General features: G+C 41.6%; 8 protein-coding genes and 2 long non-coding RNA genes across 17 annotated transcripts in view; 5 read left to right on the top strand and 5 right to left on the bottom strand.

The window, feature by feature from the left end:
- LOC117525538 (E3 ubiquitin-protein ligase RBBP6-like) overlaps positions 1 to 6,416 on the bottom strand; it is a 39,017-nt gene extending 32,601 nt beyond the window's left edge. Inside the window, exons 1-3 of one of the 2 annotated variants that reach the window (XM_034187403.1) lie at positions 5,397 to 6,416; positions 1,852 to 1,951; positions 1,687 to 1,726 (exon numbers count right to left, since the gene is read on the bottom strand). In XM_034187403.1, the coding sequence (XP_034043294.1) occupies positions 1,687 to 1,726; positions 1,852 to 1,951; positions 5,397 to 5,562 (306 nt within the window). In that variant the 5' untranslated portion in view covers positions 5,563 to 6,416. Of the gene's footprint in view, positions 1 to 1,477; positions 1,727 to 1,851; positions 1,952 to 5,396 lie in introns of those variants that run through there. The other variant, XM_034187405.1, reaches the window with a different exon arrangement.
- On the top strand, positions 3,216 to 28,179 carry LOC117525541. The gene is made up of 4 exons (XR_004565086.1): positions 3,216 to 3,226; positions 9,812 to 9,818; positions 14,147 to 14,168; positions 28,046 to 28,179. It is a non-coding gene; the product is annotated as an uncharacterized LOC117525541 (long non-coding RNA).
- On the bottom strand, positions 10,144 to 18,149 carry LOC117525540 (voltage-dependent calcium channel gamma-3 subunit). The gene is made up of 4 exons (XM_034187408.1): positions 17,595 to 18,149; positions 12,819 to 12,902; positions 11,233 to 11,373; positions 10,144 to 11,144 (listed from the first exon to the last, which is right to left on the bottom strand). Exons 1-4 carry the CDS (start codon positions 17,803 to 17,805, stop codon positions 10,585 to 10,587), a joined length of 996 nt encoding a protein of 331 aa, XP_034043299.1. The 5' UTR covers positions 17,806 to 18,149; the 3' UTR covers positions 10,144 to 10,584.
- On the bottom strand, positions 22,141 to 100,047 carry LOC117525539 (protein kinase C beta type). 3 transcript variants are annotated; one of them, XR_004565085.1, is made up of 18 exons: positions 99,884 to 100,047; positions 88,915 to 88,946; positions 48,816 to 48,898; positions 44,195 to 44,306; positions 35,647 to 35,775; positions 35,112 to 35,268; positions 34,499 to 34,633; positions 34,246 to 34,342; positions 34,016 to 34,168; positions 33,760 to 33,933; positions 33,553 to 33,644; positions 32,623 to 32,685; positions 32,404 to 32,542; positions 32,235 to 32,315; positions 32,041 to 32,148; positions 29,730 to 29,870; positions 28,022 to 28,250; positions 24,805 to 27,983 (listed from the first exon to the last, which is right to left on the bottom strand). XR_004565085.1 is itself a non-coding variant. In XM_034187407.1 (17 exons), the coding sequence occupies exons 1-17, from the start codon at positions 100,045 to 100,047 to the stop codon at positions 22,975 to 22,977; spliced, it is 2,013 nt and encodes a 670-aa protein (XP_034043298.1). In that variant the 3' UTR covers positions 22,141 to 22,974. The 3 variants fall into 3 exon arrangements, 2 of the variants coding, with proteins under 2 accessions (XP_034043298.1, XP_034043297.1); XM_034187407.1 differs by lacking the exons at positions 24,805 to 27,983; positions 28,022 to 28,250 and adding an exon at positions 22,141 to 23,127; XM_034187406.1 differs by having other exon boundaries at positions 24,805 to 28,250.
- Positions 100,048 to 130,323: 30,276 nt separating this feature from the next.
- Positions 130,324 to 147,673, top strand: LOC117526772 (suppressor of cytokine signaling 1-like). Of its 2 annotated transcripts, none has more exons than XM_034188848.1 (4): positions 130,324 to 130,411; positions 136,040 to 136,491; positions 144,147 to 144,328; positions 145,271 to 147,673. In XM_034188848.1, the coding sequence occupies exons 2-4, from the start codon at positions 136,261 to 136,263 to the stop codon at positions 145,593 to 145,595; spliced, it is 738 nt and encodes a 245-aa protein (XP_034044739.1). In that variant the 5' UTR covers positions 130,324 to 130,411; positions 136,040 to 136,260; the 3' UTR covers positions 145,596 to 147,673. The 2 variants fall into 2 exon arrangements, with proteins under 2 accessions (XP_034044739.1, XP_034044740.1); XM_034188849.1 differs by lacking the exon at positions 130,324 to 130,411 and adding an exon at positions 130,429 to 130,447.
- Positions 147,674 to 159,022: 11,349 nt separating this feature from the next.
- Positions 159,023 to 251,453, top strand: si:dkeyp-9d4.3 (caskin-1). Of its 3 annotated transcripts, XM_034188936.1 has the most exons (22): positions 159,024 to 159,205; positions 180,023 to 180,074; positions 181,043 to 181,140; positions 196,943 to 197,088; positions 197,193 to 197,288; positions 197,371 to 197,492; positions 199,161 to 199,269; positions 201,862 to 201,970; positions 202,138 to 202,232; positions 208,378 to 208,492; positions 209,047 to 209,319; positions 217,895 to 217,993; positions 218,663 to 218,847; positions 219,467 to 219,548; positions 222,587 to 222,654; positions 235,304 to 235,411; positions 235,904 to 236,005; positions 236,129 to 236,267; positions 238,458 to 239,269; positions 239,371 to 240,022; positions 243,387 to 244,026; positions 250,904 to 251,453. In XM_034188936.1, exons 1-22 carry the CDS (start codon positions 159,112 to 159,114, stop codon positions 250,998 to 251,000), a joined length of 4,293 nt encoding a protein of 1,430 aa, XP_034044827.1. In that variant the 5' UTR covers positions 159,024 to 159,111; the 3' UTR covers positions 251,001 to 251,453. The 3 variants fall into 3 exon arrangements, with proteins under 3 accessions (XP_034044828.1, XP_034044827.1, XP_034044829.1); XM_034188937.1 differs by lacking the exon at positions 235,304 to 235,411 and having other exon boundaries at positions 159,023 to 159,205; positions 250,904 to 251,029; XM_034188938.1 differs by lacking the exon at positions 209,047 to 209,319 and having other exon boundaries at positions 159,026 to 159,205; positions 250,904 to 251,029.
- On the bottom strand, positions 251,077 to 251,741 carry LOC117526864. Its single transcript, XR_004565371.1, has 2 exons — positions 251,551 to 251,741; positions 251,077 to 251,108 (listed from the first exon to the last, which is right to left on the bottom strand). It is a non-coding gene; the product is annotated as an uncharacterized LOC117526864 (long non-coding RNA).
- Positions 251,742 to 262,044: 10,303 nt separating this feature from the next.
- On the top strand, positions 262,045 to 265,516 carry gng13a (guanine nucleotide binding protein (G protein), gamma 13a). 2 transcript variants are annotated; one of them, XM_034188941.1, is made up of 3 exons: positions 262,045 to 262,429; positions 264,814 to 264,921; positions 264,998 to 265,516. In XM_034188941.1, the coding sequence occupies exons 2-3, from the start codon at positions 264,824 to 264,826 to the stop codon at positions 265,101 to 265,103; spliced, it is 204 nt and encodes a 67-aa protein (XP_034044832.1). In that variant the 5' UTR covers positions 262,045 to 262,429; positions 264,814 to 264,823; the 3' UTR covers positions 265,104 to 265,516. The 2 variants fall into 2 exon arrangements, with proteins under 2 accessions (XP_034044832.1, XP_034044831.1); XM_034188940.1 differs by having other exon boundaries at positions 262,048 to 262,429; positions 264,817 to 264,921.
- Positions 265,517 to 269,376: 3,860 nt separating this feature from the next.
- Positions 269,377 to 285,833, bottom strand: chtf18 (CTF18, chromosome transmission fidelity factor 18 homolog (S. cerevisiae)). Its single transcript, XM_034188939.1, has 22 exons — positions 285,690 to 285,833; positions 284,024 to 284,137; positions 283,782 to 283,938; positions 283,397 to 283,583; positions 283,213 to 283,305; positions 283,014 to 283,066; positions 282,769 to 282,910; positions 282,450 to 282,674; positions 282,142 to 282,239; positions 281,920 to 282,043; positions 281,676 to 281,812; positions 281,435 to 281,528; positions 276,495 to 276,593; positions 276,159 to 276,289; positions 275,665 to 275,779; positions 275,361 to 275,585; positions 275,026 to 275,175; positions 274,726 to 274,856; positions 272,384 to 272,528; positions 271,453 to 271,542; positions 271,147 to 271,216; positions 269,377 to 269,671 (listed from the first exon to the last, which is right to left on the bottom strand). The coding sequence occupies exons 1-22, from the start codon at positions 285,769 to 285,771 to the stop codon at positions 269,550 to 269,552; spliced, it is 2,784 nt and encodes a 927-aa protein (XP_034044830.1). The 5' UTR covers positions 285,772 to 285,833; the 3' UTR covers positions 269,377 to 269,549.
- Positions 285,834 to 288,224: 2,391 nt separating this feature from the next.
- The window catches only part of slc5a10 (solute carrier family 5 member 10), a 69,009-nt gene continuing 68,875 nt past the window's right edge, over positions 288,225 to 288,358 (top strand). The window contains exon 1 of the mRNA XM_034187477.1: positions 288,225 to 288,358. This exon is cut by the window's right edge and continues 48 nt beyond it. Coding sequence (XP_034043368.1) covers positions 288,299 to 288,358 — 60 coding nt within the window. The 5' untranslated portion in view covers positions 288,225 to 288,298.

Genomic DNA, 288,358 nt, shown 5'->3' with positions numbered 1-288,358 from the left:
ACAATCAGCAGATTACATAAATTGTAGGTTTTATATGCGCTAGTACCCATACCCATCAACTGAAACACCATTTCTGTATTCTAAACTGCTATTTTAAAATTCACTAGTTGACATTTAATTGTGATATGCATTTTCCCATTGTGAAGCCAGAGTGCTAGTTATACACCAACAAGCTATGTTAAAGGGTGGTTCACGTATGCGTTAGGTAAAAATGAAGCCTAAATTTTCTGGAGTTGGAAGGAGAAAAATAATCTCAAGTTAAAACACACCGGATGAAGAGGAAAGGGGGGTGGGGAATCAGCTGCTGAATATTTGTAGTTGCTCCTTAAAATAAGACAGGATGAAAGCAAGTAACAGGAACGCGTGCAATGCACAGTCTGTGAACAGTCTCATGCACAAAAAAAAAAAAAAAAAAAAAAAAAAAAAAAAAAAACCTTGTATATTTTACATAAACAAGAAAGCGCAAAAAAAAAAACTGTTCCTCCAACTCTTGTACTTTTTAAAATGGAAAACTTAAAAGGCAGCATCGATTCTCTCTTGTGCAGGTTAGGCTCAGAAAAAGACTGGGTTTTACAGAATAGTGTGGAGGGAACACACAGGGATCTGGTATAAGTGGTTCTAACATGGAACCACTGAACAACTTTATTGACAGGTTCTGCAGCTTACAGGACACACTACACCAATATATGTCTCACTGCAGCAACTCTGGAAGGCCTTCAAAGACTGACATGATATTTAATTTCTTGATGTGCCCAAACCATGTGATCAGGTCAAAGCATTGTGTTACTGGCCGTGACACATCCTTCTCACTCCATAAATCTACTTTGTACTGATGCCATAACACAGATCTTTAACTGTACTTTTACTGAGCACTCGTGTCACTTTTTATAACAAAATAAGCATCTGTATTAAACCAAAGCATTTAACTCAGCTGAATGGAATTTACGAATCTTTAGCAGTAACGATTACGTGCAATCAATAATCATGGCAGTGTAGAACAAAACTTCATGATGAAATTGCACAGGACAAAACAACTAAAATCAGTCAATGTTACTCAACAACAGATTGCATCATAATAACGGTTTAGCAGGTAAGTAAACAAAATAAATGGGTCTATTCCACTCACACATTTAGTGTGGTAATTGCAATCAAAATTAATTACAATAAACCCCATTCATGCTTTACTCTAACAATTACATTTTCAAAGAAATTAATATAACAGTCAAAAACAATGTAAAACATCTTTACAAGCCCCATAAACACACATTTGTGTGGCCTGAAATAGGCTACAATACCATTTCATTATGAAATACAGTAATGACACTGATAAACAATAGTCATTGAAAAACAATGATTGTTTTGCTTGTTTGTAGCAGAGCCACTTGAACTCACACAGCGACAATTAAGATGTTAAAATCCAAAACTCTGATTTCCAAACTATAACAAAAACCAAAAAAAAAAAAAAAAAAATGGGGGGAGGGGCCTTGTGCCTTTAGAAACTGCTAAAATATAGTACCTTCAGAAATATCTCTTAAAGAGACATCACATAACAGAAGTTGATTTCAACATAAATGTAAAGACACAGTGAACTCAAGGTGGAAAGAAAGAAAGCGCCAAAGAGATGAGAGAGAGACGGAGAGAAAAAAAATGTGTTTGAGTTTGGTTTTTTAAAAGGATTTTACATACGAGTCTAGAAGATCCTTTCATGGCTGTGTCAGAACGATCTCTGCAGAAGAGAGACGGAACAGAAAGGGACAAAATATCAACTTGGGGCCAGCTGGAACAGCAAGTCATCATAACCTCTGACGACTACTCTGTATTTACTAGTTATCATTTTCTAAATATACATACACAATGAACGTCCTGCCAGCAGGTTTTACTCCACCAATTGGAGTGCGGCGGACAATCACGGATGAGTGTTTAGGGATGTGGACTTCATCGTCTGTGTATTCTACAACACATAAGACAGAAGACTTCAGTTATGAGACCTCGTTAATGCACAGTACACAAATGACAAAGCCACAGATTGGTTTCCACAAGTGCATGATTTATAAATGATTCATTAAATATACAAACTTCAAACAAAAGAATGTATATTCAGGGTGAGGGGGACAAAATAATTTTTTAGATTGCAAGGCTGATGTTAGATGATTCGAACTGATTCACTAATGTCAAAAATCGATTTCATAAACTGTAATTCCAAGGGTGGAATGGGAGCACTGGCAACCATTAATGAGCACTTTTCACATCCTTTATGGAAACCTCTATTTCTACTTTTATTGCTTACAGACCCTTTGGTCAAACATTTGGGGAAGATGAGCAGCATGTGGAGCAGTTGCAGATTCTGAGCTGCGATGTATGATGAAAACCCAACATGAAAGGACAAAAAAACACTTTTCGCGACTGCTTCAGTGATAGCAGCCGGAAAAAAAAAAAAAAAAAAAAAACCTGTACACATTTATCCATGAAGTTATGCTGTGTATATACTGCACAATGGCAGCGGAGGTCCCGTGGACAAATTCTGCAATACGACACAGGGTTCAAACGAAACTGCGGTGGCCTATTACTTGCTGAGTATCAACGACATCATTTACGGCTGATTTCTGCATTTGCTTAATGACTGCAACACTCAAGTCAGTCCATAGATGACCAAGATCGATAAATTACTCGAGCTTTGGCTCGATTTACTCACCCCTTTTAAAACCTAAACTTAAAACATTTTAACCATAACATGCTCAAAATGCAAAGATCGAGTGTCAGGACCATACTATGCTGAATGGGACTGCAGTTAATACTCATTTTCATAATCAAATAATGTGACAATTTTTTTCTTAATCAACTGATTCGTTGTCTGCACCATAAAGTTTCACAAAATGGTGAAAAGTGTCATTCAGTGTTTCAGGTTTGTAAAAACAAACTACCTCTCCCATCTACCAAGTCAATTGACATAATGACCAAGTCACCCCATTGAAGAACCGCCCACTGAAACACATGCAACTAGGCAGCAGGGACTCGCTAGCTAGCTAGCGTTAAGGCAAGTAACAGGGTATACAGCTAGCTAGTTGTATGTTTATGTCGGACTCCACCGACTAATCGTGATAATGCCCACGGAGTTTTTCAATCCAGGAAAACTTCTCTGTGAAGCATCTGTGTGGCAACCACTTTGCTGCAGAGTGCAGAGGGGGACAAGTTCTGAGCTGAGGCATGTCTCTCACTGAGACAAGGAGTGAGATGCTACTCCACACTGAGCAGTTCTGTCGCTGAACACAGCAAAACCGAGACAGCGACGTGAAAAATTTGCAAAGCCATTTATTTATTTATTTCAGCAGATGCTCCAGGCATCGCGAAGTGAATCAAACATTTGACAAAGCCCCACATTAAATAATGCAAGGATTTTTAACCGAAGCAGAAACACAAAATAAGCCAGGGAACAACGATTTACCCAGACTGACTTCAAACATGAGTAAATTAAGTATTTGTATTCATTTTTCTGCTTTTCTTTTCGTGTTGAGTTTTGTAAATGATAAATGCTTCATGTTTTCAGAGCAGTTGTGCCATCTAGTGTTCAAAAAAATGAAACACCAGCCACTGACCAAACAAATAAAATTATTTCTTCCACCAAAACATCAAATGTAGGCTTGCACCTTAGATGTACCTTCTGGCAAGGGACCCATTCAGAAAATTTTTACACTTAAGTTTATATCACGATATACCGTTACCGTGAAGTGATTTTATTTATACCGCAATATGAATTTTAGGTCATATCACCCACCCAAACTGCATCCCACCAGCGAAGTTTTTGCCCCCATGTGCATCTGCTAAATGTAAAAATGTAGCCGACAAAAATATCCCCCATAGCGGGGAGGGGAGGAAGACATCCTCTCCAAAAGCACACCACTGGAAAGAGCTCTCTCACTATGTCTCTGCAGAGAAGCTGCGAAAACAGACTAGGCCAAATACCCACAGCACATATTCCCAGAATGTACCAGCTGTCAACCTGCACAATATGGGCATTATTTTATTTTTTTTTTAAATCGCATGTCTATTCGGCTATCTCACAGACTCTTGTTTATATCTTGAAACAGCAGTGCTGTTACCGTGCGGGTTATGTCAGAGATATCAGTGTAGACAGCTCTATAGGGTGACATGGCAGGCAAAACTGAGTGAGACTGTTCGTGTGGCGTCTTGACCAGAACCCTATTGTTCATCCCTTCTATCTGGTTAGTAGTCGCAACTGACGTGGATGTTGAGGAAATCTCAAAAGATTGTTACCCCATTCCAAAATCACAGTAAACCAGTATGCAGTTTTGAGTGCTCGTGAGCAGAATTCAAGGTGAAGGCACATAAATAAAGTTATGTGACATGGAGGTATGTGAAAATGGGATCAAGTAATGTTTGATTAATTTAACCTGAATTTACATATACTACAATATAGACTGTTCAAGGAAAATTAATGGTTCAAACCCCATGCATGTATATTGTTTATGTGCTTTGAGTTAACCCCAGTATGAATGCACACTCAAAACAGAGCTGGCTTAAGACCTTCAAATGGGGTCATGCTAACTGCCGACCAGCGCCAACCAGCAGTTTTATTGATATGGGAGACATGTTTACATTGTCAAAGCAAGTCTGTTGCTGTCCCTGTCTCATTTGCTCTCTCTCTCTCTCTCCCTCTTTCTCTCACCATTTTTCCTCCCTCTCAGCAGACATCTCTGTTGGTATTGGAATCCAATACCGATCCGGGACGGGATCAGTCCCAACCATAATCGGAGTGGCTGGTTGGTCCTGGTCGGTGCTGTTTGGCAATTAGCATAACCATGTGTTTGTTTCTCTTAAACCAGAAAACTAACATTAAGGCAGTTGATTCACTACACCACAAAACTGAGAAACAAATATGACAATTCAACAGCTATACTAAAATATGAAATGGACAATATGTAAAGAAATGGGGTCTGATAATCACAAAAATGGGAACAAACGTTCTTTTCATGAAATGCGTACCTTAATAACCCACCTAAACCCACGTAAGGCCAGAAAATGCTATAATAACCCTTTAAGAACACAAGAAAGAGCTGCCACTTGACGTAACCTGTCTCTGATTTAAGCAGGGTAATCCATTATATAAAGGTTCTTTAGTCATAATCGAGTGCATGTAACAAATGTATTAAGGCCCATTTCACTCCATTTCGTATTTCAGTATGTCCCCAATTCAACTGGAGTGTGATATTTTTGGCTCCTGCATGTCCTGCGCCTTTCACTCCAGCCGATGACTTACACATTTCCGCTGTGTTTCCATTACGTGTTTCAATAATACAATTTTTGCGGGGGTGGGGGAAGTAAGGACCGATCATGAATCAATACCATAGCAATAATAACTGTTTGAGCCGCTAACTTACCTTCTCGAGTCTGGGCATTGGTGATCTGTAGGTCGCAGTCTGTGGCCTTGAGCCGCTCCCTGGCCATGATCTGCCTTTTAAGCTCACTGAGAGTGATATGCAGCCCATCGAAAGTGACTGTGTTGTAGTCCAGTTTGGAAGAAAACTTATAGTGAACACACGACATTTTGTTTAAACAGTACTACCGTTATATCACAAGAAAACCAACCACAGGCCTTGTATGATAAAACAGCGTCAACAAAACACAGAACGCTAATTCTCGTAACTTTAAGACGTAAACCTTTACTATATTCGGTTAAACACTGCAGACAATTTTTTAAGTATAAAGTTTCAGATCGGAGATGACGACAGTGTCCTTGATGAACACAAAAGAAAAAGGCCAAAGCGCCACTGAATGGCGTCCTCTGCTTCGTCAGTTCCTCATGGTCCAAAAGAGCACAACGGGATCCAACAAAATCCACGAAGTCCAGCAGCAGTGTGATATTATGTCCGTTATGAAAAGTCCTGGGCGGAAAAAAAAACCGGTGTCACGGCCGAGCCGGCCCGCTGGAAGAGCTAACAGTTAGCTAGCAGCAGGCCTGCAACTCGACAGTCCTGGTGACAACGATCCACCTCTTCAGTCCAAACACCACCGAGACCAACAACCAGTCCACCGCATCGTTCGAATACTACAATGTTAGCGAGTTAACTCATGCCGAGGCAGCATGCTACACCTCGACATTAGCTAATGTTTTATTGGGGGAAGGGGGGGGAGGCCTGAAACAAAGTGCACCTAAAAATTAGCTTCACGGTGCTACGCTAACCGCGTCGCTCAGGTTAGCAGTCCAAAAAAAAAAAATCAAAATAAGCTATGTAGTCAGAAGACAAAAGACTCTCGGTTCACGTTTCGTTTCCTCCTCGCGAAGTCCAGCTGCGTAGCTTTCTCACAACACATATATATTTAATTCCACCAAAAGCAACGTCGACATTCCCAGCTTCTTCTTTCCTCGTTGGTTCACTAAAATGGCGCAGGACAGAACTAGTACAATGACGTAACACCTCGAGACAAGCTTCAGGTTCATTGAACTACCATTGGCCAAGGAGAGGCAAGCTGCAAAGCGCCATCTTAGCCCTCCCTCATGGGAGGGCTAAGATGGCGTGCAAAAACAAAAATGAAGGTGAGAAAACACCTTTCATTTGTGCAAAATTTAGGTAAAAATTTATTTAGCATGATCTAATCATGATATATTAATGCTACTAAGATTCCAACTGTGGCTACTTGGAGTCAATGCAAATCATTAAGACTTCATTTTGCACATTTCATAAGGATTTGTAGCCGTGAATTTGAAACACGTGTCCACAACATGTTGAATTTAAGCTCTGTCATACATGCACGGTGGATGCTTGATCTCAACTTTGAAATTTCCGAAACACTTTATCGGCATTAAAAAAAAAAGCCAGAGAAATTATTTTGTGTTTCCAGTGGATGTCGCCGCGAGCGCTATAAATTAACCTTTGCAGTGTGAAACAAGGTTCGATACAAAGATTTGTAAGGTTCAAAACTGAGAAATGACATGTCAATCAAAAACACCTGCCTTATTATTATAAGTCATAAAACATAAAAAAATACAAGCTAATTAATAAAATTAAAACCAGCATAAGAAAGTAAAGAACAATTAAACAAACAAATCATTTCAATGTTCCATTTTATAGTGTCATTTAGAGACAGGTTTGGTAGTGTGGATGAGTAGTCTAAGGTGCTGGATTAAGGTTCCATTCTCTTTTGGGGGCGTGGGTTCAAATCACACCACTGCCAGTTTCTTTTTATTTGCTGTTTGTTCTAAACATTTTATACCGTGAAAATGCTATCATTGAGCCAGTAACAACATAATGCAAGTGTTAACAGTTGTGAAACAAATTAATCACAGTAATAATGTCTGGCAGAGGTGGAAATTAATCTAAAGACACTTCAGTGACATCGGAACATGTATATGTTACACATTAAACACAAAAGACAGATGCAAAGAAAACAATAAGGGTTTAAAACATTTATCTGCATTTGTAAATATAACACTATAATTCCCATATTCATGTCTGGAGGAATCTTCTAATAGGATTTAACCAAGCAGTAAAATTTGATAGCCTCACATGAAGCCCTCCTCAGAAGAAAAACTAGTTGCAGTTCCTGGACTGGCCACTTGAGGCTGCCTCCAAAACAGAGCACATTCCCATAGGACTCCATGTTAAAATGTCCAACTTTAGAGCAGAAATAACAGTCTGATCCAAAACAAAAAGGGTTTTGGTCTATAGATGTTTTCATGGTCCTTGACAATTTGTGCGGGGGTGAATTTTTTTTCGATCTTCTTAGTTTACCATGTTTTACACAATATAGGTCTGTAAAATTAAGGGTGTTTTTGCTTTGAGTGACAGCAGCTCAGCTGAGTGTCTGTGCCTCTCGTAGCATCTTTAGCTCAAAGGCTGCTCATTGTTGTGGAGACTGTGTCTGGTATTTGGAGTATTTTATTACAAACGCCTGGAGTAATATGGCTTGTTGTGTGGTGAAACGTCCTAATGGATCGTTTAAAACGTCCCTGCTGCAGTATTTGCTTATTTAATGTTGTACCCCAACAGCGTTAACACTTTTGGCAGCTGTCACTAGGCTGATCCATTCAGCTCCATTAATGCATGATGACTGAGAAAAACAGTGGCTCATAACTTTTAATGTCCACACCAAAGTAAATAGTAGAACCTTCACATCATCCCCCCCAAAATACTTTAATGAACACCTGAATCCAGGCTAGCCTGTTAGCTTAGGTGGTTTGGACTTACCATGTTAAGGCTTCTTTTATCACACATGGAGCCACCAATGCTCAACCCTTCATGAATTAATGAGGTCATCACGTCGCTGCTGTTAAAATGGCAACGCCCAGATGTGGGCTTCATATCGGCTGTTCTGGGTCGCCCTAGAAATCCTATGGGTGAGGTCACACAGGCTTTGTCCAGTACATATGCTGTCTATGGACTGCGCAGACCTAAAGTGAACATTAACTTGAACTGTTGCAATGGTAGGAGTGAGTTATTTAACGTTAATAAAGAAAGCTTATTTCCAGAAGGGGTGCAAGACACACGTCTTTCCACCTCCCCAATGCCTCCTCCCTGCCCACAGTGCCATTTGGTAGGTTGGCTGCAATCAGGAAAAAAACCCACATCGCCGGCATCACAGGCCAACATGTAAACCACTACACCACCAAATCCCTCAATGGCTCTTTTAAAGCTACAGTTTGTAGGATTTGGAGATGTTTATAAAGAAAAATTGGATATAACATTCAGAACCATCTGTTCATTCGTGTATATCAGTGTATATAGCAGTCAAGAACAGCTGTGTCCCAGTTCGCCCTACCACTCCCATTGTTTACAGTGTTTGGCTTCCGCGTTTTATATTTACATGCGTCTACAAGAAAGCCATGTAAGTTTATTCAATTTTTTAAGCGTGGGACCATGAAGGTTCGGACAGGAAGAGACGTCAGGTTAGCAATCGCAACAGGACAGCTGTGGTGTGTGCGCAGGAGTTTGAAGCAGTTAGCACTGCTAGCTGTTAGCAATGTCTATGATTGTCGTCTACTTATTGACTGTATTTTGACAAATGAAAGATTCAAAACACACAAAGGTGACAATGGAAATCAGATGTTTAATGATTTTCAGGTAGAACTTGTGGAACTTTGAAATATCGAGGCAAACAAAGACCTGTGAAGCAAGAAGCAGCGTTGGACAGCAGGATGATATTCTCCGTAACCGCTATGTGCCGCAAAATGACAAGTAAAATCAGTGGGATGTGGTTGTGTTGCAAGAATTGTATTTATTTTTGTTACTTAGTTTGTCTGGTGTGGTTTGCACATCTTGGATGTGTTTTTTATGCTGGCTGCGCCACTTGGAGCACAACCAGCCTAAAAGCAAAGTTCTCAAATTTTTTTTAGCATTCTGACTCTCGCCTATGACTCTGAAGTTTGGGGAGTGACAAAATAAAAAGGGATCACGGATACAAGTGGTCAAAATGAGTTTCCATCACAGGACAGGCTGAGTAGGTCAGACACCTGGAATTAGCTCAGATTACTCTTTTGCATGAAGGACCCAGGTTAATTGGTTTTGGTATCTGATCACAGCATGTGCCTTTGAAGTTTTACAGTTATGTCAGAATGGGACTAGACCACAATGTCAATCCAAAAAATCCTATTCTGGGTCTGTTAGTGACGTTTAGGGCTAGCAGTCAGTGATCATCTTAGTAATTTCTCTGTTTTCCTGTTGACTTACTACTTATGAATTATACCTTAGGTGTAGTTTTTCCAGCCGACTGATTCTGCTCTTTTTCTCTCTGTCCGAGGTACGAACAACGTTGCATGGATTTGCAGGATTGACAGATCCAAACCGCAAGGGGCCAGATTGATTGTGAGATACAAGGCCTGACGCAGGTGCTGCATGCTGCAGTCTGTGTTCAGGAGTGACCCTTTCATGGGGACAGGCCCACTGACGGCATGAGGAATGCTGGATGATTCGTGCCTGTGGTGCTGACGCCTGCATGGACTTCTCATCTTCTTTATATTATTATGTTGCTTGATTTCCTGATTTCTTTTTCTTCAGCTTTGTAAAACTTTGCAAAACCTTGTAATTGTTAGAATGGCCTAAGCAGTGGGTCACCCCTCTGAGTCTGGCCTCCTTGAGGTTTCTGCCTCAATATCATCAGGGGGAGTTTTTCCTTACCACTGTTGCCTGTATGCTTCCTCTAGGGGTTGGTAATGTTAGACCTTACTTGCATGAAGCGCCTTGAGGCAGCTTTTCTTGTGATTTGCTGCTGTATATAAATTCAATTAAAATAAATAAATCCTAGACAGATTACATATCCCATCTGGCCTTAAAGACTGGTCCGTGGTTCATGAGCAAGCCCCATATTGGTAAAATATCACATTTTAAATGAATATCATATTCTCTAACTTAAAAGTTTCTCAGACTGTTTTAAAATCAACTCCAAAGTCTATTAGATGGTAGCATATAAGCAAATGAGAAAACAAAGCTATTTGTAAAGCTGTCATATTTGGTTGTAATTTGTAATGTACTAAAGTAAAAGGGGGTCTAGGTGGTCCATGAGATTTTTTTTTTCAGGGATTGGATTTAAAAAGTGTTTGTGGAGTAGCACTGTCCTCCCGTTCCTGTCCACCTACACAGGTGTGGTCCGTCTGTTGGTCATGCATTTTCCAGGCAGGAAGTCTGTGTTGTTTCGATTCACTGCTGCCGTCGTCATATCATTTATACCATCCTTGAGAGGCGATGCCATTGTGTACAGCATGAAGTCCGACCCCAGTCTCAGTGCTGGTGGCAAACCTGACATGGGAGCGGCCTTGGAGTCAGCAGAGAAGGACAGCTCTCTGTCTCGTACCAGGGATGCTCGAAAAGAATGTGAGATCGAGTCCCCGGCGCTGTGATTGCTCCTGTAACTGTATCTGCGGCAGCGGTTCTGGTAATAACGGTTGCGATAGTAGGATGAGCTACGAGAGATGGGTGGCTTCATGAGTGAAGGCCGGCCTTTGGTGCGCAGCTGCCTGTGTTTCTCTATGAAGACGTGAACCGCCAGGACGCCAACCATCTCAGCCAGCACAAAGGACAAAGCTCCGAAGTAGAAGGACCAGCCGTAGCTGTAGCTCTTCTTGTTGTCGCTCTGACCGGGATCACCAGAGTTGGCTGATATGTACACAATGATGCCAATGATGTTACTGAGACCTGGAAAGGGTCAGAAGGGTGGAGAAGGTCAGGTGTGTGGGTCCTACTGTCATTTATGAGCATGCACCTGATTTGAATATCATCTGACCTGCAGATACAAAGAGGATCCCTGCGCCGAGAATGACATTGTAGCGCGTCTTGTAGAATTCACTGGCAGCTACACATACGCCTCCCAGAAACAATAACCCTACACTGAGGATGGGAAAGAGACTGGAGGCTCGAACTGCTCCTGGGAGGAGAGGACAAGAGAGGGCAGTACAGGACAGGACAGGAGAACAGAATTTTAGATGTGGGTGTAGTGAGGGAATATATATATATATATATATATATATATATATATATATATATATATATATATATATATATATATATATATATATATATATATATATATAAACAGCTGGCAAAATAAGTATTGAAAATATTTCTAACGGCGCTATTGGCATGAAATTTTCACCAGATGTCAGTAACATCCCAAGTAATACACACATATAAAGAAACAAAAACAAATAAGTACAGACATTAAGTTATGTGTAATAATATGAAAAGACAGGAAAAAGTATTAAACATCTGGAGAAAGGGAGGAGCAAAAAGACATGGAAAGCCAAGACATCAGCTGAAATCTATCAGTAATTAGAAAGCAATCCTGCCCCTTGTCAGTGCAAATTAATATCAGGTGGTTGATCTAACTTGTTAACTTAAGTTCAAACAACTTAATTCAACTTAATTCAATGAGCATTTCAACTTTCAAATCATGAAATAGTCTTTCCATTGCACGAATGGATAAACACTCATTATTTGTTTTATATGACACCTAAAATAGATCCTTGTCATTTGATATTTTATTAATTTATAAACAAGAGGAAAGGGACTTTTTTGGTGTGCGTTCTTTACTGATTGCTTTTTTGTGCTTAACATATCCATTTCCTGCCTGTTTCAATTTACACACCATTGCTTTGTATGCCTCATGACTACGATGAAACTCATCAGCTTTGGTAATATCAACATTTCTCATCCGTAGCCGACGCTGTGCATTGACTTGTCTGCTTTCCTCAGTCCAGCAAAAAATTGCGACAGAAATCTCTCCGACAGCGCTTCTTCGTCGTCTAGGCAAATACTGCAAATGCTTCCAGACAGCTTACAACATACTGGATTTGTTTTTGTTGTTGTGTTAGAAGAATGAGCAGCATCAATAAGCTCATTCAAATCGTCGTCAGTCACCAAAATAAACCCTGCCATGTTTGTTTTTAAACTAAGCAGCGTCGCTGTGTCAAAGGTTGCCAGAGTGCTAGTGTGAGCGCATGTTCTTTCAACGCTTGATTACTCCATGCACGCAAAAGCAATACGTCATGTTTTTAGGTTAAGGTGGTCGCGGTGCAAAACATATGGTACCAAAATTGCACAGTAAATGGTACAAAATTGCAAATGGGACAAACGATCAATATCACATGACATACAAACCACCAATCAAATGACAAGGATCTATTTACATGTTATATAAAGTCAAACATTTTGTGAAGCACTTGTTTTTCAAAAAGCCTTGCCTCTGGCATTTCACTTCGTGAAATGTTTCATGAGAGGTTTTGACCTGGAATCCACTACACCCTTATCTGTGCAGATGAATTTCCATACAATTTGAATCTGTTACTGCACATGTGCACATTTGTTACCCACGTAATAAATACTCTGCAGCATCCTGCTCATAGTCTGCATCGTCAGGAAAGTGATCGATGTCTTTGCAGACACCCCGGAAAGTTCCTGCAGAAAGGAAAAAAAAAACAACCCATAAAACATTATTTGTGTAGCATATCAAAAGAACAGTAATAACTCATGTTACTCTGCAGCATCTATGATGCTGTGAGTCATTTTGTCACAACTCTGTTAGGTGACGGTTTTACCTTCTGTAAGGACAACTAACTCAGTGTGCATGAAGGGACCACAGGCCGAAACCCACAGGTACCCACGGTCATGGAGGCAACATGCAAACTCCGCACAGAAAGGAATTCACCATTTGTGGACATGACCTTCTTCCTGACACAAGAGTATTAGTTCATGTCACACTTCCTGTTATTTCTCAACAAAAAACATATCCTTTTGGTGGTGTGTGTGTGTCTCCCTCAAGGTCAGGTCCCAATAGTTTGTGGATCCTCATATTTGGTGCTTGTTTGTATTTAATGACCAATTCTACCTTCATATGTTTGACGCACCAGACAAACTACTTAATCGACGTTTACACTCACCTCATCCTCTGACCACAAACTGGAAATTCGTTATTAACGCATCATTTAACTGGTCAAACAAATATGAGTTTAACAGCAGACAGACTGTCACGCTCCTACTGCATGTGTTCACAGGATGACACCATCAAATGCTAAAATGGAATGCAAAACACCATACAAACAGTTTCAACAATACTGAAAAACCTTGATTATTTTAATGTGTATTTTTTTCCCCAATGCAAACAGCTGCAGTTGTTTCTGTTGTCACTTGTCAGTAACCTTTGGCTCTGCAGCACCTTTTCACATTCCACACAAAAAAATATTGATTATTGTGTCGCTGTGTGCTGCACTCATTCACCAGTATTGATAATGTGGTTGCCATGGAAACTGAAAGAAAACCACTTCAGTAGCACTGATTCTACTATAATGAATGCAACAGAAGAAAACAGTCACATTTATAACCTCCGCCAACGAAGTTCAACAGAGGTTATGTTTTCACTCCTGTCTGTTTGTTTGTCTGTCTGTTTATGAACACAATGGAACCTACAATTTTTCATATATCGTTATGAAAGTTTTACAGAGGATTCATATCCTGATAGGCAAGAATTGATTCAATTTTCAAAGTCACAGATCAAAGGTCAAAGTCAGGATAAATATAGAAAAAAATCCCTTTCCTTTAACATTGAACAAATTTTCAAAAAATTATAACTATGTCAAAAAAGATCAAATTTCTTTCATATTTGAGAGTGTTGTGTAGCATGGTAGGATTAATAAATGGAGTAGTTTTGACTGTGTTGAGTGTTTGGTCTCCAAAGTAAAGGTCAAACAATGTCAACGTCCATTGTTACCTACCTCGTGATGTGACAACTAAGCGTGACACATGGTGCAAACTATTCCCTTTTAAAACCCTAATAACTCAGCCATAATTTGCGTCATTTTTTATACCCAAATTATAGCAACTTTAACTTTTCACCACTGTACAAACTGAAACTGACCTTTGTTACCATTCTTGCTATTTTTCCCCATAACTCCATAATATTCAGTCACAGATAGTCCAAACTATACCTTTTTGGAATATTTGTGATCAGACAAATAATGTGGCGTAGCTTTCAATATGATTGGAGCATTCTGACCCCTGTGTAATTCTTCAGTTGACCCCTACCTGGATGTCTATTGGAAATTCAAGCGGCCAATCAATCGTTTTTTTGTTTGTTTATTTCAGATGAGTAATGTCTAAGGAGTATCTACGCCAATGTTGATGCTTGTTTCTAGAAATTAACATTTGTTACAGTTATCTGCTCCACTATTTTGATCTATGTTTTGTATTATATTTTATCTTATGAAAAGCCACTTCTAACAGGACTTTGACCTTGAAAATATTTTCCAAGGTAAAAATTTGTGAAATTGGAGTCTAGTATTGGCTGAGGTTTGTGCTCCAAAAGCACAGTGCTCTTCTTCAAATTGTGGTGAGAAGGAAAATTAAGAGATAGAGAAATGTGAAACTAGTTTTCACACCCACTTGCACCTTTTCTTGTTACTTTCAACAGGAAACATCACCCAGCATATGCCACCGGCTCTACATTTATTACTGATATTAACAACTGAAGATAACGGGCTTTTCTGCTTGTTTGTTAGCAGGGTTTATCAAAATAATGAAACTATAAACTTGGTGGAAATATTATAATTATTTATTTTTAGGTGATAACCCAGATGCTTTTTAACATAACCACAACATTATTTATTTAACAACACTAGAGTGCACATACTTCTACCAAGACTCAGTAGTCCTGTTTATCTATTGTTAATCAAGTTCAAGTCCAGGTGGGGACGTTGTTTCACCAAAGGACAGATAAGGTGGAAATCAATAACAAACATGACATGACACTGTCCCCTATGTGCTTGCTGTAGGGGTTGGTAAGGTAGTGATCCAGGTCTGGCAGATCAGACAGAGGTTATTGTATATTTATTAACATGAACACTTGACTTCTTCAGAGCATCGCTTGGGCCCTGTGGCAGAGGCCTGTGCACATGATGAGTGCAGCTATAGTTCAGATTGTAACACTGGATATCACCTTCAGCACAGAAACAAGACTGTGAAAGGGCACCGCAAAGCATCAATCTGACCAACAAAGCGTGTGATCCTGCAGAAAACCTTTTAACGTTCCGTATTGTACGGACAATAAATGTTCTTAGTGCAGCTTCCTGCCTGTGAGCCTGATGCACGCACACACACACACACACACACACACACACACACACACACACACACACACACACACACACACACACACACACACACACACACACACACACACACACACACACACACACACGGGTTTGTAGAGTCACTGAAGTTCACTGCATGCTTTGTTACCTCTCCATTAACCATTTTAGAGGTTGGCTATAAAAGGGCAGCAGAGGGAGGGAGTAGGAGGAAGAAGGGATGAAATGAGGGAGATAAAAGGCTGAACATTTTGATTGTATTCAGTCAAAACATCTAAAGAAGCACCAAAACACAATGAAATGGTCGTTTCACATATCTAAGACCTTTAAACTCTATCTCCTGTTACCACAATTTTAAATCTTATTTCCTGCCAATCAACCCTCCAAAATAAAAGATAATCGATCATTGTTTAAGGCTTTCAGTTTTAGCTGAAAAAAGTGGTTGAATTTGTTCCTCCTTTTTTTTATTATTATTTTTTACACTGTGTTTATATGGTCCACATAGAATGAATTAAAATTGTTGGCAGTTCTGCTCTATTGTGAGATATAATGAATGACAGAAAACTAGGATTCTATGCCATCATCTACCACATTGCATATGTAAACTTAGAAGGCTACATTTTGATTTGTGAAAATTTGGACATTGAAAAGGCTTTTTTTAATCTGTCAGTCATAGTGACAACAAATAAATATCTTTGAAAAGTACAGCATGAAAGGAAAGTACACATAGATTGTGTGAACGGCGCAAAACTGCAGCTGTTTTGTGAATCATCACCTGTTATTAGGAGACCAAAGGTTACTGGACAATTGTCTGCTCAGCTGTGTTAAAGCCAGGGGTGTTTTATTACCCCATTATTCTTTTGATATATCAGCACACTGGACTCAAATAAATAAATAACTTATTGGATGAACTCATATTCCAGTTGGGGCAGCATTACCATCCAATAAATGTATGTGGGCCCAAGTCAGACATTAAAAATATGGGCAATATCATTTAAATGCATTGGAGCTCCAAATATTTATTTAGTGCAAACTGTTTACCAGATTGAAATGAATTCATCCAGGTTTTTTTTTTTTTGAGTGCTAAATTAATTTACTCACAAAAGAGAAGGAACTACTTACCTCAGAATAATTAAGTTGCCAAACTCTGTTTTACGTGCAAAGCTATAGAAGGATTTTGTCCAGTTGACTAAAGCTGTGTAGTTATATGCAATAAAAAAAAATCACTTAAAATGTTATACTTTATTTCAGCTAAACAGAACTGAGTAACCTGTATTCATCCAATTCACGCACACATATTTACTATTAGTTATAGCTTATCAGTGTTAGTTATTTAAATTGCTTTGTTATTTAAATAATTCTTTATAATTTTTTTGAGCCTTTATTTAATCAGGTTAGTCCCATTAAGATTGAGATCTCTTTTGCAAGGGAGACCTGGGCAATTGTAAAATTTCCATTTCACCTAACCTTCATGTCTTTTAAATGTGCAGTAACAATAATAAAACTTAACCATAATTATTTGGATGAAATCATCTATAATTCGTACCAAACCATGAGGGAAGTCTACCCTTACACCCCAATGTCTTGGTGGCTTCCCACAGTGTCCTTTGTGGGTGGTGAGAACGTCCTGTGTTACTCTGATTTTCTACAGTCCCTGCACACTTTCCAGTTCTTAATGATTTATTAAACTGAACAGCAAGAGCCATGTGGTACCTCAAACCAACTTGACTTTTTCTCTTTTTTTCCCCCTGCTAGATTGTGAAAAACCAGCAACTGAATGTCCAAATAGTTTTGGTCCCTCAATCATTTTAGTGCCCCTGCCTTCAAACACTGGACTCATTGTTTTGCATTCAACTAAAAAAGAAAAACAATAGCAGTGCACCCATAACATGCTGATAATATTATATATATATATATATATATATATAGCAGACTGGTTTAATTTCATGGTTTAAAAAAATAAATATATGCACACAGTTGTACCAGGAACCCCAACCCCTCCAACTACCTTCCGTGCAGCAGGTTCTCCACAGGCCGGAGTGCGTCAGAACCTCCTCGTTCTTGTGCACGGTCTCGTTGTCACTGAGGCTCTTGGATCTGCACATCCCACGGGAGTAGAGCCAATAGTCTGTTCCCACGGCGATGGTCATGAGGCTGAAAGCGCAGAAAGCTCCCGCCGTGGTCAGGAGCATCATCACGCCGCGGTTACACAGCCGCATCCTCTTCCTCCTCCTCCACCTCCTCCTGGGCTCGCACCGAACCGCACGGCTCACAAACTCCGCTCAACTTTCTCCCGCTGTCTGAACTTGATGATGCGCATTTTCCGCAACCGCTGCGCTGATCTCCCGCCGTGAAGCTGAAACCGTCAACTGCAGGGAAAAAGTGTGCAAACTTTCTGAAAAGGTTCGGGGTCGGCACCGCCTGCAGGATAACCACGCCCTCCCTCCTCCTGTGTGACCTGTCACTCACAGCATGAGTGACAGGTCACACAGCAATTTCTTTTCGGCAATTTCTCAAGAAACTACAAGGGGCAGTGGTGCACTCAGCCGAGCACGCGCACAAGCACACTAATACATCTATATGTCAACTTACTGTCCATTTTCTTTCATGACATTCAAGCAGATGTTGGTTTCATTTCTAATTGTGGCCCACAGGGGGCCAAGTTTGTGAAATTTTGTGCAAGAAATATCTTGACTTTGTGTATCAGAGAAGTTTTGGCCGGGTTTTAATTGCATAAACCACAGAAGCACAGTTCTGAATCTGTACCCTACACAAGCTTTAGGCTGGGCTCAGTGATGGGGGATCAGGTCTGTTTTCTCCTTTTTAATGTCAGTTTGAGATTAATGTCTTTCTCCATGGTCAACAGCCTTTCCGGTCTTGTGATGGAGTTCTGTCGTAATACCATCACATTCATCAGTTCCTCAGTTATGATCTTCAGTTTCTGTTGGATGTTTAGAAATTGGTTAAAATTGTTAATTCGGGCCTCCTTAATGGTCCCAAGCTTGTTTTGTTAGATATGGCTCTAAAGGAGGAACTCCAGTTGTGGAGAGCCAAGTTTTTGGTCCAGATGCAGGACTCAATCCACTCTACCAGCAGTTCAATGAAACATGGTGCAGGTTCTCTAATTAATCCTTAATTATGTCCATATGAAGGTGTATGATGTCATTTTAAGCTTCAACTGTATGTGGTAATGATTAACGTCACATATGTACAGCTTCCTTCTTTAGAACATGTTCATGATAACTTTTTAAAAATTTGTCATGTAGCCAACTTTGAGAAACTCTGGTCTGAAACATCTGTGTGATCAAGACAGAAGTTCAGTATTGAATATACAGATTGAACATAAGTTATGTCCAAGACCTTAGATTAAAAACACAATTGCAAGAGGCTTTGAAATGAAATGATTGATCATTTTAATGCTAAAGACGACACATTCAGCAAATGGTCAATGTCCTGTTACACATTTCCTCTCCTCGCATTATAAAAGTTACCTGCTCTTCCTCTTACTTTTGCCACTTCTGCATTTTGCATAGTACAAACTTTAGCCCCCCCCAACACTGTTCTTGTCCTCAAATCCTAGCATCTTCAAGATTTTCAGTTAAAAAAGTTGAATTTTTTTTTTTTTTGGGGGGGGGGGGGGGGGTAAACAGACATAAAATCAGAGTGCATCAATCAAATTTAACTATATGGTGAAAAAAAGGGCAAGAAGAATGAAATGTTTTACACCAGCTGCGTTGTGTGTGCAGGGCAGCTCTGCCTCATGCACTTGAATGCATTTACACTGCCAGACTGCAATTCAATTGCTTCACCGCTGCAGCCAACTCAGTCTTTTCACATGAATTGTCTTTGAGTATAGTTTCTCCTATCATGCTACATCTCCTGTGAGGCAGTTTATCTTACAGGGCTCTACTCAGCTTCTTGTGTGCATTTCAAAAATGGCACATGTAGCTGTTATCAACCATCAGCTGACAGCATGTACATGAAACAGGAGGTCGTGTTGAATGTGCCATAATATATAAACTTAAAAATGGAAATGCATACATATATTTACCGTCTGAACCAACAGCTTTTTCTTTTGTAGACCAACTCTGTCAGATATTGTGACTCGTATCTTTGTGAGTTTAGTTGAGGAGCATTTGGAAAAGTGCAGACCAGGAAATTGAATTCTTATTAAATAAGCCAATTTTTTTTTAAATTGCAGAATGTTTGAGAGAGAGAGAGAGAGCGGTAGGTAGTTTTTTAGATTATAATCCTAACTTTTGTTTAAAAGCAAACATACTTATTACTACAGCTGCCAGCTAAATTTCTTTTCATTCACTGCCGTTCAAAATAAGTTTTATCTTGGTATCTGTCACCAGATCTCATTCCCAAATACTGAGGGTCAACTTCACTCTGCTACTGCAACAGGTCCAACAGGATCTTACCCAGTGGTCCACTTTGCTTCTCTCAATACTGCAAGGATAAACAGGATTAAGATGAAAATCCTAACAAATTCTATTTATTTAAGTGCGTTCTGTATTATCTCACATTCTTTAAAAAGATGGACAGCCTCATTTCATCTTTTGGCTGGAGCCGTAAAAGACCCAGGATCCCGAAGCTGCTATTACACAGGCTTAAGATAAATGGCAGAATGGCCTTGCCTAGTTTTCAAATGTATTATTGGGCTGTAAACATTATGAGTCTACTGTACAGATCTGCCTTGGATATTCCTCCGTGGTTGCTTATTGAATCTGGTTCCTCTTGTATATCTTCACCATCTCTTTTATTTCAAGTCGTCTGGACTACTGTAACGCACTTTATTTTGGCATTAGCCAACGGGCTCTTTCCCGTTTGCAGTTAGTCCAGAACGCTGCAGCGCGACTTTTAACAGGAGCCTGGAAGCGTGAGCACATAACCCCAATTCTTGCATCTTTGCACTGGCTTCCTATTAATTTTAGAATTGATTTTAAGATTTTATTGTCTTTAAAGCTTTGAATGGAATGGCCCCTCAATACATCACTGACCTCCTACAAATTTACTCTCCGGCAAGTGCTCTGAGGTCTGAGGGCCATTTCCAGCTTGCGCTACCCAAGACAAGACTTAAAACCAGGGGGGACAGGGCTTTCTCTGTGGCTGGCCCCAGACTTTGGAACGCTCTGCCCCTCTATGTCCAAACAGCCCCCACAGTGGAGTGTTTTGTCTCGTCTGAAGACCCACTTTTATTCTCTGGTTTTTAACACTGCGTGAGTTGTGTGGTCCTCTGTTTTATTGGTTTTGTTTTTATTTTGGTAGATTTTACTGGTTTTATCTTTTGTATGCTGTATTTATTTATCTTGCACATTTTAATTTTCTTATTTCTAATTTATTTCTTGACTATTGGGCTTTTATCTATCGTGATTCTACTGTATGTGCAGCACTTTGTAACGTCTTTGTTCTTAAATGTGCTATATAAATAAAGTGGATTGGATTGGATTGAATCTACTCTCAATGTATCTAATTTATTTTCCTTCGAGATATATTCAGTTTACCGGTATTTGAATTTCTCCATGGATTTTTTTCTTTTAACACTGTAGGATTGCTTGTCTATGTATGCATGTAAATATAAATGTTCTAAAATTCAATTTAAAAAAAAAAATCTATTGATGGGTGATTCTTAGACTACGGGCACTTATGTCCTTTGATCATATTGTATGAAAAACAGAAAAAAGGGGAAATTTCACACTTTTATAGTTATCGTTACAATGAAAGTGTGTTAAGAAATTTGTTCTAGTAGTCTATGATGACTTTTTCACCTTTTTTCAGCATCATTATATGCAAATATTGCTGTTTTGTGCTTGTCCCACACCCAGACTTTTGATCTTCAATGATAAAAATGAATGGTAAAGAAACGTTTTTCTAATGTTTTAAAATATCTCTAATAAAATATCAGTAAAATAATCAAAACATAATTGGGGTATTCAATGTCATACAACTGTTGTGATTTTTTTTTTTAAACAAAATGTAGTTGTCCCACACTATTGCCATAATTTTCACCACAACACTAATGTCCCTTTAAACAGTTTGAATGAAAGATTGTTTGGGTAGTTTCTATGGAGATAAACAGTGACATCAGAGCACATGTATATAGCGCCAAATCACAACAAACAGTTGCCCCAAGGCGCTCTATATTGTAAGGCAATGGTGTGGTAGAAATTACATTTACAAGGCCAATAGTGCCCATAGTTAAAGAATCACCCTGATATTTTTGATGTCTGACCTCTTCCACATACAGAAAAAGTCCAGTAAAATATGTTGTCTAATGGTGCTCGTGTGATGTCAGATCATTTCTTTTTGCTGCATGCTGTGTCCCCTGTGAAAACGAGGCGCTGGCTCGAATCTCGAGGGGTGCGGCCCCCGTGATGACACACTCTCATGCGGGCGGTATGCACGCTGTGACCTTTTAACATGAAAATCTACATGCAACGCAGCCACCGCTGCACACGCACAACGCACCCAGTGGTTCAGGCCTGCAGGTAAAAAAAAAAAAAAAAAAAGAAAGAAAGAAAATGTGCGTGTTGGGGGTAAGTGAACAAAAGCAGAGAAAGAGAAAAGCAGAATACCAGTTTGTACAAGCACGAACCACAACAATGAGTTCTAGCTGTAAAATCTCACTCATATTTACACATACACTGAAACAGAAGCCATACAGAGTTATTATGATGATGCGTCATGGTGCGGCCAAGCAGTCCGTGTTGAGAGTGGAACGAACCTGAAATGTTATTTCATCACACATAGCATTTCAAAACTGACTTGCATTGACGAAACTGAAGACGACTTCTCCTCCAAGGTTTCGAAGAACTACCAATAAATATGGCATGCATAGAAGAGCTGCACCGTAGAGACTGTACAGACTGAACAGCACGAAGCCACCGCAGACACAGCGCCGTACAGAAGATACCCGAAGACAAAGAGACATTTTCAAATATCGCTGCCAAACACACGGGTTTGAACCCCTTTGGAAGACGAGGCATGCTAATTCACGACTGACTTGGGACATCAGGTTTTAAATCACAATTTAGGAAAATTAAAAGCCCTCCTTCACTCACGTAGCCTGAGTACGTGACACGGTGTTGGAATGTTCATGAAGGAACTTTTTCAGGGCGAAGGATCCAAAAAAACATTGTTGACACACATTCACTGTGACATCTGATCAACCCGCTCGCCAGGTCCTGTGAAAACTGCAAATGTTTGAAACATTCTGGAAAATGGTCCGTTCCGCGGGGGTGTCTGATCAATCCCACCGGCTTTGAGAGTGTGAACGTAGTTGTTTATGAGGGTGTCCAGTTAAGATGCTGGTGCCAGCCGAGACTGAAGGTTTCTACGTGGGGCACTGGGTGATTCTTCGCCGGATGGGATTGGGGCGAACTCTCTCACACCTGTATGATAAATTCAGGGTTGGTGTAGGAGAAGCCTTGAAACTCATTCTGGTCCAGATTCATAATGAAGAGCTTATCGGTGGGCGTCAGATCCACTGCCATCTTCGTGAACTCCTTGTCAAAGTTAGCCACGTCACGGCGGGATTTCTGCCACAGAAAACAGGAGAAAGAAAACGTTAGGAAAATGGCACAAATCTGTCCAACAACTCTCCCACAGAAGCACAGTGATGAAGTGGAGATACAGAGGCAAAGGGAATTGCCTTTGGTCAGGACATGGACAGACAGACTGGATTCACCTGTGAATAGACGGCACCACACACGATTCTGGAGAAGGTCCGTAAAACACAGATGATTCCAAACAGGACGAAAACACACACAGCTTGTCGACAAACCCAGAGGCAACCATAAGATGGAAAAGACCCCCCAAACAGTTCAACAGCATGGATGCAGATCCAAGACAAAACTCCCAGAGCAAGAGAGAGGAAAAGGCACCAGTGCAGACAGGGATTAAGTATAACCACAGCCAGAAAGGATTTCAGACGGGGAGGTGAAGTGGTGAGACACACACAGACATCACACTGAGTGTTTTCGATTCCTACCTCCTGCTTTGGCCTTCCAGCTGAATTCAGGGAGGGTCTGCAAACATTTCCCATCGCTACCACCGGTCCATCTGAGGCCTAAACCCCACATTCACCGCTACATCAACTCACTGTGCAGGGTTAGCTTAGCTTTGTATGCGTTTTACTTCCCACTGCAATAGCCACGGTATGTCAGGCACTACCTGGTCCAAGTGCCGTTGCTAGTGCATAACTGACGCAGTTGTCATTTTCATACCTCATGCCCACGTCGTGTTAAATTAGGGAGTATAACTGCACTCATTTGTGTGGCAACGCGTGCATTGATCTCACAATGCAGTTGTGATCAAGTTGCACAGTCCGTGCATTGCCATCATTTGGCAGCAGAACACGACTGTACCATAAACCAACAAAAACCTGGTCGAAAGTCGAGCACAGAGGTTTTTTTTTGTTGTTTTTGCTTTTTACCCAGCTCGGTGGGTTCACGACAAGCGCACACTGAGACGCATTAGCATCAACACATCATCTTACCATGAAACTGATTTGAAAACAAAAATTAACAGCAAAATAAAAGTAAAAACTGAATAATTATTAAATAATGACTAATTAAGTGGATAAATTTAACCCCTTTGTGTGCTACTTTACGCTGAAATTATACACATCTTAAACAGCAAGTTGGAGTTGGAAATGCCATAAATGCACTTTACTTGCAATCGTTTGTTGTACTTTTGTTATAAAACCTCTAGCAGATTGTCACCTCACCGCGTCTGGTCCACTTATTTTTGTTTCTGGGCAGAAACAGCATTTTGTGCTGTTAGCACTTCCTTTGTGTTATCGCCATTCACATCACATCAGTGTTTTTGGCTGTGACATGCAAATTTGCAACAGACATCATTACATTAAATTGTTGCATGAGATGTAGGTTATATTTGTGTTGTGTGTTTGCACGTGTTTCTTGAATTTGCAAGATGGTTTTTGATACAGGTGTATTTTTGCATTTATAATTGTTTTATGCATTTACTTAATCGGAAGTGTTGTGACCCCTCTTGGCCACCGTAGTGCTATGCAGGGGAACATTAACATTCACACTGATATTATAGGTACAAGTATATGGATTTTTTTTTAAACTCGTGGTAAGATGCAACAGAAACATACGTTCCATTTCTGTCAGTCTATCGTTAACGGCACATCATCCAAAGCGAGCGACTATGCAGCAGCAGTTAAAAAGGCAAACACAGCAAAAGCAGTCTGGTAGGCACCAGTGAGTATATTATCAGTTTCCAGTCATACAAGACAATTACACAATTCACAGAAGCATCTCTCCTCATCCAAATATCTCTCTGGCATAGAACTCGATATATATACAGTTATTTTTTCTCTCTCTCTTATCTCACATCATTTTTCCACATATGTCACAATTACCATCACAATAAACACTCATTGTCTTCACCTGTGACTCCGCATCTTTACCAGCGAAATTTTTTTTACACTGCAGAATCTTCATCATAACAAAACTGTGATGTCACCATTCCGTATCCAGAAAACACAATTTGACACTTTTTTTTTTTACAACCTCGTATGTTAGTTATAAAAACATAACCTGCGTCACAGTAGAACAAACATCTCCTCAGATGATTTTATATATGAAATGATGTCTCAATAGTACTGTACTGTTTGAGAAAAAATAACCTACGATGCATGTGTCAATATTTATACGTGTATTGCAAAATGGCACAGTATGGCTACCCTTCATCACAGTCGTCGTCGACGATTTTCTTCTGCATTTTCAGCATGCTGAGAATTTTTTTTTTGGCACTTTTGAAATACCAGTCTTCTTGTGTTAGTTTCACAAGACTCCACCGGGTTTTGTCATATGTGGAATTCTTCAAAAATGGTTTAAAAGCTTTGTGCTGTTACAGTGCTCTCCTGCCCCCTGTCATTAAAACAATCAGGAGAAAACTAAGGAGCCATCAGTAAAAATCGTTACACAGACCAAAGGTGCTGGCGGACTTCAAGAGCAGAAGTACTAAAGTAGTTAAAAAAAAAAAAATGAGTCTGAGGGATCAAGACAACATGATTCAAGTTATTTGTGGGTTTTCTTTTCAAGCCAGGTTCTTTCTGTTGTATTTTTGATCCAGCTACACAGCACCACCAAGCCTCACACAGCAAAAACTTTAAAATCTCACCAATTATATTTGCCTAATTTCTAGACAAAATTTCTAATCTACACTTCATATAAGATACAATCTCTTAAGTCTATTTTCAGTGAGATAAGGCCTTTTTTTTTTTTTTAAAGATAATACAACTTAACCTTATAGGTAAGAGTCTCTGAAACATCTGGCCTTGAGTCAAATCTGACACAAAAATGTTTTTTTTTGACTCACCGCAACATCATAAGCTGCTGTATTATTTGTAAAAGGTACAATACTTCCTAATACTAGTAAAATAAAGCTCAAAATTTGTTTTTGGCAGTTAATTACTTTAAGAAGTCTTATGTGAGTTTTCATGTGTACCGCCTGGCAAATGTTCTTTTGTTACATGTTAAAAACTCACGTGATTCACTTAAAAATTCTTTAAATAAGTTCCTGAAATTAGCTGAGCTTTATTTTACTACCATTAAGAAGATTCACATCAGCTACAAACACAGCAGATTAAGAATCATATGGCGAGTCAAAAAAAGCTTGTTTTCTCAGATACTCATCTTCAACCGCTTCGTCCAGTTAAGGGTCACGAGGGGCTGGAGCCAATCCCAGCAGTCACAGAGCGAGAGGCGGGGTACACCCTGGACAATACTCCTAAAAACAAGCTCATATATCTTACTGACATTTTATTTGTTAAATGATGATGTCTTATATTAAGTACAATTACATATTTTGACTAGAAATTTGGTACATATACTTGGCAAGATTTTGTGATTTTGCAGTGCAATGTCACATGACTGGTGACCATTTGTGTTCCCGTTGACGGGCTGGTGAACAGGGTTTGACCACTGCTTCAGGATCATCGTTCTTCAGTATTTTAGTAATTACCATTACAGAAACATCACTACAGCGCTTCCAAAGTTGCCAAAATGGCCAGTGGCTATATAACAGGTGCCAGCAGATATAATGCACCTATTTGACTCTTTTACTTCTTACAGAAGTTTTTTCTTTTCTTTTTCTTATTGTTCCTTTTCTTTCCATCTCTGCTAAATTCTTCCTTTTTCCAAATTTATAGTTCTCTTAAAAGGGGAACATAGACATTTTTCAACCTGAGCTCTATTTTCAGATGATGTAGGGGTTCATTTTCTTCAAGGTCAGCAGCTAACTGTATAACCGGGCATTTAAGAACGTTTCTTTACATTTAGTGATATAAACACGTGCATGTTGCCCTGTGCAGGATCTCCATGCTAACAGACACTTTTACTGACTTTTTTGACTCAACAGTGGCATCAAGAAACCTTTTACCTTAGCTTGCCCCTAAACAATTATGTTATGGAGCAGGTTCGCCTGTGATGGTGTTTGTGTTTTAAATCAACAGTGCACCGAATAAATTTGTTTTTGTCCCAAGTAAAAAGATAAACCCCAAAACATGTAAAAATAGAGCCCAGGTTGAAAATGTTGTTCCTCTTGAAGGTGCTGTTTTTCCAGTGCCATAAGCCATGACCAGAGGCTGTTTTGGTCCAGATTGCACCAAGGATTGACAGAAATACTGATTAGACAAGTTCCGTACAACTGTACAGAGTTGTTAGAAGACATGTTCACTGGCCTGTCTTTAGTCTTTTGAAGTGTTGTGGTACCTTCACCTACTTGCTGACTGCTTGTAAAGACTACCAACCTCTGACTGGTTAAAAACTAATCCAGCAAAAGAAAATTGAATATAAAAATTCCGTTAAGGTCACCACAACAATGAAAGTCTGAATTATAGAAGTATTTGGTCCTACAGACAAAAATAAGTCAACATTTAGAAACTGATTAGTACTCAAACAATTATAATTAAGCAATTGGTCCATTTTTAAAAGTTATTTTTACACTTACACTGCATGAATATTATCAATATTTGATCATAGAACACTCATCAATGTTACTGACAGGTCTTCATAATCAATACAGGAAGGGAGACACAGAGACGGAGGAGGTTCAGGCCGGCTCCGAGCTTGGACTCTGGCTCTCGCGGGCTGACCTGAACCTGCACGTACAAACAGCCGGGCAGCATTCAGGAGGGAGCAACATTTTTACACCAAAGATAGGGATACAGTCAGCACAGCTGATATGAGAGCAGCAGTATTGCATGCTGTGATAATCCACAGTTAAACTAGTCTCCTACTGGCAACTTGACATGAGGATCTGATTACATGTCCTGATTGTTAGCATTGGAGTTTGAATGGATAGCTGGAGACAAAACAAAGCACCTGTCTGCCTTCACACCTGGACGTGAGACGAGGACTTGCACTGTAAAATGCAGACTGTCCACTAATGTTAGATTTTATTTTTCTTTTTGTGTATTTGTAGGGTTTTTGGAGGTCGGTAGGCTACTGGTGCAGCCCAACGATATGTGGTGTGGTCAGTGAGTTGTGTGAGTGTACTCAGGGTTAACAAATGAGAAGCCTTGGAATTCTTCCTGGTCCAGGTTGGCTATAAGCTCCTGATCTGGGGGGGTCAGCTCTGGGGGGTGGCGTGTGAAAAAACGATCAAAGTTCTCCGCGTCACGCCCACACTGCCGTGGAAAGGAGATAAAGAGAGAGAGAGATGGGAGGGGGATGCAGTGAGTATGATGAAGGACGTGAGAAAAAAGGGACAACAAATAAACAAAGAGAAAACAACTAAAACATGACATCAACCAATCAAACTGCTCACAGCTGAAACTGTGGCTTTTCATTGGTCCATAGCAAGTGAGCACAGGGACATCATACAACTCCAAATCAGGAAAAGTTAGGAAGGTGTGGAAAATGCAAATTAAAAAACACAACAAAAACAGAAGTGATTCTTACATTTACTTTGATTTCTGTTTCAATGCAGATGGGATCTACGTAGGATATTTCATGTTTTGTGTGATCAGCTTGATTTTATTTGTTAATATACATCCATTCCCATATTAAAGACCTGCAACATATTCCAAAAAAGTTGGGGTGCTAAAATATTTATCACTTTGTAATGTTGCCATTCCTTCACACAACACTTAAGACATTTTGGCATTAATGATTCAGAGAGATGAAGCATTTGAGGTGTTATTTTCTCCCATTTTTCCTGAAACATGTCTTAAGATGTCCAACAGTACAGAGTCGTCCTCGATAATTTTTTCATTTAAAAATTCTCCCCACATTCTCTATTGGGGACAGGTCAGAACTGCAGGCAGATCAGTACCTGTAATCTCTTCTCTTGCAGCTGTGCCTTTGTAATGTGTGCAGAATGTGGTTTTGCATTGTCTTGTTTAAAATTGCACGGAAAAGCGGTCACCTTGAAGCCAGCATATGTTGCCCTAAAATCTCATTTTGTTTTTCTGCATTGCTGCTGCATCACAGAAGTGTAAACTACCTTTACCAAGGGCACTGACACAGCGCCCCCATACCATGACAAACCCTAGCTTTAGGACTTGTTGCTGATAACAATCTGGATGGTCCTGTTTATCTTTGTTATGGAGTACACACTATCCATTTAAAAAATAAAGATCTGGAATACTGATTTGTCTGATCACAATACACATCGCCATACACAATAATACACTCTTTTTAAAAAAGAAATCTCATTACTAGTCTTAAATTGCTCCGTACCAACTTTTTTGGGGGAAATGAGTTTCAGGCCTGAAATGCAGGAATGGATGTGTATTAAATTAAATGACATAAACCACACAAAACATGAAATATCTTTGGTTCATACTGTCTGCAATGAAACAAATTAAATGTAAGAATCACTGCAGGGATTTTTTAAATTTTTTTATTTGCATTTTCAACACCGTCCCATCTGTGTCTGATTTGGGGTTATAGTTTCCTCAAAGGAGACAACACTCACAAACTACTGTTTGTGAAGAGTGTTGACCAATGGCAGGTGATGGTTGGGTTTGGGGGATGAGTGGTTCAATCCTTTCTCACACTTACCTTTGAGTACCCAGAATTCACAGTGTGTGGGTTTGACAGAGTCTGTATCTCTGTGATGAGCAGCTCATAGACGTGTGTGGGCTTGTGTTCGTTATACTCACAGCTTTAGGTTTGAAGGGCGGCTGGACCTCTTTATTCTCCAGTTTTTCCCAGTCGATGTAGCGGAAGAAGGCGTGTTCTTTGATGTCTCTTTCCCCCTCTGGACCGCATCCCAGTCGCTTTCCTGGATGTTTGGTCATCAGCTGGATAAGACACAGAGACGCATTGTGAAACTTGTTCATGTTTGTAAAAAAATAACCAAGTCAAGAGGAATTATAAGCAAAATAAGATATTTAGTATATCACAAATGTCTTTTAACATTATATTATAGTTTAGTTTATCCATATTTAAGTTATTGTAATATTGTATCTGGAAGTATCTTTGCAACTTATATAAACAAAATATTTCTTCTACAGAAAAAATTTGTTTGAATAGCTACTCATTCGAAACCTTGTGCTCCAAGTGCACCTGTTTATTTTAAAATGCAGCTCTTAAATATCTTCCATATAAATATCTTCTTGACCTGTACGTTTGTTTTCAGAGCTCTCTATGATATGAAGTGGCTTTCCTTCATTAAATATTATTTTGTGCTTAACCATCAAATTCATAATTATCCGACCAGGCAGCCTGCACATTTGCATTTACCTTTGCATAGTGGATTCGTTATCAGCGTCACATCAGATATCATGGCGTTAAATCTTGGAATGATATCGTACAGCTTGTAAATCCATCTATCACCTTATATACATATAAAAGTGGACTAAAAGCAAAGATCCTGCAGGAGTATTTACAATGACTTGTTATTATCTGGATAAAATGGTGTATTCTGTGCTTTGTTTGCTTTGTTTGGGAGTGGATTCTTGATAAGCCTTTGTGGCTTCCACCACTCCCTTGCACATTACTTATATTGTATTTTCTTTTTTTCTCTCTCTCTTTTATTATTATTTTGTATGAGTTTTATTTTGTGCTAAATAAACAAATAAAAAAAAAAAAAATCAAATCAAATTAAACTGTCCCACAGTCACAGTGCTCAAAGTATAGCCATGTGCAAATGTTTTAGGTATCAATAAAATGATGCTTAGGGATTTATAGTTAAGTGCACTTTTTTGGGGTGGGGGGGGGGGGGGGGGTCATCCCACTTGTGAATTTTAATATAACTAACAGCTGAAGTAAATGTTTCCAATTTAATTCTGCACTTTTATTATGGGCGGACACATTTACTCTTACACACTGCACAGTTTTGGAGAGTGGATGTGCCATTAATTTGAGAGATGCTGTTTTCTGCACTTCACACAACACTCACAAAATACAAGGTAATTTCTCTCTTTATTTTCCCCAAAACACAGTGCTCAATGAATGCAGGAATATTAAGCTTTGTACTGTACATAAACAAAAACGTGACGGCAGACACTGGAGCCTGCACCAAGCATTTCATAGCAGGTTTGTTCATATTCATTGACTTTTATGTGCTGCTTTTATTTTTAATCAGTCACATAAAAAAAACAAAACAAAAAAAAAACAACAAAAAAAACGTGGTCTCATTTCAGGTTAGTATTGGCTACGTTTTATTAGAACCACGGACAAACTGACTTTTTGAGGCTTGACGTATTAATACACCACTGACACAGCAACAAAGATCTATTAACACTGACCTCCAGTGGCCACTGACAACATGTGATTAGCAACAAGGCTTCACAAACAATTTGATAGGCTTGTTCATTATATGCATGTTAAAAGATACGAAGTTGGACCAAAATAGGAGCCTCACTGGGACTCACCTCTGTCCACCAGAACCTCAATATTTCAGATCTGAATATGCAGTAGTTTTTATAGAATAACTGATGGAAATTTTGCGGGCCTGTTCTCTTACTGACTCACTTATCAATCTTACGCCTGACCTACTAATCACAAGGTGAATCTCAGTAAGTGAGCAGCATCATATTTCAACATATTTCAATTTTGCCCATGTTTTGTGCTCACTCTTCCAATCTGGAAGACGACTACTTGTACAGTGAGGACCCCCAGTGGACTGAGCCCCCCAATTTTCTATTAAACTACATGACTGTTTATACCTTGTAGAAGAAATTATGTAAGTTTTAAAGGTATGGACTGGACATTTCTATTGCACTCTCATCTGATACAAAGCTCTCAAAGCACTTCAGCCTCACACACACACATCAATGTCTGAACTCTCAACTGCACACGGAGAGTAACTCGGTGACTAAGGTGATTTTCTTGTCTGGCAAAGAATCAAACCAAGGATCCTTCTGTCACAAACCCACTGCATAAACCTCTGCAGCAATTTTAGGCACATTAAATATATGCAAGACCTTCCACAGTATCGTATGTACATGCATTTCAGTGCGCACTCACCCCCTTGCAAATAGCAACAGCTTCTTTAGACATGGATTTAGGGTAAGAGACGTGATGCTCCATGATCGACTGGAACAGCTCATCTTCATCGTCTCCATCAAACGGTGGCTGGATGATCAGATTGACAGTTTATCAGGTGCAGTTCCTGGTGCAAACTGTATATTCATAATGATGAGTATCGACTGCATACAAACCTGTCCAGCAAGCATTTCATAAAGTAGCACTCCAAAGGCCCACCAGTCCACAGATTTACCGTAAGGCTGATAGGCTATAATCTACAAAACACACAAAGGCAACGAGGTCTCACGAAGAAGTGGAAACATCATAAATTCCAACACAATACTCCCCAACATGCAAACACACCTCCGGAGCAATGTAGTCCGGCGTTCCACAAAAAGTCTTTGTAGTGACTCCGTCAAACATGTTCTCTTTGCACATGCCAAAGTCAGCTATCTTTATATGGCCTTCGGAGTCTAGCATCACATTGTCCAACTTCAGATCCCTGAGTACAGACACGTGCATTGAACACACTTGTGCTTTGAAGTGTTTGGCAAGCTCGAGCAGCTTTTCCGGATGGCTCACCTGTACACAATGCCTTTGGAATGAAGGAAGAAGAGTCCAACAGCAATTTCCGCAGCGTAGAAGCTTAAACACAGAGAAGGATGGAGTTTTAACCACACAGCATAAAGTGTGTTAATACAGTAGGGTACAGTAGCACAATTCATTGAGCTCTAAATGCTACTGTGCATGCACAAGATATAATTTACGTATTTGCATGATTTGATTAGTTAGTTCCCATACTTGAATATTTTGTGTACTGCGCAGAGTTAAGCGGCATGAATTAATGAAACCAAATTAAACTGTGGGAATGGATAATATTGCTCTGCTGGGGTGAACCTGCACAACCTCGGGGTAGCTCAAAGATAAACAACAACATTCCCCATCCTGACATCCAAATTCACCACTTTTCATTATGGACAATGTGTTAGTTTTTAATAAAATGTCAGGTAATGTAAACTATCAAGACTGAAATGCATATAAAGCTAACTGAAAAGCTAACTCAACTAAACAGAAAACTAGCTGCATAGGAGTTTTCTTTTGGCTACTCCCATTTGTGGTCTAGGTTGCCACTACTGAGCCTGTATGGATTCACATATTTTTTGGCACATGTTTTACACTGGATGCTGTAAACAATACCAGCTCTTGATGTACATGAAGAATGGGGAATGGGTGGCTTTGAACTGGAGACCTTCTTGTTCTGAGTCAAGAGTACTACAGCTGAGCAAGCAACGAAATAAAAAGCTGACTGAACCTAAAGCTAACTAAACGTAAAACTGAATACAAGCTAACATAAGTTTTAATGTAGTGACAGATGCACAGGTTGACACAAAAGGTTGTAATCTTCTGCTTCCAGAAAGGGGTGACAAAAAGAAGCACAAGAAACTGAGTGGCAGCCGGTAATAGAAACCGACTTGCAGGAATGATAATACTGATACTATCTCATGTACTCACACAGCATGAGGCTCTTTAAACTTGCCAACCTGTTGTATCTGGTACATAAGATCTCCACCATTTATATATTCCATTACAAAATACAATCGGTCCTACAAAATAGTGAGATAAGGAGGAAGGATGAACAGTTATTGGACAGGTGACAATAGGAATGTTGCCATCTTTTGACGGTGCACATCTACATATACATAAGAGGTCATGACCTACCATTGTCTGAAAACAGGAGTGCAGCTGAGTGAGGAAAGGTGGCTTTCCAGACAGTGCAAGAACTCTCTTCTCCACCATAGTGCACTCCACATCATCATCTTGGATCACCACGTCCTTCTTCAAGATTTTGATAGCGTACAACTCATCAGTGCCCTTGCGCTCAGCCAGCATCACCTACAGGAAGCCCATAGAATGAAGTGATATTTTGTGCGCCTCTGTTTAAGAATGAAGAAGGATATCGGTGACTGTGCAGCACCTTGCCAAAGCTGCCTTTCCCCAGAACCATAACAAAGTTGAAGTCACAGAGCTTGACGCGGTCCTGGTTGCCATTGCTGTCGTACTTGCACACTGATGAAGACGACGAAGAAGAAGAAGGGTCTGAGGGCTTCCCTGGTCCTATCTTTGCTCTCTGAAGAGAATAATAGGAAAATAGATGAGATTTAAAAAGTAAAAAACACTGCAATTCTATGTCTCTGTGTGCTTCACCTCAAATTTCTGTCGAAGCTCCTCGTTGCCATTCTCTCCATCTGGTTGGACGGGGACATTAAAGTATTCTCCTTCCTCCTGAGACAGCAGCTTATACCTAAACCCCAGAACATAAACAGAATGTCAGATACATCAGGATTTCCAGGTGACTAAGGTAGTTAACCCCTCTATATTCACGCCCTCATTTCACTTTCAGTTTATGAAAATGTCTAAATGTGTCATTCTAATTACTCTGTTGTTCCCAACTCCTTACCATCCATCAATTCCTTGTTTCTGCAGCTCTGAGATCCCAAATGACAGGGATCCCATGAAGTCATTCCTGCTGGTCAAATCCCAGTCCCAGATCTCTAACGACAGACGGCGGTCTTTGTCACTTTCTTTTAAGTGGCTGAGATTTGAAGGAATAAGGGGGCAACAGACATGGAAGGAAGAGCGAGAAAGACGGGAATCTGAGGGATTAAAGTTAGGGATTTCTACATATGGAAAGAACAATTTATGTCAGACATTGTTACGTCGACAAAGGTTTGAATAACGATGGGCCGTCTTAAGTCAAATTTGTTGTCACACTAACCGCAGACGATGCTGTTAGCAGAAACCAGCATTAGCATGGCCACATATGCCAACAGCTGCTAGCGTTTTCTTCTATACGGCCCGCCAACCGTCAAACACGTCGTGCTGACGTAACAATGCCCTTGTAAACAGCTGCACTCGCCAAATCCCAAATTCCAAAAACTTATAGAAAACTTTCATCACTGGGTTCTTAAATATTGGACAATAACACACACACTTTTTTTTTTTGGATAGAGTTCATGAGTTCTAAGATTTGCTAATGAACACACATTTTTCCAAAATAATAAAAGTCTTACAAAGTGAAGGTCTCGTTCCAGGTGGGATTGAGGCAACATTTGATGGTCTTGGTCTTCTGCTTGCTCTCACTTTTGGGATCTGGGATCAGTTTGAGCTTGACATAGGGGTCCGACAAGCCATTTGGGTCCATGGGTACCAGATTCTTGGCCTCTTTGACTGGGTCCGACACAAATACAAACAAAACAAGAGGTATGAGCACACACAGTCTGGAATTTGTTCTACCCAGATGACAGAATAGTGTTAAAATTCAAGTGTCCAGTAACAAAAAAAAAAAAGAAGCACAAGTCCTGTTATGACCTGCCCTAAATAACTTTGGCTATATTTGACAACATTTAGCAGCAGTTAAGTTTCTGCGGCAAAATCAATGTGGAGCTGAGAGAGAGAGCAGGCACATGGACGGGTGTCAACGTGACGATTCAGGTCAATCGTTGGTTCATTGATCAGCTAATGGACTTTCCAGTTTTAGTCTCAGGCTGCTGTAGAGCTTTGAGAGGTGCTATAAAGATAAAACTGAACGAGAATGAGCGGACTCACTGGTGACTCTGAGTGTGTCCTCTGTGATCTGAGCAGAGATGTGGATACGTCCTCTCCTCTCGGTGTGATCCGTCCCACACAGGCTCGGCACGTTGGCCACACAGCGCTTATGGATGTTCATCATACAGTCTGATTACAGACACGGAGAACACACAACACAAAAGCATCAGCCTGGCAGCAGCTAACAATCGGCAACAATTTTTTTTTAAATTAACCAAATAACTACAAAGCCTTTATGACATCATAAAACATCCAAATGTCCTCAAATTATTTATTTTGCGCATCCAACAGTCAAAAATATTTAAAATTTACAATGAAAGAAATTAAATACTGACATTTAAAAAACTGAAACAAGTGAAAATTTGGCATTTTTCTCCCCCAGATAAAATCACTACAGTAATTCATCGCTTATCAAAGTAGTTTTTGATCAACTTAGGAGCCACACTAATCATTACAGCAGCAATGATGTGCTGTGTGTTTTGTCCTCAACAAAGAAAGTTTTTTTATACATTTCTCACTTATTGTTTTAATATGGTGGTAAAACACCCCCCCCCCCCCCAAAAAAAAAGAAACAATTTGCTGATAGTAACATAATTTAAGAATAATATAAGTTGTGTACTTGAGATGATTTGTTAGCAATTAGAAAATTGGAAAATTTTAATATGGCAAGAGCAAATTGTCATCATAAAAATGTTACTTAACAATTGTCATGATTACTGTTTAACTTTTTTTTTTTTTTTTGCATACAAGACGTAATTACTCCCTCTGCCCAGTAGATGTCGAAATGATCTGATGACATTTTCATTCATTCATGATGCCAATTGGTTCAGCACTTCTTCAGGAGTGGATCATTTAAAAACAAATTTATTTATATAGCACTTTTAGTAGAAAAAAAAAAATTTACAAAGTTCTCAACACAGCAATAAAACAATATACACATCTATAAGAAAAGTTAAATGTTAATTAAAATAATCACAAAACATCCTCCTACTGTGTGCTCGTACTACAATGAAGTAAGATAATTCAAAATCTTTTTTCAAAAAAAATAAATAAATAAAAAATACAGTCTGCTGCATTTATATCTGAGTCATCAGGGATTTAACAAGGTGACCGGGCAACCAGAATGCTGAGCTGAGATATGAGAAATTTGACATTTTACAGTTTCTACAAGTGCAGATAGAAATAAAAAATTCAGGCAGCATTAGTTTTGTTGCCTTATGGGCAGAGTTTGCTTGGTATTGGGCAGGTGGGGGTGGGGGGTTTAGAACACATCAATAAGAACACGACAAGGACAAACAGTTCGAAGTAAATGTTGACTGATGAAGCACGATGGAGAAACATTCATACCAAAACCTCTGCTGATGACCTTTGATCAGTGGAGCTAAAAACAGATATTAACACACTGAGGTAATGCAGCCTACAAAAAAACAAAACAAAAAAAAATGCAGTGCTGTTGTTTTGAAAGTGAAGGAGCTTGCATTACAACCCCAATTCCAATGAAGTTGGGACATTGTGTAAAATGTAAATAAATTTTTTTCATGCAGTTGTTCACAAAGTGGTGATCCTCATCCCATCTTTGCTTGTGAACCGCTGAGCCTTTTGGGGATGCTTTTTTTATACCCAGTTATGACACTCCAATTAGATGTTCTTTGAGCATTCGTCAACTTTCCCAGTCTTTTGTTGCCCCGTCCCACTTTTTTGAAACATGTCGCAGGTATCCATTTCAAAATGAGCAAATATTTGCAGAAAAACAATAAAGTTTATCAGTTTGAACATTAAATATCTTGTCTTTGTGGTGTATTCAATTGAATATAGATTGAAGAGGATTTGCAAATCACTGTATTCTGTTTTTATTTACATTTTACACAATGTCCCAACTTCATTGGAATTGGGGTTGTAGATGTAGATGCACACAGAGTAGAATTATGGTAATTTGAGGATGTTTAACATCAGAGCTTTACCATATTTAAAGCTGCATTAAATGGCACTTCAAACATGAAAGGAGCAGCCAACACCTTTTCTATTAATGTAAAACGTAGTGGCATAACGGCACTGCCTGTGCATGTGTGATTATGTGTGTGTGTGTTGTAATCAGACCTTCTGTTCCTCCTTTTCATGCCACGGTGGCAGCGTGTGCACATTTAGTGCATGTGAGGCCCATGTGCAGCACAATTAGTGCATGTGAATCTTGCTCTGTAAAACCCTTGCCCCTCGCTACATTTATAAAAAGATAATCATGACCAAGATTAGGATTATCATTTGCAATGTGAGAGAATCTCAGCTATGACATTTTTGGACGTGACTTATTATTAAATAGGTCACAAGGATCATGAAGGTCAGAGAGCACTCAAAAGGCAACTCATTCAAGATTTTGGTGCAGACATCACATGTATGTAATATGAACATGATACCTGGACGCACAGATGAGTTATGACCGCAACAAGGCTTTGGCTCCAACATGGTTTTAGTTAGGTCACCACCAGTGTCCCATAATTCACAAGAGTCACAGAGTGCGTATGTACAACCTTGTATAAGATTTTGGTCTAGAGAGCATGTGTACCAGATATGGAAGCAATACCTAGAACCACTGATGAGTTACTGCAGTGAAAAGGTTTTGATTGAGTCAAAGGTCAGAAGAGTCAGAGAGTACTCATATATGACCTTAATTTCAATTTATATAAACAGTACCAAATCACAATGTAAGCTGGAGAATTTGGTCCAGAGAGCACGCGTATCAGATATGAAAGTGATGCCTGGAAGCGGTGACAAGGGGTGTGATAGACGCATACAGGGACAAAACTCATTTTAATGCCCCCTCCCCCCCCCCCGAAGGAGGGGGACCAAAAAAAACAAAACAAAACTATATGACCCCTTTTCAGACTTTTTGCAATTTTGAAATTAGCGTAGTTCAAAAAACAAGAAAAGAAGAAATAAAGACAATAAGATAAATTTACACAAAACAGATACAAGTTCCACATTATTTGGTTACATAAACTCAAACCACATAAAATAACATCCCCTTCATACGTGTTAAATCAGCTTTCAAAACCACAGGATTTTCACAGAGGAAACCCACAAGTACCAGTTTTGCTTTATTCTTCTCATGTACCTGCTGGCTAAATATATTAGAATAAAATATGAAATCGCAAACGTGGCTGCAAGCAGAAATATAAGGTGCAAACTAAAGTGCATCACAGGAGGCAGACAGGTACAATGAGGAAGTGTTGAGTGAGACAGAGCGCTTCGCAGAGTATTAATAACACATTTCCCGTTCGTGTGTTTGACGTCAATGTTGTCACAGACAAATGGTAGCAATAAATGTGACAGGCCAGCAGGAATTTCATTATCATTACGAGAAGCAGACAAAATAAAGACGGATAAAGATGGCTGATATATGTAATTTTATAGCTGCGTTATTTTACGATTTTCAGTCATCATGATTTGAACAACAGAGCAGCATTGAGGTGAACATTTATTCAATGGATTACTGGCAGAGAGTATGAAAGCTCTCTTAATAAAAAAAGTAATTCACATACCACAAAAACAGAAGATGGTTGATGGCATGCCAATGGAATCAAAGCTGACTGGGGAGGAGGGCAGGTTGAGGAGGAGCGGCCAAGGAGAGAAGCTTTGCTTACGTCCTTAAGTCTGACATGTAGTGGTAGAGAAATCATTCATGGAATATTTAAATGATCAAATACCAAACACTCTCAAATGCCCCAACAGATCAAAGATTTAATGTGACTTTAGCTTATGCACACAAAGCTTCTCTTCTCTGCCACTCCTCCTCAACCCTCCTCTGCACTGAGCAGAAGGATTGGCAGCTGGAGCCTTTTCACAAGTCTGATGGTTGAGGATATTTTTGGCACGCCAATCACTGCTGTCTGCCATCTTGGAAAAAGTTCAACATCTATGTGATGAGTAGAGTGCTGCTGTCTCTTGAGTGCTGCGGCCCAGTGGCTTAGTGGTTAGCACTGGTGCCTCACAGCAAGAAGGTTATATTTTTATATATAGCCGTTAAAATTTTCACTGAAAACCAGCTTAATTTTTCGAACCGTGTCCACTTCGATGTGTCTCACAGGTTTAGAAAAAATTTTGATCAAACAAAGCGCCAGTCTCAGCAACTTCTCAGACAAAGGAATTCCGACGAGGGGCTGGACGACTCCTCCCACAAGGAGTGCTCACAGGCGAATGACGTCACTGACAGGCGTGGAAAAGCTCACGCATGCGCACGAGGGTTCAAGCATGTCTGACGTAAAAACATATGAATGAAATCCATATAATTTTTGAAAAAAATAAAAAGGACCGTTACTTTATTGACAGCCCACGTATATATATATATATATTTATATATATATATATATATATATATATATATATATATATAGGAATACCTTAGTACACACTAGTCGAGCTCCACCTTAGATTTGGAATGTATAATAGGAGATATACCTTACTGAATTTTTATGTGCAGACAGTATTAATGATTTTTTAAAAGCCATTTGTGACGCCTTTAAACTGAAGACTTCTTATTTATTGGGCAAATCTCATGAGTTTTAATGAAGATGTCCCCAAGATGCCCCCCCACAAAAAATAAAAATAAAAACATGGTTTACAGTTTAAAAGAAAAACAATTTAGCAACTAATCACGTGTGCTTATGTTGACAGAAAGTTCAAAGTATTTACCATCAGTAAATACCGAAAAAAAATGGCAAAAAAAAGAGTCACTGACTCTGTATGAGATTTGCTTTCTGATGACTCAAATTTAACATAGAAAATCATTTTAAATTAAATATGTTACAGTCAAATGACTAAGATCATCTTCATCGCTGAATTGATTTGCTTGTCACTGATGTCATGGCCAAATCTTTTTAAAGTTATTATTAAGCTTGATAAGCGACTGCAGAGACAGCCAGAATTTTTCTGAACTTGTTTTGATGGCATGTTTGGACATATAAAAACTCCCATTATTAGGAAGGGGGAAAAAAACAACCAGCAAGACTAATGAATCTTTAGCTACAGCACTACAGATGTTCAAACACTACTGCAATAATTACTTCATATAATGTGAATATGCAACAGCATTAAAGAAGAAAATCACCATCTGTTCATTGCTGCCTCTTATTTCATCAACACCACAGGACAGATTAAGCTGGAAACTGTAAAACCTACTGAACCATGTGTGTAATTTTGATGTGTAACCATATAATACCCAAGTATGAAATATGTAATATTACTAGCATCCTTTACACCGCTTTAGGATCATTAAAAAAATAACAATTCTTCTCCTTTCTAGAAGAATAGTTTATGAACTAGAAGCACTCAGAGTGCAAACCTCCGCCAAGGCCATGGGGTCACTGACGCCATAACATCTACACGCCGTGGAATCATTGAACCTAAAAAAGTCTAACAATGATGTTTGCTCAGTAGCAAAAAGTTTCATCTGCTGTGACTGGATAGCATGTATCCTTAGCGCTTCGCATCACAGTTTATTGCAACTTGCACCTTTCCCAGAAGCTACTGTCATCTGAGCACTGATATTGATATTGCATGTGCTTATAGACAAAAACAAATAAGAGACAAAATTCAATTCATTATTCAACTAAACTGCAAATATATGAATTTTTTAACATTTATGAAACACTTCTCTAAACAAGGCCATACGGTCACTGACCCTAAAGAGATTCCCTCTTTGGCACAGTGATTTATTTCTTTTTGTCTCTTTCTCTAAAATTGTATATAATAATCATTAGATTATTAATATATAAACAAAAATAAATTTAAGAAATATTACAATTTGATGACAGCTGAAACTGCTTAATGCTAACTTAACATTGAAAATGCCATAGACATGCTAACGCGTTAGCATCGGGATCCAACCACTCCACAAAATTTCATCAAAATCCGTTCAAAACTTTTTGAGTTATCCTGCTGACAAACAGACAGACAAACAAACAAACGCGACCGAAAACATAACCTCCTTGGCGGAGGTAATTAGCAAACATTAGTATTCAGGGTTGCTCAGTTCCAGATTTTTAAAAATCAACATTTATGTCACGAAGGTCAAGGTCAACTATCCTCTCATGACATGATCAATAATTAATTGATTAATAAAACCACATGAGGACTCAATGCTTTACAATGTGTGTTCACAAAACTTTAATGAATATCTATGATAGAAGCCATTTGAAAGAACAACAATAGGCCACCACAAGACCTGTAAGTACAAGTTCGACTGGATGTGAAAGACGGCGAAAGACTGAAATGTCAACAAAAGCAAAAATCAAACTCATGCAAAACTCAGCCTGTCACGTGCAAAATTAACTCCCCACCCTCACTACCAGAAACACAACACGCCTGGGCCCATTTGATGACGTCTGTAGCTTGAATATCATCCTTTCCCATCAGCACTTCATCGTGCTCGTGGTAAAGTCGTCTGGAGATCCGTGCTGCAGCCAGCACCTTTGTTGTTCTTGCAAAGTAATCAGACAGTAAATGCTATCAATATCGTCTCCAGTTTTCCACTCTCAAAAAGTCAAAAGTTGGAGCATGCGCTGAAAGCCCACAATACATGAACACAGGCACATACTGCTCATAGCAACGTCTCCTGTTCTGCCAGCAATCCCATTTGCAGCCACTTTAATGTATTCATCACTGTTACAGCTCATGTTAACCACTAAGTGTTAGTACAACCTGGTACAATTAATACTTCGCAGCACCACTGTGCGCATGTGTGAAGTAACAGGAAATGGCAGGTGCCAATGTGAGGCAATCTTAAGGTACCTTGATACTTGCATGAATTTGATCCCCGCAGTAGCACAAAATCTGGGGTGCCAGAGAGTAAACTAGTAAACTGTGTGTGAGCTTTGTGCAAGTGTGCAAAGAAAATTCTGAAATGTTCAAACTCTCTGGCACGCATTCATTTTGTGAAGTAGAGGTGAACCTTGCACACAATCAATTTGAAAACACTGTATGTCACTGCAAGTCAATGCCTGTGATTGCCGCAGCACAGCTGAACGAGATGTTACATGTATAATAAACATAATTTAACAGATACATTATCAAACTCATAAGAAGGAATGACAATGCACCTGTTTTACCAAGCCATTATAATATAGATGTTACAAATAATTACCTTTGAGATGATTCTAAACGCGTTCTCATCAGAGAAATCCATCCATCCATCCATTTTCTTCCACTTTATCCGGAGTCGAGTCGCGGGGGCAGCAGCTCAAGCAAAGTCGCCCAGACCACCCGATCCACACACACCTCCCCCAGCTCCTCCGGGGGAACCCCAAGGTGTTCCCAAGCCAGCCGAGAGATGTAATCCTTCCAGCGTGTCCTGGGTCTTCCCCGGGGCCTCCTCCCAATGGGACGTGCCCGGAACACCTCTCCAGCGAGGCGTCCAGGAGGCATCCGGAAAAGATGCCCGAGCCACCTCAACTGACTCCTTTCAACGTGGAGGAGCAGCGGCTCGACTCCGAGCTCCTCCCGAGTGACCGAGCTGCTCACCCTATCTCTAAGGGAGCGCCCAGCCATCCCGCGGAGGAAATTCATCTCGGCCATTTGTACCCGCGATCTCGTTCTTTCAGTCATGAGCCAAATCTCATGACCATAGGTGAGGATCGGAACGTAGATCGATCAGTAAATCGAGAGCTTTGCCCCCTACTCAGCTCTCTCTTCACCACGATGGTCCGATACAGCGACTGCATCACTGCAGACGCTGCACCAATGTCCTTGCCTCAATCCGTCCGTGAGGGACGGATTGAGGCAAGGACACTCCACCGACCTGAAGAGGGCAAAGCACCTTTTTCCGGTCGAGAACCATGGCCTCGGATTTGGAGGTGCTGATTTTCATCCCGGACGCCTCACACTCGGCTGCAAACCGCCCCAGTGCACGTTGAAGGTCCTGATTTGACGAAGCCAACAGAACCACATCGTCCGCAAACAGCAGAGACGAGATTCTGTGGTTCCCAAACCAGACCCCCTCTACACCCTGGCTGCGCCTAGAAATTCTGTCCATTAAAATAATGAACAGAACCGGTGACAAAGGGCAGCCCTGGCGGAGGCTAACGTGCACTGGAAACAGAGAAATTCAGAGAAATTTGGAGAACAAATACGTTATCCATTGCAAAATAATTATTTTATATAATCACAGTGGACGATTCTTCAAACGTCTGTAAATATCATGCCTGTCTGAACGGAGCCGAGGAGGGAGTGTCCCAGGAATTACTGCTCCGAGTATCATAGTCATTAAGATCAACTAGTCTATGCAACTCTTTTATATTATTACAAAACAGTCGTAACGCAAACACCAGATTCATTCTAATGAATCACCTTTATGAAGACTGTTTCAAGTACCAGCAAGATGATTTTAACGTCATACCAGCATGAACTGATGGTACCCTGGATTGAGTTTTCCTGGTCCAAGAGCTACATTTCTATATTTTGTGCTTGGACATCAAAATGACCAGTGTGGTCCTTTATTGTTCTTATGAAGCTCACAATGTGTGATCTTTGTCTCATGTGCACAGATGGGTGTACGTACGGTCACATTTCATGCCCTGATGGATCAGCCCGTATAGGAGGGAGCCACAGTGGTCACAGAAGGTGGGGCTGGAGTACGTATGAACCCGAAATTTGTGTTTACTTCGAGGATCCTGCAGATGCACAAAAACAGAGTAGAGCAAGAAGGAACCCAGTGTTAAGAATTAAAAAAAAAAAGAAAAGACATTTTAGCTTAGTTTTTAGTACTTTGACACAATTTAAAAGTTCAGGTTGTCACAGAAGAAAAAACTAAAATATAGAAGAATGAAGTAAAAAGAGATTTTGTTCAGTTACAGAATGTTACATTGCATTTACTACTTTTAAAGAAGTAAAATAAAAACAATTAATTATCAAACATTCAGAGAGTGGGTCAAAGGTGAACTGAGAAAATATATGAATCTGAAAAATGCTTTTTTCAGATTGATGTAGCTGAATTCCAAAATGTGTCAGTTCCTCACCCCTCCCCTTTAATATATATATATATATATATATATATATATATATATATGTGTGTGTGTGTGTGTGTGTGTGTGTGTGTGTGTGCGCCCAGATTTTGGGCATTTCCAGCCTTTAATATTGCACCAGTCAAGAGAAACAGGAAAAGACAGGAAGAGACCTGCAGCAAAGACTTGGCCCGGTCAGGATTCAAACCTCGGGATGCTGCAAGCCACATTCTGCGCTGTGTGGTACATGCTTTAGCGCTCCGCCATGAGCGTCCCTTCCCACAGCCTTTAACTAATAAACATCAAACAACCTCACTGCTGCACACTGTTGGCTCTTGACCAGTGAGTACTGGGAATATGGGATCAGCTCCAGCTCTCCCAGTCATCCCCGAAAGTATAAGAGGTTCATGACATCAAAATCCTTTAAATCCTCACGCAAACATGCACAGAGCAACAGATACTGGCCGGTTAATGTGAAGCAGCACATTCCCGCGTGTGCATGTGCATGAGTCCGTGTGATTAGGAACTGACACATCAGCAGGACGGAGGGCAAGAGGTCAAGTCCAGCACTTGCCGCAGCAACACTCACTGTAGGTCAGCGATCCTTTTGGCCAACGTCGCAAAAACGATGGTGAATAATCCAGCAGTGGGATGACATGCAGCACTCCCACTATTTCACATCAAGTTACCAGTGCTGCACAGAGACAAAAGCCAACTTCAGTGGCATTTCCCGCTTGCGCCAACATAACTGGCTTAAACTGAAAAAGATGCAAAACCAGCAACGGTGCTGATGGAGGAAGTTCTCACACAAAGAATCTGTAAATACAAGAATTTGTAAGATCCGTCCGATGGTCATTATAAATGTATCTTCTCTCACTGTGTGCTATAATGCTATCAGTCTACCTGTGCATAATGCTGCTGCATCTGAAGATCACTTGGCCAACATATTTACTCCATTCTGAACTAACTAACACAGCCAGATGCTTTCAGACAATCCAGAGCTGGTGCACTAGGGAGGTGTTCCAGGCACATCCATCTGAGAAGAGACCCTGGGGAAGACCCAGGACTAGGTGGAGAGATTATACAGTGAGGAAAATAAGTATTTGAATACCCTGCGATTTTGCAAGTTCTCCCACTTTGAAATCATGGAGGGGTCTGAAATTTTCATCTTAGGTGCATGTCCACTGTGAGAGACATAATCTAAAAAAAAAAAAAATCCAGAAATCACAATGTATGATTTTTTTTTAATAATTTATTTGTATGTTACTGCTGCAAATAAGTATTTGAACACCTGTGAAAATCAATGTTAATATTTGGTACAGTAGCCTTTGTTTGCAATTACAGAGGTCAAACGTTTCCTGTAGTTTTTCACCAGGTTTACACACACTGCAGCAGGGATTTTGGTCCACTCCTCCATACAGATCTTCTCCAAATCTTTCAGGTTTGGAGTTTCGGCTCCCTCCAAAGATTTTCTATTGAGTTCAGGTCTGGAGACTGGCCAGACCACTCCACGACCTTGAAATGCTTCTTACAGAGCCCCTCCTTAGTTGCCTTGGCTGTGTGTTTGGGGTCATTGTCATGCTGGAAGACCTAGTCATGACCATCTTCAATGCTCTTACTGAGGGAAGGACGCTGTTTGCCAAAATCTTGCAATACATGACCCCATCCATCCTCCCTTCAATACGGTGCAGTCGTTCTGTCCCCTTTGCAGAAGAGCACCCCCAGAGTATGATGTTTCCACCCCCATGCTTCACGGTTGGGATGGTTTTCTTGAGGTTGTTCTCATCCTCTAAACATGGTAAGTGGAGTTGATTCCAAAAAGCTCTATTCTGGTCTCATCTGACCACATGACATTCTCCCACGCCTCCTCTGGATCATCCAGATGGTCACTGGTGAACTTCAAACGGGCCTGGACATGTGCTGGCTTGAGCAGGCGAACCTTGCTGCCTTGCAGGATTTTAAACCATGACAGCATCATGTGTTACTAATGTAATCTTTGTGATTGTGGTCCCAGCTCTCTTCAGGTCATTGACCAGGTCCTCCTGTGTAGTTCTGAGCTTTCTCAGAATCATCCTTACCCCACAAAGTGAGATCTTGCATGACATAACAGTTGTTGTCTTCTACCAAGCTGCTTGCCCGTTGTCGTCCATCCCAGCCTTGTGCAGGTCTACAGTTTTGTCTCTGGTGTCCTTAGACAGCTCTTTGGTCTTGGCTATGGTGGACAGGTTGGAGTGTGATTGATTGAGTGTGTGAACAGGTGTCTTTTATACAGGTAACAAGTTCAAACAGGTGCAATTAATACAGGTAAAGAGTGCAGAATAAGAGGGGTTCTTAAAGACAAATTAACAGGTCTGTGTGAGCCAGATGTCTTGCTGGTTGGTAGGGGGTCAAATACTTATTTGCAGCGGTAACATACAAATTAATTATAAAAAAAAAAAAAAAAAAAAAAAAAAAAAAAAAAAAAATTCACACATTGTGATTTCCGGATTTTTTATTTTTTAGATTCTCTCACAGTGGACATGCACCGAAGATGAAAATTTCAGACCCCTCCATGATTTCTAAGTGGGAGAACTTGCAAAAGTGCAGGGTGTTCAAATACTTATTTTCCTCACTGTATATGCACACACATAAATGTCTATGACAAAAGTGAGAGGAAACAAGAGCGTAAGATCTTGTGCACCATGTGAACATTATTTGTTTGTCTTTCCTGAAAAGGAGAAAGAAAATTCTGCCTCTCTTGTACTATCCATGTTTTCATGCCTGAATAACTCTTGCTAACCTGAGATGACAGCTTTGTTTGCTTGTATATTTTTCTACCAGGTTTCCACTGCATGTCCTCCAAAGTGATGAAAACAAGTGTGTGTGTATATACACACACACATATATATATATATATATATATATATATATATATATATATATATATATATAAATAAAACAACAAACAGAAGAACTCAGTGCTATACAAAAATCCCATGCAGACCTGGTAATTATTAATTAATAATCAAATCAAGCAGATGCACTTTAGGTTAATCTGTAACTGTAACAAGGCTGAATAGGCTGATGTGACAGTGAAAGTGTTTGTAGGAGCTGAGATGAACTCACTGTCCACTAATGACTCTGCATCTTAAACTGGAATTATGGTGCAATGCTTCATTTTGTAGAAGTGAAAAACTAAATTAAGTCATCACCGGTGGATGTTCTTTATGATATTAATCTGTATTTTATTTTTTCTGTACTTGTGACATATATTGTGTATGAATAAAGTTGATACCTACCCAGAAGTAAATGTGCAATTTTTTTTTTTTTTTTTTTTTTGTCTAGGGTTGTTATTTTTTGTGGTGGTGGTGGTGGTGGGGGTGCACTACGTGATGATATGCAAGCACTAATTCTACCATCAACCCCTTCCTTCACCTCAACATCATAAAAAAATGGGTGATTATGGCTACCGGGGTAGCTGGGGTTGCGTCCAGTCTCGAGCTGGAGGTAAACCCGCTCTACACATTCAGTTTTGCAAAGTAAAATATATTCTGCAGTAAGTACAAATTATCTCACTCTGAAGAGTTGAATCAACTCTGTCACAGCATAAATAATCTCTAATAATTGTTTAACACTATGATAGAGTTCACACTATATGGTGTAAGAGCACTGCAGAGGCTACTTTTCTTTGCAAAATGTATTGTGTCTCCACTCAGCTATGCCAACAACCACATGTAACTTAATTCTAATCAAGATTTCTGAGGATAATATTCAACAAACCAGAAATAAATCACATGTGGAAAACGAACATAAACTGAGGTTATGCAGCTGTCATCTCTATCCAAGATCATTCAATAGGCAAAGGGCACATTTTAATAAAATTTTGTGGGGAGATGTCCTTAGGCCAGGGTAGAACAGATAAAATTCTGAGGCAGATCTGGATCACACTCCTGCCCTTATGACATAAAGATCTTCATATGCTGCACCTTTGTACTTCTTGTAGGTTAACATTTGTGACGGGTCTGCATACAAAATCTCTTCTGTCATTATGTGTGTGTGCAATTGTGTCAACTAGAATTCCACCTTGTGGGAGTGGTTTTTTTTTTTGTTGTTTTTTTGTTTCAGCAAAATGCACTTCTTACTCGTCACATTGTAATTTTTCATGTTAAATTATCAAGAGTGTGCAGTTTCTTTACTTACATCTGAGGCAGGTCCTTTGTCAGCTCCCGGACAGGAGAATGTGACAAATTCATGACAGCGCTTATGGACCACAAAACAGCACACTAAGGAGAAATACAAAAATAAACAAACAAACAATATCAAATAAAGCTTATTTTCAACACCAAACAAGGCTACAGAATAACAACAAAGACCGATCAATAATACATCAATTACGCTGCATTAGTTGTTGCATAGGCTACTCACACTTCAGCAGTTCCCATTTGTTCAGTCCTTGTTTGCAACATCTATATTTAGTTTTATTGCTTTAATGATGTTATATTTTAATAGCACCATGGTGGAACAACTCATAATTACAGTGCATAACATTAAAGCTGCAAGAGGCACATTCACATGTTTGCAGATCCAAATGGCAGAAAGCTCCACACCTGCTGATTTGTCTGGTTTCTTCATTCAGCTTTGACTTAAGTTGTGCAAATCAGTAAAAATCACAGTGTACCATTTCTCTTCTCTCAAGTCGTACGTGCGCCCTGAGGCCTACTGGTGTCAGTACCTATCCCCAGATCCCTTAGCATGAAGAGGATGAAAGTCTGCAACTCCCCCTGGATGGGGTGTGAGCCCAACACAGCATGTTTCCAGTTCCCCAATCAAAACTGCTACCCAATGACAGCTGGGTGGGCTGACACCATGCAGATGAAATATCTTGTCCAACAATACAGACAGGTGGCCTGGAGCGCACATCTAGAATCAAACTATGATCTATGTATTTACTGGTAATCCAACTCCAACAACACAGAGCCGCCTGCCATCGTATGATTTTTTTCTTTCAATTTTCAATTCAATTTCAATTTATTTTCATTTATATAGCGCCAAATCACAGCAGAGTTGCCTCAAGGCACTTCACACAAGTAAGGTCTAACCTTGCTAACCCCCAGAGCAGCAGTGGTAAGGAAAAACTCCCTCTGAGGAAGAAACCTCAAGCAGACCAGACTCATAGGGGTGACCTTCTGCTTAGGCTATACTACAGACATAAATTACAAAACAATTCACAAAACAAATATACAGGAAATGCTGTTGGTGCACAGGACAGGAGGGTCTCCAGCAATGATCCCTTTCCTTGTAGAAAAACAGATCATATTCAGGCTTAAATGTCCCACGACTTCTGGCAAACGAGTTGAAATTCCTCATTCATCTTTAAGGAAATCGAGCTGTGTTTCACTCCACCATAAAACTGTATAACTGCTGATGGAACAGACAAAAGCTGCATAGTGCAGCTTTTGTCTGTTCCATCAGCACTATGCATACTGTAGTTTCTCTAACTGCATCCACTGTAACCCCTTTAGAGTTGTCGTGGGTGTCTTGGCTTCCCTCACTACTCGCTTTCTTGCATGGGCAGCTGGATTTTGAGTACTGCCTCCTCAAGGTTTTCCATACAGTACTATACTGTTTGTATTTCGTAGTGTATGATATAAACAGACACAAAGTCCATTTCACATCCTTGGAAATGTTCATGTATCCATCCCCTGATCTGTTGGAAGAAAACTGGCTGCGAAAGTAAAGAATGGTATTTAGAATAATTCTTATATATAAGTTGTCCAATCACTTTGGGCTTCTGACAATAAATGGACAATGCGTTAAAACAGCTGCAATTCTTTAATGCTTAATCTGATATATCAGTTAAATCTCGAAGTAAAACTGAAAATCAACACTACAAACAGAGTGCTTCATCTTTACTCTAAAGTGGTGGTGTAAAAACAACTGCAAAAATTGCAGCTATTCTGTCACTGTCCAAGCACTTACAGATTTGACTGTGTCTATAGGACATGTATCTTCATGGACTCTGTAAGACCCCACTATTAATTTGTCACAGCTAAATCAAGTCATGACGTCACGGGAGTTTTCTGCAGAGCATCAGCACGGGATTATATCAAGGCACCGATCTGGGTGAAGCTTCAAAAATTCTGTGTCCTTGAAGCGTTCCACTAATGAAGCAGGCTCTGAATTTTAACATTTTTTCTTATTTATTTTTATTTTCTTAATGGGCAAATGTTAAAACAACCACACTCACTGCCTGGCCACAAACTGAGCTTTCAGGGGAAGAAGGGAACTGGTTGAGAAAGGTGACCAAGAAGCAGATGGTCACTCTGGCTGAGCTTCAGAGATCCTGTGCGGACACAGGAGAAAGTTCCAGCAGGACAACCATCACACCAGCACTCACCAATCTGGGCTTTATGGGAGAGTGTCCAGACGGAGGCTCTTCTCAGTAAAAAAAACACATGAAAGCCTGCTTGGAGTTTGCAAAAAGGCTTTTTGCAAACTCCTACGAGCAAACCATGTGTGCAGTCTTAAGAAATATGTGCCAAATCCGTTGACTGGATTAGATTTAAGATGCAGTGAAAAAAAAAACCACAGCTTTTAATACGGGATACATGTGAACAGCATAGATTAATCTGCCATACGATTTATGGTGCATCCAGAAAGTATTCACAGCGCTTCACTTTTTCCACATTGTGTTATGTTACAGCCTTATTCCAAAATGGAACAAATTCATTTTTCTCCTAAATTCTACTCACAACACCCCATAATGACAACATGAAAAGTTTTTTTTCATGCCCAAAGATAGGCGCACCAAGCTTGTGGCATTAAATTAAAGAAGACTTGAAGCTGTAATTACTGCCAAAGGTGCATCAACAAAGTATTGAACTAAGGGTGTGAATACTAATGTGCATGTAATGTCTTAGTTTTTTTTATTATTTATAAAGGAATTTGCAAAAATTGAAAAAAAAAAATTTTTTTTGAACACTATGCTAGAGTTCACACTATATGGAAATGTGGAAAAAGTGCAGTGCTGTGAATACTTTCTGGGTTCACCGCATTTCAATCTGTTAATATGCAGGTCTTTGTAAGTACATGTACGTCTCAGAAAAAAGCACCCTATTCCTCTTGGACTGACCACCCATTCCCCAAAAAATATGCTTTAATAAAATACACGAACCAAGGTTAGTCTGATAGTTTTAGCTTGTTTGGTAACCCTGAGATAGAGGGGTTTTCGAGCTTCATTCATCCCACCCTGGGCTGAATGAAACCTGAAAACCCAGAGTAAGTGCTGCAAACATGGCAACATCCAGAGTATCACTTTTTAGCTTCAAAACAGCTCTTCCAGGTCTCCTCAGCAATCCTATGGGTGATGTCATGGAGGGTTTGTCCAGTACATATACACAGTCTATGATTGTCACACACACACACACACACACACACACACACACACACACACACACACACACACACACACACACACACACACACAAGAGTTCACTGCATGCTTGTAAAAGCTAGAATAACACCATACTATAATTTAATCACTATAGAACTTAAAATTTTAATTTCATTCATTGAATCGAGCAAACAAATTTTAACAGCAGTAAAACAAGAATGTAAAGCGGTACGTGGTTGGCAGCAGTATATTTTGTCACCTTCAACAGGGCTGCTATTACTGATTCAGCTGACATTGAGAAACTAAGCTCAGATGACTGGACAATTCACAGTCAAACTGCACACAGTCAGAACAAAAAGAAACCACATCCATGAGCTTGTTTCATTCTGCATCAGAATGTATTTCTTTTTTTTTTTTTTTTTTTTAATTTGACCACTCATCTCTTAGGGACTCTAGCCACTCTCACACAGAAGGTGTATGCGTGGCGTATTCATGGCAGATCAGTGTGTGAAATATTCTGTGCTGCAGCCAGACTTTGTGCTTTAGGGTCACATCTCGAGTGTGTATATATAAATAAATAAATAATACAAATAATGGATGGTAAGGAGTCCAATATAGAGAAATATTGGATGAAGAAAAGTTATATTAGACGAGGCGTATTTCATACATATTGGGCGACTTGCCATCCATCAATTGTTATGTTCTCCACCCCCCTCCCAAATTAAGCCGCACCTCAGCGTAAAATTTTCGTAACAACTTTGAAATCCTTTGCCTGTCAAGTTCTGTCCACTGACAGTTTGTTGATTCAGCTCCAATTGCTGTGACCGACGATTTTGATGCGATGAATGCTTCTAAAACGTCAGTAGCATGCTTGTCTACCTTCTTAGTGTTTTTGGCATCCTTGGAGTTCAATATTTCCACCAGTTCCTCCTCTGTGAACTCAGCAAACCTCACTGGCAGACGATTTTCTGCTGCTGTTGACATGTTTGTTGCCATTTTTTTCAACCAGCATCTGTCAGCTACTTCCTGACCTTCGCATGCCGCGCTCTGATTGGCGAGCTGTTGGCAGTAAGCTCTAACGCTATTGGTCAGTGGGAACCGATCCAATATAACTTTTGGTCCTAGCCTTTTTGGATCCTTTTGGATCCAACACTTTCTGGTGCCAAGCATGCCAAAATACAGGTAAATGATGGACAGAAAGGCTAATTTGTGATATATATATATATATATATTACATAACAGTTTTCCTTAGCGTACACTTTCATAGGGAGTAAATCCACAACATCAACCAGTCTAGAGGCCAAGCGGGAGGCTGGGCCAAAGCTGAGGGCCACCAAGCCTGACAATTTTGTGATGTTCCCCATATGGGTAACACCATAGAGCTTGTACAGGAAAATCTAGATGAGTGAGTGGATGGGTGGATTAGTCCAACCCAGCCAGGTTGTGAAAGGAATAACTTAAACACAATAAATGCTATAAATTTGTAACTTGTCAAATTAAAAGAACATATAATGTGGATCAAGTGATTAGATGAAAATGAACTTTGATACACTAGATCAACTGAAAAAATAACTTTGTTTTTCCTGTGTAATATCCCATAGGAGGTATCTGCCATCTTCTGGGTGGTTGATGGATGCTGGATGGATTTTACAACTTTTGTTTGACTTTACATGTGGTTTGTCTGCCACCTGCTGAACACTGTGCAGTGTGCCTTCATCTCTGCACTCACCCAATGGTGCTCATTTTTGTGCAAGCATTAGCTAACAAGGTAAGTTAGCAGCCATGGGGACAAACATAACACCCAGTACAAGGACAAATACAGGAAGAAACATAAGACAGAACATAAAAGTAAAACCAGAATAAAAGAATGGATGGAGCATGTGGCTATTGATGATACCAACACCTTCATTACTACTTCAAATTAGTGATAGTGAACTCAACACACTGAAACCTTTGCAACACCTGCATTACCTAACATTGTTCTGGAGTCTAGTGTGCCTTGTACAGTAACATTAATTGGTATATTAACTTCTGCTTGCTAACATGACATTTGCCTTATAATTAAATAAATACATATGGGATGAACACATCCATCTTGCTTCTTTCTGCACGAAGCAGTAGCACTACATTTCAGAAATAAATGTAACCCAGATAGATGTGGCATGTTTTTTTTTTTCTGTTCATGCCACATTTTTGGACAGATGTGACAGGATCCAACCAACATTGTAATAATTGCAGCTCTGCTTAATTTCTTAGCATATTGTCATTTTGCTCTTCTGTAGTTGTTGTGTCAAAAGGTATCATGGATCCCAAAACCCACAATTCAGATCAGATAAGGATTTTTAAGCCATGGATTGGATCTTTTTTTTTTTTCTTTTTTTTTCAGATCAGCATTTAAAAAAAACAAACTTTTTACATGCATGAAATCTGCAGACTGCCAGCAAGATGGAAGTCATCTGAAAACAGATACTAATTTTCAGGAGTTATTTATTACAACGAGATTGCACTAAGTGTTCTGGCCATAGCTGTGGAATTTCAGCCAGATTGGCTGTGCAAGCTCAATTTAATGGGCTCAGAAAAAAAATGTCAAAACCAATCTTGGTTTCAAAGTCAACATTGTTCAAACTGCATTCCTTTGTTTTTAAATATTACAAAAAGTAAATTATTATGATTAAATAATAGAATTTTTCAAAATAATAAAATATGATTAATATTATTATGGCCACTCAGTGTGATTGTTACCATGAATGCACTGAAATAAACAAAGCTTTCACATTAAAAAGAAGTCGTCATGACACAAAAATTATACTTAAGTTAACTTTGCAATTAATCTGCGGTTCACATGCATTCCAAACTGTGGGGGAGAGGGGGGCAGTCCATGCAACTCAACCGTGATCAGTTACAAGCTGTGTCTAATAAGTGCATGTGAGCCCAGCTCCCTTAGATGGACGTCACAATAAAGAATATAAAATTAATTAATTTATTCATCCACTATAAAAACAGAAGCTATGTTGCAACAAGACTCAGTAGGAGCGAAAACTGGCAAAGCAACACTCGCACAAACACACAGGATGACATTACGGCCTGGTTTAATCTTAATTATTCACATTCTCTTTATATTTTCATGAGGTGCTGTGGCAACTGGGTTTGTACGAGTTAAGCAACAGAGGCCTCAAGTTTGTGCATTTTGTGTGTGCAGGAGAGGAGATGGGTGGGTCGCATCGATAAACAGATCTAAAAGGAGGTCTTCCTCTGTTCGTGTAAACTATGCCCTGAGGCCTCAACACAGAGTGACTCGCTAGCGACTGAAAAAGACGTATGCAAAAGAGAGTCAGGGAGTGAGTGAGAAAGAGAGAGAGCGAGACGGTGACAAAGATGAGTGAAGATGAGAGGAAAAGAGTGCAAAGAGAGATAAAGTCAAAGAGGCAGATAAGTGTGTGTGTGTGTGTGTGTGTGTGTGTGTGTGTGTGTGTGTGTGTGTGTGTGTGTGTGTGTGTGTGTGTGTGTGTGTGTGTGTGTGTGTGTGTGTGTGTAGGAAGCGATGGTGGAACAGCTGCTTTTGAGGCACTGTGAGGGGGTGGAGAATCCATTTGTGTGTTTGCAGTGTGTCACAAAGCCTTAAAAGAGAGAAGTGGAGCAGCAAAAATTACAGTAAAGGACGCGTTCACACTTCAGCTCACTGTTTGAAAATCTGCTCTGACAACGGCCACAGATACACACACCTGTGCATGAATAGCAATGTGCACATGCGCATGCCAGAGACAGGCCCAGTGACCTGCTGAGGAGGTCCTCATTCTCTTGCCTAGCAACTAGACTAAGCCCAGAGTCTATAGACCCCCCCCCCCCCCCCCGACAGACAGCGCAACAACAAATTGATCCAATCCAAAACAAAAACTGCCAGTATTATGATTATGTGTTTCCGGTCACAGTTGACATTATGTGGACATCTTCAGTAAGAATGAAGTACAAAAACTGTTAAGGTAGCAAAAAAAAAAAAAACAAACGCTATGAGGGGAGGGGGAGGGGGAGAAAAAACCCAAAGAAAGTACTTTATAGAATCAAGAAGCACTGATCCATTTGGTGCAAGTTAAACTAACCAAGATTATGTCAAGAGGGATTTGATTTGACAGTTTGATACTGTGTGCAATTTAAGCCTCAGTCCCACCAAATAATAAGCCATGAATAAGCCATGAATATGCTGCTATAGACGTAGACTGCTGGGGGGTTCCCATGATGCACTGTTTCTTTCTCTTTTTGCTCTGTATGCACCACTCTGCATTTAATCATTAGTGATCGATCTCTGCTCCCCTCCACAGCATGTCTTTTTCCTGGTTCTCTCCATCAGCCCCAACCAGTCCCAGCAGAAGACTGCCCCTCCCTGAGCCTGGTTCTGCTGGAGGTTTCTTCCTGTTAAAAGGGAGTTTTTCCTTCCCACTGTAGCCAAGTGCTTGCTCACAGGGGGTCGTTTTGACCGTTGGGGTTTTACATAATTATTGTATGGCCTTGCCTTACAATATAAAGCGCCTTGGGGCAACTGTTTGTTGTGATTTGGCGCTATATAAAAAAATTGATTGATTGATTGATTGATTGAATAATGCGCCATGCATGGGTGTGTCAGTGATTATTCGAAGAATGAGCCACGTTTTAAGCCGTCACATATCTGTTACTAAGGCACCTCTCTGTACCCCAGATGTGCCAGGTATCAGACTCCAGTGAGCCCCGGCCAACCTGTCATTTGAGCCCCGTCCAGCTTCGAATGGCTCGTGTCGCTGCATATGATCCATGTCAAGCCACATATGATCCATGTAGCGCCGTGTAACGCAGCATTGGTGCAAGTTTAGGCATGGGCTTGGTCCAACTCTCCAGCCCTCCCACACTTGATCCCTTTAAAGTGTGGGTTTTTAATTCACAGCATCCATTCAAGATGTCACATTTTTTAAACGCAGTCCAAAAATAGACACTCCAGTACAGTCCGGCCGGTGCGTCAGGCTGCTGTTCACCTGTGTTCCAGAGTCATTAAATGCACCAGAACAGCTAGAACCAAACCACGGGTTCCTGGGCAGTCGCCTCTGCATTCCTTCTTGCTGGCTTTATTTCTTCAGTAGTTTTGCAGTCATTTTGACACTGTGATCCAACTTTTAACTTTGTGTTCGTCCGTTAATGTCTGCAAAATCGCTCATTTGCACTCTGACGTTCTGCGTTCCTGGACAGTCACCTCTGCGCTTCTTCTCGCTGGCTTTATTTCTTCCACGGCTTTGCTGGCTTTATTTCTTCCAGGGCCTTAAACACAGTCATTTTGACACCGCGATCCAACTTTGTGTTCGTCCGTTAGGGCCCCTTTACACAAAGTGCGAAGTTTGGTCTAAGTGCACATGAAGCAGGAATCGTGTGCAAAACATGCAAAATCGTCCCTGCCTCAAACGCCTCGTACACCTGTTGCTATAACTATTTGTGCACACGAGTGGCTGAAAGACAGTGTGCGCGTTGTGCGAGCCCGTCGATCCCTCTCGCGGCAGGTGTCGGCCAAATTCCAGCTGACACGCATGAACATCTAACACCGCTTGTTTGGCACTTAGAAAATGTGTGGCAATTTGCACTCTGGGCACGACAACAGCCTGCAGACAATCACTGTCGTGCTGGCAGTGAAATTTATCTAAGTTCCCCATGAGTGTGGCTTTGGTGTGTGCGCTGAACTGACAGAAGGTGTGTCCGCCCAGTGAAGCCGCTGTGGAGATCTGTCATTCTGGACATCAGAGCTGGACAACACGTACTGTGTTTGGACGGACATGGACTAACAACTGGGCACCGTGACGCACGTGTCTGTTTACTGTCATCACGTGGACATAAATAAAAACCTATCGCTGTGGCGATATATGCTGTGGGCTGCAGCGTGCGCACTCCCTCGCTACAGCACATTGACAGGCTACCCCCAGGATGAAATGGACCATCAGATCAGAACACGCAGCAGGTGATCTGACTTTCATGTCACCCAAGTGAGCTCTGTTCCATATGACGCGATGTCAGTTCTGGTGCGACATCCACAAGACACACGTGGGGCAGGACACGCACATAGGGCCGGCTGGACACGCGCCAGCAGATGTGGACATGAGAAGAGCGAACTGCTTCTCATTCATGTCATTTCATGACTGTATGTCTGTGACCATGGGTCATCTACAGAGGAGCAGACAGATCATATTTGTATTGTCCACTTGATAAGAGGGATTCAATATAAAATGGTGTGTATTTTTTGATGGTGTATGGTTTTTGTTTTTTTTTGTTTTTTTAAATACATCCAACTCTTTGTTGATTTCAGGCATTTTCCCCGCACTGTTTGATAGTAGCTCAGCGGTAAAGTTTCAGGCTGGCAATCAGTAAAATGCAGGTATGAATCCAATGAGTGGCATGTTTTTATTTTTATTTATTCCATACAAGCGGCGCAATGTAGTTCCACAGGTACCAGCTGGTTTTTATGTTTTATTTCTTCTACATCAGTAGTGCGATGTTGTGCACCTCACACTGTGTTCCTGCTCGAAAGACACCATCGCATGCACAAAACCTCACACCAGGATATTCACCGCCGTATTCTACCAAACTTTGCACTATGTGTGAAGGGGCTTTTAATGTCTGCAAAATCACTCTTTTGCGAGCTGGCGTTTTACATAAATGCTCGTCTTGAGTGCAAGTCATTGCACTTGTGCGCACATACTCATCTGACCCATTAAAACAAGATGTTAAATCTATCATAAACATACTTTTACAGCTACTTATAAAGAAGGAATGACCATGCAACTGTTTTACCAAGCTATTACAATATAAACATTACAAATACTTACCTTTTTAAGCTGTTCCAAATACGTTCTCCACCTCAACGCATGAGAGAGAGACAGGAAAAAAGCTCCAAATGTCCTGCATGGTTCCAGAAGTGATGAGAGGTGTTTTCAACATCCAAGTTCTGACAGAAAATGATTAGTCCGCTACAAAATAATTATTTTATATACAGCCTCTGGTGCAAGAGGCAGGTGGGATTGTAGTGCACAAGAGGGCTGAGCCTGTCGAAAATAGCCTGTCCAGTCCTGGTAGCCACCAGGTGCTCGAATAATGGGCTTTTAACAGCCTCGTCCTCATCACAAACATGCCTCTAAAATCCTTGTTTGTCATCGTAGTCCCTCGTACACAAACTGCCACACGCTGTTGTTGCAAAATTTTGAACTTCTTGAAATTAGTGCCACGCTCAGAGATGAGCCTCGTTAGCCGAAGATTTTGCCTGTAAGAGCCTCTCAGAGCCACTATTCTCCCACGATTGTTGAATAACTGGACTCGTACCAAAAAAAAAAACATACTACGTGGCTCATTATTCATCCTTCATTATTCTGTGGGACCAGGGCTTTAGTGACCATCTATATGTATGTAAATATCACTGCAAGAACTCACTGAATAATGGCAGTGCGTCTCTGCAGCCGATGCTGATTTTCGTAAACTGTTTGACAGTAATTCTGGTGATCAGGCTGCTCTCTCAAGCTAATCCTTGAAAATTTGCAGGGTCCTCAACAAGTTGCTGAACATCAACATAGTCTGCCTCTATATACAACCCCTGGCAATAATTATGGAATCACCGGCCTCGGAGGATGCTCATTCAGTTGTTTAATTTTGTAGAAAAAACGCAGATCACAGACATGACACAAAACTAAAGTCATTTCAAATGGCAACTTTCTGGCTTTAAGAAACACTATAAGAAATCAGGAAAAATAATTGTGGCAGTCAGTAACGGTTACTATTTTAGACCAAGCACAGGGAAAAAAAATATGGACTCACTCAATTCTGAGGAATAAATTATGGAATCACCCTGTAAATTTTCATCCCCAAAACTAACACCTGCATCAAATCAGATCTGCTCCTTAGTCTGCATCTAAAAAGGAGTGATCACACCTTGGAGAGCTGTTGCACCAAGTGGACTGACATGAATCATGGCTCCAACATGACAGATGTCAATTGAAACAAAGGAGAGGATTATCAAACTCTTAAAAGAGGGTAAATCATCACGCAATGTTGCAAAAGATGTTGGTTGTTCACAGTCATCTGTGTCTAAACTCTGGACCAAATACAAACAACATGGGAAGGTTGTTAAAGGGAAACATACTGGTAGACCAAGGAAGACATCAAAGCGTCAAGACAGAAAACTTAAAGCAATATGTCTCAAAAATCGAAAATGCACAACAAAACAAATGAGGAACGAATGGGAGGAAACTGGAGTCAACGTCTGTGACCGAACTGTAAGAAACCGCCTAAAGGAAATGGGATTTACATACAGAAAAGCTAAATGAAAGCCATCATTAACACCTAAACAGAAAAAAACAAGGTTACAATGGGCTAAGGAAAAGCAATCGTGGACTGTGGATGACTGGATGAAAGTCATATTCAGTGATGAATCTCGAATCTGCATTGGGCAAGGTGATGAAGCTGGAACTTCTGTTTGGTGCCGTTCCAATGAGATTTATAAAGATGACTGCCTGAAGAGAACATGTAAACTTCCACAGTCATTGATGATATGGGGCTGCATGTCAGGTAAAGGCACTGGGGAGATGGCTGTCATTACATCATCAATAAATGCACAAGTTTACGTTGATATTTTGGACACTTTTCTTATCCCATCAATTGAAAGGATGTTTGGGGATGATGAAATCATTTTTCAAGATGATAATGCATCTTGCCATAGAGCAAAAACTGTGAAAACATTCCTTGCAAAAAGACACATAGGGTCAATGTCATGGCCTGCAAATAGTCCGGATCTTAATCCAATTGAAAATCTTTGGTGGAAGTTGAAGAAAATGGTCCATGACAAGGCTCCAACCTGCAAAGCTGATCTGGCAACAGCAATCAGAGAAAGTTGGAGCCAGACTGATTAAGAGTACTGTTTGTCACTCATTAAGTCCATGCCTCAGAGACTGCAAGCTGTTATAAAAGCCAGAGGTGGTGCAACAAAATACTAGTGATGTGTTGGAGCGTTCTTTTGTTTTTCATGATTCCATAATTTTTTCCTCAGAATTGAGTGATTCCATATTTTTTCCCTCTGCTTGGTCTAAAAAAGTAACCGTTACTGACTGCCACAATTTTTTTCCCTGATTTCTTATAGTGTTTCTTAAAGCCAGAAAATTGCCATTTGAAATGACTTTAGTTTTGTGTCATGTCTGTGATCTGCTTTTTTTCTACAAAATTAAACAACTGAATGAACATCCTCCGAGGCCGGTGATTCCATAATTTTTGCCAGGGGTTGTACATATTCCCTGACTTCTTCCCAGTGAATTCTGGTGTTCCACAAGGATGGGTTCTGGGTCATACAATGTTCAATGCTTGCCTGGACAGGGTGCTGGGTCAGGTTTTGGAAACAAGCACTTTTGGTGTCTTTGTCTCTGAGGAAAGGTTTACTGACTTTGAATTCAGAGGTGATGTCATTTTTGCGGTAACATGGGATACCCTGATTGCAGCACTTGAGAAATTGAGTTATGAGTCTGTGTGTTCCGGCTTGCAACTGTCCTGGATCAAGACTAAAAGTTTTTTCAGTGACTTCCTGGAGTTGGTCATTTGAGGTTTAACTGCCAAGGACAGAAAGGTGGTGCAGAGGGTCATAAACACTGCCCTAAAGATCACTGGCTACCCTTTGCACACTCTGGAAAACATCTCCACATCCTGCTGCCTTAGGAAAACCAAGGCCAATTACAGGAGACCCCTCACACCCTGCCTACCTCATTTGACCTGTTGCCCTCCAGGAGATGCTACAGGTCAACAAACTCCCACACAAACAGCTTCTTCCCCTGGGCCATATATATATTGCAAACATCCATGGAAACACACACACACACACACTCATCCACAGACCTACTCCCATAAGCACCCCCACACCCCCACACCCCAGACAACAATCAATCCAATCTACCTCCTCCCACCTTTAGCACCTTAACAGCACTGGCTTCGGTGCTTCTCAGTGTTTACAATCACTGCCCTAAATGTTTACAGATACTTTTTAAACTGAACTTTATATTATATACAGTACATTTTTCATATTTCAACATTTTTTTTGTGGTGTATAAGATGACTTGGATTTTTTTTTGTGGTGTACAGTAGCTCTGCAGGAGCACCCCAATTTTGTAGTCCCCCCCCACCCCGTAAAATGACAAAGTCTATTCTGTTCTATGTGGGGAAGGTACTGAGCCATTCACTTATCTCACCTCCATACCTCTGGGTCCTCGCTCACTGAGAGCAAGCGATGCATAGGAAATGTTTATGGGGTCTATAGCCCCTTTCAACGCCCGGGTCAATGTAGAATTCTGTATTGCAGCGTACAGTCTACGCCAAGTTATGCAAGTTTAAGCAGCGCTACTCTTGAGTTTTTGCTCCCTACGCAGCAGTATGCGAGAAGGATGCAAAAAATTTAATCTGTTTAATTTTTTCTGCGTAGAGCGCTGGATATAGAAAGCACATGGGTGTTAAGCAAGTCTGCTCAACACAGCGCTACTGTACACATACACAAACTGAGTGTGTGCATCCAGAATGAATCAGCTGGAGAACAGATGTAGCACATGTGTGGCTGCATGATCACGCAGCCCACAGCGCCTCTGCGTGCTTACAACAGGTGATTGAACTGGTGAACGTGTGTGTGCTCAGAACAGGGTAATCGAACCTCAACTCCTAAATCCAGAAATCCAAAGAACAGAATCAGCAGAACTGGGGGGGGGGGGGGGGGGGAGTAGAGACACAGCGCTCACTGTCTCTCTCTCTCTCTCTCTTTAGAATACTGACAAGAAACTTTAAGTCAGCTTGAGAGTTTAAATGGCAATATTTTCTACTTTTCTAGTGGGTGGGACACAGCGGACTCAGAACTTTGCGATCCGTTTCATGTGGACAGACTGTTTCATTCACACACAGAGTAAATATAAAGGGGCTTTATCTGTTCATCTCAGTTCAATGCACCATCACAGTCTGAGGAACACTGTATTCACTTAAGTCTGATTTTGGAAAACAACATCTGAAAATACTTTTAATTCCTTGCCGTAGCTGGAAACCAAGCATTTTAAAACACGACCCTTGGTGGTTTTTCTGCTCCAGGTGCATTTTATCAAAGGACGCTGGTGTCGTGCTCTGATCACATCTGGTCAGACAGAAGCACTGTGATGATTTAAACTTTTAAAGCACCAGTCAAACGCGATCAGGTCTGATCAAACCTGAATAAGCGCTGAGGCGCTTTAAACTAAAGCGTCGTTGCTGTTGGTGCGATCATCAGATGACCTGATCGATCAGGTCCTGAAACACTGTGCTGACTTTCAAAGCACCGTTTTTATTGGTGTGATCATCACAAAAATCATCACCACATGCACGCGCGCGCCCACACACACATGCATGTGCACGCGCGCACACACACAAAACAAATCCACTGCCCTGTCTGGAGGCTGTTAGCAGGAAGTTAGAATGAAAAGCTGTACAAATTTCAGACGTGATTTTTTTTTGTTGCACTGAGGATGTACACAGTCCTTTTTTTGGTAGTACACGCGCGCACAAGCGGCAACCCCATTGTGTGTGCATGCGTGGGGGACAACTCTACCGAGAAGATGATTTGATTGAGCTAACTGATGCTGCTAATTCTTGTAACACACACACACAAATCCACAAACTACACAAAGTCTTTTTTTTAAATGGAAGTCCAAAGTCAGTGCACAGCATCACCACACTACACATCACAATTTGGACTTTAGCAGCAGTGGAACACCAAAATCTAAGTCCCTTTTCTGTTGTTTACACATTAATAAAATATCAAATGACAAGGATCTATTTTAGCCGTTATACGAGGTCTGTTAGAAAACTATCTGACCTTTTTATTTTTTTTAAAAACTATATGGATTTGAATCATGTGCGCTTGCATCAGCCAAGCTTGAAACTTTGTGCGCATAAGTGAGTTTTTTCACACCCGTCGGTTGCGTCATTCGCCTGTGGGCAGGCTTTGAGTGAGCACTGGTCCAGCCCCCTCATCGGATTTTCATTTTCAGGAAAATGGCTGCGCGAATCAAATTTTTCCATAAACTGTGAGAGACAGCCAGGTGGAAACCATTCGGAAGATTCAGACGGGTTTCGGTGGCTTTTCAGTCAAGTGAGTATCCGAGAAATTGTGTAACAGCTGGGCATGTCACAACTTGTCCTGTGAGACTTCCAACACGGACATGTTTTTTGTTGTGCGAATTGTACGAATATTTCATGCGGTGAAAGCTGGAACACACCATTCAACGAGGCAAAGCAGAGTTGAATCGTATGAAATGTTTGTACAACTGAACTCAAACATTCATTATTTGTATAAGATTTAATGTCACTTGATTTCATTCATTGCAAATTTAAATATTCTGACAAATTATATTGTTGCACAGTTATTTTCATATTTCTAAACTTAAGTGTCCCCTGTTTGATGCACAAATCTGGATGATTTAAAGCAGCTTCTTACTGGCTGAACTGGTAGTTGTGACGGCCTCTGGTTTGTTCCAGGAAGGAAGAGATGTCAAGGCTGCGGGGGAAGATGAGATGTTGCTGAGATGTAGTTACATGTGGTCGGTCAATCGTGGTGCCTGTATTGTTGCGTCAACTCCACAACGTCCAAATAGTGACATGGCATGCTTGAGCAATCTCCTGTTGTGACATTCCACCAACGAACATGACAACGGTCATCTTTCTTTCATTTGGACAGAAGGGTATCATCACAAGGATTTGTATCAAAAGTGAATCCCACATCAAACGTTTAATTGTCAAAGGAAGCAATTCACAAATGTGAGCAAATTCAAACACTAAATCTACCAGGAGTTCTCTAAAGTCTAAAGAGATCTCTAAAGTCAATATATTGTCTTCCTTAAAAGGTGCCCTGACTAAGATTTTACACATTAACACTATCCAACAACTTTTCTCTATGTAAATATTTGGTGTGTTAACAAGGGTCCGTACTTTCAGCGCAGTTTAACAGGTACCATATATACGAGGTCTGTGAGAAATCTATCCGACCTTTTTATTTTTTTCAAAAACTATATGGATTTGAATCATGTGCGCTTGCATCAGACAAGCTTGAACCTTCGTGCGCATGCGTGAGTTTTTTCACGCCTGTCGGTTGCGTCATTCGCCTGTGGGCAGGCTTTGAATGAGCACTGGTCTACCCCCCTCGTCGGATTTTTATTGTTTAGGAATGGCAGAGCGACTGCCGCTTTGTTCCATGAAAATTTTTTCAGAAACTCTGCGAGACAGCCAGATGGAAACCATTTGGAAGATTCAGATGGCTTTCGGTGAAGATTCTATCGGTATCGGACGGATTATGGACCATTAAAACTGGATTAAAACGGCCCACAGCAGCGGAGGGCGCACCGAGCCCCGAGCAGCCATCGACAGGCTGGAACGAGCAGATCATTTCCAAATTTAAGGCTCTGTTGATGCAGGATGTCGTGTGACTAGCAGAGAAGTTTCAGAAGAGGTCGGGATCAGCACATTCCACTGTTAAAGGAGATTTTGTAATGAAAGACGTGCAGACGGATTTGCGCGTCGGGACGCAGCAACAACACCTCCGTGTTGGAAACCATTCATAAGATTCAGATGGCTTTCGGTGGCTTTTCAGTCGAGTGAGTATTCGAGAAATTGTTTAACAGCTGGCCATGTTCCAACTTGTCCTGTGAGACTTCCAACACGGAGGTGTCGTTTGTCCCGCGCCATGAGCGGCTGCTTCCCGATGCGCGAATCCGTCCGCACGTCTTTCATTACAAAATCTCCTTTAACAGTGGAATATGCCGATAAAGTGCTGATCCCAACCTCTTCTGAAACTTCTCTGCTAGTCACACGACGTCCTGCATCAACAGAGCCTTAAATTTGGAAGTGATCTGCTCGTTCCACCCTGTCGATGGCCGCTTGGGGCGCGGTGCACCCTCCGCCGCCGTGGGCCGTTTTTAATCCAGTTTTAATGGTCCTTAATCCGTGTGATACCGACAGAATCTTTATCGAAAACCATCTGAATCTTCCAAATGGTTTCCATCTGGCTGTCTGGCAGAGTTTTTGAAAACATTTTCATGGAACAAAGCGGCAGTCGTTCCGCCATTCCTAAACAATAAAAATCCGACGAGGGGGGTGGACCAGTGCTCACTCAAAGCCTGCCCACAGGCGAATGACGCAACCGACAGGCGTGAAAAAACTCACGCATGCGCACGAAGGTTCAAGCTTGGCTGATGCAAGCGCACATGATTCAAATCCATATATTTTTTGAAAAAAATAAAAAGGTCAGATACTTTTCTCATAGACCTCGTAGTTTTAGGGTACAAAACAAAGGCTGTTGATAATACATCAAGACGCATAAGAACTCCAGGTTTTACACACACACAAAAAAAAAAAAAAAAAAAAAAAACAACTCATCACATAATCCAACACTAATTAAAAATAAATTAATTAAATGAGTACAAATAAAAACTCCATGTCTGCATCAGAGCGCAGCAGACACAGCCCACAACATCTGAGTCAGTACAGTTTTTACATTTTATATTAAACAGAGCTGCAGACAATGTGTCATGATGCAGAGTCTTCATACATTCTTATTTTTCCATTCATTCAGGAACTCGGGTCTGAAGTTTTTCCTCAAAATTATCATAACAAGCTGCACCTTATGCCCACGCAGCGTGGACTGATGGTGGTCCACAGGTGGATGCATCAAGTGTTAATCTAAGTCTGACAGCAGTCACTACGTTCAGGATGACTTCAGTGCTTTTGTGGTACTTTGAAAAAAGGAAATACATCCCCTTTGCATCCCAACACCGTACTTTGTACGTCATGTCTGTGCCCTTTTAATAGCAATGTGGAGTTGGACATTCATCAAATGCACTTGCACTGTGCAGTTTAGACCATGTGCCACAAATTATCAAGACAGGGCACTCAGATGAAAATTACCGAACAGTGCAGATTCTTGGTTGATGCTTTACAAAATATGTTGAGGTGAATCAATGAAAAAAATTAATTCAAAAAAAGACTGACAGAAACACTTGAACATTTAAATGACAACTGCTCTGAAACTTTACCCTCCATTTCAAAACAAAGCAACCACTTCATAAAGTGACTCAGTTATAAAAAAAAGAAAAAAGAAAAAAAGAATAAACTGATGACTTCAGAAAAAAGTTGAGAATTTTTAGATATTTGAACGCTATGAAGATAACATCCAGTGCACCCCTCTCCCTCTTCAAAATACAAACAAAACCAAAAACCAAGACCTACAATCAAACAATCCCTAAGCATTAAAGTTTTAGCTCATTTCAATTGGGTTTTATTTGCTCATTAAAAACTCTGTCATGTCAGTTTATGAATCTATTTCTATTCTGGTTTACAACCACTCACATATTCTGTCTGATTTCTTGAGAGAACAACATTACATGTTCAGTTTCCTACAACGAGAAATAACTGTGGAAAAATGTGCTTGTTGCTCAACCATAGAGAATTTAATCTTACGGTAATCTCTGATCTTGATTTGGGCTGCATGACATTAAATCAATAACAAAGATACTATTTCAGCAGTCAATCAATGAGTGACCAGGATTACAGTTCGACCAGTGGCTAGATCCAATCCACAGCATGACAACTTGGAGCTGCGAAAATAAACACTTTTTTCTCTCTAGTCTGACAAATACTATTTGACATAAAATGTAAATGATGATTGTAGGTGTGCTTGTGTTTGCCTGTCGATATGTGGCCCTGTGTTAGACTGCTGTCCTGTCCAGGGTGAACCCCTCAACCCACTGTGACTGCTGGGATAAGCTCCATGACTCTCAATTGGAATAAGTGGGTTGAGAAAATGAATGAATGAGTGTCTGTAAGTGATGCGTTACCCTAAATGAAAAGGTGAACTTTAAAGCTGTATAGCCTTTGGGGTTTTTTAAAAGTAATAAACAAAATCCTTTGGCACCACTATAATTTTATTACTTAGAATTTAAATAAGAGAATCATAATATTATATTGCCAATATGATCAAAATTCTCACTGTCTGAAAACAATTTAGAATTTCAAACCCTGATGGGTCGAAATTCAAGTGATCGGACGCCATGACCTACATTTGGTAGCAATGTCAGAGTTCACATGGAGCTTCCCCTGAGCTTCTTGAAGATGCTGGGAAGGGCACGGCGACTGCCAATCGAGGTAAAGAAAGCAGTGCGATGTCAGCTGGCTGCTCGCGCAAACAAAATAAACCAAGATGACAGAAAACCCTACAAAATATACCAATATGTTTGTCATATATTTTGGAAAAGTTAGCAAAGAAATAAAACTCCTAAATCTAAAAACACTGTTTTTGTAACAAGACAACAGCTCTGAAGTTATTTACAAGACATCTTAGGGATGTTAGCATGCACGGCCTGAGAATGTGTATCAAGCAAGTGGGTGAAGTCACAGCTAACCTCAAAACCTCACGTGCACACACTTCCTGCCTCCTACAGTCTTTTAATAAGTCCCTTTGGCTGCACCCTTGTTTTTCATTTCATTAATAAACAGAGCGGGTCACAGCCTCAACTTTATGTAAAGTCTGGGTCTTTTAGTGAAGCTTGGGGCTAGCGGCCGGCGATCACCTTTCTCTCTCGTTTGATGTGTGGCTCCAGTCAGAAGTGGGAGTGGGTGTCTTCTTCTGCAAGCCTCTCATCCTGGACACCAGCATGGACTCCCACAATTTCCTGTACATTTGTATTGTCAAGTGTGCCAGTAGCATGGCCCAAGCAGTGGGTCACTCCTTTGAATCTGGTCTGCTTGAGGTTTCTTCCTCAAATCGTCAGAGGGAGATTTTCCTCACCACTGTCGCCTGTGTGCATGCTCTAGGGGTTGGTAAGGTTGGACCTTACTTGTATGAAGCGCCTTGAGGCAGCTTTGTTCTGATTTGGAGCTATACAAATGAAATAAATTGAACTGAAATTGAATTAATAAAAAGTCAATGCTTCCTCAGGCCAAATAATAACTAAAATTAAAAAGTCTCATTCAACTAAACATTTGGAGTTATTTGAAAATGACAAACCCACACCACTCAATAAGAATGCGGCCTCAGAGACAGAGGTGCTGATTCTGAGCTGATCAGAGTCAAGGTGCAAACTTTTCCAAATGAAACTATCTGACCCCCATCTCCACCTAGAAAGTGAATCCATGAAACTCAAATACGTAACAGGGCACAGCACTGATGGAGTCAAACACTGACGGACAATGTGTAACTTTTGAGGGTGAGAATGCTTACACGCCACAGTCTAGCAGGAACCGGAAGACCTGTAGGTGTGAAGACCAGGCACAATGTCTGTGATCTCCTGATGTGATTCAAAATAGCTTTGAACAGTTCCAGTTCAATTTAATCCAATACAACTGTCAACATGTTGCATGCCTGTGCAGTGCTCTCCCCTGAAATTTAGAGCATAGAGGCTTCTTGGGTGCGGGACGGGGGCGCTTCACCGGAGAAATTTTTTATTCAAATGGAGAAGCTGCAAATTCCAAAAATAAAAGAATAAATGCCAAATAATAAAAAGTAAACTACAACAATGCACAACAAACCAAAATTAAACAGTTAATACAGTGACTCCTGTACAACTTATGTGTTTATTTCCTCTTCAAGAGGCATTTTTGACAGGAATTGTTCTCTGGAAAATACAGTATTTTTGACAGATCACTGTATAACTTGTACTCAGAGTTGGTGTGATTTACATCAGCTGATTTAAATCACTGTTAACCCCCCATTTTTTAAAGAAATCATTACTTAACAACATCACTGAAATATGAAATCAGTACCATTAAAGTAGACCTGCACTGAAATAAATGCAGTCAGATCTTTGGACCAAAAAATGACATATTTACACATAAGATCCTTCTGAATGTAGTAAAGTAAATCTGCAAGCCCAGATCTGTTATTCAATGGAGAAATCTTCATTTAAAAATGACAAATTTACAGCTAAAATTTAGCCCTACGCAAAACTGTCATCACATCCGGGACGCTGCCGAGACGTCTGTTGTGTGGGCCACCAGAAGAGGAGGTACTGCTGGCCCACCACCAGAGGGCGCCCTGCCTGAAGTGCGGGCTTCAGGCACGAGAGGGCGCTGCCACCACGGACACAGCCGGGGGTGACAGCTGTCACTCATTATCTCTTGACAGCTATCACCCATCTACACTTCCATCATCCCACTCCATAAAGACCGGACGTCATCTCCACCTTGTTGCCGAGATATCGTCTACCTTAGGAGGTAACGTTCTCAGCCTGAGTGTTATCACTACGAACGTTGTTTCAGTGAATACGTTGTTGCAGCTGTCTTTCTGAGGAACCGGCGTATGCCGCAACTGCTTCGCTCTGCATCCCGCCAGATAAGTGAATAGACAGACGCTGCACGAGTGTGTGTTAGAGGTGGAGGTGGAATTCCCACCGTTGCTGTTACTGGGTGTTCACACACCCACATCTGATTGTCTCTGCTCCTTGCCAGCAGTACCAGATCCGACACGCGGAGACAGTGGCCAACTGAGGTGTTCGGGATTTGGCGGCTCCAGTATTCTCCAGGTTCGGTGGCGGAGGAAATCGTGTGGTTCCGGTTCTTCTCAGGACAGACGTCCTCTATCCTCGAGCCTGCCCACACGTCACCTTTGTTAATTGACTATTGTACATATTCTGTGATCTGCTGTGTTTGGTTGTGCTTTTCACAACAGTAAAGTGTTCATATTTGACTCTTTCATTGTCCGTTCATTTACGCCCCCTGTTGTGGGTCCGTGTCACTACACTTTCACAACAACGTCAGGGAAAAGACCCTATCCCAGCATGCATTGTGTGCGCCAACTGTAATTTGTGGATTTACGTCAGTTTGCATCTGCACCTTTTTCTTGTCTTATACGGAAGGATCTACTTTTTTAAAAACTTCATATTGTCTTGCGGCACGTTTGGCGAGTACACATTTCTTTTATTTGTGCTTGAAAATTATTTTGGGGGATTTTTGTCATACGCCCGTTTGATTGAGTGGTGTCGCATTGAAAAATCTACTGTCTTTCGCCTCCGGTGTTACCGTCGCGGGCTACGGAGGTGGGGACCCGCAAAGAATCCAAGTCATTAAAAAGATATAAACCTCTCTCAGCGGCCACGGAGCTCTGCGGCTCCGATTACCGAGACGTGCGGCGCTGCGGAAAGTCTGTCCTTGCAGCAACAGGTGTCACCGGCCGCTCCGCATCAAAACAGCGAGCGTAGTCTCTGGACTTTTGCCAAGTTGGCTGCACCTCCATTCAATAGACAGGGACGTGGTGCTGGCTGCACAGCAGACACGGGGGCGATGTGAGTGGCCCACTTCAGCGTTTACCGAGCACGCAGACTCAGTAAGCGCAGCGGAGGCAGAGAGCGAGGCGTCGGGGAAGAACGTCACCCGCTGTCGATGTCGCCGCTGATCTGAGCATGCAGAGCTGTATCTCACATTCACTGCAGCTTACTTTTGGATGCTGAAACCAGGACGTGTAAAACAGTAACATTACTAACAGATAAAATCAATTTCAATGCGGGATCGGACTGAAGGCGGGAGCGCTCCGGCTTCTGCCAGACGTCACTGCAATGACCCGGATGTACAAACAGTTTTCGCTGAGGGCCAAATTTTAGCTGCAAATTTGTCATTTTTAAATAAAGATTTCTCCGCAGAATTACAAATTTGGGCTTGCAGATTTACTTTACTCCATTCATAAGGGTCTTACAAATACATATCAGCTATTTCTGAGATCTGACCAATTTATTTCAATGCAGGTCTACGTTAACTAATGGTACTTGTACACACTGTATGTGCACCTTTATGTTTTAACATGTCAATAAAGATTATAACTAATTATATTATTTGTAGTCTCATTTAGAAGAGTGAAATAAATAAAAATTAAAAAAGTCAATTTAAATCAATAAATGTCAATTTAAATATTTTGTAGAAAAAATCATGACTTTTTAAGAAAAAAAAAGTGTTTTTTGTTTGTTTGTTTGTTTGTTTTAAACCAGCCCAGCTTGTACTGGAAGCTTGTTATTCCAAAAGTAGAAAAATAAATTTCTTTTGAAAACACTGTGTACATTTGGTTATGATGGAGTTACGTACTGCGTTGCCAACACTTTATTCATGTTTTGCAGAAATTGTTCTCAGCAGAGCTGGGGGAATGAGATGAGCTGAGGAACTGTAGCTTTGCAGACTGACAATGTTTTTATGCTACAGCAACACAGAGAAACTGTTCAGTGGCTGCACTGAAATAACATATCGCCTTAGGGCTGGAAATTTTATAAACAGTCACAAACAGGGACACAATTAGTCAAGTAATTGGTAGATAAGAAAGTAATCAAACTAAATTTAACAAAAAAAAAAAAGGGTGTGTGGGGGGGGGTTCAAACTTTTTCATGTCATCTGAGACTGCATATAATTGCTTTGAAATTAGTTTTAAACCAGATAATAGCTGCTTCTGAACAGGACATAAATAGCTGTTAACTAATGTCAAATTGCTTTAAACAAGCTCAGTTATGCTGGTTATAAGCAGTTGTTAAACATGTAATGATCATCTTTAGGACGGTTTGGTAAAAGTCAAAATTTGCCAACTCCTTTGTCTCTGAACATCTGAGTCTGTATTTTAAAAATTTGAATTTTTCACAGTTCAAATCAGTACACTCCTGCACAGCAGTAATGCATGTAGTCATTGTGCTTTCAGTCTTGTGCGTTCACCTGAGTTTTGATCCAGTTTGGATCAGGCTTTGTGGTATCACGGGCAGGCCAAAGTCAGAATTTGGCTCCAATTCTTAAATACAGGGATATTTAAAATGTCTATTTTAAGGCAATATTTAAAGACACAGATAAAGTTACTACAAAACTTTAATATGAAGTTATATATCCCCTTTCTGTTGGTCGCATGATCTTCTGACCTTGAAAGGTCAAAGTATTTAAATCAAAGCATTTGGAGACTATATGGATTAAACATGATGCAAGTGTTGTGTGTTAAGTCAAACATAAAATGGTTAAATGTTGGACAAAACTGATCAAATCAAATGTTACATGCAAACAGGATCATATGTTATGGCATCCCGAAATCAAAAACAATCAAGTTTCATGAACCAGCATCAAACATGTACAGGCACACTCAGAGCATCCCTTCTTGTTGACATTTCCACTCCTACACACGAGATAATTAACTGTATTACATCATTTAAATAAATGAAATTCATGGACTGCAAATACAATTTTTTTTTATTTCTAGTTTGAAAAAGTCTTGTAAAATATTTATTTCCTAATGTGATCGGATACGATGTATGACTGCTTACCCACCACCACCAAAAGAAAAAAAAAACATGTCTGACAGCCTGACAGAAGTCGGTGCAAAATCAGAACAGACAACTCGGCCCGTCTCTATCAGGAAACATCAAGAAGGCCTCTTCCACTTTTTTGCTTCCAGTCTGTAAAGAGGCACGCAGGTGTGCACGTGTACCGTACAACTGCATGTTGATGAAGTAAAGGTGAAGCATAGAGAAACTTTGGAAATCACTACCTGCAGAACAGGTACTGAAACACACCCATAACACACAGTCAGTGGCTGCTTTTCTTACACAAAGCACTTCTATTTTACGTGCCAGAACGTGTCAACACCAGATGTCTGGCATTCCTACGACAAAAATGTCAACAGTTTCTGTGTTGGTGCACCACTCGCACACACTGGCTGTTTCTCATATTCCTCTAAAAGCTGGGAATAGAAATATTGATACTTTCTATAATTAGGACTGCACGACTGCATGCAAAAAAAAGTTATTGTGATTACTGAGGGAAATATTGTGATTGCTATGTGAAAAATGCATGGTCCTGTAGTGTTAGTCAGGTCCATAACCACACGGACAGTGAACAGTTTTGTAAATTTTCCTCTGTACGCTGCCAAAATGGCACCATCAAGACGTACGTGTAGTGTACACTTCTAACTTTAATTTAATGGGTTCATGAAATGAAACATTTATCAACAGTCAGTATTATTTTACTTTTATTTAACCAGGTAAAGATGAGCTGAGAACCAGATCTCATTTTTATGTGATGATTTGGCCAAAAGGTTTTATTAAAAAAAAAAGAAAAAGAGAAAAGAAAAAAGAAAGAAACACAATCACGGTCCCTCCATTTTCAGTTCCCTTAAATAACTGTACAAACCTGTTCTTGTTAAAACAAAATCATCACTTTTAGTGGCAGTTTTCCCAATCAATTCAACATGTCTTAGTCTTCCTTTCCATCAATCATTATAAATACATGCATATGGCATTGGTTTGTAAATCTGTCTGGAATAGGCAGTTCTCAAAAACTGAGTGACCCCGCAAGAATCGAGTGAGGGAAGCCACCAAGACACCCAGAAACTCTGAAGGAATTATAGGATTTTGTGGCTGTGACTGGCTAAACTTTGCAAAGTGCTGCAAATGGCTGTAATTCCTAAATGTGTAATACAATATTGTCATGTAATTTCAAATAGTCTACACTACAAGCACATTTCCTTTTACCTCACCTCTATTGTGGTGTTGCAGAGATGCAAAATGGAAAAAAAATGATGCTATTGCCCAAATACTTATTGACCTAACCGTATTTCCATAGTCTACAAAGGTTAATGTGCATATGTACTGCAAAGTTTATTTTAATTCTTCATCTAGTAACAGTAAATAAACTGGTGGTATTGCTGCATCATGCAGCAATTTTCACTTTGCATATCACTTTTTTTCTCCAGGAATTTTTGGATGAGTGATGATGGGCCAATGCATGGGGGCCAAGATACATGCTTCACACAACCCTAAAACAAGCTGTGCCAAGCCTAAATTATGTTTCTCTTCTGAGAATTTCTGTGAATACACTCAGAATTATGGGACTTCGGCAATGTTTAACATGAAAATGTAAATTGTGGATAAAACTGGTTTTACACCATTTTTTTCCATTTACAAATCTGTTGCTTCAAAGTTAAAATCTGAAACAAAAACGGTGTTCATTTACGAGCTTAATGAGCGTGCACTCCTCTATGCTCCACACACACTTAGACCACATTTTACAAAACCTAAATGCTGTCTGAAAATTATTTTAAAGCTGTGTTCAGCCATGAGAAAAATGACCAGGTGGCATTTGTAACACGTAAAGAGCCGGAGAGAAGAACCAGAGCCTGTGCCCTGTAATCCTTCACTTGTTAAAGCCAGCAAACTCCACACTAAGATATTTCCTTTTCTTCAACAAGCATGCATGAACTCTGAATCCAATGGAGGGTGGGGAAAAAAAAAAATCTAATAGTGGGGCAGACCTCAGCCGTGTGCAGTCATTGAAGAGGATTTATTTATTTAACTTCCATCCAACAACAAAAATTTTATACATCGTATTTTCCAGAGTATAAATCTCAGATTTTCTTTTTCTCATTTGAGAGTTCCTGCAACTTATAATCTGTGGCTACTTGTATACTGAAAAATCACAATTCACGACCACAAATTTGCATTCCAGTGGAAACAAGAAACAACGATAAACTGCCCCCCCCCCCCCCCCAACAAATGAGACAGGTGGAAACTTTGACATGGGGCTCAACTAGTTTCAGCACATGTTTAAAACACAGTTAGGTCACACTTAAAGCATTCGTTATAGTAACGATCTTGATGGTGTCACTATTATGAGCTTTTCCTCATGTTGGGCTCCAGAGATAAAATACAATTAGCAGCCATGCTCAGTTCAAACAAATAAATATGAATGAATGTTTTTAATCAAACAGAAAAGCATGCTGTAGACCGACACAAAGAACTAATTAAACTATATATATATACATATACATACATATATATATATATACATATACATATATATATATATACACATATACATATATATATATATATACATATACATATATATATATATACATATACATATACATACACACACACGAGGTCTATTAGAAAAGAAACCGACCTTTTTATTTTTCTCAAAAACTATATGGATTTGAATCACATGCGATTACATCAGACAAGCATGAACCCTCGTGCGCATGTGTGAGTTTTTTCACGCCTGTCGGTTGCGTCATTCGCCTGTGGGCAGGCTTTGAGTGAGCACTGGTCCACCCCTCCCGTCGAAATTCCTTTGACTTCTTCCTGAGAGACTGGCGCTTTGCTTGATCAAAATTTTTTCAGAAACTGTAAGGCACATCCAAGTGGACACCATTCGGGAAATTCAGATGGTTTTCGGTGAAAATTTTAAGGGCTGATGAGAGATTATGGCGTGTTACTGTCGCTTTAAGGACTTCCCACAGAGCCGGATGGCGCGCCGCACCCCGAGCCGCCGTCGTCAGCCTGTTTCAAGCTGAAAACTTCCAAATTTAAGCCTCTGTTGACCCAGGACGTCGTGAGAGAGCAGAGAAGTTTCAGAAGAGGTTGGGATCAGCAGTTTATCCGGACATTACACTGTTAAAGGAGATTTTGTAATGAAAGACGTGCGGACGGATTCGCACGTTGGCATGCAGCCGCTCAGCGCACGGCGCCACAGAAAAACACCTCCGTGTTGATAATCATTCGTAAGATTCAGGCGGTTTTCGATGGCTTTCAGTCGAGTGAGTATCCGAGAAATTGTTTAACAGCTGGGCATGTTCACACTTGTCCTGTGAGACTTCCAACGGAGGTGTTTTGCTGTGGCGACGTGCCAATTTTGGACTCCAATTTAAAGTTTGTGTTGGACTGTTGATATCAAAGCACCAGTGATGCACAACAACATGCAAGACCCTTTTCTGTTGTTTATAAATTAATAAAATGTCAAATGACACAGATCTATTTTCGTCATTATATAAAACAAATAATGTTTTGCCTCGTTGAATGGTACGTTCCATCTTTCACCTCAAAGTACTCGTACCACTGAACCCATAAACATACCACTGACCGTGCAATACGAGGTCTGTCCATAAAGTATAGGTCCTTTTTATTTTTTTCAAAAACTATATGGATTTCATTCATATGTTTTTACGTCAGACATGCTTGAACCCTCGTGCGGATGCGTGAGCTTTTCCACGCCTGTCGGTGACGTCATCCGCCTGTGAGCACTCCTTGTGGGAGGAGTCGTCCAGCCCCTCGTCGGAATTCCTTTGTCTGAGAAGTTGCTGAGAGACTGGCGCTTTGTTTGATCAAAATTTTTTCTAAACCTGTGAGACACATCGAAGTGGACATGGTTCGAAAAATTAAGCTGGTTTTCAGTGAAAATTTTAACGGCTGATGAGAGATTTTGAGGTGACACTGTCGCTTTAAGGACTTCCCACGGTGCGAGACGTCGCGCTGCGTTCTCAGGCGGCGTCATCAGCCTGTTTCAAGCTGAAAACCTCCACATTTCAGGCTCTATTGATCCAGGACGTCGTGAGAGAACAGAGAAGTTTCAGAAGAAGTCGGTTTCAGCATTTTATCCGGATATTCCACTGTTAAAGGAGATTTTTTTAATGAAAGACGTGCGGACGGGTCCGCGCGTCGGCTTGCAGCTGCCGCGACGCTCCGCCACAGGAAAAACACCTCTGTTGGAAGCCTTAAGGACAAGTTGGAACATGTCCAGCTGTTAAACAATTTCTCATATACTCACTCCACTGAAAGCCATCAAAAGCCACCTGGATTTTACAAATGGTTATCAACACGGAGGTGTTTTTCCTGTGCCGCCGCTCCGCGCCGGCTGCGTCCCGACGCGCGGACCCGTCCGCACGTCTTTCATTAAAAAAAATCTCCTTTAACAGTGGACTATCCGGATAAAATGCTGAAACCGACTTCTTCTGAAACTTCTCTGTTCTCTCACGACGTCCTGGATCAATAGAGCCTGAAATGTGGAGGTTTTCAGCTTGAAACAGGCTGATGACGCCGCCTGAGAGCGCAGCGCGACGTCTCGCACCGTGGGAAGTCCTTAGAGCGACAGTGTCACCTCAAAATCTCTCATCAGCCGTTAAAATTTTCACTGAAAACCAGCTTAATTTTTCGAACCATGTCCACTTCGATGTGTCTCACAGGTTTAGAAAAAATTTTGATCAAACAAAGCGCCAGTCTCTCAGCAACTTCTCAGACAAAGGAATTCCGACAAGGGGCTGGACGACTCCTCCCACAAGGAGTGCTCACAGGCGAATGACGTCACCGACAGGCGTGGAAAAACTCACGCATGCGCACGAGGGTTCATGCATGTCTGAGGTAAAAACATATGAATGAAATCCATATAGTTTTTGAAAAAAATAAAAAGGACCTATACTTTATGGACAGCCCTCGTAGTGTTATTTATTGTGCAATTTTAGCTTATACATTTTGTGCACACTATGACCAACACATGCGCTCACACTACCAGTGACGACATTTAGCTTAAAAACAAACATGGCGGGAGCTGCTCATTCTTCGACCACAAAAAGACAAGTATGGTACACTGTAAGCCATCTGGACACATTTGCAGTATTGGCTGGGACGTCTCTAGGTGAAGTGGAACCACTGTTGAAAGAAGAGCTCAACACATTTCTCTCATGATTTTTGGCTGGACTGAGAAAAGTAGACGGCAGTCTGTACACAAAGTGCATGGCATCAGCTACGGACTACTTCGTCAGAATCATTTTTAAACTCTGACTGTTTTTGCAAGTTGACGGAGAACAATTTTGGATTGAACTATTTAAAATTTGTGTTGGACTGGTTGGAACCTGTTGACATCAAAGTAACAGTGACACGCACCAAAATGAAAGATCCTTTTTTCTTGTTTATAAACTAATAAAATATCAAATGACAACGATCTATTTTTTGCCGTTATATAAAACAAATAATGAATGTTTTTTCATTCTTTCAATGGTACAAATATTTCATGAGGTGAAAGATGGAATGTCCCATTCAACTCTGCAATATTTACACCACTGCACTCAAATATTAATTTGTGTACACACACACACACATATATATATATATATATATATATATATATATATATATATATATAACTTCTTGCATGAAGTGGTAAATGCAACTTATTCTCTGGTGCAACAGGACAGTTGCAATTTATACTCCAGAAAATGTGTGTATTTTATATATATATATATATATATATATATATATATATATATATATATATATATATATATATATATATAAAGTGATTGTGATTAAGTGTGCAGCCCTTATCATTTAATACATCTATTTTTTTTTCCCCAATCAAGAACGTTTACTTTCCCAGGGCCCAAGATGTCATCTTTAAAGGCCTTGTTTTGTTTAACAGTCCAAATAACTGACATTTCTGCCAATATACAGAAAAATACCAAATAAAATACCGAACCTTCACATTTCAGAAGATTTTATGAGAAAATACTGGCACATTTTGGTTAGCAAATAATAAAGCTAAGAATCTCTTCCTTATAAAACTACATGGGCCACAATACAATTCAGGAAGGATACATTTTCTCATGAAATGTTTCCATCCAGTGTGATATGATGCGATCTGGTACAATTATTTGTTTAATGTAGACTTTAATTTTCCATGATAAATTACAACAAATGTATCTATTGTGTCTGCAATAATGCTAGTCACAGCTGTACATCTACAAAAGCAAAAATGGCTCATTGCACTAAAAGCATTTTAAACTTTACATTTTCTTGCAAATCCTCCACAAAAGTGATGTTTATTTCAGTTTGAGCCAACATGTCAAGAAGCTGTGAAAACAGGTTTGAGTAACACACCCCGTTTCACTTTTTCTAAATGAATTTATACAGTACTTACATGTGCGTGTTTCAGATAAGCCCAAACGTCATCTCAATCTTCAGGAAAACCGGTTGTGAAAGCATGCATGATCTTGCAAGCTTTTGCTTTGCATTTTATTTCCTGGCTACCCAACAAAAATTAAGTCTCTCTTCTAGCTTCGGCCCAACATGTTCTGCCTTTTACAGTAACATGGTTGGACATTCATGTTGAACATTCCTGAAGACCTGCAGTTGTTCGACTGTACAGGTAGAAATGTTCCTCCTAAAAGAAAATGTTCGTAATTAAACACTTCTTGTTGGAAAAACGTAGCAGTTTGTTACATGTGTGCAACAGTATAATGGTAAATATGACACACTCTGCCAGAAACAAAGACTGATCCACCAGGGCTGTGTTTCCCAACCGGGGAGGTACTGCAGGGGATACGCGGCGCACGGGGAGTTTTTTTTTTTTTAAGGTGTCACACAAAAGCGTAGTCCCAAGCTAACTCATAATATGTGGACAAAAGACTGTCTGCTGAGGAATTTAGTAATATTCTATTTATTTAATAAAATTTCAAAGATAAATCTTCTCAGCAATGTGTCATGTCGAGCTCATCAATAACAGTATGTTTGCGCTACAACTCGTTTCCCCGGGAAGACAATGACCTGTGACACAAAATACAAAAGCACAGCAACCGGTAACGGCTACAAAAAGTCTGGCTGCTACCTGCAGATGGGTAAATGGTTAAAACGTCCAGTTTCTCTGGATCCAGGGGGTTTGGAGGAGACAGCAGAGAAACGCAAGAAAAAGGCCAAAGCTAAACCTAGGCAGTACAGTAAAAACTACATTTTGTATGGTTTCACCACGTCAGTGTCTTCGGAACTACCGCAGCCTCAGTGTTTCTTCTGTGGTGAAATTCTGGCTAACAGCGCAATGAAGCCAGCACATTTGCAGCGACACAAGAGCACCAAGCACCCTGCAAAAGTAGGGAAAACTGAAGAGTACTACAAACGAAAGCTGTCAGAATGCGTCAGGTCAGATTCAGAATACAATGATGAAAGCCACTAATGTGTCGAGCAAAGCCCTGGAGGCGTCTTACGCCGTATCGCTGCTTGTGGCACAAACAAAAACTCCTCACTCAATTGTTGAAGAACTAATTCTCCCTGCAGCGACTCGCATGGCTGAAATAATGACAGACAAAAAAGCAGCTGAGACATTCAAGAAAGTTCCCCTGTCAAACAACACCGTGGCCCGTCGGATTGATGATATGGCTCTTGATATTGCGGGACAAGTCGTGAACAAAATAAAACGAGCCAGTCAGTTCACTTTGCAGCTGGATGAAATGACAGATGTGAGTGGAGAAGCGCAGCTCCTGGCCTTCGTTCGTTACAAAGATGTGTCAGACATAAACGAGCATATTTTGTTTTACAAAAGACTGCCAGGAAAGACAACCGGGGAGAAAATGTTTCAGGTTATTGACAGTTTTTTCAAAGAGCACGATATACAGTGGAAACAATGCAGCCACATCTGTACTGATGGCGCAGCTGCAATGACTGGGAGCGTGAAGGGACTATTCGGACAAGTGAAAAAGGTAAACCCCGACATTAAATGGATGCATTGTATTATCCACCACGAAGCACTGGCTAGTAAGAGAATGAGCCCCGATCTAAATGCTGTTATGGATGACACTGAAGATGATCAACTTCATCCAATCCCGGCCACTAAATCACAGACTGTTGGAAACTCTTTGCCACGAGAGCGGTGCGCAACACGACCAGCTACTGCTTCACACAGACGTCCGTTGGCTGTCTCATGGGAAAATGCTACTGAGGCTTTATGAACTTCGCAGTGAAGTTTTTGCATTTTTGAAGGAGCAGCTGCATCCTCTTGCTGTGGTGTTTGAGGATGCCAATTGGGTGGCACGTCTGGCATATCTCGCTGATGTGTTTACCAAACTCAACGAGCTCAACCTCTCACTCCAGGGCAAGGAGTCACACGTTCTGAGGATGTACGAGAAAGTGGAAGGGTTCACAAAAAAGCTCAATCTGTGGCAAAGGATATGTGAGGAGGGTGATGTGAGCCATTTCCCATTACTTCATGCACATCTTGCCACTACTGATGTCACCAGGGCTCCAGTGGTAAAACATCTATCCAAACTCAACTCAGACTTTAACCAATACGTTCAGAATATTGATAAAAAGTCAGAAAGCCTGGATTGGGTGAGGGACCCATTCACCCCAACTGAGAGCAGCAACAAGCTTCCCGCAAGGCTGCAGGAGCAGCTGCTGGATGTGATTGCATTTTATCATGGATTTGGAGTTTCTGAACACCCTGATATTTTCCAGCCTGTCACACAGTCAGTGTGCACAGCGTGTTAGTGGCGTGTAAGGCGCAACCCTGCCACAAGTGAAGTTGAATGGTGAGTGTTTTAGGGCCCCTTCACACATAGTGCAAAGTTTGGTAGAATACTGCAAAACAATGCGAAACAGTTTGAATTATGCACATCACAAAACATTGCGCCAACAGGCAGGCATGCACAATGCTGGTGCAACGGTTTGTGCATGCAGGAACACAGTGCCACCAGCTGCACAATGTGGTTGCACTGCATGATGTTTAACCACATCGTGCAGCTGCTGTGAAGAAAACAAATAAAAAATAAGAAAAATACATGCCGCGACGGTTCAGTGCACACGGGAACACAGCAGCTTTTGCCAGCAGCTGCGCGAAAATACATGTTGCCCACGGGATTCGAACCCGCACCTTCCAAAAGCTCTGATTGCCAGTAGGAAACTTTACCAGTGAGCTGCCATCGCTGTCCTGTGACAAGTGCTGGAAACTGACTCATATCAGGAAGCACATAGACGTATTTAAAAAATAAAAATAATGCACCATATAAAAACATTGCATTGTATTGTATTAAATCCCTCTCATCAAGCGGGCAATACAAATATGATCCGTCTGTGTGGAGTTTGCATGTTCTCCCTGTGTTTGTGTGGCTTTCCTCTGGGTGCTCCACTTTCCTCCCACATTTGAAGACATGCAGATTAGGTGAATTGCAGAAGAGATCTCGATCTTAATGAGACTTATACCTGGTTCACACGGCAAGATAAAAGATAAAAAAATCATAAATTTAACAGTTTTGGTCATAAAGTGTGTGGTGTGCAGCCACACGGTAAAGACAACACACCACACACGAACAGATTTCACACATGAACATTCCTAGGTCAGACAGGAACTCTCGCAAAATCTCTCAAGATTAAACATGACTTTGGAGTAAACAAACATGGCGGATGAGGAAGATGCAACGGAGACAGTTTGTGGAGTATTTCTAACGGAGAAAAAAAAAATGATACAAACAGAAAATAGAAAAGGCGTTGTTAAAGGAGTGGAGACAGCACAACCACCGGACATTCTGGTGCACCAATCAAAACAGCTGTTTTGATATTGGATTCCGCTCAGTGCATCCATCACCTCACTTTCTAACTGGCTACACATCACATTCAGCAGGCTGCATGCTCGTTTGTGGTCGGGGGACACCACACACGCTGGGATATCGGGTCAAGACAATCCAACATGTTGAATATCCCTGATTTGCGGTCTGAGTGGTCCTGACGTCCTTCCAAGCAGATTAGAGTGCTCGTAACACACTACACATGGCAGGAATATTTGATAAGATTATCTTTAGCATCACCACGATAATCAGGGCGTCCTTAAGACTGTCGGAAGGGGAAGATCGGGTCTGAAATCAGCATAATCATCTTGTCGTGTGAACCAGGCATAACCTGGTCAAATTAAAAAAAAAAAAGCAGCACCTATTACCAATCAAAACAGATCAGCTGCTAACTACATATGCCCATATTACTTAACACCCTTAATTAAAAAGAGAAAAAAAAAAGAGGTATAGTGTGTACAGCTAATACGCCTGTATGTTACTTGTCTTGTATTTTGGGCTACAAACTTAAAAACCTGCTTTTAAGACTGATAATTTATATTAGTTTATATTATATTATATTATTATATTATATTAGTTTGCTGAAAAGGTGTTAATATGACTGGGGAAGGGACTCAAGAACAGTTCTAGTTGATCGCTTCTAAATTTCTCAATCCACCAGAATGGTGTACATCAGCCTTTCGCAATTCCTCTGCCAACATGTTATCTGACAGTTCTGCATTGCAGGCACATGTGCCATGATGTCAGATGCAACATCAAGATATCATTTTTTTCCTCAAACTTCAACACACAATACCCCATAATGAAAAGTTTTCTTAAAAAATAAAAAACTAAGAAATTCACAGCCTTTGCCATGAAGCTCAAAACTGAGCTCAGGTGCATCCTGTTTCCATTGATCATCCTTGAGATGGCACGTCACAAATCCCACGAAGTATACGTTCTTGGCCGCTGATCACGAATGTGATGATTTGAGGCAGAGGCGTCCTCAGGAACTGCTGCAACCTGTTACCACACGTTATGATTAATGGCACGTGTTGCAGGAGAATTATCAGGAACCATTACGCATGGTCAAGAATAATGTTCCGCGTTGTTGCACAAAACAGCGCATCAAGTTCTGTCACGTTGTGAATGAGGCGAACTGACTCCACACACACGCCCATATTCATCCAACCATCAGCTGCTGAACAATTCAGATCGCTCCAGTTTTTCCTCAACAGCTACAGCAGAAGAACTTTGTGATTGCATCCTTAGTTGGGCTTTGTGCCATGGAGTGGCGCAGAGAGGAGGAGACTAAGAGCCAGATGTGTGGCTTCACGTGGCTCTCATCTCGCGTGTTTTCCCCAACATCAGGCAAATGCAACAGGTGGAACACCTGCAGGAACACGCGGAGGAGCACTGGAACAAGGCTTTTAGCTGACTTGGTGTCATTGTCCTTTGGCATACTGCAGCAATGAAACTGAATGAGGTGCAGTGGAGTTTAATTGTGTGCACGTCAGAGAAGAACGCTGTCAATGTCTATTAAAGTGGAGATGACACTTCAAAAATTAGGGAAAAACTGATATAAATAGCAAAATATACATACAGTATAGTAAGTTGAAAGTGTTTTTATTCATTATCACTGAAAAATAAAGTTTGTACAGCTTCTCAAAAGTGCGTTTATTGGAAAGCGTGCTTGCAGCGCTCCTTCAGCGGTCACGTGATGCCGTGACATCACAGAATGGAGAGTCCCGTCTTTGTCTGTTGGATCGACAACAGGAACAGATGGACCTCAGCATGGTCAGTGACGAGTTCAAGAACTTTTCTGACTCCTCTTCAAGTGTAGATTATTTCTGACTTGGATCCTGAGATTGTCGCAGCAGTGATTAGTCCCTACAGATTGAAGCTGTATTTTCGGACGAACATTCAAACCAGGAGCATTCTGGCAGCAAAAATAATGCAGACGGTGTTTATGGTGGAGCCGAAGCAGAGGCAAGAGACGTGCCAATTCCGATGGATTTTGAAAGGCTGCAGAATATGGAATGGTAAAGGAGGCTTTGACTTTTGTTGCTGCTGTTTATAACACTCTAATTACTGGATAGCATTTTCGATTCGAGCGTCTGTTTACCGCCTTTGTTATTGTTCCAGAGCCGTGATAGTGTAGTTATTACTTGCGGACCACCGTCATTACCTTCGGGTTTTTGCCGTTTTCGAGTGCCTGGCATTGTATTCATCAGTGTTTAGTTACGTTATTTTCATGAAAGAATAGGAAATAAACGGCGAAAGTTTTGAAAAAGATCGCAGAAGACAACAGTGAACGTGCCGGCGCTGTGTTTATGTGCCGCCGCTGTATTTACTACGTAAGTTACTTGACCATTTCAAGATTATTGTGAACATATTATTTGGGGTTGACATTTTATGTGTTCCTGTGAGCAGTGAGAACATGGAGATGGTAGAGGTAAGTGTCTGCTGTCAGGAGCAAATGTGTGTGTGGGAGCGGAGGGAGCGGCATCCGGACATTTCGTGCATCACTGAACACCGTGTCTTTCAATCAATCAGCCTGGACTTGAAAAGGCTAAAACCTTTCGCCCTTGTGTTTGCGCAATATGCTGCGACACACTGGCATATCGACAAACAAGTCCCTGAGAGCTGTATTTAATCAAAGTTTCTGCCGCTAAACAAAGTGTAAACAACGGCCACCAGGCGCGCGAGCCGATACGGTCTACACGTAGTGACGTATTTTAGGCTTGGTGCTCAGCGGGAAGCTGATCACGGGGCGTGCACATTTTTCAGTGGCGGGACGTTCAAATGTTATATATAACGGGAGAACCACGTACACTTTCCTAAAACGTTTAGGTTGACCGAATTATATAACCTTTGTTACATGTAATAAGACTATGTTGTCTTTAAGTGTCATATCCACTTTAAGGATCACCACTAATCAAGCTGGATCAACGCGCTTAGTTGCGACCTCCACGACATGAGGCGAAACGAGGGTGGTGCGTGACAGTCATGGAAGATTTTTTGACAGCCAAAAACATGCTCCACGAAAATCACAAATTTCACGCACCAACACGCACTATTAAGAAATCTATTCAGATGCATTAAGTCACATTAAGAATGTCAGGAATGTGCCAGAAATAGCGCAAATATGTCATTCGTAATGCGTCTTGCTTATGTGTAAACGCAGCGTTAACTGAGAGTCCACCTGGGGTAAATTCAGTTGACTGGACATGAATTGTAAAGACACACACCTGTCTACATATATAAGAGTACAGAAAAATTTCTGCTGTTTTGAAGGTCCCAATGAGCACAGTGGCCTCTATCATCTGCAAATGGAAGAAGTTTGGATCCACCAGGACAGTTCCTAGAGCTGGCCACCCGTCTAGATTGAGCGATCGGGCAAGAAGGGCCTTCATCAGGGAGGTGGCCAAGAATGATGGTCACTCTGTCAGAGCTCTAACATTCCTCTGTGGCAAGAGGAGAACCTTCCAGAAGGACAACCATCTCTGCAGCAATCCACCAATCAGGCCTGCATGGTAGAGTGACCAGACGGAAGCCAGTCCTGAGTAAAAGGCACATGGCAGCCCACCTGGAGTTTGGCAAAAGGCACCTGAAGGACTCTCAGACCATGAGAAACCAAATTCTCTGGTCTGATGAGACAAAGATTGAACTCTTTGGCATGAATGCCAGGCGTCATGTTTGGAGGAAACCAGGCACCATCCCTACAGTGAAGCATGGTGGTGGCAGCATCATACTGTGGGGATGTTTATCAGTGGGAGGAACTGGGAGACTAGTCAGGACTGAGGCAAACATGAATGCAGCAATGCACAGAGACATCCTGGATGAAAATCTGCTCCAGAGCATTCTTGACCTCAGACTGGGGTGACGGTTCACCTTTCAGCAGGACAATGACCCTAAACACACAGCCAAGATATCAAAGGAGTGGCTTTAGGCCAACTCTGTGAATGTCCTTGAGTGGTCCAGACCTGAGTCAGACTGAACATCTCTGGAGAGATCTGAAAATGTCTGTGCACCGACGCTCCCCATCGAACCTGATGGAGCTTGAGAGGTGCTGCAAAGAGGAATGGACAAAACTGCCCAAAGATAGGTGCACCAAGCTTGCGGCATCATATTCAAGAAGACTTGAGGCTGTAATTGCTGCCAATGGTGCATCAACAAAGTATTAAGCAAATTCTGTGAATACAATACTTATGTACATGTGATTTCTTAGTTTATTTTTAATAAATATGCAAAAAGATTTCATTATGGGGTGTTGTGAGTAGAATTTTGAGGTAAAAAAAGAAAACTCAATTTTGAATTAAGGCTGTAACATAACAAAATATGAAAAAAGCGAAGCACTGTGGGACAGCATGGTGGCTTAGTGGTTAGCATTGTTGCCTCACAGCCTTTCTGTGTGGAGTTTCCATGTTCTCCCCATGTTTGTGTGGGTTCTCTCTGGGTGCTCCGGCTTCCTCCCACATCCAAAGACATGCAAGGTTAGATGGTTTGGAAGCTTAAAATTGTATGTGTGTGTGTGTGGATGTGTTTGTATGTCTTTATGTGGCCCTGCAACAGACTGGCGCCCTGTCCAGGGTGTACCCTGCCTCACGCTCCATGACTGCTGGGATAGGCTCCAGCCCCCCGCGACCCTCAACTGGACTAAGCAGTTGAAGGTGTGTGTGTGTAGCTCTGTGAACACTTTCTGGATGCAATGTAACACAAGTACTTTTTAAAGAAAATTACACTTTCAGATTTAGGTCATGCAATCTAGTGCATAATTACACAAACAAAGAAATTAAAGATTAAAAAACAACTTTACATTTTTGATTTTCTCAAGCTACTGCAGAACAGCTCACAAAAAAGAACTGATGCAGACTAAAAGGTCATGCGTGGTCACATGCTTTACTCAGCGTTCATGTTGGTAGCTGTTCAGTACTCATTACACATACCTGTTTGACAGCATGTGCCTGTGCACCACATTCTAGCTGTGCACAGTCATGCACATGAAGGGTTAAGTTTCTCTGCCCCCAGTGCATTTCCTGTATTACCAAATGTGACAGCGCTGTGGCCTCGGAAGATCTGAAGACTTCAGCTTTTTAATCACCAACAAAATCAGACCGTACTGCACACTTTTGCTCTTTTCTCAAGCAATGAAGTCTTAAGGGAGTGTTTAATTGGGAATCCTTGGATATTTTGTCCCATAAGCTCACATAGCTGATCACGTGACTGAAACCACCAGACACGCTCGGTGGGCGTCAGATGAATCCATGAAGAGGAGGAAGTGATACCGCGAGAGATGTATTTGATTGAGTGGTGTCACTATGTCTCTGCAAGGGCCTGCTGATGAAGCCATTTTGTGCAGAGGTCTGCGTCTAGACACCCTCCCACCCGCAAACAGCACGGACACACATCACCAGCCACCCACACACACAAACCCACCATTTTACATGTCTAATCAGAAGCCTGCGAAAAAGCAGACTTCCTGGTCAGTCTCGCCTGTCAACTATCTCCAGCCAAAAACTATACATCTCAGCTTTCACTCATCTGACTCTTCTACTCTTACAGCATGCTCACTCCTAATTTACCAGTGCTGGCAAGCACCGGCTTTAAGTTTGACACACTGTCAGTGATAGAGCCAGCAGGTCAAACTAACAGTGTGCAGAACATGGATCGAGAAAACACGCACACAAGCGGAGCAACACTCTCTTCAGATGGGAAACATCCGTCCTCACACCCACAGCCATATGCAGCAGAGGGATTTGTGAATGAGACGCTGCTCTTACCTTGGCACTGGAATCCCTGTTTGCCAAAGCCCCTGTGAACAGAAGACGGAGATCTATGAGAATTTGCAGGATTCATATGTGAGATCAGCGTGTATGCACCCATTACAAACTTAACATTCAAAAGGGATTAAAACAAAAAAACATTTACTCACAAAAACAGACATGTCAGCAAGATCTCCAAATGATACCACACGATTTGACATACCAGCTGCTTGCATACTGTTTTTGTCTTTAAGGATGGTTGGATGGACAGACAGACAGCAGTGTTTCCCGGAGAATTTTTTTTAGCTCGGTGGTACTCACCAGAAAAAACAAAACATTCAAGAAAAAAATAAAAAGAAATTAAACACCCTTCTATTGTGTTTTAATATGTGGAAAAATAGGAGGCTTCAAAACCTTAGCCCTGCAAAGTCTGATCATTGGTCCCCCCCCCCCCCCCCCCCCCAAAAAAAAATGCAAATGCATCACTTTCTCCAATGAGTTGGTACATCACATGAGCATATTTAAAAAAATAAAAAAATCCACAGATGCGCATGATTCAGTTTCAGCATGACTAATCCCCCCAGCTGCTAAATGCATGATTGCAAACAAATAACATTTGGTTAAAAGCTACATTTAATGTGCATATTTATTGTCAGAATCCCCCCCCCCCACACACACACACACACACCTCTCCCCAAGTGATCACAAATGGTGCATCTGGATCCACTAGTTCAGGGGTGGCCAAGTTCGGTCCTCGAGAGCCACATTCCTGACACTCTCATTAAACGTCTGCTAACGAGTCTTTCATTGGATTCAGGTGTGTTGGAGCAGGGAGACAACTAAGAGTGTCAGGAATGTGGCTCTCGAGGACCGAACTTGGCCACTCCTGCACTAGTTGATTCTTGAGAGTATGACTCTAGACTATCTTGGGAAGCAATTCAAAACAAACAGAGGTTGGGCCAGATGTGGCCCACAGGATGCAAATTAGCAGCCCTGATTGAGACACTGCACAGCGCCCAAATTAACAAGCTGCTCTCTGTCAAAACATTGCACAGACCAAATTTTTATACCTTTTTTCCCCCAAAATGACATTTTGCCTTCGGAAATACAGGTGTTTGAGATGAAACAGCAGATTGCATCAATAGTGAAAGCAAATCAGGAAGGGGGGCATCTACAGCACAACAGATTCCAATCTGTAGATTGAGGTATTTTACTGAACGCTCTGACTGTTAACTTTAACTGATGATAGCAGGCTGTATAAGTGGGGTGTGTAACTTTGCATTGCTGTCAGCTGACCTCTAGTAAGATTTCATTCATTTTCTATCCCGACTTGGATCACAAGGGAGCTGGAGCATATACCAGTTGTCCCGGTACAAAAAAAAGCTAATTAAAGTGCTAATTATAGTGTGCATTAGAGAAAGCCACAATCAAAGTCTCACAGATGCACTAAAATAATTGACATCTAAATGACTTGATATGTGGTGTTATTAAAATAAATTTTTCTGGCCTTGCAGAGGTTCCTGTTGGCCTGACAGGCTGCTATAAACCTGTAGGGGAAACACTGGATGGACAGGACAATTCCTGCATACCACCACCTCCCCCCCCAAATGTTTGTTTGCAGGGGGAATAATAATTCAAGGAATTTTCAATTTATGTTTCAAATGTCCTTTTCACAAATTTATAATCAAATATTGAATGAATAGTAGCTCTCTATTATTTCTCTCAGACTGTGGAGCCTTATGTGAACCGTCTCTTGCTCTGCATTCACAATCTTTATGCTTATTCTGTGTTCCGAAGATCTGAAAGAAGACAAAAGATTACAAGACTTTCCAGGAATAATCTGCCTGCCAATTAAGATTTATAACATATTCTTACACTACTTCCTGTAATTATGAGCCTGTGGCCTTGTTTGATCATTTTAGTCTCGTGATCTGGGGCATATGGCTACAATACAAATGATTAAGGTTTTATAGCTCCAATATTGTTGTTTGTATAGGTAACATTTGTCTTTGATGATTATGGTTTTATTACTTTTTGTGTATATCTGTTTTAACTCCAAAGCAATCAGCAATATTTACATGGGTACAAGGGTACCTCGGCTCATTCTTGGCTTCACCCTGAAAACCTCACAGAACACTTGGTCCACCTATGTCCAAGCTTTGCTTTCCTTCCACAGAAGATGGAAACATCTTTTCGATGATACAACATCGTAGGTATAAAACATTTTGTATTCGAAACTATATTCAATATTTGGGTTCATTTCACTATGCAAGACTCACACATGTCCAGTTTGAGTGTCAGGCCCATAAGTTGGGTAGAAGAGAGATGCAGAGTTGCAACCTGACATGGGGGGGGTGGAGAAAGAGGTATATCCAGCACACTGTAGCTTTATGGTTTCTTAAGACATTTGAATTTTCTTTTAAGGTTGCATCAATCACAGAGTCTATTTAGCCATTTACCTTCAGTTTTCAGATACCTCACACCTTATATTACTTCCTTTAAAAGGTGTCTAATATCAACACGTTAAGCTTATTTGACTTGTCACAGTGATAACATAAGATATTACATTCTGGGTAGCCAGAAGCCAGAGCAAACTGCACTCAGTAAAGAGTCCTGTCTAGACACCCAAAAATAGTTGCGAATGTTGAAACTAGAAAAGACAACTATTTGAGATACTCTGGGATTCCCCTGAGGCACTAGAGGTCAGCAGCCTTTTTTCTGGCTGCACTTTCTGAGGTGCTGCAAGTCGATCAGACATCACTTCCACACTCCCTAAAGCAAAAAAAAAAAAAAAAAAAAATACAAATAATGAATGTTTATTGCCTTGTTGAATGGAACATTCCATCTTTCACCTCATGAAATATTATTACCATTGCACAAATGAAAAACATTCATTATTTGTTTTGTATAAGACCTAAAACAGATCCTTGTCATCTGACATTTTATTAATTTATAAGCAAGAGAAAAGGGACTTAAATTTTAGTGTGCGGAGGTTCCAAACAGTCCAACACGATCTTTAAATAGGAGTCCAAGGCAATCCAAAATTGTTCTCAGGCAACTTGCAAAAACAGTCAGATAGTTCAAAAACAATCCTGACGATGGTGTCCGTAGCTGATGCTGTGCACTGACTTCTTCATGTACAAACTGCCGTCTGCTTTCTCAGTCCAGTGAACAATCATGACAGAAATTTGTACAGCCCGACCGATATATCGACCGGCCGATATTATCAGCCGAAATAAGCCCTTTTTAAAGTACTCACAATCGGCCGAAATTTTGCCGATAGAACGCCTATAATTTCTCATAAACAGAACAGTTACTGAAATAATGTTTGTCGGCAATGTAAAATGTCCTTGCACCGTTTGTCCAGTAGATGGAGCTCTGACTCCATTCAACTGAGAGCTGCTTACACCCCTGCTTAAATGTATTCAGCACCGGCCCCCGTAGTTCGCCAACACACTGCACTGATCAGCTGACAAAAGCATACAAGTAAGTTTATAAGGATGTTGTTTGTAATAACTTTGCAATTACATTCACCCCACATTTCTCCCATTTCAGTTCAACTCAGTTTGATTAACTCAGTTTATGTAGTAATGTGTCAAATATGCTTCACTGTGTCGGTCACGCTTTTTATTAAGCCCACGCTGTATAGACCTTATTTCTAGCATGAAAAACTTTAGTTTACTGCTAAAAGGTTGAAACATTCAGATTCACTATCGGCTGATTTATCGGCTATCGGCAAATCAGCCGATTTATCGATTATCTGCATTTTTTTTTATCCAAATATCGTTACCGGCATCTGCCTCAAAAAATCCATATCGGTCGGGCTCTAGAAATTTGTCAAGCTCTTCAACCCAATCTCACGGCAGTTTGTGATGGAATTACGAAAAGTAAATTAAACTATGGTTTGTGATACTATCATGAAAATGGGGTGCTTTTCATGACGTGGGCACAAATTCATTTCTTGACGGGGACACAAAATGGGGGTGACACGGGGGTGAGTCTGGGGGGTTATGCTTAGGGTTAGGGAGAGCTGTACTGTATGGTTAGAGTTAGGAGAAGGGGTAAGATTAGAAATAGTAAAATAAAATTTAAAAATGCGTCACAAAAATGTGACTCATTTCGTGACGTGGCCACAAAAAAAAAAAAAGGCGTTACATTGGGCTGGACAGTGTTTCTACTTCAGCTACAGACGTCCCAGCAAATACTGTAAATGCATCCAAACAGCTTACGGCATCCTGGATTTGGTGGGGGGGTTGTGCATGTTGGAAGAATAAGCAAAAACAAACCCCGCCAAGTTTGTTTTTAAGCTAAGCATCATTGCCGCAAGTGTGAATGCACAAAATGTATAGAACCAAAATTGCACGGTAAATGGAACAAAATGACAAATTGTACGAATGATCCATATCATGTGACAAACAAACCACAAACCAAATGACAAGGATCAATTTAGGAGCTATATAAACACCGACAACAACTTGTTCTCCTGAATGTGTCACAATAAAGCACTTTAATTTCAAAGTAACCACAGCTCAGAAATAAAAAAAAAAAAAGCGTTTTACTGTGAAAGACACTGTAGAACACAAATATCAGCAAACTACATAAGGCTTGGCTAAGATTTCCCTAAAAGGACACTGACAGTTTAAACTAAGTTCTGAAATTAAAATACAAACTTTCAGTAAGTACAGAAGCTGAGTAACGTGTTTAACCTTTGAATGTTTGACTGCCCATAACTCTCTGCTCTGTGTCAGCCAGAAGGGAAGCAGCAAAGCTTACAAAGTATTTAGCTGCATCATGACCACACTACCCTCATAAACTGGATTCTGAGGCCAAAGCAGAAGAGCAGCTTCTGAGTTCTTACATGAAAACGTTGATCTAAAATAATTTCTCTAATGTTCTCAAAGTTCTGCAAAATCCTGCCCGAGCGCCTTCAAATCGAATACAGTTCTGTGGCCAAAAGATGTGGCAAATTTAAACAAATAGTAGTATTTTATTTCTGTTTTGATTTTTCTTGGGGGTGCACCACAGCAGATCTCCTGTGTCTATTTTTCAGCTACAAAACTACTATTTCGTTTTAACGATAAAACTATGCAGTATCTTTTGAACAGTCCTACAACACCAATGGATCGCTCGTTTTGTGCTGATGACAGATATAGGATTTCTGGGATTTGCATAAAGAAATTTGAATTGGAAGGATGCGCACAATTGTGAATAGCGCCACCTAAAGGAGAGCAGCTGTATGCATTTTCTTCTTCTTGTTCTGCTTGTCTCTCATTTGCATGCGTGGCTCCAGTGATGTGATTTTATCATTTTTAAACAATGGCTCTTCTTACTTCTACCAGTTACAGGTGTTGTATGTGCTGATTCACATGTATATAGTATGTGTCCACTCTTAAGTGTTAAATTAACACGGACAGTTTTACTGTGTAGGCACTTGAAATTTACTTTAAAATGCTGATTTGAACATTTAACAAGGCTGAGTGATTCATAATATGATATTGCCAATATGATAAAAACTCATGCAGTCTGGAAACAATTTAGAATTTCAACCCCTGAGGGGGAGCAATTCAAGGGATCAGATGTTATGGCCAACATTTGCAAGAGATTTAGCAGAAATCTTATGGATGTTAATGTAAGATGGGTCACAGGTATTCTCAAAACCTCACGCGCTTCCTCCTGTAGTTAGTCTGTGTGATGGTGATGTAGGAGATGACAACATTCACTAGGCAAATGTCCTCTTCATTAAAATGAACTGTAATTTTTCAGCATGTTACAAAAATAAGCCCACATCATATAATGCCTGGATTTCAGCAAAAACAAAATTTTCTGTTTTGTGAAATTTGAAAGGCCCTATAGCTTTAAAAATTTAAATCAGACACCTGTGCTCGATCTGTTCAAAACAAAGTCAAAACGCACCAAATGTGAGCCACGAGCCCTAAATTGGGCAGCCCTGGTTTCCACAGTTTGACTCGGCATGGTTGCTCAGTTAATGAGCTGCTGTCTGTTCATCATCACAAAAGTTTGGCACTATTTTGCAGTCCATTTATTTATTTTGTCCATGACACTTATTTCTACATTCAACTCAGCCACATGGGGTGTGCAGGCAGTACATTCTGAGTGCCGGTCCCAAGCCCGGATAAATGAGGACGGTTGCGTCAGGAAGGGCATCCGGCGTAAAACAAGCCAACCCAACTATGCAGACTCAGAATCGAATTCCCATACCGGATCGGTTGCGGCCCGGGTTAACAACGTCCGCCACCGGTGCTATTGCCCAACAGGGTGCCGGTGGAAATTGGACTACTGCTGGGCGAAGACGACGAAGAAGAGGAGGAAAACGTTGCGACGAACAGCGGGAGAAGAAGAAAACTAGAAGGGTGGAAATGAGAGTGGGGACTTTGAATGTTGGTAGTATGACTGGTAAAGGGAGAGACCTGGCTGATATGATGGAGAGGAGAAAGGTAGACATATTGTGTGTGCAAGAGACCAAGTGGAAGGGAAGTAAGAGCAGGAGCATCGGCGGTGGGTACAAGTTGTTGTACCATGGTGAGGACAGGAAGAGAAATGGTGTTGGGGTCATTTTAAAGGAAGAGTATGTTAAAAGTGTGTTGGAGGTTAAGCGAGTGTCTGACAGGGTGATGAGTGTGAAGTTGGAAATTGAAGGGGTGATGATGAATATCATCAGTGCATATGCCCCACAGGTAGGTTGTGAGATGAAGGAGAAAGAAGATTTCTGGAGTGTGTTAGATGAGGTGGTGGAGAGTGTGCCCAAGCATGAAAGAGTGGTGATAGGAGCAGACTTCAATGGGCATGTTGGTGAAGGGAACAGAGGTGATGAGGAAGTAATGGGTAGATATGGTATCAAGGATAGGAATGGGGAAGGACAGATGGTAGTTGATTTTGCAAAAAGGATGGAAATGGCTGTGGTGAATACCTACTTTAAGAAAAGGGAGGAGCACAGGGTAACATATGAGTGGAGGAAGGTGCACACAGGTGGACTACATTCTTTATAGGAGATGCAAGCTAAAAGAAATCACAGACTGTAAGGTGGTAGCAGGAGAGAGTGTCACTAGACAGCATAGGATGGTTGTTTGTAGGATGACTTTAGAGGTAAAGAAGAAGAAGAGCGTGAGAGCTCAACAAAGGATCAGATGGTGGAAGCTGAAGGAGGAAGACTGTTGTGTGAAATTTAGCGAGCAGGTGAGAGAAGCACTAGTTGGAGGGGAAGCAGTTTTGGACAACTGGAAAAGTACTGCAGATGTGGTGAGGGAGACAGCTAGGGCAGTACTGGGTATGACATCTGGACAGTGGAAGGAAGACAAGGAGACTTGGTGGTGGAATGAAGAGGTCCAGGAAAGCATAAGGAGAAAGAGGTTGGCGAAAAAGTTTTGGGATAGTCGGAGAGATGAAGAAAGTAGACAGGAGTACAAGGAGATGCGGCGTAAGGCGAGAAGTGGCAAAAGCAAAGAAAAAGGCATATTGCGAGCTGTACAAGAAGTTGAATAGTAAGGAAGGAGAAAAGGACTTGTACCGATTGGCCAGACAAAGGGACAGAGCTGGAAAGGATGTGCAGCAGGTTAGAGTGGTAAAAGATGCACATGGTAATGTGTTGACAAGTGAGGAGTGTGTGCTGAGAAGGTGGAGGGAATATTTTGAAGAGTTGATGAATAAAGAAAATGAGCCAGAGAAAAGGCTGGATGATGTGGTGAGAGTAAATCAGGAAGTAAAAGAGATTAGTAAGGAAGAAGTGAGGGCTGCTATGAAGAAGATGAAGAGTGGAAAGGCAGTTGGTCCAGATGACATTCCAATGGAGGCATGGAAATGTCTAGGAGAGATGGCAGTAGAGTTTCTAACCAGATTGTTTAATAAAATCTTGGAAAGTGAGAGGATGCCTGAGGAGTGGAGACGAAGTGTGCTGGTTCCTATTTTCAAGAACAAGCGTGATGTGCAGAGCTGCAGTAGCTACAGAGGCATAAAGCTGATCAGCCACAGCATGAAGTTATGGGAAAGAGTAGTAGAAGCTAGGCTTAGAAAACAGGTGAAGATCTGTGAGCAGCAATATGGTTTCATGCCGAGAAAGAGCACTACAGATGCAATGTTTGCTCTGAGAATACTGTTGGAAAAGTACAGAGAAGGACATAAAGAGTTACATTGTGTGTTTGTGGACTTAGAAAAAGCTTATGATAGGGTGCCAAGACAAGAGTTGTGGCATTGTATGAGGAAGTCTGGAGTGGCAGAGAAGCATGTTAGGGTAGTGCAGGACATGTACAAGAATAATGTGACAGCGGTGAGATGCGCAGTCAGAATGACAGACTCATTCAAGGTGGAGGTGGGATTACACCAAGGATCAGCTCTGAGTCCTTTCTTGTTTGCAGTGGTGATGGACAGGTTGACAGATGAGATCAGACAGGAGTCCCCATGGACTATGATGTTTGCAGATGACATTGTGATCTGTAGTGAGAGTAGAGTGCAAGTTGAGTCTAGTCTGGAGAAGTGGAGATATGCTTTGGAGAGAAGGGGAATGAAAGTCAGTAGAAGCAAGACTGAGTACATGTGTGTGAATGAGAGGGAGCCCAGTGGAATAATGCAGTTACAAGGAGTAGAAGTGGTGAAAGTAGATGAGTTTAAATATTTGGGGTCAACTGTTCAAAGTAATGGAGAGTGTGGTAGAGAGGTGAAGAAGAGAGTGCAGGCAGGGTGGAGTGGGTGGCGAAAGGTGGCAGGAGTGATATGTGACCGAAGAATATCAGCAAGAGTGAAGGGGAAAGTTTACAAAACAGTAGTGAGACCAGCTATGTTGTATGGTTTAGAGACAGTGGCACTAACAAAAAGACAGGAGGCAGAGCTGGAGGTGGCAGAGCTGAAGATGTTGAAATTCTCTTTGGGAGTAACAAGAATGGACAAGATTAGGAATGAACATATCAGAGGGACAGCTCAGGTGGGACGGTTTGGAGACAAAGTCAGAGAGGCGAGATTGAGATGGTTTGGACATGTGCAGAGGAGGGACCCAGGGTATATAGGGAGAAGGATGCTGAGGATGGAGCCACCAGGCAGGAGGAGAAGAGGGAGACCAAAGAGGAGGTTCATGGATGTGCTGAGAGAGGACATGCAGGTGGTTGGTGTGACAGAGGAAGATACAGAGGACAGGGTGAGATGGAAACAATTGATCTGCTGTGGCGACCCCTAACGGGAACAGCCGAAAGACAAAAAAGAAGAAGAAGAAGACGACACTTATTTCTACATTCACGTGTCAACAACTAAATTGCCCTTAAGGGCAAGAGACACAACTGCAAGTTGATTTTTGGTTGTCAGCCCATCTTATTTTCACCAAAATTTAACTTCTCAAATGAATAAAACAGTGGAGACTTTGTTGCACATTTGAGCAGCATTTGTCACCATCTAGTGGGGGACGTAAACATTTCAGGGCTTCTGTACATTTCCTATTGGAAACACAAGATTTAGTAAAAAATGTGTTTAGAAATGTCAAAAACATATGATTAATTTCTTTATTTATTTTGCAGGCAGAGCTTTGGCCTCACAGTATTAAAGCATAAAAATGTCAATTTTGACAGTTTTACGATTCTTGAGATTTAGGACACAGAAGGTTTTGCCATACGGGCAGACAGAAGGACAGCAATTTGTCTTGGCAAGCACAACTTACAGTTGTGAATAACTTCAACAACAGAGCCACCACACATTACATTGTGCAAAGAGGGATTATTGTAAAATATGTATATTGCTTAATTTTAACAGGACCTTACATCACACTAATGGAGGATGGCGTCACTTGTTTATTCATCATGGAGTGCGATCACAACCAACTTTTTGTCAGCAGGTGTCAAAATGTGTAGAAATCAGATAATGATGTCTGACAACTTGCTACAAAAGCCCTAAAGTGCTAACCAAATTGACTAACACCTATATTCATTCATTCATTTTCTGATGTTTGAGGTCCGGGTTGCTGTAGCAGCAGACCAAGCAGCTCATTCCACACTTCCCTATCCTCAGTCAAGTCCTGTAACTCTTCCAAGTGGATCACTAGGTGTTCTCAAGCCAACTGGGAAATATAATACCTCTGTCCTAGGTCTTCCCCAGGGCCTCCTCCCAGTTGGATGTACCTGGAAGGTCTCCTAAGGAGATGACCAGGGGGCATCCTCACCAAATGCCTGAACCACCTCAGCTGGTTCCTTTCAATGCGAAAAAGCAGTTTTCTGGCAGTGGACAGGGAAAAATGCCCACATGGACTATCGTCTATATGCCGGTTTTATATATTTATTGTTGTACGCCCATCCCTAAAGAAGAAGCAGTAAGTTCTATATGGGCCCGGAGGACTGTTGCTCACCTCAGGATTCCGTATTGTGAAGTGGATGAGAATCTACGACTCCATCTGGTTGGGACTTCAGTCCAACACAGGTTACTGTACAGCTGTCTGGACTGAGACAACGCAGAAGAACAGTCTTGTCCAAGGGCAGACAGGACACACGAGCCGGAATTGAACTGACAGCCCCAACCCACTGAATAATCACACCAGCAAAGAAAAGCTGTGGATCCGCCACTGACTAATCCTGTAAAGAATTTTAGATTCTGACTGATTATGATTCGTCAGAGTACCTGCAAACTAAAACCTCAAAAATACAACGGATCTGTGCGGAATTCACGTGGAAACTTCATCAGATCGGAGAGTCAGAATGGAACCAGCCGAGATTCTGGTCTGGATCCGGTTGAAGGTGTCCGCGCGCGCGGCCCAGACCTCGGCTGACTGACTGACTGACTGACTCACTCACACCGGGTGTACCGGGTCGATGCGGTAAAACCGCTCCGACTGTCGCATTGAACAAAACGCGGCGAATGGCGCAATCCGGCGCTGAATGGACCACTGCGGCGTGCGCACACGGCGCGTGTCAGTGTGGCGGCAGCAGGCCGAACGCAGCCGCAAGTGAATCACCTGTGTCCTCCGTGCGCGTGGCGCGCGCGCGCGCACACACACACTCACCAGATGAAGTCCGTGCAGTGGCTGCAGAAGGTGGGCTGCTTGAAGAAGCGCGCGATGAACTTGTGGTTCTTCACCTCGTGCACGTTCTTCTGGCGGAGGGCTCCCTTCCGGGCGAAGCCGCGCGCGCTCTCCGGAACCTCTCCGTCGCTGCTGGGGTCAGCCATCTTAACGAGGAAGGGGCGAAGGAGAGACGACGGAGGCAGCGGCGGGGAAGAACGAGTCGCGGTGCAAGTGCCTCCTCCTCCTTCTCCTTCTCCTTCTCCTCCTCTCTCCGCCCCGCAGGCCCCGCCTCGGTGTCGCTCGTGCTGCCGGTGTTATCGCGCTCTGCGTCCAGTCGCAGCTCCTCGCGCTCGTGCTGCCGCTTCCGGCGGGTCTCCGCGTGCCGCGCGCGAGCTTCTCTCTCTCCTCTTTTCTTTCCTTCTTTTAGGTTCACTTCTCTCTCTGTGTTGGTAGATAACAGACAAATCTTTATGATATTACAAACGAGAAGTTGCAGCATTCATGTTATATTATATATATATATATATATATATATATATATATATATATATATATATATATATATATATATATATATATATATATATATATGACGTATTACAACAAAAGTCTGCCCTATACTCATAAACCAACCCTCATGAGATACAAGAAAAAAAAAAGGGGCTGATAAATCATACACTTTTCCCATCAATTTTAATGACCTGGAAACTGTGGTAATAAAATCAGGGCAATACAAATCTTAAAACAGGGCAATATGAATCTTAAAATGAGGGTGATACAAATCTTAAAATCAGGGTGATACAAAAAAAAGACATTGAAAATACTAGGCTTTGTATGGCAACGCTTTTCAAGAAGAGGACACTCATGACTTTATAGATAGACATAAGAACATTTCCATAATTTACATATTTACATGATTTACCTGTGCTATTCGTTCTACATGATTATGTGTGTGATTATTGTTCTTTATTTTTGTTGTAATATGTGATAAATACATTGTGACATGTCTGTTTATGTATCATGCCTTGCATCATGCCCTGATGTATCTGTATCCGCCTCAGCGTGTGTGTGTGTGTAAGTATATATATACAGTAGTGTTCAGAATAATAGTAGTGCTATGTGACTAAAAAGATTAATCCAGGTTTTGAGTATATTTCTTATTGTTACAGTAGATTCAGTAGACTCTCACAAATCCAACAAGACCAAGCATTCATGATATGCACACTCTTAAGGCTATGAAATTGGGCTATTAGTAAAAAAAAAAAAAAAAAAGTAGAAAAGGGGGTGTTCACAATAACAGTAGTGTGGCATTCAGTCAGTGAGTTTGTCAATTCTGTGGAACAAACAGGTGTGAATCAGGTGTCCCCTATTTAAGGATGAAGCCAGCACCTGTTGAACATGCTTTTCTCTTTGAAAGCCTGAGGAAAATGGGACATTCAAGACATTGTTCAGAAGAACAGCGTAGTTTGATTAAAAAGTTGATTGGAGAGAGGAAAACCTATACGCAGGTGCAACAAATTATAGACTGTTCATCTACAATGATCTCTAATGCTTTAAAATGGACAAAAAAAACAGAGACGCGTGGAAGTAAATGGAAAACAACCATCAAAATGGATAGAAGAATAACCAGAATGGCAAAGGCTCACCCATTGATCAGCTCCAGGAAGATCAAAGACAGTCTGGAGTTACCTGTAAGTGCTGTGACAGAAGATGCCTGTATGAAGCTAATTTATTTGCAAGAATCCCCCACAAAGTCCCTCTGTTAAATAATAGACATGTGCAGAAGAGGTTACAATTTGCCAAAGAACACATCAACTGGCCTAAAGAGAAATGGAGGAATATTTTGTGGACTGATGAGAGTAAAATTGTTCTTTTTGGGTCCAAGGGCCACAGACAGTTTGTGAGACGACCCCCAAACTCTGAATTCAAGCCACAGTTCACAGTGAAGACAGTGAAGCATGGTGGTGCAAGCATCATGATATGGGCATGTTTCTCCTACTATGGTGTTGGGCCTATATATCACATACCAGGTATCATGGATCAGTTTGGATATGTCAAAATACTTGAAGAGGTCATGTTGCCTTATGCTGAAGAGGACATGACCTTGAAATGGGTGTTTCAACAAGACAATGACCCCAAGCACACTAGTAAACAAGCAAAATCTTGGTTCCAAACCAACAAAATTATTGCCTCGCAGATGTGAAGAAATCATGAAAAACTGTGGTTATACAACTAAATACTAGTTTAGTGATTCACAGGATTGCTAAAAAAAGCAGTTTGAACATAATAGTTTTGAGTTTGTCGCGTCAACAGCAGAAGCTACTATTATTGTGAACACCCCCTTTTCTACTTTTTTTACTAATAGCCCAATTTCATAGCCTTAAGAGTGTGCATATCATGAATGCTTGGTCTTGTTGGATTTGTGAGAATCAGAACTGCCTTAATTCTTTATGGCATTGATTCATCAAGGTGTTGGAAACATTCCTCAGAGATGTTGTTCCTTATTGATATGGTGGAATCACGCAGTCACCCATTCAATGAGCCTGCCCATTCTCTTCAGACATCATCTTCACAACTGGTTTGCAGACTCCATGGAACCACTGCACCACCTTTGTTTTAACTTACCAAAGCAATTAAAGATGCACAATCCATTTCTAGGTATATGAAGGTTACATGAACTACAGTGTTTGCTCCTGGAAATACACGGATACCAAGATTTTGCTTTGAAACCATCTGGGGGAAATAGCCACAGCAGGCATGCCATCTGGTTACAGTATGACACTGCTATCATACGGATGAGGCCAGCATTGACATAATCCAAATAAGTGTAAAAGTGTTGATGTAATGTGCTACATTGCGCAGATGCTGCATTTTGTAATTGTTTTAAACATATGATTCTAAAACCACAACTAATAAATTTTAAACAAAGCTACCCAGATTCAATCATGTACTCGCACATCTGTTAGCTTGGCAGTGGGTCATTTGTCTGCCTGGGTGGTTGCCATCCAGAACTCGGGGCAGTTCCGTGGTATTGCGGATGTGGCAAAGCGCAGCAGCAGTACATGCTCTCAGACAGGCAGATTGCATCTAGCTTTATTTTGTTGGGGGTGGGGGAGGGGGAGTCTGGACAGCGAAAAACCACATGAGATCTCATTTTTCTCAAGCAGATTCAAACCACATACAGAGGTGGCTTGAAATGACAATCAGATCACATTTTTTGCAAATCCGTTTCAATTTGAACATCTTGGCCACTCAAATAAGATTTCAAAGCAGCATGACACGAACAACAATGACGTGGTTCCAGAGAGATGGAAGTTGATTCAAGGCGTCTTACCTATGGAGATGAAATAAGCGGAAAAAAGTCAAAGAAAATGGTCAAATACAACAGAACATTGAGGAGAATAATAAATTGTGGACGGAAGAAAAAAATGAAGTGCCTGTTAACTATCTGGACACCACATAACCATTTCAACCCAGAAACAGGTACGGTTCGCTGTCGTCCAGGTTTTTCCTGGGTGCAGTCTGTTATCATAGACAACTGGAACAATTGTCTTCCCCAACATGTTTTGGTAAACCAAGGAAAAGACATTTTGCCCGGAAGCCTATTTCACCAACAAATCATACAATTTGGAGCATAGTTTGGAAACGACATGACTTTTATGCAAAGTGAACTTGATAACTGAAACTTTGGGGAATGATCATATGCAGACTGACATTTGGAGAATTTATTACAATTTTTATGAGTTCTGGGGTTTTTTTGGGGGAGGAGGGTCAACCTGTACAATGTGGACAGTCAATCGAGATCTGACTTTAACCAGATTTGCAATAAATCCAATTTGAACTGACAATGCAAACAAGGCCACAGAGATGCAAAGCACATACGTCGAGGTAGTTTTGATGGGAAACTTTTGTATTCTGCCAAAATGACGTGCGATAATGCAGAAGTAACTGGGGTACATGGGAAGTAACTCAGTACCTTTTACAAGCTCACTGCAAATTAATAAATTTGCATTAAGCAGATTAAAGAGTGGTGTTTTTATTATTTTACACTTGTAATGTTGCTTTTCCTATGAAATATAATAAAATTAATTGTCATGTTTGATGGAATTAACATAGCTCGGGTTATGTCCTTAAACTATAACTGCTTTAAAAAGGGTTGTTGTTCATTGATGCCCATCGCTTTCCATTCCTGTGACTTTCAGAACGCTGATTTACCAGCCTGTCTGGAGTTCTCAAAAACAGAGTGGCCATACTAGAAGGAGAGGAAGGGAAGTGAGGGAAGCCACCAAGACACCCATGATGACATCCCTAAATGAGCTTTTGGCCTTTTGAGACTCATTTAATTTGGCGAGATACATGATGATACCATTTATTGTTTTAGAGTTGTTGTGTTCACATCCTGAAGAGGAAGGACTCTGTTTACTCACTGCTTTTTAGAGGGTACCCGACTAGGATTTCACCAAAGCCTATAATATTGAAGAAAATTATTACTAACCTCTGCCAATGTTTAGCTCAATCCTGCACATATGTTGCATTGTATGTCTCTCTTTAAACCCTTTAACATCCTGTTTTTAGCAAATAAACTGTTGGGGAAAGTGAATGCACAGACCCACGCCAGGGGGCGTAAATGAACGGTCAATAGATTTCCCAAATAAATACAATTTATTTTGTAAAAGTACACAAATAACCAAATATGCTTTAGACTGTCATTCCAAAAACGTGACGCGTGGGCAGGCCCGAGGGTGGGAGATGCCTATCCAGAGAAGAGCCGGGACCCATGAAGTTCCACCACCAACGGAGACCTGCAACACACCGGAGCCGCCAAGTCCTGAATCCCCAGGTGGCCACCGCTCCAGCTGTCAGATCCGGTACTGCTGGCAGGAACAAACACAGGTTAATGGTGGGTGTGTGTACACCCAGCAAACAGTCAGCAAAAACACAGTTCCTTCCTGAGGGTAAATCCTCCACTCCCAGAGAGCAGGAAAACTGAGTTACGTGCAGTGCCTAATGTAATACTTAGGAAATTGAGGAGTGGAAATGCCAGCTCCTCCAAACTTCCACAAAACCAGCTCCAAGCTGCAAGTATACACAAGGCTATGACTGCAAAGAGTTCAGAAGCAAAAACATGTGCGTACAGCACAATAACAGCTGAGAAGTTTACCTGTAAGGTAAGCTGATAACTCGGCAGAGTTATGGTGTCTCTCCCAGGCTTTTATGGAATGGTGTGATGAGGTGATGGATGACAGCTGACAGCTCAGGTGCCCCTGGTGATTCAACCAGGCCACTGCGCCCTCTGGTGCCTGAAACCCGCCAACAGGCAGGGCGCCCTCTGGTGGTGGGCCAGCAGTACCTCCTCTTCGGCGGCCCACACAACAGGACCCCCCCCTCAACGGGCGCCCCCTGGCGCCCGACCCAGCTTGTCGGGGTGTTGCTGGTAGAAGTCCGTCAGGAGGGCGGGATCCAAGATGAAGCTCCTCTTCACCCAGGAGCATTCTTCAGGTCCGTATCCCTCCCAGTCCACCAGATACTGTTACCCCCGACCCCTCCAACAAACATCGAGGAGCTTCCGTACGGTCCATGCTGGCTCGCCGTCGATGATGTGGGCAGGAGGCGGCGCCGGACTGGGGGTGCAGAGGTCCGAGGTGTGGTATGGTTCGAGTTTTGACACGTGAAACACCGGATGTATCCGCAGTGAAGCAGGGACTTTGAGCTTCACTGCGGCAGGGCTGATGACCTTGAGGATGGTGAATGGTCTGATGTACCGGTCGGTGAGTTTTGGTGAGTCCGTATGCAGAGGTATGTTCTTGGTGGATAGCCAAACCTCCTGCCCGGCCTGGTAAGCTGGGGCCGGGGCTCGTCGGCGATCTGCATGGTCTTTTGCCCACGTCCGGGCTTTCAGGAGAGCCGAGCGGGCTGTTTTCCACACCCGACGGCATCTCCTGAGGTGGACCTGGACCGAGGGGACCTCGACCTCTCCTTCCATGGCAGGAAACAATGGGGGCTGGTACCCCAAACAGACCTCAAATGGGGGAGAGGCCGGTAGCTGACGAGATCTGACTGTTGTGGGCATACTCGATCCAGGCCAGATGTTGACTCCAGGCCGTTGGGTGCGTGGAGGTAATACACCTCAAGGCCTGTTCCAGATCTTGGTTAGCCCGCTCTGCTTGGCCGTTGGTCTGGGGGTGGTACCCAGACGACAGGCTCACCGTGGCCCCCAGCTCCCTACAGAAACTCCTCCAGACTTGCGAGGAGAACTGGGGACCACGGTCCGAGATGATGTCTGTTGGAATACCATGCAGACGCACGACGTGGTGGGCCAGGAGGTCTGCAGTCTCCTGGGCCGTCGGGAGCTTCAGGAGGGCCACAAAGTGGGCCGCCTTGGAAAACCAGTCCACTATCATCAAGATGGTGGTCATTCCCTGGGACGCAGGGAGGCGCATGACGAAGTCCAGGCCAATGTGGGACCAGGGGCGATGAGGCACAGGTAGCGGCTGGAGGAGTCCTCTTTCTTGTTGGTGAACTGCCTTGCCTCTGGCACAGGTAGTACAGGCCCGGACATAATCCCGGGTGTCGGCTTCAACCGACACCCACCAGAACCGCTGCCAGACCACTGCCATGGTTCTTCGCACCCCTGGGTGGCAGGAGAGTTTGGAACCGTGACAGAAGTCCAATACGGCAGTCCGAGCGTCTGGTGGGACGTACAGCCTATTCAGTGGTCCACCTCCGGAATCCGGATGTCACGTCAGGGCCTCCCTGACCACTTCCTCCACGTCCCACGTGAGGGTGGCGACGATAGTGGACTCCAGCAGGATGGTATCAGGTGGATCCGACAGCCTCATTCCAATCTCCTCTTTGTGCACCCGGGACAGTGCGACAGACCTCAGGTTTTTGGTCCCAGGGTGATAGGTGATCCTGAAATTGAAACGTCCGAAGAAGAGTGACCAACGGGCTTGCCTGGGGTTCAGACGCTTAGCGGTCTGGATGTATTCCAGGTTCTGATGGTCAGTAAGAACCACAAATCAATCAATCAATCAATCAATTTTTTTATATAGCGCCAAATCACAACAAACAGTTGCCCCAAGGCGCTTTATATTGTAAGGCAAGGCCATACAATAATTATGTAAAACCCCAACGGTCAGAACGACCCCCTGTGAGCAAGCACTTGGCTACAGTGGGAAGGAAAAACTCCCTTTTAACAGGAAGAAACCTCCAGCAGAACCTGGCTCAGGGAGGGGCAGTCTTCTGCTGGGACTGGTTGGGGCTGAGGGAGAGAACCAGGAAAAAGACATGCTGTGGAGGGGAGCAGAGATCGATCACTAATGATTAAATGCAGAGTGGTGCATACAGAGCAAAAAGAGAAAGAAACAGTGCATCATGGGAACCCCCCAGCAGTCTACGTCTATAGCAGCATAACTAAGGGATGGTTCAGGGTCACCTGATCCAGCCCTAACTATAAGCTTTAGCAAAAAGGAAAGTTTTAAGCCTAATCTTAAAAGTAGAGAGGGTGTCTGTCTCCCTGATCTGAATTGGGAGCTGGTTCCACAGGAGAGGAGCCTGAAAGCTGAAGGCTCTGCCTCCCATTCTACTCTTACAAACCCTAGGAACTACAAGTAAGCCTGCAGTCTGAGAGCGAAGCGCTCTATTGGGGTGATATGGTACTACGAGGTCCCTAAGATAAGATGGGACCTGATTATTCAAAACCTTATAAGTAAGAAGAAGAATTTTAAATTCTATTCTAGAATTAACAGGAAGCCAATGAAGAGAGGCCAATATGGGTGAGATATGCTCTCTCCTTCTAGTCCCCGTCAGTACTCTAGCTGCAGCATTTTGAATTAACTGAAGGCTTTTTAGGGAACTTTTAGGACAACCTGATAATAATGAATTACAATAGTCCAGCCTAGAGGAAATAAATGCATGAATTAGTTTTTCAGCATTACTCTGAGACAAGACCTTTCTGATTTTAGAGATATTGCGTAAATGCAAAAAAGCAGTCCTACATATTTGTTTAATATGCGCTTTGAATGAAATATCCTGATCAAAAATGACTCCAAGATTTCTCACAGTATTACTAGAGGTCAGGGTAATGCCATCCAGAGTAAGGATCTGGTTAGACACCATGTTTCTAAGATTTGTGGGGCCACGTACAATAACTTCAGTTTTTTCTGAGTTTAAAAGCAGGAAATTAGAGGTCATCCATGTCTTTATGTCTGTAAGACAATCCTGCAGTTTAGCTAATTGGTGTGTGTCCTCTGGCTTCATGGATAGATAAAGCTGGGTATCATCTGCGTAACAATGAAAATTTAAGCAATACCGTCTAATAATACTGCCTAAGGGAAGCATGTATAAAGTGAATAAAATTGGTCCTAGCACAGAACCTTGTGGAACTCCATAATTAACTTTAGTCTGTGAAGAAGATTCCCCATTTACATGAACAAATTGTAATCTATTAGACAAATATGATTCAAACCACCGCAGCGCAGTGCCTTTAATACCTATGGCATGCTCTAATCTCTGTAATAAAATTTTATGGTCAACAGTATCAAAAGCAGCACTGAGGTCTAACAGAACAAGCACAGAGATGAGTCCACTGTCCAAGGCCATAAGAAGATCATTTGTAACCTTCACTAATGCTGTTTCTGTACTATGATGAATTCTAAAACCTGACTGAAACTCTTCAAATAGACCATTCCTCTGCAGATGATCAGTTAGCTGTTTTACAACTACCCTTTCAAGAATTTTTGAGAGAAAAGGAAGGTTGGAGATTGGCCTATAATTAGCTAAGATAGCTGGGTCAAGTGATGGCTTTTTAAGTAATGGTTTAATTACTGCCACCTTAAAAGCCTGTGGTACATAGCCAACTAACAAAGATAGATTGATCATATTTAAGATCGAAGCATTAAATAATGGTAGGGCTTCCTTGAGCAGCCTGGTAGGAATGGGGTCTAATAAACATGTTGATGGTTTGGATGAAGTAACTAATGAAAATAACTCAGACAGAACAATCGGAGAGAAAGAGTCTAACCAAATACCGGCATCACTGAAAGCAGCCAAAGATAACGATACGTCTTTGGGATGGTTATGAGTAATTTTTTCTCTAATAGTTAAAATTTTGTTAGCAAAGAAAGTCATGAAGTCATTACTAGTTAAAGTTAATGGAATACTCAGCTCAATAGAGCTCTGACTCTTTGTCAGCCTGGCTACAGTGCTGAAAAGAAACCTGGGGTTGTTCTTATTTTCTTCAATTAGTGATGAGTAGAAAGATGTCCTAGCTTTACGGAGGGCTTTTTTATAGAGCAACAGACTCTTTTTCCAGGCTAAGTGAAGATCTTCTAAATTAGTGAAACGCCATTTCCTCTCCAACTTACGGGTTATCTGCTTTAAGCTACGAGTTTGTGAGTTATACCACGGAGTCAGACACTTCTGATTTAAAGCTCTCTTTTTCAGAGGAGCTACAGCATCCAAAGTTGTCTTCAATGAGGATGTAAAACTATTGACAAGATACTCTATCTCCCTTACAGAGTTTAGGTAGCTACTCTGCACTGTGTTGGTATATGGCATTAGAGAACATAAAGAAGGAATCATATCCTTAAACCTAGTTACAGCGCTTTCTGAAAGACTTCTAGTGTAATGAAACTTATTCCCCACTGCTGGGTAGTCCATCAGAGTAAATGTAAATGTTATTAAGAAATGATCAGACAGAAGGGAGTTTTCAGGGAATACTGTTAAGTCTTCTATTTCCATACCATAAGTCAGAACAAGATCTAAGATATGATTAAAGTGGTGGGTGGACTCATTTACTTTTTGAGCAAAGCCAATAGAGTCTAATAATAGATTAAATGCAGTGTTGAGGCTGTCATTCTCAGCATCTGTGTGGATGTTAAAATCGCCCACTATAATTATCTTATCTGAGCTAAGCACTAAGTCAGACAAAAGGTCTGAAAATTCACGGAGAAACTCACAGTAACGACCAGGTGGACGATAGATAATAACAAATAAAACTGGTTTTTGGGACTTCCAATTTGGATGGACAAGACTAAGAGACAAGCTTTCAAATGAATTAAAGCTCTGTCTGGGTTTTTGATTAATTAATAAGCTGGAATGGAAGATTGCTGCTAATCCTCCGCCCCGGCCCGTGCTACGAGCATTCTGATAGTTAGTGTGACTCGGGGGTGTTGACTCATTTAAACTAACATATTCATCCTGCTGTAACCAGGTTTCTGCAAGGCAGAATAAATCAATATGTTGATCAATTATTATATCATTTACTAACAGGGACTTAGAAGAGAGAGACCTAATGTTTAACAGACCACATTTAACAGTTTTAGTCTGTGGTGCAGTTGAAGGTGCTATATTATTTTTTCTTTTTGAATTTTTATGCTTAAATAGATTTTTGCTGGTTATTGGTGGTCTGGGAGCAGGCACCGTCTCTACGGGGATGGGGTAATGAGGGGATGGCAGGGGGAGAGAAGCTGCAGAGAGGTGTGTAAGACTACAACTCTGCTTCCTGGTCCCAACCCTGGATAGTCACGGTTTGGAGGATTTAAGAAAATTGGCCAGATTTCTAGAAATGAGAGCTGCTCCATCCAAAGTGGGATGGATGCCATCTCTCCTAACAAGACCAGGTTTTCCCCAGAAGCTTTGCCAATTATCTATGAAGCCCACCTCATTTTTTGGACACCACTCAGACAGCCAGCAATTCAAGGAGAACATGCGGCTAAACATGTCACTCCCGGTCCGACTGGGGAGGGGCCCAGAGAAAACTACAGAGTCCGAGATTGTTTTTGCAAAGTTACACACCGATTTAATGTTAATTTTAGTGACCTCCGATTGGCGTAACCGGGTGTCATTACTGCCGACGTGAATTACAATCTTACCAAATTTACGCTTAGCCTTAGCCAGCAGTTTCAAATTTCCTTCAATGTCGCCTGCTCTGGCCCCCGGAAGACAATTGACTATGGTTGCTGGTGTCGCTAACTTCACATTTCTCAAAACAGAGTCGCCAATAACCAGAGTTTGATCCTCGGCGGGTGTGTCGTCGAGTGGGGAAAAATGGTTAGAGATGTGAACGGGTTGGCGGTGTACACGGGGCTTCTGTTTAGGGCTACGCTTCCTCCTCACAGTCACCCAGTCGGCCTGCTTTCCCGGCTGCTCGGGATCTGCCAGGGGGGAACTAACGGCGGCTAAGCTACCTTGGTCCGCACCGACTACAGGGGCCTGGCTAGCTGTAGAATTTTCCACGGTGCGGAGCCGAGTCTCCAATTCGCCCAGCCTGGCCTCCAAAGCTACGAATAAGCTACACTTATTACAAGTACCATTACTGCTAAAGGAGGCCGAGGAATAACTAAACATTTCACACCCAGAGCAGAAAAGTGCGGGAGAGACAGGAGAAGCCGCCATGCTAAATCGGCTAAGAGCTAGTAGCTACGCTAAGCTAGCGAATTCCTAAAAACACGCAAAGTGAATAATGTGTAAATAATTTAGAGGTGATTCAGCAGAAGGAGTGCTTTAGTTAAGGCATGTAAAGATTACACTGGGAAACAAATCGTAATCTAGATAACTAGATCAATCTAACTGCACAGATTAAACAGCTAACAGATACAGAAAAACACCGCTGTGCTCCGGAACAGGAAGTGATACAATACCGCAGTGAGAGCCAACCACCAGTAGAGGCAAGACAAATGGGACCACAGCTCCCTCCAACAGATGTCTCCACTCCTCAAGGGCCTCTTTCATCGCCAGGAGTTCCCGGTTGCCAACGTCATAGTTCCGCTCAGCGGGGGTCAACCTGCGGGAGAAATAGGCACAAGGGTGGAGAACACTATCGGACTCCCTGCTCTGAGACAGCACGGCTCCTATCCCTGAGTCAGAGGCATCCACTTCAACAATAAACTGGTGGTTAGGATCGGGCTGCACCAGAACTGGCGCAGTCGAAAACCGGTGTTTCAACTCCCTAAACACGGCTTCGCACTGATCCGACCAGGTGAAGGGGACTTTTGTGGAGGTCAGGGCAGTAAGGGGACCAACAACCTGACTATAGCCCTTAATGAACCTCCTGTAAAAATTGGCGAACCCTAGGAACTGTTGCAGCTTCCTACGATTTATCAGTTGGGGCCAATCTCTCACCGCTGCTACCTTGGCCGGATTGGGTGCGACGGAGTTGGAGGAGATAATGAACCCCAGGAAGGACAAAGAAGTGCGGTGGAACTCGCACTTCTCGCCCTTCACAAACAGCCGGCTCTCTAATAACTGCTGCAGGACCTGACGGACATGCTTAACATGGGTCTCAGAGTCCGGGGAGAAGATGAGGATATCATCTAGATATACAAAGACGAATCGGTGCAGGAAATCCTGCAGAACGTCATTAACCAATGCTTGGAATGTCGCGGGGGCGTTGGTGAGGCCGAACGGCATGACCAGGTACTCAAAGTGACCTAAGGGGGTGTTAAATGCCGTCTTCCATTCGTCTCCCTTCCGGATCCAAACCAGGTGATAAGCGTTGCTGAGATCCAGTTTCGTAAATATTTTGGCTCCATGCAGGGGCGTGAACACTGAATCCAGTAGAGGTAATGGGTATCGGTTGCGAACCGTAATCTCGTTCAGCCCTCTATAATCAATGCATGGACGGAGTCCGCCGTCCTTCTTGCCCACAAAAAAGAAACCTGCACCCAACGGGGATGAAGAATTTCAGACAAGCCCGGCAGATAAAGAGTCCTGGATGTAGGTCTCCATTGATTCGCGCTCAGGACGTGAGAGATTGTACAGCCTGCTGGACGGGTACTCAGCGCCTGGAACCAAATCAATGGCATAATCATACGGGCGGTGCGGGGGCAGAGTGAGTGCCAGATCTTTGCTGAAAACGTCAGCAAGATCATGATACTCAGTCGGCACCGTCGTGAGATTGGGGGGGACTCGGACCTCCTCTTTAACAGCATCACCGGGTGGCACCGAGGATGTTAAACACTCCCGGTGGCAGGTTTCGCTCCATTGAGCCATAACCCCAGACGGCCAATCGATCCGGGGATTGTGCTTCACCATCCATGGAAAACCCAAAATAATTCTGGAGGTAGAAGGTGTCACATAAAACACAATCTCCTCCCTGTGGTTACCAGAGACAACCAAGGTTAAGGGGTGTGTCTGGTGTGTGATTTCTGGAAGAAGAGTGCCATCTAGTGCCCGCACCTTCAATGGTGAAGGAACGGCCACCAGAGGGAGCCCTACCTCCTTAGCCCACCTACTGTCCAGTAGGTTCCCTTCTGACCCCGTGTTGATTAGTGCTGGGGCAGTAAGGGTTAAATCCCCACAGAGGATTGTGACTGGGAGTCGTGCGCATTTCCGTGGAATGCCCGTGTGCGTGTTATGGCTCACCCTTAACCTAGTCTCTAAGGGCGAGCGTTGGCGTTTAACCATTTGGGGCAGTCTTTCTGCACATGCTAATTCGAGCCGCAGTAAAAACACTCTCCACGGGCCAACCTCCTCAGTCTGTTATCAGATTTCACTTTAGCCCTGCTCGTGTCCATAGCTTCGTCAGCAGGGAGAGCTGGTGCTACGCGGAAAGCCCTGGCTTTGGAGCGGGGTCAAGACGACGCTGCTTCGTACCCGGAAGGGGGAGGGACGACGCGCGCCCGGCCACGTCCTTCGTCTCGCTCCCGTTTATGTTCTTCTAACCGTTTGTCTAATCGTATAACCAGATCTATCAGCCCATCTAAATCCCGCAGCTGATCTTTCGCCACCAGATCCTCCTTTAGGGCCGGAGACAGCCCATTTACAAAGGGGGCACGGAGCGCTACCGAATTCCAGCCGGCTCTCGCTGCCACAACACGGAAGTCGACTGCATATTCGGCCGCGCTCCGGCGTCCCTGTCTTATCGACAGCAGCATATGTGAAGCAGATTCGCCTCTGTTAGGATGATCGAACACCTGTCGAAATTCCCTAATAAACCCAGTATAGGTCGAAAGGAGCCGTGAGTCCTGCTCCCAGAGCGCCGTAGCCCAGGCGCGTGCCTTGCCTCGAAGCAAATTTATGACATAAGCCACACGTACATCACGGGGCGTTGTGAAAAGACGAGTGAGCACTGCATTAAGAAATCCGCCCACGTCTCGACACAACCCCCGTACGGTTCCGGGGGGCTAATGTAAGCTTCAGGTGTCCGTTGAACGACCACTGGATTTTCTATATTTTGCGACAGGTCCACAGGAGGAGTGGCTGCAGCCGCGCCTGGCATGCGCGCTTCCACCTGAGCGGTGAGAGCCTCCATCCTATGATTGAGAAGTATATTCTGTTCGGTCACTAAATCCAACCGAGCAGTGAGGTTGGTGAGAATCTGCTGCAACTCACCCAATACACCTCCTGCTGGAGCCTGCGCACCTTGCATCTCCATTGATTGTTCACTCGGTGGTAAACGCCCCTCGGAGTCCATGACGTGGCCGAGTTATCCTGTTGGGGAAAGTGAATGCACAGACCCACACCAGAGGGCGTAAATGAACGGTCAATAGATTTCCCAAATTAATACAATTTATTTTGCAAAAGTGCACAAATAACCAAATATGCTTTAGACTGTCAATCCAAAAACGGTGATGCGTGGGCAGGCCCGAGGGTAGGAGACGCCTATCCAAAGAAGAGCCGGGACCCACGAAGTTCCACCGCCAACGGAGACCTGCAACACACCGGAGCCGCCAAGTCCTGAATCCCCAGGTGGCCACCACTCCAAATGTCAGATCCGGTACTGCTGGCAGGAACAAACACAGGTTAATGGTTGGTGTGTGTACACCCAGCAAACAGTCAGCAAAAACATAGTTCCTTCCTGAGGGTAAATCCTCCACTCCCAGAGAGCAGGAAAACTGAGTTACGTGCAGTGGCTAATGTAATAATTAAGAAATTGAGGCGTGGAAACGCCAGCTCCTCCAAACTTCCACAAAACCAGCTCCAAGCTGCAAGTATACACAAGGTTACGACTGCAAAGAGTTCAGAAGCAAAAACGTGCGTACGGCACAATAACAGCTGAGAGGTAACTCTGCACTTATGGTGTCTCTCCCAGGCTTTTATGGAATGGTGTGATGAGGTGATGGATGACAGCTGACAGCTCAGGTGCCCCTGGTGATTCAACCAAGCCACTGCGCCCTCTGGTGCCTGAAACCCGCTAACAGGCAGGGCGCCCTCTGGTGGTGGGCCAGCAGTACCTCCTCTTCAGCGGCCCACACAACATAAACTCCAATAAGCCCTCTACAAGCTGTCTGCCCATCACAAAAGAGCAAAATATCTGATGATCAGATTATTTTCTCCCCTCTGCCCCCTGTTGGCCCCAAAAAACACTGAATGGGGTTTTAATAGCTATTAATGTGTTGCATTTTATTTCTGTTGAGAATCCTAAGTTAGTTTTATTTTAATTTGCGGTCATAAATAATAAATTTATTTTTCACAGGGGTACCCAAATGCTTTCATATAACTAACTGTACAGTACCCAAGATTAACCCGAACTCCCAGCATGTAATATTACACAGGTCAGTTATTCAGTATAAATAACTGAATTACTATGCCATAGCTGTTTCATTATGGCCATGAAGCAGCTGAGGGCAGGGAAAGCTCCAGGGCAATGCTGTTATCTCAGCACTGCAAGCAATCTTTGTTTCAGTCTTGGAGACTGGTATCACACCTGCAGACAAGAAGACAGGACATGCTGTCTCATTCTGAAAAGGACAGCATGACTGCCTCGACTGCAACAGCTCTAGGTGTATTACCCAGTTCTCTGTGCTGGGACAAGGGTTTGACATGATTATTCTTATTAAGATTCCTTGCTGCTCAGCAACATAGGCATTGCTCTTTTGCACCCGATGCTGACTTTCACAAAGCATTTGATTTGGTTGACTGGGCTGCTCTCTGGGACATCCTGAGAATTTGTGGCATCCCCACAAAGTTGCTGGACATCATATCTGGATGGAGTTCTCAAAAACAGTACTGTGAGTGCTGTGCGGAGCGGAGGAAGAAATCCAGACTTTGTGGATGATGCTGTGAACTTTCCATGAGAAGCTGAACTGGATCAAGACATGAGATTCAGGCCTTCAATGAGTTCCTGGACTCGGCCATCAGAAGTGTATCAGCTGCTGTGTCTCTATTCAGGAGCCACATCCTTCGAAGGCTGCATTCTATGAACTTCTGGCCTTCCAAAGCTGCAGAAGCCAATTCTGGAATGAGACTGTCTACTCCAGTGGTGTCCAAACTATTCCAGAAAGGGCCGAGAGGGTGCAGGTTTTCTTTGCAGCCACTGATTCCAGCAGGTGATTTCACTGATGAACTCATCCCACCTGTTCAAAGTGAAATCACCTGCTGGAATCAGTGGCTGCAAAGAAAACCTGCACCCTCTCGATCCTTTCTGGAATAGTTTGGACACCACTGTCTAGTCCACTGAGCATTTTGCTATTGTGACATGAGTTTATCCCACCCCCAGCCCCCGTTGCCAAGCAATGTTGACAGTTGCATGTGACCAGCTTCTATCCTTTATTTTTTGGGGGAAAGAAGGTCGCATTTGTCGGCTCTCCAAGGAGCCTTCTTGAGGGATCAGCCTCATCATGCCGCTATGACAAATGGGGTCAACAAATGTAGCAAGTTCAGTGTTAGCATTTGTAGGTGAAATAAGTGCGTCATAATTTTTTATGCCCACACCAAAGCAAAACCCTTCATCAAACTTTAGTCATCCACTAAAAATGGTGGCATGCTATGAAGGCAGACAGGGCGAGTTAGACCTGTTAAACTTTAATTTCAGGATATTTGCACAGCAACTAATGTGTACACAACTTTAGTCTAGGACTTTCCTTAGTGAAGGACTCGCTATTTGGGAGCCTTAAAATGGCGCATTATTAGCCTCATGCTAAATTTTGACCACTAGTCTTGTGAGTGTCAAACTGACATATCTCAAAATGTCTTAGTACCACCACAAAAAAACTGGCCCCGGTGACTGGTAATCTGAGAATAGTGGGGTACTGCAGTGTTGGACCCAACTGAAAATCATCCAAACAGACAAGACAGGTTAGCACAAACTCAAAATGGAATAAATCAATTATTATACAAGTGAAACTGGATTTCTAAAAGCCTCTGGGCACTGGGACATTTCCTTGGAAAGGTTTAGAGGTTTAACTGGAGAAAACTTAGCTTAGCATTCTAGTCAAATCATGGACTGAACCCATAACCATACAATCCTTCAAATCCTGCACTTAGTATTCCACCATGACTTTCTGGATTCATTATCTATTTAGATATTCATTTTTAAACCTCATATTATGAAAAATGTTTTGAGCCACCATTTTCAAAGTTGTGTTTGGGTTTTCCTGTTAAACACCATCAAAGTTCCACAACTGCACAGGAAATACCTTCCTATAAGATGAATTTGCTCCTGGAACAACTTATCTTTAACTTCTGGCATTGCCAGAAGTTAAAAATAGGCCACCAGGTTTTATAAAAACAATTGAGGTTTGTAGTCAGAAAATAACTCACAATCACCGAAGACAGCCTATTTTTAGCCAAAATATGGCCATCAGGTATTGCGAAGACTTTGCGTCCGTCTGTCCGTCCACCCGCCTGTGCTCAGCATAAGTCCAGTCCTATTCCAGCCAGGGTCTTCAAATTCACAGGGAACATTCTTGGGACACAGACCTTGGACAAATTCAAAGATGGCTAACCTTGACCTATTTTAAGAGGTCAAAAGGTCACATTCTGTTTCCTGTTTTCACGCTGTTTTTACAAGGGTACTCAAGCATTTGTTCTATGTTACATCTTTTAAACAAACATCCTGTTTCTGGTCGTGGCAGTGAAGGTGGTTTCTTGATAGATTCCCAGACAACATCCAGGGTTGATCTAGAGACACCTGTGTGTGGGTTTGTTTAAGGTGGGAATGTTGTTGCACACTGACAAACACACGGTCCTTGATAGGTCCTTAGCCTGGTCTCCCAGACAGTCAGGGTCCGAAGACCTGCTGTCACCTTCATCCCCCTGATCTGCCGTTGAGGACTTTTTGTTTCACCAGAGCCCTGTTAGCCGTCTCTTTTTCAGAATTACTGTTGGGCCTTCATGGTTACCGTGGCGATCACAGGGCACACAAGGTACTCTCCACTTGATCCATTGCCCAGGTGTCAAGATGCGGACAATGGGTTGGCTTTTGATACTGCTTGTTTCTGGTACTCCATCCATCCATTTTCTATACCCGCTTATTCCAGTCAGGCTGGATCCTATCCCAGCAGTTATAGGACGTGAGGCAGGGTACACCCTGGACAGGACACCAGTCTGTCGGAGGGCCACATGTAGACAAACACATTCATACCTGCACACACACATACTGTAAATTTAAAGTCTCCATTCCACCAAACATGCTTGTCTTACTTGAAGGCAGAGGGAGCCCAGGCAAACATGGGGAGAGCATGCAAACTAGACACAGAGCGGCCCCGGATGGGAAGCGACCACACAACCTTCTTGCTGTGAGGCAACAATGCTAACCACTAAGCCACTGTGCTGCCCTGTTTCTGGTACTGTTGCTTTAAACAGAAAGGACCTTCTTCTGCTGGCCACGCCCCCTTGTCAGGAGCATTTTGCCAGAAGCTGTGTGGGCGTGTCACACAAAGGTTGGCCCCGGTAAGTGGGTGTGTCCCGCGGAGAAAGTGCTATTTCAGATATTCTTTGTGACATATGTCACTGGTATCTATAACGAGCTCTTCCAGGATTTAAGAACAAACAAACAAACAAAAAAGCAGATTTGACATGAACCATTCAGGAATTCTTACTGAGTTACTAGTGTGTGTGTGTGTGTGTTTCTTCACTTTGTAATTCTTAATTCGACCACTGCCGCATGTTATTTATTCATTCATTCTTTAATTCATTCATCGGGGAAGTTTCCCGATGTGATAAGAGGGTCTTGGGACAGGTAACGTTACTGTGCTATTCTGTTGATTGTAGAGCTATAAATAAACTTCAAAGTGTTGTGATTTTTATTTTATTTCATTTTATTTTTTGATTGCTCGCACTCACGTCTCACACTAATAGCAGGCACAAACTTATTAAGTGGAATACTGCGCCCTCGTGCGTCTTTATGTTGGAATAGCAGGCTGCGTTTCAACCTGACGTTCCCGCCCCCTTTCTTTGTATAATTGAACGCGATTGGTCAGAATTTGCTGTTTGTCAGCGGTCGCAGAACGTAATGTAAAAATATGCTTCAGCCAGATTTTAACACTTAAAAAAAAAGGTTTATTGTTACAAAATACACCCCAACTAAACGTACGGGGCAATAAACCAGTATGACGTCATAATTTCCATTCAAACTCTGTGTACTCTGACGTCACCCGCAATCAGAAGCTAATGGGACTATTTACATTATTTACTTCATTGTTATTCAAGAAAATGACATAAGACATTGAAAACTGGCCATTATGTTTCAATGCCGTGAGGTTTTTAGTTGCGTTGTTTTTTATGACAAATAAATAAAATCAACGCTTACAAAATATACATTTAAATTTCATATTTTGTTTTTTGTTATTTCTGTACGTTGTCTTCTTATTTATGTGGTATTATTATTAATATTATTATCATCATCATCATTATTATTATTTGCTAATCTACAATAATAGGCTGCATAACGTTTCCAGTTAATATTTTTATAATCTCTCATATAAAACCTGTCTGGTATTTTATTTAAGTTTGACTTAAACCACGAGTTGATTTTCAAAATACGCTAAAAACGACACTTTATACTGCACATTAATACACTTAAAAATTCACTGACTCAAAACCTTGTAAAAAAAAATGTTGCTGTGAATCGATTTTGTTTTTATAATTCGATTTTTTTTCCTATGTATTTGTTTACTAGTTTTTTCTAGTTGTAGTGTGGTTCCTTGGCTTTATTTTTGTGTGTGTGTGTGTGTGTGTGTGTGTGTGTGTGTGTGTGTGTGTGTGTGTGTGTGTGTGTGTGTGTGTGTGTGTGTGTGTGTGTGTGTGTGTGTGTGTGTGTGTGGCAGATGATCTTTGTTTTGTATGATTCAAACTGAGATAGAGCCTCAGCACACCACTGTAGCATCCTTGAATCATAACTCAGTGTAAAAATCTTTACTCATCCAGCTTCTGCTAAACCGGAGCCAAACATTAACTTCCTGCTCAGCACCGCAAACCTGATGCACTCTTGAGACATTTTAAATAAGTCTGCTTTTTTCCTCCTGTCTGACATGCACAGCTTTAAAACAAACAAACATCTGACTGATCTATATTGTTGTGAAATATCTGAGAATATTTAAAATGTTGCTGATGTTGATGTCCTATAACAGTGTGCAGCCACAACCTTCAGTTTTGTGTTCTGCTGCACATAAAGCTCTCTTTTCTTTCTCTTTTGTTTTGTGGAATCAAGCTAAACCGTCACAAGTTCCTCATTTTTAAAGCTACAGTGTATTCACAGTGCTTCACTGTTTCAACATTTTTTATGTTACAGCCTTATTCCAAAATGGATGATTTTTTTTAACCTCTCAAAATTCTACACACAATACCCCATAATGACAATGTGAATTTTTTTTTCAGATTTTTGCAAATTTATTAAAATGTCAAAAACAAACATAGAAATCACATAGGTATACAGAGCCTTTGCCATGAAGCTCAAATTGAGCTCAAGTACATCTTGTTTCCACTGATCATCCTTGAGATGTTTCTACAGCTTAATTGGAGTCCACCTGGGGTAAATTCAGTTGATTGGACATTATTTGGAAAGACACACACCTGTCTACATGTAAGGTCCCACAGTTGATAGAGCACAAACCAAGTATGAAGTCACAGGAATTGTCTGTAGATCTCAGAGACAGGATTGTCTCGAGGCACAAATCTGTGGAAGGATACAGAAACATTTCTGCTGCTTTCAATGAGCACAGTGGCATCCATCACCATAAACGGAAGACTTTCAGATCCACCAGGACTCTTCCAAGAGCTGACCGCCTGGCTAAACAGATTGATTGGGGAAGAAGAGCCTTAGTCAGGGAGGTGACCAAGAACCTGATGGCCAGTCTGTCAGAGCTCCAGCATTCCTCTGTGGAGAGAGGAGAACCTTCCAGAAGAACAACCACCTCTGCAGCAATCCACCAGTCAGGCCTGTATGGTAGAGTGAACAGACGGAAGCCACTCCTTAGTAAAAGGCACATGGCAGCTCGCCAGGAATTTTGCTAAAGGCACCTGAAGGACTCTTAGACCACGAGAAACCAAATTCTCTGGTCTGATGAGACAAAGACTGAATCATCCCTAAACTGAAGCATGGTGGTGGCAGCAGCAAAGTTTTGAGCAAAGGGTGTATGTGATGCCGGAAAATGGCTGATGTCCAGGTCTTGTGATAACCAGGGAAAGAGCACACGACGGTCTCGTATCCACAGAGCCATCAGCTTAGAAATGATCCAGTGGTTTGTGCCGCGACGTCGCAGCTCTTAGCGCGGCGCACTGACCGTCCTTAAAGGGGTCCTTAAAGGGGTCCTTAAAGCTGTAGTTAAAGTCCTTATTCTCTGTGAAGCCCGTAAAATTTTCACTGAAAGCCAGATACATTTTTCGAATGGTTTCTAGGTGCCAGTCTCTAACAGCTTCTGAAAAAATTCTGATGGAAAAAAAGTCCTTTTCATTCCGCCATTTCCAGACAATGAAAATCCGACGAGGGGGTGGGACCACTCCTTCCACAAGGCGTGCTCACAGGCGAATGACGTCACCGACAGGCGTGGAAAAACTCACGCATGCGCACGAGGGTTCAAGCATGTCTGACGTAAAAACATATGAATGAAATCCATATAGTTTAAAAAAAATAATAAAAAGGACCGTTAATTTATGGACAGACCACGTATTTCTGTATTCCTGTCACCGAGAATCTTTTTTTTTTTTTTTAATTATTGAGCCTCCTAATGGTCTGTTTCTATGAAAATTTGGCATCATCTATAGAATGTAGCATGAAATGTACAAATTTTAGTGGTGACAAAACAATGTTGTGGTAATACAGAACATCTTTACTGTAATTATGTAGTTTGAGTCAAATTGATTGGCATGAAGAATCAAACTGGACTGACAAGATCAAAATTCTTTCAAAGATGTTTTGCCAACATCGTCTGTAGATGACACAGACCAAGATTTGTAAGAATCAGATTGTATCTGACTAATTTGCTTTACTTTCACTTTTGGATTTATGAAATTACTGAGAAAATGTGGTGGCAGAAATTGACCGTAAAAGTTGCATTAGATTTTGGAGACTGCAAGGAATCATCTGAAAACAAAACAAACAAAAAATTGTTTTGGCCATTTGGTTGCCAAGAAATAAGTCAAAATATAAATTGCCTTATTATTACACTGGCCAATTGTGATACATTTTATTTCATATCCATGTCTCAGCTTTTATGGACAGTTTTGAGTGAGCTTATAAAGTTTCATGAAGGTCAACCATTCCTACTGGCAAATACTGGGCGATGAATTTTGATTGGCCATTTGGCAGCCATTTTGGCAGCCATTTTGGCAAGCCACCCAATTAGCACTTATGTAATGCATGCAAATGGTATGAAGGAAATTGGACCAAATTTCATATTTTTTACCTCAAACAGTTCATGAAAAAATGATATGTGGCAGTTTTTGCACCCCCTGTGGATGAAATTTCACAAAAATAGGCTCAAAACCAAAGAATGTTGTATTGATTTTGGGTATGAAGTTTTGTTAAGTTTAAAGATAACGTCACAAAAATACTGGCTATAGAAGAATGCTGGGCTGTGACCTGAACTCTGATTAATGTGTATCTTTGAAATGGTTTGAGATATCAAAAATCCCCCAGTAACCTTTTGTCACCATCAACCCCAGATGGAGTACATCAAAATTCCTTTTCCTGAAATCACCAAAGTTGTGAATTTGCAAACTCTGAGCAAAGAGGCATCTGAGAAAAGACTGAAATGATGAAAGAATTTTGAGTCTGTACAATAAGGCTTCTGAAATATCAGCCGAAATGCAAACGTGACTATCACAGCGCCCCCTATGGGTGCAGTACCTCTACTTTAGGGGCCTGGGTAGTGGGTTGGAATTTCAGACCAGGCTGTGGTGTTTCATGTTTTCTGGGTCATATCCTTTTTGCTGCACAAACAAATCAGAAGTTTGCTGGTTATTTATCAGAATCCAAGTTGTTACAGAGTTACAGAAATTTTTTGGTCCCACTCATTGACTGAGTCACTGACTGAGTCCACTGTGCCTACACTCCTCTTTTCTTACCACTTTTCTCCACTTTGAAATTTGAAGGGTAAAACATTATTCAAACCTGAACCATTTGAAATATGAATGAAATGAGACAAATTGCTGAAAAACCTTCAACAACATCTTAACTGTGACAAATCACTTTGAGGCACTTCTACTCTTTAGCACGTATCAGCAAATTAAAAGGAGCATATTGTGTCACCTCTCGTGAGGATGTCGATTCAACACTCAGTTTAAAGTTTGAAAAAGGTTCCAAACCATTCGTAAATCTTTGTGAAGTGACTATGAATTGACTTCAGTGAATGTTTGTTCATATAACAGAAACTAATATATATATATATATATATATATGTATGTATGTATGTGTATGTGTGTGTGTCTTACTATTATCGCTTCATTTTGTAATTCTTGATTCTACCAGTACTGTGCAAAACTTTTAGGCACATTTAATGCATCATACATAAAAGCATTAAAAAATTATGAAAACCTGATAAATATTCATACAAAAATTAAATGTGCGATGAATTTAAACTTTCATGACAATCGATATGCCAACTGGGTTCTATGTACATGTGATTGTTTTGTATAAATGTTGCACCAGAGTATATAAGTCTCAGGACTTCAGAACTACCTTAAGGATAAAGCTCATTTTATTATTGTTAATATTATGGAACAAGAGCAATCAGAGATTTCTGACGTCCGCTAATCTGGATCCGGATCACCTCCAAAATTCAGTGGAGTCTTCCATGCCCCAATATCTATACTCAACAAAAATATAAACGCAACACTTTTGGTTTTGCTCCCATTTTGTATGAGATGAACTCAAAGATCTAAAACTTTTTCCACATACACAATATCACCATTTCCCTCAAATATTGTTCACAAACCAGTCTAAATCTGTGATAGTGAGCACTTCTCCTTTGCTGAGATAATCCATCCCACCTCACAGGTGTGCCATATCAAGATGCTGATTAGACACCATGATTAGTGCACAGGTGTGCCTTAGACTGCCCACAATAAAAGGCCACTCTGAAAGGTGCAGTTTTATCACACAGCACAATGCCACAGATGTCGCAAGATTTGAGGGAGCGTGCAATTGGCATGCTGACAGCAGGAATGTCAACCAGAGCTGTTGCTCGTGTACTGAATGTTCATTTCTCTACCATAAGTCGTCTCCAAAGGCGTTTCAGAGAATTTGGCAGTACATCCAACCAGCCTCACAACTGCAGACCACGTGTAACCACACCAGCCCAGGACCTCCACATCCAGCATGTTCACCTCCAAGATCGTCTGAGACCAGCCACTCGGACAGCTGCTGAAACAATCGGTTTGCATAACCAAAGAATTTCTGCACAAACTGTCAGAAACCGTCTCAGGGAAGCTCATCTGCATGCTCATCGTCCTCATCGGGGTCTCGACCTGACTCCGGTTCGTTGTCGTAACCGACTTGAGTGGGCAAATGCTCACATTCGCTGGAGTTTGGCGCGTTGGAGAGGTGTTCTCTTCACGGATGATGCAAAGGAGATGTGTTGCACTGCATGAGGCAAATGGTGGTCACACCAGATACTGACTGGTATCCCCCCCCATGAAACAAAACTGCACCTTTCAGAGTGGCCTTTTATTGTGGGCAGTCTAAGGCACACCTGTGCACTAATCATGGTGTCTAATCAGCATCTTGATATGGCACACCTGTGAGGTGGGATGGATTATCACAGCAAAGGAGAAGTGCTCACTATCACAGATTTAGACTGGTTTGTGAACAATATTTGAGGGAAATGGTGATATTGTGTATGTGGAAAAAGTTTTAGATCTTTGAGTTCATCTCATACAAAATGGGAGCAAAACCAAAAGTGTTGCGTTTATATTTTTGTTGAGTGTATATGTGGTGCCAATTTCGTGAGAATCCATGAAGCAATTTTGATGTAATCCTTCAAAGCCTATATAAAGTGAAATCCTGAGCCACAATTCGGATCCAGATCCAGACCAGATCACCTCCAAAATTTAATGGAGTCTTCCATGGCCTAATATGTATCCATGTTGAAAATTTCATCAAAATCCGTGCAGTAGTTTTGATGTAATCCTACTAACAGTAATCCTTCAAAGCTTATATAAAGTGAAATTTGACCAAAATTTAATGGAGTTTTTCATCGTGTAATATGTATCTGTGGTGCCAATTTGGTGAGAATCAATGAAGTAGTTTTGACGTTATTCTGCTAACAGACAGACAAACAAATAAATAAATAAACACTGATGATTTTATCATGTCCATGGTGGACGTAATAAAAAATATAGCTCACATATTCACTTTTGTTGGAGCTGATTTAATGTTGACAAGCTAATAAAAACGGGGATAGGGGATGCCTAAAACTTGTGCACAGTTTCTGATTGTTGTTTTAAATTTTATTACAACAATGAAAATCAAAGGACTTTTGAACTCCCACCTGTCATCCGTTTACAGCCCACCAGGGGTCTGTGGCCCACACCTTGGTAATCACTGCACTAAAAGATCAGGTTCCGATAATGCAGTACACAGTAAAATCACCAGTGTTAAATTAACACTGACAGTGAATATATGGTCCCACTATGACCAGAGTAGGACCATATGTACACTGTCAGTGTTAAATTAACACTGCCAGTGTTAGTTTTACACTGTGATTTTACTGTGTACAACTTATAACGTATTTGCAGGCTGTGTTTGAGATCTGGCTGTCATTTATTATAACGTCCTTGAGCATTCTTGTAAGCGGGGATGTTGTAAATCCACGTTCTTTCTCAACACATTGTTTTATTTGCGCTCTGACAGCAAAGAGAGTTTGTGTAACAGTGTGTAGTAGGAATATGTTTGAACTTGCTGAGTATATGTGGTTGTTGCAGGTGGTGTTGTGGTTAGGTTTGTTTTTTCACTCTCCCTCGTTCACCTTTGTGAAATGACAGAGGAGGACGTTACAGCATGTTACTATCTGTTTGTGTAAACCAAAACTCACAAAGCAGCTTAAGGACATGATAACATTTTGTGAGGACGAGACAATTCCAGTGTCATTGAAGAGTTCAACCGTACAAATGTGCCTCAAAAAGATTTTCTTTTTTTTTAAACCTACACACTATAACTTTAACATTTTGAGAAAGGTTTTCCTTTTATCTTATTTTATAACAGTCTCAATTTATGACATCACAAAGGCCTGACTGGGATAAAAGTCTTTATAATATATTGCCAGTTGGCAGAGGTAATAATGGCTGTGTTGTTATTAAGGCAACAGGTACAGTTACATGCAAAACTTGTACTATGTGCTCATCTCTACAACATACTCTGAATTAAATCAAAATATAAAACACAAAATAACCAAATGCATTGGTACACACATCTTTTATAAATTGAACTATGTTTGTCGGTTTATTCGTTCCCTGACTTCTCCCAAAACGTTTGGCTGATTTTCACCAAAGATGATATGTGGATGATGGTCAACTCCAGAACTGCCCTTCATGGGTTGTTGTGACAAAGATCAACATGTCACTGGGGTCAAAGTTCTGACTTTTCACTCTGAAGTCCACCAACTTTTGCACACATATAAAGGTGGGTTCTGGAAATCAAATTTCTCCTACGGCTCTGAGGTCATGTTGCTAATATCTAACAAACTTGGTATGTCAACGAATGTTGACACTGAAAATGTCCTTTAAAGAATACTTTTTATCAAAAGGTCACAATCAAGGAATTTGATTTCGAACCCGATTTGGATAAAATGCCTCATACATTTAGGTGGATTTCAAAATTGCTCTGGCAAAGTTAGCCAAAGGTCATTCGTTTGGGTGAAGGTCAAGGTCATTAAGGTCAGAATGTCTGAATGCTGTAGTTCTTACAGTCTTTGTGCTCACGGTTACCTAAGAATATTTCCAAACCACAGAATATCACATGGAGCTCAACTGAATCAATCATGAACTTGTGAAGTGGCAATAGCAAGGTATTGTTTTTACTGATGCGTCTGTGTATGTGGGTGATTCTTTAACTACGGGCACTATTGGCCTTGTAAATGTAATTTCCACCACACCATTGCCTTACAATATAAAGCGCCTTGGGGCAACTGTTTGTTGTGATTTGGCGCTATATACATGTGCTCTGATGTCACTGTTTATCTCCATAGAAACTACCCAAACAATCTTTCATACAAACTGTTTAAAGGGACATTACAGTGTTGTGGTGGAAATTACGGCAATAGTGTGGGACAACTACATTTTGTTTAAAAAAATTACAACAGTTGTATGACATTGAATACCCCAATTATGTTTTGATTATTTTACTGATATTTTATTCAGAGATATTTTAAAACATTAGAAAAAAAAACGTTTCTTTACCATTCATTTTTATCATTGAAGATCAAAAGTCTGGGTGTGGGACAAGCACAAAATGGCAATATTTGCATATAATGATGCCTAAAAAAGGTGAAAATGTCATCATAGACTACTAGAACAAAGCTCTTAACACACTTTCATTGTAAAGATAACTATAAAAGTGTGAAATTTCCCCTTTTTTCTGTTTTTCATACAATATGATCAAAGGACATAATAAGTGCCCGTAGTCTAAGAATCACCCATGTGTGTACGTGTGTGTGTGTGTGGGGGGGGGGGATAACTAAAAAACAGCTGGACCAATTTCCTTCAAACACTGTAGGAATATTACATAGAGGTGGCTAGATTCTGGAGTAGTTTGGTCAAAGGTCAAAGAAAACATGGTCCAAAAAAACAACACTTTTTTGTATATCTCAAAAAACAAAAAGCCCAGATGAATGATCTCAATTAAGTATTGATCAGCAAAATATTTGCAATAGATTGTTATGAATGACTTAATAATTACATCACAGAAGTCACATGCTAAAGTCATGCTTAGTCAAAAACACCATTAAAACATGTATATTTACTTGTACATTTATATTGTGGTGTGTAGAGCGCACAGGGTATGCATCCACTCTCTGATGCCTTTAACAAAATGGAAAGCGCATGAATGGCACAGTATTATTATTTTTTTTTTTAACTACTTGCACCATGTACTCCACATGGTGGAAATATGGTGCTGTTTATTGCTGGTGAATTGTCACAACAACTTCAAAAAGGTTTCCGTCATTAGTAAGCAAAAGGCATAGGAACATCAGAGTAACAGGCATGTTACCACATGGACATCATATGAGGTACCCACGATGTAAATATGAACTTCCTGTCATTCAAAAAAGAAAGGTTCCCCTTATTAATGTGCAAATTTATGCACATAACCACCCAAATGGTTTTGATAGACATGAGTGTGATGCTACAATGGTCCAAATACATACTGTGGCCATAATTGTGGGAAATGAAAATACTGTGAAATCTGACAGCAGCGATTCCTCTTTTTGTGTTTGTTCTTCTGAGTTATAGAAGCAGGTGTTTGATAATGGGACATCATCTTCTGTGAAACTGACTCTTTAGAGGAAATACTTAAATAACTGCACTTACGACATGTCCGCTTTTAGGTACAGGTACTATCCACACATACTCTCATTAGCTTGCAAATCAGAAAGTGCAAAGAAGAGCACACACAGATTTGTCACAACCGCACAGAACGAGAGTCTTGAGTGAATTAATGCATCGTTAATAAATGCAGTTTCCAAACGCTCTCTGATCATTATGTAGCGATCAGATGAGGTGTCACAATGGTTACCATGGCACTGTGGCGTATGTGCAGCTCAAATGTGCTACCACGAGATCTTAATCACATGCGAAAGAAGCCGAAACCAAATGATTATCCAGTGCAGAAAGATTTCATTTGTATTTTGCATCACCTGTTTGCTGTCAGCAGGCACGCTGAGCATCATCCGGAGGAGTCCGAGTGCACGGCTTGGCAGCTGCACGGAGAAGAGTGAGCAGGTGACTCACTGCTTGTTTTCCTTTGACCCTCATCCTGCTTACCACTGGAGCATTACATTCCTCCAAACTGACATCCTGTGACACTGTATTCCTGGCCCACTCCATCATGGACCCGGTGGGCCGGCTGCTTAAGACTGAGCTCCTCCTACCACGATGTTGAACATCTATAGAGCTGCGGTTCTTGGACTGCAGCTGATCCTCCAGCCAGATGTAAACCAGCAAATCTCAGGAAAAATGCAAATGTGGTGTTTGAACTGAAGCTTCTCAGATGGGAGGAGATGCTGGTTTCCTGGTGTACTTTCCATGTGAACAACAGGTGGTGTTGATGTCGGGGTGGGGCAAAGGAAGAGTCTGCAAAATGCTGGTGAAAGTTTTTTCTCATTTGTCAACAGTGCATGTTCTGACATTTTACACCATTTTCTCATAGAATGGGATTTGTCCTGAAGGACTGCTATAGCTCCTGCTGAATGGGGGCTGTAGAGTAGACAGACAGGTATTCAGACACACACTGACACTTTGAACCCTCCGGATTAGACCCAGAGAAAGGAACTAGACTTCATTTGTATCCTTTTCCATCGAGGCGCCTCACGTTCATTCATTCACACATTGATGTCAGTGTGCAGCCATGAAAAGGTGATTAACTGCAAACCAGGTGGTGACTTGAAGATTTAGGACCTCACCCAAAGGACCATAGTGAAATCCTGTCTGACGGGGATTCAAACTGAGAATGCTCTGGTCTTGATCCTGCTGCTTTGACCTCTTGACCATCATCACCTCAGCAGGTCAAGGTCAGCACCCTCTGAATTCATGCTGGAAGGTTATTGCAAAGCAATGAAATCCCAAATATCCTGAACAACTTATCAACCAATCACGCAATGAACGGCATCAATGGATGCATGTGTCTCTGCTGAGTGCTGCTCTGTTTTGGTTCGAGGTGTAGAATCAAAAAGCCATTCTTCATTTCCTGACAGCAGTCAGTTTACTCAAAACAAACACATTAATTAAAGTTAATTACTAGTGCATTTGAGTGCAACATGAAACTACACAACTTAATGACAGCGATACACACTGACGGGGGCGCGCGCACACACACACGCCTGCGTTGCTGTGAGATCACGTGATTTCCAGTCAACAGCGCCGAAGTGAAAGTAAAAGTAGGCGTCTCTGCACCGAGTGTGTGCGTGCGCGCACGCGCGCGTGACATCAGGCTTTTCTGTGGAAACGTGTGATCCGCGCACCATCACGCCAGCTGCTACCGACACATGGAAAGAAGAAACAAGCAAAAACCAAAGCATCGCGGTTTTTTTTTTTTTTTTTTTTTTTTTACTCACTCGCTCCTCCTCTTCTCTCTCTCTCTTTTTTTTTTTCCAGAAGTTAAGCAGAACCTTTTTTGGTCTCCAGAACGATCCAGCAAGAAACATCCTGCACGTAAGTCAACGTTTAAGCTTTGCACGTTTTTGACAGGTAAACAAAATGTGAGTGTATTGATTTAAAAAAAAATGGTGAAATGATTTCTATGTTCAGGCGGTCAATTTACGTGTTTATTTTTATGACATTAATATTTATTAGCTTTATTGAATGTTCTATGAATATCATGAATATTATCATCTATGCAACATCCTCTGAAAACAGTCCGAGTTGATTCTAATTGTTGTGGACTGATTTAACTGTCATTTATCCTCAAGTTGGGAAAAGTTTGGACCATGAACTAAAACTGCGTAAAGCAAAATGCAAAATGATTTAATTGTATTATATTAAAAGACTTTACTTGTTCCAATCCATTATTAATGTTTTATATTCATGGAGAAATTAAATCTCATGCTGAACTCAAATATTGTATTTTACTTTATATTATTTTATATTTATTTTATAGTAAGTCCCTTCGGGTGCTCCCTTGTTTTTGTACTCGGGGTCGCCACAGCAAATCCAAGGTGGATCTGCATGTTGAATTGGCACAAATTTTACGCCGGATGCCCTTCCTGACGCAACTCCACATTACATGGAGAAATGTGGTAGGGGTGGGATTCGAACTGGGAACCTTCCGCACTGAAACCAAGTGCATTAACCACTTGGCCACCACCCATAAAAAGACAATAGTTGAACCAACTTAATTTAATTTTTTTTCAGTTGGTAACATCTAAATGAAGTAAGTTCTTTGAACTTAAGTTTGTAAGTACTTACTAACTTAAGTTCAGACAACTTAATTCATTCAGGTGTTACCAATTAAAACAACTTTTTAAGTTGGTTCTTTTTTCAGTGTAGATCAGTCAGAAGTTTGAACACATTCAATTTCAATTCACTGTCACAGTGCGAATATAAAACTTCAGTTACTTGTAATTTCTTTACATGGAATATTGCAAACTTATTAATGATAAAAATTCACAACTGAAAACAGATTAAATCTTTAATTGAAGTCTTTCATAAAAGCCAAGAAATTTTTCTCTGTCAATACTTTAAAAATGTTGCATAACCGTAAACAGATTTTCCCCAAAACTCAGCTGTCCTCCATATATCGTATACAAACGGCCACATCTAGAACCTGTGGTTCCCCACGGGTCAGCGTCCTAGTATGTTTACGCTTTGTGTCATTTTTCCAATTTTAATCTCCCTCTTTGGTCGTGAAATGCTTTGTGGCCTTTGTTCTAAAATATGCTTTCAAACTTTCACTGAACAGTGCAACCTTTTGTTTTGTAATTAATTACATGAAGATGCATTGTGTGCTGCTTTAGTTTTGTCACGCATGACTGAGTGAAAGTGAAAGCATTTTGAAGTCGTTAACAATAAGGTATTTGTCTTGATAAAGTTACTGATACCTGTGGTTTGTCTGTCACATTTCCACAGTGTTTTTTCCTGGACACACACTGATCCTGTGTTAACCAACAACTCTGCAACGTTTAATAAAACTACATGTTTAACTCAGCTTTGACACCCTTTATAGAGGTCTCAAACCGGTTCCAGAAAGGGCAACCACCCACTCCAGCAGGTGATTTCACTCATTAACTGATTTCACCTGCTCAAAGTGATGTTAATGAGTGAAATCACCTGCTGGAGTGGGTGGTTGCACAGAAAACCTGCACCGTCTCGGCCCTTTCTGGAACCGGTTTAAGACCTCTGCTTTAGAATGAAACAATTTCCAAAATGTGATTACTTCAGATTAGAAGGGATATTACATTTATAACAAAAAGGTGTGAAAATTGTAATTTTTATATATGGAAGAATTTATACAACTAAACAAAACATTTAACATTAAGGATTTTTTGCTGATCATAAGAACTATAGTTTACTTTTCTTTCTTATTGATTAAAGCCATCTTTCCTTTGCATAATTTCTTATGATTTCATGTCATTAAAAGAATTTTCTTCTGCACCATTATTCAAGTAAAGGGTTTGCAGTCTTACAGTAACTGTGCAAAAGTTTTAGGCACATTTAATGCACCATAAAAGCATTAAAATGATGAAAACCTGATAAATATTCATAAATAAATGAAATATGTGATGAATTTCAGCATTGATAATAGATATGACAATTGGGTTCTGCTTAGGTGTGATTTCTTTTGGTATGTAAGTCCCACAGTTGCAGGACCTCAAAGTAATTTTAAGGATATTACAACTTAAAGTATGAGTAATTGTGTTTTACAATTATTTTAATATTGCATGATCATTGGCAACTGTTTTTGTGGTATTCTACTGGCCAGTACACTTACAAAAAATATCATTATTATTATTATTATTATGGAATTTAACAAATATAGCTCACATATACACTTTTGTTGGAACTGATTTTGCGTTGACACACCAATAAAAAAGGGGTGGTCGGAGGGGCACAAAAGGCTACTTTTATTATAACTCTGGGATCCCTGAAACTTGTGCACAGTGTTATATATCACACATATGATCAAAATAATGTCTGGAAATGATTTAGGATTTTGACGTATGTGAATTAAAATAAATGTCATGACAGACTGGGAAAGTGTTGTGAAAACAGGGAGAACCAGTTAGGTCCCAAAATACAATGAGGCAGTGAGCTGAGTGAAAGAAATAACAGGTTTATCATCAAATAAAAAAATAAATACATGAAGTTGGTGATTGCGGCCATGGAGTTGGATATTGGAGGACTGGGAGGTAGGGAGCGAAACCAGGTGGGCCGGTGGAGGAAACAAATCAAATCAATTTTATTTATATAGCGCCAAATCACAACAAACAGTTGCCCCAAGGTGCTTTATATTGCAAGGCAAAAGCCATACAATAATTACGGAAAAACCCCAACGGTCAAAACGAGCCCCTGTGAGTAAGCACTTGGCAACAGTGGGAAGGAAAAACTCCCTTTTAACAGGAAGAAACCTCCAGCAGAACCAGGCTCAGGGAGGGGCAGTCTTCTGCTGGGACTGGTTGGGGCTGAGGGAGAGAACCAGGAAAAAGACATGCTGTGGAGGGGAGCAGAGATCAATCACTAATGATTAAATGCAGAGTGGTGCATACAGAGCAAAAAGAGAAAGAAACACTCAGTGCATCATGGGAACCCCCCAGCACTCTAAGTCTATAGCAGCATAACTAAGGGATTGTTCAGGGTCACCTGATCCAGCCCTAACTATAAGCTTTAGCAAAAAGGAAAGTTTTAAGCCTAATCTTAAAAAAAGAGAGGGTGTCTGTCTCCCTGATCTGAATTGGGAGCTGGTTCCAGAGGAGAGGAGCCTGAAAGCTGAAGGCTCTGCCTCCCATTCTACTCTTACAAACCCTAGGAACTACAAGTAAGCCTGCAGTCTGAGAGCGAAGCGCATTATTGGAGTGATATGGTACTATGAGGTCCCTAAGATAAGATGGGACCTGATTATTCAAAACCTTATAAGTAAGAAGAAGAATTTTAAATTCTATTCTAGAATTAACAGGAAGCCAATGAAGAGAGGCCAATATGGGTGAGATATGCTCTCTCCTTCTAGTCCCTGTCAGTACTCTAGCTGCAGCATTTTGAATTAACTGAAGGCTTTTCAGGGAACTTTTAGGACAACCTGATAATAATGAATTACAATAGTCCAGCCTAGAGGAAATAAATGCATGAATTAGTTTTTCAGCATCACTCTGAGACAAGACCTTTCTAATTTTAGAGATACTGCGCAAATGCAAAAAAGCAGTCCTACATATTTGTTTAATATGCACATTGAATGACATATCCTGATCAAAAATGACTCCAAGATTTCTCACAGTATTACTAGAGGTCAGGGTAATGCCATCCAGAGTAAGGATCTGGTTAGACACCATGTTTCTAAGATTTGTGGGGCCAAGTACAATAACTTCAGTTTTATCTGAGTTTAAAAGCAGGAAATTAGAGGTCATCCATGTCTTTATGTCTGTAAGACAATCCTGCAGTTTAGCTAATTGGTGTGTGTCCTCTGGCTCCATGGATAGATAAAGCTGGGTATCATCTGCATAACAATGACAATTTAAGCAATGCTGTCTAATAATACTGCCTAAGGGAAGCATGTATAAATTGAATAAAATTGGTCCTAGCACAGAACCTTGTGGAACTCCATAATTAACCTTAGTCTGTGAAGAAGATTCCCCATTTACATGAACAAATTGTAATCTATTAGATAAATATGATTCAAACCACCGCAGCGCAGTGCCTTTAATACCTATGGCATGCTCTAATCTCTGTAATAAAATTTTATGGTCAACAGTATCAAAAGCAGCACTGAGGTCTAACAGAACAAGCACAGAGATGAGTCCACTGTCTGAGGCCATAAGATGATCATTTGTAACCTTCACTAATGCTGTTTCTGTACTATGATGAATTCTAAACCCTGACTGAAACTCTTCAAATAGACCATTCCTCTGCAGATGATCAGTTAGCTGTTAGGAAACAAAAACAAAGTATCAAACAAGAATTACAAGGAGTCAAGGAATGAAAATGATTAACAATACAAAACAAGAAAACGAGAGACCAACTGTACCACACAGAATAATCTGGCATCATCATCCTGCTCAGCCAGACCTTAAGAAGATGTCACTAATTACTGGCAGGTGTGTCGCAACCGCAGGTGAACAAACAACACAGAAGAGAGGAAAACTGACCACAACCCCAAACCACAACAGAAAAAAGTGAATAAATAAATAATAAAAAAAAAATGCAAAATGTAAACAAAGACAGCAACAGACACAACTAATAAACATAGGGTTACAGATTTTTTTTTTTGGGGGGGGGGGGGACGGATAAAATCTGGACAAATTTCACAAAAAGGTTTTGCTGGATAACTGCTTGACTGGTAACACAACCTTTGAAAGGGTCTCCTGTGTCACTTGCCACCGCTAACATTAGTAGTAACAATTACAACATTTTTACTTAATTTTCCAAAATGAGTCAGTGGGGAGACTGTTTTATTGGAGCTTTATCAGATGCATTTTTTTTTCTATTTGTAAATTGGAAAATCTTAGTTCTCAGTTTCCATCAAGCCCAGCATCAACTTCAAACTTTGTGCATGTACTTCCGCCTTCATCTACTTTGCAATACTGCGTTATATTTGACATGTAATTCCTCCAAAATAAATACTTCTAGCCTCTGGAATGAGCTTCTCTGTGCCCTTCGTTCTCTGGATTGTATAGATACTTTTAGAAGGCAACTAAAGACGCATTTCTTTAAGTTAGCTTTTTAGCCTAATATTGTATTTTATTGTTTTCGTATGTTATTTTTAGATTATTTTTGTATGCCATGTGCAGCGCTTTGTGACCCTGGTCTGTGAAAGGCGCTTTATAAATAAAGCTTACTTACTTACTTACTTACTTCACAAGCATTGCATTTAACTGTAATTTTCTGGTGTCCAACAGAAATTAAGGAACTTTATATCAATGAAATTTCATCTCGGCTAATTTCTGAGCAGGAAATTATTTAATAGAAAACTGACAAATGGGTTGAGAGTACCGATGAATCTAGGAAATTTGAAAGTTTTTTTCTTTCTTTTTTTTCTTTTGTCTTTTTTTTTTTGCACAGCATGAACCTTTATTGGGGTTTGTGGTTTGACCGGTATTGATCATTAAAGCAGATGTTTGTGCTTCTGTGTTCCAGGTGATCTGATGCTTCCGTTGTTCCTCCCTCAAGAACTAATGATCATTCTGATGTGCTTCTGATGAGTGTTAAATTCTCCAGCACCTGTTTGAGCAACATGGATCACAAATGAGCACCAACCAGCTGATGGGCCGTCCAATACACATGAGTTATGGAACCGTCGGTGAAGTGTGGAGGAACATGTGCAATGGCTGGTCACACAAAAGGCTTGCCAGTGTAGAATGGTCAGAGATAGCACAGCCATACTGGATACAGCAGAACAAAGGACACATCCAGAACGCATCCATGCAGCCAAGGCACAGAACCAAAGTTCACCTCCTGCAGAAACTGCAGGACCTGAAAAAGCGACACAGAAGTGCCAAGACCCAACTGTGACGCATCTCCCTTTACAACAATGGGATCAAGTCCAGAGCGAACCCTTGTCAGACGATGAACCAGATGCTTGGAGACAGGTAAGGCTCCTTTTTCTCACGGTCATAGTGTAAACAGTCCCATTTGGTTCATTTAGTATGAATGAATGCTCCTTCTGTCTTTGAGTAATTCCACCATAATGGACATTACATTTGTGCGGAGTACGAGCCATTTCAACCAGTCTCACACTAAAAGTTGAAGCCATAAGTCCCTAATCTTGTGTGTGGGCATAGTTAAGATCTTGAGGTATTTAGGCAAGGTAGAAAAGAGATCCAGTGTGACAGACATTACAAGAAAAGGACACTAACAGCAATTCATGATTGTGAATTCCAGGAATACGGGGGGGTCACTGAGGTAGAGAACAAATAGTGAGGTACTTGGCAGCACTGGCTTTAGGATTGTGAAAAATTCCATGTGACTGACGTTACATGACGGACGATTCATTATCACTTGCAGCTAAAAAGACATTTTCTGAAATATCTTACTGATTTGCTTTGGAAAAGATGAAATAATCAATTATTGATGATTTTATATCAAGTTACACCCTTTTATGCATTTCTAGCTTTAAAAGGTTTCAGGAAATCTGAGAAAACTGTTTTCACTCCCCCTACATGCCCGACCTTTCTAGAGGTACAGTAATAAGAACATATGTCAAACCAAAAAAAAAAAATCAAATGTAAAAATCTGGCAAAAAAATTGAGAAGCAACCAATTTAACTAATCATTTGACAGTCAAAATTCATGTGGGAAAGGGATATTTCCTACTGAATTCAAATTGTATTGTAAACTTGGGGGTTTTATAAATAAGTTACGCCCTTTTTCAGAATCTATAGCTGAAAATAATCATTTTTGCTTGGTCATGTCCCATTTTTTATGTAATTACCCATCTTTTTCCATCTTTTACACCAAAACTGAAAATTTATAATTACGCACATCCGAACACAAAAGTCCTCTTGAGAAAATGAAACAATCAGGACAATCACACATGGGTCAGAGATTTAGTCACTCTATCTATGTTGACTTTCTCCTTGTATCGCTTTATTCTTTGTTCCTGATTGCAGATCCGTAATTCTGATCCTAAACTTTCATCCTGATTCGTGACCTTTGATTTTAATCTATATACTGAACATTGATGCTAATTTTTGATTTTGATGGTGCATTTTTGCTGGTTTTCAGTGTTTGCTCAGTTTTGGTGCTAATGTTCGATCCTGTTCTTTGATCCTAATCCATGCTGATCTTTGATTCTGATATTTGTTCACGACCACTCTGTTATCCTGACTGATCTTTGGGCTTTGAATCTCGCCATGTAGATTTTGTTGTCACTGCAGCCCTTTTGCTTTGATCCTGCAATCAGGATTTGATTATGATTATCCTTGATCCCGTTTCCATTGATTCTGATTACAAGATTAAAGCAGTCAGGATATAAGAACAGCAATAATTATCACATTGAAACACGCTGTTTCGTTACTGAGATACTGTTACCAAGACCCTTCATTACTCTGAGTCACTCGGTTACTGTACAGTTACACTTAAGTTGACTGTTATTTGCCATATTACATACAACTGATCAGTTATTTCACTATTATTTAGTTTTTAATTTCTTGTCTTGCCTGTCTGAGGTCAGGAGTGCTCTGGAGCACGTTTCCATTCAGGATGTCTCTGCACATTGCTGCATTCATCTTTCCCTCAATCCTGACTAGACTCCCAGTTCCTGCTGCTGAAAAACATCCCCACAGCATGATGCTGACACCACCATGGTTCACTGTAGGGATGGTGCCTCCAAACATAACGCCTGGCATTCACACCAAAGAGTTCAATCTTTGTCTCATCAGACCATAGAATTTTGTTTTTCATGGTCTGAGAGTCTTCGGGTGCCTTTTAGCAAATTCCAGGTGGGCTGCCATGTGACTTTTACTCAGGAGTAGCTTCCATCTGGTCACTCTACCATATAGGCCTGATTGGTGGATTGCTACAGAGATGTTTGTCTTTCTGGAAGGCTCTCCTCTGTCCATAGAGGAATGCTGGAGCTCTGACTGAGTGACCATAGGGTTCTTGGTCACCTACCTGACAAAGGCCCTTCTGCACCGATCGATCAGTTTAGATGGGTTGCCAGCTCTAGGAAGAGTCCTGGTGGATCCGAACTTCTTCCACTTAAGGATGATGGAGGCCACTGTGCTCATTGGGACCTTCAAAGCAGCAGAAATGTTTTTGTACCCTTCCCCAGATTTGTGCCTCGAGACAATCCTGTCTCAGAGGTCTATAGACAGTTTCTTGACTTTCATGCTTGGTTTGTGCTCTGACATGCACTTTCTGGATACACTATATACTCACAACAACCATAATGCGCCTCTTGTTTGTCTTCAAGTTGCTCCTGATTATTCAGAGTTGCCACAGCAAATTCAGCACAGATCTGCATTAGGATTTGGCACGTTTTATTATTGACACAACTCCAATTTTAACTGCAGAAACACACACAGCCCTGGGCCTTCCTAAACAGACTAATTACGACCTACTCTGCTTCACTTCTGTGATCTGACAGAATCTAGTGTGCACAAAGCAGACTGGCTGTAATCAATTACTGTAGTAATAAAAGTAATAACAGGCGATATTAATATAAAGCATACTTTTTATTATTAGTAGTACAACCCCTGGCAAAAATTATGGAATCACCGGCCTCGGAGGATGTTCATTCAGTTGTTTAATTTTGTAGAAAAAAAGCAGATCACAGACATGACACAAAACTAAAATCATTTCAAATGGCAACTTTCTGGCTTTAAGAAACACTATAAGAAATCAAGAAAAAAAGATTGTGGCAGTCAGTAACGGTTACTTTTTTAGACCAAGCAGAGGAAAAAAATATGGAATCACTCAATTCTGAGGAAAAAATTATGGAATCACCCTGTAAATTTTCATCCCCAAAACTAACACCTGCATCATATCAGATCTGCTCGTTAGTCTGCATCTAAAAAGGAGTGAACACACCTTGGAGAGCTGTTGCACCAAGTGGACTGACATGAATCATGGCTCCAACACGAGAGATGTCAAGTGAAACAAAGGAGAGGATTATCAAACTCTTAAAAGAGGGTAAATCATCACGCAGTGTTGCAAAAGATGTTGGTTGTTCACAGTCAGCTGTGTCTAAACTCTGGACCAAATACAAACAACATGGGAAGGTTGTTAAAGGCAAACATACTGGTAAACCAAGGAAGACATCAAAGCGTCAAGACAGAAAACTTAAAGCAATATGTCTAAAAATCGAAAAATGTACAACAAAACAAATGAGGAACGAATGGGAGGAAACTGGAGTCAACGTCTGTGACCGAACTGTAAGAAACCGCCTAAAGGAAATGGGATTTACATACAGAAAAGCTAAACGAAAGGCATCATTAACACCTAAACAGAAAAAAACAAGGTTACAATGGGCTAAGGAAAAGCAATTGTGGACTGTGGATGACTGGATGAAAGTCATATTCAGTGATGACTCTCGAATCTGCATTGGGCAAGGTGATGATGCTGGAACTTTTGTTTGGTGCCTTTCCAATGAGATTTATAAAGATGACTGCCTGAAGAGAACATGTAAATTTCCACAGTCATTGATGATATGGGGCTGCATGTCAGGTAAAGGCACTGGGGAGATGGCTGTCATTACATCATCAATAAATGCACAAGTTTATGTTGATATTTTGGACAATTGAAAGGATGTTTGGGGATGATGAAATCATTTTTCAAGATGATAATGCATCTTGCCATAGAGCAAAAACTGCAAAAACATTCCTTGCAAAAAGACACATAGGGTCAATGTCATGGCATAGGGTCAATGTCAATGAGCAGATCTGATTTGATGCAGGTGTTAATTTGGGGGATGAAAATTTACAGGGTGATTCCATAATTTTTTCCTCAGAAATGAGTGATTCCATATTTTTTTCCTCTGCTTGGTCTAAAAAGTAACCCTTACTGACTGCCACAATCTTTTTTTCTTGATTTCTTATAGTGTTTCTTAAAGACAGAAAGTTGCCATTTGAAATGACTTTAGTTTTGTGTCATGTCTGTGATCTGCTTTTTTTCTACAAAATTAAACAACTGAATGAACATCCTCTGAGGCCGGTGATTCCATAATTTCTGCCAGGGGTTGTAGTAGCTGCAACATTATCATGTTATCAATATTCTTATGATTATTAATAATAACAGTAAATTACTGATTGTTATTGATAATAATAATAATAATAACAACAATAACAACACCAATTATTGTTCTTATTATTGTTTTATATAATAATTAGCAACACAATAATATTTGCTGTTAATAGCTGAAATACCTATTTAAAATAATATTTTTAAAATTAGAATTTTTATTAGGAATAACAACAGCAATATTTTTGTTTGGTATTGACAATAACAGCCACAACAACAGCAATTAGTAATTACCATTGTTTTAAATAGTAATCAGTACAGAACCATAACAGTGCTTGTTGTTATAAACAAAAGCATCTATTATAACAACTGTCATTATTATGATTAATAATAATAATTGTGTTGTTAAATTAGAATTTTTATGATAAATAATAACAATAGTAATCTTATTGGTTGCTGTTGATCATAATAGCCATGGCAACAACAGTCAAGTTATTAATAAGAAACAACAATTATAGTCTGACTGTGTACCAACATTTAGTAGTTTTCAGCCTGGTGGCCAACTGTTTGGTGCCCTTTCTTTCAAAACAGAAGACCATCCGTGTTAAGTCAGGAAGCAGTGGCGGCTCCAGAGACTTTTTTCTACAGGTGCTATGGGGGAGCTTGGCACTTGTATGACGGTGCTATAAAATAAGGGCTTTTGTGTCATGACAGCTCTCTGCTTCGACACATTGCGCCTGAGCACACATAACCACATTCTCATGTGCGACAGTCACTAATGACATGCAGAATGAGCAAATCACACAGAAAAATAGGCTACTGTTCAGTACAAATACATATCCACAGACCTACACATGTAGCTCATAGCCTCAGGGGGAAAAAAATGCCAACAGCAGGCAGAAGAGAAAATCTTTCACTTGCCATTGATGTCTTCATAACATCACAATACACCTATTGTTGTGATTAAGATCAAAAGCATCAATGATTTGGTTGCTGTCCACGGCCGTGCTCCACTGCTGTTCCTCAGGCAGTTGTTTAAAGTGCCTTGACACTTGCATGAATTTGATGTGTGCACTGGTACACAGTTTGCTGTGCCAGAGAGTAAACTCATTGTAAATTCATTGTAAACTGTGCGTGGCTTCGTGCAAGTGTGCAAAGAAAATTTTGAAATGTTCAAAATCTCTGTCATGCATTAATTATGTGAACTTCACATGAATATTGCGCAAACAATTAAACAACATTGAGTATCAGTGTGAATGATTGCGTCAGCACACCGCATCACACTGCAGATCATCTGATCGATTATAACGAGACGTTAAATCTATCATAAACATAATTTTACAGCTACTCATGAGAAGGAATGAAAATGCAACTTTTTACCAAACTTACAATATAAATATTGCATATATTACCTTTTAGAGTATTCCAAATGTGTTCTCCACCTCATGAAGCGCATGTGTGAGAGAGAGAGAGAGAGAGAGACAGAGAGAGAGAGAGAAAGCTGCAGCTGTAACCGTCCTCTGTGATTCCAGAAGGGATTAGAGGTGTTTTCATCTGCCAAACTCAGAGAAAATGATTAATCCGTGACAAAATAACTATTTTATATAATGCAGCATCCAGCTGCACAAAGTGCAACATCCAGTTGGGAACACAGCGGGAGACATTGGCACAACGAATTGCACGGCAGTGCAGAGGTTAAATGTGTACAAGTGTCAAGGCAGACAATGCAGACTTCACTTCTTTCCAGTTTCACTTGTGGATAATTGGTCAGCAAAAACCAATCCATTTCAGCAACTTCGAACCGACTACACTCACTATAGTACAACGACGTCATGTTCACGTGTGTGAAAAATTTGGTCAAAAGTCAAATATGATTACACTCATTTTGTGTAAAACGATCAGTTCTGCTTATGAAAGTTTATTTTCTTTGACTGTGTGAAATATTTATCTAACCATATAAATATGAAAACACCAAATTTGCATCTTACTGTGGAGAACTATTGTTAAAGGATGATGTCAAGTGCTTACTTATAGGGGGTCGTTTTGACCGTTGGGGTTTTTCTGTAATTATTGTATGGCTTTTGCCTTACAATATAAAGCGGCTTGGGGCGACTGTTTGTTGTGATTTGGCGCTATATAAATAAAATTGATTTGATTTGATTTGATGTCACGGCCCTGAATTGGTAACCTCAGCGGCTCATAATGAATGACATCATGTTGTTGGTGTTGTTAACAGTGTAATTTAACTAAGTTATTTTTTCTTCTTGTTGATGGAGGAGACAAAGCGCTGGCATCCTCCAGCTAAGGCTGAGAAACGCACCCAGAGCAGACAAACACAGAGGAACTTCTTTTTAAAAACCCTTAATTTATTCACAAGTAATTTGCACAATAAGGAATTAACGTATTTCCAGGCTTTAACTGCCAAAACAAAGGTGTTATGTGATAAACGTTTTCCGCTGTGGTGAGGAATCCACGCAACAGGTCAGATTAAAAGACTTTATTTACTCGGTATGGTGCTTTGTAAAGTTCTAGCTTTGGTGTGGGGTTGGACCCCTTTTGCCTCAGAACTGCTTTAGTTCTTTGTGATATAGATTCAACAAGGTGTTGGAAACATTCCTCAGAGATGTTGGTCCATATTGAGATGACAGCATCACGCAGTCGCCCATTCAACCAGTCTGCCCATTCTCCTCTGACATCAACAAGGCATTTTTGTCCACACAACTGCCGCTCACTGTATATCTTCTTTTTTGGACCATCTGGTTTACCATCTGTAAACTCCAGAGATGGTTGTCTGTGAAAATCTCAGTAGATCAGCAGTTCCTGAAATACTCAGACCAGCCCATCTAGCACCAAAAACCATGCCACATTCAAAGTCACTTAAATCCCCTTTCTTCCCATTCTGATGCTCAGTTTGAACTTCAGCAAGTCATCTTCACCACATCTAGATGCCTAAATGTGCTTAGTTGCTGTCATGTAATTGGCTGACTATTTCTGTTAACAAGCAATTGAACAGGTGTACCTAATAAAGTGGCCGGTGAGTGTATGTATGTAGACGATAAACTTGTTTGAATGAAAATAAAAGTACAGGGGGATAATTCTGTCATCCTGTGAATGACAAAAATTATGACATCAAATTGTTACACAAAAAGATCATATCCCAGTCAGTTTGTAGAAGTGTAAAAATTATGCGAATGTTTCAAATGTTTTGATATTTGATGTCACTGAGAACTTTCATTGTATGAAAATTACAATACAATAAAAAGAAAAATATAGCCCATTCAAATGTCTGATGATATTTGATGTGTTGAGCACAACTTCAATCTATGAAGTTGTGACATGTAGAAATCCTGCTGGTTCAGTAATTAGCAGTAACAATTCAAACTGGGGTCTTTTTTTTAATCCACTGTGGATGTGTGACTGAGTGTTTGCGTGTGTGTACTGCATGTGATGAACTGGCTGTCGTTCACCAAGTGCACACTGGGAAAGTCTCTGTGTGTCCAGATAATACGGTGATGGAACAGAAGGGGATGTGACTGTGGCGTTCTAATATTCACATTGTTCTTCAGGCAGTGTTTGGGGCCGACAGCCTGCCCACACATCTGCGCCCATTCAGCAGCCAGGAAGAGTACAAACTGGTAAAAAGCACTCACAAACAGCTCCTGCACAGCGGTTACTACTGGGGGCCAATGCCTGCGGAGGAAGCGCATGGAATACTGAAGAAGATGCCGCTGGGAACCTTCCTCATTAGGTACCCACCACATCAACCTCACCACTAGATGGCACTAAAATGTGCACATTGTAGCTTTAATACTCAGAACTAGAGCCCTGCACGGGACTAATTTCTTTGTCCCGTTCTCACCCGCTCCCGCTGACTTCGGACCATTACCCCCTGCACCCACAACATGTGTGGTACACTCCCACCCATTCCCGCAATCTGCCTGTCCAGTCCCGCCCGACCCCGTAAAACACTGAGAATTTATGCCCGCACAGTAATACAGGTGCATTCATTTTATTTCTCCTCCCATCCTGTGGGAGACAACACGTCATTTAGGCTATTAATAAAGAGATTCATGGGGTTGTTTGTTTAAAATCCTGGCCTGTATGTCTTTTGACGCACTGGTCAGGAATAGCGCTACTATTTGGTTGTTTTCATTTATTTTAAAGACAGTTTCATGTGTGTGTGCCATATATGGGCATGCAGTGTTGCTACAGCAACTCGCTGTGCTGTGTCTGTGTCTCTCTGTATGTGTACCTGTTTGCTCCTGTTATGTCCACTACTCCTGTTAAATTATAGACGTTCTATTTAAGCTGAAAGTAGCATGTTGGCACCACATACTTTACACTATTCTCCTTTGTTGGCTGAGTCATCCTGTTGCTTCCGTTCCTGCAGCGTTTTTTTTTTTTTTGTTTTGTTTTGTTTTTTGCCACCTGCTCCCACCCGCAGCGACGTTCTGACCGGCCGCTTCCACCAGATTTGCATTGGGTCCCGCGGGACCCAATCCCAATGCAGCCCTCTACTCAGAACTCTTAGCTATATTTATTTTCTTCACAAGTTTTCCGCTATTTTTGCAAAATGCCTAAGATTGTTGTGCATTGTTCTTGATATTCCTGTTTTATTTACTTCTTGTGCCTGTTAAACCAAACCAAGCAGGTGTGCTCATGTGTGCCATGTTCGTTGGTGTTGTTGCAGAGACAGCGGACAGCCTGACGTTTTCTTCACACTGAGTTACCAAAGCGACGAAGGACCAACGAGTGTTCGCGTGCTCGTCAACAACCTCCTCTTCAGTCTGCATGGCAGCCACAAGACGTTTACTTCACTTTTCGCCCTGCTTTGTCATTACACCGGCTCATCCTGCAAACTGACTGCGCCATATTGCCGACAGAGGCCGGAGCTCTTGAAGCAGATTTGTAGGAAAGCCATCATTCGTACATTTGGAGCAGAAAATATAAAGACATTAAGTGGACTCAGCAATCAAATGAAAGACTACATCTGTGCGTACCCTAACTGCATATGAATGATATATATTTGTAATATAAGTTCTTTATAGTATACAGTAATGAGGATGAGGATAAGCACCTCAAAATCTGAGGTTGTGGTTTTCAGTAGGAAACCGATGGATTGCCTATGGCGGTTAGGGAATGAGGTCTTGCTCCAAGTGAAGGAGTTCAAGTACCTCAAGGTCTTGCTCAGGAGTGAGAGGATAATGGGGCTTGAGACTGGGTGGAGAAATACTGTGTGTAAGAATAGTTAGTCTTTTTTATGTGTCTGGCAATGAAATACTGTGTGTTAGAGTTAAAGTCATTTTAATGTCTCTGTGGCAATGAAATACTGTGTGTAAGAAGAGTTAAAGTCCTTTTTATGTCTCTGTGGCAATGAAATACTGTGTGTAAGAAGAGTTAAAGTCCTTTTTATGTCTCTGTGGCAATGAAATACTGTGTAAGAAGTTAAAAATGACATTCAGATTATACAAATATTTTAGCACTTGTGTATTGGCTACTCTTTTGATGTTGCCTCTACCTACTTAACAGATCATAAGACTAAGCATTTTAAATTGTTTCCCCTGGGATTTAAATGCAAAAAAACCTTTATTCATTAATAAAAGTTTATTGTAAATGAAAATTATGGTGTTTGGAAGTTAATTACTTCCCAGTATTTAAATTTGTACTTCTTTTAAATATTTGATTGTGGGAAAACAAAACATTGCTTTCGTTTGCTCTCATTCATTTCTATTTAACAAGGACATTTTTGCCACTTTATAGGTACAATGGCATCGTCGCTGGGGTGGTACCCCCAACGAGCACAAATTTGTACCATCTAATGGGGTACCTTTTTGTACCAGCGGATTAAGGTACAAATGTATTGCTAAGGTACAAAATTGTTTCATAAAAGGGTACAACTCTGTACCTATGGTAAGGGTACCATTGCTGTACCCTGAGGGTACCATCCCAGCGACGAGCTATTTGTACCTTGAAGGGAACATATTTGTACCTAAAAGGCACAAACTGTAGGGGTACTTATTTGTACCCATTAATATGGTACAAGGTTGTTCTCCTTCGGGGTACTGCCCCAGCGACGAGCATTTGTACCTTTTTTTTTTACTTTTCTGTACCTTATTTCTGAGAGTGTGCAGTATTGTTGTGACAAAAAGGGAGCTGAGCCAAACGGCGAAGCTCTCAATCTACTGGTCAATCTTCGTTCCTACTCTCACCTATAGTCATGGGGGTTGGGTCATGACGAAAAATACTAGATTGCAGGTATAAACAGCTGAAATGGGCTGCCTCTGGAGGGTGGCTGCTGTCTCCTTTAGACATAAGGTGAGAAGCTCAGTCAACCGTGAGGAGCTTGGAGTAGAGCCGCTGCTCCTTCACATTGAAAGGAGCCAGCTGAGGTGGTTCGGGCATCTGGTAAGGATGCCTCCTGGGCACCTCTGTAAGGAGGTGTTCCAAACACGTCCAGCTGAGAGGAGACCCCGGGGAAGACCCAGGACTAGAAGGAGAGATTATATCATCACACTGGCCTGGGAACGCCTCGGTAGACCCCACTCAGGTGGTCAATGTGGCCCAGGAAAGTGAAGTTTGGGGTCCCCTGGTGTTGCCCCTGCGACCCGATCCCGGAAAAGTAGTTGAAGATGAGTGAGTGAGTGAGTGAGTGAGTATACTTTAATATTTTAAGTCATAAAAAATGTTTGTGTATTCAGTTATTTGTGCATAGGATTCAGCAGTGCAATTTGTGCATGTTGTGTTTTGTGTGTGTGTTTACATGAACATTTGGGATCATTACAAATAATCATTTTTATGGTATTGCAGTCAATGGAAGACATTATCATAAAACATCAAGAGATCTTGCAACTGCTGGCTTTATGACGTCACAGTGCAACGTGTGCTGCTGTTTACAGCTGCACTAATGGATTTGGACCAGTAGAGGGCAGAAAAAAACACCAAAACGCACCGACAGCTTGACAGCCAGCTGCAAACATTTAAGCAAACTACTGCGTATGATATCAAGCAAAGGCCAAGGTTCACATCCTGCTGCAAAATATCGTCCAATATTTGCTCTCCTTAAACTCAAATCCACACAACAGATGTGCAGAATGTAAAACTAAAATCATCCAGAAGCTGTTCAAAGGCTGCAGTGTTTGTGTGATCATTGGTTTGCCATGGTTTTTACCTTAAATGTATTATTTTGATTTGTTTTCAATATGGAAATATTGATTAATGCAGCTTTGAAGTTTGGATTGTGATCTGCAATGCAGTAACACTTAAACCTAACATAACCTGTGGTTCCTGCAAAAATGTTTGCAAAAATATCATCATGATAATTAAATTAAAGCATTTATTCTGTGCACCTTCCTTTCTCATCTGTTCTGTTCCACTTCCTGCCCTAAACCTGACTGGCAGCAGTCCCTTCAGTCAAAATTAGCCGCCCTGCACCAGGGATGCACACAGATCCACAATTCCGGTTCTCTCTCATTAACCTTAGACGTGAGACACTGGTGGGTTCCTGTGAACACTGATGCAGTGGAGGCTAAAGGTGAATGTTTTTCCTTTGTAGGCTCAGAGAGGGAGTACTGTGTGAGTGTATATATATATATATATATATATATTTCATTATATTTCATATCTATTTTAAAGTAAGTTTCAGATGTGTACTGTGTACTGTAATGGACATGCTTTTGCACACTTCATTTGGATGACCTTGGATCAAAGTCATCTAGATGTCACCTTGGTTACTGGTTAGAGTTCAAGTGTAAAAACTATACAGTATGACAGGAAGCACAAAGACCTTAACCCTCTGGGGCCAACGCCGTTGTATACGGCAGCTGAGACCAAGCTTTACCGAATTATAAATAACTTTTCAATGATATGAGATAGAAACTTACTTTTTGTTTGCTGAAAAGTTAATTCCGCGGACTTTCAAGCCACCGTCCACCATCTTTGTACTCCTCATAGAAGCTGTGTGATGACGTGAGCAATGTGAGTGTCCAATCGGAATTGGTTCACCGTCACATGGTTTTCCAAAATCCAATCGCAGGGCAGATTCACCTCACATGACACACCAAAGATTGTTTTTAGGAGTAATATGTTACTCAACAAAAATATAAACGCACACTTTTGGTTTTGCCTCCCATTTTGTATGAGATGAACTCAAGATCTAAAACTTTTTCCACATACACAATATCACCATTTCCTCAAATATTATTCACAAACCAGTCCTAAATCTGTGATAATAGCACTTCTCCTTTGCTGAGATAATCCATCCCACCTCACAGGTGTGCCATAACCAAGATGCTGATTAGACACCATGATTAGTGCAACGTGTGCCTTAGACTGCCCACAATAAAAGGCCACTCTGAAAGGTGCAGTTTTATCACACAGCACAATGCCACAGATGTCGCAAGATTTGAGGGAGTGTGCAATTGGCATGCTGACAGCAGGAATGTCAACCAGAGCTGTTGCTCGTGTATTGAATGTTCATTTCTCTACCATAAGCCGTCTCCAAAGGCGTTTCAGAGAATTTGGCAGTACATCCAACCAGCCTCACAACCGCAGACCATGTGTAACCACACCGGCCCAGGACCTCCACATCCAGCATGTTCAACCTCCAAGATCGTCTAGAGGCCAGCCAACTCGGACAGCTGCTGAAACAATCGGTTTGCATAACCAAAGAATGTCTGCACAAACTGTCAGAAACCGTCTCAGGGAAGCTCATTTGCATGCTTGGCGTCCTCATCGGGGTCTCGACCTGACTCCAGTTCATCGTCGCAACTTCGCACAGCCATTGAAGAGGAGTGGACCAACATTCCACAGGCCACAATTGACAACCTGATCAACTCTATGCGAAGGAGATGTGTTGCACTGCATGAGGCAAATGGTGGTCACACCAGATACTGACTGGTATCCCCCCCCCCAATAAAACAAAACTGCACCTTTCAGAGTGGCCTTTTATTGTGGACAGTCTAAGGCACACCTGTGCACTAATCATGGTGTCTAATCAGCATCTTGATATGGCACACCTGTGAGGTGGAATGGATTATCTCAGCAAAGGAGAAGTGCTCACTATCACAGATTTAGACTGGTTTGTGAACAATATTTGAGGGAAATTGTGATATTGCGTATGTGGAAGAAGTTTTAGATCTTTGAGTTCATCTTATACAAAATGGGAGCAAAACCAAAAGTGTTGCGTTTATATTTTTGTTGAGTGTAGTTTGCTGTGTTTTGAATAAATGTGTGTGGAAAATTATTTCTGCTTTACTTTTTCCTCTTATTTCTGATTGTAAACCTTTATTACACTTATAAACCACAACTATAGCATATATATTTTGAAAGTACAGGTTGTTCTGACAAAAAAGAGTCATAAAACTTCTTCCCTTGGTGTTTGACTGACTCTCCCACAACATCCCCAGATGACTCAACGGTGACACCTGGCATCCCAGGTGCACCCCGTCTGCCTTTACCGTGGCTGGGCTGCTGGTCATCTTGCCACCTGTGTATAGGCTGCCAATGATGTCCAGCAATTTCTTGGGGATCCTGCAATTCTCAAGATGCCCCAGAGAGCAGCCCAGATAGCCAAAACAAATGCTTTTCAAAAATCAACAAAGGCTTCAAAAAGTACTGTCAATATTTGCACTTGAATTCAATTAGTACTTGCACAGCTAGAATCTGGCTGATTGTTGACTTTTTGAGTATGCTGGCAGACTGCTCCAATCACCGAGTGGCACATGATAGGGACTAAATCCTGTTAACCCTTGCAAGCAACTTTTTGGGCACAGAGAGCAGTGTAATATTCCAGTAGTTGTTGCAATCCAGATGACCACCCTTTACTTTAAACAGTGGGATGTCAAGTCCTTTCTTCCAGTCTGGAAGGCTACCTGTATCCCAGATTGAAACAAAGATTGCTTGCAATGCCAGGAGAATAGCATTTCCACACAGCTGGAGGTGTTCAGCTGATCCCTGGACTGTTGCCTACCTTCAGCTGATTCACTGCTTGCATAATCTCACTAGGATTTGGTGATTTGTAGTTGATTGGAGAATCTGCAACAACAACCCCGAGATGTGTAAACTTGCAGCGCCAGGCTCAGTCTAATACAACTGCGAAAAGAAGCTGAGCCAACCGGACAGGTCAGCAGAGGTATGTGTCAAGACCAAGCCGTCACCAGCCATGACTCTGGTGGAATGAGATGTAGGTTTCAAAAGACAGAAGCACTTTGATTCCTCTGTAAGTCAGCAGAATGTCACTAGACCACAGATGGCAAGTTATCTGATCATATATTTCTCTAACAAACGGCCCCCTTGTCTACTCTCAGGACCATCACAGTCCACTTCTCAGCTCCCATTACAGCTTGGAATTTTCCATCAAGCCATGCCATCAGAAACCCTGAATTTGACCATTTGGAATATAGACAAATGGAGTTTGAAAGCTTTTTGTCAAGGTGTATGTAAACTCATGTACATAACTGTATTTAAAATACGCAACACATTAAAAACTAATAACAGCAACTGGAAAAGTTTGGGAAACCCTGCTGGAAGAGCAAGAAAAATTATACAGTACACACATGATGACAATCAGCGTAGACAGGATAGAGGCTGCCTTCCTCTAGGTGGCGCTATTCTCCTCCACTCTTGATGACACAGTTTTGTGTTTTCATGTCATAGTCAAGAATGATTGATGGAGGAGTTTATGCTTGAGCAGCACATATTTCAGAGGGAGGAAAGTGCTGCACAGCACAAATTATAAAACGTGCACTGCTGGTTTTGAACCCATTACTTTCTTGTTGTTTGGCAGGTGCGCATAATAAAGAAAAGTTTCATTACACACCTTATTATTTCTGTAATACACACCTAATTATGACCCAAACTTTGTTACCAGTAATGGTGCTATGATGGTGTGCATAAAATAAAGATTATACTACAAAATCTTCATAGTTAAATTTCATAATCCATACAGGGCAGCTGACTGTGTGACATTTGAGTGTGTTCTGTCAATACTCATTCCTTTCATAACAATCTGGTGAGGAATTTATTTCCCAGTACAATTGTGGCCATTTGACAAAACTGGCAGTTAAGGTCAGCAGATATTTTATTTCTAGCAAGTTGTATAAACACTGTCGGAGCAGGCGGCAAAAAGTATCCGTTTCTTATAACCACCCACACAAAAGAGTGACAAAAGAGGCTGTCATTAACGAAAAGGTCACTGCACAGGAGGACAATGACAGACATTTAGTAGATTCCTGGTCACTGTTGTTGTCTTGTGCATACTGATGGCAAAGCACATGTGAATAAAGTCAGGAAAAACTTCTAAGAAAAACAAAGAGGCACTGGAATTGGTTAATTACCCACAGGGTTTATAGTGCAAAAATTAAGCGGTGTTATGGGAAGAATATTGCATGAGACAAAAGATGAAATGTTACATTTAACAAGGCAAAGCAGCATATATGTGGAATCATACATCTGCTTTCCCCAATACTGCAAAAAATCGTGATGGGAACTTGTCCAGTTCTTCATTTGATGGTGCTTCGACGCCCACCCAAGATGCCCCCAAGAGTACTGCATAAGCTAATCAGCTGATGGCGTACTGGATTTAGCTTCCTTGTATCATGGGTGTATTTTTAAGAGAAAGTAATGGAGTCATTCAATGAAGCGAAATGTTATGCTGCATTTACACATAGGCAGGATGTGTTACGAATGTCATATTGTGTCATTCTTGGCACATTCCTGACATTCTTAACATGACTTACGCATCTGAATAGGTTTCTTAATAGTGCGTGTTGGTGCGTGATATTCGTGATTTTCGTGGCGCATGTTTTTGGCTGTCAAAAATCTTCCACGATGTCACGCATCACCCTCATTTTGCCATGTCGTGGAGGTCGCAACTGAGTGTGTTTATCCGTCTGATTAGTGGTGATCCCTTAATAGACGTGACAGCGTTCTTCTCTGACGTGCGCACAATTAAACCCTGCTGCACACATTCATTTCATTGCTGGCAATATGCCAAAGAAGGACAGTGATGCCCAGTCAGCTAAAAGACTCGTTCCAGTGCTCATCAGCGCGCTCCGGCAGGTGTTCCACCTGCTGCTGCTGTGCCTGATGTGTAGGAAAAATGAGTAAGACGAGAGCCGCTTGAAGCCACACATCTGGCTTCTCCAGTCTCCTCCTCCTCCTCTCTGCACCACCCATGGCACAGAGGCCCAACTAAGCATGCAGTCACAAAGTTCTTCTGCTGTGGATTTTGAGGAGCAAACTGGAGTGATCTGAATTGTTCAGCAGCTGACAGTAGGATGAATGTGGGGGGTGTGTGTGGAGACAATTCGGCCTCATTCACAATGCGACAGAATGTAACAATGCCTCTTAAGCATAATAGTGCGCAACAGCGTGGAACATTATCTTGACCGTGCGTAATGGTTCCTGATCATTCTCCAGCAACACGTGGCATTAATTGTAATGCATGGTACAGGTTGCAGGAGTTCCTGAGGAAACCTGACGCCTCTGCCCGAATCTCACATTCATCATCAGCGCCAAAATGTATACTTAGTGGCATTCGTGACTTGCCATCATTATGTGTAAAAAAAGAACCAAACTGCACGAAAATTATGCCCGCCATACAGTGGACTATTTTTCTATACACCAGGACAAATATCAATGCCGTGTGCCATACAGTCAACCAATCAAATAACAAGATGTATTTATGTGTTTTAGTACATTTGTATGTCATCCTATTCAGTCACCATAGCATGCACACATTCTAATTATTAAGTTATTGTAAATGGAAGAAGCCCCCTACGATAGACTGGTCGTACTGTCCAGATTGTACCACGCCTCATGCCCTATGACTGCTGGGAAAGGCTCCAGCACCCATTCCCCGTGACCCTTAATTGGAGTAAGTGGGTATAGAAAATGGATGGATGCATAAATGGAAGAAACAAGAAAAGTAATTTGATCCTTATTCCTATAACAATATATACAAATTAACATAAAATCTACTACCCTACCTACGGGGTAAGTATCAAGTGCTTACCATTGACTGTTAATGACTTATCATGTTTAAAACAGAATCCACTTCAGGTCATGCCAAGGTCACAGGTCTAACGTCAGTGTCAAATCAGAGCTCAATCCTCTAAAATACATTAATGATTATATCTCAGGAACTACATGAGATATCGAAACATAATTTTCCGCATAAACATCTGGGCCCGTTTCATAAAACAGTCTAATCTTTTATTCCACTAAGCTTACTTAGTCTACTACAGTTAGTTGCCCATTATTAGCCGTCTAATCTTCATTTCACATCAACGGCTAAACTTGTAAATTAGCCGTCTAACGTTCATCAACGATTTTCATGAGCATAAGTGGCCTCACCAGGCAGGTTGCCAAGAAACGCCTTCAATCCGCAAGAGTTTTGTTTACTTCTAGGTTTGGGCGTCTGCAAACGTGGCCGAGTCCACCACACCAGAGGAGAAGCGCTCCCGGCCTCGGCGTCCGTAAACATCTCCAATGGATTATTCCAGTCTCGGAACACCTGTTCCTGCTGCAAATCTCTCCTTCCTTCTTCTTCCATTAATTGGCGGTACATGATAGCAGCCATTTTTTGAGGTAAGACACTGAAGTTTTGTCGAGTAAAATAAGATCAGCCTCCTCTGTACCAGGCTAAAAACCTAAGTCAGCTAATGTAGAACTTTAGCCAACTAAGTGCTTTGTGCAACAACTAACATCGAAAGATGAGTCGATTGAAAAGATTAGACCGTGTTATGAAACCGGGGCCCGCTCTTGTGGAGGTAACAAATGTATCTGATGTCACACAATGATGTCAGGCAAAGTTCCAGACTTGAACACACTGCAGTTCTGTGGGGCGGTTTGTTAGATTCTGCATTGCAAGAAAAAGGAAAGGTTTTGCTCAAATGAACAAATTTGATGAAATATCCTAACTGCATGAAATCAATGAGTACATTGCGAACAAATATGCATATAAAGTGAAATCTCGATTTAATAACAACTCGGTTTAAGAAGATATTTTTTGAACGAAAAATGCATCACTTTTCGAACAAAGTCTTGGTTCACGAACACCTCTGTCACAGTAGGTGGCAGTAATGCACCATGTTGGGTTTCAATCTGAAAGAAGAAGAAGAAGAAGCAAGAAAGTCTGTCTTTGGATGTTTATTAAATCATATTTTTGGGGGCTGCGTGGTGGTTCTCCTAAAGGTTTACTTTGTTGTGGACGTTAAAAGTTACAAGCCACATATTTTTTTCAGTAATCATACATTAAGTGGAGCTAACAGGTGAAGCTACCAACAGCTTAAAAGTGCTCATTCTGCATAGGTACGGTCAGGCCTTTGTCACTTCTTTCACCATTTTGGATCACCGCTGAAAACAAACTGTGCGCACACTTACAACCATTATTGATATAGTCATCTTTACCGCTGTTTATTCACAAAGGCCTGCTGATTTGGTCATGCCAAATGGCGTATGAGTATGTGGAGAGCCTTGATAGATGTGGAAAATTTGCTGCAGTTAAGAAGCTCGTAGTTGGATCTGGGGATCAAGCTGATGGCCCGCCATGAGGCGAGCTGCCGTGTGTCCCAGCCCCTACCTTTCAGCCCCCCCTCAATGCTCTTAGCTGAGTGTCCTGCAGGATCAGAAATGTTTACTTTGAAAAATTTAGAGTGTTCAAAGCAGGCCCAGTCGTCTGAATACCCCAGCTAGGAATAATGGAATAGGACTCTGGTTCTGTTTTGTGGGTTTTCTTGCTCTGAAAAGGCAGCCATGATTAAGAAGGATGGCCGGGGGCATTCATATTGTGCCGCTAGAGGTGAAATTCTTGGCCTGGTGCGAGACAGATGGAAGTGAAAGCATTTGTCAAGAGTGTTTTCATTAATCAAGATCGAAAGTCGGAGGTTCGAAGATGATCAGGTACCGTCGTGGTTCCGACCATAAACTATGCCAACTAGTGATCCGGCGGCGTTATTCCCATGACCATCCTCGTTTACTCGATAGCAGCCAGCCATTTATCCCTTCTGTCTGGACTTTTGTGGCGCTTTTGGAGCTCGAAAAAACGCACTTTTCGATCTTTTAACTTATCGTGGTTGGTACAGCCAACTGCAACACACGATCGTGGCATTCTCTGTGAAAACTGGTGTATATTAAGTAGAAAAAAACTTGGCAGAACGATGCGAATGCGATGGACATCAAGTAGGAAATGACTGTTGCTATGTGCGTGCGCATCAAGGACCTGGATATCCGATCATACCTATACAACATTAAATGTGACCAGAGTTTCACTGCAACAGAGGCGTCTGATCCGTTCAGAAGTTCAATTACCTGATGTTCTGTTGGTCTCCTCTGTACAGATAAAGTAAAATTAAATAGTCTAATGTATTATCATTACTGTACAGTATTTTGCATAAGATGCAGATGCATATTCATATTCATTCCTGTGAATGCATATTCACAGGACACACACCAATTAGTAACTAGTAATGACTTCATGACTTTCTTTGCTAATAAAATTTTAACTATTAGAGAAAAAAATTACTCATAACCATCCCAAAGACGTATCGTTATCTTTGGCTGCTTTCAGTAATGCTGGTATTTGGTTAGACTCTTTCTCTCAGATTGTTCTGTCTGAGTTATTTTCATTAGTTACTTCCTCCAAACCATCAACATGTCTATTAGACCCCATTCCTACCAGGCTGCTCAAGGAAGCCATACCATTAATTAATGCTTCAATCTTAAATATGATCAATCTATCTTTATTAGTTGGCTATGTACCACAGGCTTTTAAGATGGCAGTAATTAAACCATTACTTAAAAAGCCATCACTTGACCCAGCTATCTTAGCTAATTATAGGCCAATCTCCAACCTTCCTTTTCTCGCAAAAATTCTTGAAAGGGTAGTTGTAAAACAGCTAACTGATCATCTGCAGAGGAATGGTCTATTTGAAGAGTTTCATTCAGGTTTTAGAATTCATCATAGTACAGAAACAGCATTAGTGAAGGTTACAAATGATCTTCTTATGGCCTCAGACAGTGGACTCATCTCTGTGCTTGTCCTGTTAGGCCTCAGTGCTGCTTTTGATAATGTTGACCATAAAATTTTATTACAGAGATTAGAGCATGCCATAGGTATTAAAGGCACTGCGCTGCAGTGGTTTGAATCATATTTATCTAATAGATTACAATTTGTTCATGTAAATGGGGAGTCTTCTTCACAGACTAAGGTTAATTATGGAGTTCCACAAGGTTCTGTGCTAGGACCAATTTTATTCACTTTATACATGCTTCCCTTAGGCAGTATTATTAGACAGCATTGCTTAAATTTTCATTGTTACACAGATGATACCCAGCTTTATCTATCCATGAAGCCAGAGGACACACACCAATTAGTTAAACTGCAGGAATGTCTTACAGACATAAAGACATGGATGACCTCTAATTTCCTGCTTTTAAATTCAGATAAAACTGAAGTTATTGTACTTGGCCCCACAAATCTTAGAAACATGGTGTCTAACCAGATCCTTACTGTGGATGGCATTACCCTGACCTCTACTAATACTGTGAGAAATCTTGGAGTCATTTTTGATCAGGATATGTCCTTCAATGTGTATATTAGCAAATAGTTAGGACTGCTTTTTGCATTTGCGCATATCTCTAAAATTAGAAAGGTCTTGTCTCAGAGTGATCTGAAAACTAATAATGCATTTATTTCCTCTAGGCTGGACGTTGTAATTCATTATTATCAGGGTTGTCCTAAAAGTTCCTGAAAAGCCTTCAGTTAATTCAAAATGCTGCAGCTAGAGTACTGACGGGGACTAGAAGGAGAGAGCATATTTCACCCATACTGGCCTCTCTTCATTGGCTTCCTGTTAATTCTAGAATAGGAATTTAAAATTCTTCTTCTTACTTATAAGGTTGTTGAATAATCAGGTCCCATCTTATCTTAGGGACCTCATAGTACCATATCACCCCAATAGAACGCTTCGCTCTCAGACTGCAGGCTTACTGTAGTTCCTAGGGTTTGTAAGAGTAGAATGGGAAGGCAGCGCCTTCAGCTTTCAGGCTCCTCTCCTGTGGAACCAGCTCCCAATTCGGATCAGGGAGACAGACACCCTCTCTACTTTTAAGATTAGGCTTAAAAATTTCCTTTTTGTTTAAGCTTATAGTTAGGGCTGGATCAGGTGACCCTGAACCATCCCTTAGTTATGCTGCTATAGACTTAGACTGCTGGGGGGGTTCCCATAATGCACTGAGTGTTTCTTTCTCTTTTTGCTCTGTATGCACCACTCTGCATTTAATCATTGATCTCTGCTCCCCTCCACAGCATGTCTTTTTCCTGATTCTCTCCCCTCAGCCCCAACCAGTCCCAGCAGAAGACTGCCCCTCCCTGAGCCTGGTTCTGCTGGAGGTTTCTTCCTGTTAAAAGGGAGTTTTTCCTTCCCAGTGTCGCCAAGTGCTTGCTCACAGGAGGTCGTTTTTGACAGTTGGGGTTTTTCTGTAATTATTGTATGGCTTTTGTCTTACAATATAAAGCACGTTGGGGCAACTGTTTGTTGTGATTTGGTGCTATATAAATAAAATTGATTTGATTTGATTGTATTTTGCCTTTTATGCATGACGTGTTCTTTTTGGGGCCTGTAACTGATTAATCCATTTTACACTTTTTCTTATGAGAAAGGTAGTTTTGGTTTAAGAACAACATTTAGGAACCAATTAAGCGCTACAATCGAGGTTCCACTGTAGTTGTAAGAGCAGTTGAGAGCAGTGTGGAGTGGAACTTGGCTGAACTCTTGTAAGTTTGAAAGTTTTTGGTTTATAGTGTAAAATGTGTTGATGATTTGACTTTTTTGGACAAGTCACAGTTCAGATGGATGGATGGAAGTGTTGAACAGATGCTGAAAGTAAAAATTATTTGTAAAAAGATAGACACATCAATCTATCTTTACTGTGAGTGGCCCCTGCATTATTAAATTCTTCAGTGACCTCCCTTGACTTGTGCGCCCGCGCGCTCGGATACGCCGAGCCGCACTGGGATTTACAACAGCTGGAGTGCCATGCGCGCATGAGAGTTCGCGTTTATGTAGTGTTGTATGCACCCTGTGTTTGAGCGTGCACGCGTGTTGTTGGGGGTGGGGGGGGAGAGCTGGCGCAAGACGGGCCACACCGCGTGCGTCAAACCATTTCGGCGGCGGCGGCGGCGGTGCGCGTCATGCTCTAACGCTGCGCTCGTGAGTTTCCGGCGGTGCGGCGCATTTGATCCAGCACGCAGAAGGAGAGGGGCGCTCGTGCTCCGCCGGTGGAACCGTCACTCACGCGCGCGTAGCTACGTGCTGCGCGGACAGAATCTGTCGCGTGTCAGAGGCAGAGCTGCTGGGACTCGAATCGGAGCATCCTCCGACTGGCATCCGTCCGTCCGCGCGCCTCAGCAGCTCCTTGCAGGAGGCTCACCCCCCCCCCCCCCCCCCCCCCCCTACCGGAGCGGCGGCGTCAGGATGTAGCAGAGGAGGAGAGATCAGAGGGAAGAGACGGTGGAGGGACGGAGGGGACATGGGGAAGGACCAGGAGCTGCTCCAGGCCGCGAAGACGGAGGATCTGCTGACAGCTCAGCGGCTCCTGCAGAGACCTCGGCCCGGCAAAGCCAGTCAGTGCACCGCCTCATCCGCACAACATGTACATGCACACGTGCACACACGCGGCTTAATTGCGTTCATCTCATGCCGTGCCATTTACCCTTATACACTGTGCTGTGCGTGTGCGCGCCTGCTTTCCTGCATGCATGCATGCGTGTTTTGTCCTATGACGTAGAATGCGTGATAGTGATGACGTCGCACATGTGTTATCGGCACCGATCGACCTGTGTGCGTGTGTGTGTGAGTGTGTGCGCGCGCGCGCGTGTTAGAGGAGGTGTACGTGAAGGTCCTCCGCTGCTCCCGGGACGGAGGAAGATTATCGGTGTGTGAACGCGCCAGATGTTTGGCGGGAATAATGTGGTGCACGTGCACGCTTTGGCACGTGCGCACGTCCACGGTGTTCAGATGTCTGTGAGTGTTTGACGCGCACTCAGCTGGGACTTGAAGTGATAATTAGATTTCAATTACAGACCGGAATCTTCTCCCTCCTCCTCCTCCTTCTCCTCCTGGATGATCTACACTTTGCTCCTCATGATCCATTTTTTGTCATGCACCTCCCAAATAGCGGTTATTCCTTTTGCGTTTCTTCTCCTCCTCTCCTCTTTTCTCATCTCTTGCTCTTCCCTCACTTCTCTCCATTTTGCACCTCTGCCCCTTTTGCATTCATTCTTCTCGCCTCTCATCACATCTCCTCTTTTCTTGTTTCATTTCCCCTCCTCGTTTTGCCCACCCCCTCCTCTTCTGCTCTCCACATTTGTCATCTCCTTTCTGCTTCTCCTTTCGCATCAACTTTCCTTTTCCCCGCTCCGCTTGTATCTCCTTTCATTGGATGTCATTTCCTGCACTCTCTCCAATTTTGCATTATCTTTCCTGTGTATCATCTCCTCTTATCACCTCTCCTCTTCACACTTTGCACATCCTCTCCACTCCCATTTTCTTTCTCCTCCTCCTGTCTACATCTTCTCTCCTTTCTCCTCCTCTGCACTCCTGTTATTGCCTCTGATCTTCCTTCCCGTTGTCTTCACGAATCTCCGCTCCTCTTCTTACATCTCATCCCCTCCCCTCTCTTGCATCTCCTTTCCTCTCTTCTCACTTTTTTCATCTATTCTTCCCTCTCCCCCCTTCCTCTCGTTGATCCTCCTTCTTGCACCTCCTCTTCATCTCCTTTACCTCTGATCCCCTCTCCTGTCCTGCTCTTGCAACTCCTCTCCTCTCCTCATCCGTGTGTTTGTGCAGTGCCGTGGAAAAGAAAAATGCTTCTCCTCAAATGCCAGAGCAGATCAGCTCTGAGTGTTCAGTCCACTGCACCCTGACAAAGAGAATAGTGTGGAGGTGAGGGGAGAGGAGAGGAGGAGGTGGAGGAAAGAGAGGAAGAAGAGGGAGATACAGAAAGAGAGAGCAAAACAGTAGGAAAGAAGACAGACGTGGAGGAAAGGAGATAAAGAGAAAGTGATGGTGAGGTATGAAAGCAGGAGTACATCAGGTGACACTGCATGAAGCAGGTTTATGTGTGAATAATTAAAGAGGCGGCCCACTTTCTCTGCTATACAATCACAGACTACACACGCACACACACACATCAGGTGTTTGTGATGTTGGAAGAATGTTACAGCTGGTCGCTGGTCGCTGCACCTCCAGTAAAAAACTATGGAGATAATAAAGGTTTCAATGAAAATGATAGGAATTAAATGCACACTGATTTATTTTTGTTAGATGACATCCCCTCCATCAAATAACATAGAACAGGTATGTGGCCAAACACGTGGTTTGGATATAGATGCCATGATGTCACATGACCTTCAGTACTTTCACTGGCATGTTGGCTGGTCACAAGGTCAAGGTTCAATCATCGTCATTCCAGAATGTAATACACAAAAGGAACGAAATTCTGTACTCAAGGTGCGAAGGCATGAAAGTTTAAAAAAAAAAAAGTAAAAGCAATATATACAAATAAAATACACAATGAGTGAAACAGAAGAACCAGTGTGAACTGCAAAAGTGAATTGTGTCCATACTGCACTCAGTCCCATTTAGCGGCATTGCATTTGGTGTATGACGTTTTGTTCATCAGTCTGAGAGCTTCTGGAAAGAAGCTGGACCGCAGGACTGGAGCAGCCTTCTCCCTGAAGGCAGAGGGTCAAACAGTCAGGGTGAGTGGGGTCCTTGATAATACTGGAGGTGCTGCTCCTGCAGCAGCTGATGTACAGTGCATACGCAAAGTATTCACAGCACTTCAATTTTTCCATATCTTGTTTTTGTTATAGCCTTATTTCAAAATGAATGACATTAATTTTTTCCTGCAAAATTCTACACACAATACCCCATAATGACAATGTGAAAAAGTTATTTTGAGATTTGTGCAAGTTTATTAAAAAACAACAACTAAAAAAAAAAAAATTACATGTACATACGTATTTCGAGCCTTTGCCATGAAGCTCAAAACTGAGCTCAGGTGCATCTTGTTTCCACTGATTATCCTTGAGATGTTTCTACAGCTTAAAGCTGGAATACCTGCAATCTTCAATAGATAAACTATAGTCTGAAGTTTAATATAAATAAACTACATCATATTTAGAACCCATTAAAGCTTTTTGGGATTTTTAATTAGTGGGAACATACATCATTTGAGGGAAATCCTTAGTGTATTTCACCCCGCCGAACGTCAAAACCTGCAGACGAATTCAAGCCGGAAGTGCATCTCCGCTTGCGCAGATGCACTTAATAACTCAGATAATCAGATAATAACAGACTCAGATAATAACCATAACTGTACACCGTCAGACACCAGTCACCAGGCAACTCATCTGTCCAAAAGCAGCGCTGCAAAATCCTCTTGAGTTTGATCGCCAGTCTTCTGTCGCAGTTGCTCCCAGCGATCTCTCACCGTCGTTGATCTTCTTTTTCTCTCACTCCAAATGACGTTTTTTCTTCGCACTTTCTGTGTATATCGCCGGTCTTCCTGGCTTTCTTCCACTTCTACTGTCTCTCTCCTCCATGTTGCCTTCTTCATGCATTACAGCTAGCAGTGAACCCCCCCCATGAGCTGTGACGTCACCCTGATGGCGTCCTGGCTTTCGAATTTTTGGCACGTGCCAATAATTCAGCATTTGTTTCGATACGGACGAATTTTAATCACGTTCAGACTAATATTTTGGGAATCCTTTATATTCACACTAACAAACAAAATTACTTTGGTCCCCAACAAAATTCTAACAATCATCTCAATTTCAATATGCTTCCTGGCACTCCAGCTTTAATTGGAGTCCACCTGAGGTAAATTCCGTTGATTGGACATGATTTGGAAAGGCACATACCTGTCTACATATAAGGTCCCACAGTTGATAGTACATGTCAGAGCACAAACCAAGCATGAAGTCAAAGGAATTGTCTGTAGACTTCCAAGACAGGATTATCTCGAGGCACAATCTGGGGAAAGGCACAGAAACATTTCTGCTGCTTTGAAGGTCTCAATTAGTACAGTGGCCTCGATCATCCATAAATAGAAGTTTGGATCCACCAGGACTCTTCCTAGAGCTGACCATCCATCTAAACTCAGTGATTGGGGAAGAACTGCCTTTGTCAGGGAAGTGACCAAGAACCCAATGGTCACTCTGTTAGAGCTACAGCATTTCTCTTTGGAGAGAGGAAAAACTTCCAGAAGTACAACCATATCTGCAGCAATCCACCAATCAGGTAGAATTTTGAGGGACAAAATGAATTTACTCCATTTTGGAATAAGGCTGTAACATAACAAAATGTGGAAAAAGTAAAGTGCCGTGAACACTTTCCGGATGCATAGTAAACGTCACTGATGGAAGGAAGGTTACACCCAATGACCTTCTGTGTAGCTTTCACCACGCGCTCTAGAGCCTTCCTGTCAGCTGCAAAGCAGTGACTGTACCACATAGTGACGGACTGGGTCAGGACACTCTTCACCACACATGTAGAAGGAGACAAGAGCAGAGGGGGCAACTCCAGCACATATCAACTTTCTCAGAAGGTAGAGGCCTTGGTGGGCCTTTTTCAGGAAGCTGGCTGTGTCGTTTGACCAGGTGAGGTGGTCAGTAATGTGCGAACCCAGGTACTTGAAGTAGGAGACCACCTGTACAGCTGTGCCTGCGATGTAAAAGGGAAGGGGGGAGTGGTTACTCCTCCTGAAGTCTACAATCATTTCCTTCATCTTCACCACATTTATGCAGAGATTGTTGGCTCGGCACCACACCTCTAGATGTTGAACCTCCTGTCGGTACGGAGATTAGTCCTACCACGGACGTGTCTTCTGCAAACTTGAAAATGTGACAGCTGGGATATTTGGCCAAGCAGTCATAAGTTAGCAGAGTGTACAGCAAGGGGCTCAGGACACATCCCTGAGGGGAGCCGGTATTCAGGATGGCGGGTGAAGACGAGTGTCCATGGATCATCACCTAGAGATCCTAGAGAGTCTGGAAAGATTTCCACGATACAACGTGATATTCAGTCATTGTGCCGTGGTCTTGTTTGGACTCTACTTTGTTAAGGCCTTGCATTTCCGTGGAACCAGTCATATTTGGTACATGCCGTGACATCAGCAGGAGGCAGTATTAGGTTACACTGTTGTACTACGGGTGTACTATGGTGTGACTGTATTGCATGTCATGACAGACAAGTTCAGCATGTTATGTCATCATATGCACGAGATCACAGTGGTGGGCAACCTTCCGAGATGCACATTCATATAGATGAGAAGGGGGTTTTAGATGGTGACGCTAAGGAACGATGTGTGGCAACATGTTTGCTAGATGCAGAATCCCAACAGTGTGTCTGGATAATTTAACAAGATGCATTTTCTTTCAAAACAACTCAACAATAATTAGATAAAACTGGTTCAACTTGTCTCCAAATGTGTCATGATGGCTGACACCCAAGTAACACAAACCAAACTTTTGGACTGTGCAAAAAATGTCACATAGAGCTTCTGTCCAAATTTGGAAGTGGATACAGTAGATTAATTTCTTAAAATGAAGACCCAGTCTGAACCCAAGATTAATAGGATTTGATCTGAAATAGCCATGATGATGAACACGCCGACATGTAATAGGCCTCTCATGAGTGAGCTGCAGGTCTGAAAAAAGCTACGTTAAAACAGATTTTAAAAATTACATAGATTTTTACTGTAAAATTCATTGCTCAATTTTAGCAAAGAACAAATGATCACATACGACGAAGGCTGGTTCTGAAGGTGAGTTTTCTTGACTCTGCTGCTGCATTTCAGGTGGGCTTGTGACCAGAGGAACTTTGGTTTGAGTCCCTGTCAGTGACATAAACGCAGTCAACTTACTGTCAAAAAACCTCTGAATACCTATAATTCTTTTCACGCTGTTGACCAAGCGCAACGCTGACATGCAGCAGTGCTGTAGTTACAACCTGCACTAATCGCGTATGAGGCTAACCTCCGATAATGCTAACTGTTATTGCTAACCACAATTAGCGTGAGCACATAGTGAGCATTTAATTTCAGATGGTCTGTCAATACTCAAACACACCATCTTGACTCAACAATTTTTGTATGTATAAAAGTACCATAATACATAGGTTATTTGTGGAAAAGTGACTTTCAAGAAATAAATATATACTAGACGTCAATTACAAACATTATTTCCAACACAAACTAATTTTCACAACAAAGAGAGAAAATATTTTCATTGTTGTTGTCGTAATTTTCATGATTTCTACATTCAAATGTATAAATTAAGTAACATTACAGCTTTTACACACAAACTGCTGAAGTTTTGAGTCAAAAGTTGATTGTGGGGCCTTTGGATTAATCAGATCAGAGAAATGATAAGCTGATACACTGAGATGGTATGCTGAAATGGATGATTTTAAAAGCCTGCTTACACAAAATAAAATTTATTACTAAATCATTTGGTAATGGTTTCCTCTTTATCTTGAAGCTATTTGAGTATCCTTATCATATTGGCATCTCTTGGATGCACTGAGCAACGGAACGAGGAACTAAGAAATTTTTGAATTTCATCAGCTGCTACTGATAGTCAGGAAAAACGCTTTGTCGCAATAACCATACCAGCAACAGACAAAGATGTTAAAGAGGTCATATTGTGCAAGAGTTGTCGATTAGCCCTATTGAGGTTTCAAATCCTGCAAAATCTCGTAAAACTTCAAAGAGTTTGCCGCTCTGCAAGATATCATTAACATTGAAAATGCATTGAAACGCTCTGATCAGGCTGCACTTTAACCACTGCACACGGACAACAGCATTAACATCTCAACATAAAACTCTTTGTATATTGTGCCTAAAACGATCCTGAATATATTATCTGGGTTTCTAAACATTGTTATTGTGTTTGTTTTATGTAAACATATGAGACGCTCAGATTGTTTCTCCATTATTTTGTTATTTTCAATGGGAATCGCTGTGAGCTGCGATCGCTTCCTGTTCATGTCGTTCTGGGGGAAAGTGAAGTTTGCTCTTTAATGCCCTGCTTATTGTTCTTTACAACACTGTTTGTCCAGTTTGTTACAGAGTAATACAGTAGTGTTCAGAATAATAGTAGTGCTATGTGACTAAAAAGATTAATCCAGGTTTTGAGTATATTTCTTATTGTTACATGGGAAACAAGGTACCAGTAGATTCAGTAGATTCTCACAAATCCAACAAGACCAAGCATTCATGATATGCACACTCTTAAGGCTATGAAATTGGGCTATTAGTAAAAAAAAAAGTAGAAAAGGGGGTGTTCACAATAATAGTAGTGTGGCATTCAGTCAGTGAGTTTGTCAATTTTGTGGAGCAAACAGGTGTGAATCAGGTGTCCCCTATTTAAGGATGAAGCCAGCACCTGTTGAACATGCTTTTCTCTTTGAAAGCCTGAGGAAAATGGGACGTTCAAGACATTGTTCAGAAGAATAGTGTAGTTTGATTAAAAAGTTGATTGGAGAGGGGAAAACATATACGCAGGTGCAAAAAATTATAGGCTGCTCATCTACAATGATCTCCAATGCTTTAAAATGGACAAAAAAACCAGAGATGCGTGGAAGAAAATGGAAAACAACCATCAAAATGGATAGAAGAATAACCAGAATGGCAAAGGCTCACCCATTGATCAGCTAAAGGATGATCAAAGACAGTCTAGAGTTACCTGTAAGTGCTGTGACAGTTAGAAGACGCTTGTGTGAAGCTAATTTATGTGCAAGAATCCCCCGCAAAGTCCCTCTGTTAAATCAAAGACGTGCAGAAGAGGTTACAATTTGCCAAAGAACACATCAACTGGCCTAAAGAGAAATGGAGGAATATTTTGTGGACTGATGAGAGTAAAATTGTTCTTTTTGGGTCCAAGGGCCGCAGACAGTTTGTGAGACGACCCCCAAACTCTGAATTCAAGTCACAGTTCACAGTGAAGACAGTGAAGCATGGTGGTGCAAGCATCATGATATGGGCATGTTTCTCCTACTATGGTGTTGGGCCTATATATCGCATACCAGGTATCATGGATCAGTTTGGATATGTCAAAATACTTGAAGAGGTCATGTTGTCTTATGCTGAAGAGGACGTGCCCTTGAAATGGGTGTTTCAACAAGACAATGACCCCAAGCACACTAGTAACTGAGCAAAATCTTGGTTCCAAACCAACAAAATTAATGTTTTGGAGTGGCCTGCCCAATCCCCAGACCTAAATCCAATTGAGAACTTGTGGGGTGACATCAAAAAAGCTGTTTCTGAAGCAAAACCAAGAAATGTGAATGAATTGTGGAACGTTGTTAAAGAATCTTGGAGTGGAATAACAGCTGAAAGGTGCCACAAGTTGGTTGACTCCATGCCTTGCAGATGTGAAGAAATCATGAAAAACTGTGGTTATACAACTAAATACTATTTTAGTGATTCACAGGATTGCTAAAAAAGCAGTTTGAACATAATAGTTTTGAGTTTGTCGCGTCAACAGCAGATGCTACTATTATTGTGAACACCCCCTTTTCTACTTTTTTTTTACTAATAGCACAATTTCATAGCCTTAAGAGTGTGCATATCATGAATGCTTGGTCTTGTTGGATTTGTGAGAATCTACTGAATCTACTGGTACCTTGTTTCCCATGTAACAATAACAAATATACTCAAAACCTGGATTAATCTTTTTAGTCACATAGCACTACTATTATTCTGAACACTACTGTGTGTATATATAAAATGTCTGAAATTCTGCTTGTGTTTATGAAGATCCATGCAGGTTAAACGTAGCAGACACCGATTATTTGGAATATTTGTTTTAGAAAGTTTGCAGGGTCTGATGCATGCAGTCTCTTATTAAAGTGATAAAAAACATAAAAAATTACATTTTGGTAGTATAATGTTAATTTCCAATTGTTGTCATGTGGATTCTCTGTTATTTAGACAACAGCAACTCTCTGCTGTGCAAGGGATTATGGGATATATCAATAGGGCGAATATCATCAAAGTCCTACAAATAGAAAATGATCTGCTTTTTGAAATATGTTGAGCTGAAATGGCTCTTTTATTATTATTATTATTATTATATTATTATTATTATTTCTGTTACATAATGTCATTAAAATTTACATTTAGTCTTCTACTTGCTTTGTGAGATATATCCACAGAGGAGGTCTACGCTTTGATGTTTCCACATGGTCCACAGTGGAGGTAATGAAAAAGAAAAAGGGGTGTGGTCAATGGCAGCTTTTTTCCTTTTAAAGTGACAGGTGCAATAACAGGTTTCCATGAAGACACAAAAAATGTGTTTATTTGGGGGCACATCACCTCAGGTTACATTGAAACTTTATCTAAGCTGTCTAGACTCATATTTATTTGGATACATCTCAAAATGCATGTTTTTATGTATTTATTCTGGACAAAGCAGTTTCTCAATTTATTAGTGACATCAAACGAGGTTATGTCTGTTTGTTATCAGGAAAATACCAAACATTTTCAGTCAATTTTCCTTAAAATAGTAGTCAGTCTTGTCAAGAGAAACCCCAGGTTAGACCTGGGGGTTAGTAAGGTTAGACCTTACTTGTGTGAAGCGCCTTGAGGCACCTCTGTTGTGATTTGGTGCTATATAAATGAAAATACATTGAAATTGAAAGTGAAACCTCGATCTCTAGATTTGGCATTTTAAAAAACTGAGTTTCACAGCAAGATGGCACATTTTCCTAAGGTTCAATCACAGCGGTAGATAGAACTAGATGTCTGACTCCCTATACCATGGATGTATCTCAAGAGTACCACCATGTGACACAGTCATCACTCAAGGGGCCAAGAACTTTCCACAAAAAATATGAATCCATGCAAGTCAGTCACTCAACAGTTTTAGCAAAATCATAGCAACAAATTAATCAACAGTACTAACTACAAACGTCCTTAATGATTATATGAAAGCGAAGAGAATATATTAACACTTGAGTGAAATGCAGCCTGTAGTGGGAAGGCAGATCTGAAGATCCCAGTCTTAAAGGGAATGGTGCTGAATTTGGACTTGCACCCAACACTGCACACTTGCCTTGATAAATAATTCTCAAGGCACATTAATTTTGTTGGTCAATGTTCAATAAATGTTCAATAAATGACATTTTCAGTTAACACATGTATGTATGTATGTTTGTCTTATGTGGTGCAAGTAGCTGCAAGTGGAGTGGCTGACTGAATTTCATTTTGCACTTACAGTCATTAACATGACCAAAATCCTCATTTACATACTGCTGTGTATGTCATGTGACCACCCGCTGTCATGTGCACAATTACTGTATTCTTACCAAATCACCCGGAAAAAAGTTTTAAGTGCCCACACAATTCAGCACTCGCTACATGGGATCTTAGTCAATCAGATCCGGTGTCGAAGACCGAACAGTCCGCCCCTAAAAAACGGCCTGCCTTTTGCATCTGCGTATGCGTCATTTCGGACCACAGCAGCACATCTGAGACGGAGTCTCTTCACCCAAAGCAATCAAATGGATTAATGGGATTATTAACCATAAAATGATAAAGGTAAAACCTCTTAAATCATTCTAAAGTCAGTTTTAAGCAGAAACAAGGCAAAATTCTGTGACACCTTGAAATGTCCAACGCGCAATGAACACATCACCTAGCAGCTCATTTAGCCGCGCCGCTCTGATCGCGTCCACCACTTTTTATGATGAAATAATGCTGAATTTATGTGGAAATTATTATTGTAGAAAAGCTTCAGATATCTGTCGCTGAGATAGATGATGACTGGTGTGCAGTTTGAAGCAGAAACGAGGTGTTAATCCGTGAACCGCGTCATCGGGGGGGGGGTGGGGTGGGGGGGCGGGGGCGATTTTTTAGGGGGACTGTTCGGTCTGCAACACCTGTACAGAATTGAGGTAAAACTCAATAACTGGTGCTTTGAACAGTACAAGAGTATTCAGTGAGTTAGAGCAATGTCATGCTTAAACGTCTGTCTGTGTGTGCAAAATTTTGCAAATCTGTGCATGAGCCTTTCATATGTCATCTTAAAATTTAATAAAGAAGTGGATGTTCAATATCCCGGCAAAACCTACATGATTCAGACTCATTATTTCTGTGGCTTTGCAGCCTGCTTCTGTGTCTGCATTCATGCATTACAAGCTAACATCATGGTCAGCAATGCTCCTGGTCATGCTGGTGCAGATTTTTTTTTTTTTTTTACCTCCCACATTTGTGAAAAGATGTTTTGTTCTGTCGTCCCCCATCAGCCTTTTTTTTTGTTGTTGTTGTTAAACCAGCTATAATATACACAACTATGAGGCATTTCTACAGCAGCAAAGAGGTTATGATGGTGCTGCCTCATGGTCACGTGATGAGTCAGCCGTGCAGTTTCTATATATATATATATATACACACACACAGAATAAAATAGAGCCTTTATTGTCATTGTATATACATTCAATGAATTTGTCCTCTGCATTTAACCCATCCAAATTACAGTTAAACACAATCCAACCACTATGGGGAGGTGATAGTCTAGTGGATAAGCGTTGGGCTTCAGACCAGAGGATCCTCAATTCAAATCCCAGCCCAACCGGAAAATCAATAAGGGCCCTTGGACAAGGTCCTTAATCCCCAAGTTGTCCCCAGTGTGTAGTTAGTGCCTTGCATGGCGGCACCCTGACATCGGTGTATGAGTGTGTCTGTGTGAATGTGAGGCATCATTGTAAAGAGCTTTGAGCTTCTGATGCAGATGGAAAAGTGCAATATAATTGCAGTCCATTTACCATTTATATGGTTTTCAACTAATTTCTCAAAGAGCTTCTATAGCCTCCACAAAACCCCGTCGGCATGAGATTAATTTTATAACACATTCACACTGATGAGGATTTGGAAAAGTGAAGAAAAAAAAAAAATCATCTCCAGAACTAATAGATCAGGTCATAATGAAAACTACCACTTGTACATACTCATGAATACAAATTACAAATGGTGGCGTTTGGACAGTCCAGACTTGGCAGAGGTGCTCGCTTTATGAGGGCCCTTCAGTTTATGAGTCATGGTGCTGACAAACAAACCAATTTTTCTTGGCAGTAATAACTACAGTTTGAGAGTGTTTTTTGTAAAGTTGTGGCTACATAAAGGCAGAGGTATCCTCGCCAACAGTCTGCAACAATGGCCTACTGAAGGGTTACTATGGTTACGAGGGCTTGGTTGCAATGTTGTGCCTAAAATTAACATGTAAAACAAGGATCTCAGTCCAAAACAGCCATCTGAGAATCTTATGGTCAAGATAAACAAACAGTTAATCTCAATTTTAAAATTTAAGGTGACAAACTGAGATACAAGCATACGATTTAAAAGCAATCAGTCATCTGAATTCAGGATTTAATTCAGTGCACATCAGCATTTTGCTGTCTGTCATATTAACTGCTGTCATCATCATGTCATAAGATGCTGAGAAATGCATTGTGGGATAATTGCGTGTCAGGTATTGTCATGTCATAGGTTTGTGTTTGGGGGTCTGATGATGACACATGTATTGATTCATCTGCAGGGAGAAGGGGATCAGGTCTTAGATTCCAAAAATACACCTTGTACATTCATACAAACACACACGTGTGAGCGTGATGTCAGATGTAGACTGTAAACAGAGCTGCACAACAACCAATCAGCACGCGCTCTTTAGCAAATTACAGGGAAAATTAGAGTGTGAAAGCAGGATGAAGGGATGGAGCGCGTGCAGAGCTGCAGAGAGACGGAAGAGCTTTTCCCCAGATTACAGAACAGATACAGATTACGGCTATGTGGATTAAGAGTTTGACCAGAGGAGAAAAAAAACATAAAAAAAAAAAAAAACAAGAACAGCAGAGCTAAAGACAAACAAGCGGCTTTTTCTGTGTCCTTTTTAGAGCACATGCTGCTTTTGTTATGTGTTTGTGCACATGCACTTCACTCTTTATCTTGCTGTCCAGTGTCTTCAGAAGAAGATCAAGGTTACCACACACACACACACACACACACACACAATCACAAACACAGAAACAGGTACAAGCCCAAATATACAGATTCAGTCTGAGGAGGCCACAGTCCAGGAAACTGGTCATTTTCAGAAGTGCTTTGGATCCAAAACTAAGTGTGAAGTCGTGTGAATTTAGCATGGAGAAGCGGCTGATGAATTTATCTTGACTGTAGACTAGAGCATCAGTGCATGTGTTTGGATCCATTCAGCAGGTCAGTAACATGCAATAATCTAATAAATACAAAGGTAATTTTACTGCTTCACTGTGAGATGGTCACTGCTTTGATGTCTTCTCAAACATTTTTAGATCCTGATTGCAAAGCATTTTCTATAGATGCTTTCTCCAATTAAGGGTCACTAGGGGAGGGGTGGGTTGGCTGGAGCCTATCCCAGCAGTCATAGGGCGTGAGGAGGGGTACACCCTCAACAGGACGCCAGTGTTTCGCAGGGCCATATTATAGACAGACAAACTATATATATATATATATATATGCTTGTATATATATATTATATACAAGCATATATATATATTGCTTGTATATAATATATATATACAAGCAAGAGTACAAAAGGGCTATTAGCCCTTTTGTACTCTTGCTTGCCTCTACTGGTGGTTGGTTCTCACTGCGGTATTGTATCACTTCCTGTTCCGGAGCACAGCGGTGTTTTTCTGTATCTGTTAGCTGTTTAATCTGCGCAGTTAGATTGATCTAGTTATCTAGATAACGATTTGTTTCCCCAGTGTAATCTTAACGTGCCTTAACTAAAGCACTCCCTCTGCTGAATCACCTCTAAATTATTTACACATTATTCACTTTGCGTGTTTTTAGGAATCCGCTAGCTTAGCGCAGCTACTAGCTCTTAGCTGATTTAGCATGGCGGCTTCTCCTGTCTCTCCCGCACTTTTCTGCTCTGGGTGTGAAATGTTTAGTTATTCCTCGGCCTCCTTTAGCAGTAATGGTACTTGTAATAAGTGTAGCTTATTCGTAGCTTTGGAGGCCAGGCTGGGCGAATTGGAGACTCGGCTCCGCACCGTGGAAAATTCTACAGCTAGCCAGGCCCCTGTAGTCGGTGCGGACCAAGGTAGCTTAGCCGCCGTTAGTTCCCCTCTGGCAGATCCCGAGCAGCCGGGAAAGCAGGCCGACTGGGTGACTGTGAGGAGGAAGCGTAGTTCTAAACAGAAGCCCCGTGTACACCGCCAACCCGTCCACATTTCTAACCGTTTTTCCCCACTCGGCGACACACCCGCCGAGGATCAAACTCTGGTTATTGGCGACTCTGTTTTGAGAAATGTGAAGTTAGCGACACCAGCAACCATAGTCAATTGTCTTCCGGGGGCCAGAGCAGGTGACATTGAAGGAAATTTGAAACTGCTGGCTAAGGCTAAGCGTAAATTTGGTAAGATTGTAATTCACGTCGGCAGTAATGACACCCGGTTACGCCAATCAGAGGTCACTAAAATTAACATTGAATCGGTGTGTAACTTTGCAAAAACAATGTCGGACTCTGTAGTTTTCTCTGGGCCCCTCCCCAATCGGACCGGGAGTGACATGTTTAGCCGCATGTTCTCCTTGAATTGCTGGCTGTCTGAGTGGTGTCCAAAAAATGAGGTGGGCTTCGTAGATAATTGGCAAAGCTTCTGGGGAAAACCTGGTCTTGTTAGGAGAGACGGCATCCATCCCACTTTGGATGGAGCAGCTCTCATTTCTAGAAATCTGGCCAATTTTCTTAAATCCTCCAAACCGTGACTATCCAGGGTTGGGACCAGGAAGCAGAGTTGTAGTCTTACACACCTCTCTGCAGCTTCTCTCCCCCTGCCATCCCCTCATTACCCCATCCCCGTAGAGACGGTGCCTGCTCCCAGACCACCAATAACCAGTAAAAATCTATTTAAGCATAAAAATTCAAAAAGAAAAAATAATATAGCACCTTCAACTGCACCACAGACTAAAACAGTTAAATGTGGTCTATTAAACATTAGGTCTCTCTCTTCTAAGTCCCTGTTGGTAAATGATATAATAATTGATCAACATATTGATTTATTCTGCCTTACAGAAACCTGGTTACAGCAGGATGAATATGTTAGTTTAAATGAGTCAACACCCCCGAGTCACACTAACTGTCAGAATGCTCGTAGCACGGGCCGAGGCGGAGGATTAGCAGCAATCTTCCATTCCAGCTTATTAATTAATCAAAAACCAAGACAGAGCTTTAATTCATTTGAAAGCTTGACTCTTAGTCTTGTCCATCCAAATTGGAAGTCCCAAAAACCAGTTTTATTTGTTATTATCTATCGTCCACCTGGTCGTTACTGTGAGTTTCTCTGTGAATTTTCAGACCTTTTGTCTGACTTAGTGCTTAGCTCAGATAAGATAATTATAGTGGGCGATTTTAACATCCACACAGATGCTGAGAATGACAGCCTCAACACTGCATTTAATCTATTATTAGACTCTATTGGCTTTGCTCAAAATGTAAATGAGTCCACCCACCACTTTAATCATATCTTAGATCTTGTTCTGACTTATGGTATGGAAAAAGAAGACTTAACAGTATTCCCTGAAAACTCCCTTCTGTCTGATCATTTCTTAATAACATTTACACTTACTCTGATGGACTACCCAGCAGTGGGGAATAAGTTTCATTACACTAGAAGTCTTTCAGAAAGCGCTGTAACTAGGTTTAAGGATATGATTCCTTCTTTATGTTCTCTAATGCCATATACCAACACAGTGCAGAGTAGCTACCTAAACTCTGTAAGTGAGATAGAGTATCTCATCAATAGTTTTACATCCTCATTGAAGACAACTTTGGATGCTGTAGCTCCTCTGAAAAAGAGAGCTTTAAATCAGAAGTGCCTGACTCCGTGGTATAACTCACAAACTCGCAGCTTAAAGCAGATAACCCGTAAGTTGGAGAGGAAATGGCGTCTCACTAATTTAGAAGATCTTCATTTAGCCTGGAAAAGAGTCTGTTGCTCTATAAGAAAGCCCTCCGTAAAGCTAGGACATCTTTCTACTCATCACTAATTGAAGAAAATAAGAACAACCCCAGGTTTCTTTTCAGCACTGTAGCCAGGCTGACAAAGAGTCAGAGCTCTATTGAGCTGAGTATTCCATTAACTTTAACTAGTAATGACTTCATGACTTTCTTTGCTAACAAATTTTAACTATTAGAGAAAAAATTACTCATAACCATCCCAAAGACGTATCGTTATCTTTGGCTGCTTTCAGTGATGCCGGTATTTGGTTAGACTCTTTCTCTCAGATTGTTCTGTCTGAGTTATTTTCATTAGTTACTTCATCCAAACCATCAACATGTCTATTAGACCCCATTCCTACCAGGCTGCTCAAGGAAGCCCTACCATTATTTAATGCTTCGATCTTAAATATGATCAATCTATCTTTATTAGTTGGCTATGTACCACAGGCTTTTAAGGTGGCAGTAATTAAACCTTTACTTAAAAAGCCATCACTTGACCCAGCTATCTTAGCTAATTATAGGCCAATCTCCAACCTTCCTTTTCTCTCAAAAATTCTTGAAAGGGTAGTTGTAAAACAGCTAACTGATCATCTGCAGAGGAATGGTCTATTTGAAGAGTTTCAGTCAGGTTTTAGAATTCATCATAGTACAGAAACAGCATTAGTGAAGGTTACAAATGATCTTCTTATGGCCTCAGACAGTGGACTCATCTCTGTGCTTGTTCTGTTAGACCTCAGTGCTGCTTTTGATACTGTTGACCATAAAATTTTATTACAGAGATTAGAGCATGCCATAGGTATTAAAGGCACTGCACTGCGGTGGTTTGAATCATATTTGTCTAATAGATTACAATTTGTTCATGTAAATGGGGAATCTTCTTCACAGACTAAGGTTAATTATGGAGTTCCACAAGGTTCTGTGCTAGGACCAATTTTATTCACTTTATACATGCTTCCCTTAGGCAGTATTATTAGACGGTATTGCTTAAATTTTCATTGTTACGCAGATGATACCCAGCTTTATCTATCCATGAAGCCAGAGGACACACACCAATTAGCTAAACTGCAGGATTGTCTTACAGACATAAAGACATGGATGACCTCTAATTTCCTGCTTTTAAACTCAGATAAAACTGAAGTTATTGTACTTGGCCCCACAAATCTTAGAAACATGGTGTCTAACCAGATCCTTACTCTGGATGGCATTACCCTGACCTCTAGTAATACTGTGAGAAATCTTGGAGTCATTTTTGATCAGGATATGTCATTCAAAGCGCATATTAAACAAATATGTAGGACTGCTTTTTTGCATTTACGCAATATCTCTAAAATTAGAAAGGTCTTGTCTCAGAGTGATGCTGAAAAACTAATTCATGCATTTATTTCCTCTAGGCTGGACTATTGTAATTCATTATTATCAGGTTGTCCTAAAAGTTCCCTGAAAAGCCTTCAGTTAATTCAAAATGCTGCAGCTAGAGTACTAACGGGGACTAGAAGGAGAGAGCATATCTCACCCATATTGGCCTCTCTTCATTGGCTTCCTGTTAATTCTAGAATAGAATTTAAAATTCTTCTTCTTACTTATAAGGTTTTGAATAATCAGGTCCCATCTTATCTTAGGGACCTCGTAGTACCATATCACCGCAATAGAGCACTTCGCTCTCAGACTGCAGGCTTACTTGTAGTTCCTAGGGTTTGTAAGAGTAGAATGGGAGGCAGAGCCTTCAGCTTTCAGGCTCCTCTCCTGTGGAACCAGCTCCCAATTCAGATCAGGGAGACAGACACCCTCTCTACTTTTAAGATTAGGCTTAAAACTTTCCTTTTTGCTAAAGCTTATAGTTAGGGCTGGATCAGGTGACCCTGAACCATCCCTTAGTTATGCTGCTATAGACTTAGACTGCTGGGGGGTTCCCATGATGCACTGTTTCTTTCTCTTTTTGCTCTGTATGCACCACTCTGCATTTAATCATTAGTGATCGATCTCTGCTCCCCTCCACAGCATGTCTTTTTCCTGGTTCTCTCCCTCAGCCCCAACCAGTCCCAGCAGAAGACTGCCCCTCCCTGAGCTTGGTCTGCTGGAGGTTTCTTCCTGTTAAAAGGGAGTTTTTCCTTCCCACTGTAGCCAAGTGCTTGCTCACAGGGGGTCGTTTTGACCGTTGGGGTTTTACATAATTATTGTATGGCCTTGCCTTACAATGTAAAGCGCCTTGGGGCAACTGTTTGTTGTGATTTGGCGCTATATAAAAAATGATTGATTTATATATATATATGTATGTACATATGTATGTGTGTGTGTGTTAAACTATGTCAGATTAATAAAGAATAATGTGTCATTTAAATCTCATGCCTTTATTTTATTACATTCCACATTTTTAAAATAATCAATTATTCTGGGGGTAAATTTAAACTTTATTCCAATATTTAAAAGATTTTTATTTATTTCTTTTTAATGACCTTTCATGGTCCCCATGCAGTACCTCCGTGGCCCACCAGGGTCCTGCAGTGCGCACTTTGGGAATCACTGTTTGACATCTTTGATCCTAATCACTCATCTTATCCTGACCTTAGATTGTTTGCTGAACTTTGATCCTAACCTTTCATTGTGATCACTTACCTGTGACTTTCTAACTTGTGAACTCACCAATGTGGTTATGTTTATTGCCATTTGTGTGATTGTTTTGCTTTGATCTTATAATCAAGATCAAAGGAACCAGGTTTAATCCTTTTCATGGGACCAAAGAAAGCTGGATCAGGATCAAAGCTCTGAAGCATGAGATACCTCTTAATCTGAATTTGGGTCAAAATTTAACCAACTCAAAACCCATTGCCTTCACAATGATTTGAAATCATTTCATATCCTTTGGAAATAAATATCCTCCTGTCAAACTAACACAGAAAATATAAATATAACATCCTTTTTCATTATAAATTATAGATGTATCTGATGTTTAAAGGATGCACTTCTACTGCAAAACAGTACCTCCAAATCCCAATTTGCAGCACCATGTTATCATTTAAAAAAAAATATACATAATAATAAATAAATAAACACGCACATGCATGTTCAGTGCTTGAATATAGCAAAATTGTGTGTCTGAAAAATAGAACATGAAAATTGCTTCTTTTTTTGCTTGAACAATTATGGAGGTACTGCAGTGGGAACACAGCACACACACACACACACCCATAATACAATATTTAATGCTCTGAAAAGGTCTTTAAACCTACAGCAGTTGTTTTACTGTCAGTTAATCTGCTGACTCTTCTTATAATTGGTCACAATATACAAAACATGAGCAATATGTGTTCAAGGCAGAACATGTATTCCGCTTGTCCATCCATCCATCCATGGCCCATTAAAAATGAAAATGAATGTGCACAACATTATTATATGGATTTAATTATAATTATTATTCCTGCATAACATTAAAAGCAGCTCATTTTAGAATTCCACTTATTTAGTGCTGGAGAGGTGAATAAACTAGAACAGACAACCTGCTGGCTGTGCTGCATGTAAAATATTTGCTGATCTTCAGTTTGAAGGTTTTTATTTAAGCGGTTTGGTGCAGGTGATGATAAATCACATCAGTGTGACTCTGTAAGTTGACGGTACGTTGTGCAGTTTTCTGAGTTTCAGTGCTAGGAAACTTTAGGAAACATCTTTAGCAACTCCAATTATCTTAAAAGCAATCAAATGTATTTTTAGCCTGTTTTTTCCTTAATTTAAGTGACTGTAGTGTCCCGCTGTGAGCCCATTAACAGCGTGCACCGAGACAGTGTTCCTGTTTTAACGTGAATCTTTTTTGGAGGTGCTAATTGTTATTCTGTAATGTTTTAGTCAGGTTCGGCCTGCGGGTGCAAGAGAAGCTTTTAGTGCAAATACGGTACAAAACACAAGTGTATTTGTGAAGAAGGGCTTCACTGAGCATTAACACTAGTGTATTCTATCAGATGTCAGGAAAACTGTAATGAACACTACATAGGTGAGACTAAGCAACCTTTACACAAAAGGCTATACCAGCACCGCAGAGATGGCGCCAGTGGACCTCAGTCTGCATTCTGGACATCACGGCTGGGGAACACATACCGTGTTTGGATGTGCATGACCTTACAATAGTCCACTGTGATGCGCGTGTGTCTGCTTGCTGTCCTCACGTGGACATACATTAAAACATATATCTTTGTTGTGACAGGCTGCAGCGAGCGCACGGCACACACATTGACAGGCTGTCCCAGGTGAAATGGATCGTCAGATCATAACACGCAGCAGGTGATCTGAATGTCACGTCACCCACATGAGCTCTGTTCCACATGACGTGGTGTCTGTCCAGCGGCGCGCCATCCACAGGATACACATGTCTGGCCGGACACATGCGTGGGTCGGCTGGACACACCGCACAAGCAGATGTGGACATGATAAGAGCGTACTGCTGCATTCATGTCATTTCATGACTGTACGTCTCTGACCATGGGTCATCTACAGAGGAACAGACAATTCATACTTGTATTGTTCGCTCGATAAGAGGGATTCAATAAAATGTGGTGGTTTTTTTTATGGTGTGTGGTTTTATTTTTTAAAAAATACATTTATCTCCTTGTTGATTTCAGGCATTTTACGCACCTTTTATAGGACAACAATGGTAACTCAGTGGTAAAGTTTCTGTCTGGGAATCAGAGTTTTTGTAAATTGCAGGTTCGAATCCCATGGGTGGCATGTATTTTTTTCCCCCACAGCAGCTGCGCAATGTGGTTACACCTGCTCCAGCTGCTCACACTGTGTTCCTCCTGTGACGGTTTCATGCACACTTGTGCACGTGCATGAAACCGTCGCAGTGGCATCATTCATGCCTGCCTGACAGTGTGTCCCTCCCGTCGTCGACCCGATGTTTTCGTGCGGGCTGTTTCGTCGTGATTCGCACTATGTGTGAAGGGGCCCTTAGCAATGCTTTTGCACAAAATAAAAGTAAAATAAAAAAAGATACTACATTGCTTTTGCACAAAATTAAAGTAAAATAAAAAAAATACTACATTACTAATGTAAATTTAAGTGGCATATTAACTTCACATTTATATAAACGTTCCCATATTAAGACGTTTGTCACAACACTTGGCATCTGTTGGTGGGGTGAAGCAGCTGTTGAAATAAGTCATTTTTAGAGTACTGACAAGTGGGGTGAAGCAGCTGTTGAAATAAGTCATTTTTAGAGTACTGACAATTTTTAAAATGTCACAAAATTATGAATCTGACTGCAACAAAGGGAGCATTAAATTTTTCACTTCCTTGCAGCAAACAGAATAAATCAGCCACTGAATTCTGAATAGGTTTAAATTTGGACTGTTTAGATAATGAGTTGGTTTCTCTCTCTCCTTTTTTCTGTTTTTTTTTTTTAAGAGCTCCTCGGTGCAACAAAGAGGGTGAACGTCAACATCCAAGATGCAGACGGGTGAGTAACCACCACTCTTTATCACATCATGCTTTTATTTCTTTTTCAGTGTTATTCACGTTTTCCTCTTTATACCTTTGCAAAACTGCAGCAATTATTATTATTATTATTATTATTATTATTATTTCAGGGTGAAGCTTTTATTTGTAAAATTTCTCCACTCTGCTGACGTGCCAGTAGCGGGCACTGTTTCACAGAGCTACAAATGACATGGAAACCAGACAGAAAGATACATTATATCTTAATTAAAAATGAACCTGGATGCGCATTACAATTCAGATCAACCTCAGACTCTTAAAAGTCTTCTTTGCCAAATTTATTTGAAATCTGCTCTAAAAAATCTTGAGGTGTGTTGATGTGAAAAAGTTTTCTGCTTTTGTTCATTCACTGGTGATGCATCTGCACTGAAAACTCTACAAAAGTCCATATGATCGAAAATTCCCCTCCTTTGCCAGGGTTAAGTGTAGATGTTTAGATTTCATGTCTGGTTAGGTTTCACATCCGGTTGTGCGTTATATGTGCACACGCTTGGATTGTGTTTCTGTTGGATTTGGCTCCATCGAATAATAAAGCTTTTGTGTTATGCTGATTGGAATCAGATAATTGGATACAACTCTTTGTGTAATGACTGACGATTGGTTGATTTGGCTCCAGGGGCCGGCCCCTAAATTCACCAGGGATCCATTAGACACACACACACACACACACACACACACACACACACACACACACACACACACACACACACACACACACACACACACACACACACACACACACACACTGTGTGTAAGCTGGGCTCCAGGGTAGAGTGCTTATTAATGGAAGTAGGTCATTTTGCTCCTGCTGTCTCTCACACAGAGCTGAGGGGCGGAGCTGCTCTACGCTGAAGATTATCACAGCAAAGTTCCTACACACACGTCTGAATATGCTTTTTTTTTTCACATGCGGTGTGTTTGTGTGTGAAGGTTGTCACCGCTGCATCACGCTGCTCTGAGTGGTAACAAGGAGATGATCTCTCTGCTGCTGGAAGCCCAGTCAGCTGTCGACATCAAGGACAATAAAGGTATTTGATAAATAAGAATCCAGTAATGTCACTGCAACTTTTTTATTTGTTAACCCTTAATGCTACAGTAGAAATGGAATACAGCGTTCATCTCCATCTGTTCATTAGTGCAGCACACCTGCAACCACGAATCAATGTTTTCATGAGCTTCATATTTGGATGCCCCCATGTTGGTACAGTAGCCCATAAAGGACATACTTATAGCAGGAGGTGGTAAAATCACAAGTTAGAATTTCAATACATCCACTTGGGAAATGATACATAATATTAATACCAGCATTTTGGCATCAAAATTAATCCTATATCTTGAAAATAACCCTCCACCCGTATGGTCTATTTTCAATTATCTGGCTATTCCACTATGTGTAAAGTTTGTCCATGCTCTTCAAAAACTTTAAAACCATAAACGAATGTCAAAGGTTTTATTTCAGTCACACTGTGTGAATAACAGAACTTAGGAGGAGGCCATGCTCTTCAAAAACTTTAAAAACATAAACCATTGTCAAAGGTTTTATTTTAGTCACACTGGGCCTCATGTATCAACGTGCGTACGGCGATATTTGAGCGTATATGGGGTGTATGCCAAAACGGCTGCGCTACTTGGCATTTATCAATGTGGTCATTGGCGTACGCTGCACTGAAAATATACACCAGGTCGAGAGGTGGTGTAAATTATACACCAAAATGAACCAGCGCTGGAATCCACATAAAAATGAAACTGATCAACATGATAAACAGTGCCATTATACAAATCAATGCATATGTTACATAAATAACACTTTCCTGATTATACTACATAATAATCAATACAAATCCCGCTTTTGCGGGATTGCTGGTCTATCGAGCACGATCCGTGGCCACAGCGCTGACCGCAAAGAAAGCGCTGCTCGCCTTTTTCTCCAGAGTCTGGAGCCAGAGCAGCGCTGAGCTTAACTTTATGTGGTGTGATCGTTTTAGACAATGAAATTGATAATTACAACTGTAGTGTTGTCATTCCCTTCGCCTGTGCTGCAATCAGGTTGTGTCGTCTCCATTCGTTTGTTACAATAAAATAAATAAAGAAATACATCTTAAGAATAAAGATATTTGAAAAATTAGGCGTGTCTTATTAATTGAGCGAGCAAATATCCACATGTCAAGAATTATTGACATGTGAAAAGAGAATACAGTGGTCCCTCGCTATAACGCGGTTCACCTTTCGCGGCCTCGCCGTTTCACGGAGTTTTTAGTCCAATTTTGCATGCTTTTTTTTTTTTTTTTTACAGTGTTCTGTGTTCTGCGTGTCTGTTTATAAGAATCTTCTCACCCAGAAGAAAAAAGAGCCCCAACAACTACTCATAACTGTGTTTGTCACTCGGAAACAGACACCTGCAGCCAGGTGTGAGTGGAAAAAGGCGCGGCGTCAGAACGCAGAGGCGCGATCTGTGAAATACTGGTCAGTCACTATTAATAATTTCTTATGTGTCCAACCTCGTACGTTGATCGTTAAAATTAAATTTGTTAGTTCTAAAAGCCATCATAATTATTTATAGGAAAATGTTTTATTTTTATTTCTCAAACAAATGTTTGGGCCTGAAAACAGTTTGGTCTTATTTTTCTACTAAGGTTTGAACTTGGAGTGTTTATACACGAGAGAAAATTGAGAAAATGTTAATGCCTGATTGAGAAAAGTGTATAAATTGGTTTTACAGGGTTTTTACAGCTTTAAAACGTCTATAATAATTGTAAAAAAAAAAAATAACGCTGACTACGTCGCGGACTTCGCTTTTTGCGGACTATTTTTAGAAAGTAACTCCCGCGATAAATGAGGGACCACTGTAACACTTTTTTGATTATACTACAAAACAATTGATGCAACGGCCGCTTTTGACGCTCTATTGGCACGCGTCGTGATTGGTGAAGTTCTTTTTCTTTGCCGTCTACCTGGCTTCCATGTCGTAAAATGAGGGTGTGTCTGAAGCGGAGTCTGAATATTTATAGGCGTGTTTATTAAATTACGATTGTTTTCACCCGCCGCATTTATCAAGGTGACGTCAGGCGTACGCCGGAAATGGGCAGGTGCGCACTGCTTGATACATGTCACGCCAACTTTGGTGTACTTCAAATTTACACCGTAAATTTATGCCACAAGTGCGCAACGTTGATACATGAGGCCCACTGTGTGAATAACAGAATTTAGGAGGAAGCCATGCTCTTCAAAAACTTTAAAAACATAAACCATTGTCAAAGGTTTTATCAAATTCTTTAGCCTGAGATCTTGTTTTTGACTTGGCCATGACACTTGATTTACTACAACTTGCCATGCTGTGACTTGAAATTACATGTGTAATTTCATGATCACTGTAATAATATCAGTAATTATGTAGCTTTTTTGACTTCTCTAAAACAAGTACTACCAAGTCAAGAGCATTATATATCATAAACTTGAATGTTGTGTTCAATGCAGGGTTCATCAAAACTAATCATGAAGACAAAACAATTACATTCTAATATTTTGAAAGATGTTAAAATTACAGCATATATATTGCCGTTTTCTTTTTTGCATGGGGTGGGTTTTTTTTTGTCATGGTAGACACCCACTTCCTATATGAAATATCTCCCAAATTACACAATGCACAATCTCTGAAGTGGATGTAAGCATATTTGGGAAAAAAAAAAAATTCTACCATTACCATCTCCTGCTAATACTTACTCGTTTATATTTTTCAGCTCAGATAGTAGACTGAAGAGAAGATAAGAGGAATAGTGTTTGTTGCGTAGTTGCTAGTGTAGGTGGCAAGTTTGAGACGCCTCAATTTTATTATGACGTATTGGGATCTTACATATTGCTTGTCACAAGAGAAGGATGAATGCACATCGCCATAGAAGCAAAAAACATGACGGGAAACAAAATCATGACCAGTGACAGTGTAATGCAATCTCCAATGTCACCACTAGGTGACACCTAGTCCTACACACTGTAGCTTTAAAGGACAGCAGAGCTCAGTGGTAAAAATGCAGCAAATATCTCTTGATGTGGTTGCCCCCTTATAAGTAATGTGTTTTGGTTCATTTCAACACACACAGTGCACATTAAGAAGCGTACAGCATTCAACAGGTCCTGATAAAACAGAACAAAAGAACAATGCAGAACTGTCAAAAGTCAGAACTGTCAAAGTTTTGACAATTCTGACTTTGACTGGTGATGCAACAGACAGAATTGGCCCAGATTCTCGAGTCACAACCACGGAAGCCTGTAACTACAACCCCTGGCAAAAATTATGGAATCACCAGCCTCGGAGGATGTTCATTCAGTTGTTTAATTTTGTAGAAAAAAAGCAGATCACAGACATGACACAAAACTAAAGTCATTTCAAATGGCAACTTTTTGGCTTTAAGAAACACTATAAGAAATCAAGAAAAAAAGATTGTGGCAGTCAGTAATGGTTACTTTTTTAGGCCAAGCAGAGGGAAAAAAAATGGAATCACTCAATTCTGAGGAAAAAATTATGGAATCACCCTGTAAATTTTCATCCCCAAAACTAACACCTGCATCAAATCAAATCTGCTCGTTAGTCTGCATCTAAAAAGGAGTGATCACACCTTGGAGAGCTGTTGCACCAAGTGGACTGACATGAATCATGGCTCCAACACGAGAGATGTCAATTGAAACAAAGGAGAGGATTATCAAACTCTTAAAAGAGGGTAAATCATCATGCAATGTTGCAAAAGATGTTGGTTGTTCACAGTCAGCTGTGTCTAAACTCTGGACCAAATACAAACATGAGAAGGTTGTTAAAGGCAAACATACTGGTAGACCAAGGAAGACATCAAATCGTCAAGACAGAAAACCTAAAGCAATATGTCTCAAAAATCGAAAAATGCACAACAAAACAAATGAGGAACAAATGGGAGGAAACTGGAGTCAACGTCTATGACCGAACTGTAAGAAACCGCCTAAAGGAAATGGGATTTACATACAGAAAAGCTAAACGAAAGCCATCATTAACACCTAAACAGAAAAAAACCTGGTTACAATGGGCTAAGGAAAAGCAATCGTGGACTCTGGATGACTGGGTGAAAGTCATATTCAGTGATGAATCTCGAATCTGCATTGGACAAGGTGATGATGCTGGAACTTTTGTTTGGTGCCGTTCCAATGAGATTTATAAAGATGACTGCCTGAAGAGAACATGTAAATTTCCACAGTCATTGATGATATGGGGCTGCATGTCAGGTAAAGGCACTGGGGAGATGGCTGTCATTACATCATCAATAAATGCACAAGTTTACGTTGATATTTTGGACAATTGAAAGGATGTTTGAGGATGATGAAATCATTTTTCAAGATGATAATGCATCTTGCCATAGAGCAAAAACTGTGAAAACATTCCTTGCAAAAAGACACATAGGGTCAATGTCATGGCATAGGGTCAATGTCAACGAGCAGATCTGATTTGATGCAGGTGTTAATTTGGGGCATGAAAATTTACAGGGTGATTCCATAATTTTTTTCCTCAGAATTGAGTGATTCCATATTTTTTTCCTCTGCTTGGTCTAAAAAAGTAACCGTTACTGACTGCCATAATATTTTTTTCTTGATTTCTTATAGTGTTTCTTAAAGCCAGAAAGTTGCCATTTGAAATGACTTTAGTTTTGTGTCATGTCTGTGATCTGCTTTTTTTCTACAAAATTAAACAACTGAATGAACATCCTCCGAGGCCGGTGATTCCATAATTTTTGCCAGGGGTTGTAGTTCAGAGATGTCTGGGTGTTTTTTAGTCGCTTTCTTCACTGGTCTCCTTCTTGCACAGTCACTCACTTTTTGAGAACTGCCCACTCCATACAGATTTACTATGCACACACAGATTGAAATGTTCATGTCATCATCCTCTGACTTGTCTGAAGAGTGACTGTAAAAATGATCATTTATATTAAAAATAATCCTTATATTTGGTTTACACTACAAGCGCATCTTGAGTGTTTCATTTTAATTCCATTGTGGTGGTGTACAGAAGCAAAGATAGGAAAAAATGGCCACTGTCCACATACTTACTGACATACTTACTGACTTTAAATGTGGCAAAAATTACCCATTGGCTATTTTGAATCTGTACTCCCAGTCCAAAGTGTGTGTTTTTGATGGTAGATGGAAGTGCCCCAAGGAAACCCACCCAGGGACAACTTTGACCCTTACCCCACACAGAAAGGAACTGGGCATTGGTGGAATTGAACTCAGGACCTTCTTGCTGTGCAGCCTTAACTAATCCATGCCGCGCTGTAATGTTCAGTGTGTGTGAAATTAAACGTATCCACAAAAACACCATTGTCAACAGACTGCCCTAGGCTCCTGATTCCAAGGCTTTGGAAGAGCCTATGCAGGTACCGTGTACAATGCAGTGAGTGAGCAGAGATAAACAGAAACCCCAAACTTTCAAAAACAGTCAGACTGTTCAAAAACAATACTGATGATGTAGTCTGCACCTGATGCTGTGCACTGACGTCTTTGTGTACAAACTGCCATCTTCTTTCCTCAGTCCAGCAAAAACTTGTGACAGAAATTTCTCGAGCTCTTCATCTGGCAGCGCTTCTACCTCAGCGAGAGACATCCCAGCGAATACTACAAACGCCTCCAGATGGAATACTGCTTACTGGATTTGTTTTTGTGTGTGTGTGTGTGTGTGTGTGTGTGTGTGTGTGTGTGTGTGTGTGTGTGTGTGTGTGTGTGTGTGTGTGTGTGTGTGTGTGTGTGTGTGTGTGTGTGTGTGTGTTAGAAGAATTAGCACCGTCAATAAAACAAACTCCGCCATGTTTGTTTTTAAGACAAGTGCCGTCAACTGCCGTCACAGCTAGTGTGAGTACGCAGTGGTTGCGGCGTGCAATAGCACAAAACGTATAGAACCAACCCAAAATTGCACGCTAAACAGAACCAAAATTGCACCATAAATGGAACAAAATGGCAAATGATATGAATGATCCATATCATGTGATATACAAACCACCAATCAAATGACAAGGATCTATTTTGACGTTATATAATTATCACTAATAATCTACACTTGTCAAAAAGGGGCATGTTCACAAATACAAATACAAGTAAACCAAGAACAACAAATAAAGGCTGACTTGTCTTAACAATTTAACTTGTCCAGGCTCATCAAGGAGGGTCATCTTCTAAAAGAATGAATTACAGAGAAATGCCAAACACTGCATGACCAATAAGGTGCCATTATTTTAATTTGTGCAGGTTGCACACAGTGATCCAGGTACAGGCAAAAGAAACCATTTGGGCTTCAACACCAGCCACAGCTGAAAAATGTATCACAGTTTAAGAGCATGAATCATGAATTCAATAGTATGCCGACCAATTAGGTTTTGTTTCTGTACACTCTCATATGGGCAGGTTGCAGAACTCCCAGGACAAATGGGATATAATCCTTCCTGGAGCACTCTCCCTCCTCTCAGTTTTACCAGTATTGCTTCTAAACAGAGGTGTGCATGAGGAAAGAACAACATGAATATAACTGAAATCACTGACCAGTTTATTGGGATACCAGCTGACTGCAGCGACTGTACATTCTGATTCTTGGTCCATCATCTCATAGCTTATAGTGAGAACTTTGTAAACATCTTACAGTCAAAGCTTGAAAGGATGTGTTCCCCAGCTCTCTCTTCACCATTCCAAACACCAATCCTTCACGTAGAAGATTATTTTCCATGAAAGAACCACATCCTCTTCCAGACTCCATCAAACACATTTGTAAAATTTATTTTTGGACATCTGAACCCTGAAGGAAATGATCATCTACAAAAAGATGCCAAAACCTGGATATCCAGTGGGGGTCTACCCCCCAAAAAATCAGAAATAAAAAAACAGGAAAACAAGAACACAACAATCATCTGAGCCCTCAAAATTTTAGGGCCCTGTCCCACTGGGGAGAGGATTAATTGCGCATGCATTGAGTATACAAATTGCGGGCATTCGTTGTCGTCCACAACAAAAATGGCCAAAAATGACAAATGTCCCAGTATGAATTACGGATATATTAATAATATATTGCAAATATATGATGAACAATCACAGTTATATAACGCATGTAGTGAGGAAACTGATCCGACACATTGAGATTATCACAGCAGTATTACGGGTGTATTATGAATGCATCGCGCACGTGTTGCGCGTGCACGGCATCTGCATTGCAGTCATAAAATAAGCGCACTCGGGTCATCAGCATCACTATTCACACCAACAGTACAGCCTCTGGAGCATTTGCTGGACTTGGACAAGTTGATCACAGAGTTTGTTCATTTTGTCATGCGAGGGTTAACTGTTCATGAGTTTAGGGAGCGGGACGGGGGAAGCTGCTCGGGGTGTGAGACGGTGTTGTTTTTTGTTGTTGTTGTTGTTGTTTTTTTAAGTGAGTTGTGGATAAACAGCAACTCTTCCTTTTGTTGGTGTTAAATAAAAGTCCTGGATTGCAGCAGCTATTACGTCTTTGTGGATTTACACAGCCGGACTGGCACTGACTGGCAGGTATGTCGCTTTCTGCCACACTTTGGGTTTACGTGACGTGTTTGTTATGCATTCAGAGATTGTCCGCAAATCAGCTGCAAAGCAGATGTAATAACAATGCTTTATTCGTGGCCAATTTGTATGCATTCGCTACAACTTATTTTAGTTTGTGATGTGGACATGATGGGCACGCAATATATCTGTTTTACACACTGTCCCGGTCCGCTGCCAAGCCGCAAACCCCTGTCAGTTGCAGATATCAGCGGTTAAAGGCAGATATACAGCGCATAGAGTGAGTATGTACTGTGTATGAATTGAGTATATATGGAGTATGTAAGGCAGATGTTATCCACATCCAGATTTTTGAACAGCTCAAAAATCCTGGCTGCAGACATGTGTGCCTCTGCGGATGATCACGGGCGTGTTCGGATGACGGCCACCTCATACACGGATGTTATACGGATATTGCGGATGTTTGGTGAATATGGGTCAACTGTGTGCGCAATCCATACACAAATCCTTCTAAACGCCAGTGGGACAGGGCCCTTAGGATGAAACATTGTATTGACGTCTGTCAAAGAAATTAGTCAGTACCTTTTCTGAAGAATTCCTGGAATAGACTATTCCAATATTCCTGCTGCCTGAACTAGCCTAGCTCAGTTCTTACCTTAGCCTTCACATCCAGTGAAGACCTGCCTTACGTGTCTCCCCCATATACACACACACACACCGAACCACTAAAATGATAAAATGGTTTCTGTTCATTTGAGGCTGTCTGGAAGTTGTTTGCTAATACATCTCGTAAACAAGACTTGAATACTGTTTCTCCGGTAACGTCCACATTATTATCCTTCCAAGATTTCACTGGAAGTCAGGAGTTCCCATAATACCTAGGAGGAGAGCCTCTTCCAGCATACAGTGAAGTAGCTCATTATTGGACCACTTGGGTTGCTGTCCGGGTAAACATGGACCACCTACTGCTCCTCGTAGCCGCTGCTACAAAGCACTGTGCAATGTATTCTGGTTTGAGACGCCCAGAGGGGATGGATCCCTGCTGCTTTTTTGTGCTTCCTGCACAGCTCCATCAGCGGGATGAGCTGCAATGTTTGCATGCAACATTCTCCTATATGAGTTTTTAGTTTTCCCCCTTAGTCTGTGATCAGTTTGTCACAGATGTCCATTGAGTGCGCGTTTCCCACTTCTGCGCTGAGGGACAACAAGGGTTACACACATGTCAAGTAGAGCAAAACTGTAATTCCTGGAGGGGTACTGAGACTGAATGCTCTGTTATAGTCATGACAAAGGATGGACAGTGATGTTACTGCAACTACATAGTTGGGATTGGCGGTACACTGGTGTCTTACTCATCACCAGTGTGAAAGCGTGCCACAATATGGATTGGGCAATACCGCCAACACCACGGCAAATCAGGCCAACAAGGATCCCCGCCAAGCCAGAAAAACTATGACACCAACAAATAATAATGCAGATGAAATAGCCAAAAATAAGGCCAAATATACATTAATTTGGAAATCAATCAGTTTGGTTCATCCACAGCTCTGATTAGCAAAGCTCCACTGAGGCGTTTTGACTCCACGTGAGTTATAACACCTAGTAATTACTTTTCTTATAGATGCAACTGGCTATAAAGTTATTTTCACATGAAGACTGTTCTGTATCTGTGTTTGTTATTATATTTAATTTTTTTTTTACTATATCAAGTATTTTCTATGCTTAAATGGTTCTATTTTTTAGTGAGTTTTAGTTATCTGTTTGAGTATGTCAACTGGCCTGAAGTGGTTTTCGTCTGATCACAAACAAAGGAGTTAGGTTCCACTGGGTACTGAACAACTGTGTGCAGAAGACAAGGGGCGGGGTTTCTCCTCTATCTACGTGAGCCAATAAGGTTAGGTGTAGCAGGAATAAAACCCACCCACTGTACCGCCTACATTATCTTTTATAAAAACTACTTGTTGCCTATGTTCGGGGTCTCTCAGAAGATGGAGCCCCTCTGTGGGCTGCATCTCTGGGTACCCAGGCCTGTTTTTCAACATGGCTTTGAACAAATTCAAACTGAGGAATACTTTGACTTTGTATTTTGTAAGGGACAGTATTACAATAAGAACCAGGTAGAATTAACAAGACATACAGTAGTGTTCAGAATAATAGTAGTGCTATGTGACTAAAAAGATTAATCCAGGTTTTGAGTATATTTCTTATTGTTACATGGGAAACAAGGTACCAGTAGATTCAGTAGATTCTCACAAATCCAACAAGACCAAGCATTCATGATATGCACACAGTTAAGGCTATGAAATTGGGCTATTAGTAAAAAAAAAAGTAGAAAAGGGGGTGTTCACAATAACAGTAGCATCTGCTGTTGACACTACAAACTCAAAACTATTATGTTCAAACTGCTTTTATAGCAATCCTGTGAATCACTAAACTAGTATTTAATTGTATAACCACAGTTTTTCATGATTTCTTCACATCTGCAAGGCATGGAGTCAACCAACTTGTGGCACCTTTCAGCTGTTATTCCACTCCAAGATTCTTTAACAACATTCCACAATTCATTCACATTTCTTGGTTTTGCTTCAGAAACAGCTTTTTTGATGTCACCCCACAAGTTCTCAATTGGATTTAGGTCCAGGGATTGGGCAGGCCTCTCCAAAACATTAATTTTGTTGGTTTGGAACCAAGATTTTGCTCGTTTAGTAGTGTGCTTGGGGTCATTGTCTTGTTGAAACACTCATTTCAAGGGCATGTCCTCTTCAAGTATTTTGACATATCCAAACTGATCCATGATACCTGGTATGCGATATATAGGCCCAACACCATAGTAGGAGAAACATGCCCATATCATGATGCTTGCACCACCATGCTTCACTGTCTTCACTGTGAGCTGTGGCTTGAATTCAGAGTTTGGGGGTCGTCTCACAAACTGTCTGCGGCCCTTGGACCCAAAAGAACAATTTTACTCTCATCAGTCCACAAAATATTCCTCCATTTCTCTTTAGGCCAGTTGATGCATTCTTTGGCAAATTGTAACCTCTTCTGCACATGTCTTTTATTTAACAGAGGGACTTTGCGGGGGATTCTTGCAAATAAATTAGCTTCACACAGGCGTCTTCTAACTGTCACAGCACTTACAGGTAACTCCAGACTGTCTTTGATCATCCTGGAGCTGATCAATGGGTGAGCCTTTGCCATTCTGGTTATTCTTCTATCCATTTTGATGGTTGTTTTCAGTTTTCTTCCACGCGCCTCTGTTTTTTTTTTTTTTTTGTGCATTTTAAAGCATTGGAGATCATTGTAGATGAACAGCCTATAATGTTTTGCACCTGTGTATAGGTTTTCCCCTCTCCAATCAACTTTTTAATCAAACTACGCTGTTCTTCTGAACAATGTCTTGAACGTCCCATTTTCCTCAGGCTTTCAAAGAGAAAAGCATGTTCAACAGGTACTGGCTTCATCCTTAAATAGGGGACACCTGATTCACACTTGTTTGTTCCACAAAATTGACAAACTCACTGACTGAATGCCACACTACTATTATTGTGAACACCCCCTTTTCTACTTTTTTTTTTTTTTTTTTTTACTAATAGCCCAATTTCATAGCCTTAAGAGTGTGCATATCATGAATGCTTGGTCTTGTTGGATTTGTGAGAATCTACTGAATCTACTGGTACCTTGTTTCCCATGTAACAATAAGAAATGTACTCAAAACCTGGATTAATCTTTTTAGTCACATAGCACTACTATTATTCTGAACACTACTGTAAGTTAACAGTTGTGGAAATATTGTTAAACTATGATTTTGTTGTGTGAACCAGCAGACATTGGCACTGCAAGCTGGTTCTTGACAATTTGTGTCATGTAAAAGTGTAAAAAAAAAAAAAATTCTGGATGAAAAAAAGTTTTTCATCCAGCTTTTATCTTTCAAGAAGCAAATTTGTAAATGAAAATAGTCCAGGTTAAACTCTTGCTCAAATACTATAATTATTAAAAGGGTCATATATATATATATATATATATATATATATATATATATATATATATATATATATATATATATATATATATATATATAAAGTGTTGCATTTATATTTTTGTTGAGTATATATATATATATATATATATATATATTCTCATTTAAAGACATGCAGGTTTACGTGAAATGGAAACTTTATAATTGTCCAGGTTTCCTTTGCAAATGAGGTCTCAATCTCAATGGGACTAACCTGGTTAAATAAAGGTTAAATAAATTAAGTAAATAAACTGTTTCACTTGGGGTTGCTACAACAGACCCCAGGTGGATTTGTATGCTGACTGGGCACAAGTTTCATGCTGGATGCTCCTCCTGATGCAACTCCACAACAGATGGAGTGTGGAACCTTCCACACTGGAAACAGCAGTTAACTGCTTGGCCACCACCCCAAAAAGTGCAAAATACTGTGACATTAATATCAGGTCATATCACCACCCAAACTTCCAAGGAAAAATGTGGTGTTTTCAAGTCACAGTTTCAGATAAGGAAGCTCTACCCTCAGAGATAACAGCAATGTGGCGACCGTGCAAATTAAACAGCACGTTTATCAGGATCAAGCATTTCACCTGTTCCATATTCTTCGCAAATTTAAAATATTCATCCATTAATCAATGACTCAAAAGAAATGCTAACTGAGAGGCAACATGTGAAACACATGAGGGATCTACAGCCAATCAAGCAATCCCAAGGCATAGATTAGCGACAGTGTCAAAGCCCCTTAGCATCAGCACAACCGCAGGGAAGGTGCCCTTTGGCATCTCTATAGTAACATGTGAGAATTGGGATTTCCATGTCAACAGATGGAATATGTAATCCCTCCAACCTGCTGTGGCTACCCAGGGGTTATCTTCCAGCGTGATTATAACTACTATGGATTGATAATGATACTGAAAGAACTATATTATTACTTCAGGCTTTTTCACAGAACACGCGATATCCAGTGCTTTATTATATCAACACTCAAGAGAACAAACCATGTCCACATGGTGATGCAAAGTGGGACATGCCAGCCACAGGCGAGGGTGCATAGAGGGTGATGATTAGTAAGGATGTTTTGAGGTTGCAACTTGACATAATACCTCTAAAAAAAAGACACCAACTTTGAGTATGTGCTGTTGGCTTCAAGAGGTATCATGCAGAATAAGTTTTTAATGCAAATTTTGCAGTTAGATATCATTAAGGTTTCAAATTATAAACTTTACTCAAACTATTCCTCTTTTCAGATGGGGGTCGTGGCCGACCAGTAGTCCTTAGAGACATGAAAACAGAATCACTATTATGATTATTATTATCTACAGAAGTGATCGTTTCCAAAGTTGCTCTTACATCTTGCTGAGAATTGTGACGAGTTTTCGCGAGCAGAGCCTTGGCAAGGCTTGTGCGTGTCCCCAGGGGAAGGTCGGCACACTGCTTGGCACAGATCAGCACAACTCGGGGATACTTGGTTAACCTCATACCAATTTTGAATCTGTTAAAAATTCTCTGGAGCGCAGTTTGACTCCGGGCTCCTTCACATTTGCCTGAGTGCAGGTTCAAAACACAATGTTCAATTTTCAGGCCAAGCACAGAAAGAATCACACCAAGGTATCAGAGATTGAGGACAGAGTGGGTGCTGTGCCTTCTCTGTAGCATCCTGAGCCAAACGGAAGTGGGGCCGAGGGGACTGAGAGTCCACTGACCTCTGGGAAAATAATTACTTTTCCCGACTTTTTCTGAATGGTGCGCCGGCTTGTGACAGGCAGGAGCTGCTCTGGTCCATCAGATTAGGTGCACTGACTTTATGTTGCAAAGTGAAGCAAATCTCAGCCAGCTATAAGAGCAGCTGGTGATCTTTAGAAGATTGCCTTGGAGCAGTGAGAAGCTGGACGTCTAGTAACTTCCTACTTTTAAACTGATAAGACTGAAATGATGGTTCTTGGTCCAGCGAGACATCGGCATCAATTTGACCAGCTGGCGCTTAGCTTAGGTTTGTGTGTTATACATCATATGGTTAAAATGAGGAACCTCGGGGTAATTTTTGATCCTACGTTGTCCTTTGACCTCCACATTATTACGAGGACTGCTTTCTTCCATCTGCAAAATATAGCGAAGCTTCATCCCATCCTATCGAAAGCTAATACTGAGACTCTGATACATGCATTTGTCTCTTCCAGATTGGACTATTGCAATGTTCTATTTTCTGGTTTAGCGCAGTCCAGCATTAGGGGTCTTCAGTTAGTTCAAAATGCTACTGCCAGACTTCTGACACGAAGGAGAAGGTTTGACCATATTACACACATTTTGGCATCCCTTCATTGGCTTCCTGTCTCTTTGAGATTGGATTTTAAGGTGCTGCTACTAGCCTATAAAATTGTTTAGGGACTGGCACCTCCCTACCTGGCTGACATGGTGAAGCCTTACGTACCAGCTCTGGCCTTGCATTCACAGGATGCAGAACTGCTATGTGTTTCTAGGATGAATAAAACGTCTGTGTGTCAGAGAGCCTTTTTCTATCGTGCCCCGGGTCTGTGGAACGATCTCCCTGTATGGATACAGCAGTCGGACTCTGTGGAGATCTGTGGAGACAATCCAGATTGAAGACTCATTTTTTTACCCTGTTTTATCATTAGTATTTTATGTGATTGCATGTTTTCTTTTATTCTTTTTATCTTTTATGTTTTTATTCTTTTATTTAGGGACCTCATAGTACCATATCACCCCAACAGAGCGCTTCGCTCTCAGACTGCAGGCTTACTTGTAGTTCCTAGGGTTTTTAAGAGTAGAATGGGAGGCAGAGCCTTCAGCTTTCAGGCTCCTCTCCTGTGGAACCAGCTCCCAATTCGGATCAGGGAGACAGACACCCTCTCTACTTTTAAGATTAGGCTTAAAACTTTCCTTTTTGCTAAAGCTTATAGTTAGTGTTGGGAAAGTGTAGGAACAAGGACCCACAACAGGGGGCGCAAATGAACGGACAATGGAGGAAGTCAAATATCAACACTTTACTGTTGTGAAACACGCACAACAAACACAACCAATTACAATATCAGACAATAAGCCAAATCACAAAGGTGTCATGTGGGCAGGCTCGAAGATAGGAGACGTCTGTCCAAGCAGAACCGGAACCACACGATTTCCTCCGCCACCGAACCCCGGGAATACTGGAGCCGCCAAGTCCCGAACTCCCAGGTGGCCACTGCCTCCGCTTGTCGGATCCGGTACTGCTGGCGAGGAACAGAAACAGTCAGATGTGGGTGCGTCTGCACCCAGCAACACGTATGGTGGAAACACCACCTCCACCTCTCGTCAGGAAAACACTGTAGTGCAGGAATGTGAGTACTTATCCAAAATACAGTCTCCTGCTGTTCTTCTCTCTTTCTGTGTAAAGGCAAAAAGTATTCAATGGTCAAAAGATAATCCGTTAGGCTGTCGTAGGTGACAGCTGTCACCCCGGCTGCTCCTGTGAGACGGCAGCGCCCTCTGGTGCCTGGAGCCCGCACTCCAGGCAGGGTGCCCTCTGGTGGTGGTGGGCCAGCAGTACCTCCTCTTCAGCGGCCCACACAACAGGTAGGGCTGGATCAGGTGACCCTGAACCATCCCTTAGTTATGCTGCTATAGACTTAGACTGCTGGGGGGTTCCCATGATGCACTGAGTGTTTCTTTCTCTTTTTGCTCTGTATGCACCACTATGCATTTAATCATTAGTGATTGATCTCTGCTCCCCTCCACAGCATGTCTTTTTCCTGGTTCTCTCCCTCAACCCCAACCAGTCCCAGCAGAAGACTGCCCCTCCCTGAGCCCGGTTCTGCTGGAGGTTTCTTCCTGTTAAAAGGGAGTTTTTCCTTCCCACTGTCGCCAAGTGCTTGCTCACAGGGGGTCGTTTTGACCGTTGGGGTTTTTCCGTAATTATTGTATGGCTTTGCCTTGCAATATAAAGCGCCTTTGGGCAACTGTTTGTTGTGATTTGGTGCTATATAAATAAAATTGATTTGATTTGATTATTGTGGTTTTTTTTTAATCTTCTGATTCATGTTGTTCGGGTTTTTTTGTGTTTTTTTTAGGTGACCACGTTGTGAGTTGGCACTATACAAATTAATAAAATTTGAATTTGAACTTAAAACATTAACCAAAGATCGTATAATGACCTGTTTAACCCTATTCAGGACTTTTGGGGTCCATTGGACCCCATGGCAATTGCTTTCTCTATATTGTGCTCACTAAAGTCCTGAACAGGGTTAAATCTCCTGGTCAAGGTGTTTGGAACCTTTGTGTGTTGGTTGTAGGTATGCGCCCTCTACACTATGCTGCATGGCAAGGGAAGACTGAACCAATGAAAATGCTGCTGAAGGCCGGCTCATCGGTCAATGGCCAATCAGATGAGGGACAGATCCCTCTCCACCTCTCAGCTCAGCATGGGCACTATGATGGGGTAACTCTGTGTGTGTGTGCATATGATGCATGCTTAATATAGCAGGTATAATTCCTGTTGTTGTTTCAGTTTACAATTTAAAATAAGATACTTTTGTGTTACAGTCGGAGATGCTGCTACAACACCAGTCCAACCCATGTATCTCAGACTCAGCTGGGAAAACCCCCTTAGATCTCGCCTGTGAATTTGGACGTGTCGGAGTGAGTCATTTTTGAAAAACGAACATCTTGAAGCAACAGGTGGTGTATGTACAGATACTGTATGTGTGTTTGTCTTTTTTAGGTGGTACAGCTTCTACTCAGCAGTAACATGTGTGCAGCCATGCTGGAACCAAAACCCTCTGACCCCAACGGTGTATCGCCTCTACACCTTGCTGCCAAGAACGGACACATTGACGTCATACGGTCAGTCCTTCTGTAATCTAAAAGAGATATTGTGCACATTATGTGGGCCACCCCCTTTATCCGCTTTGTGCAGTTACTGCCTTGTCCCTGAACTTGGCCAGCACCATGAAATAGTCAACACAAAGCATTCTGTTTATCTGATTTATCCAGTCTTAATCTTCTGTGACATTTAATGACAGATGGGACATATAATTCCCACAGTGAGTTTTGGGATCTACCCCTGGAAATCCTCTCAGTATGACATACCCAGAAGACCCCCAGAGGCAGGTGTTCAGAGGGCTCACATGCCTGACGTCTCCAACTGGCCCATTTCAACACAAAGAAGCACTAGTTTTACTTTGAGCTCATGTTGGACGTTGAATGTCAATGTGTAAATACTTCAACTGTGTGATGGAAACTCATTGTGTTTGCTTAACACCTTGATATCAGTCTTTCAGCTACAAGCAAGAACTCATGACTTTAAGAGAGTCTTTGGATCAACCAGTAAATTGGTACCTACTTCTTCTGACTCAGATCCTTTGTCATCAAGCAACCCTTTTAAATCACAAACAGAATTGGTGTCAAGGCACAACCCTGAAAGAGTTCAATACCTACTGAGAACTTCTTTTACTTTTTGTGAAGATTGTGGGTACAGCTCTCACTGCAGTTACGCAAAGCCCAAATGCCAGTATAAAAGATACCTGACATCCTGTACATCATCTGACTTGGTTTCCTTGGAGGATACTTGGATATCACTGCAATGGCTTTGTGTCAAAGAAGCCCTTACTCATGAAGACTCAGTTGATGAGTATTGCTTACATGGGGACGGATCATCAGGTACAACACCTTGGCCAAATGGTTCACTTCTTTCGGCATGATCCAGCAAACAGTTACCTCAGTGTTAAGGACCCCAGTGACTGGAGAAGACCAAGGGGACATTGCACTTGGTTGTGGAAGATGAATGGTTACTTTTGAGAGGTGGGGATGGACCAGTTTTTTTCTGCATGACTGGTTGCCATTCAAGGCCCAAGGCGGTACCATGGTGGGGTGGATACAGTGATAGGTAGCACCAGCACATGCTCCCAAACTTCATACGACTTGACTTAATAACCCATCCTACAAAAAGATTCCAAGAGGGACATAATCATATGCCTTCAAGTATGTAGAGTACATATATTGTAGACTAAAAAGGCAGACTCAAATAACGTCTTGATGTTCCTTGTATGATTAAACAGATAGCCCTTTGTTGCTTGTCTTGGATCTACATCATATTGTTCCTTCAGAATCTGAGATTGAACAACTATTTTGAAGAAGAGAAGTCCTATGTAGGCCTGAGGCCCACTGGTGCCCAAATACTGGAGCAGGAAGCAGATGAGTGTCTGTGACTCACCCTGGACAGGACGACAGTCTATTGCCAGTCACTTTCTCAGTTACTTTCATTTACAGCTGGCCAGACTTGGATAAAACAAACAAATCATCTGCCCTTCTCTTTTTGTTTCTTTCCCCTTTGGACAAAAGATCTGAATCTTTAAAACTGACTTTATGCCAAAGTAACATGAGGAAAAAATCCTAACCAAAAATCTGGCCAAACTCAACTCAGAAACAGAGAGAAAAGTATCACGAGCACTAGCCCCACTTCTTTATTATTATATCCACTAAAATGGAGTTTGTTTGTGTGATTGTACGCAGGCTGCTGATTCAAGCTGGCATCGATATCAACAGACAGTCTGAGTCTGGAACAGCGTTGCATCAGGCCGCTCTCTGTGGGAAGACAGAGGTAGTGCGCCTACTGCTGGATGTAAGTCTGTTTGTCCATCTGTCAATTTAACACCGCAACAAAACCTGAGGCAGTGACGCGTATCGAAGTCGTTTCACTTTCCTCAGCTGAGCAAATCTGAAGTACATCTGCATTCTCCATCCTGTCATGCAGCATTCAAATCACCCGTTTTCTTTATTTAGTCAGTTTTTCCTCTTTCAGACAAAAAAGGATGCTGGGAGTATTTTGTTTCTTATTTTTCAGTCTTAGGAGCTTTTAGTTTGATTACTATCGGGATTTATGGGAAACTATATTGTAATATTGGTTGTATTGAGAAAAAAACAAATTGATTATATCTGTAGATCTCCTTTAAGTGGCCACATCGTTGGAGTTTCATGAAAAACATCCTTAAAGTCCAACAATTCTGTGACCACTGTTGGAAAGTCCCTGTTACAAGCAAAATTTAGGTATGAAACCACACATTTTACACTTCCGCAACATACTGTATATGTCTATGCAACACACACACACAGCTGGGGTGTACACGAAGGGGAATATATTGTAAATACAAGTCATACGGGGCCAACGTGAACTCCTGTGTGGAATAACACTGGTGTTAAAAAACAGCTTAAAACCAAGCATAATAAGTTTCTTGTATACTGTGGAGCCTATTGGGCTCGGGACACAAACTAAGTTGAAAATCTATTATACACGCACACACACACACACACACACACACACACACACACACACACACACACACACATACATACATAAAGTTTGTTTAATTTATTGGCTGTATAAACAAAGATGAAAAAGTCCATATATTGCACTACAAAACGCAGTGCCCTAACTTTGGCATAACTGTCATAAAATCAGCATAAAATGGCCATGGGAATGTTGGTGCATATAGTGGTGGAGGACTCAACTCAATGATGGACACATTAATTGTGTGTGTGGTTGGTATTTTAGCATTGTTGTTGTTATTATTGGTTGAGCTAATAGGATTAATAAATGGAATAGTTCTGACAGTGTTGAATGCTTGGTCTCCAAAGTAAAGGTCAAACAAGGTCTACATCTATTGGATTCTATGACATGTGGCATATGTTACCCCGTAACGTGATAAGTAAGGATGATACATGGTACAAACTACTCTTTTTTAAAACCATTAACTCAACTAGTAATTTGCATCACTTTTTACCAAAATTGGAACAACATTAACTTTTGACCCCTGTACAAAATGAAACTGACCTTTGTCACCATTCTTGCTGTTTTTATCCCATAACAAAGGTTGGGTAGGATTACTGTGCAAGAATACATGTGGATTACATGTATGTATGTACATAGATTTGGATTACTTGTAATCTGATTACTTTTGGATTACATTTCAAAGTAATCCTACCCAACTCTGCCCGTAACTCCATAGAATTCAGTCACAGATAGTCCAAATTATACCTTTTTGGAATCTTTATGATCAGGAAAATAATGTGGAATATTTTTCAATATGATTGGAGCATCTTTTAATTTTGACTTCTGTGTAATTCTTCAATTGACCCCTACCTGACCAACGATTGAAAATTCAAGTGGCCAATCAGTTTTTTGCAAAAGAGGATTGTCTGAGGAGTATTTCTGCCAAATTTGATGCTTTTATCACCATTTGCAGGATTCCCCTCTAAATATTCTGCACTAAGAGAGAGAGAGAGAGCGCACTCTGGCATTTTGGTGATGTTTGCTGTAGCCGCTGGGGCAATGTGACATCACATGAAATTAATATTCCTTTCAAGGTATCCTGTAATCTGGACAAACCAATCTAGTCAACAGTTGTGCCACTGAGTAAGGTGATATGGCACAGCACTGCGGAGCATGCATGCAAAAATCCTGGAGTTCTGGTTTGTGTTTCTCTGCACTGATATTCAGGGATTCACATTTTAAATACTAACATTACGAGATCTTTGAGGAATCTGGCTCTGCTGGCTGAGCTCGCCAACTGTCAGCAAGGCAAACTGCAACTGTCAGAGACTTTTGTTCTGTGCATTTTTGCTTGAATAATCAGGGAAATAACAAATAACTCAGAGTAAAGAGAAGTGTGCTGTGCTGGAAACCTTCCAATGATTTTGCACACATGCACCATTCCACTGCATGGTGATATGTTGCATTATGGATAATGACAAAACACCAAAGATCTAGATAAGTGTTTGTAAAAACACCTGGTGACCCATATTAGCGTGCTGAAAGGGTGTACAGTATGCCCCTTTTAACATTATGAGACATTTTACTCTATCTTGCTGAATTTGGAGGGCATTTTGAATTATACCTCTGACGGACTACGAATGCAAATTGGTTTGGATTTTGACAAAGAGCCAGATCTGACAGCATGTCCACACTTGGCAGACGTTTGTGCTGTAATTAGTGCTCCTTTCATTATTATTCGAGCAACAAACACGGCAAACGTTGCCCAAAATGTCAAACAATGTAGGAAACTAAATATCATGTTAATGAGACGACGATGTGCACACAAGGGTCTGAAGCAGATAGAAAGGCAGTGCAGCGTGTGTACTACAGCAGCATGTTCTTTTTATTTGCAGTTAACTGACAAAATTGCTGCCGCTTTAATGGCTGTTCTTGTGCGTGCAGAGTGGCATCAGTGCGGGAGTGAGAAACACTCTGAGCCAAACTGCCCTGGACATTGTTAATCAGTTCACCACCACGCAGGCCAGCAGAGAGATCAAACAGCTACTCAGAGGCGAGTACAAAAATGTGCAAGAACACGTGCACCATGGAAGTATTTATGTTATGCATTTATTATTTTTACTCTGCTGTGCACTACGTGATGATCCTTTGCACCCAAATCAAGTTACCTCATTGCTGCCGTTTTGACTCTGCTGCACATGATGTAATCTTATCTTACAGATGCTTCAGCGGCGATGCAGGTACGAGCACTGAAGGATTACTGCAACAACTACGACCTCACCAGCCTCAACATTAAAGCTGGAGACATTATCACGGTAAAAAAGCTCACAGCAGTCTACCTTTTCTCATATATGTTGGATTTCTGATGAACATTGCTTTCACTGCAAAAACTGTCCCTCTCAAAATAAAACAATCTGAAATCTATAGCCAAATTGTTTTGTATTAAGCAAAAAAATTCTGCCAATTGGGTAAGAAATATTTACTTGGTTAGAATTCTCAAAACTAGCAAAATGTCCAGGCACTGAATAATAAAGATTAGCCTCTGTCTTAAAATAAGGAAAACAGCCTTGTTCCTTTGCTTGGATGATTTGAAATCCATTGCCTTTCCATGTTACTGGTTAAATACAGCTTGATATTAGCTGGAAAAACATATTAGGAAAAAGTGAGATACATTTTCCTCAAATAAGACATTTTATTCTTATGTAAAAAATGCTTCACATGATTATTTTTCTGTTTAGACAAAATTAAGTCAAATTTTCTCTAAACAAGTCTTTTTTTTTAATATCAGTTTTTGCAGTGTTTGGAGGGGTGATGCATGCCCTACCCATGAATAAAATACTATGCTTTAGTAGCAATAGTCATTTCAGTACACTGAAGGAGTGGTAGTATCAAGATGAACAAGCCGGACATTATTAATTAACCCTGTGGTCTGCAAAAATACTGGAAATGTGTTTTTCACATTTCGGTGATGGCATCATTAGCTGGTCGATATAACTTCTGCGTCGCCCCTGCAGCCCTATTTGCACTAGAATAACAAGGAAAATGTGTTTATCGGACTACATTTTTTTGACAGGCTTGACCGTGGCCTTTGACAGATTTGCAAAAAACATTTATCTTCCCAAGACACTTGCTTGAGGAATATTCATTCCAAGTTTGGTGAAAATCTGCAGACCTGTTTCCAAGTTATTCTGTGTTGAGACATAAATGAGCGACTAAGATACCCTGCTGCACCACTAGTCATCAGAATGGCAAATAATGCACAAGAATGGCATCATTAAAAGACCAAAACTCCAATGACTGCATTCAAAATGGTCATACAAGTGTCATTGCTGGGAGTCGTTTTGAGTCAAGTGCCTGGAGGGGTTTGGACCATCGCAGTCTCTTTGTCTGTTTATGTGTGTGTGTGTGTGTGTGTGTATGTATCTAGATGAATGTCTCAGGACCCGCTTGACCAATTTCATTCATATTGCGTCATGTCATTTCACTGATATATTTCATTCGTAGCGACGAGGAAGCCGTCTGTATGATTCTGATATGTGCAAGTCTGTTCATAAATTAGCATTTACTATCTTTATTCACTTCTTTTGACAGTGATTTGTCATCATCAATTCAGTAGTAATTTGCCATTGCTGCTTCTGTATTTGCAAATTCATTAATGCATGAATGGGGAGATGAACTAGGTGAGACGACGACTCTGTGACTGCTTGTTAAAAGCATTCGCCCTATTGAGGTTTCAAATCACATAAAATCTCGCAAAACTTCAAAGAGTTCCCCAATCTGCGAGATGTCAGTAACACTGAGAAATGCATTGAGATGCTCTGTTAAGGCTGCACTTTAACCGCTGCACACAGACAACAGCGTTAACATCGCAACATAAAACTCTTTGTATATTGTGCCTGAAACTCTCGTGAATATATTATATGGGTTTTTAGATGATGTTGTTTTATGTAAACGTGAGAAGCTCAGGTTGTTTCTCCGTTATTTTCAAGTTGCTGTAAACCGCGATTGCTTGCAATTGTTGTCATGTGGATTCTCAGTGCTATTTTGACTGCACCAAGTCTCTGGTGAGCAAGGGACTATGGGATATATCAATAGGGCGAATGGACCTGCAAAGTAGAAGTAACAAACAATTTTGGCAGCTTTTCGTGGGTGTCCCTGGCTTCAGTTTCACTCCAGCTGATACATGAAACAGTTTCTTTGGAGAGGTGACCCATCACCACAGACAGTTTGGCTCTGCTGATGTTTTTTTTTTGTTCCATTCATTGTAATTGAACTGTAATTTGCAGTGGGCAAAAGTGTCCTATCGGTAATGTAGCGATGCTACTGTAAATGTTACACAAACTAGTTTGACTTCCTTATTGGATGGCCAGCTGGTGCAGTGGTAGCACTCCTCCCTCACTGTCAAACAGGTCCAGGGTTCATAGCCCACCAGTCCCCTCATCTCCTTGTACATCTGGAGATGTATCAGGAAGGGCATCCGATTTAAAACTTCTGCCAAATCAATCACTACGTTTACATGCAGCCAATAACCCTTTCATAACCAGAATATTAGCAATAACCCAGTTGCGCACGGCCATGTAATCACCCGCAAAAACCCAAATATGCTCATATTCCAGTTTTTAAAAACCCGAATATGACCCCTGGGTTACTCCTTTTCTAACCCAAATATCAGGTCATATAAACGTGCATCGGGATATCCCCATAGAAAGGAACATTATTTTGTGTTCTGCGCATGTCCTATGGAAACCAAGGAATCTTGGTCTTTTTGAGTATGGCAACTACTTGTATGCGGCGCGCGCAACCCACCGGACACCACAGAAGCAGAGGTAAACAAGTATGGTGAAATCCAGATGTGGCAACACAGCACCACACTTTTGGAGCGAGGAGGAAACCGGATACTTCATTAGTATCGTGAAAGACATGAATATAATCTCTTTTATTGATGGTAGAAAGAGGAAGAAGAAACGGAAATGACGCATATTTGCGTCATTGTTGTGGGCTGGGGTGTTTGGCTGGCTTGGTTTTTTGTTTTCTGTTTCTCCCACCAGGTGGTATGCATTCAGGACTGAGTGGCTGAGCATTAGGACCTCACCCTGAACACCTGAGGCTTGTTTTCATGTGCAGGTCATCAGGACTCACAGCTGTGGTGTATTTTGTCTTGATCAGAGATTGCTGCATTTAAACCTTGAATGCACAGTGTGTGATTGCCAGAGACTCGACCTTGTGAGCAGATGTGTGAGATCGACGTCAGGAGAACAATCTCACCATAACGGACGCAGAGACCGCTCCAGGTTTGACGCCACAGTCTGTGAAGGAGGATTGGGTGAGGTCTCACGCTCTTCACCACACTTCCTGAGGTAATTTGGTTTTGGTGACTTTTATGAAGTAATGACAGTGGATTTGGTGTCCCTCGCACCTTGTTGTATCGAGCTGTCACGTTATGTTAATTGTCTAATCAGCTTCTGCTGCAGTGGAGATTTGAACTGAGTTGTTCCGTGCCTGCAGGGTGAGAAGCTGATGTATAGATTTAAGCCAGGAAGTGTTTGCTGATTGCGTGCACCTTTGAGTTGTGTCTCTCTGGGTGGAGTTGGACTCACCTCCATGTTTTCTTTCTTCACAGACTTGGTTTGTCGCGGCCACCTGGGGGGTGTCGGCGGGGTCCCTGGGTCCGAACTGCTGTGGCTCCGGACCGTTTGCGCTGTTGAGAGCGCGCCGTGTTTCCACCTCACCAGGCCGCGGACTTTTTAGTTGTTTAGCACTTCACTCACTGTTATGTTTATTAAATTCTGTTACCTTTTGAACCGTGCTCTGCTTATTTTATGCTGGGTCCTTTCAAACGCTTGGTCGGTGCTCCGACCGCGTCCGAAACATAACAGTCATGGTGTTCTCCGTGCGTCTGGACGTTGTCCATGTGTCGCTGTTTAGATGGGGATATTCCAAATGATACCAGTGACCATGTATACAGGAGTAACTCTGTCTGCTTAAGCATGTAAATGGGTTATTCCTAATGATTCAGAAACCGGAATATTGACCTTAACCCGAATATTAACGGCATGTAATCGTAGTCAATGTTCTTCACCGTTTGTGAAATGGTGCCAAATTGGATTTTTGTTTGTTCGTTCCATTGAATCTAACTGCCGTTTCTGGAAAAGCGCAACACGCGTCTGGTGGCATAATGAGGCTGTAAACCTGATGTCTTGGCTGCTTCGCAATGTTGCAAATTATTTTCGATGAAATGGTCTCAGGTTAGGATTAGCGCTAGGGTTTGGGTATAACTTTGTGAAATACATAAAAAGTGTGGAAATTTGATCAGTAATTCTGCTTTCACTCCACCGATTTGCACACTTCCAGAAGTCTTGCACAGTAGCACATTTCCTATACAATGCAGATCCAATTCGGGTAATTTCTTTTGATTCACAAACTGAGTGGATCATCAACATACAGATCCACAAAAAATCAGCTGCAGTGACTCTGAACTAAAAGGGTGCAGCCAAAAGAATCACATGCTGAATGTAGCATCTTCATGACAAAGTCCTTTAGGGTTCTTCACTTTCTAACATATCTCAAATCCATACACTATACCAGTGATTCTCAACCGGGGTGCCGCGGCACCCTAGGGTGCCGTGATCGATCGTCAGGGGTACCGTGGGTATTTTTCATATTCGCGATTACCGTGAATTATTTATTTTATCCACAAAGCATAAAACGACTCAGAATCTGACGTCATTGTGCTGCAGCCTCGCTCTCGTCTTAAGGCGGGACAATAACAAGGAGGCTGACGGCCGATTAAAACAGTGCCGTCTCCTTCAAAAGCCGTCTAAAATGCGGAGCTGTTGGTGTGTGTGTCAGTGCCTGTGTGTGTGCACGCGGAGTTAACAGGCTGCAGACTGCGAGGGAGGGGGTGGGTGAGGGAGGGGGTGGGTGAGGGAGATTCCTGAATGCAGGTTCAGTGCGCAGCGCGGAGCAGAGAGAGGATTTTAACCCAAGTGAACGTTAACAAAACGGAAACATGAAGCTGCCTTTACTTCTCTCTGAACTTTCTCTAAAGGTGTGATTCTGCCGTTACCGTCCTGTTCACACCATGTGCGCGTCGTATGCTGAATTTATGAGATCATGAGATGAAATAAACGGTCAAATATCTTTAAAAACATATTTAAAAAATGACAATATATGAATGAACTGAGCCACAAAAAAAAAAAAAGGTTCAGACGCAGAGATCACAAAAAGCAGGTGAGAACTCTGAACTTTAACAGCTGTTATTTTCCAAAGGTATTTATTTGTTCAATCTTGAGCTTAATGCAGTGTTTAAGCACAAAACGTGACTGATGAGGAGAAACAATTTCAGAAATGCAACAGAAACAACCACAAATCAGAAAAAGTTGGGACTGTATGTAAAATGAAGATAAAAATAAAAATGTTGCACCATTCCCAGTTTCTCCACTCACAGAAGCCAAACGTTCTTCCAGAGTTGTGTAATTATACTACAGTAGTAGAATATAAAGAAGGGCAAAAAAAAAAAGAAAACAAAATAGACTATATTCGTCAATCGCAATTATTTGTCTGACAGTCGTCTCCAGAAATTCCTAATCGTGACAGCCCTACTTGAGATCAGAGCGCAAAATGCTTGAGGATTTTCGAAATGCGGTGTTTTCTGTATCGATTTTCTATTGCAATAATTGGGTTTTGCGCAAAACCAGAGGTAATAGCATTATAATATTATTTGGTTGGTGGTGTGCCGCAGGATTTTGTAAATATAAAAAGGGTGCCGCAGCTCAAAGAAGGTTGAAAATCACTGCACTATACCACTCAAATTTCATGGTCAACCAGGAGCAGGAACCGGAAGCAAAACTTGTTTCTGTGCCACTCAAATTTTGTGGTCAACACAATTTGTTGTAATTCTGAGCACAGGTTGGTTAACTTTACTTTTATCGACCAGCTCATTTCATGTTTTGTATTTATCAACTGGATAAAAAACGTTCCCAAATCTTGGTCCCACCTGGTACAGTCGAACTAACAATGTAATGTGAAATGCCAGAATGATTTGCATGATAGGTTATTATTAACTTGACCTAACTTAGTAAATACACCAGTCTGCTTGTTAAAATTCTCTCATCAAGCTTACTGCTATGACTAAAATTATTTACTCAACCAAAGCTTTGCTCACGATACGGGCCAATGCCTGTGCATATTGATTTTAATGTCAGAGTGAAGTGAAGTCGGTGGCGTCCTGCACAAGAAGATAAATGTTTTTAACTTCTCCCGTTCAGTTTTATGGTTCCCAGAAAGTCAGTAAATTAACATATGATACACACCCATTCAACAAAATGACTGGATTGCTAAAAACATTCACGTCTTGCATAACTTTGGTTTGCAAGTGCTGATAATATTATCTCCAAACTAGAGTTTAAATGTTATTTTTAAGCCGTGTGTGTGTGTGTGTGTGTGTGTGCACGTTGGCAGGTTTTGGAGCAGCACTCAGACGGACGATGGAAGGGCTGCATTCACGATAACCGCACTGGAAACGACCGCGTGGGCTACTTCCCCTCCAACATGGTGGAAGTCATCAAGAGGGCAGGTGACCACCCACGTCACAGTCTGTGTGTAGCATGTGTGTGTCTGTGTGTGTGTGTGGGTGGGTGGATGGCTGCGTGCAGGTTTGTGTGTCTGTGCTCGCCCATGTGTGTGAGACGAGCAGCTGTTTTGCAGCTGATCATCAGTCGGAGCTCGCTGCAGCTTCATCTGGCTCGTCAGGAAGCCCGTTTGTTTTATTCCCCCAACCTGTCAATCATCTGACCAAAAGACTGTCCCCCATTGGCTGTCAATCCCCACCCAATTTCCCCCCGCCCTTCAGCTTTTGATCCTGTCACCCTGAACTAACTTGCTGTGCTTGTCTGCGAAGCTTCCGTTCATGTTTCACTTTCCGTTATTGTTGTAATTGTGTTTTATTATTATATCATTTATGTGAATACATTCCCTGTGGATATGTGTTTGTTCCTTTTCTCTTTGTTCATTTGATTGAATTATTCTTTGACACATTTTCTGATATGATTAGATTTGTTTCGTTTCAGTTTGACTGATGAGTTGTTGTTGTTGTTGTTTTGCACCTCCTCCCTCCTGGCTTGAGTCCAGGTCACGCCCCCTCCCAGCAGTGTCACACCCTCCTCCTCCGCAGGCCCAACCCCTGTCCCATTGCCTCAGTCAACGGACACCCGTACCCCCCTTCCAAAGTCCTCCCTTTGCATCTGCCTCCCCCCCCTCACCCCAACATGCAGTCTCTCCCACTCTTCTCCTCTTTCGGGTACGTTCCACTTCCCATCTCTCCTCCTTCTCTCTCCACTCCTCCTCCTCCTCCTCTCCCGATTCCTTTTCTCTCCACTTCTCAGGAGCAGCAAAGTCAGAAAGGTACATATTGTAGCATCACTTTAACTCATCGATAAGCCTCGCTGTTAGTCCATAAGTTGTTTGATCACGTGACAGATGCAGTATTTTATATGTTTATTCTTGTTCATAATTAAAGATACTGTGAGGCTGCAGCATATTTCATCCAGCAGCCTGTCTGAATTAACAAAATGCACTACTTTACAGTGCACAAATGGTTTGGGGACTGACCTCTACAGTTTTACTTTCCAACCCAATAATTTGGAAGTCTTGCATCAGAAAAAATAAAAATAAATAATTGTTCCTTTCCGGTTCTGCCTTGAAAAACAGAGTAGTGGGTGTTAAAAAAAAAAAAAAAATTATATATATATACACTCAACAAAAATATAAATGCAACACTTTTGGTTTTGCTCCCATTTTGTATGAGATGAACTCAAAGATCTAAATCTTTTTCCACATACACAATATCACCATTTCCCTCAAATATTGTTAACAAACCAGTCTAAATCTGTGATAGTGAGCACTTCTCCTTTGCTGAGATAATCCATCCCACCTCACAGGTGTGCCATGTCAAGATGCTGATTAGACACCATGATTAGTGCACAGGTGTGCCTTAGACTGCCCACAATAAAAGGCCACTCTGAAAGGTGCAGTTTTATCACACAGCACAATGCCACAGATGTTGCAAGATTTGAGGGAGCATGCAATTGGCATGCTGACAGCAGGAATGTCAACCAGAGCTGTTGCTCGTGTACTGAATGTTCATTTCTCTACCATAAGCCGTCTCCAAAGGCGTTTCAGAGAATTTGGCAGTACATCCAACCAGCCTCACAACCGCAGACCACGTGTAACCACACCAGCCCAGGACCTCCACATCCAGCATGTTCACCTCCAAGATCGTCTGAGACCAGCCACTCGGACAGCTGCTGAAACAATCGGTTTGCATAACCAAAGAATTTCTGCTCAAACTGTCAGAAACCGTCTCAGTGAAGCTCATCTGCATGCTTGTCGTCCTCACCGGGGTCTCGACCTGACTCCAGTTCGTCGTCGTAACCGACTTGAGTGGGCAAATGCTCACATTTGCTGGCGTTTGGCACGTTGGAGAGGTGTTCTCTTCACGGATGAATCCCAGTTCACACTGTTCAGGGCAGATGGCAGACAGTGTGTGTGGTGTCGTGTGGGTGAGCGGTTTTCTGATGTCAGTGTTGTGGATCGAGTGGCCCATGGTGGCGGTGGGGTTATGGTATGGGCAGGCGTCTGTTATGGATGAAGAACACAGGTGCATTTTATTGATTGCATTTTGAATGCACAGAGATACCGTGACGAGATCCTGAGGCCCATTGTTGTGCCATACATCCAAGAACATCACCTCATGTTGCAGCAGGATAATGCACGGCCCCATGTTGCAAGGATCTGTACACAATTCTTGGAAGCTGAAAATGTCCCAGTTCTTGCATGGCCGGCATACTCAAAGGACATGTCACCCATTGAGCATGTTTGGGATGCTCTGGACCAGCGTATACGACAGCGTGTACCAGTTCCTGCCAATATCCAGCAACTTCGCACAGCCATTGAAGAGGAGTGGACCAACATTCCACAGGCCACAATTGACAACCTGATCAACTCTATGCGAAGGAGATGTGTTGCACTGCATGAGGCAAATGGTGGTCACACCAGATACTGACTGGTATCCCCCCCAATAAAACAAAACTGCACCTTTCAGAGTGGCATTTTATTGTGGGCAGTCTAAGGCACACCTGTGCACTAATCATGGTGTCTAATCAGCATCTTGATATGGCACACCTGTGAGGTGGGATGGATTATCTCAGCAAAGGAGAAGTGTTCACTATCACAGATTTCGACTGGTTTGTGAACAATATTTGAGGGAAATGGTGATATTGTGTATGTGGAAAAAGTTTTAGATCTTTGAGTTCATCTCATACAAAATGGGAGCAAAACCAAAAGTGTTGCCTTTATATTTTTGTTGAGTGTATATATATATATATATATGGACCTTTTTTGGACCTTCGTGATGCTTTGTTTTAATTAAACAGTCAGATTCCCCTGGTCTCCGCACCAGTTCTAAGTCAGCTGCTAGGCGCCAGCCGAGGAGAATATATATATATATATATATTCTCTTTTTTATATATACATCTTGAGCTTGCTGCCAATTTTTTTTTTCTTAAAATATTAACTGTTTCTCAATCATACACACCTCGTGGAGCACATATCAATTTTACAGCAAAATTGTTCAAATGCAGGTGCAAGCACCATATTTGGCCTGACAATTCCCAAGATAGTACTTAACAAATCTAGTTGATTGGCCACTTGAAAATCCAAGATGTCCACCAAAATGACCTACTGAAAAATTACTTTTTTTGCATTGAAATGCTCCGATCACAATTTTACAGCAACAGTGAAATCCAAGACGGCACAACATTTCACGATGGCTGCCAAATGAAACCCCATTTTTTCTCACAAAAATGCCTTTATGTATTTGATTTGTGTAAATACCATAAATAGCAAACAATAAAAAATATAACTAAAGGAAATTTGATGTCAATATCATTTTATTCAATCAAATGGGAGCATTTCTCTGCAAAATTTGATTTTCAATAGGTCATAGCTTGCAAAATGTCCACCATCTTAAATTTTCAAGGGGCCAGTCGGCCAGATATGCTGAGTAATATCAGGAGAATCACCGTGCCAAATTTGGTGCTTGCACCACCAAATGCATGATTTTTCCATTTTCAGCTTCACTAACCTCCATATTTTCTTAACTGGCAATGTGAACGGAACATCCTTTCGAGGCATCTATGGTTTTCTTGTGTGCATCAGAAGGAAGATTTGCAGTACTCTCTGTTGTGTCCCAGATGTTTTGTTCAAGTATCACCAAGGAAGCCAACCAGTTTGCACTTGAACAAAACAAACTTTATTACACTCTGAACAACCAACAGGTCTCTCCTGCTCATCACCACCCTACTCTTGCATTGGGCTGTTCATGGCCACAGCCTTATAGAGTGGTGCTTAGCGCCCCTGCAGGTAACCTCGGGTACTGCACCCGTAGAACCTTCCAGATACCACACACTCACAATGAAATGTTTTTTACTACATATTCCACCAGTTCTGTCAACATCCCGTCCAGCGATTCCATGCCGACCTTACAGTGCACTGTCCGGTGCAGCTTCACCCCCAATGATGGACGCTGCATTTTAAGCACATCTCATTGTATAATTCCCAGAGAAAAGCCGAACCAACCTTACTTCACGTACATGATTGCATTTTGGAACATTAACTGCAGTTAATTTACACACACACAGATTGTGCGGAATCAATGAGTAATCCTGGTGCTGGCTAAATTTTTAATTAAATAATTAAAATGAACATTTTAAAACGGTATTTTGAGGTGATTCCATTTCTGTTGGTTTAATTTTTTATGAACATTTGACATGATTGAGACAACTGTGCAATAAAATAAGAAAAACAGTAAAGAAAAAATGCAGCCAGTGATGCCGGTAACGCGGTTACTTAGTAACGCGTTACTTAGTAACGCGTTACTCTAATCTGACCACTTTTTTTAGTAACGAGTAATCTAACGCGTTAATCTTTCTAAATCAGTAATCAGATTAAAGTTACTTCTCCATGTCACTGTGCGTTACTATTATTTTTCATTGTGGGTCGATAGCAGCATTAAACTTGGTCTGTGGGCAGGAGGTCGGGGTTCGACTGAACTGCCCACTTTAAGTGAGCTGTGAGCTTTTCATCCACGGTTTTTTGCAGCTGCTCGACTCGTCCTCACCTCTTAAAGCGCGGTGATCAGCACACCTGCACTGAGCTTTACAAAGACATTTTTATACTTTTTTTTCCTCCTTTATTTAGAGCTGAGCTGAGCCGCTCTGTATCTGCACGTTAAAACAGCTGATCCTCTGCGACGTGTCAACAACTAACACTATTTTCCACTCAAATGCACCTAAACTCTCTTTCTGAGGACCACATGATGTGAAAACACAATAAAACTTTCTTACCTGTAAATCTGGTCACGTTTTCTGCATAAATAAATGTTATCCATTCTTTGTGCTCAAACGCCAAAGCAGGGGCGAATCCAGATGGAATGGGGGCGTGGGGGAGGGATGTGCCCCCCACAACACCCCTAGATTAAAGGTCCAGTTTTGAAGCCTTTTTTTACTACAACTACTAATACTACTTAAAATAATATTAATTTCTACAAGTAAAATATTTAGAGAGAATTTAAATGTTAGAAAAATGCTAGAATGAATTTAATAGTTACATTTATAAACAATGTAGGTTCGAAATTGCAAGTTTTACTGTTACAGTGCTGTCAACAGTTAAATATGAGGTCAAGAAAGAGGTCTTTATTTTACTTTTTATAAAACAAGTATTTATTTTCATTGAAGTCAAGAAAGGGTGACTATAAAATGAGTTTTGGCAAAACAGGTATCATTGTCATGTTGAGGTGGCAGAGGGTTGTTGTCGGCAGCTGGGAAAAGTAACTAAAAAAGTAACTAGTAATCTAACTTAGTTACTTTTACAATTGAGTAATCAGTAATCAGTAATTGGATTACTTTTTCAAAGTAACTGTGGCAACACTGCTGTCTAGCAGGCATCATCTTTCCTCACGCCTAAACCAATAGAAATGTTGCTTTCATGAGAAATTGTTGTGCCAGCAAAAATGTACTGGGAAGTGTCATTGCAAAATGTTTTGGATGTGGAGAGAATGTGCGCACATTTTATTATATTGTGCGCTCGTTTTGTTATATTGTGTGCACGTTTTATTATATTGTGCGCACATTTTATTATATTGTGTGCACGTTTTATATTGTGCGTTCGTTTTGTTATACTGTGTGCTCGTTTTGTTATATTGTGCACACGTTTTATTATATTGTGCGCACATTTTATTATATTGTGCGCACATTTTATTATATTGTGTGCACATTTTATTATATTGTGTGCACGTTTTATTATATTGTGCGTTTGTTTTGTTATACTGTGCGTTTGTTTTGTTATACTGTGTGCTCGTTTTGTTATATTGTGCACACGTTTTATTATATTGTGCGCACGTTTTAAGCATCGTTTGAGTAAAACAAAGGCATGATCTACTTAAACGTGGCCACAATTTGTAAAACGTGCACTCAATTACTCAATATTTGTTGTGTGGGCCGCTGAAGAGGAGGTACTGCTGGCCCACCACCACCAGTCGGCACCCTGCTTGGAGTGCGGGCTTCAAGCATGAGAGGGCGCCGAGACAACAGAGAGTGACAGCTGTCACTCATTTACACCAGCTGTCACCAATCACCACCTTCCCTACAAAAGCCGGATTATTACTCCACCTCCTCGCCGAGAAATCAGCTACCGTTTAAGGTAATTCTCTGCAAGTCATACTTTTTGAGACTAATTATTGTTCTGTGTGCAGCCGTATTCCTGGAGTCTGTCATAATTGGATTGGCGTGCAGTGAGAGTCTGCGACGTCTTCGCCTCTCACTCCATCCAAGGAGCAACTGTCAGGAGCTGCACGGGTGATTCTTTATCAGAGGTGGAGGTTTTCCCTCCCTGAAGAATTGTGGGTGAAGGATTACTGGGTGTGTGGATACACACTCACCATTAACTGTTTTCATCTTCTGCCAGCAGTACCAGGGTCTGCAACAGAAGACGGTGACCACCTGGCGACTCAGGACTTGGTGGCTCCGGTGTTCTTCAGGCCGTTGGTGGTGGAAGCTGTGTGGGTCCCGGCTCTTCGATCGCCAGAGGTCTCCTATCTTCGAGCCTGCCCGCACGTCACCTTGTGTTTAATTGGCATTATATATTTTTTGTCTGTATCCAGTTGTGCGTTTCGCAACATTAAATTGTTACTCTTTGTCTTATCCATTGTCCGTTCATTTGCGGCCCCTGTTGCGGGTCCGTGTTACGACACCTTCCCAACAATATTGTCTTGACACATAAATGTTGGCTATTCGCCAACAAACCAGGAGACAGTGGAATACATTTCCCCATTAGAAATGGATCTGGTCAGGGTATATCATCATGGTTTGGGCGCACAAGAACATATAGAGCTATCCATCATGGCATCATCTGGAGTTTAAGCACATTAAAAAGGATGCTGATGGCGAATCGTCTCCCCCTCATGAGTATGACAGTTTAGCTCATATTATGGAGTTCATTTTGAACGAAAGCAAAACATGCACTCGTTTTATTAATTCGAGGGCTCGATTAAAGGAAAACGTGCGCACATTTTATTAATTCGGGGGCTCGATTAAAGGTAAATGTGCACACGAATTATCACGGTCAAGAAAACGTGCGCACGTTTTATTAATTTGAGAGCATGTTTTATTAATTCGTGGGCTCAATTAAAGGAAAACGTGCGCACAAATTATCATGGCCAGAAAAAAAAAATCACTTTAATTATCGTGGCCAGAAAAAAAAATATCACTTTAAGTGACCTCTCCCGGGTTCCGTAACTTTCTAATTAGCTAAAAAAAGAAAGAAAAATAGGGTCTGTCAGGTAACCGGAAAGGAACAACTTTTTAAATTTATTATTTACTGGCCTAAACCAGGGCGACACTAAGTTCTATAGCTCTTTATGACATCATAATGCAAGATGAGTTTGAATCAAATGCAAGGTGCCAAAATATTTCATTCTGTCAGTTGGGGGAGTGAAAATAGGCCACAATTACAAATAAATTAGTGAAGTTGTCCAATGGCAGCCTTATGTAATGAGACTTGTTCCATGAGGACAGGCTGGTTTGTCCCGAAACTGGATGTGGATTGTCAAAAGAAGCAAATATACTGAGATGTTTTTTTTTCCTTTTTGACAGTCTGAGTAGGAACTCGGATGCAGTATGCTGCTGTCATTGTTGCCATATTAAGAGTCAGCTCACACCAATTACAATGTCAGATATCGATGCTGAGATTTATGCTCGGAGTCACGATAGTGGAAGTTAAAGTCCAAACTACTTCCACCAGCCAACAAACAGTCTGCAACATCTGGATCCTGGTCACAGTGCATTTAATGACAGACACGTTTATGACACACATGATCTCCAGATTTTTTTTTTTTAATGTCTGTGCATCAAATACTCATTAATGGCCACCTAGATCTGAATGTTCACCAAAAATACTGGTTTTTCCTCATATAAACACCAACATGTCCACCAGGCTTCACTCCTTAAAGCTTAAAGATGTAGGATTTAGGGGTGTTTCTCCACACAAATGGAATAAAGCATTAATAACCATCTGTTCATTTTGTGTATAATTATCTGCAACAACAAACTGATGTGTTTTCATGGGCTTAGAATGAGCTCTTCATATCCACATGGGACAACATTCCATCATGTTGCACCTCCAAAAATGGAACAACTTAGTCCATGTTTTAAATTTTGCAGCACAATCAGAAAAAAAATTCAGTCTTCCATCTTCAACCTCACCACTAGATGGCACTAAACCCCACACATTGCAGCTTTAAAGCTCGTGACTTTCTTGTGATTTTAACATCATAGAGTACAATACAGTTTTATGCAGTAATATTCTTTTAAAAAATAACGTGAACAAGATCACTTTCATTTCATTCTACACCATGCTGGTGAATTGGATTGAATGAGCTAAAGGCACATAATGATATTTTCCTTATTATTTACTTGAGTGCTGTGTAAACTAAAAAGAATTTAAAATAAATAAAGTCCTTTGAGACAGAGGGGTATTTCCACTCTTCTGTTGGTATTTTTCATTTTTTTTTTTTTATGGTGTCAAGACAACAAAGGAATTGCTCTTTCTCTGGATTCCGTTTCTGATGATGACAGAAGCTTCAACACCATAAAAAACAAACAAACCACAAACTGTCTGCAAGGCTACAACATATCACCAGCCAGAAAATTTGTTTGGACTTGTAATTTGAGTGAGCTGACACTTTATCAAAATATTCAATTCTAGTGCATCTTCTTTTTTTTAGTGCTTTCAAGTAATATAATTGAAAATTGAGGCTAAAGAACCATTTTAGACAGACTGTTCTGTAACACTGCTGGCAGCTTTAAAAGCCTGAGAGACATCAGGAATTAATTAAAGTTGGTCTGAACAATGTTTGTCTGCCCAAAACTGAAGATGTAACAATGGACCTGCCTAAAATCAGACTACGGGGATTTATGCTGTTGTTATTATGCTGTTATTATTTAAATTATTAACAGATGGTGCAAACATTATAAATATTCATCTGCATGAATCTGCAGGAGAGTGAATGTAGGTGAGCCTGCATGACGGCTTGCATACAAGTGTGTGTGTGCGTGTGTGCAAACTGTACATAGGGTTGGCTGAGAAGGTCATAGGACAGGAATTTTATTTATTAGTAGTTACATGTACACAAACACATGTAGACAAACAAACACACTCACACCCGTAAACACACCTATGGATAATTTTTTTTAGGTTTCCAATATATATATATATATATATATATATATATATATATATATAGACCTAGTATGTAATCTAAGTAGATTAGTATTTCAATGACAATCATGGTGAAATGGTACAAGAATACTTTTAATAACGTAGGTTACATTTGTTTTATATGTGTTTGCATGTGTGCCTGTAGGTTCTCGGACTACAGAGATAAGTCCTCAAGGCTCTCCTACCCTTGGCCAGCAGAGTAGTACAAGTGAGGATATTTGGGTGTTACGCAAACCTCTGGCAGGTACAATCAAAAATTTGTGTGTTGGGAAAACCATATGCTGTTACGCATAGACAATTTAAAGGCATTTTACCTTAATAAATTGTAGCACCACCAGAGTAGCTTGACACAAACACTAGTCTAGACTAGACCATCACTTCCACTTTTTTATTTTTAATGAATTTGCAAAAAAAAAAAAAAAATATCCTGTTGCCATTATGGGGTGTTGTGAGTAGAATTTTGAAGGAAATAATAAATGAACTTCTTTTTGGAATATGACTGTAACATAATAAAATGTGGAATACTTTCCTGATGCATTATATGTGTTCCTTGTCAAGACAACAACAAAATGAAAATGTGATTTGGCGAGTATCCATATTGTATTCCGAGTTGATCTGTTTTGGAATGCAGAAGTTTCCAACATGTGTTTTCCAAATGTACTCATCTTGAATGCAGCGTTGATCAGGGAAACACAAAACAGGTGCGTCAGATCAGACAATGTGGATATCCCGAGGTAAAAACCCGAGCCAAGAGTGGTGATCGCAAAACATGGCATCATGAAAAAACATTTGCAGAAAACATACACAATCTCTCCACTCATGACTGTCATGTTCCTTTTATTTGTCACCTATTTCTTTGTTTGTTTGTTTTTTAGAGTGTACACTATAACCTATAATGTGTATGCACGTGCAGGAGGAGAGCGCAGCGGCAGCGTGGGCAGCATCGGCAGCGTTCGGTCATCAAGTAGCATGCAGAGCTCTGGCAACACACACGTTCTGACTACACCTGCACCCAGTCCGCACCCTGCACTCACGCCAGGCGTGAACACGCACGGCCTCAATGCTCCAGGTCTGCACGCACAAGCAGAAGGGGTCAAGGTGAGGCCTCCGTCGTACATTTATCTGTGTGTTTATCGCAGGTTACTACCAGATATGCACACAAAAATAAAATCAAATACATAGCTTGTTTTCTGATTACATTTTCAGGAAATATTTGTTCCGAAATGCAAGTGATCTCTTGTGTAGTCTTTACATGACGATGAACCGAAGCGCGTTCAGCAGCTGGCACTGTCTGACACTGTTCGGAATAAAAAGGTTGTTGTTAAAGGACATGTGACATCCATTTAGACGAGGTCAGATTATTGAGAGGGGTGTGGCCAGCAGCAGCTCCTTTACATTTAAAGTGACGGGCACAAAAAGAGGTTGTAGATTTTTTGGTTGATTTCCATCAAATATGGCCATCAGGTATTGCGAAGGCTTTGCGTCTATATAACAATAAGCCAAGATAAATGCTCTTACATTACCGCTGCAGAGCTGTCATCTGTTTAAAAATATATATTTATTCAGGCATTTTGTGGTAAATGACATTTATTGGTACACACAGGTCATAGAACAGACTCTATGTGCTCTTAGTCCACTGAGCTGAGTCAGATGGCAGTGCTGGGATCTGAATGATTACAGTAAATGTTTCATGTGGAGTGTGTGTTTGGTGTTTTAGCTCCTGGCCACTGTGCTGTCCCAGTCAGTCAAAGCCAAGGAACATCTCCTGGAGCAGTCGCAGTCTGTGGAACAGTCGGCGAGTAAGCACACAAACACTACACAAAGGTTTTGGGGGTTTTTTCCAGAAGCAATTTCTTTAGGTTTTACCTTTTTATCTGTGTATTTAGTATTTCTGTATTTGTGCGAGTATCTTAGTAATTTTTACAACAGTGTCTTTATATAAGAACGGTCTTCATAACAGTTAATACAAACCGTTTCTTAACCATTTCATGTGAAATAACTGCAAAATTAAGATAGTAACTAAAATAAATTATAATATATTGTACAAATGTAAAATGTTATTTCATTTGAGATTAGCAAATAACTGCAAATCCGTTTTAAGGAAGAAGTGGAAACACTGTTTCAACTGAACTGAAAAGCCCTTTCAAGTGATCGGACTCTCACAAGCGACCACCAGGTGGCACTTCAAGGAGCACATGTGGTACCCCTACCATAGTTTAAGATGTTTACATTCTAGGAACGTAATATGAGGAGAACAAATTAAACCACCATAAAAAATCATCACAGTTGCAGTTATGTTTAAAATATACTAGTGCAGTGCCCGTAGGACGTTTGTATTCCAATACAAAATTGGGGGCTAAAACATTAACCAAAAATCACCAGAAAATCACCAGATAAATACCACCACCTGACCAATTGAATTCGAAATAAAGTGTTGTGAAATGCCATCACCAGAATTCAGTGCTGTCAAATGCGACCAGTTGTAATATAAATAATAAAAATCATAACCAATGAATATACCTGTACAGTATTTAGCACAGTGCTTTAATTTTCCCTCAAAATATTTTATTTTACAAAGTATATTTCGTCATTTTTAAATGGTTTATCTATTAAAGAGTGAAAACTGAAGGAAATTGATTGTAAGGCCTGAAAGAAGTTTCTGTAGGAAGTATTTTAGCCATAAGGTCAAGTAAGAGGAGGAAGTGTTGGCTTTTTAAATACTTGAAAGACACTGGACTCGAAGAGAGGATTTAGTACTGCTATAACGGACTGATGCAGAAGGTGGCAGCAATGCAACAATAGGGATGCTGCCTGCCATTAAATGCCACAGAAGAAGAAAGGGTGCGCTTGATTTTATCCATATATATATATATATATATATATATATATATATACATATACACACACAGTAGTGTTCAGAATAATATTGTGCAATGTGACTAAAAAGATTAATCCAGGTTTTGAGTATATTTCTTAGTGTTACATGGGAAACAAGGTACCAGTAGATTCAGTAGATTCTCACAAATCCAACAAGACCAAGCATTCATGATATGCACACTCTTAAGGCTATGAAATTGGGCTATTAGTAAAAAAAAAAAAGTAGAAAATGGGGTGTTCATAATAATAGTAGCATCTGCTGTTGACGCTACAAACTCAAAACTATTATGTTCAAACTGCTTTTTTAGCAATCCTGTGAATCACTAAACTAGTATTTAGTTGTATAACCACAGTTTTTCATGATTTCTTCACATCTGCGAGGGATTAAATTTGTTGGCTTGGAACCAAGATTTTGCTCGGTTACTAGTGTGCTTGGGGTCATTGTCTTGTTGAAACACCCATTTCAAGGGCATGTCCTCTTCAGCATAAGGCAGCATGACCTCTTCAAGTATTTTGAAATATCCAAACTGATACCTGGTATGCGATATATAGGCCCAACACCATAGTAGGAGAAACATGCCCATATCATGATGCTTGCACCACCATGCTTCACTGTCTTTACTGTGAACTGTGGCTTGAATTCAGAGTTTGGGGGTCGTCTCACAAACTGTCTGCGGCCCTTGGACCCAAAAAGAACAATTTTACTCTCATCAGTCCACAAAATATTCCTCCATTTCTCTTTAGGCCAGTTGATGCATTCTTTGGCAAATTGTAACCTCTTCTGCACATGTCTTTTATTTAACAGAGGGACTTTGCAGGGGATTCTTGCAAATAAATTAGCTTCACACAGGCGTCTTCTAACTGTCACAGCACTTACAGGTAACTCCAGACTGTCTTTGATCATCCTGGAGCTGATCAATGGGTGAGCCTTTGCCATTCTGGTTATTCTTCTATCCATTTTGATGGTTGTTTTCCATTTTCTTCCACACGTCTCTGGTTTTTTGTCCATTTTAAAGCATTGGAGATCATTGTAGATGAACAGCCTATAATTTTTTGCACCTGCGTATAAGTTTTCCCCTCTCCAATCAACTTTTTAATCAAACTACGCTGTTCTTCTGAACAATGTCTTGAACGTCCCATTTTCCTCAGGCTTTCAAAGAGAAAAGCATGTTCAACAGGTGCTGGCTTCATCCTTAAATAGGGGACACCTGATTCACACCTGTTTGTTCCACAAAATTGACAAACTCACTGACTGAATGCCACACTACTGTTATTGTGAACCCCCCCTTTTCTACTTTTTTTTACTAATAGCCCAATTTCATAGCCTTAAGAGTGTGAATATCATGAATGCTTGGTCTTGTTGGATTTGTGAGAATCTACTGAATCTACTGGTACCTTGTTTCCCATGTAACAATAAGAAATATACTCAAAACCTGGATTAATCTTTTAGTCACATAGCACTACTATTATTCTGAACACTACTGTGTATTTATTTATTTATTTATTAAGTTAGCTGTTTTAGATGAAGAAATAAACTGAATATGGAAACAAATTTTGATGGAAATCCATATACAAACATCTTGGAAGTAGTAATGTTACAATGTCAAAATAAATGTTTAACGTCAAAATAAAGGTTTTGAAAATTAATCTCCAAAATTTTCATAATAAAGGATGCACATCATCATGCCATGCGCAAGCCATATCCGAAAGCTGAGGTCGACCTGAGAAACACTCAGAGAGATGTGCAAGCCACATACCCACACACAGACATTTCTTGCTTTATAGATAAATAGATATATAAATGAATGAAAATAGGAGGTGAAAATTCAAAAAGACATTCCTAAAGTCTGAAGATACAAGGTAAAATATTTACAAGGATGCATGATGTGTAAAATTATATTTTCAAAGTCTTTTTTCCCCTCTGATTCCTTTTTCATCTCACTGTCATCTTTTCTTGAAGGTTCTTCTAGTTCTGCAGTTCATGAACAACGATCCTTTGAGAAGAAAGCAGAGGAGGATGATGGGAAAGTGAGTTTTTGGATGACTGATTCATTCTGTTACCATTTTTTCTTCTGAACGAGTTTAAGCAAAATACGTTGACCACAGTGGGGTAAAGTGTGCACGGTGAGGGTGGTGACACACCTGAATAGGTGCTGTCCAATGCTGCCCCCAGAGGAGAGGCACACCACTACAATCTGTGATGAGGATGTCACCATGGAGACAAGGGAGAGTGACAGACACATGGAGGATTTGATTGCTGTCTTGCCTTCTGTCTCTCCACCCGCCGCCTGCCCTCACACCGCACTGACACATCGTGTGCACACACAATGCCACGCAGGCAGGGACCACACACCACCGGCAACCAGGAGAAAGGATCGGTCTGTCACTGCAGAGAAAAACAGCATCGCCAAAGATGTCAAAGCATCGGTCTGTCACTCACCAGGATGTTGATTCAGAACTTTCTGCAGCACAAAAAGTCATTCGCATCATATACACTCAATAAATCACTTCTCTCTCTCACACACACACACACACACACAGACAAAAACAATTTACACGCAGAGGAGCCTCGATTCAGTCGAACAGCAATTTGGTTCGGATTTATTCTTTCTTCAAATCGATGCGTTATATTTCATTTTTACTCACAATTCAATCCAGTGTGATTGAGCTCCATAATATGCTCACGTCTCTGTGGACGAATATCTTCACAATGATCGGTTTGAAAAATTAAATCCAAATGACAGCTGCCAGGTATTGGATTTGATGGAGGACTTTGATAATTGGAATATCAAAATAAAAAAAAGGAAAAAGAAACACTACTCTGTGGTCTAGAAAGAAGACGGTGGTGTTTGTGTTCTTGAAGCGCACACAAGTGTCTTATGCTTGCGTCCTGGACAGCAGGCCGCAGTGCTCTGTGTTCTTGAAGCGCACACAAGTGTCTTATGCTTGCGTCCTGGAGAGCAGGCCGCAGTGCTCTGTGTTCTTGAAGCACACACGTGTGTCTTATGCTTGTGTCCTGGACAGCAGACCGCAGTGCTCTGTGTTCTTGAAGCACACACGTGTGTCTTATGCTTGCGTCCTGGACAGCAGGCCGCAGTGCTCTGTGTTCTTGAAGCGCACACAAGTGTCTTATGCTTGCGTCCTGGAGAGCAGGCCGCAGTGCTCTGTGTTCTTGAAGCACACACGTGTGTCTTATGCTTGCGTCCTGGACAGCAGACCACAGTGCACTGTGTTCTTGAAGCGCACACAAGTGTCTTATGCTTGTGTCCTGGACAGCAGACCGCAGTGCTCTGTGTTCTTGAAGCGAACACAAGTGTTTTATGCCTGTGTCCTGGAGAGCAGACCACAGTGCTCCGTGTTCTTGAAGCACGCAGGAGTGTTTTATGCCTTTGTCCTGGACAGCAGGCTGCAGTGCTCCATGTTCTTGAAGCACACACAAGTGTTTTATGCCTTTGTCCTGGACAGCAGGCTGCAGTGCTCCGTGTTCTTGAAGCACGCAGGAATGTTTTATGCTTGCGTCCTGGACAGGAGACCGCAGTGCTCCGTGTTCTTGAAGCACACACGTGTTTTATGCTTGCGTCCTGGACAGCAGGCCGCAGTGCTCTGTGTTCTTGAAGCACACACAAGTGTTTTATGCCTGTGTCCTGGAGAGCAGACCACAGTGCTCCGTGTTCTTGAAGCACACACAAGCGTTTTATGCCTGTGTCCTGGAGAGCAGACCGCAGTGCTCTGTGTTCTTGAAGCACACACAAGTGTTTTATACCTGTGTCCTGGAGAGCAGGCCGCAGTGCTCCGTGTTCTTGAAGCACACACAAGTGTTTTATGCCTTTGTCCTGGACAGCAGGCCGCAGTGCTCCGTGTTCTTGAAGCACGCAGGAGTGTTTTATGCCTTTGTCCTGGACAGCAGGCTGCAGTGCTCCATGTTCTTGAAGCACACACAAGTGTTTTATGCCTTTGTCCTGGACAGCAGGCTGCAGTGCTCCGTGTTCTTGAAGCACGCAGGAGTGTTTTATGCTTGCGTCCTGGACAGCAGGCTGCAGTGCTCCATGTTCTTGAAGCACACAAATGTTTTATGCTTGCGTCCTGGACAGGAGACCGCAGTGCTCCGTGTTCTTGAAGCACACACGTGTTTTATGCTTGCGTCCTGGACAGCAGGCCGCAGTGCTCTGTGTTCTTGAAGCACACACAAGTGTTTTATGCCTGTGTCCTGGAGAGCAGACCACAGTGCTCCGTGTTCTTGAAGCACACACAAGCGTTTTATGCCTGTGTCCTGGAGAGCAGACCGCAGTGCTCTGTGTTCTTGAAGCACACACAAGTGTTTTATACCTGTGTCCTGGAGAGCAGGCCGCAGTGCTCCGTGTTCTTGAAGCACACACAAGTGTTTTATGCCTTTGTCCTGGACAGCAGGCCGCAGTGCTCCGTGTTCTTGAAGCACGCAGGAGTGTTTTATGCCTTTGTCCTGGACAGCAGGCTGCAGTGCTCCGTGTTCTTGAAGCACACAAATGTTTTATGCTTGCGTCCTGGACAGGAGACCGCAGTGCTCTGTGTTCTTGAAGGACACACATGTTTTATGCTTGCGTCCTGGACAGCAGGCCGCAGTGCTCCATGTTCTTGAAGCACACACAAGTGTTTTATACCTGTGTCCTGGAGAGCAGACCGCAGTGCTCTGTGTTCTTGAAGCACACACAAGTGTTTTATACCTGTGTCCTGGAGAGCAGGCCGCAGTGCTCCGTGTTCTTGAAGCACACACAAGTGTTTTATGCCTTTGTCCTGGACAGCAGGCCGCAGTGCTCCGTGTTCTTGAAGCACGCAGGAGTGTTTTATGCCTTTGTCCTGGACAGCAGGCTGCAGTGCTCCATGTTCTTGAAGCACACACAAGTGTTTTATGCCTTTGTCCTGGACAGCAGGCTGCAGTGCTCCGTGTTCTTGAAGCACGCAGGAGTGTTTTATGCTTGCGTCCTGGACAGCAGGCTGCAGTGCTCCATGTTCTTGAAGCACACAAATGTTTTATGCTTGCGTCCTGGACAGGAGACCGCAGTGCTCCGTGTTCTTGAAGCACACACGTGTTTTATGCTTGCGTCCTGGACAGCAGGCCGCAGTGCTCTGTGTTCTTGAAGCACACACAAGTGTTTTATGCCTGTGTCCTGGAGAGCAGACCACAGTGCTCCGTGTTCTTGAAGCACACACAAGCGTTTTATGCCTGTGTCCTGGAGAGCAGACCGCAGTGCTCTGTGTTCTTGAAGCACACACAAGTGTTTTATACCTGTGTCCTGGAGAGCAGGCCGCAGTGCTCCGTGTTCTTGAAGCACACACAAGTGTTTTATGCCTTTGTCCTGGACAGCAGGCCGCAGTGCTCCGTGTTCTTGAAGCACGCAGGAGTGTTTTATGCCTTTGTCCTGGACAGCAGGCTGCAGTGCTCCGTGTTCTTGAAGCACACAAATGTTTTATGCTTGCGTCCTGGACAGGAGACCGCAGTGCTCTGTGTTCTTGAAGGACACACATGTTTTATGCTTGCGTCCTGGACAGCAGGCCGCAGTGCTCCATGTTCTTGAAGCACACACAAGTGTTTTATGCCTGTGTCCTGGACAGCAGACCACAGTGCACTGTGTTCTTGAAGCACACACAAGTGTTTTATGCTTGCGTCCTGGACAGCAGGCCGCAGTGCTCCATGTTCTTGAAGCACACACAAGTGTTTTATGCCTGTGTCCTGGACAGCAGACCACAGTGCACTGTGTTCTTGAAGCGCACACAAGTGTTTTATGCTTGTGTCCTGGAGAGCAGGCCGCAGTGCTCCGTGTTCTTGAAGCACGCAGGAGTGTTTTATGCCTTTGTCCTGGACAGCAGGCCACAGTGCTCCGTGTTCTTGAAGCACACACAAGTGTTTTATGCTTGCGTCCTGGACAGCAGGCTGCAGTGCTCCGTGTTCTTGAAGCACACAAATGTTTTATGCTTGCGTCCTGGACAGCAGGCTGCAGTGCTCCATGTTCTTGAAGCACACACAAGTGTTTTATGCTTGCGTCCTGGACAGCAGACCGCAGTGCTCCGTGTTCTTGAAGCATGCAAGAGTGTCTTATGCCTGTGTCCTCAACAGGAGCCCGCAGTGCTCTGTGTTCTTGAAGCACGCAAGAGTGTTTTATGCTTGCGTCCTGGACAGCAGTCTGCAGTGCCCCATGTTCTTGAAGCATGCAAGAGTGTTTTATGCCTTTGTCCTGGATAGCAGGCCGCAGTGCTCCATGTTCTTGAAGCACACACGTGTTTTATGCCTTTGTCCTGGACAGCAGGCCGCAGTGCTCCGTGTTCTTGAAGCACGCAGGAGTGTTTTATGCCTTTGTCCTGGACAGCAGGCTGCAGTGCTCCGTGTTCTTGAAGCACACAAATGTTTTATGCTTGCGTCCTGGACAGGAGACCGCAGTGCTCCGTGTTCTTGAAGGACACACGTGTTTTATGCTTGCGTCCTGGACAGCAGGCCGCAGTGCTCCATGTTCTTGAAGCACACACAAGTGTTTTATGCTTGTGTCCTGGAGAGAGAGCAGGCCGCAGTGCTCCGTGTTCTTGAAGCACACACAAGTGTTTTATGCCTGTGTCCTGGAGAGCAGACCACAGTGCTCTGTGTTCTTGAAGCACACACAAGTGTTTTATGCTTGTGTCCTGGACAGAAGACCACAGTGCTCCGTGTTCTTGAAGCACGCAGGAGTGTTTTATGCCTTTGTCCTGGACAGCAGGCCACAGTGCTCCGTGTTCTTGAAGCACACAAATGTTTTATGCTTGCGTCCTGGACAGCAGGCTGCAGTGCTCCATGTTCTTGAAGCACACACAAGTGTTTTATGCTTGCGTCCTGGACAGCAGACCGCAGTGCTCCGTGTTCTTGAAGCATGCAAGAGTGTCTTATGCCTGTGTCCTCAACAGGAGCCCGCAGTGCTCTGTGTTCTTGAAGCACACAAGAGTGTTTTATGCTTGCGTCCTGGACAGCAGGCTGCAGTGCCCCATGTTCTTGAAGCATGCAAGAGTGTTTTATGCCTTTGTCCTGGATAGCAGGCCGCAGTGCTCCATGTTCTTGAAGCACACACAAGTGTTTTATGCCTTTGTCCTGGACAGCAGGCCGCAGTGCTCCGTGTTCTTGAAGCACGCAGGAGTGTTTTATGCCTTTGTCCTGGACAGCAGGCTGCAGTGCTCCGTGTTCTTGAAGCACACAAATGTTTTATGCTTGCGTCCTGGACAGGAGACCGCAGTGCTCCGTGTTCTTGAAGGACACACGTGTTTTATGCTTGCGTCCTGGACAGCAGGCCGCAGTGCTCCATGTTCTTGAAGCACACAAGTGTTTATGCTTGCGTCCTGGACAGCAGGCCGCAGTGCTCCATGTTCTTGAAGCACACACAAGTGTTTTATGCCTGTGTCCTGGACAGCAGACCACAGTGCACTGTGTTCTTGAAGTGCACACAAGTGTTTTATGCCTGTGTCCTGGAGAGCAGACCACAGTGCTCTGTGTTCTTGAAGCACACACAAGTGTTTTATGCCTTTGTCCTGGACAGCAGGCCACAGTGCTCCGTGTTCTTGAAGCACACACAAGTGTTTTATGCTTGCGTCCTGGACAGCAGGCTGCAGTGCTCCGTGTTCTTGAAGCACACAAATGTTTTATGCTTGCGTCCTGGACAGCAGACCGCAGTGCTCCGTGTTCTTGAAGCATGCAAGAGTGTCTTATGCCTGTGTCCTCAACAGGAGCCCGCAGTGCTCTGTGTTCTTGAAGCACGCAAGAGTGTTTTATGCTTGCGTCCTGGACAGCAGGCTGCAGTGCCCCATGTTCTTGAAGCATGCAAGAGTGTTTTATGCTTGCGTCCTGGACAGCAGGCCGCAGTGCTCCATGTTCTTGAAGCACACAAATGTTTTATGCTTGCGTCCTGGACAGCAGACCACAGTGCTCCGTGTTCTTGAAGCACGCAGGAGTGTTTTATGCCTTTGTCCTGGACAGCAGGCCACAGTGCTCCGTGTTCTTGAAGCACACACAAGTGTTTTATGCTTGCGTCCTGGACAGCAGGCTGCAGTGCTCCGTGTTCTTGAAGCACACAAATGTTTTATGCTTGCATCCTGGACAGCAGGCTGCAGTGCTCCGTGTTCTTGAAGCACACACAAGTGTTTTATGCTTGCGTCCTGGACAGCAGACCGCAGTGCTCCGTGTTCTTGAAGCATGCAAGAGTGTCTTATGCCTGTGTCCTCAACAGGAGCCCGCAGTGCTCTGTGTTCTTGAAGCACGCAAGAGTGTTTTATGCTTGCGTCCTGGACAGCAGGCTGCAGTGCCCCATGTTCTTGAAGCATGCAAGAGTGTTTTATGCCTTTGTCCTGGATAGCAGGCCCCAGTGCTCCATGTTCTTGAAGCACACACGTGTTTTATGCCTTTGTCCTGGACAGCAGGCCGCAGTGCTCCGTGTTCTTGAAGCACACAGGAGTGTTTTATGCCTTTGTCCTGGACAGCAGGCTGCAGTGCTCCGTGTTCTTGAAGCACACAAATGTTTTATGCTTGCGTCCTGGACAGGAGACCGCAGTGCTCCGTGTTCTTGAAGGACACACGTGTTTTATGCTTGCGTCCTGGACAGCAGGCCGCAGTGCTCCATGTTCTTGAAGCACACACAAGTGTTTTATGCTTGTGTCCTGGAGAGCAGGCCGCAGTGCTCCGTGTTCTTGAAGCACACACAAGTGTTTTATGCCTGTGTCCTGGAGAGCAGACCACAGTGCTCTGTGTTCTTGAAGCACAGACAAGTGTTTTATGCTTGTGTCCTGGACAGCAGACCACAGTGCTCCGTGTTCTTGAAGCACGCAGGAGTGTTTTATGCCTTTGTCCTGGACAGCAGGCCACAGTGCTCCGTGTTCTTGAAGCACACAAATGTTTTATGCTTGCGTCCTGGACAGCAGGCTGCAGTGCTCCATGTTCTTGAAGCACACACAAGTGTTTTATGCTTGCGTCCTGGACAGCAGACCGCAGTGCTCCGTGTTCTTGAAGCATGCAAGAGTGTCTTATGCCTGTGTCCTCAACAGGAGCCCGCAGTGCTCTGTGTTCTTGAAGCACACAAGAGTGTTTTATGCTTGCGTCCTGGACAGCAGGCTGCAGTGCCCCATGTTCTTGAAGCATGCAAGAGTGTTTTATGCCTTTGTCCTGGATAGCAGGCCGCAGTGCTCCATGTTCTTGAAGCACACACAAGTGTTTTATGCCTTTGTCCTGGACAGCAGGCCGCAGTGCTCCGTGTTCTTGAAGCACGCAGGAGTGTTTTATGCCTTTGTCCTGGACAGCAGGCTGCAGTGCTCCGTGTTCTTGAAGCACACAAATGTTTTATGCTTGCGTCCTGGACAGGAGACCGCAGTGCTCCGTGTTCTTGAAGGACACACGTGTTTTATGCTTGCGTCCTGGACAGCAGGCCGCAGTGCTCCATGTTCTTGAAGCACACACGTGTTTTATGCTTGCGTCCTGGACAGCAGGCCGCAGTGCTCCATGTTCTTGAAGCACACACAAGTGTTTTATGCCTGTGTCCTGGACAGCAGACCACAGTGCACTGTGTTCTTGAAGCGCACACAAGTGTTTTATGCTTGTGTCCTGGAGAGCAGGCCGCAGTGCTCCGTGTTCTTGAAGCACACACAAGTGTTTTATGCCTGTGTCCTGGAGAGCAGACCACAGTGCTCTGTGTTCTTGAAGCACACACAAGTGTTTTATGCTTGTGTCCTGGACAGCAGACCACAGTGCTCCGTGTTCTTGAAGCACGCAGGAGTGTTTTATGCCTTTGTCCTGGACAGCAGGCCACAGTGCTCCGTGTTCTTGAAGCACACACAAGTGTTTTATGCTTGCGTCCTGGACAGCAGGCTGCAGTGCTCCGTGTTCTTGAAGCACACAAATGTTTTATGCTTGCGTCCTGGACAGCAGGCTGCAGTGCTCCATGTTCTTGAAGCACACACAAGTGTTTTATGCTTGCGTCCTGGACAGCAGACCGCAGTGCTCCGTGTTCTTGAAGCATGCAAGAGTGTCTTATGCCTGTGTCCTCAACAGGAGCCCGCAGTGCTCTGTGTTCTTGAAGCACGCAAGAGTGTTTTATGCTTGCGTCCTGGACAGCAGGCTGCAGTGCCCCATGTTCTTGAAGCATGCAAGAGTGTTTTATGCCTTTGTCCTGGATAGCAGGCCGCAGTGCTCCATGTTCTTGAAGCACACACAAGTGTTTTATGCCTTTGTCCTGGACAGCAGGCCGCAGTGCTCCGTGTTCTTGAAGCACGCAGGAGTGTTTTATGCCTTTGTCCTGGACAGCAGGCTGCAGTGCTCCGTGTTCTTGAAGCACACAAATGTTTTATGCTTGCGTCCTGGACAGGAGACCGCAGTGCTCCGTGTTCTTGAAGGACACACGTGTTTTATGCTTGCGTCCTGGACAGCAGGCCGCAGTGCTCCATGTTCTTGAAGCACACACAAGTGTTTTATGCTTGCGTCCTGGACAGCAGGCCGCAGTGCTCCATGTTCTTGAAGCACACACAAGTGTTTTATGCCTGTGTCCTGGACAGCAGACCACAGTGCACTGTGTTCTTGAAGCGCACACAAGTGTTTTATGCTTGTGTCCTGGAGAGCAGGCCGCAGTGCTCCGTGTTCTTGAAGCACACACAAGTGTTTTATGCCTGTGTCCTGGAGAGCAGACCACAGTGCTCTGTGTTCTTGAAGCACACACAAGTGTTTTATGCTTGTGTCCTGGAGAGCAGGCCACAGTGCTCCGTGTTCTTGAAGCACGCAGGAGTGTTTTATGCCTTTGTCCTGGACAGCAGGCCACAGTGCTCCGTGTTCTTGAAGCACACACAAGTGTTTTATGCTTGCGTCCTGGACAGCAGGCTGCAGTGCTCCGTGTTCTTGAAGCACACAAATGTTTTATGCTTGCGTCCTGGACAGCAGGCTGCAGTGCTCCATGTTCTTGAAGCACACACAAGTGTTTTATGCTTGCGTCCTGGACAGCAGGCTGCAGTGCTCCGTGTTCTTGAAGCACACAAATGTTTTATGCTTGCGTCCTGGACAGCAGGCTGCAGTGCTCCATGTTCTTGAAGCACACACAAGTGTTTTATGCTTGCGTCCTGGACAGCAGACCGCAGTGCTCCGTGTTCTTGAAGCATGCAAGAGTGTCTTATGCCTGTGTCCTCAACAGGAGCCCGCAGTGCTCTGTGTTCTTGAAGCATGCAAGAGTGTTTTATGCTTGCGTCCTGGACAGCAGGCTGCAGTGCCCCATGTTCTTGAAGCATGCAAGAGTGTTTTATGCCTTTGTCCTGGATAGCAGGCCGCAGTGCTCCATGTTCTTGAAGCACACACAAGTGTTTTATGCCTTTGTCCTGGACAGCAGGCCGCAGTGCTCCGTGTTCTTGAAGCACGCAGGAGTGTTTTATGCCTTTGTCCTGGACAGCAGGCTGCAGTGCTCCGTGTTCTTGAAGCACACAAATGTTTTATGCTTGCGTCCTGGACAGGAGACCGCAGTGCTCCGTGTTCTTGAAGGACACACGTGTTTTATGCTTGCGTCCTGGACAGCAGGCCGCAGTGCTCCATGTTCTTGAAGCACACACGTGTTTTATGCTTGCGTCCTGGACAGCAGGCCGCAGTGCTCCATGTTCTTGAAGCACACACAAGTGTTTTATGCCTGTGTCCTGGACAGCAGACCACAGTGCACTGTGTTCTTGAAGCGCACACAAGTGTTTTATGCTTGCGTCCTGGACAGCAGGCTGCAGTGCTCCATGTTCTTGAAGCACACACAAGTGTTTTATGCTTGCGTCCTGGACAGCAGACCGCAGTGCTCCATGTTCTTGAAGCATGCAAGAGTGTCTTATGCCTGTGTCGTCAACAGGAGCCCGCAGTGCTCTGTGTTCTTGAAGCACGCAAGAGTGTTTTATGCTTGCGTCCTGGACAGCAGGCTGCAGTGCCCCATGTTCTTGAAGCATGCAAGAGTGTTTTATGCTTGCGTCCTGGACAGCAGGCCGCAGTGCTCCATGTTCTTGAAGCACACACAAGTGTTTTATGCCTGTGTCCTGGACAGCAGACCACAGTGCTCCATGTTCTTGAAGCACACACAAGTGTTTTATGCTTGCGTCCTGGACAGCAGGCTGCAGTGCTCCGTGTTCTTGACGCACACAAATGTTTTATGCTTGCGTCCTGGACAGCAGGCTGCAGTGCTCCGTGTTCTTTAAGCACACACAAGTGTTTTATGCTTGCGTCCTGGACAGCAGACCGCAGTGCTCCGTGTTCTTGAAGCATGCAAGAGTGTCTTATGCCTGTGTCCTCAACAGGAGCCCGCAGTGCTCTGTGTTCTTGAAGCACGCAAGGGTATTTTATGCTTGCGTCCTGGACAGCAGGCTGCAGTGCCCCATGTTCTTGAAGCATGCAAGAGTGTTTTATGCTTGCGTCCTGGACAGCAGGCCGCAGTGCTCCGTGTTCTTGAAGCATGCAAGAGTGTCTTATGCCTGTGTCCTCGACAGGAGCCCGCAGTGCTCTGTGTTCTTGAAGCACACAAGAGTGTTTTATGCCTGTGTCCTGGACAGCAGGCTGTACTGTTCTGTGTTCTTGAAATACCCATGGGTGTTTTATGCCTGTGTTCTGTACAGCAGGCTGTAGTGCTCTGTGTTCTTGAAGCATGCAAGAGTGTATATTCTAGACTAAGGCACTGGTGCTCACAGATACGTTTTACACAGACAGATACACACAGATACGTTTTATGTCTGTGTTCTGGAAAGCAGGCTATAGTAAGTACTTTAAGAAGAAGAAGCATGAAATACTGGTTTATTATTTTTCGTCTAGTAACAGGCAGCTATGTTTTCCATCTTTGACAGAGAAAACAGACAGCATTGCTTTATATTCCAGAATCAGGAAGGGTTGTTATATCATATTACTACATGTGTTCCAGAATAAGGCAGTGGCATTCTGCTGCTATCAAATAGCAATCAGACAACAGCTCTTTGTAGTCTTGAGCAGGAGGTACTATTTTGTTTTATGCATATCAGAAGCAAACAGTTATGTTTTCATCTGTTCTAGAAAGCATAGAGAAAGGCTGTGTGCCCTGGGATCAGGTGCTGCTGGTTTGTGTTGTGTGTTGTAAAACGTGCAGTAGTGTTTTACACTTGTGTCCAAGAAAGCAGACATGTCCTTATTGTTCCAGTTGTTCTTTGCTTTCTAAAAATAAAACTAACAAAAGAACACAAGTCAGTAGTGCTTTATGGTCTGTAAACCTGCAATTCTGTTTTTCAATGAGTGGTCTAGAAGCAGAAAGCTGTGTTCTGGAAATAGGCTGTGCTACTTTGTGTCTGTGGATGGAGACGAGGTTGGCATTCCAGGTCTGTGTTCTAGTGATCTAGAATCAAGCAATGCTGTTTTGTGTTGCTGGGAACAAACAATAATGTGCTTCTGTCATGGGATCCAGAAAAAGGCAGTGATTTTTTTTTTTCCCTAGAATTAGCCTGTGCTGATTTGGATCTCTAGAATCAGACAAGAGGCTGACACTGCTGTTCTAAATTCTGGTCTAGAAGTGAGCAGTGCTGTTTTGTGTTGTGATTTGGTAGCAGGAAATTGTGTATTCATGTCATGTGATTTAGAAGCAGGCAGTGGTATTTTTATGTTGTAAAAGTAGGCAGTGCCATTTTGTGTTCCTAAAAGCTGACTAGACTGTTTTCTAGAGGCTGGTAGTACTATTGTGTTGAAGAATTAATCATTAGTATTTTGTGTTCTAGAAACAGGCTACAAGTAGGCTGTACTGTATTGTGATAAAAGGAGATGACTGTCATGTTGTGTTCCAGAGGGTAGCAGTACTGTTTTGTTATAGAAGCAGATATTGGTATTTTGTGTGCTGTGTTCTTGAAGTAGGCAGTGATATTTTTGTTCTAGATGTAGGCTGTGCTGTTTTGTGTTAATAGGAGGTAATTGTCCTGTTTTCTAGAGGCTAGCAGGACTGTTATGTTCTAGAAGCAGATATTAGTATTTTGTGTTCCGTCTTCTAGATGTACACAGTCATATTTTCTGTTCTAGATGTAGGCTGTACTGCTTTATGAAAACGGGCACTATTACCATGTTGTTTTATAGAGACAGGCAGTACTGTTATGCACTAGAAGCAGATATTAGTATTTTGTGTTCTGTGTTCTGGAAGTAGGCAACAATATTTAAGTTCTAGAAGTAGGATTTTGTGTTTTGTGATAATAGGAGCTGATTGTCATGTTTTCAAGAGGCTAGCAGTACTGTTTTGTTCTAGAAGCAGATATTAATATTTTGTGTTCTTGAAGTGGGCAGTGGTATTTTTGATCTAGACATAGGCTGTGCTGTTTTATGAAAACAGAAGCCATTACCATGTTGTTTTCTAGACACGCAGTACTGTTGTGCTCTAGAAGCAGATATTAGTATTTTGTGCTCTGTGTTCTAGATGTAGGCAGCAATATTTTAAGTTCTAGAAGTAGGATGTACTGTTTTGTGATCATAGGAACTGATCGCCATGAGTTCAATAGGGTAGTGATACCGTTTTGTTCTAGAAGCAGATATTAGTATTTTGTGTTCCATGTTCTCAAAGCAGTAGGTGTTTTTTGTTCTAGAAGTAGGCTGTGCTGTTTGTAATCCTAGAAGCTGATTGTTGAGATGTTTTCTAGAGGCTGGCAGTACTGTTGTGTTCTAGAAGCAGACAGTAGTATTTTGTGTTCTGTGTTCTAGAAGCAGGCAGTAGTGGCGTGGCTGGGTGAGTTTCAGCTGCAGTTCTACACCACCCACTTCCTCACCGCGGGATATGATCTAGACACCATTAGCTGCATGACCTCTGAGGTAAGGTCATGATCCCCTGATCCTATCACGACCTGCCCCTTGTCTGTCAAGGCTCCGCCCAGCACAGCTCTCAAATCAGCTCCCTACTGGCCTGGACGATGTCATCATGACCCTCCTGTATCTGTCACATGACCCTGTGTGAGTCCCTGAGCCTCAGCCAGTCACTTCTCATACTCCGTCTGCTTCATTTACATGCCAGAGTTCACACGTGGCTGCGTGTGCCAGCTGTAAATACTATTGCTTGCTCCTTCAGTGTGTTTGTGCCATTGTTTGTGTGTATGTGTGTGCACAGTGAAGCAAACACGGTGGTATGAGGTAACCCTCCCAGAGGGCAGGGGGCAACTCACCAGAGATTAGCCAAAGAAGAATATTGCTGAAGGCACATCATGTACAGCTCACGTACAAATGTCAGATGTTTGCATAAAGTTTAATTTCCATTATTTAAAAAAAAAAAAACACCTATAGTGTGTGCATGTGTGCTTTGCATTGAAGGACCTCACGGCTATAGGGGTCATGAAGCCTGGACATCGCAAGAAGTTAACATCAGAGATCAGCAAGATGCCGTCCATGGGCTGGCTGCCAGACCACAAGCCTGTAAGAGTCTCACGTGCACGATATAAAACTAGAGCGTGTGACTTGAAGATGTGAAAGTTGTAAACATGCTGTGAACACTGTGCTGCCTCTCTCTCTGTGTTTGTACGTTACGTATTTGTTTAGGCCAATCTGGCAGACTGGTTGTCTCAGCTAGGCCTTAGTCAGTACTACCAAGTTCTGGTCCAGAACGGATACGAAAACATCGACTTTGTGTCCGATATCAGTCTTGAAGACCTACAAGAAATCGGCATTACTAAGCTCGGTACGACAAATCCACCTAATTTTAACAGCATTATTATTGTTATTTGTTTTTCTGGTGTGATGGGTTGTTGCCAGGTTTTACAAAAAACAACTTTTGCAAGAACATGCAGAGGAGACTGACAGGTGAGGAATAAAATAATGCATTTTTTGGTGTGGATCTGCAAAAAAGAGGTGGAGGCAGGAAATGCAGAATAAATAAATCAATTTATTTATGAAGAAAAATTATTTTTACTCAAAGCCATCAAATATGGCCATCAGGTATTGCAAAAGCTTTGCGTCTGTCTGTCTGTGTTCAGAATAAGTCCAGTCCTATTACTGCCAGTCTTGAAATTCACAGGGAACATTCTTGGGACACAGACCTTGTACAAGTTCAAAGTTGGCTAACCTTGACCTATTTTAAGAGGTTAAAAAGGTCACATTCTGTTTCAATCTGTTCCGTTTGTTTATTTATTTGCTTGTTTTATTTTGTTTTCTTTTGGGGTTTTTTTTTTGAGTGGCGGGGGTGACAGCCAATCAGAGTAGTGCTGCACCGTGACGTCAGTGGCTGGTCTCTCCAAAACGCCTGTGTTTTGTGTGTTTATATACGTTTCTCATATATACGTAATGTAAAAGCTAGTGAGAAATAAACACTTCTAAAACTGAAAACACTGTTTTTGGAACCTAATAACACCTCTGAACTTATTTATAAGACATTTCGCAGATATTAGCGTGGTGATGTCACAGGCTGGTCTAGCAAGCTGCAAAACTCCATTTTGTTTGTGTGTAAATATAACCTCTTTGTAATATATTATGTGAATGCTAGTATACAAATAACGAATGTTTATGAGTTCAGTGGTACGAATATTTCATGAGGTGAAAGATGGAACATACCATTCAACGAGACAAAGCTGAATTGAATGGTACGTTCCAGCTTTCACGGAATTAAATATTCGTTCCATTGAAAGAATGTAAAAACATTTATTATTTGTTTTATATAACGGCTAAAATAGATCCTTGTCATTTGACATTATATAAATTTATAAACAACAGAAAAAGGACTTATATTTGATGTTCCACTGCACTGACTTGTGTACTTCCAGAGAAAAAAAAATAAAAAGAGGTTGTGTTCGATCTTCACTCCAGCGAAAATCACGTCTGAAATTTGTCGAGCTTTGGTGCATCACTGCTGCTCTGACATCAACAGTCCAACATGAATTTTAAATATGAGTCCAAAAATAATTCTGGCGATGTTGTCCGCAATGGCGTGCACAACTTTGTGTACTGCCAAAACAAAACAAAACAAAGACTTTCTCAGTGCAGCGGGAAAAAAATCATGTCAGAAATTAGTCCAGCTTTTCATTCTAACTTCCTCCTAACAGCCTCCAGACGGCTTACAGCGCAGTGGATTTGTTGTGTGTGCGCGCGCGCCTGCGTGTGCACAGAGCGCAATGGTACCAAACGTATCGAACCAAATTTGCACACAAAATGGAATCAAATTGCACTCTAAATGCAATGCAACACAAATGGGAGGAATAATCCATGTCACGTGACATTTAAAGCGCCAGTCAAATGACAAGAATCCACTCAGCTGTTATATAATGTGAAATAAACACTTCTAAAACTGAAAATGCTGTTTCTGTAACCTGATAACACCTATGGAGTCATTTACAAGACACTTCACGGACGTCAGCGTCCACTAACTCAAAGCTAATTTCCGCTCTTGTCAAAAGCTCCTGCAGATGCCGTTAAAATATAAATATTGTTTATGACTGATTGACTGATTTATAGAGAGGCTTTATTGAACAAAATGTACAAAATGTATGTAAGACAATGGGATCGTAATAATTAGTTAAACAACAGCAAATTATAAAGACGACGATGTGCATACGGCCGAGGATATTTTAGCATTGCATTATATTTATATAAATTAACAAATGTTTTGGCCTGTTCCTTAAAACGTGCCACAGTATTTTGATATTGCTCCATATAACAATTTTTTTTGTTTGTTTATATTAGAAATTTGCTTCTTTTTTTTAATCAATGCATGATTTTATTTTATTTATTAAATTATTTATTTAAGGAAATATTCATTCTAAACTGCCATTCATAGACCATACTCTGTATATTGGTGTTTTGGCTTGATTGTATTATGCAAAATATTCTCTGGCTCTACACTCTAAATCTGTTTTCTCCATCATTGTGATTCTCTCAGGCCACCAGAAGAAGTTAATGTTGGGAGTAAGGAGACTGAAGGAGCTCCAGAGAGGAGAAAGTGTCTCCGAGCCTTCTCAAAGCCACATTTCTTCTCCATCCAGCCCGAGAGGCAGCGTCAGCTCAGAAAGCACCGTGTCTCAAAAACAGGCCAGGAAGCAGAGGGACAGAGTCCCGAGCCCGCTGGCCAAACCCCGCCCCGGTCACACACGGACACACACGCCCCCCCACACGCCAACGCAAACTACTCCTCAAACCCCGACGCACGCTCGAACCCAGCAGGCCTCCCCGAGGGCTCGGCCGCGGCCGTCCACCCAGACGTCCACAGCGGATTCGTCAGAGCCACTCCTCCGCCTGCCCAGTGAGGAAGAGGAGCGGCAGAGGACTCACAGTCTAATTGGCTCTGAAACAGACTCCAGATATGCCACCGTGTGCCGCAGCAGCTCGGCACTTACTGCTGCCCCCAACGACATCACTGTTAACCGAAGCCAGTCATCTGTCACACTCCGACCCCGAAGGAAAGGTCGGCCCCCAACACCACCTAAAAGGTCCTGTTCTTCCATTACCGGGGCTGATGGGGAGGCAGACGGGCAAAAGGCGGGGCTTCTAGGGCTGCCGACGTACAGGGAGCGCCGTGCCAGCGACTGCGGAAGCCTGGGATCAGTTTTGAGAGCTCAGGAATCAGCGGGCCTGGAGAGATCAGAGGGAGCCTCTGGGAGTGTGCGCAGCCTTGCCGCCATGCTGGAAACATCCATTGTGGGTGGAGCAAAAATTCTACCAAGGAATATGGGAAGCGGTGCCAACTACCTACAGGTGTTGTATTTGTGGGAGGTTGTGTGTTTGAGTTTGTGTTTGGTATATTTGCGTTGCAGGGTTTGTGTGAGGATACAAGGTAACCGTCATGTGGTCTCCAGGTGAGCCCGCCGATACTTCGACGTCAAGCGGGCGCCGGTGGTCTTGGATCTGAGGAAGACGATGTCATAAGTCGGCGTAGGACCATCAGTGGAGTAGCAGAGGGTGATCAGATTGACCTTTCGTCTCGGCAGCCGGCACAGCCACGTCCGGAGCCCCGCCCACGCTCCACTGTGCTCACATCCACATCCGAACTTGCAGACGGCACGGCGACTCTCCGACGGAAGCCGCATCCTGTGCCAACAGACGTCTCAGCATCTGCAGCCACGGCTCCCACCACCGTTGCCGTTACCATGGCAACCAGCTCTGATCACAGGAGGGCGCGCACGTCTGAGCATTCAGAAAGTGTTGATCAAAGCAATAACCAGGCGGATTTTGTCAGCAGTCGAGTAAACGGGGGCCAGAAACCCGGCGGTGAGCCGCAGCAGAACGGCGGTGTGGTTCTGAGGCGGAAGCCAACGTCTGAGGTCTCTGAAAGGACGGAGGCCAGCAGGGAGAGCTGTGAGTGGATGGAGGCCAGGAAGTCTCTGAAACCGCCCATGTCGCCAAAACCAACCACGGCCACCATGAAGAAGACGCAGGCTGACCCCCCGACCCCGACTCGCAGAGTTCCTATACCCGGGCCAGATAATACCAACACGGCACAGAGTCCTGGTGAGACATGACACACCAACGGTGCATGTATTGTGAACATAAATCACAATGCTGTGAAAAGATGTAAATATTTTCATACACAGGCAACTTTTTTTAGTTTTTATTTTAATTTTTTGTCCATTTGGAAAAATAAAAGTTTGATTTTTCTTTTTTGTTTTGTTTTTAGCACCAGGCACTGAATCATTGGCACTAAAAATTTAAATTGTTCAAAATAATTGCCAAAAATAAAGTTTCTTAAATGAAATTTGACAAGATTTGGCACATGTTCTGCAGCAGGAGGAATAAGTGAAGAACACTGAACAGAACGTATAGTTAGTCGAGACCCCAGAGGGATTTGCAAGATTATTGTCATCACCCTGTGTGTGTGTGCACAGACACACACGCCACAATGTCTCAGCATGACATGAATATGATGGTCAAGGTCAAAGGAGGCCATTGAATTGTTTGCAAAAGACATTTATTTTTTTGTTTGAACAAAGAGAGCTGGAAGGATGATCTAGAGTGTGTATAATGTCACATGCTCATGTATGTGATGTCACAATGATGTCATCACGTTTGCAGTGACCAGTAAGCCTTGTTGGTATGAATACGTGTATTAAGACGTAGAATTCTTTGAATGCTTATTTGTTAAAGGGGTCGTACTGAACTCAACCTCTTTGGACTGTAAAAGTTCAGAATCATTGGGGTTTCAAGATGCACATCCTGAAAGTCTCTATAACTGTGCCTGTAGGTCAGGTCAGGTCACCTGCACGTGTGCCGTGTGTCACTGCATCCACTGCACCACAAAACTGCCCCGATTCTCAAACAGCAACCAACCAGCCATGCCACCAGTCCATCCCCACTGCCCAAATGTAGCCAGCACTGTCAGCATCGATTCGAGAAGTTAAGGTGTGGCAGATCTGCTGCAGGTTTGAGTCAGACTGCATGCTCAGGAAATAAACTGTAGAGGGCAGCAGAGAGTCTTTACACTAACAGAGTTGTTCTTGGAAATGCATATGACAAAAAATCATAACTAGTAAACAGAGGTGGGTAACCACAGCTTCAGTGAGAAAAAGTCCTCTCACATATTTGTTCCATTGACCCACTAAACCAGCTGATTCTAAATAGTTTGACTCCTCAGGCAGGTTGCATCTTTTGGTGCACAGGTAAAGGCAAAACATGGCAGGACTTTTACCCACTTCTGCTAGTAAACCATAAACTTTTTCAATGCTGCAGAAATTGGTTTTTGGTGCTACACAGGCATGCTCCACATGGCTGCCATTCCCTCACAATCCAACATGCACACCTCATCTGAGTCAGCCTAAGTTGTTGTTGTCCGTTCAGCTGCTCCCGTTTTGTTCGGCGTCGCCACAGCGGATGCAGCCAGATCCACAATTTGCACAAGTTTTACGCCAGATGCCCTTCCTGACGCAACTCCAGTGCAACCTGGAGAAACACAGCCGCTGGTGTTCCGAAGAGGTCTCCCATCCAAGTACTAACCAGGCCCTGCACTGCTTAGCTTCTGAGATCTGACAGGATCAGGCTTACACACACAAACTGATTCCAGAGGTACCCAAGGGTTAGGGTTGCCCCAACACCAAAATGAACATCTTACGTCAGTCAAATGGAGTCAGTACAACCTGCATCACTGCTAAATGCAACAAATTCAGTTTTATTGAATGCAAATGGAATCAAACAGTGCATCTTATTTTGCCACCAAATTGGGGGAAACTGGCAACAAGACAGAACCAACCTCTGCAGCAGCCTCAGCCAAGCCCCTGCAGATTTTACACTCCAATTTGTGCAACTTCTACCCTAAAATAAATGACTGCTCGTGCCCTATAGTCTGATGAAATCTTGGATCAGCAGCGATATAAATCAGACGCTGTAGATTGTGCACTTGTTATGATGCCATTCATCAACACCGCAGACCCATTTGTGTTCCCAGAGTTCATTTTGGGTCTTTCATTAGACACGGTCAATTTATGGCTGCAGCGTTTTCCTGCACACGCCTGCCAACAAACATCAGCTGGAGAACACACTGAAATCACACACACACACACAACGCCTGAAATTCAAACTGTTATTTTACAGTCTACAGGGGAGGTTGTGGAGTTTTGTTTTTTTTACATGACTGTTTTTAGAAACTTAATGAAAGGGTTGAGCTTGGAATAGAGTTAAATAGCCACATAAAGGAGATGAGCCGTTTTGCAATTAAGTTGCTTTTACTTTTTTTTTTTTTTTTTTTGGATTGCCAGTCAGATGCATTAAACCTAAGCTGCATTCATAAAATAAATTTTCATATAAAATGGTGTAAGAATAAGAGGCCAATACAATGAAATTAATAAGCAAGTCCTATTTTCTGAGGAGGCTATTTAATGTACATTTTTAACACATTAATGTCTTACAAAGCAGATATTTAAAGGAGAACTCTGACTTTTTTCAACCTGGGTTCTATTTTTAGACATTTTACTGATCCTCCTTTCACGCTGTAGAAAAATTAATTTAATCACCACATTATTGATTAAGAGCACAAACACCGCAGCAGGCTAACTGGCCAATTAATGTTACAGGACAGGGCAATCAGAAACACTCAGAGTAAACTGCGTCTTGTTGCAACTGAACAGGTTAAAACATCACTAGAAGTGTCCGCTTGTATGAGCAGTATCCCTGCAGAGGTAAACGGCCGCATGTTTACCTCATTAAATGTAAATAAACTTTTTAAGCCTACTCATTATAGAGTTAGCCGATAGGGGTTGCGTCTTACAGAACAAGCTCCTCTTTGGTCCTCCACTTATGAACACTCAATGCGCCACAGTAGTAACAGGAAGACAGAGGACAGGAAGGACAGGAACAGTAGTAGCCAGTAACAAGCAGCATTTCTGGTATTTAACCCAAGCAGAGGGTCACCCCTTTGAGTGTGGTCTGTTTGAGGTTTCTTCCTCAGAGGGAGTTTTTCCTTACCACTATTGCTCTGGGGGTTGGTAAGGTTAGCTTCCCAAGGGATCAATAAAGTTCTGTCTCATCTAATCTAGTTGATAAGATGCTACGATAAGCAGCTCACAGACAGAACCGTGGCTAAGTCTGATGGGAATCAGAATGAAATACCAAAATTTCGACCTCTGACTCCACTGATTTTTGACCCCAGTTGTTGAGTTTTGCTGACGTTAACCTCATTTGGGTGACTCCATCACCCAGCTACATATGTGTGCACGTTTGATAGACATGGGAGCGGGGGTGGAAGCAATTCCAAGCTGGAGCTTCATCCAGAAACCAAGTTTAGTGTATAGTTGAGAAGAGTAGGGCAGACAGACAGACACTTAAACTACAATATGATGTTGCCTTGGAAGCAACTCCTAAACGTGTTTTTTTTGTGTGATTTCAGGAGAATTAAAGCGCACTCCTCCTCCCGTGTCCCCGAAACCTCGTGGACCTCCAATAGCACCCAAACCAGGCAAAGCAATAGCAGCTTCATCTGCAGTCAGTCCGGGTCCTGCTGCCACAACTCCACTTGCAGCCAGCCCGACTCCTTCCCACAAACCCTCCTCTCCGCTCGCTGCCTCCCCGCTCCCAGCTCCTGATACTCCTTCTGCCCCCTCCCTCTCTCCCGGGGTCCCTCTCGCCTCACCCTCTCCGGCTCAGAGCCCTTCCACTCCTTCAGCGCACCCCGTTAAGCCCCCTCGCTCCTCAATTGCTGGGCTCTCCTTCGACGCGCTGGGAGGGAGGGAGGCAGAGGAAGAGGAGGACAGGAGGAGAGAGGAAGATGAGAAGAGGAGAGAGAAGGAGCACAAGAGGCACAAAGAACATGAGGAGGAGAGTTGGAGAGCAGAGGGAGAGAATCCGAGGGAGCTGGAGGAGAAGCCTTCAAGGAAAGAAGGAAGGACAGAGGAGATGAAGAGTCCAATGCAGGAAGTGGAGGAGGAGGAAGAGGAGGTGCAGCAACGACTGGAGGAGACCAGTGCTTCCTTAGCTGCAGCTTTACAGGCTGTCGAACACAAGATGCAACAGGAAGACACCCAAAACGAGTGAGTACGCTCAGATTTCTGTTGGTGGAAGAATTCATCAATTCAAGTGATGTCTGGAGTAAAAGTTGCTGGTATTTTTTACTGCTTTGGGAGGTCCTGCGACTTGTACTCTGGTGGAACTTATGTACTGAAAAATTATCCATTTGCTAATAATAATAATTATTAGTATTATGTATATAGGACTTTCCCAGGAATCACAGCACTAAACAAAATAAACTCCAATAACAAAAGAATATAAACATCAATAATACAGTGAGGAAAATAAGTATTTGAACACCCTGCAGTTTTGCACGTTCTCCCACTTAGAAATCATGGAGGGGTCTGAAATTTTCATCTTAGGTACATGTCCACTGTGAGACACATAATCTAAAAAAAAAAAAAAAAAAATCCGGAAATCACAATGTATGATTTTTTTAAATAATTTGTTTGTTACTGCTGCAAATAAGTATTTGACCCCCTACCAACCAGCAAGAATTCTGGCTCACAGAGACCTGTTAATTTTTCTTTAAGAAGCCCACTTATTCTGCACTCTTTACCTGTATTAATTGCACCTGTTTGAACTTGTTACCTGTATTAAAGACACCTGTTCACACACTCAATCAATCAATCAAACTCCAACCTGTCCACCATAGCCAAAACCAAAGAGCTGTCTAAGGACACCAGGGACAAAATTGTAGACCTGCACAAGGCTGGGATGGACTACAGGACAACAGGCAAGCAGCTTGGTAGAAGCCAACAACTGTTATTATTTATTAGAAAGTGGAAGAAACACAAGATGACTGTCAATCTCCCTCGGTTTGGGATTCCATGCAAGATCTCACTTTGTGGGGTAAGGATGATTCTGAGAAAGCTCAGAACTACACAGGAGGACCTGGTCAGTGACCTGAAGAGAGCTGGGACCACAGTCACAAAGATTACATTAGTAACACATGATGCTGTCATGGTTTAAAATCCTGCAGGGCAGCAAGGTCCCCCTGCTCAAGCCAGCACATGTCCAGGCCCGTTTGAAGTTCACCAGTGACCATCTGGATGATCCAGAGGAGGCATGGGAGAAGGTCATGTGGTCAGATGAGACCAGAATAGAGCTTTTTGGAATCAACTCCACTTACCATGTTTAGAGGATGAGAACAACCCCAAGAAAACCATCCCAACCGTGAAGCATGGGGGTGGAAACATCATACTCTGGGGGTGCTCTTCTGCAAAGGGGACAGGACGACTGCACCGTATTGAAAGGAGGATGGATGGGGTCATGTATTGTGAGATTTTGGCAAACAACCTCCTTCCCTCAGTAAGAGCATTGAAGATGGGTCACGGCTGGGTCTTCCAGCATTGATTTTCACAGCTGTTCAAATACTTATCTGCAGCAGTAACATACAAATAAATTATTGAAAAAAATCATACATTGTGATTTCTGGATTTTTTTTTAGATTATGTCTCTCACAGTGGACATGCACCTAAGATGAAAATTTCAGACCCCTCCATGATTTCTAAGTGGGAGAACTTGCAAAATCGCAGGGTGTTCAAATACTTATTTTCCTGACTGTAAAATTACACTGTAAGAAAGGCCAAAAATGTCAAATTAGCTGGTAATACAGAAAAAAGTGCACCATTTACTCCGGAAAATCCGGTAAATGTTTTGACGCCAGAATGTCTCCTGAATTCCAAAACATTGGCACAAAAAAAGGACGCATCACAAGTGCTCACAATATTTTGATCGTCAGTACTGAGACAAAAAAAATTAAATTTTCCACAAAATTCACAAAATAGACAAACGTGCATTTATTTCTGTGACATATCACATAATGACAGCTCACTTTAATGCTGATAAAGTATTTATTTTGAGGGGATTCCACTGCAAATACAGTAATTTTTCTGTTTTTCTTGCTGAATGTTGTACTGATGAATTATTATTTCACAATTCACAGTGTTGGTGAAGAATAAAGAGTCCATTATGGTGTGAACGTGCTGGCTGGGTGAAAATAAGTCCAGATTTGTATCTATTATCTCAGAGCGACATACGCTTCGAACTGTAGAGTCTTAATGGCCGCCAGCGGGAATGATTTCCTGTGGCGCTCTGTGCCGCTTCTTGGTGGAATGCGCCTGTTTCTAAATGTGCTCCTGTCTTTAGCCAGGACATCATGGGGTGGGTGGGAGATGTTGTGCAAGATATGAGGCGCTGTTGAAATTTTACATAATGGTGTCTTGCGTAAAATCTGTGCCAAACCCCGAAGTAGATCTGGCACTGTTCGTAGGCAGCTACAAGCAAAAAAATAGATATAATAATCACAAACTGTCATGTTGTAACTGAATTATATCAACCCTCTTAAATTATTAGTTGTTTTTTGTTTTGTTTTGTTATTATTATTTTATGTTTGTTGTTTTTTGGGGTGCTTGTAGCAGTGATGCACTTTGCGTGAGCTGATCACGTCGATTAATTTTTCCATTCAGTGGATTGTCGTTTGTTGGTGATTCCAAACCACCAAATCAAACAGATTTCCCTTCAATCAATAAAAAATAAAAATAAAAAACTGCTATTTTCCCCAAAATTTGCACATTGTTCTCCGCTGTGTGACAGAACAGATCCGTGTTTTGAGTGGCAGATAGACAAATTGCAAATGAATTTTTGAGGACGTGTCCATTCATGGAAAAAGTTGGGAAACACTGATCTTTATGAAGGAGAATGGGGCGTTCACACAGTTTTTAGTCTATTTTGTTTTTTACATGTGTGAGATCAGTTTTTTTTTCCTTCTGTCAGTGTGGGACACAAGTGGGATGAAGTCACATGACGTCATGATTTTTGATTGATTGCCAGTGACTCAGTCAGTAGAAAAATAATCGGCTCATTTATCAAACATAAATGCTGACCCTGTTCTGGTACTAAGTTCTGAAATGTGATCATTTGCTGCTTTTAACTGTTTTGTATCATTCACAAACTTTACTAGAAAATTGTGTGGAATCTTGTTACTACCTTCAACTACTTAAGTTTTTTATAAACGATGACACTAAACAGGTAAAATTACATTAAAATAAAACTTTAAATGGAGATAACTGACTCAAAGTTCTGTGTTAAAATACAACCCATTGCCTTAAAAACGGCAATGGGTTTCCAATTCAATTAAATTTAATTAGCTTATAATGCGCCAAATCACAGCAAAACCCGTCTCAAGGCGCCTTACATAAAACAATTCAACATAAAATTTAAATAAATGGAATAAGTGAAGAACACTGAACAGAACGTATAGTTAGTCGAGACCCCAGAGGGATTTGCAAGATTATTGTCATCACCCTGTGTGTGTGTGCACAGACACACACGCCACAATGTCTCAGCATGACATGAATATGATGGTCAAGGTCAAAGGAGGCCATTGAATTGTTTGCAAAAGACATTTATTTTTTTGTTTGAACAAAGAGAGCTGGAAGGATGATCTAGAGTGTGTATAATGTCACATGCTCATGTATGTGATGTCACAATGATGTCATCACGTTTGCAGTGACCAGTAAGCCTTGTTGGTATGAATACGTGTATTAAGACGTAGAATTCTTTGAATGCTTATTTGTTAAAGGGGTCGTACTGAACTCAACCTCTTTGGACTGTAAAAGTTCAGAATCATTGGGGTTTCAAGATGCACATCCTGAAAGTCTCTATAACTGTGCCTGTAGGTCAGGTCAGGTCACCTGCACGTGTGCCGTGTGTCACTGCATCCACTGCACCACAAAACTGCCCCGATTCTCAAACAGCAACCAACCAGCCATGCCACCAGTCCATCCCCACTGCCCAAATGTAGCCAGCACTGTCAGCATCGATTCGAGAAGTTAAGGTGTGGCAGATCTGCTGCAGGTTTGAGTCAGACTGCATGCTCAGGAAATAAACTGTAGAGGGCAGCAGAGAGTCTTTACACTAACAGAGTTGTTCTTGGAAATGCATATGACAAAAAATCATAACTAGTAAACAGAGGTGGGTAACCACAGCTTCAGTGAGAAAAAGTCCTCTCACATATTTGTTCCATCGACCCACTAAACCAGCTGATTCTAAATAGTTTGACTCCTCAGGCAGGTTGCATCTTTTGGTGCACAGGTAAAGGCAAAACATGGCAGGACTTTTACCCACTTCTGCTAGTAAACCATAAACTTTTTCAATGCTGCAGAAATTGGTTTTTGGTGCTACACAGGCATGCTCCACATGGCTGCCATTCCCTCACAATCCAACATGCACACCTCATCTGAGTCAGCCTAAGTTGTTGTTGTCCGTTCAGCTGCTCCCGTTTTGTTCGGCGTCGCCACAGCGGATGCAGCCAGATCCACAATTTGCACAAGTTTTACGCCAGATGCCCTTCCTGACGCAACTCCAGTGCAACCTGGAGAAACACAGCCGCTGGTGTTCCGAAGAGGTCTCCCATCCAAGTACTAACCAGGCCCTGCACTGCTTAGCTTCTGAGATCTGACAGGATCAGGCTTACACACACAAACTGATTCCAGAGGTACCCAAGGGTTAGGGTTGCCCCAACACCAAAATGAACATCTTACGTCAGTCAAATGGAGTCAGTACAACCTGCATCACTGCTAAATGCAACAAATTCAGTTTTATTGAATGCAAATGGAATCAAACAGTGCATCTTATTTTGCCACCAAATTGGGGGAAACTGGCAACAAGACAGAACCAACCTCTGCAGCAGCCTCAGCCAAGCCCCTGCAGATTTTACACTCCAATTTGTGCAACTTCTACCCTAAAATAAATGACTGCTCGTGCCCTATAGTCTGATGAAATCTTGGATCAGCAGCGATATAAATCAGACGCTGTAGATTGTGCACTTGTTATGATGCCATTCATCAACACCGCAGACCCATTTGTGTTCCCAGAGTTCATTTTGGGTCTTTCATTAGACACGGTCAATTTATGGCTGCAGCGTTTTCCTGCACACGCCTGCCAACAAACATCAGCTGGAGAACACACTGAAATCACACACACACACACGCCTGAAATTCAAACTGTTATTTTACAGTCTACAGGGGAGGTTGTGGAGTTTTGTTTTTTTTACATGACTGTTTTTAGAAACTTAATGAAAGGGTTGAGCTTGGAATAGAGTTAAATAGCCACATAAAGGAGATGAGCCGTTTTGCAATTAAGTTGCTTTTACTTTTTTTTTTTTTTTTTTTTTTTTTTTGGATTGCCAGTCAGATGCATTAAACCTAAGCTGCATTCATAAAATAAATTTGGTTTAAAATCCTGCAGGGCAGCAAGGTCCCCCTGCTCAAGCCAGCACATGTCCAGGCCCGTTTGAAGTTCACCAGTGACCATCTGGATGATCCAGAGGAGGCATGGGAGAAGGTCATGTGGTCAGATGAGACCAGAATAGAGCTTTTTGGAATCAACTCCACTTACCATGTTTAGAGGATGAGAACAACCCCAAGAAAACCATCCCAACCGTGAAGCATAAATAATTAAAAATGAATAAAAAACAATTTCAAATACATAAATAAAAACAGAAGTAAAAGAATACAACAGATAAAAAATAAAAACTATTCATAAGAAAGAGAATAAAAATAGGTTTTCAGTCTTGACTTAAAAATGTCCACAGACTCAGACTGCCTCACGGTCGCAGGAAGACTGTTCCACAGGGTGGGTGCACGATACCAAAAGGCTGACCTGCTGACTTCTTCTTCACCCTGGGAACACAGAGAAGTCCCGCATCCTGCGACCGCAAAGCCCGGGCCGGCACGTAGGGTTCCACCAGATCAGCCAGATAAGATGACGCCAGTCCATGAACAACCTTATAAGTCAATAACAAAACCACAGAGACAGGGAGCCAGTGCAAAGATGTCAAAATGGGTGTGATATGTTCAGACCTTCTGCTACGTGTCAAAAGTCTGGCGGCAGCATTCTGAACCAACTGAAGACACCTAATGCTGGACTGCGGTAACCCTGAAAATAGAACATTACAATAATCTAGGCTAGAAGAATAAAAAGCATGAATCAGGGTCTCAGCATCAGCCATGGACAGGATGGGGCGGATCCTCGCTATATTTCGCAGATGGAAAAAAGCAGTCCTAGTAACATCCCTGATTGCCATGTGATTTTCTAGTAAAGTCAACTAATTTAGTATAACAGTGTAGAAAGAGCACATCTGAAGGGCCACCGTGTGAAAGTTTAACTTGAATTTATTTATTTTGAACTCTTTTGAAAGAAAAAAAAAAACTTATCAGTCAGTTAGAATCTACAGATAGACTGATTCCATGGGAGCATCCAGGTGGTGGCCTCACTGTTTAAAGATATAACTGGCAATCTGCTGCTTAGTGGTGGGATTTAAACTGAACATTTCCCAAATTAATTACTGTTGAATATTTTGCTGATTAATCGATTAGTTGTTTGGTCCATAAAATATCAGAAAATGAGGAAATATGTTGCTTTGCATTCCCCACATCCCTAGATGATGACCTCAAATGTCTTGTTTTGTTCACAACCTAAAGATATTCTGTTTATTGTCAGAGAAAAGATACTACAAAGTATTTACTTTTATAAAGCTGAAATAAAATAATTTGGACTTTTAAAAAAGACTTAAAACAAATATTTTGCGAATTTTTTTTTAATTATTAATCAAATAATTGTTGCAGTTCTGTGTAGTCTTGCCCCACTTGGCCTACTTCAAAAAAAACATGCCTAAAAAGCATGAATTTATTATCACTCTGATAACTTATCAATCATCTTAACCATGGATGTTATTTTTACTTAATGAAGAAATCTAATGTGATGTGCGTGTTCCAGCACCACCCCATTCAAATAAATCTGGATGCCCTCTTTGAGGATGGCAGTTTAAGTTACTGTTTACTGTGACTGAGTTTCATCTGCCACATTTTCAGTTGAACTCTTTTTGCTTCCCAGTTCTCTCTCCGGCAAAAAGGCGACCGTCTCCATCCTGGATGACATCGGCAGCATGTTTGACGACTTGGCCGACCAGCTGGACGCCATGCTCGACTGAGCTCCTGCCCACGCTCCCCTCTCCCCGACTCGTGTGTAGGTGTATCCTGAAAGCTGTACCGAGGCTGTCGCCAGCGCTCTGAGTGTTTGCGTACGTGTGCGTATGTGTCTCTGCAGTGTGAGCGCTTCTCATGTAGCCTTGTACAGTGTGGCGAGAGGTGAGGAGGGGGGGGGGAGCCTTCTGCGTCACTCCGGCCCGCCTCCAGTCGCCAGGAGGCTGCTCGCGGACGACCTCTGACCTCTGCAGCACAGTGAGCCACCACCGCCTAGCCTCAGACGGCCGCGTGGGGCGAGAAGCACAACTGTTTGTTCCCCCTCTTCGTTTCATCTCCACAGACTCTGACGCCAAGTCAGTCAGAAGGAGGCAGGAGAGCGAACCGCTCACCGAAAGATAAGCACATAAACAGACTGATGGGCAGGTTACAGACAGACGAGCTGCACACAAATGAAATAGAAAAAAAAAAACCTGTTTAAAGCACATGGGCAGACCTCTTCTGAGCACTGCAGAATCAAAGGATGCATTGTTATTTTCCAGGTGAACCGTAGCCGACGTGTGTGTGTGTGAGTGGACGATTGTGGTGAAGTGGACTTCCTGATCCGTGTGTCGTCTCTGCTCATGTTGCTGTTGTTCTTGTTGTTGTTGTTGTCGTTAGGAGTTTGTGTAGTACCCCCCCCCCCCACTTATACTGTAATTACTCTAATAATAACCAGACGTGTGTCCATGCATCCTCACACACACACAAGCACAAACACACACCACACCTACATGCACACGACACAGTTCGAGCTCGCTGGCGTTCTGCTTCTTTGCCGTTTAGCTCCGCCCACGCAGGCTGGCTCGGACGTATATACTCGCAGCCACACGTATAAAGAAGCACACTCATGCCGTGTATCCCTTCGTCCTGCAGCGGTGATCAGTGTTTTTCAGAGATAATCCTATATTCCAGTGCTTTATGTAGTATGCCCTCGACTGAGTTTCTAATATACCTGAGCTGTTAGAGCTCCCTCTAGTGTTGGTTAGTGCAGCTGCCTTTAATCCGTCTCACCCCCCCCCCCCCCCCCCCCCCGACTCCTCCTCTGTTCTCTTCATTTTGCATCTCTGTGCCTTGTTAGTGTTCTTTCATACATTCAAATTATTTACGTCTTTTTATTCTTCGTTTAAACTCCAAAATGTTTAGTTATTTGCTTTTTTTCCTCCCATGTGTCTGTGATGTCAAAAGTATCTTATCGGTTAGTTTGAACCCTCCGTTCCCATCTGCTGCTCCCGTTGTAACCATCGAGAAGCCCATAAATTCCCCCGTATGCTGTAATAAGTTGCCCCACCCCAGTGTTTTGTGGCGCCCCACGTAGGCCAGACTGTGCAACAACCACCAGTGTTCATCCCAACGAAGAGGCCACCTGTATTTTTATGCTCTTTGAAAAAAAGCTATATTTGAGAGACAGATGGTTCTATGTGAATAATGAGAATAATTCCGAACTCTGAGCCGACTGAGCTTGTACGTTTTACGGTTGCGTTCCGGATGTGTTGTGGCGGCTGTCATGCCATGGTTGGGTTGTGTTTCTGCTGTAATGCATTGCTGTGATCGGAATAAATGTGTAATTAAATTATGGCGACTTTTAAGTGTTCTTATTTGTGGCCCTTCCCTTTCAGATTTTCCACACAGGAGTAGCCGACCACAATGCCACTTTTAAATGTCTATCAGTTACAAAACCACAAGGGATGTAAAGCCGACCCCTTTTGATTTTACACAATGTTTTGGGCATGAAATGTTCAATCTTAATTACATTTTAAATGTTGTTGTTCGCCCTCTAATTTTTGCCATCTGACTTCTTAATCTTTTCAGAAAAACTGAGTTTTAAAGTGCTTACTTTTTATATTTGTGCAAAACTCATTTACTGAGGATTACAAAATGTGATAGGAACTCTAAAAAGACTAAAGTCAATACCCAGTTAACACCAACGAATAGTAACACTAATGCAACACTGAACCAGTGTTAAGTTTATTGAACTGATTAACTGAAATGCTTTAACTACGTAATTCAGAAAGAGGATTAGGGCCGACACTACAGTGATGTCATACTGATGTCATAAGGGGCTTGGTGAGTACCTTTTGGATGTGGGTTGCAAAAGGCTGAATCTATTTTGGTTCCTTAGTATTAAGCATGACAACATGGGTCCTGTTGCTGTCATCCTAACTTCTCTATGTATCTTGTTTTGGGTTTTTTTTAAACTGCTTAACTGAATTTATTTCTTCATTGTTTAACCTTGTAATTGTCCCAGAAAGCAGGTCAGGGCTAATGCCAGGGCCCAAATCTTAAAAACACAAAGAAATGAAAGGCCCCAGACGGCAGGTGCACGCTGCGCGCACTCTGTGCACTGAGATGTTTAAATTATGGTCACTGAGGCAGTCATTTGTGGCCACTTCTTAGAATTGGAAAACAACATAAGCTTAGTCTTATCTGCATTGAGAACTAGTTTCAGCTGAAATAATGAGTGCTGGACAGCAACAAAGGCTTTCTGCAGAGATTCAATGGCCTGGACAAGAGTTGAACCACAGCAATAGATAACTGTGTCATCAGCATAAAAATGCAAATTAGCATCTGACACATTAGCGATTTCCTGTATATTCATTTTGTAAATTGTGTCGGTAGCATGGCCCAAGCAGAGGGTCACCCCTTTGAGTCTGGTCTGCTTGAGGTTTCTTCCTCAAATCTGCAGAGGGAGTTTTCCCTTACCACTGTCGCCTGTGTGCTTGCTCTGGGGGTTAGTAAGGTTAGACCTTACTTGTGTGAAGTGCCTTGAGGCAATTTTGTTGTGATTTGGCGCTATATAAATGAAAAAAACTGAAATGGAAAAAAAAATAGCACCCAAATCATTGATATAAATAAGAAATAAAAAGGGACCTAATAGAGAACGCTGCAGCACCCCCTTGTGGACAGTAACAATTTCAGAACACAGACCATCATATTTAATGCACTGAGTCCTGTCACTGAGATAGTTTGAGAAACAAGTGACTACTTTCTTGATCTGTTTCTGTGCAAGATTTTACAGAAACAGATCCACAGAGTCAAACAAAGAGCCAGAAGCTATATATGCTTGTTAAAACTATTCAATACCTCCATCCTATCATAGACAGGAACAGAATCCTTCAAAACATAGGTAGGTAGAACCTGAGGGCTTTGACTCACAAAAAGAGACTTAATAACTTTCCAAAATTTCTGTGGGCTATTTAGGTTATTAGTGGTGACCGACAAATAATATTCTGATTTGGCTTCCTTTATGAAAGAAGGGCATTTGTTTCTTAGTTTTCTAAAGATAAACAAGCCAATCAGTGGTAGAACCAGTTTTCCTTGCCTTAGCCCAAGCCAGGTTACATTCATGAATAGTATCTGCCAGCTCTGGGGAATCAGGGACTATCTTGCCCCTTTACCCTGAATCTCCTCATTGGGGCATGCTTATTTACTGTTTACATAAAACTATCCCTAAAGAATGTCCAAGCTATCCCTACATCAGGGATAAGTCCTATTTTTCTTTCCCCCTCCAATCAAAATTGGACAAATCGTGGTGATGTGTTTGTTCATTAAAGTGTTTAAGAGTCCTCTTATCGGTAATACGAGATTTTGATTTGGGCACCTTAGTGTTTCTAATAGCACTTATATCATTGCAGAAAACACCAAGAAATGAGAATTTTTTGAGGAACATTTGTCAAAATAAAATCAATCAAGGTAGACTTCACAGCTTTGGAGGCTTGGCTGAGTGGGTAAATTTACCAAATGGGTAAAGATTAATAGATTTGGTCATCCAGGTATCAGAAATTACAACATCTGCATCTGTTGATTTGATCTAAATCCTGACCACATCCATCTTGGATAACAAGCTGCACACATTTAGAGGAACAATTTAAAGACCAGACAAGGATTTAAAATCAGATGGTGTCTGAAGACACTGCAGCTCAAGGCCAGATAGGAGTTATAATAAAACAATCAATCTATGCTTCGTAACATTACATACTGAATTTGACAGCTGGGATGTTGGAACCAAGCATGATCAATTATGGAGAGCTAGAAGGCTTTGAAGTCGAGGAAAATCTCTGGGCAGTTCAGATGATAAATTCATGTCCTGTGCCATTTGGGTTGGTGGTTGCACAACTTGTACTGCAGCCACAGTGCAAGTGCATCCATTAGCAATGTCCCACAGGCTAAACACATTGTTAGATGTACTTTGCCGGGAACTATCGTTTGCCCCAAAGTCCCATGCACTCAGTAGACAAGCCATTGTCCACAACTCTTGGCACTTGACAATGCAGAGTAAATAGATATTAGTGAGCTGTACAGACCTCAGAATGATGAAGGTGGCCCCAGCAAAGCAGCACTCAGTGTGGGGTAGATGGGTTCAGCAACCAGCACAGGCCCCAGAATGATGAAACAGGCCCCAGCCTCAGTGTGGGGTAGACAGCACCCTGATCAAGTCAAACTAGCCAATATAGCTGAGTTACTGCTACCGTTCCAGGCTATAAACAAACTGCACACTGCAGCAGGTCTATGTGTTACCGACTTGCAGTGTGTGTTGTTGTATTGCAGTTACAGTTTTAGGCTAAAGACAAGCCACACTGCAGCAGATCCCTGGATCTCTGAGTAGCTGCAGGCCTCAGCAGCCAAAGTCCTCAGAGCAACTCACAAAAATAAGAGTAAACAGGCCACAGTCCCAAAAATGTCCAAAATACTTCAAATAAATTAAGTAACAGCAAAATAAAAACCCTTTTCATAAGTGAGAAAAGACAATAAAATCCATAACAGACATCAGCAGACAAAGACAAGCTGCCATCTTGGAAAATGGGAGGCACGGTTCAAATAATAGCTCACTTGTGCATACAATGAGCTTAAAGGGACCAAATATAATTGAGTAAGAGCTTTTTTTAAACTGTATAATTTCATATTATAACTTTTTCGTGTCTTCTTCGTGAAGTCACATACCAACTGATCAGAAATATAGCTCTTTACCCTTGCAAGGATATTAGAAGGGTTTTTTTAAAGAGTATAACCAATCAGTGTACATGCGTTTCATGAACTTGGAAAAGTCTTATGACTGGGTCCTTCAGGATATCCTGTGGGTGGTACTCCGTGAGTATTGGGTACCGGGTATTCACTGCAGTGTGCGATCCGGTCTCTTTATATGACCAAAGTAGGAGCTGTGCCCACATTCTCGGCATTACATCAGACTGTCCAGATTGTTGACCTCAAAGTTGCATCTCTGCATTTTTGCCAATGATGTGGTTCTATTGGCTTCATCAGGCAGTGACCTCCAATGTGCACTGAGCAGGTCTGAGACAGTGTGAAACAACTGGGATGAAAATCAGCACCGTCAAATCTGAGACCGTGGTTCTCTCTCTGAAAACAGTGGATTGATCCCTCTGGGTCGGGGGAAAAGTTATTGCCTCAAGTGGAGGACTTTAAGTATCGTGGGGTCCTGTTCACAAAGGGGGTAAATTGGAGTGTGAGATCAATAGATGGACTGGGCAGCGTCTGATGTTTTGCGGTCACTGTACCAGACCGCTGTGGTGAAGAAGGAAGTGAGCCAGAAGGTAACGCTCTCAATTTACGCTCCTATCCTCATCTATGGTCATGAACTTTGGATAAAGACTGAAAGAATGAGATTACAGATACAAGCGGTGGAAATGAGATTCCTCTGTTGGGCATCTGGGTTTACACTCACGGACAGGGTAAGAAGCTCAACTGTCCGGGAAGGACTTTGCGTAGAGCAGCTGCTTTATATAGATATTTTTATTTGGGAATTCAACAGCAGAAACATGCATCTCCTCGTCATATAAAGTTTTTATGAAAGCTTGGTAGACTTTGGCCACAAATGAGTGTGTCATATTTTTATTTTTTGCTGTTCCTGTTTTGCACCTCTTGCAATAGGACTTGCATTTTCTCTGTGATTGTGGCTAAATGCACATTCATATCGCACTATCATCCAGTGAGTGTCCAGCTTTCATCCAGGGAATTTAAAGAACACAGGTACGACATAAAAGACCATGAACCTCTCTAGTAAATCAGCCAAGACAGGAGTGCCACTTGTTTAAAATGAGCTGAAACAGCTTTTGTTTTAATCAAACTTCATTCAGCAGTGAACAACAATACACACAGTGTATAAGGGAGCAGCGACTGGTTGTTCTTCTTTTATTCTTCAATATTGCGGATGTACTTCAAAATGCAAAGTATCTGGACTACTGTACCAACGGACGTGGAGCATAGTGACCTCCATGAGGATGCCTGTTTCCACGTCTTTTCCAAGCTTATGAAAAGACATTGATTTGGTGATGGAGGTATTCCCACCCACCCACACACACACAATACTCGTGTATATATATATATATATATATATATATATATATATACAGTGAGGAAAATAAGTATTTGAACACCCTGCAATTGTGCAAGTTTTCCCACTTAGAAATCATGGAGGGGTCTGAAATGTTCATCTTAGGTGCATTTGTATATATATATATATATATATATATATATATATATATACATACATATATACATATATACAAGGTCTGTTAGAAAAGTATCCGACCTTATTATTTTTTTTAAAAACCATATGGATTTGAATCACGTGAGACAAGCTTGAACCCTTGTGCGCATGCGTGAGTTTTTTCATGCCTGTCGGTTGCTTCATTCGCCTGTGAGCAGGCTTTGTGTGAGCAGTGGTCCACCCCTCTCGTCTATTTTTTATTGCGAATAAATGTCTGAACGATTTGGAGCTTTGCTGCATCAATTTTTTCCCAGAAACTGTGAGAGACTTCCAGGTGAACACTGTTTGAAAAATTAATATGGCTTTCAGGGACGATTTTATGGGGATTAAACAGATTACGGGGTGTTACTGCCGCTTTAAGGACGGCCCACAACTGCTGAGAGCGCGGCGCGCTCCCAGCCCCCATTGACAGGCTGACACCCCGCTGGAACAACCAGATCATTTCCAACGTGAAAGCTTTGTTGATCCGGGACCTCGTCTGACTTTCACAAAAAGGCAGAAGATGTGGACATCAGCACTTTTTCCGGCACATTCCACCGTTACAGGAGTTTTTTTCATGGAAAGAAAAGCGGAGGGACGCGCCACGGAGCCGTTCATTACGCGGGACAAAACCACGTCGGTGTTGGTCTCTCAGGACGGCTTAAAGGTGGATTTCAGACGGATTCCGGTTGCTTTCCAATCGTGTGAATATCCGATTGTGATTGTGCATGAGCTGGACATGCCAGAACATGTCCCGTGAGGCTTCATCATGGCGTTGCGAAACTCCTCCGCACGTCTGTCTTAATGTGCCGGAAAAAGTGCTGATGTCCACGTGTTTTCACAATTCCTGTGCTAGTCAGATGACATACCGGATCAAGACAGCGTCCAGTTTAAAAATAAACGGCACATTTCACTGTTACAGGAGTTTTTGTCATGGAAAGAGAAGCTGCTCCACCGTGCGTTGCGGTGCAGCCGCTCGACGCAAAGAAATGCCGTGATGAAGCCTCACAGGACATGTTCTGGCATGTCCAGCTCATGCACAATCACAATCGGATATTCACACGATTGGAAAGCAACCGGAATCTGTCTGAAATCCACCTGAAAGCTGTCCTGAGAGACCAACACCGACGTGGTTTTGTCCCGCGTAATGAACGGAGCCGTGGTGCGTCCCTCCGCTTTTCTATCCATGAAAAAAACTCCTGTAACGGTGGAATGTGCCGGAAAAAGTGCTGATGTCCACATGTTCTGCGTTTTTGTGAAAGTCAGACGAGGTCCCGGATCAACAAAGCTTTCACGTTGGAAATGATCTGGTTGTTCCAGCGGGGTGTCAGCCTGTCGATGGGGGCTGGGAGCGCGCCGCGCTCTCAGCAGTTGTGGGCCGTCCTTAAAGCGGCAGTAACACCCCATAATCTGTTTAATCCCCATAAAATCGTCCCTGAAAGCCATATTAATTTTTCGAACGGTGTCCACCTGGAGGTCTCTCACAGTTTCTGGAAAAAAATTGATGCAGCAAAGCTCCAAATCATTCAGACATTTATTCGCAATAAAAAATAGACGAGAGGGGTGGACCACACCTCACTCAAAGCTTGCTCACAGGCGAATGACGTAACCGACAGGCATGAAAAAACTCACGCATGCGCACGAGGGTTCAAGCTTGTCTGACGCAATCACACGTGATTCAAATCCATATGGTTTTTAAAAAAAATAATAAGGTCGGATACTTTTCTAACAGACCTTGTATATATATAAAATGTGGTTCTATATACGAAGTCTATTAGAAAAGAAACCGACCGTTTTATTTTTTTTAAAAACTACATGGATTTGATTCATATGTTTTTACGTCAGCCAAGCTTGAACCTTCGTGCAAATGCGTGAGTTTTTCCACGCCTGTCGGTGACGTCATTCACCTGTGAGCATGCCTTGTGGGAGGAGTGGTCCAGCCCCCTCGTCGGAGTTTCATTGTCTGAGAAGTTGCTGAGAGACTGGCGCTGTGCTTCATCAAAATTTTTTCAAAAACTGTGAGGCACATCCGAGTGGAGACCATTTGACAAATTAAGCTGGTTTTCAGTGAAAATTTTAACGGCTGATGAGAGATTTTGGATCGTTTCTATCGCTGTAAGGACTTCCCACGGAGCGGGACGTCACGCAGCTCTCCGAGGTGACGTCGTCATCCTGTTTCAAGCTGAAAACCTCCAAATTTAAGCCTCTGTTGACCCAGGACGTTGTGAGAGAACAGAGAACTTTCAGAAGAGGTCGGGATCAGCAGTTTATCCGGACATTCCACTGTTAAAGGAGATTTTATTAATGAAAGACGTGCGGATGGGTCCGCACATCGGGACGTAGCAGGCGCGGTGCGGCGGCACAGGAAAAACCCCTCTGTGTTGATAACCATTTGTAAAATCCAGGGAGAAATTGTTTAACAGCAGGGCATGTTCCAACTTGTCCTTAAGGCTTCCAACGGAGGTGTTGTTCCTGTGGCGGGCGCGCCGCGCCGGCTGCGAGCTAACGCGCCAATCCGTCCGCACGTCTTTCATTAAAAAAATCTCCTTTAACAGTGGAATGTCCGGATAAACTGCTGATTCCGACCTCTTCTGAAAGTTCTCTGTTCTCTCATGATGTCCTGGGTCAACAGAGGCTTAAATTTTCAGCTTGAAACAGGATGACGACGTCGCCTCGGAGCGCTGCGTGACGTCCCGCTCCGTGGGAAGTCCTTACAGAGATAGAAACAATCCAAAATCTCTCAGCCGTTAAAATTTTCACCGAAAACCAGCTTAATTTGTCGAATGGTGTCCACTTGGATGTGCCTCACAGTTTTGGAAAAAATTTTGAAGAAGCACAGCGCCAGTCTCTCAGCAACTTCTCAGACAAAGGAATTCCGAAGAGGGGGCTGGACCACTCCTCCCACAAGGCGTGCTCACAGGCGAATGACGTCACCGACAGGCGTGAAAAAACTCTCGCATGCCCATGAGGGTTCAAGCTTGGCTGATGTAATCACACGTGATTCAAATCCATATGGTTTTTTAAAAAAATAATAAGGTCGGATACTTTTCTAATAGACCTCGTATATATTGCAGCCTAAACTTTTATCTAAAGTGTGTGCGTGTGTCCTAGCATACCGGCTTTCTCTAAACCCCCATCTCACTTGGTGGAAAAAGCAAAAACTGCAGCACACTTCTTAGAGATGATCCGTTTGGCCAGTTAGCCACATGACAAATCATATTAATACAGATACTTGTAACAAAATGCTCACAAAGGACCCATTTAGTCATTCTAACGTTAGTCATTAGCATTGCACTATGTGATGCTAGCAACTTCTAAAATATGGCGTCATTGTCAAGACATTAACAATTAAATCCATCATGAATCACTGCTTTAAGGTGCTCACCTTGTTCACATCATCAGCTACAGTCTGAAAATAAACCTAACATTAATAAATAAATACAAATAAAACCTTGTTTATTAACAGATTGCAAACATACTTTAGAAGTGCATACTGCCCCCTACTGTATCGGAGTGTGTGGAATTGTGGCATTAATACAATACAGAATGTGAAACAATAAAATGAAAATCAAAACGCATAATAAACATTTGAACACTAGAAGCAGCAGATGTTTCATACTTTTTGCCATCATCATACAGCAGAGCACTCTGTGAGCGCTGTTCTTTATTTGTAGCCTAAAACCAAAGCACTGACACGCTGATTCCAATTTAACAAAGAATACTTAAAACCTGGTAACTACTTTTTGCCCATGAAATGACGGCTACACCTGCTGCTTGAAAATTAAATGATTGTTACAAACACTATAATTCTGCCAGTAGCAGTTTTTGGCACGGGCGAAAACTTTTGCACATTAGCTAATGCCAAGTATTTACACGTTTAGCTTATATTTACAAACATAAAGCTAAATATTTAGCTAAATGTTGAGACAAATATGCACCTTAACAAAAGAGCTAATTGTTCATCCCTGAAAGACAGATTAATATGACAGACAGCTAGCGTGTAAGGGCATGTTTATTCAAATTTGCAATTCGTGGATGTTTTGTATGAGTTATATTGTAGTCTGCGTTTTTATGTCAATTTCAATTGCAAGTCCAGGAGCACTTCTAAAATATTAAAACTAATAATAAAAAATTGTTGTTTGTGCAAAATGTTGTGTTTGGGGGGGGGGGGCTTGGGAGGGATCTTGCCCAGGGAATAATTCAGTGTAGAACCGCCACTGAATTCTGCAAACAAACGGCCCTGAATCTACACACAAGAGCCTTAAGTCAAAATGCTTTAGTTTTCATGGAAAAACGATGAGTTGTACAATTGCAGGGTTAGTTTACATCTGTAGATTTTATGTTTTTGATAAAGTAAACTATCTCCTTAAACGTGTTTACTACATCATCATCAATCCTTCAACGTGTTTACTACATCATCATCAATCCTTCATAATCGGTTAAAGCGCCATCAAACCAAAGACACAGAGACGTTTCAGCGTCAAAGACCACGTGACTGCTCGTTTCTGCCTTTAATCTCGTAGTTTTGGTGGCACAGCCGTCGCGGGAATCGCGCACAGACCCGTCGCTCTTTTAGCGTGCAAAAAATGAGCTCCGGGGCTGTTTTCCCTGCGGAGCGCCTCCTCATTTGCGTGTCCTCGTTGGTGCGTGTGCGGATTTCCATCCCGGCGCGTCCTGCGCTCCCCAGCCTCGTTTGACTGTAAAAACCAGAGGCGGCTTCGTTTCTCCGCCCTGCGCATCCGGCGTCCCATCGCTGCCGCACAGAGGAGCGCCGCCCTGACTCCTGCTGCGCCGCATCATCTCATCGAGCTCTCCGTCCATCCGGATCCACCGCCCGTTCCCCAACCGGCCTGCGCGCTCCGTCAGCCGGCTGTGCAGCAAATCCAGCAGCGGTCCTCAGTGCTAGGCCCGACGGTAAGAACCAGCTGACATTTTGATGCTTTACGCGCACCGGCGCCGTGGTGTTTATGCGTAAAAAGACCGGCTGCGTGCGTCAGTGATGCTGGGCGCAGGATTTCCTCATGAACTCGGGAAGAAGGCCTGATTTTTATTTATTTATTTATTTTTATTCCCGGAAAAGGCTGCAGGATGATGATGGGAACAAACCGCTGACCTACTTGGAGCCGTTTTAAAGCAGCCTGAACTCTGCCTTGTGCCAGGGTGGGGCACCGCGAGCGCACCGGCAAAGTTATTCCAGCTCCACAGCATATTAGAGCTGAAAACAAATGCTCATCCGAGCATTTCCTCTTTTAAAGGACCCAAACTTGATGATTAACCAGCAATAAAAAGGTCAACAGCTGATTTTTAGAACCTAACCTTCAAAATAACTCCAAAAAAAAAAAAAAAGCTGTAGTTTGCCGTTTCACCTGCAGGGGCAGACAAAAAAAAGTGAGAGAACGCGCAGAGTGCAGATGTTCAAGTAGTGTGAAGCAGCAAAGTGTAAAATAAATTGATTTGTGTATTTATTTATATTCCCGAATATGACTTCCACTACATAATTTTGGAACACTTTGTAATTACTAATTTATTAAGTTCAATTACAATCAAGATTACATTTGCTCATGACTATTTTGGACAGCTGCACTTGGGTATTTGCCTCGCATTTTTTTATATCAATTTATTTAATTTATATAGCGCCAAATCACAACAAAGTTGCCTCAAGGCACTTCATACAAGTAAGGTCTAACCTGACGAACCCTATAGCGCAAGCACACAGGTGACAGTGCTAAGGTAAAACTCTCTCTGATGATTTGAGGAAGAAACCTCAAGCAGACCAGACTCAAAGGGGTGACCCTCTCCTTAGGCCATGCTACTGACACAATAGACAATACAGGAAATTATACAGGGAATTTTGGGAGATTTTTGGAGTCCATGCTGGTGCACAAGATGGAAGGCCTTGCAGAAGAAGACACCACACCATCTCTGGATGGAGCCACACCTTAAACAGAGAGGAAAAAACTGAATCAGGCGGCAGAAAGACAACAAATACAGTATAATTTATCAGCATTTAGCAAAACAAAACAAAAAAACAATAAATAATAAGGTAATCACCGGCCACTAGCCCTAAGCTTCACTAAGAGACCCAGACTTTAGATAAAAGTTTAGGCTGCAATTTCTTTTAATTAATCAATTTTTTCATTTCAGTAAATTGGGCATAGTACATTGTAAGAATGTTTAAATATTGAGATGTGCTGGGGAGGCATGGCCAAAGGGAACTCAGTGTTTTGGTCTGAGATGCTGGTGCTACTGTGACCTCTAGTGGCATTAAATCATTTAACATATTTAATACAACATATTACACAATTTTATACAGATCAATCTTTTTATGTGACAACAGTTGATATACACAAGTTACTGCAGTAACATATTTCAGCCACTGGGGGAAGGTCCCCATCCATCCATTTTCTGTACCCGCTTACTCACCGGGGGGCTGGAGCCTATCCCAGCAGTCATGGGGCATGAGGCTGGGTACACCCTGGACAGGACATGAGTCTATCCCAGGGATACGACTAATACGATTAATAAATGGAATCATTTTGACTGTGTTGAATGCTTCGTTTACAAAGCTACCCTGTAATGTGACAACTAAGCATGGCACATGGTGCCATCTATTCCTTTTTAAAACCCTATTAACTCAGCCAATAATTTGCATCATGTTTTACAAAAAATTGGAGCAATTTTAATTTTTGACCCCTGTACAAACTTAAATTGACCTTTGTCACCATTCTTGCTGTTTTTACCCCATAACTCCATAACATTCAGTCACAGATAGTCCAAACTATACCTTTTTGGAATATTTATGTTCAGACAAATAATATGGTATAGCTCAATATGATTGGAACATTTTTCAATTTTGACTCCTGTGTAATTCTTCATTTGACCCCTATATGGCTGCCTATTGAAAATTCAAGTGGGCAGTTGTTTTTTTCAAAAGAATAATGTCTAAGGAGTATTTGTGCTGGTGTATTTGTGTGGTGCTTGTATCATCATTTGAATGATTCCTCTGTAAATATTCTGTTATCTGCTGCACTATTCAAGGTTTAATTAATCAAAATAAAGTAACCTCTGGAGCCACCACTGCTACCTTCGAAGAGATGCGGGTAATCGCACAACAGTTGGGTAGCACAGGTAAGGAGATTTGTTGACTAAATTCAATAGAAACTTTGAAATTTTGGATCAGCAATGGATAAATGTCTGGGTCAAATGAGTGCTTGCAGAAGCGTGTGTTCTACAGAGTGCCCTTCTAGTTTATTTTAGCTGCATCCCCTGCATTCAGTGTTTTGTGTTTGTGCAAAGAGCAGCAGCAGCATGGAGGAATTAGACCTTCCACAGATGAGGAGAGAGGTGGAGAGCCTTCAGTACCAGCTGGCCATCAACAGAGAGAAGTCGTCCATCACGGTGACAGAGTGAGTGACCACTCACGGCTCAGACAGCTGTCACGTGGCCTGGCGTGAGCGCTGACCACGTGCTTTGTGTGTGCAGGCTGGTGAAATGGATCGAGGGCTGCGTTTGTGATGATCCGTTCCTGAACCCCGAGCTGATGAGAGCCAACCCCTGGGTGGAGAAGGGCAAGTGCGTGATCCTCTAACGGGCCCACGCCGGCAACGAATCCACGCACGCACAGTCACCCTGCACCAAGTCACTGCAATTATTTTATTTATGTGGACACACGTCTGAATGGTCTGTATTTATTTGAAGCGTGTGTGTGTACAGCGCTGGGTCACTTCCCAGATGTTTGTTTTACTGAGCAATGTTCAACAGCACGTTTTTATTGGCTCTTTCCACTGTCAATCAAAATAAATGTTTTGAATTATGACATGGATTATTGCACTGAAATGAAAGACAACTTTTTGTCATCTTGTGCCACTGCTCGAAATCCTGTTATTGTGTTCTCAAAAAGGTTGTGGGTCAGATGATGTGGTAAAATCCATAAATTTACTTAAGCTGCACGTTTATGCACACTCCTAAAGGGAGCCACCAAGATTTGTGCAGCTGACAACACAAACTCAACGCTTTATCATCATATTTATTATAATCATCAGTGGCGTCCTGTTGGTTTGGTTGCAATTTTAAACTGAAACACTAGATGGCGCCACAAACTGTCATGTCACTTTAAAGGATAAGTTCACTTTATTACAACCAGTTACATTAAAATAGCCGTAAAGCATCTGTGTGTCCTTTTGTACTTCGACAATTGCAATATATGAAAAACCTGATTTTTATTTTTATTATTATTTATTTTAATGTTGAAAAGCAAATACACAAATCAATAGGGCCCCTTCTGTGGAGCTGAATAAATTCCAATTTGTTTTTCCACAAAACAACCTTAAAACAGCTTATGGTTATTGACAGATTTCAGCATTTTATGATAAATTGATAAATTCCTGATGATATTATTAAATTTCTGAAAAAGCTGATAGATACCGCGTTACATTTGAGATATCTGGTGAGCCGAAAATTAAAGTTACGTCATTCTGCACCTCCATGTGTTTGACATGTTCATCACTACATGGAAAGAAAAGCTTTTGTGCTTCCAAAACTGGCCACTGTTTTTGGAAGTTTGCTGCACTCTTCTGGAATCAGAATGAGAGTTATGTCAACCTTTCAGCAATATTGCAAACTAATTTAATTAGTTTAGGGTTTAATTTATTAATACACACAAAAAGTACTGAAGTGTGAAGAATACTCCTAGAATCACGTTGACAGCTTTGCACACTTCTAGACGTCTTGCACAATATCAGAATTGCTGTATCATCTGGGTCCACTTCCAGAAAGGGGCAGATTGTGATACTGCACAACAGATGCACAAAGTTTAGTTAAAAATATATGTATGGCTGCCTTTAGGTTTGCGCCGTTACTCTTCCACGAGTACACGCTTGTAAACAAACATGTACTTCATGAGCAAAAAAAGCAGACACAAATGGTCTATTTTCTGTTTTACTACACCCGAAAGGACAACAACAACAATCATAAAAAAATAAAATAAAATCTATAACTCACCAAGATAATTTAGGGTAATGACATAATGTGAAAGTCAGGGGCGAGAAACACTTCTCAAAATACCAAGCAGGAAATCGAAGGCCTGGTGGCATTTTCTTTTATGTTTTCAAGTCAGACATCAGATGTTCTGAGTTAGATTTATCATTGAAAGCAGCACCATCTTCTAAGACAGAGTATTGATATAAACTGGTGCGTTATAAAAAGAAACACACCGCACTCGACATTTAACCTTCCAAGATTTTGTATGACTAATGCACAGATGGCAACAAAGGTAGGCCACTTCGAGAACAAATTAATCAAAAAGCCATGTTGAGCACTCAGAAGCTCGATGGCTAACAACGGCCGGGGATGTAAACGTGAAAAAAGTCTTGCAAAAAAAAAAAAAAAAAAAAAAAAAAAAAAAAAACCTCAGTCCAGCTACACTAAAATACGAAATGAGCGAAATGGAGCCCGATAATCAGGAATTGGGGGTAAAATGCAACGAAATGGAGCAGACTGACCCAGAGTGACTCCAAATATGATTCAGTTAACTTGAGGACTTTTATTTAATTTTTCTTAAGCGAATTGAAGCAAAACGGGGACTGATAATGAAATGGGGGTAAAATGTAACGAAATGGAGCAGATTGACCCAGTGGCTGAAGTTTCAGCTCTTGAACACCAGATGGCGCACCCACCACGAGTACATGTACTAAGCGCATCTCACAAAAAACAAACACCAAACAATAAAATAAAAGTACTTATTTGGAGTCAGTCTGGGTCAGTCTGCTCCATTTCGTTACATTTTACCCCATTTCATAATTATCAGTCCCCATTTCGATCCATTTCATATTTTAGTATGGCCCCCCTCAGTCTTCGAGAAAAACAAATTTTTCACATGTGCCTGTGGATATACGAGTATATCAATTAATTTATCCTCTACATTTAATGCAGCAATCAGCCAACTCCTCCCATCATATATACAGTAGTGTTCAGAATAATAGTAGTGCTATGTGACTAAAAAGATTAATCCAGGTTTTGAGTATATTTCTTATTGTTACATGGGAAACAAGGTACCAGTAGATTCTCAAAAATCCAACAAGACCAAGCATTCATGATATTCACACTCTTAAGGCTATGAAATTGGGCTATTAGTAAAAAAAAAAGTAGAAAAGGGGGTGTTCACAATAATAGTAGTGTGGCATTCAGTCAGTGAGTTCGTCAATTTTGTGGAACAAACAGGTGTCAATCAGGTGTCCCCTATTTAAGGATGAAGCCAGCACCTGTTGAACATGCTTTTCTCTTTGAAAGCCTGAGGAAAATGGGACGTTCAAGACATTGTTCAGAAGAACAGCGTAGTTTGATTAAAAAGTTGATTGGAGAGGGGAAAACTTATACGCAGGTGCAAAAAACTATAGGCTGTTCATCTACAGTGATCTCTAATGCTTTAAAATGGACAAAAAAAAAAAAAAAACAGACGCATGGAAGAAAACGGAAAACCATCAAAATGGATAGAAGAATAACCAGAATGGCAAAGGCTCACCCATTGATCAGCTCCAGGATGATCAAAGACAGTCTGGAGTTACCTGTAAGTGCCATGACACTTAGAAGACGCCTATGTGAAGCTAATTTATTTGCAAGAATCCTTCGCAAAGTCCCTCTGTTAAATAAAAGACATGTGCAGAAGAGGTTACAATTTGCCAAAGAACACATCAACTGGCCTAAAGAGAAATGAAGGAATATTTTGTGGACTGATGAGAGTAAAATTGTTCTTTTTGGGTCCAAGGGCCGCAGACTGTCTGTGAGACGACCCCCAAACTCTGAATTCAAGCCACAGTTCACAGTGAAGACAGTGAAGCATGGTGGTGCAAGCATCATGATATGGGCATGTTTCTCCTACTATGGTGTTGGGCCTATACGTGTATATCGCATACAGGTATCATGGATCAGTTTGGATATGTCAAAATACTTGAAGAGGTCATGTTGCCTTATGCTGAAGAGGACATGCCCTTGAAATGGGTGTTTCAACAAGACAATGACCCCAAGCACACTAGTAAACGAGCAAAATCTTGCAAAAAAATAAAAGCCTCGCAGATGTGAAGAAATCATGAAAAACTGTGGTTATACAACTAAATACTAGTTTAGTGATTCACAGGATTGCTAAAAAAGCAGTTTGAACATAACAGTTTTGAGTTTGCAGCGTCAACAGCAGATGCTACTATTATTGTGAACACCCCCTTTTCTACTTTTTTTACTAATAGCCCAATTTCATAGCCTTAAGAGTGTGCATATCATGAATGCTTGGTCTTGTTGGATTTGTGAGAATCTACTGAATCTACTGGTACCTTGTTTCCCATGTAACAATAAGAAATATACTCAAAACCTGGATTAATCTTTTAAGTCACATAGCACTACTATTATTCTGAACACTACTGTAATACTTGTTGCCTTGTTAGCTACTGTAGCATGCTAACGTTATCGGTAAGAGATGTATGTTTCAATGTCAGTCGTCATAATCATTACTTCTGTTTCCCAAAGTAACATACAAATATGTTTGTACAGAGACCAATCCGACAACACTAATCCCCCACGGTATCGCTTTGTGAACTCACTATGGTGGTTGCCATCCAGTACCCAAGATGGTTCCATAGTGTGGCAGATGCGTAGACATGTGCCAACAGTGCACTCTCACAGAATTAAAGAAAAATAAATGAACGGTAGCATAACATGTCAATGAATAGTCTTTCTGTAGAATGGTTGACAAACCAGCAGTTGTTGGTTAAACTGATTGTCAACTGACAAGTTAGCTGCTACAACAGCCATTACCGTGACTCGTTCTCAAATGTTTTAAAGCCAACAGTTTGAAAAACAATCTGTGGTAACATTTACATCACTCCTTTAATGAGACTAATGATAGAATCAACCAAACCTCAACTTCTGCAGAGAAAAAAGTTTCATCACACCGTTTGTAAATGAAACCGCCACCAGGACCAACTTCCTGGTTCCCCAGTGATGTGAACAAGACATTTTAAAACGGCAGCTGTGTGTGTTTTGGAAGTTACAGCAGTTCTCTGATGTAGATGTTTCTCCGGACAGCATTCGACATGCCTTCGTTGAATCTGAACCACACGTCGCTGTTGCCCACCGCCGTCCCCATGGCAACAACCATGCACTTCTCACCTGCCGAGAAAGAAAAAGGCTTAAAAAAAAAAACTATCAAACTTCTTCAAACAACATTGGGTGTTGAGATTTGTTTAATTCAGTCAAAACTGTTCTCTAGTAACTAGCTAACACCATATATCTGTACTTCCCTGTTAGCACATTGGTACAGTTGCTGTGGTTTACATTTTGCAAAGTTTGGTCGTAGCCAGAAGGGAAAAATCATTTAAAGCAACACCTGAAGTGAAGCAAATGGTTGGAAGTTGGGGGGAGGATTTGTTTCCAATGGTTAACGTGACAAATGCTAAGGATGCTAACGTCAGTTTTGTTTTGCCTGATGCTTTGAATATTAAATTAAGTAATGTTAAATAACTAAAAATGATATGTAGCCAGATGCAACTTTTGGAAATGCTGATACTAACCGGAGCAGTGGGAAGCTGTGATGGGCATTTCTTCTTACGGTGTGTTTGACAACAGAAATCATTTCCTGCGTAGTGTGCAAGTGCTGCGAGGCCAAATAGCTCCATCTTAAAAAGTCACAGCTTTCCTGAACATTTTGACATGATTTCTACTTCCTACAGAAACTGTGTCTGGACATTAAAAATGCCAGCTCCATTAGTTTGTGGCCTGGTGTGTCAATTTTGCATTGCAGAAAATTCAGACTCATTCAATGTGAACTCTGGGAAGAGTCGCGAGGTTGACAGATGGACAAAGACACTCAGTAATACAGTAGTGCTCAGAATAATAGTAGTGCTATGTGACTAAAAAGATTAATCCAGGTTTTGAATATATTTCTTATTGTTACATGGGAAACAAGGTACCAGTAGATTCAGAAGATCCTCACAAATCCAACCAGACCAAGCATTCATGATATGCACACTCTTAAGGCTATGAAATCTGGCTATTAGAAAGTAAAGCAAAAGTATTACAGCACACAAGATGTAATCTGTCACTGTGATTTAGAACTGTGCCTGTTTTAGTAAGAGGTCAATTGTGCTTTTGCTCTAGAAACTGGCACAGTTGATCGTTTCCACCTCAGTTACTCCGTGGAACATCAGTGTTGAACATGCACCACTTTTCAAGAACGTTAATTCTAATAGCTCTGCTCAACATCATTTGATGCTGAAATTGGATCACCAGTTTAACTAAAACGTTCCACTCAGGCTTTAAAAATAAATAAATGAATAAAACAAAACTCACATATCTTCCATACCATCCACATGTATCTGTGTTGTAATCCCTACACCATATTAACCTCAAGCCAATAAACTACTGACAGCCACCCAGCTTGATTTCCACATACACATTCACACAAAACTGCTGACAAAATTGCTGACAATGTCTACGCTTCACCATAAAGAGGTGTGAGAGGAGGAACAACATCATAATCATGACTAATCAGTCATATGTAATCATTCAGTGTGTTTTGGGGCTTTTCCCCAGCCAGGAACTGTTTTTGTGTTTGGAGGATTTGGCTGAATGAGTCCCCACATTACCAGAGTCTGCTGACGGCCAAGGTCTCTGCGGTTTAGGAGCAACAGCTCGTCCAAAGAAATCCACCTCTGGCTGCAACACACAAAAAAATCAGAACCTCATTAAAACAACATCATAAATAACGAGGTCAGTATAAATGAACGTTTCATTAGCCTGATTTTCCACTTTCACCAAGAGGAAACATAAGCAGGCGGCTTCTCATTATCCTCATTTCTGCCCTGGAGTCTCACTGAGCTATTCTGAGTCTGCAACACACAGCCACACACACTGCTGTATTCCAGCGCCACCTACAGGCATGTAAGTCTCACCCTGGTCTCCACTGTGGTCTGCTTGACGATGTTGTCCAGCCTCTGCTGGTGATTCCTGGCTGACTCGGTCCTCTGCTCTGCTTTATCTTTCTGCAACACATTAACAAGAAAGCATCTTAACATTCAGGCTGCAGGTAAATAAGTCAACCAGAGGGTCTGAGTGTGTGTGTGTGTGTGTGTGCACCATTCAATGGACGCTTTATTCGCTTTATGTGCATTTTATTATTGCTTTCCACACACAAGAAATCCATTTTCCATCAGAAAGTGCAGAAGTGCAAACATTCATTTGGACGTCACACATCAGAACAGGAAGGTTTTGGGATCAGCTCTATGCCTCCGTTTCTCTGAAAGTGTCAGCATGTTTCCATTGGCAATTCTTTACCATGTTTCTCATGATATGGTGGGAACATGTCAGGTAAGCACATGCATAATATCAGGTCCATAAGTATTTGGACAGTGACAACTCTTTTAGCATTGTCAGATGTGTCTTGGTGGCTTCCCTCACTTGTCTCTCTCTCTTGCGCAGGTCTGAGAACTGCCTCCACTACACACACACATTTATCATATAGTAAACACATTCAATGACTCAGAAGTGCTCATGCATCCATCCCCGACTTGCCTAAAGAAAACTGGCTGTAAAAGTGATATTTCTATGAATTGTTCTTATATTTAATTACCATCTACTTAAAACTAAACATCGACACTACAAGCACATTTTGGTTGTTTCATTTCGACTCCAATGTGGTGGTGCAAAAAGGCAAAATGACAAAAAGTCTGTCACTGCAAACGCTTATGGATCTGATTGTATCATCAGCCTCCACGTTCAGGATGCACACAGAGCTGTTTGCATTGCACAAACCATGTGACCATCAGCTAACTTCATAAGTGGCACAATCGTGTGTGTGTGTGTGGGGGGGTGGGGGGTGGTCACCACTGCAGGGTTCCGCTGCTGAATCAGCTGCTCGGCTCTCCTCATCTTCTCCTGCTCCATCTCTCTGCTGATGGTTTGCTTGGCCTGATATGTCAGCTGACGGTGAGGAGGCAGACCAGGAAACTTCACAAGCTCCTCGACACGTCTATAAAAACACACACATAAAGCTAAAAGGATGCAACACAAACATCATGTACCTGAAACACAAGCATATCTTGATGCTAAACATTATAATGATATAAAAAGTTTCCGATGGTGCAGCCACATTTATATTTTCAGAATAAAACCCCAAATCTGTCATTTTCTAAAACCTTAATCCTCTTACTGCTGAGTGCCATCCCCCTGAATCACACAAACACAGAATATGTGCCAGTAAACAGACGCTCACTGTGAGGGAAATGAATACAAATAAGAATCCAACTGCCTGTGAAAGAGTCATCACAATGAAATAACAGAGGGGTTTGTAAAAAAAAAAAAATTGTCCACTTTCAATCGATAAACTGCTCTGGTGCTTCATGTATCGTGATTACATAAGAATTCCTTCCTTTCACAATCAGATATATCACTGGAAAAATGACCCTACAAGTCAACAGAATTACAGTCTGGTTCATAAGTATTTTGACAATGACTGATTTTGTTATTTTGCCTCTGTACACCTCCACAACAGAGTTGAAATAAAGCAATTAGGGATGTCTTGATCGGGGGAGGTTTGCCCCCAATCCAGATATGTTATCTGCCAATACAGAGTCCATATCATACACCTGTACTTTCTTTGCTAATGCACTTGCACAGAGCACAGTGAAGTCATGCAGTGTAGCTGCTTGACTAATGAACAGTTCTGCAATGCATTAAAAAAAGAAAAAAAAAAAACCCTGCTCATTCATGTCTTTTTTTTTTTTTAACAAAAACTTTTTATATGGTTCATGAATTGCACTTAGCCCAGCAGCATTGTAATAGTAAAACTAGAACAGTCATAGTAATATTGATTGAACATTGATGAAAGACAGGTGGCTGTGTTTTAGTTGTTAAAAATGCATGCATCCTTATCATCATCATCATCATCTTTTCAGGACTATTTATTGCATTTATTTATTTACGTGGTAGCCCTGTGACAGACTGGTGTCCTGTCCGGACCCTGCCTCACGCTTTGTGACTGCTGGGCTAGGATCCAGCACCCCATGACCCTTAACTGGAGTAAGCTGGTATAGAAAATGGATGGATTTATTAACGTTTGGCTGGTTCTTCAATTTATATATGACAAATGCAGCATGACCATCTGCAGCCACAAGATGACACGGTCTACGTGAGTGACAAGCTGCTCCTGTATCAAGAGCTGAATAAGGTGCTGTCGAATCCACAGTCTGGAGCAGAAAATGGCAGTAATGCACCATTAAACTGGATGCCAACTGCCATAAAACAAGAAGGAGAAAACATCTCAATGAGGAGAACACAATGGGTCACAGAGAACAAACCAAATTAATAAATCTTGCTCTCAAACTGAAAGCCCACACTCTTCAATAAAGAGAGAGAATAACCTTCATATGCTTCTTGAATAAATATCAGAAATACCTCTCAGTACTCGACTTGTTTGCACTTTGGGGGACAACCCCAACCACAACAAGGAGAACAACTAGGCTAAGGCAAAAAAAAAAAAACCCAACAAAAAACAAAGTGTATAATCAATTAAAAAGGTTATTTACATTTCATGAGGTAAAGGTGCAAGTTTAGCTCCATGACTTTTTTGTCTGTTCATTGGCTACAAGAAGCAGTTCACTGGTACTTTTAGGTTCTGTGTGCATCGTACATCTGCATCGTACATTGAACCTTCTGCTCTCTAACACCATTTACCTTGTTGCATGAAGCAGTAGGAACATGTTTCAAAAAATACATAAAAAATGCAATTTACAAACCAATGCAACTTATATGTTACACAATCTAATGATGCATTTTTGGACAGATGCAGCTAATACTAAATACTACCCCTTTTTGCCGTGAACCTTAATTCGCATTCAGAGTCACACATCCTGCAAATGGCAAAGTGGAGTTGGATACGCCCCAAATGCAACTGTGCTATGCACTTTAGACCATGTGCCACAAATCGTCAAGATCAGGGGGTCCTTAGTTTCTCTTCCAGTTTCATTTCTCACAGACACTGCAGCTAATATGTTAAAGTCCTACATGACACATGAAGCCTTTCTCCGAATGTTTTAAAGGCTGTGCTGAATTACATCTGAAGAGACCACTTTCTCGTCTGCCTGAGAGAGGACATGTCCAGGTAACTTCAGGAGCTGGAACAATCACTTCAGAAGACAACAGATAACAGCGCTGAAATGTGCACTCACGGCTCCAGCACGTATGTGTACTGCCCCTCAGGTGTTCGGTCCTGTCTGTAGGACAGGTTGTAGGCCAACATGGTGTCGATCAATTCCCGCATCTGCTGCTTCTCCCGGCTGCTGAACAGCTGCGGATTCACCTGGAAGCAGCAAACCACTTTGTTTAAATAAATACCGTGACGTCACATCCAATACATGTACCTTTTTCACTGCAAAGACTAAAGATTTTATAAAAAAAACAAACAAACAATGAACATTAGATATAGGATCTTGTTTTCCACATTTACACACACACACGCTTGAACATACAGGCCGTAGTTTGGGACAGATAATGTCCAGGAGAAGCGTGAGAATATCCAGGCTCAGGCTGAGCTGGCTGATCCTAGTTCTGATGCATGCTGGGATGTCAGCCAACATGTTGGCCAAAGCATTTCTGCTGCTGAGGAGACGAGAGGAGGCCTAGAAGAACAGGAGTAAAGTATCAGTATAGGCTCAGTGATTCCACAGCCACTTAAACGCAAAGTTCCTCCTAAACTTTCTTCTTGATACTTTGTCTTTACTTCACCATGATGCAGCATGTTTCCTGTTTAATCAATGTGTCACTTTGAAAAGTGTGTTCTGTGTTAGCAGCAACTGATCTGTACCTCATGCTGGCTGTGGGGGTAGCTGATGCGCGGAACATGCGTGTGGGCAAACAGGAAGTGAAAGGTGACCGAGAGGAAGGGCAGGTACTTCATCACGGAGAAGTTCTGCCCCTGCAGCATGACTTGGCTCAGCCTGTCTGAGAACGACAGCCAATCCAGAGCCTCACACACACTCTGCAAGTTAGGGTCCCTCACACGCATGGAAAGGTAATTGTCATACAGCCCCTGAGGAAACATGTACACAATCAAACCAGTGTCAGAAAACCAGCAAAAGTATTTCCATTTCACTGTGGGTGTTTATTACCTGTGCAACCTTTTCATATTCCCCAGTGGATGATGCCAAGTGTAGAATGTGCTGGAACCTCTGAGCGCCACCTCCTGCAGCAAGTCCTTCCTCAAACCCCTCCCTCACACGTTTCCTGAACAAACAAACAAACAAAAAAAAAAAACAGACATTTACTCAACATGTTGACTGTTCTGCAAAAAAGTGAGATTAGAAGATTATCTTTGCTCTGGAAGTGTCACAATGCCCCCTACACTGTCAATAGACCTGCTCTAGGATCAGTGTGAGCCTTCGCAAACTTCATCTGAACTGGTGGCCGGGCATTTTAATATGACACCAATTCAACTGCACTCGGTTGAAGTGTTTCAACAGGCAATTTGTTACAGAACTTGTGATTCAATTTGTGATTTCTGTTACAGTTGCTGGAACTGAGACAAAACCCAAATATGCAAGGCAGCCAGGACACGAGGGATAAGTGTACACAATTCAGCAAGACTTTCAGGAACAAATGGTACCTTTTCATACGTGGTAACTGGAAGATCTCTTGCCACAGGTGAAATAAGCCTTTGTTCTGGTCCTTCTGCCCCACAGAGACACACTGGATCATCTTGATGTCCAACTGCTTGAAGCCACGACTGTGCAGGAACTAAAAACACATGATATATTTGGGGGGGTTCTTTCTGAAACATCCTTTTAGGAGCAGTAATCATCTTCTCTCATAAGATACGTGCAACCAATTACAAACTCTTTAACAGGAAGGACATACAGCCTGCTGGTCTAAGAATGACTACACAGCAGATTACTGGAATTGGCTAAACAAAAAGACTCGTCAGCATTCCACCACAACGCACCTGCAAAGTGTTGATACAAGACCTGATGTCGTTGTCAGTCTTCTCACACAGCGACATCAGCGTGCCCGTATCCGTCTTTATTCCCTGCTGCAGCGAGATCTGCCATCCACACAATCGCATGTTAAACGTGGATTATTGGTATATTTACATGTGTGTTTACATTCTTATTTGGAACAGCGTAATGCACAAATGTATGCACAAAGTGGAATCCAAGACAAGCTACTGTGGCATTATTGTCTTTCCCTGACCTAAATTAACAATCGCTAAGAGGCACAATGACAACAGGGGGTGCTGTGCATGACACATGAACAACGTGATGGATCCTGCACTGCAGACACTACGAGACTTTTACTGCTGTTGTAATTTCAGTCTCTCCTTATCAGTAATCGGTGGAAGAATTAGGGTGGGGGGGTGCAGTTGCTGCTGTTGAAGCAAATGAGATTTATACAAGAGAGAAAATACTTGTAACAGGCTGAGAAGCCTCCAAATGAATATGTTGTGGCCTTTCCGGTATTTGTATTTGAATCATTTGGATACAAAAATACATTTTAAAATAAAAGTTTTTATTTATTTAGTGTATTTGGAAATGCAGGGTTTTTTATTATTTGAATGCCCTGAAATGGCAAATACAGTAGTGTTCAGAATAATAGTAGTGCTATGTGACTTTAAAAGATTAATCCAGGTTTTGAGTATATTTCTTATTGTTACATGTGAAACAAGGTACCAGTAGATTCAGTAAATTCTCACAAATCCAACAAGACCAAGCAGTCATGATATGCACACTCTTAAGGCTATGAAATTGGGCTATTAGTAAAAAGAAAAAAAAAAAAAAAAAGTAGAAAAGGGTGTTCACAATAATAGTAGTGAGGCATTCAGTCAGTGAGTTCGTCAATTTTGTGGAACAAACAGGTGTGAATCAGGTGTCCCCTATTTAAGGATGAAGCCAGCACCTGTTGAACATGCTTTTCTCTTTGAAAGCCTGAGGAAAATGGGACGTTCAAGACATTGTTCAGAAGAACATCGTAGTTTGATTAAAAAGTTGATTGGAGATGGGAAAACTTATACGCAGGTGCAAAAAATTATAGGCTGTTCATCTACAGTGATCTCCAATGCTTTGAAATGGACAAAAAAAAAAAAAAAACCCAGAGACGCGTGGAAGAAAACGGAAAACACCCATCAAAATAGATAGAAGAATAACCAGAATGGCAAAGGCTCACCCATTGATCAGCTCCAGGATGATCAAAGATAGTCTGGAGTTACCTGTAAGTGCTGTGACAGTCAGAAGGTACCTGTGTGAAGCTAATTTACAACCTCTGGCAATAATTATGGAATCACCGGCCTCGGAGGATGTTCATTCAGTTGTTTAATTTTGTAGAAAAAAAGCAGATCACAGACATGACACAAAACTAAAGTCATTTCAAATGGCAACTTTCTGGCTTTAAGAAACACTATAAGAAATCAGGAAAAATAATTGTGGCAGTCGGTAATGGTTACTTTTTTAGACCAAGCAGAGGGAAAAAATATGGACTCACTCAATTCTGAGGAATAAATTATGGAATCACCCTGTAAATCTTCATCCCCAAAACTAACACCTGCATCAAATCAGATCTGCTCGTTAGTCTGCATCTAAAAAGGAGTGATCACACTTTGGAGAGCTGTTGCACCAAGTGGACTGACATGAATCATGGCTCCAACACGAGAGATGTCAACTGAAACAAAGGAGAGGATTATCAAACTCTTAAAAGAGGGTAAATCATCAGGCAATGTTGCAAAAGATGTTGGTTGTTCACAGTCAGCTGTGTCTAAACTCTGGACCAAATACAAACAACATGGGAAGGTTGTTAAAGGCAAACATACTGGTAGACCAAGGAAGACATCAAAGCGTCAAGACAGAAAACTTAAAGCAATATGTCTCAAAAATCGAAAATGCACAACAAAACAAATGAGGAACGAATGGGAGGAAACTGGAGTCAACGTCTGTGACCGAACTGTAAGAAACCGCCTAAAGGAAATGGGATTTACATACAGAAAAGCTAAACGAAAGCCATCAACACCTAAACAGATAAAAACAAGGTTACAATGGGCTAAGGAAAAGCAATCGTGGACTGTGGATGACTGGATGAAAGTCATATTCAGTGATGAATCTCGAATCTGCATTGGGCAAGGTAATGATGCTGGAACTTTTGTTTGGTGCCGTTCCAGTGAGATTTATAAAGATGACTGCCTGAAGAGAACATGTAAATTTCCACAGTCATTGATGATATGGGGCTGCATGTCAGGTAAAGGCACTGGGGAGATGGCTGTCATTACATCATCAATAAATGCACAAGTTTACATTGATATTTTGGACACTTTTCTTATCCCATCAATTGAAAGGATGTTTGGGGATGATGAAATCATTTTTCAAGATGATAATGCATCTTGCCATAGAGCAAAAACTGTGAAAACAGTCCTTGCAAAAAGACACATAGGGTCAATGTCATGGCCTGCAAATAGTCCGGATCTTAATCCAATTGAAAATCTTTGGTGGAAGTTGAAGAAAATGGTCCATGACAAGGCTCCAACCTTCAAAGATGATCGGGCAACAGCAATCAGAGAAAGTTGGAGCCAGATTGATGAAGAGTACTGTTTGTCACTCATTAAGTCCATGCCTCAGAGACTGCAAGCTGTTAAAAAAAGCCAGAGGTGGTGCAACAAAATACTAGTGATGTGTTGGAGCGTTCTTTTGTTTTTCATGATTCCATAATTTTTTCCTCAGAATTGAGTGATTCCATATTTTTTTCCCTCTGCTTGGTCTAAAAAAGTAACCGTTACTGACTGCCACAATTTTCTTTCATGATTTCTTATAGTGTTTCTTAAAGGCAGAAAGTTGCCATTTGAAATGACTTTAGTTTTGTGTCATGTCTGTGATCTGCTTTTTTTCTACGAAATGAAACAACTGAATGAATATCCTCCGAGGCCGGTGATTCCATAATTTTGCCAGGGGTTGTATTTGCAAGAATCCCCCGCAAAGTCCCTCTGTTAAATAAAAGACGTGCAGAAGAGGTTACAATTTTCCAAAGAACACATCAGCTGGCCTAAAGAGAAATGGAGGAGTATTTTGTGGACTGATGAGAGTAAAATTGTTCTTTTTGGGTCCAAGGGCCGCAGACAGTTTGTGAGATGACCCCCAAACTCTGAATTCAAGCCACAGTTCACAGTGAAGACAGTGAAGCATGGTGGCGCAAGCATCATGATATGGGCATGTTTCTCCTACTATGGTGTTGGGCCTATATATCACATACCAGGTATCATGGATCAGTTTGGATATGTCAAAATACGAGGTCATGTTGCCTTATGCTGAAGAGGACATGCCCTTGAAATGGGTGTTTCAACAAGATAATGACCCCAAGCACACTAGTAAACGAGCAAAATCTTGGTTCCAAACCAACAAAATTAATGCCTCGCAGAGGTGAAGAAATCAAGAAAAACTAAACTGTGGTTATACAACTAAATACTAGTTTAGTGATTCACAGGATTTCTAAAAAAGCAGTTTGAACATAATAGTCTTGAGTTTGTAGCATCAACAGCAGATGCTACTATTATTGTGAACACCCACTTTTCTACTTTTTTTTTTTTTACTAATAGCCCAATTTCATAGCCTTAAGAGTGTGCATATCATGAATGTTTGGTCATGTTGGATTTGTGAGAATCTACTGGTACCTTGTTTCCCATGTAACAATAAGAAATATACTCAAAACCTGGATTAATCTTTTTAGTCACATAGCACTACTATTATTCTGAACACTACTGTACCTGAAACAGAATGCATGCAAAGATGCTCCCAGAATTTCATTATGCTGGTACTCTAAACAGATCAGGTCTGGGAGCAGGAACTGGTGTTGCACACTGCTGCATCCACCGTAGGAAGGAACCACCTTGGGTCCAAGATAGCAGCCACCTGAGCAGACAGTGGGTCCATCCCCACCTCACAAAAATAACCTTCTATTTACTACTGCCATATGATCTTGGGTGTCCAACTTGGCTTTCTCCAGTCTCTGGGGTCCTCAACACTGAGTTATCTGGGTTCCAGATTATGTACAGAGAAACGTGCCACATTGCCAAAATGTCATAGTTGACACTCTCTCATAATGCAAGTGATACTCTTCATCTGCGTCTCCTTAAATAACCATTAATTTACTACAAAGTCATTCCAGCTATACCCAGTAATCCTCTGAAGAGACCTGGTACCAAAGACATGTAGTCATCACCTTCATTCACTGGTTAGTGACAAAGTCTCATAATCATACAATAAGACAGGAAGCACCAGGACCCTAAAGAGTTTGACCTTAGATGCCTGCAAAGCCATCAGCATCACCAAACCCCTCTATCCAGTGACCTCAAGACTCTCTCAATCTCAAAACCCGAGGACCCAGAGACCAGAATGCTACTGCTCTGATCAGTGAATGTCTCTACAAGTACAACACTTTGACCACATATACACAGACCACAGATACACTTCTGATGGCCGAGTCCAAGATGTCACCGGAAGCCTGCCTCTTAGTCTTTATTCAGGACAATCCCAAAGTCTGACACACTCAATTCCTCACTCAGCTTCTCAAGTGATGCAAACAGAGTATCCAGTGGTTCCACAAAAGATCATAGCATCGTCTGCAAAGTCAAGGTGAGTGAAACTTTCCTCAACAATGACAAAGCCACTGGTTTCCACAAAATTACCAAACACCCAGCTAGATAACTAGCTAAAAAGCTAGTTGCAACAACAGTAATTGCTATTGTTAGCCAACAAATGTTTTAGAGTTAATGTAGGAACAATGAAAGACTTTAAGATGCGGGACATTTAAGTAAATAATGAGTTTTAGGACAGAACAAACAACCCATTAGCTTTCATGGAGGCTTCTGTGTGTTAAATGTGTCCAACACCATAATGTGCGTTTGCTGACCTCCGCTAACCGCTGTGCCAGGCGGGAGGGTTGAGTCTGGGGGAAAGCCAATAGGAAGGCCTGCTGCCTCAGTGGTCTGAGAGCTGGAGCATAACTAACAAGAAAGAAAACCAAATACAGAAGCTGTTAAATTCATACGTTCATCATTTGAAGACACACTTTAAAATGGAGCATTTCACAAACCTACTCTGCCACAACAGAGAACTACAGTAAACTTCATAAATACCACCGGTACCCTTACAGGTCATTACAGATGCATATGATTGGTCGAAGTAGGATAGACTCCTTCTTCTTTTTCTTCTTCCCCGTCTCTGTACCCTCCTCCCCGCCGGATCCATCCTTCCGGTTCAGAGTTGCTAACAGAATGTTGATGGCAGCCTAGATTTCACAGCAGAAAATGAAATCCCAACTTAACAGAAACTAGTGGAATACATTCACGCTGAAATCACAGCTAAACTTTAATTTAAGCAGTGCCGGGAACACACAGTGGGTGCTCCATCGATCTCGTCAATAATGAGGCAGTTTGGCCTTTCGTTGGCTCCTAAAACAGACTTCATCTGTGTTGTTGTGTCAATGCGCTTCTGGAACACCTCTGCACTACGATCATCACTGCAAAAATAGCAATAATACTTCAGATGTCACAACTGTACAATAAAAAGAGTTAATTTTTTATGATTTTTGAGTTCTTTTAATTTAGTTTGCCTGACCTGGCATTGATTTCCACCACATTGTACCCAGCATGTTTGGCTATGACGTGGGCCAGGGTGGTCTTTCCCAAACCTGGAGGGCCGGATAACAATGCCACCTAGAAAAGGGCAAAGAAGAAAGATTTCTGTTCTAACTAGAGGAGCACTAAAGACAGCATATGTCTCTTCCAAGGATCATCAATGACATTTCTAGCTTTCAAACTGAGACCAAAAAACAGCCTTTTAAGACAAATTAACAGATGTAAAAACATGACACTGACTGGAGGGTAATGCAAAAGTTTACAACTGTATTACAGTATGGACGGTACCTTGAATTTGGGTCGTTTGTGCTGATCCAACTCAGCCTCCAATATCTCCTCAGTCACCTCAATCTTGCTCTTGAAGCGATTCACGTTGTGATTGGTCTGACTGAGTTTGGATGAGTTTTGGTTGGGAGTCGGCCTTTCGATCCGGGCTGGCCGGGCCTTCCTCTCTCTTCCAAACACAATGGTGTCCCACAGCTTCAACCACTTCAGCAAACAGCGGTTAGTAAACTGCAATGAAACAGTCACACATCACTACCGTTACTGTCCAGTCAGAAAAGGCGCAGCGTTAATCATGGGGAACACGTAAATGCACATCACTCACATCATCGCTCAGCAGCTCTGTGTAGTGCTGCGGAGAAAATCTGTCCACCCAAAGTCGAGACGTTTGCTCCTCTGCTGCTTCGTGATCATCCTCTGCTTCGTTTTCGTTACCATCGGGTTCAACAATAACCTCGTTCACACTGCTGTCATGTGTGGAGACAAAGAAAAAAAGACAGTTAGGAGACAGGAGATGGATGTATCCAGTCTCTTTACGTTGGTGCATGAAGGAGACATTTAATGAGTTACTTTGCAAGCAGCTTTGTGAGTCGCTGAGATTCCTCCAGAAGCTGGTGATGACGCTGAAAGAAAAGAAACAAAGGGAAAAAAAAAGACATAAAAATATGAACTATTTCTGGTGACAAGATAAACTTGATGTGTGATTTAAAACACTTGTAACATGAGCATCAAGTCCCACGCAAGCTAAATGACATCCTCAGTCACTCACCCTCTCTGCCACTTGGTCTCTCAACACACTTATTGGCACTGCCAGCAGCCCCAGTGTACCCTGGGAGTTTGTTTCTCTTCTGGGGTCCACCACCTGGAAGTGCACACAGTAAAGAAACATTCTGTCTACAATGAGGTGCCACCCAGGCCAAAATCACAGATGTGTAACTGCAGAAGAGTTTAACCTTTGCCACTGCACCCTCTTTTTGACGAAGATAAACTCGAGTGCCTGATGAGTCTGTCACAGAGACGTAATTTCCGTTCAAAGGGGGTCGTTTCAGCATCCGCTGCGATGGCGCTGCTGGTGAGGGTTGTTTGGGCGACTCTGGGATTGGAGCAAAGCCGCTGATATCCAACACAGCCTGGGCGAATCTACAGAACACGTGACATGTTTAGATGTGAACTGCAACATATTTGAGTTACATACTGAAACTCCGCCTTAAAAAAATAAAAGTGCATAAACATAAGTATCCAGTATAAGTACAGTCCAAAACCTGACTTCTTTTTCCCCAACATCACACTTTATAAAATCAGGTTTAAGCACCAAAAACAAGTAGCATTCACTCCTACCTGACAACAGCAGAGGGTTCATAATGCTCAGGGGAGGATGGCGGTGTGATGTGATGACCATTCGGCTTCATCCATGAGGGTTTGCCGCCATTAACAGCAGATGGGGTGAAAAGTCTCTTGACCACAGGATCGTCCTTGTAACGCTTTGCCTTCGGGGCTGCAAAGACAAAGCCAGATTTAATGCAGAAAAGCACCACAAATATAAATGGCAAGACCAAAAGACACAGTCGGGTCAAACTCACTGCTGGGTCCATCATCTAGTAGGTGTGCGATGCCTGAAATGTCATCTTCTGGCAACAGAGACTGCTGCGGCTTTGCACGATTCTTTTGTTTGAATGGTGACTCCACAGATTCCACTAAACCACGAGAGAACAGACAGACACACCTTTCTGTGATTGCTCAAGTATAAAGACCATGTCACACGTTCAACCACTCGGAGATGCCACAGACTCTCATACCAGGATCTGCTATCAGGATATAGAAGAGAAGGTGGTTAAGCTTTTACATTTGAACATCAAATACACAATATTTTTAACATTATAACTTCTGAATTTTGTGATTTAAAAGTGTTGCTCATCATATGAATTGCAGGTAACTCTAGGATTGGGATAACTAGATGTAATAGCTGACTACAACTATCAAGTAACTGACTATTCAGATTTTCCTGCACAGTTATCAAAAACAGAGAGATGGAAACCCTTGCAGGTTTTATTTAACCGAGGAACATAGGCTAATATCCACCAGCAGCCAGCAATCCCTTCATTTAAGGACTCTTGCATGAAGCAGTACCACAAACTGTTTACACGTAGTTCACTGACTTTTTGGCATGTTTTCAACTTTAAGTTATATATATATTTTTTTTTTTACTTCAAGTCAGTTTGGAGTTTCATTGCATGCTTAGATTTGACAACTAAATGACTCCAACTCATCAACAAATGATTTTCATTTGTCTTGCCAAGACCTGTCTGTGTCCTTGGACAAGACACTTCATCTGCAGTCTCCCAGTCCAACCAGCTGGAAATCGGTACCGACCTTGGCTGGGGAAGTAATCTGCGATGTACAGGAGTCCTGTCCATAGGATATCATAGATTCTCATCTACATCACAGTACAATATCCAAGAATAACCACCAGCCCAGTGGGCTTCAGGGACTTTATCGAACATACTTCTTTAACTAGTTTTGGTTATTCCCATGTGCCTTTCTTCTATTTATGAAGCACTCTACCCATGTACAGCAAATTTGCATCCACTGTTTGTCATAATCATTTTTATACAATTTTTACCCGAGGCCAAAATACGGCCATCGGGTACTGCGAAGACTTTGCGTCTGTCCATCTGTCTGTCTGTGCTCAGCATAAGTCCATTCCTATTACTGCCAGGGTCTTCAAATTCACAGGGAACATTTTTGGAACACAGACCTTGGACAAGTTCAAAGATGGCTAACCTTGACCTATTTTAAGAGGTCAAAAGATCATATTCTTTGCACACACTCTTTCATTGATTACATGCTCATATGACCGAGGGTATTTTTTAGCATTGCGTTATATTATTTATGACGGCGTTTTAGGGCCACATAGAATTTTTTTTTTTTTTTGACTTCGAGAATAAAGTCGTAAAGTCGTAATATTATGAGAATAAAGTCGTAATTTTAAGACCGAGAATAAAGTCGTAATTTTACAAGAATAAAGTCATAATGTTACGAGAATAAAGTCATAATATAATATTTCTACTTTTTTCCTTGTAATATTACGACTTTTTTCGTAAAATTACGACTTTTTTCTTGCAATATTACTTCATTCTCAAAATATTACGACTTTTTTCTCGTAATATTATAACTTTATTCTCGTAATATTACGACTTTTTCTTGTAAAATTACGACTTTTTTATTGTAATATTTCGAAGTGCTTACTCTCGGCTAACACCTCCAGCTCATCAGCGAACTGCTGCTCAAAGTCATCTTCCGTCTCAAACAGCTCGTCATATTCGTCCATGTCGACTCGGATACACGTCCCACGCAGACACAAACACACTCAGTTATTTAGTAAAACAACAAACGCACTAAAAAAAACCGTTCGAACGATATTTTTTGGAGACGTGAAATCGCAAACAACAAGAAAAATTCCCAGCAATTTTTTTGGTGCTCAATTTTCCTTCCGGGTAACAAGAATTTCTTGCGTTTTCATTGGATTAAAGTTTTGTTTCTTCTTTGTTTGAGATTTTTAAAAGAGGGGTTTGTTGATTTACCACCACCATCTGGACAGTGTTGATCACGCTCCTGTGTTTCCCATTCAATACATTTAGGGAACATTTATTTATTATTAAAAAAAAAAATGATTTCTATGTATTTAAGAATATTTGCATAATATAGGTTACATAATATATAATATACAGCACAGATTTACATTTAGAAAACTAATCGTTTTTATGGACTAGAGTCCTATGTGTGCAGCACTTACTGTGCACCCAGAAAGTATTCACAACCCTTCACTTTTCCCACATTTTATGTTACAGCCTTATTCCAAAACGAAACAAATTTATTTATTTTTTCCTCAAAATTCTACACACAATACCCCATAATGATAATGTGAAGGGTTTTTTGTTGTTTTAGATTTTTTGCTAATTTATCAAAAATAAAAAGACTAAGAAATCACTTGTACGTAAGTATTCACAGCCTTTACCATGAAGCTCAGAATTGAGCTCATGTGCATCCTGTTTCCACTGATCATCCTTGAGATGTTTCTACAGCTTAATTGGAGTCCACCTGGGGTAAATCCAGTTGATTTAACATGATTTTGAAAGGAACACACCTGTCTACAAATAACGTCCCACAGCTGACAGTGCACGTCAGAGCACAAACCAAGCATGAAGTCAAAGGAATTGTCTGTAATGTACGCTGACAAGCACATGGTCCTTGATAGATCCTTAGCCTGATCTAATGACTGGGAAGTCCCAGATGATTGGGAGCTGAGGACCTGTTGCTGCTTTCATAAGTCTTCACAGGTCTTGGGATTTGATCTGCCACTGACGACTTACTGTTTCACCAGAACCCTGTTCAGGGTGTTCAGGGTTCCAGTTGGGCCTTCATACCTACCATGTAGAGAGGAGAGGGTCCCCACCATATTTCACCCCAACAGGCAATCCCCTATGTGATCTGCTATCCAGGTATCACAATGGTGACAAGGAGTTGGATTTTGACACCCTATGAACACAAAAGTAATGCAAACCTAAATAACATTTACTGGCTAATGCATGTGTGTGTGTGTGTGTGTGTGTGTGTGTGTGTGTGTGTGTGTGTGTGTGTGTGTGTGTGTGTGTGTGTGTGTGTGTGTGTGTGTGTGTGTGTGTGTGTGTGTGTGTGTGTGTGTGTGTGTATACCCTGTGGTGGAAATAACAATGTGCAAATTGTGAAATTACATATAAATTACATAAGATAGATTATGCAAGTAACACAATATAAGGGAGAAGTTGTTGGTGTTTTTTGTTGTTGTTGTTATTGTCAAGTCTTGGATTGTGTACTCTCTGTGTCAGTGTGTGTGAGATTGATGATGATGAGCATGATGTCAGGGTCTCGCCATCACCACCATCTGCTCCTCACAGAAGACAAACATTGTCCCGGCAGCAAATTGTGTGACAGGGTTAATTTCACAACAGGGGACATAAAAAAAAAAAAAAGCAAACAGAAATTGCTGCTGTTTTCTCAGCTTCCTGTCTCACTCAGTGAGTAATTGTAGATGTGAAGAAATATTCATCACACTGAATTAAAATGTTTCACAATGGATGTTAGTCACATCACATGGATTATAAAACAATATCTAAAATCTGTGTGTGTGTGTGTGTGTGTGTGTGTGTGTGTGTGTGTGTGTGTGTGTGTGTGTGTGTGTGTGTGTGTGTGTGTGTGTGTGTGTGTGTGTGTGTGTGTGTGTGTGTGTGTGTGTGTGTGTGCGCTCTCACTGAAACTGTGTAATAAAAATCAGAACATCCTGCTGGTTTCTACCACGTATATTCCAGACTGGGCACTTACCATCACATGTTTGTGTGTTTCGACACTAATGATTATAAAGTCATCATTAATAGTGATGGACCGTCTCTACGTGCACGCATCAACGTGGACTCTGGCCCACACGAGCACCTGCTGTGGTGCTCCACTTGTCTGCCATACGTGCACTCCATTATCTCTGAGCATGGAGAGTGTGTCAGCTGTTGCAGGTGCCACATTAAGGTGATGTGTTTAATCATCAATTCCACTAAAAGACTGCCCTCTTCAAACATGTCACGCTTCGTCTCAGGCTTTCAGTGACAGTGGGGTCAGGCCACGTCGGCTGACACTTGGAGTTTGCTGTGGCTGTTTTGGTATACGGGGTTGGAAGAGAAGCCGGGGATCTTTTTGGGGACAGTTTGTGTTCAGGATGTGTTAGTGGATTTACAAAGAGTGGCTGCAGTGTCAGATTCTGAGTGGAAATCAGTGGGTCCTGCACAGAAAAGGCTCAGGGCGTCATTTTCTAAGTGTGAAAGCTCAAAATGGCAAACTTCACTACCAACTTTTACACTTTACCGCAGTCCTTCAGCTTCTCTGATATT

This window comes from Thalassophryne amazonica, chromosome 15, assembly GCF_902500255.1.
Source record: "Thalassophryne amazonica chromosome 15, fThaAma1.1, whole genome shotgun sequence".
NCBI lineage: Eukaryota > Metazoa > Chordata > Actinopteri > Batrachoidiformes > Batrachoididae > Thalassophryne > Thalassophryne amazonica.
The sequence above is the reverse complement of the archived record's forward strand: the minus strand, read 5'-3'. Positions and strand labels throughout refer to the sequence as shown.

What these genes read in the sequence shown, in the direction of transcription:
- LOC117525540 (XM_034187408.1), bottom strand. Translation starts at nt 17,805, where the DNA reads ATGCGGCTGTGTAACCGCGGCGTGATGATGCTCCTGACCACGGCGGGA. An exon ending in GAGAACCTGCTGCACGGAAG is followed by an intron (nt 12,903 to 17,594) that starts GTAGTTGGAGGG and finishes TCCTTTCTGCAG; the next exon opens with GAACTTTCCGGGGTGTCTGC. An exon ending in GATCCTCTTTGTATCTGCAG is followed by an intron (nt 11,145 to 11,232) that starts GTCAGATGATAT and finishes GACCCTTTCCAG; the next exon opens with GTCTCAGTAACATCATTGGC.
- si:dkeyp-9d4.3 (XM_034188936.1), top strand. Translation starts at nt 159,112, where the DNA reads ATGGGGAAGGACCAGGAGCTGCTCCAGGCCGCGAAGACGGAGGATCTG. An exon ending in ACCTCGGCCCGGCAAAGCCA is followed by an intron (nt 159,206 to 180,022) that starts GTCAGTGCACCG and finishes TTTTTTTTTAAG; the next exon opens with AGCTCCTCGGTGCAACAAAG. An exon ending in GCGGTGCCAACTACCTACAG is followed by an intron (nt 239,270 to 239,370) that starts GTGTTGTATTTG and finishes TGTGGTCTCCAG; the next exon opens with GTGAGCCCGCCGATACTTCG.
- LOC117525539 (XM_034187407.1), bottom strand. Translation starts at nt 100,047, where the DNA reads ATGGCTGACCCCAGCAGCGACGGAGAGGTTCCGGAGAGCGCGCGCGGC. An exon ending in GGACACACTCAGAGTCACCA is followed by an intron (nt 35,269 to 35,646) that starts GTGAGTCCGCTC and finishes TGTCGGACCCAG; the next exon opens with TCAAAGAGGCCAAGAATCTG. An exon ending in AGCTTCGACAGAAATTTGAG is followed by an intron (nt 34,169 to 34,245) that starts GTGAAGCACACA and finishes TATTCTCTTCAG; the next exon opens with AGAGCAAAGATAGGACCAGG.
- LOC117526772 (XM_034188848.1), top strand. Translation starts at nt 136,261, where the DNA reads ATGGTCAGAGATAGCACAGCCATACTGGATACAGCAGAACAAAGGACA. An exon ending in AACCAGATGCTTGGAGACAG is followed by an intron (nt 136,492 to 144,146) that starts GTAAGGCTCCTT and finishes ATTGTTCTTCAG; the next exon opens with GCAGTGTTTGGGGCCGACAG. An exon ending in CTGGGAACCTTCCTCATTAG is followed by an intron (nt 144,329 to 145,270) that starts GTACCCACCACA and finishes GTGTTGTTGCAG; the next exon opens with AGACAGCGGACAGCCTGACG.
- gng13a (XM_034188941.1), top strand. Translation starts at nt 264,824, where the DNA reads ATGGAGGAATTAGACCTTCCACAGATGAGGAGAGAGGTGGAGAGCCTT. An exon ending in TCGTCCATCACGGTGACAGA is followed by an intron (nt 264,922 to 264,997) that starts GTGAGTGACCAC and finishes TTGTGTGTGCAG; the next exon opens with GCTGGTGAAATGGATCGAGG.
- chtf18 (XM_034188939.1), bottom strand. Translation starts at nt 285,771, where the DNA reads ATGGACGAATATGACGAGCTGTTTGAGACGGAAGATGACTTTGAGCAG. An exon ending in CTCACAAAGCTGCTTGCAAA is followed by an intron (nt 282,911 to 283,013) that starts GTAACTCATTAA and finishes CACACATGACAG; the next exon opens with CAGTGTGAACGAGGTTATTG. An exon ending in AGATCGATGGAGCACCCACT is followed by an intron (nt 281,813 to 281,919) that starts GTGTGTTCCCGG and finishes TGTGAAATCTAG; the next exon opens with GCTGCCATCAACATTCTGTT.